Source organism: Arvicola amphibius, chromosome 3, assembly GCF_903992535.2.
Source record: "Arvicola amphibius chromosome 3, mArvAmp1.2, whole genome shotgun sequence".
NCBI lineage: Eukaryota > Metazoa > Chordata > Mammalia > Rodentia > Cricetidae > Arvicola > Arvicola amphibius.
In genome coordinates this window covers 90140733-90378204 of record NC_052049.1, presented here as the reverse complement: position 1 = coordinate 90378204, position 237472 = coordinate 90140733, and the positions used below count along the sequence as shown (strand labels likewise).

Genomic DNA, 237472 nt, shown 5'->3' with positions numbered 1-237472 from the left:
TTGTAAGCTGGTTTTCTTTGCTTCATGTTTAAAAGCCACTTATGAGTGAGTACATCTGATAGTTGTCTTTCTGGGTCTGGGTTACCTCACTTAATATGATGTTTTCCATATTCATCCATTTGACCACAGATTTCAAGATGTCGTTATTTTTTCTGCTGTGTAGTACTCCATTGTGTAAATGTACCACATTTTCCTTATCCATTCTTCAGTGGAGGGGCATTTTGGTTGTTTCCAGGTTCTGGCTATGACAAACAATGCTGCTATGAACATAGTTGAGCACATGTCCTTGTGGTATGATTGGACATCCTATGGGTATATACCCAAAAGTGGTACTGCTGGGTCTTGAGGTAGGTTGTTTCCTACTTTTCTGAGAAATTGCCACACTGACATCCAAAGAGGCTGTACCAACTTGCATTCCCACCAGCAATGCAGAAGTGTTCCTTTTTCCCCACATCCTCTCCAGCATAAGTTGTCATCAGTGTTTTTGATCTTGGCCATTCTTACAGGTGTAAGATGGAATCTCAAAGTTGTTTTGATTTGCATTTCTCTGATGACTAAGGATGTCTTTCAGCCATTTTAGATTCCTCTGTTGAGAGTTCTCTGTTTAAGTCTGTACCACATTTTTATTGGATTATTTGCTCTTTTGATGACCATTTTCTTGAGTTCTTTGTATACTTTGGAGATCAGCCCTCTGTTTGATGTGGGGTTGGAGAGATTTTAAACATTTTGTAGGCTGCCATTTTGTCTTGTTGACCATGTCCTTTGCTTTACAGAAGTTCTCAGTTTCAGGAGGTCCCATTTATTAATTGTTTCACTCAAAAAATGTCTGTGCTACTGGGGTTATATTTAGGAAGTGGTCTCCTGTGCCAATGCATTCAAATGTACTTCCCACTTTCTCTTCTATAAGGTTCAGTGTGGCTAGCTTTATGTTGAGGTCTTTGATCCATTTGTACTTGGATTTTGTGCATGGTGATAGATATGGATCTATTTCCATTCTTCAACATGTTGATATCCAGTTATTCAGCCTTGTTTTTTATTCATTCATTTGTATGTGTGTCTAAGTGTGGCACTGTCATGGTGCACTAGTGGAAGGAGAAGGTGATGTGTGGGAGTAGGAGTCAGTTCTCTCCTTCCACTGTGTGATCCCTGAGATCTGAACCCAGGTTGCCATGCTTAATGGCAGACTTTTTGTCCACTGAGCCATCTTGCCCACCCCTGTTCTTTCATTAACAATATACAGCATTATCACTATGTATCTCTGGCTGAACAGCTCCTGCTCATAGAGGCTTCACTTGAGCAAGTAGCCAAAACTAATCCATCCCCTTTATTCGTTTTTTTTTTTTTTTTTTTTTTTTTTTTGGTTTTTCGAGACAGGGTTTCTCTGTGGCTTTGGAGCCTGTCCTGGAACTAGCTCTTGTAGACCAGGCTGGTCTCGAACTCACAGAGATCCGCCTGCCTCTGCCTCCCGAGTGCTGGGATTAAAGGCGTGCGCCACCACCGCCCGGCTTCCCTTTATTCGTTTTTTAAAGATTCATTTCTTTTAAAAATTTAAGTGTAAGCTCAATGGTGGTGGCACATACATTTAATCCCAGCACTCACTAGGGAAGCAGAGGCAGGTGGATCTCTGTGAGTGTGAGGCCACTTGGTCTAGTTCTGAGACAGCTAACGTCACACCAAGAAACCCTGTCTGGAATCAATGGAGAGAGAGGGGGGGATTTAAGTGTGTGTGTATGTGTGTGTGTGTAAGTTGTGCAAGTTTTGCCTATATGTATGTGCACAATGTATGTACCCCGTGCCTCCAGAGGCCTGAAGAGGGCATCACATCCCCTGACATGGATTTGCAGATGTTTGTGAGCCACTATGTAGGCACTCAGGATCAAACCCAAGTCCTCTGGAAAAGCAGCCTCTCCAATGCTTCTTAAACTTTTCATCATCGCCACCATCATCATCATCAGTTATTATTAGTGTGTGTGCATGCATGCCTGTGCGTGCCTGCACACGTGTGTGTGTGTGTGTGTGTGTGTCTGTGTGTGTGTGCGTGCCTGCGTGTGTGTGATTAGGGAGCATTCCATGGCAAGCATGTGGAGGTCAGAGAACAACCTTGTCTATCTGCTTCTTTCATTCCACCTTTGTCTGGGTTCTGGAGATCAAAATCAGGTCAACAGGCTTTGCAACAATCAGGCACTCATAGTCGCTGAGCCATCTCACCTGCCCAGTTTTGTCTTCTTGTCTCAGGCAGCCCAGGCTGGCCTCCAACTCACTATGTATCTGGGAAAAACCTTGACTTTTGAATCCTACTGCTTTTGTCTCCTAGGCACTTGGGTTACAAACATATCATGTCTGACCACAAACATTATTATACGCTGGGGATGGAACACAGTCTCTCACCCTAGGCAAATATCTAACACTAAGCTTAACTCGAAGCCCCAAAGAGCTTCGAATTTGTAGCTTCTGAGGTTATCCTTTCGAGATGTATGCCTGAACAAGAGTATGCTGTAACCCTCCTCAGCAGACTAGCCCTCTCCCCGCCTTTAAGGCCCTCCATTACCCGCCCCCGGAGTCAGCACCAAGGACAAGATCAGTCGGGCGCTGTCCGCGGTCCTGAGACTGTGCTCCCTCCTGACGGGTCAGTAAGCTTTAAGGTTGTTTGTGAGTTTTGCAAACAGCCCTGGTCAGTAAAGAGTGAGGCTCTACGGTCAAGTGATTCTTCTCACGGTTGTTCTTCCCGTGGCCAGTGACCAGCCCCTCTACCTTCTGTACCACCTCCTCCTTCTCCGTCTGCTCTTCATTCACTGAGTTCCAGCCACACAGTCGTCCTTGTTTTCCCCCCCCTGGAGATGTCAGGCATGGGCCCCAGAACCTTTGCACTTTCTGTCTTGTTTACCTAGTGTTCTTACTGCCACACACTCCCCCAAACTCTCCAGATGTTCACGTGACTCTCTTACTGCTACACATATACCTTATCTCCAGATGTTTATGTGACTCTCTTATCTCCAGATGTTTATGTGACTCTCTTACTCTACACATCTACCCTATCTCCAGATGTTCATGTGACTCTCTTACTCTACACATCTACCCTATCTCCAGATGTTTGTGACTCTCTTACTCTACACATCTACCCTATCTTCAGATGTTCATGTGACTCTTACTCTACACATCTACCCCTATCTCCAGATGTTCATGACTCTTTTTCTTCACATCTCACCTATGCTGTCTTCTTCTCAGTGGACTCCCAGAAAACTCTTTATACCCTCTGTCTCCATTCAGAATTCTCTCATACACACTTTCTCCTTTGTTGCTGATGTAGCCCAGGCTGGCTTCCAACCAGCTCTGTATCTAAGGATGGCCTTGGATTCCTCATCTTCCTGCTCCTCCACCTCCCAAGTACTGAGGTCACAGGCATGTGCCACTATGATTAGCCACTCACCCATTCTGAAAATGTTTCATTATCTTTATTTAATGACTGGAAGGTGACTGTGCTGAGATCAAAGGACAGTTGTATCAGTTGGTTCTCGCTGTCCACTCTGTGGTTCTAGTCAACAAACTCAGGTTTGACTGCAAGCACCTTTACCCAGTGATCCATCTCTCCAGCCCTCCAATTTTTTAAACTTAAAAACATTTTTAATTTTGTGTGTGTTTGCATGTATGTATTATGCCATGTGAGTGTGGGTGCACTCGGAGACAGAAGACAGAATCAGCCCCTTGTGAGACAGCCTACGTGAGCGCTGGGACAGAACTTAACTCAGCCTTGTCTCCAGACCCTCTTTTCAAAATTGTTATTGTTTTAATTATTATTATTTCAGAGATACGGAGGGAGATGGAGAGAATGTGCCAAGCTGTACATGTGAAGCTCTCCATGGTTTGTCTTCTCCTCCAACCCTGGGTTTTAGGGATGGAACTCAGGTTGTCAGAAGCTGAGAAAAGTGCGTTCGCCTGCTGAGCTCACTGGCCCTTGCCCCATGATTCTTACATCATATCCCTGGCTTGAGTTTTCTGCTGATCAAATATCAATATCTAACATACCAGAGATCTAAAGCCCAGATACACCTGCAATCCCAGCACTCAGGAAGCTGAGGGAGGATGGTCATGGGCTACGTGAAACCCCAGACATCTCAAGTCTTTTCTTAAATTCTTGAACCTAGCGTTTGGAATTTACAGGGTTCCATATTTGAGACTTTGGGGGCTGTGTGTGACAGGGTCCCAGGTAACACAAACTGATCTCCAACTTGCTTTGTAGCCAAAAATGATCTTGAATTCCAGATCCTCCTGCCTCCAGCTCCCCCGTGTTTGACTACAGGCACACACCACCACACCCAGTGTATAAGCAGCTAGGCATGGCCTCTTTCTACCACCCCACATCTCTAGCCCTGAGCCAGGATTCTGATCCATGTTGCTGCCCCATGACCACACTGCCTCTCCACATTTGTCCTTAGATCCACTGTGACAACACCCACACCCTATTCACAGCCGCCTAGATCCAGTGTTACAGTCTCCCCATCTTCCAGCACTCGGGGGAGGCGGGCACTGAGCCAAACTTCTGTTACAAACAGGTCTTTATTAAAGATGAGGAAGGAGGCAGGGAGGGGGGACAGTGTCTCATCTGCCCACTGCTTTTGGCTATTCGGGATAGAACCCCCTCCTGTTTCACCCTTGCCCCACAAGATGGTACATCTGTATGAGGCTGAGGCATAGGGGGTCCCTATGAAGAAGGGTGGGTCCCAAGAAAATAAAGTATTTTTCCACAGCCCTAATAAATAATAGAAGGTTTGGGGGTGCCCTGGGCACAGCCAAGGGGAGACAGCACCCGAAACTCCAAAACCTGTGAACTGGAAAAAGTAGAGAGTTGGAGGGTGTGAGGGTGCACCTGGGAGAGAAGCTAGGAGGGTTGGGGTGCCGCAGGATCCTGCTATGGGGGAGCCTGCCCCTCACCCTCCAGCTGGACTCCTTGATTCTAGGGAGAGTCTGGATAGCCCTCCTTGGCTTTGACTTGGCTTTGACACGGGCGGTCCCCCATTGATTGGAATCATTCCCACCCACTCTTGGCAATTCTGAAAGCCAAGGGCTCCTATTGGCTGTTTAGACACTGAACGTTGGCGGGAGTTGCCCTCTTGCTTGAGAAAGCTAAGAAGTGAGAGGTTCCCATTGGCTGGAGTAAACTTTTAGGTTGAATTCTGAGAACTAGGAGCCCAGGCAATGGCCAGTTAGGTCAAGCGTCAGCCGTTAAAAGGGCAGTCCTAGGGAAATGAGCCCACCTGGTCATTTTTTGCTTATCCGGATGTCTCAGAAGACCAAAGATCAGTCAAGAGAACCCCACCCCAACCCCTAAGTGTCCTTCCAGCCATCTTCTGACTCCGAGCCAGGCTGGTTTGGGGGTCAGGGTCTTTTAGCACTCACGTGGCACACGCACGCGTGGCAGGGAAGAAACGGGGTGGGGAACACTGGGCATATTTTAGGTGGTGGGTCTCACAGCAGGTGGTCGCGGCTGGCAAACAGATAGGGGCTGAAGTTGTCGCGGTGGAAGGGGGAAGGATGGAGTCCACTGAGGGTGTACAGGTCCCGTAGCAGGGGCGTGGGCAGCAGCAGCTTCCTGCCGCGTCCACCTCCCCCGCCTGGGCCTCCGGGTCCAGGGGACGAAGGCGAGGGACCCTGGCTGGGAGTCGGTGCGGGCAGGGGCATGGGTAGCGGCAGGGGTGTTGGCTCAGACCTCAGCCGAGGGCGGGGCACACGGGGTGAGGAGCACATGGCTGGGGCCCTGGAGGACACACAGCTGGGAATCAGGTGGCCACGGCGGGCACAGTTCTGCGGCTCTGGAGGTGACATTCGGAGATGAAGAGGTTAGCAAACTGGAAGGGTGGCACAGAAGCCTAGGTGAGACCTCTGCCCACCTAGATGAGCCCCCTGTTCATTGCCCCTGCGTCCTCAGTACTTACTGGATGGGGTGAGCCGTGCCGGTGTCGAATGCGGCCTGCAGGTCTCGGGTTCCTGAGACAAAAAAGAAGAGGGAAGGGGCTAGAGGACCCCAGGACCCCTCAACTCACAATCAAAAGGGGCTCATCAGCCAGACGCCCCCATGGAATCTGCACCAGAGATCTCCGGATTAACGATGCAATTTGGGAGGGAGAGGGTAGTGTGGCCTTTCCCTCCTTAAGGCTGCTTTCTTCCTAGGACTTCATCCCCAGAGCTGGATGACTCCCTTTCCTCCTCCTCCAAGACGAGGATCCTCATCGCCCGATTTCCTACTTCCCTGTGTCTCCTCCACCCACCACCCTCTCCAGCCCGGAGCAGCTCCCGGGCCCCCTTACCTGGGCCACACTTAACTTTTCGAGGGGGCTGTCCATAGTGGGGGCCTGGCTCAGGTCCTCCCAGGGAGAGAGCCTTCGACCAATGGGGGGTCGGCTCTGGAAATTGTGCACAACACAGGTGACCTAGGCCAGAGAGATAGAAGCGTGTTGCGTGTTGAGGCCTGAGGCCAACAACACAAGAATTATAAAAATTTTTCAAATAGAAACTGAGGTTAGGATTTCCAAGAGCATATAGCTGCCTTTCTTTACAATTTTACTATTTATTTATTTATTTTAAGGATTTCGCGATGGCTGTCCTGGAACTCTCTGTGTAGACCTGGCTGGCCTTAAACCTGTATCTCCTCCGAAGTGCTGGCACCAGGCGTGCACCACCATGCCTGGCCTGGCTGCATTTATATGCTTGATATTTGGTATATTGCAGTTATTTGGTATGAATATTGGGTTTTAAAGTTTTGGAGATGTATTTTGTTTTCTGTCTATGAGTGTTTTGCATGTATGTCTGTGCACTTGCATACTTGGTGTCCATGGAAGTCAGAAGAGGGCATTGGACCTCATGGAACTAGGGTTAGAGGTGGTTGTGAGCCACCATGTGGGTGCTGGGAACTGAACCCAGGTCCTCCGCAGGAGGGTCAGTGCTCTTACATGCTGAGCCATCTCTACAGCCCTGAATGTAAATATTTCAATGTTTCAAAAAGTAGTATTAATTTTTATTTTAACTACTCACTTTGTGGGGATCACCCACAGCATTTGTGGAGGTCAGGGGAAAACTTTTGGGAGTTAGTTCCTTTGCCTGGTGAGACCTGGGATGGATTTACTCTTAGGCAATTATGCAGTTGTCTTCACCTAATGAGCTTCCTCATTAGCCTTTCCCCAAATGTTCCCGGAAGAGCTGAGTTATGGCTCACTCCATAGAATGCTTGCCTAGCATGCATCCCCACAAAATCAAGGCATAGGTGGGGCATGTCTGGAATCCCAGCACTAGGAAGACAAGGCAGGAGGGCTAGACAGCCAGTTCAAGGATAGCCTGAGCTACATGAAAGCCTATCTTAAAAAAAGAAAAAAAAAAAGGCTTGCCAGGAGTGGTGGCACACAACCTTAGAAAGGCAGAAGTAGTCAGATCTCTATGAGTTCAAGGCCAGCTGGTCTACACGGTGCATTCCAAGCAAGTCAGGGTTGCACTGTGAGACCCCGTGGAAAAAAAAAAAAAAGATGCTTCATTAATTCACTATATAGCCCTGGCTGGGCCTGGAACTCACTATGTAAACCAAGCTGCCCTCAAACTCAAGAAATCTGCCTGTTTTTGCTACCCAAGTGCTGGGACTAGAGGAATGTGCCACCGTGCCTGGTCAAAATAGTCTCTCTTTTTTGTTGTTGTTGTTTGGTTGGTTGGTTTTTTGAGACAGGTTTTCTCTGTGTAACAGCCCTGGCTGTCCTGGAACTCACTTTGTCAACCAGGCTGATCTCAAACTCACTGAGATCCACCTGCCTCTGCCTTCCAAGTGCTGGGATTAAAGGTGTGCACCACCACTGCTCAGCCAAAATATTCTTTAAAAATATATTTAAGGGTCTGGGAAAGTGGCTCAGTGTTTAAGAGCAGTGGCACACACACTCACACACACTTAATGCAGGCAAAACACACAAAGTTAAAAGCTACACAAATCTTTAAAATATATGTGCATTGTTAAATGCATGGGTGGTGTGCATGTTTGTGTATACTCAGGTGCATATTTGAGGGTGGGTGGGTGGGTGTATACTTGTGTGCACATGAGGGTGTGTTCTGCTGTGGAAGCCACAGGTTGGTGTGTGTGAAAGGCAGGGTCAATCTCTGATGTCACTCCTCTGGAGTGGTCCACCTTGCTTTTTGAGACTGAGCCTCCCATGGCCTGGAGCCCCCAGATTAGGCTAGACTGGCTGCCCAGTGACCCCCGGAAGTCTGCCTCCCTGGTGCTGAGATGTCAAGCACACCACTTCTGGCTTTTACATGGTGCCGGAGACCTGAACTCAAACCCTCATGCTTGGCAAAGCAAGCGCTTTACCAATGGAGCCATGTTCCCCTGTAAAATAGTATTTATTTCAGTTGCGGAGTGTGGTGGCATCGCTTTAAAATTTTGTTCACCATGGCATGACCCGGTCGGCCCATTCCACAGATGAGAACCAGCAAGCAGTCAGGGTGAAAGTAAAGGACACCTGCCCTCCCCAGGCACGCAGACTCTGTAAACCCTTCAGCATCTTTGAGCAATTCTGCCTCTTGGGTGTGGGCCCGATGAGCACAGAGATGGGTGGAGGCGGGACTCACCAGAAAGGTGGCGATGGCTGCCCCAGTTAGAAAGCCTGCCAACACGTCCGACCAGTGGTTGCGATACTCGGCCACGCGGACCACGCCCACCAGGAAGGCGGGGCACAGCAGGGCCAGGCAAAGGGAAGGTTTCACCAGGCGGGAGCCCTTCACGCGGAACACTAGGGTCACGTACATCTGTGGGACCCAAACTGATCAGAGGATGAAGCCACGTTTTTCGGGTCAGAGCAATGGAGGCTTGAGGAATGGCTTGAGGAACTGGGATGGCAGGGGAGGGATTCCAAGGGTCCCAGGGGTCCTACATATAGGAGTGTGGTCAGAGCACCAAAAAGTACAGATAAGGGTCTATGGAACAGGCTTCTCTGTAATGGGGAAAGATGCTCGCTGCATTAAAGCATGCGCACAGAACCAAGGAGCAGAATCAGGCTCTAAGGGGCAGATCCGGGAGCTCCAGAGGTAGCTTTGGAGCCTCGTTTAACACAGAAGTGGTCAGGATGGGACATATCAGTCATGTCAGAGGCCAGAAAAAGGAAAGAAATCAAAGCAATAGAACAAAGGACTAGAGAAAGGCAACGGACAGAATTAGAGTTAAGGGCGTGGCCAAAGTAACAAAGGGGAGGGGCGAGGGCTCCAGAAGGCAGAGCCCAAACCCACAAGCTTAGTTTCCTAGCCACTATCCAGGGCCTGCGTCTCTTAGCAACTCCAAGGGGCTGAGTCCCAAAAGGCAACGTCCAGGACAATTGAGTAGTCAGGGTTCTAAGGCTGGGATGCACCACGAGGGTGTGTGGCCTCATGAAGGATCCAAATCAGTGGGCGTGGCCTCATTCCCAAAGCTCTCCCCCCCCCCCACCCCGTCAAGCACCCCCAGCCACCCACTCTAGACCCTTGGTTTCTCCCGCCAGGGGCTCACCGCAGTGTAGGTGACCGCGTAGGCGCACAGGGCCGCGTCCTTGCAGGGGAAGGCGCGACGTGCAGCGGCCACCAGGCTGGGGCTGCCTGCACAGGCGCTCTGGTCCGTAACGAAGCGGTCAGGCCCTGGCCGGTCAGGGGACGGTGGTGGGCAGCCCAAGGCCGTGTAGTTGGGGCGACACACAGACAGGAAGTGAGGTGTGGGGTTACCGGTCACCACCTGTCCCGCATTTGCAAAGATGGTCGTGGTGAAGAGGCCAAAAGAGTACACTCCTGGCGATGGGGAGAAAAGAGGTCATGTCCCTTCAATTGGGCGCCCCACACAGTTCCAGTTAGCCCCTTGTTTATGTCTAAAATTAATTTTTATGCTGGTGGCACACGCCTTTAGTCCCAGAGCTCAGGAGACAGAGGCAAACGGATCTTTTGAGTTCGAGGCAGACCTGGTCTACAAAGTGAGTTCCAGGATAGCCAGAACTACACAGAGAAAGTCTTTTTAACATTTTTCTACATTTACATGTAAAAAAAAAAACAGTTTTTTACATTTACTTATTTGGGTTTTATTTATTGTGTAGACACTGCTGTGCTTTGTGAGGAAGTCGGAGGATAGCCTGAGGCAGTTAGTTCTTTTTTTCTACCACATAGATTCTGGAATTCAGGTAGTCAGGCTTGGCAGCAGCTCCTTTGCCCACTAACAATTGCTGGTCTCCACTGTCTTGCTATTCTTAGGATGGCCACTAAAGTCAATCTGGGATCTGGTGATAACTGGGCTGCAATCCCCTTATCTTTGGGCCCCTCCCTATAGTAGATATCTACTGTCTGTCTCTAAGAAATCAACTGTGGTGGGACAGCCCCTTGACTCCATCCCAGCTACCCTGGTACCACTCAACATTACTGTATCAGGAGTTTGGGAACTCCAAGGAAGATCCTATGGAAATTTCTGGAATTCTTCCTCTCTGTGCTCTTCTCTTCCTCTTATATTGTTAAGAATTACATTTATTTTGGGTTGGAGAGATGGCTCAGCAGTTAAGAGCACTGGCTGCTCTTCCAGAGAACCCAGATTCAATTCCCAGCACCCACTGCTCACAACTGCCTGCAACTCTAGTTTCAGGGGTCTGACTCCCTTGCAAACACATAAATTAAAAAAATTAAAGTTGCCGGGCGGTGGTGGCGCACGCCTTTAATCCCAGCACTCGGGAGGCAGAGGCAGGTGGATCTCTGTGAGTTCGAGACCAGCCTGGTCTACAAGAGCTAGTTCCAGGACAGGCTCCAAAGCCACAGAGAAACCCTGTCTCGAAAAACCAAAAAAAAAAAAAAAAAAAAAAAAAAAAAAAAAAAAAAAAAAAAAAAAATTAAAGTTACATTTCTTTATGTGTGCTTATGTGCATGGAGATCAGAGGATAACTGTGACAGACTTATCTGTCTGTCCTTCTAGCATATAGGTCCTAGGGATTGAACTCAAGTCGTTAGACTTGGTAGCAGACGTAGTACCTTTACCCATGACCCCTCTGACCCAGTATGCCTCCCCCCACCTCAGGAAGAGTCTAGCTATGTAACCCTGACTGGCCTTAAGTTTGCTATATAGACTAGGCTGGCTTGAAACTTTAAAAAACAAGTCTTGCTTATTATTTTTATTTATGTGTATGTATGCATGCCTTCATGAGTTTATATGTACCACATGGATGTAGGACCAATGGAGCCAGAGGGTGTCAGATCCCTGGAGCTAGAATCACAGGCAGCTATGGATTGCCTGATGTGGGTACAGGGACTAGAACCATGGTCCCCTGCAAGAGCAGGAAGCATTCTCAACCACTAAGACATCTCCCTAGCCCTTCCCTGACCAGAACTTTTGAGAGTTCAGATTATAGGAATGTGCCAACCCACACAGCTTGTTTGTTTTTAAGATATTGACTCACTTTGTAGCCCAGGCTAGCTTTCAGACTTGCGATCTTCCTAGCACAGCCTCCCAAGTCCTAGGGTTTTAGATGTGGCCAGCACACGGGCTTGCATTCTTCATGTGACAATCTCAGGTGTCGGTCTTCTGACACCTTCACATTTGGAGACAGAGTTTCTCACAGGCTTAAAACTTTGCCAAAAGGCACACTGGGTGGCCCAAAGCTTCCAGGGACCCACCAGTCTCCACCTCCCATCTTACTGTCTCTGGAACAAGAAATGTGTGCCACCCCGGCTCTTAAAAAAGATTTTCTTGGGCTGGAGAGATGGCTCAGCAGTTAAGAGCACTGGTTACTGTTCCAGAGGACCAGGTTCAATTTCCAGCTCACATGACAGCTCACAACTGTCTGTAATTCCAGACACTATCATGCAGACATACATGCAGGCAAAACACCAATGTACATAAAATAAAAATAATAAATTATATTTTTTAAAAAAGCTGGGCAGTGGTGGCAAACACCTTTAATGCCAGCACTTGGAAATTAGAGGCAGGTGGATCTCTGTGAGTTCAAGGCTAGAACTCTGGTCTAGAAAGTGAGTTCCAGAACAGCCAGCCAGGGCTATATAGAGAAACCCTGTCTCATATATATATATATATATATATATATATATATATATATATATATATATATATAATTTTCTTTTATTCATGTGTGTGCATGTCTGTGTCTCTGTGTGTGCATGAATGTACCCATGTGTATGCGCTTGCATAAATGTGTCTATGTATGTATGCATGCCTGTGTCTATAGGTAATGTATGTCTTTGTATGTATGCCTGTATCTGTGTGTGGATACATGCATGTTTCTATGTGTGTATGTGAATGCATCTCTATATGTGTGCATACCTGTATTATATATGTGTGTCCATGTGCATGTATGCATGTGCTTGCCACATCTTGAGTGTAGTAAGAGGACAACTCAGGAATCAATTCTCTCCTTTGATCATATGGATCTGGGTAATCAAACTCATGTCAAGCTTGGTAGCAGCGCCTATACCCACTGAGCCATAAGATGGAACTGTTCCTTTGACCCTGAACTCACCACCCTCCCCAAGACCATTGGACTAACCCCAGGCTGCATCTCTCACCCAGGAAACGGACCAGCCTCCGAAGTGGGGGACTGAAGCGGCAGCAGGCCCCGGACACGATGGTGCTCTCCCCACTGACAGGACTGGCTGATGGGGGAGCAGGAAAGAAGGCACGTGCCAGCTCCCCTAGCAGGATCTGTGGACAAGACCAAGATGGGGTCTTCCTAGCCTCAAAGGCCAGGGCTCCCCCAGCCCCAACCTGGCCTTCCTGCTTTCTGGGAGTTTCCTTGGCATCCAACCTGGGTGGCCCACACTATCTCACCGTGAAAGTGGGCCCAGCAGTGACCAGAGCATAGATGAGGGCAGGAGGTGCCCGGCTGGCAGCCTCAGGCCCGGGGTACGGCTTGGCATAAGCGCTGTCATAGCAGAAGAAGCCCTGGGTGTGCACAGGGAAGGTGTCCGTGAATTCCAGGCGGTACGCAAGCAGGACCACAATGCCCAGCAACACAGACTGCAGCCAGTCAGGGCCAGAGGGAGGCAAAGAGAAACAGGAGGAGGTCAGAGGCCATGAGGCCATGGAGAGAGAGAGAGAGAGAGAGAGAGAGAGAGAGAGAGAGAGAGAGAGAGAGAGAGAGAGAGAGAGGGAGGGAGGGAGGGAGGGGGAAGGATGGGGAGGGGAAGGGGGAGAGAGGGAGAGAGGGAGAGGGGGAGAGAAGGGGAGGGGGAGAGGGAGAGGGAGAGGGAGAGGGAGGGAGGGAAATGGAGACAAAAGGAGAGGACAGAAGGGAGACATTCTCACCTTCCCAGCAACTGGAGCTATGATTCTGTTTTCTTTTTTTCTGATGCATTTTGGTTTTGTTCTGTTTGGTCTTGCTTTTTTTTTTTTTTTTTGAGGCAATGCCTCAAGCAACCCAGGATGACTGACAACTCACTATGGAATTGAGGATAACTCCTGCCTCCCTGGTACTAGGGTTGTAGCTGTAGGTCAGTACACCTGGTCTATTCAGTGCCAGGGATGGAGCCCAGGACTTTGTGCCAGCTAGGCAAGTTTCTACAAATTGAACCACAGCCTCCATCCATTTTTTATTTATCTATATACTTACTATTTTTTAGATGGTCTCCTTATGTACCTCAGGCTAGAATAGAAATCATAAACTTTTTTGTTATTTTTGTTTTTGAGACAGGGTTTTCCTATGTATGTAGCTCCAAATGTCCTGGGACTCACTCTGTAGACCAGGCTGGACTCAAACTCACTCCTGCCTCTGTGTCCTGAGTGCTGGGATTAAAGGTGCAGCCACCGTCTTCTGGTTTGTTTGCTTTGAGACAGGATCTCACTCCACAGTCCTGGCTGTCCTGGAAGCTACCGTGTCTATGGAATGGACTTGAATTTGTAGGCGTTCTCCTGCCTCAGCCTCCTGAATGTTAGGATTCTAAGTATGCATCACAGTGGCTGTGCCTTGAGATTTCTTTTCTCTGTCTGTCTTAATCATTTTCTGAGACAGTCTTATGTAGACTAGACTGGCCCTGACTTCCTTGAATGCTGAGGTGTGTGTCCCATACGTGCCACTATGCCTGCTAATTATGCTCATTTTAGAGGAAGTAACTGAGGCTCAGGCAGGCAAAGTCCCAAAGTGTGAATGGGTTAGGGTTGAATGGGGCTGGAATCCAGAAATGCTTCTGAGTCCAACCCTGTCACTACATCTCAAGAGAAAGGGGGCAGCAGCTAAAGCTCTGGGGTAGCGGGGTATGAGAGGAGAGAGAGGGAGGGGGAGAGGAGGAGGGGGAGGGGGAGGGGGAGGACTGGACTGGAGTCAGGGAGTTGGGAAATGAGCATGGTCAAGGGCTGGGCCAGGAGCAGGGAGACAGGCTGGACAGGGATAGAGGGATGAAACACGAATCGAGTGCCCTCTCAGAGTGGCTCTGAGGTCCTCACCTCCACGAAGACGAAGCAGGGGATGATGGAGAAACTCCGCTTCAGGTGAGGTCTCCCTCCAGCCATGGTGAAGGCTGGGCCTGTGGAGGAGGAGGGAGTGGGAACTCCAGGGGCACAGGAGTCCATGAGGCTTCGTGGAGTTCTGCGTCTGCTCTTGAACCCGTTTCCTACCCTGCTGGGCCCGCCTCTGCCCACTGGACATCCCTGCTCCTCCTAACAGCAAGCTCTGGTCTACCAGAGACCTAAGACTTTTTTTAAAGTTACATTTATTATTTTGCATGTGTGCATGGGTGCCCCAACCTTTGTGTGGAGGTCAGAGGGCAACCTGCAGGAGTTGATCCTTTCACGTGATCCAAAAGATTCTACAGCGGTCTCTTCTCTCTCCTTTCTATAAAATTCTAATCAGACCCCATGCCTTTTAGGAGGACCCTTAGTCAATCTTCAGAGGAGACACCTCCAGCTTTAAAGAAGGGTGCCCTTCTCTTTGGTACCCACCTTAATCATATTTTAGGGAATTTCATCTTCTTTTCCCACTCCCACCAGGCCCTTTATCCTAGGCCCTTCCACCATAGCCTCCATATGGAGCCCCTACCCCACCCCCACCCCCATGAGCTGTGGTGCAGGCTGATAGCCAGACCCTCCCTCTCTCCCAGCTGCCTTTCCCTCCCCCCATCCTGTCAGTCCAGCTGCTTCCCCCAGTCTCCTCCCACCAACCCCCTACATCTGACTTCAGTCCCCAAGGGTTCGGTAGCCCATACAGTCAAGCCAGCTTCTACCCACAGTGACACCTGCTCTCACCTGTGAAGGCACCCTAGGGCTTCCCACAGGCCTCCACCTCGACCACCACCAACTCACAGCCACTCCTGGAGGCCAGCAGGGCAAGGACACTCATCTCCATTGCACGGATGTGGAAACTGAGGCCCAGGAAGGTGAGGGTAGGCTCTGTGTGTCCAGGGCTCCATTGAGGCCTACTCCACAGAGTGACATATTGAAGAGACGGTCACCACAGGTTCCAGATGTACAGTGACTCTCATGGGTACTCCCACAAGATACAGCCCAGTCAGGGCTTCCATCCCAGACTCTAGAGACAGGGACACCTCAGAAGATGACATTCATCTAATCCACAGCAAGATCCAAGCACACTGTGTGGGGTGCCTGTTTCATGCTGAGCAAATCAGGTTTGCTCATTCACATAAGTACCCAGTACTCCTAAACACACACACACACACACACACACACACACACACACACACAAACACACACACACACACACAGATTTTGCATATGGCCTGTCATAGACACCCACACGGATAGAACATACCCCCTCAAGCACACAGTCAGAGAGACATCCCAGCCCCCTACAAGCCCTTACCCCAGCACAGTCACCACCATAGACTCAAGGTTGCCAACACACTTCAGAGTCAGCGCGGAGTCACTCCACACAATGAGAGTCACAGAATGGGTCACAGAGTCACACCCCCAGTTACAAGGCACTCAATGACAGTCACGCACACAAACACCCCCTCCAGTCATAGGCGAGACAGTGTGCCATCCACAATCTCAGCCACATGGTCAGGCAGGGGTGTATGTGACATGTGTGACATGGACTTGCAGCCACACACATACAAAGGGCATGTAAGATCAGACACGTGCCAGATTTCAAAAAAGGCACGCACACCATCAGAAAGAACACAACAGTAACCACAAAATGACAGCCAGACCACACAACTAGATACCCAGACACACAGTGCAAGCGGTCATAGACACCCTAAAGAAGCCAGTGCGTTCCCCCCCCCTCTCTCTCTCTCTCTCACACACACACACACACACACACACATCAGCGGACACACCCGAATTCATCACAGCCAGAGAACCACACAACCAGTTACACAACCAACCATACACCAACACGGGGCAGCCACACCATTATTCACCCACAACCACCCTCGCAGCATTGTGACCTGACTCCTGAGGTCTCTGGGGTTCCCCTCTCCTGGTTCCCCTCCCCCAACCCCATCCAAAGCCCGGGATCACCGCCTCCCCACTTCCTAGCTACCCTTCCCCCAAAATGGACCCGCAGGGAACGTATCTGAGAGACCCACGTCCCCGGTCTGGAACTCCGTGTCCGTCCTGGGCAGCCCCCGGGCTGGGAAGAAGAGGCGCCCACGCTCCTCCCTCACCCTGTCTAGGCCGCCGCCGCCTGAGCCCCGGCTCAGTCTAGACGGTATCGGCGCCGCAGGACAGTCAGACAGATCGCTGATCAGGCAGGCGGACACAGGCAGAGATAAGTCTGGACCGCCGGGCTTGCAGCTCCGCGCAGACTCCGTGGCCGAGGGAGGGGCGGGGCCACAGATAACCTTATTTGCATAATCTAATGGGGCGGGGAACGGGATATTCATTTGCATAACCCATGGGGGCGGGCCACAGTGCCGTATTTTTTCAGGGGGCGGAGACATTTGTTCCTTCATTTGCATAACACTGTGGGGCGGAGCTATAGATCATTTATTTGCATAACTCAATGAGGCCGGCAGGACGTGAAGGCAGACTTTGGAAAAGAAGGGAGAAAGAGGTGGGTGGGGTAGACTGAGGGACGTGAAGAACTCGGTCTCTTCGAAGGACACCCTATACCATGCCTCTCCCCATCTGGGCATCGAGATCCAGAAAGGAAGACTCTATCTGGATAACCAGGTCCATTTTCGTGTTTGTGACAGGGTCTAAAGCAGCCCAAGCTGGTCTCCAGTTCTCTTTGCAGTTAAGGCTGGCTTTGAGCTTTGTATCCTCCTGCCTTCATCTCCTTGGGTGCCAAAATTTCAGGCCTGTTCCACCACATCTGGTTTATACGGTGTTGGCGTTAAAACCCAAGGCTTCCTATACGCTAAACAAGCACTATCCTGATTTTGTGTTTTTAAATTTTTAAATTACATTTATTTATTGGGGTGTGTGCCATGTTTTGTGTGTATTTAGAGGTTGGAGGACAACGCGCATGAGTTGGTTCTCTCCTACCATTGGTGGGTACCTGGGGTCACACTCAGGTCTTCAGGCCATTTTGCAAGCCCACATCTGTGTTTTTGAGACAAGGTTTTTCTCTAGCATAGGCTGGGTTCAGGCTTGCTGTGTTAACTTTGAGCTGATATACCTACTTCTATCTACCTGCCAACTGCTGGATTACACGCCCAACTGACACACCCTAAATCTTGTCTCAATGTCCTAACTAGACCCACACATCCTCAAAAGTGCCCCGGTCTCTGCATCCTCTGAGAAACCAAGGAGTTAGCTGGGGGGTGGCATAGGGTGACCCCAGACTCTCAAACCAGCAGATGCAAAAGTCCAGGCTGGAGGAAGGTCTCAGCTAGTTTATTTTCTCTCTGGAGAAGTCTTCAGGGCAAGCAGTCCCAGCTGCTCAAGCTATGGGGAGAGAAGGTAGGTCACAGTCTAGCTTTGATTGGGAGAACTCAGGGCTGCCAGTCAAGGACCAGATGCCCAGACAGAGTGTCAGCCTCAAGGCCTACACTGTAGGAATCACAAGGGGGCCAGACGTTAAGGAGAGGGGCTGAGGAGGGTCTGTACCGGGAGGGTGAGATCCACTCTTGCTGTAAGGTCTCTCCCAGTCAGAATCGGAGTCCCAAGAAGGATACTGAGAACTCGGGCACCGCTGTCCCTTGTGGCCTGTGGGAGAGACATGCCATTCTGGCCCTTCAGACACCGAATACAGCCCTCTAGCAACTTCACACTATGGACTCCGCATCCCTCAAGATGAAACCATACCTAGATTTATGATTCAGACACCCACATCTCTTGTGTGACCCAAAGTAATACCAAATTATATCAGTGACCCTTTAAATGTTCCCTTAAAAAGATCCCATAAGAGGCCAGAGAGGCGCTCAGAGGTTAAAAGTACTATTGCTCTTTCAGAGGACACAGATTCAATTCCTAGCACCCATATATTGGCTCACAACCCTCTGTAACAACTCCAGTTCTAGAGGATCTGATGCCTTCTTCTGGCCTCTGAGGGCACCAGGCAGGCAGGTGGTGCACAAATACATGCAAAACACCCACACATATGAAATAAAATATGATTTTAAAAATTTCCATAGAGCCCAGAATAACGGCATCTATCTGTAATCCCTGGGGAGCTGGAAGCAGGAGGATCAGGAGTTCAAGGTGATCCTTGGCTACGTGGTGAGTTTAAATTCATCTGGGTTACGTGAGACCATATCTCAAAAAAAAAAAAAAGAATAAAAACAATAAACTCACAGATCCTAAATGTGACCCCGTCAGCTCCTACATGACACATCCAGGGTTTACACTGTCCAGGCTTGCCTTGAGTTTGAGATTCTCTTTCACCTACTCATCAATTTCTAGGATTATAGGCCTTCAAAATCTCAATTAGTCTCTCAGCTACTCAGTGTAGCCTTAGAACAAGACCCCACGAAAGACACTTAAGGAAATGCTCAACATCCTAAACCATCAGAGAAATGCAAATCAAAACAACTCTGAGATACCATCTTACACCTGTCAGAATGGCCAAGATCAAAAACTCTGATAACAGCTTATGCAGGAGAGGATGTGGAGTAAGGGGAACACTCCTCCATTGCTGGTGGGAGTGCACACCTGTACAGCCACTTTGGAAATCAGGATGGTGGTTTCTCAGAAAACTGGGAATCAATCCACCTCAAGACACAACAATACCACTCTTGGGCATATACCCAAAGGATGCTCAATCCTACCACAAGGACATGTGCTCAACTATGTTCATAGCAGTATTACTCATACAGCCAGAATCTGGAGACAACCTAGATGCCTTTCAGCCGAAGAACAGATAAGGAAAATATGGTACATTTACACAATGGAGTACTATTCAGTGGTAGAAAACAATGACATATTGAAATTTGCAAGCAAATAGACTGAACTAGAAAAAGCCATCCTGAGTGAGGTAACCCAGACCCAGAAAGACAGATATAATATGTACTCACTCGTAAGCAAATATTAGACATAAAAGAAAGGACAACCAGCTTACAGGCCACAACCCCAGAGAACCTAGGTAACAAAGAGGACCCTAAGAGAGACATACATTGATCCTTCTAAGAAGGGGAAAAAAGGGGCTGGAGAGATGGCTCAGAGGTTAAGAGCATTGTCTGTTCTTCCAAAGGTCCTGAGTTCAATTCCCAGCAACCACATGGTGGCTCACAACCATCTGTAATGGGGTTTGGTGCCCTCTTCTGGCCTACAGGCATACATGCAGGCAAAACACTGCATACATAATAAATAAATTTTTAAAAAAAAAAAGAAGGGGAAAAAGACAAGATCTCCTGAGTAAATTGGGAGTGTGGGGGGCAGTGAAGAGGGTGGCAGGGGAGAGGGGAGGAGAGAAGGGGAGTAAGGAAAAATGCACGAGACGAAAACCAAACAAAAATAAAACAAAGTAACAACAAAAAAGTACAAGATCCCATCCGATGTGACCTTCAGAAGGCCTCTGAAGGTGGCCTCACATATGTGAAGCTGGAAATGGCCTCTTCCCCACACCTCTGTCACACTCAGCCCCTCACCCCTGAGACTGGAGGCCCTGGGCCTGGTGCCCACGGATGAGGCAAGGCAGTCGATGGAGCTCTGCAGGCTGTGGACTGCAGACCTGTGTGGAGACAGAGAGACAAGGGCCCCAAGAGGCACTGGGGCATCCAGGGTACCCCAGAATTGGAGCTAGGGCAAGGGAGGCTGTGGAGAGGGTGATTCCTAGGAGAAGGAGGGAGGACTAGAACCAGATGCAGTTCCAGATGCGGTGGGGGGGCAGATTAGAGGAGGGCTGGGGTCAGAGGTCAGACGCAAGGTTGGCCTCACCATATGTCACTCAGCTCCTTCTGTAAGTCATCCTTCCAGCTGCCATTGCCTTCTGCAGGCACCTCCTCAGTTTCTGGCCATGAAGATGGTTCGTACGCCTGCTGCTTCATCTTGGTCAGAACCTGGGGTTCGGGAGGGGGTTGGAGGAGCAAGCAATTAGACACACAAGTAGTGATGGCCATAAAAAAAGGCAATCATGATGTAGCACTTTAATCCCCAGCTGTAGTGAGAACACGGAACCCTCAATGAACACAACTTTCTGATGAAGGAGGGACCGCAGCTATTACACACATTATATGGAGAGGCGAATCGAGGCCCGGAAAGACAAAGTGATTTGCCCATAATAACACAGCATTAAAACGGCAGAGCTGGAGGCCAAGCGTGGTAGCGCATATCTTTAATCATTCCCAGCACTCGGGAGGCAGAGGCAGAGGCAGGTGGATCTCTGTGGGTTTGAGGCCAGCCTGGTCTACAGAGTGACTTACAGAACAGTCAAAGACACACCCTGCCTCGAAAATAAAAATAAATTTAAAAAAGAGAAAAAAAAAGGAAGAGCTGGGATTTGGATTCTGCCTCCTAGATTCGGTCCAATTGTGGAAGCATGAGGAAGCTCCCATCCGCACCACGTCCTGCAGGCCCTCATTTTCTCTGCTCACCTTTCGGCACTTCACCTGTGTTTTCTGCATTTTCTGGATATTCAAGAGGTTTGCTGAGATCTCATCCTCCTGGGCCTCTGTTGGGGAGAGAGCTCAATGGACAGAGGAAGCAGAGCCCCATCCCTTCCAGGCTGTGGGCTTCCAGGTACTCACGGAGCTTCTGATAGAGGAAAGTCACTTCTTCCCGCACGAGCTCCAGTTCCTCCCACAGGAACTTCTTGCTAAGGGGAGAGAAGAGCCTAGACCCACATTCCCAGCCCATTCTCCTGGTCTACCACGTCCCCATCTACCCAGCCCACTTACAGCACAGGCTCCTCCCACAACCCTAGCTCCCTCCAGGGTATCAGGCTCCACCCATACCACCTGAGATCTTGCCCACAACCTCTGAATCAGTCCTCTGGGAGAGGCTACAGCCAGCCCCAGACTCCGCCCACAGCTCCCGGCAGCTCTCACTGCCTACCTGGACCTTCCCAGCCTTGTTCTCTCCTCCTGATTTCCACTCTCCAGCCTCTCCGCCTCCCTCAGTCTTCTGAGACCCTGCCTCCTTCCCCAACCCCCCTCCAGCTTGCTGTCTCCCTCACCTTCTAGCTGCCTTCGACTCCCCAGCGGCCTTTCCCTAGCCACCTACATCTCCTGAGCTCGTGTGCCCCAAGCCTTCCACTCCCTGCTCCATTAAGCTCCCTCAATGGTGGCCTGCTCCACCCCATCCTCCGCCCCACACCCACCTGTCCCGGATCTCCTGGGCCAACAACTGTAGGCAGCGAGTGGTACGGGCCCTTTGCAGCTCCTCACCGTCCCTCAGTGTCTTTTGTAAACCCTGCAGGCCTTGGGCCAGGGCCCCATACAGCTCCTGCCGACCCTGCTCGGTGCCCCACTTACGGTCTTCCTTCTCTCCTTGGCGGCTTGTAGGGCTCAACACTTCTGTGGAGAGGGTGGAATACTCGACTTTATTATTGTGTGTCGATGTATGTGTGTGTACCTACATGTTCACGTGTTTGCACAGGTGTGTGCACAGGTACACAGATGTGTGGGTGTGTGGGGGAAGGGAGGTCCAAGGTCAACCTTGAGTATTGCCCTCAATTCTTCTTCACCTTATCTTTTGAGATGGGGTCTCTCACTGAACCTGGAACTCACAGATTGGGGTAGATTGGCTGGCTAGGGAGCCCCAGGATTCCTCCTATCTTTACCTCTGTAGAACTGGGATTACAAGTGTGCCCCACTAAGCCCAGCTTTTTTCCCCCGCAACATTCAGAGATAAACTCAAGGTCCTCATGCCTACATGGCAAGTATTTTAGTAACCGAGCTGTTTCCCCAGTCCTGGAACTTCCTCTTTTTTTTTTTTAAGATTTATTTATTTATTTATTTATTTATTTATATATTTAGTATGTATACAGTGTTGTGCCTGCATGTGTCCCTGCAGGTCAGAAGATGACACCAGATCTCATTACAAGTGATTGTGAGCCACCATGTGGTTGCTGGGAATTGAACTTCGTGCCTCTGCAGGAGCAGCCAGCGCTGAACCATCTCTCCAGCCCAACTTCTTTATTTTTTAAGAATATATATTTCTGGGGCTTGAATACATGCAGCCAGAATATTGTATAAATAATAAATAAAAAAGAATTTTTTTTTAAAAAAAAGAAACATATATTTCTGCTGGGTGGTGATGGCACATACCTTTAAACCCAGCACTCAGGAGGCAGAGGCAGGTGGATCTCTGTGAGTTTGAGGCCAGTCTGGCCTACCGAGTGAGTTCCAGGACAGCCAGAGCTACACAGAGAAACTCTGTCTTGAATTCCCCTCCCCCAAAAATGTCTTTCTATTTTACGTGGCTGGTTTCATAGGTGTTTTACCTGGTGCCCATGGAGGCCAGAAGAGAGTGTTCTGTCCCCTGGAACTGACATTACAGAGGACTGTGAGCCATCATGTGGATGCTGGGAACACAGCCTGGGCCTTCTGCAAAAGCAGCCAGTGCTCTTAACTGACAAGTCATCTCTCAGCCCTAGGGCTCTGTCTCAGGCTGACTTTCACTCTCTACTTAAGTGAGGGTGACCTTGAACTCCTAAACCTCCTGCTTCCCTCTCCCAAGTGCTGGGATCACAAGCATGAACCACCAGGTCCAGTTTTATTCCATGCTGGAGGTGGAACCCAGGACTTCATGCGTGCTAGGCAGGTGCTGGGCCAACTGAGGCCCAGCAAGCCCCAAAAGGTGAGGAACCAGATGTGGGCCTGAGGCCAGCCTTAACTCCAGCTTCCCCTGACCCTGTCCTGACCTTGGTCTCCATCTGGTCCTCACCTTCAAGCTGCTGGATTTTGATCTGCTGCAGGCAGCTCTCTTTCTCCAGCATGGTCACAGAGTGGTTCAGGAACTCAAAAGCCTGAGGGGGCGGGAGCGAGAGGTAAGGCCCTGGAGTAAGGAGAAGGATGAGAACAGGTGCAGAGGAGGTAGAGGGACTCACCTTGGTCTGAGCCTGCAATTGGGTCCTGAGAGACTCTAGTTCACATCGCAAGAGCTTCTGAGAGTCAGGGACTAGCATGGTGTTCTTAACTGTAGGCAGAGGGAAAGTGAGCCATGGCTGAGGTAAGTAAGATCAAGGCAGAGATGGGGGCTCAGAGGAGGGAGAGGGGCACGTTTAGAACAGGGTACCCCCTTGAAGCAGTTAATGAATGTGGGTCTTGATACTGAAGAAGAAAATGGGAGTAGGGGGCCTGCAAAATGGCTCTGTGGGTGAAGGAACTTGCCACCAAGACAGGTGACCTGAATTTGAACCCAGGGACCCACAGGGTAGGAGAGAACCAACTTTGCTAAGGTGTCCTCTGACCTTCAATGTGTGCCACAGGACACACCCACTGGCACACACCCTCAAATACAGGAAGTAAATTTTTAAAAAAAGTGAAGGAAAAATTAAGTGGGACTAGAAACCCAAATGCCTCCCCTCCGGGCTCACTCAGAAGAGAGCATTCACCTTTTACTTTAGCAGAGCCAGACTCCAGGGACTTCTGGGAAAGAGGAGGAGAAGAGAGTGATGATGTATTCCCAGATTGCTCACCTCGAGACCATTTGCCGGAAGGACAAGATTGGTTCTCTTGAGATCTGGCTATCCCTAACCAGGAATCAGGCAAAACTGTCCAGGGGTATTCATCCACTGCCTTTACCCCCAACTTCATCATCTGCATATGCTCAGAAATGAACTTGTGTGTATCATCTCATGTGTTTATGGGCCCCTGGCTTGACCCTGACAGAAAACAGATGCCAGGCTGTGCCTGGTTTGACCTTCCTACTTTGGAGTACAAGACAGCAACAACAGTGATGTCCAAAGAGGACACCATCAGCACTTGGCACACCACACAATCAGCCACAAGCACACAATTTTAGACACAAGTGTGAGTCTCACACACACAATCCGAAACCATATAGATACAAAAACAAACACCAAACACACACACACACACATATACACCTTCAAAATATGAAAGTCAGATATAATGTCTCCTTCCTATAATCATAGTATTCAGGAGATGGATGCAGAAGAAACAGGAGTCCTAATCCAGCTTTGGCTACAGAAAAAGTTCAGGGCCATCTTGGGCTACAAGAGATATTGTCTCAAAACAAGCAAAGACCCACACATACGTTTCCTTCTATTCTTTCCTCCCTCTAGAGGTGCTGAAACTCCATGCAGGCCCCTTCTGTGCAGCTCCTTCCCTGTGCTCCACAGTGGAACACAGCAAGTGCATTCATTCCCAGGTTAAGGAGAGTTGGGGGAGGGGGAATGTGTGACCTTGGTTGTGTGGTTTCTCTTCACAAGGTCCTGGCCAGGACTATGCTCCTTGGGCAGGTCTGAGCTGGAACTGGAGGTACCCTCATGAGGCCGACACTTGGAGTCCCACTCAGGGTCCCAGCCTACAGTCCTCGCTGCTTGTTCTGAAGCAGCATTCACGATCTCGGGCTCCCAGGTCCTGGACCAGCAGGTTGTACAGTCCAAAGCCCTGTCTGAGGAGGACCCTAGGGGAAAAGAGACCAGTGACGGCAAGCTTGCAGTTGTCAGCCCTTCCTGGTCCTCTAGCTGTCTACCAGGAACACCATCACTTGCCCCTCTTCTCGTTGGCAGGCCAAGATGTGATGGAGAGTGAAGGAGATGAGTAGAGATGAGAGACACAGTAGTCAGGGTCCCGGGGTAGGCCGGCCAAAAGAGGGTCGCTGTGGAAGGGAATGGGAGGGGCTCTCAGACACGTCTCCAACTCGCGTAGCCAAGGATGATGTTGAAATCCTGGCCCTCCAGTTTCTACCTCCCTAGGGCTAGGATGACAGGCCCATGTCACTGCATCTATTTATGCATTTATATAATGCATTTATACAGTGCTGGGGATGGAACCCAGCAGCGCGGCTAGGCAAGTGCTCCACCCACTGAGCCTCGGCCCCGCCTCCTAGCCCCTTTAGAGTGTCCCCTCAGAGATGTTTCAGTCCATAAACTTCTGGCAGAAGCAGAAGTCAGATAAAAGATAAATCCAATCACAGAGGTGAAGGTGGGTTATGCGAACCCAGACATCCCACATAAAGACATTAAGGCCTTGAAGGGCTAGTGGGAGGACTCGCGGAGCAAAGTGCTTGCTGCCAAGCCTGCAACATGAATTGGTCTGCAGTAACCAACTTAAAAGTGGAAGGAGAGAACCAACCCCATAAACTTCACCTCTGATCTCTACATGTGTGCCATGACATGTGCACTCACACACACACACACACACCTCATGCACACCAAAGAATAATAGAGTTTTATGTTAAGAAAGAAACAAAGGGGAAGTTGGGGGAGGGATTGGGAGGAGTGGAGGGAGGGAGGGAGAGGAGGGAAAATGGTGATCTGGCTGGAGATTAATTAACTAATTAATATTGAAAGAAAGTAGTCACACGCCTTCAATCCCAGAACTCAGAAGCAGAGGCAGTGTGAGTTTGAAGTCAGCCTGATCTACATAGTGCATTCCAGGCATGTCAGTGTCAGAGCTACCTAGAGCGACCCCTGAAAAAAAAAGAAAAATTGGTTTAGCAGTTAAGAGCATTGGCTGCTCTTCCAGTACCCAGGTTCAGTTCCCAGCACCCACATGGCGACTCAACTTCTCAACCTTTAATAACTCCAGTCCCAGAGGATTTGATGCCCTTTTCTAACTGCTACAGGCACCAGGCATGGAAGTAGTGCACAGACAGACATGCAAGCAAAACATTAACACACATAAAACGAAATTTAAAAATCTAAACAACAACAAAACCACATAAAGGGCTGGATGTGGTGGTTCACCCCTTTAATCCCAGCACTCAGGCGATCCTTGACTTTCAGGCCAGCCTGGTCTATAAAGCTAGTTCCAGGCTACACACAGGAAGAACCTGTCTGGGAAAACATCATCATATCCACTTTACTGGGCTGTCCTGACTACACAGATTTAGTCCACTGCTGGGTAAACGAGACTTTGCTCTAGAATATCACGTGAGGACCACAGATCCCCCAGAAGAGTTAGAGGGGGAAAGGAAAGAGGCATTTAAGAGTTTCACCGCAGGTCGATTCCCAATCATGCCTGCCCTCCCCCATCTCAATTGATTCTTCCGATGACCCTTTCTCCACAGAATTCTTCGAGCAAAGGGGCGTGACCACTGATATTGGTCCCGCCCCTTGCCCTGTCAATCTTACACCCGCCAGTCTCCCAATTCCCTTTTTCATTCCCACCTACCACATACCACCTGTTCATGCTCTCCCATCAGGGACCACGAAGCCAGTACCCAGCTGTGACGCTGAAGTTTTGATCCCATGGAGACACCATCGCTGGAAAACGCAGGGAGGCCGAAAGTGGAGTCACAGAGAAGGGCGTGGTCTGCATTTAAGCCCCGCCCGCTCACTCCGAGTCAGGCGCGGAGCTCATTGGCGCCTGAGCATCTTCGATGTGACTGGATGAAGTTTGGAGAGGCGGGATGACAGGATGATTCTCGCAAACCGATTGGGCAATCCCTAAGTGGGCAGGTCCAGAGGTGACAGATGTGTGATCTTATTGGCTTCTGCTTGACCGGGAAGTGGGGCGAGGCCTACGGTGTGGAAGAAACCCCGGGAGGTCTCAGGCGAGCCTGAGCTGCACAGGTGCTGCCCAGGTTCGCGGTTCCCACGCCTGACCTCGGGTGCTCCAACGGTGGGGTCATATGGGGGGCCTTGGGGATGCTTTGGAATGTTTCTATGTTATCTCGGGTTTCTGGATGAGGGCTCTTGGTGTCTGCAGAACCAGAGGGTGATCCCTCAAGACCTAGGGATATGAACTTGAGCTGCTGGGACTCAAGCTTTTGGGGTCTTATAATGTGCAGTTGATATTGGGATCTTGTTCTAGGATTTTGTTTGTTTTTGAGACAAGGCCTCGTGTATCTTAGATTGGCCCCCAATTCCTGATTCATGACGGAAGAGCGCCTGTGCACTTGTACAGAGCTGGAGATGGACCGCAGGGCTTCCTGCATGTGAGGCAAACGCTCTGCCAGCTGAGCCACTTCCCCGGCTGGTGCCCGAGTTATTTATTTGTTTGTTTTAAGATATCTCGGGCTGTCCTCAAACTCAGTGACTTTCCTGCGTCGTCCATCTGTGCTGGGGTTACAAGTGTGAGTCACCAGGCTCACACTTTTTGGAATGGAGGAGTGACGATCCCCTTATGTCAGTCTCCCAAGTGTTAAGGTTTACAAGTATGAGCTTCCACACTGGGCTGAGATTCTTTTATTTATTACTATCATTACTATTGCTATTATTTTGCAAGTGTTGGGGAGGGAGTGTGAGGCCAGCACCAACCAAGTCTCCGACCTCACAGCCACAATTCCAGCTCTGACCCTGAGTTCAGACGGACTTGTTGTGCTTGAGGCTGGGCAAGGACTGCTGCGGTCTTCCCTCTGCGGTTTCTATACTGTTTTCCCTCACTCTGCACCCACCGGTGCTGGCCCTAAGCATCCTCTGCCAGGTCTCAAAGCTGGGGGCAAAGGTTGAAGGTTAAGCTGAGTCACTGGTGCCTCCTTTCCAGGGCCACAGGATGGAGGAAGGTGAGGGTCCAAGAAGCCTGATTAAAGTGGTCCACTTGCTGGTCTTGTCTGGTGCCTGGGGCATGCAGATGTGGGTGACCTTTGCCTCAGGTAGGGACCTCCAACTTGTTATTTAGGGTGGGAATTGAATGGGAGGGGGACCTGGAAGTCTCCTAATAGGTGTTTGTGGCCTTCCACTCCCCAGGCTTTCTACTTTTCCGGAGTCTTCCTCGGCATACCTTCGGGCTAGTGCAGAGCAAGCTCTTCCCAGTCTACTTTCACGTCTCCCTGGGCTGTGCCTTCATCAACCTCTGCATCTTGGCTCCACAGCGAGCCTGGATCCACCTCTCACTCTGGGAAGCCAGTCAGGTATGAGGGTTGGAGGGCCACCATTCACTGCAGTTTGTCCCCAAGACTCCAGTGAGAACTTGTGGAGACTTCATTTTATTTGAGAGAGAGAGAGACAGAGAGAGAGAGAGACAGAGAGACACAGAGAGAGACAGACAGAGAAAGAGACAGAGAGAGAAAGAGACAGACACACATACACACACATACAGAGAGAGAAAGAAACAGAGAGAGAGAGAGAGAGAGAGAGAGAGAGAGAGAGAGAGAGAGAACGTGTACAGATGTGTACAGTCTGTGTAGAGACCAGGGGCCAATGTGTCTTCCTCTCTCACTCCTCACTCCTACCTTATTTTTGTTCCTTTGTTTGTTCACTGTGTAGACCTGGCTGTCCTGGAACTCTCTCTAGGCCAGGCTGGCATCTGCCTCTTGAGTGCACCACTAGCATCCAGCTTTTATTGTTTTCATCTATGTTTGTTGTCTCTGTGTAGGTATGTGCATATATGTTTGGGTACCCTCAGAGGTCAGGGGTGACAAATCCCCCTAGAACTGTAGTTACAGGCAGCTGTGAGCTGCTTAAAGTGGGTGATGGGAACTGAACTCGGTCCTCTGCAAGAGCAGTATGTTGAACCAGTCATCTCTACACCCCCAAAAGTGTAGTCCAGGCTGACCTCAAACCTGTGATTCTCCAGCTCCCCCTTTTTGGGATATCCTTCTGGAGTGTGCTACCACAACCAGCTCAAGTGACGTTGTTTTGAAAGGGGAAAACATACTCCCGTTGTTCCTGGTAAAGACATAGCTGGTTACTGTCCCTGAGCAGAGCACACATCCTGAAGAGCTGCCCCAGGCAGCCCTCTCTGCAGCCTTATCTTCCCCATTGGCTCCTATTTCCTTTCTGCCCGATAGCTGGGCCTTCTGCCAAACTGGAGTGACTCAGCTCAGCTGAGGTTCCGACCTCGGTTCGTTGTGTAAAAACTAGCCGGACTGGGAATTTAGGTTTCCCCGCTCCAGTCTACATGATCCCCCAGTCACAATGGAAGGAACAATTCTTGCAGTTCAGATTTTCTCATCCTTCCCTCCCTCTGCTCTTAAAGTTTTCAGATGTTGGTGAGTAAGACTTGATGTATCAAGAGTGGTCTCTCAGCCCAGTGTGGTGGTGCACATACCCCCCCCCCCCACAGACACTTTTTACCCCAGAATTTGAGAAGATGAGCCAGGGAGATTGCACAAGTTCCAGGCTAGCCTGGGCTACATAGTAAGACTCTGTTTCAAAAACAACAGCAAAACCAAGCTAGGTATAGTGGTGTGTACCTTTAGTTCCAGCATTCTGGAGGCAGAGGCAGGAGAATCACTGTGAGTTAGAGGCTGACCTGGCCTACACAGAGAGTTCAAGGACAGTTAGAACTACATAGAGACCCTATCTCAAAAAAAAAAAAAAAAAAAAAATTAAACCAGGTAGTGGCAGCACATGCCTTTTATCCCAGCACCCAGGACACAGATATCTGTAAGTTTGAGGCCATGCTGGTCTACAGATCCAGTTACAGAACAGCCAGGTCTGTGCAGTGAAACCCTGTCTCAAAACACCAAAATAAAATAAAAATCTAAATGAAAAAAACAAGGCTGACATGGCAGTGAGACCTATAATCCCAGCATTTGGAGGTGGTGGTGGGAAGACCAGGAGTTCGGGGTCAGTGTCAGTCACGCAGAGAGCCTGAAACCAGGCTGAGCTACTGCGTTCCTATCTCAGCTCACTCCCCACAAAATAATCTCTTAGAGATCAGAGAGGGTTATGGGTAGCTGGTATTTCCCAGGTGTTTAATTAATTTCCTGTTGGTTCAGTGTCAGTTCCAGGGGTCACAGAAGAGATGGGCCCTCTTTTAAACTGTGCTTTTGAGTAGAGGGAATGAAAGAACCATGAGTGTTATTTGTCTTGCTTTTGGGGAGACCAGGTGGGCATCCTATCATCCCAGCTCTTTGGGGGCCTTAGCCAGGAGGATTGCAAGTTCAAGGCCAGCCATGGCTACATAATGAGTTCCACTCAAGCCCAGGTAACTTAGTGAGAACTTGCCTCAAAGGGAAGGGTGGAGGCTGGGGGATGGATGACTTGGGCAGAAAAGTGCTCTCTGCAGAAACATGAGGACCTGAATTTGAATCCTCAGCTTCATCCAATCACCAAACCCAGAGGAGTTACCCAACTGGGGGAGCGCGGTCGGAGTCAGGGGCAGAGACAGGCAGATCCCTGAAGCTCATTGGCCAACCAGTCAGTCCAGCTGAATGAGGGAGTTCCAGGATCAATAAGGGACATAGCCTCAAAAACTAAGGTGGCCGCTTTAGCAAGCAAAGGCCCTTGCTTGCTAAGCCTGAGGACAATTTGAGTTGGACTCCTGAGGATCTACATGGAGGAAGAAGAGAAATGACTCCCTCGAGTCTGCACATACACACACCAAAGCATGTTAACACACACGCACACACAAGTAAATGCAGTAAAATTTTTACAAAAGAAAAAGGGCCAGGTGGTGGTTATGCACACCTTTAATCCCAGCACTTGGGAGGCAGAAGCAGGCCTCTGTGAGTTTGAGGCCAGCCATCTACAGATTGAGTTCCAGCTAGGGCAGAAACCCTGTCTAAAAACACCCCCCCATTCCCACCCCACTCCTCCCCTACCCCTGCCACTCAGAAAAAAAGGTGGAAAGCCCCCCCCATACATGTGTACCTGCAAGCACATGTGCCCATACATGAACATGTGTATATACCACCTACACACAGAACAAGTGAGAAAAGGGCTGGGTATGTAGCTCAGCAGTAGAACTTACACTGCGTCTGAGGCCCGAAAATCAATTCTCAGTACTGCAGAAAACACGTTTTGTTTTGAAGAGGCAGCTTAGGTGTTCAAGGGACAGTAGGGGAGCAGACTGTGCCCTGGGCCAGGGAGCAGAAGGGAAGAAGCCATAGGTTCTTGACTGCTCTCAGGGTCCCCACTCTGGGTGAGGATGTTGGCATACCCTCTCTCAGATCTTCACCCTCCTCACTCTGCCTCCCCATCACTCTCCTCAGCTCGCTCTACTGCTCCTGAGCCTCACACTGGCCACTATCAATGCACGCTGGCTGGAGGCCCGCACCACGGCTGTCATGTGGGCCCTACAGACTGTGGAGAAAGATCGAGGCCTGGGGACAGAGGTGCCAGGCAGCCACCAGGGCCCTGACCCCTACCGCCAGCTGCGGGAGAAGGACCCCAAGTACAGTGCTCTTCGCCAGAAATTCTTCCACTACCACGGTTTGTCTTCCCTCTGCAACCTGGGCTCCCTGCTGAGTAATGGGCTCTGCCTTGCTGGCCTTGCTCTGGAGCTCCAGAGACTTTAACACAGGCCTCATGTGCCAATAAATGCTTCTTTGGAGATGGCTGTGGTCATTTTTCCACCACAGAAGCCAGGTGGTGTGTGTGTGTGTGTGTGTGTGTGTGTGTGGTGTGCATGTGCATGTGCATGTGTGCACTAGTATAGCACTTAGAGTCTCAAGTTTTCCCCATTTCTGTTGCATGATGCTTTGGAGTGTGAGCTATTGCAGCTCCAGCAAATCTCCACTAATGATGACCATTTATGAGTCCCTGCTTTATGCCTGGCTGGTGCTAATCATTGCCCTGACTCTGTTACTACAGCAACAGCAGGTTCCCACCTCAGGCATAGCCGTATTTCATAGCCCACTGACACTCCTGATGTGAGCATGAGTGGCGTGTGTGTACAAGGCCAGGTAGAACTTGCTTCGTCTTTCCCTAGTCCATAGCATCCATGCTGAGATGTGAACCAAGGTGAGTGGTACTCTAGAGACTTGGGACCCTGTGGATCAGCAGGCCTAGGGGCAAGTGCCTTTGCCCACTTGTTCATTGTGATGGCTGCTATATTATTTTGAATTCCAAATCTTGCTGTGTGTTCTCAGAAAAATATATGCTTTTCTTTGATCCTTGGTTTCCTTATTTCTTTCTTTTTTTTTTTTTTTTTTTTGGTTTTTCGAGACAGGGTTTCTCTGTGGCTTTGGAGCCTGTCCTGGAACTAGCTCTTGTAGACCAGGCTGGTCTCGAACTCACAGAGATCCGCCTGCCTCTGCCTCCCGAGTGCTGGGATTAAAGGCGTGCGCCACCATCGCCCGGCTTGGTTTCCTTATTTCTAAAACGTGTTTTAACTCCGGAAGTCCTTAAGAGGATTGAACAGTGTAATCCAGCACCCTTTAGGACCATGTGGGACATGGAGTGTGCCTAACATTCATGAAGGTCTGGTCTTCGCACCCAGCACTGCTAAGAAAATGGGTTAGAGGACAGAGAGTGCTTGCTTAGTATACAAGAATGCTCGGGCTCCTTCTCAGCACCACATAAACTAGGCATGGTTTTGCATACCTGCAATCCCAGACCTTGAGAGGTGGACGCAAGAGGGTCAGTTTATTTATTATTCTTGGCTACATAATGAGTTTCAGGCAAGCCTGGAATAAATGAGACCTTGTCTGAAAAAAAATAGATTTAAAATTTTATTTTACATGAGTGTTTTGCCTACATTTATGTTTGTCCACGTTGGTTCTTGCTGCTTGAAGAAGGGTGGGGGTGAGATCCCCTGGAATATGGATGGTTGTGAGCCACCATGTGGGTGCTGAGAAAAAGAGCTTTTAACCACTGAGCCATCTCTCCAGCCCCCAAATTAAAAAATTAAAAACAAAAACATGGCTACACACTTGACAGATGGGAAAACTGAAGTTCGGAGAGGTTAAATGTGTCACGAGTCCCAGTCCTAGAAAGTGGAGGCGGGACTAGAACCCAGCTGCTGAGGTTTTCCTCTTAACCACAGAGTGCACAGAGGCATTTTCTATGTTAGGGAAAGGAGACGTAGTTTCTAGGAGAGAGTACGGTGGGACTTAATGCCCTTTTCCTGCTCCTCTGGGCTCTACAGCTCGACTCCTGTCAGGACCCTCACATCTAGCGCCCCCACCCACCCCGCCTCTTGGGCCCACACACCGCGTGCTCTCATCTGATTGGCTCTGGCTGCCACCCGGCTAGGCTCAACCTTCGGGGAAAGTCCCTCCACGTATATGCCCCGCCCGCTTCTTGTGGGTCGCTGGACTCCCGTCCCACCTCCGGCCGTGGACGCTCTACTACCAGGCCCACCCCTCAATTCCCCGCCCACATCGAGAGCCTCTTTAAGCGTCCCCGCACCTGCTAGACCTACCTCTCCCTGCAAGACTTAGCCCACTCCGCTCGGACTCTGGCTGGGTCCCAATCCCCGACAGGCCACGCCTACCTCCTGGCTCCTCCTCTTGCGGATCCCCCAGGCCACAAGACCACGCCCGCCTCCAGATTCCAACTCTCACGACGGCCCCGCCCCCCATAGGCTCCACCCACGCCTCGCTCCAACTCTTGCTGCGGCCTCGCCCCCTCCACCTGGGCGGAGCCGGCGCGGGATCCGGGTGTCAGTGCTGGCGGCGGTGGCTGCGGGGCGGGGGTCGCGGCCGGGTGCGGGCTGCAGCGACTTCGTGGGCGGATCCTAGTGTGCGAGGCGTGACCCGAGGTGAGTCCCGGAGCGAGTGCGCCAGCCCGCCTGTCGGTTCGCGCGTGCGCTTTGACAGGTTGGGCTGGGGTCCACGCGAGGCCAGGTCACGCTCCCCAAGCCGTGCTGCTGGCTCTTCTGGGTTCCCCGCGCCCCGCTAGCTCCGCTGGCTCCCTGAGCGGCGGCGAGCTGGGCGAGGAGCCCAGTCGGGGGCGAGCGAGGGCGCCATATGGTGATGGGGGAGGCACCTGCTGGTGCACGCAGTGCACTGACAGCTTGGATGCCCGCCTTGAGGACCCGGGGACCCCTAGTCGGCCCGGAAGAGGAGCCGCGGTGGGGCGGGGGCCAGCCTGAAGGCCCTGAACAGGCGGACGCTTTGCGGTCCCTCCTAAAACCCGTTCTCCCGGAACATAGGGTGGGGTTGGCTGCGTTCTCTTTGGAAATGCACAGGGCAGAGAAACAGAAAACACCGTTGAGAAATACTTTTGCTTGGGCTTCAGAGAGCGACTCTAGACAGCTGAGAACACTGAATCCCCGGGAGATTCGGATTTAACAGCATGCTGAAGTGTGAACAGATATAAATAAAAGGATATGGAGTGGGGTGGGTTTTGTGATCTTTGAGTGGCTAGGATAATTCCGTCGGATTTGATGACTTTCATTCCTGTCTCTGTGGATCATGACTGAGATGAATCAGATTTGACCAAAAGGGAGCCAGGTCCGGCCCCTTTGACAAATAAAATGACAGGTACCCACTTGGAAGCTTAACTGGGGTTCTAAATCATGCTGTATTTATAGAAATATCTCTTTCCCTGGGAGACAGGGAATGGTTAAAGTGGACTTAAAGGGGAAAGGACAGGCGCCCAGTAGCAGACACCAGCTAAGTCAACACCCAGGCCCTGATGGAGGGGGCTCTGTCTAGTTGGCAGTCACCCCCCCCCCATCCAGCTCACACCTGGCCATACCAGCTGCTTGCTCTGGGCAAAGTCCAGTCTGCAGCCCGTGCGACTTCCTCGCCACCACCACTGGCCCTGAGTTTTTACCTGTTACCTGACTTCTGTACCTCAAAGCAGGAGATCAGAAAACCTTCCACTATAAAGGCGCCATTCTGCCTTTTTTTTTTTTTTTTTTTTTTTTTTTTTTTTTTTTTTTGAGACACAGGGTCTCATGTAGCACAGTTTGGTATCAAACTTCCAAAGTAGTGCAGGATGCCCTTGAACTGCGGATTCTCCTGTCTCTACCTCCCTAGTGGTGAAATTACATGTGTGCATATCACACCTGGTTTACTGGGTCCTGGGGCTTAAACCTAAAGTGAGCACTCCACCACCATCTCCAGGCCTCACTTTCACCTCTGTGTAAAGGTTAGCCACAGCCCTCCATACAGGGGAGTGCTTTCCGGTTTTGTGCACAGGTGTGTCCCTTCAGAGCTCAGTGCCTGGTGCCGAGAAGGACTGGGCCGAGGTTTGTTGATGAATAATAATGAGACTCATTAGGAAGGGCATTGGGGTGCACACCTGTAATCCCAGTTCCAGAGGCAGGATCAGAAGCTTGCGGCCCTTATCCTCCACATGGGGAGTTTGAGGCCAGCTACATGAGACCTTTTCTAAAAGAAGAAGAATGAGGACTGGAGAGATGGATAAGCTGTTGAGAGCGGGTATTGCTCTTTCAGGGAACCTGACTTAGATTCCTAACGCACAAGTCAGGCAGTCACGAGCACCTGGAACTCCAGCCCAAGATGGAAGTACATGCCTGCCCCCACCCCGCCATGCACTTGGCTGCAGAGGCAGCAGGACTGGGAGTTAGAGGCCAGACTAAGCTCCAGAGTGAGACCTTGTCGAGAGAGAGAGAGAGAGAGAGAGAGAGAGAGAGAGAGAGAGAGAGAGAGAGAGAGAGAGAAACAAACTAGGGCTAGGGAGTGGGCTAGGGAGTGGCTTTGCAGGTAAGGGCACTTGCTGCCCAGCCTGATAACCTGAGTTGGATCCCGGATCCATGCACTCTGAGAACTGACTCCTGAACCCAAACATACTCCTAGGCTCAGTTGTTGGTACCTGCTCCTTGCAGGATTCCATTCTTTCCCATTAGGATTTCAGGCCTCCCCTCCAAGCAGATTCCACCAAGATGGCCTCCGCTAGTGAGCCCCCTGCCAGCCCAAGGGATGCAGCCGACCAGAACTTTGACTACATGTTCAAACTGCTCTTGATCGGGAATAGCAGTGTGGGCAAGACATCCTTCCTGTTCCGCTACGCGGATGACTCCTTCACCCCCGCCTTCGTGAGCACCGTGGGCATCGACTTCAAGGTCAAAACAGTCTATCGGCACGACAAGAGGATCAAGCTGCAGATCTGGGTGGGTTGGATAACCATGCGGGGAGTGGGGGCCATCAGTAGAGAATCCAACCCAAGACAGAGCAGCCCAGGGTGGGGAGGTGTCTTTTATCTCTGAGGTAAATTCATTGGGATTTGGGACATGCCCTGCCCTGGGTGGCCCATGGAGGGACGAGATGCACAAAGTGCATGCTAGAAGAATCAGTGATGAGTGAGGAAGAAGGTGGGGACCATCTTGGGGACTCCTATGGAGGCTGCCAGGTTCAGAGCTATGCCCTGTCCCTAGTCCAGCTGTTGGTATCATCATGGTAACAAGGTGACCAGGTGGCAGATCGAAGATGGTGGCCTGAGGCCCAGATGGCTCTTCATTGTGACTCTCGCACTGGCTCATGGAAACAAGGTTAGGGAAGCTCATAGATAGATAGGAGCCTGTCATCCAGCCCTGCACACTGGAGCCCATCCAGGGTAGAGCAGAGTCAGCAGAGTTCTCAAGATGGAACAACGGGGCCTGGTGATACAGCCTATAATGGGCAGCGAGGGCTGGGAGGGCAGGACCATGCCTCCCCATCAGATTGGACCACAAGGGCAGACCTGTGTCCCTTTCAGGGCCTTGCAGAGTCAGGTAGGGAGCAGGTGAGCCCCATCTGACTGACTGCTGTTTGCCTAGGACACAGCAGGCCAGGAGCGCTACCGGACCATCACCACAGCCTACTACCGTGGAGCCATGGGCTTCCTGCTCATGTATGACATTGCCAACCAAGAGTCCTTCACCGCTGTGCAGGACTGGTGAGTGCTGGCCAACCACTGATATGCCACAGGCCTTTGTGTCCTCCCCGCCCACCTTGAACCTCCTCCTCAATGTCCACGACTCCACAGGGCTACACAGATCAAGACCTACTCCTGGGATAACGCCCAGGTCATCCTTGTGGGGAACAAGTGTGACCTGGAGGATGAACGGGTCGTACCTGCCGAGGATGGCCGAAGGCTCGCTGATGATCTTGGTTAGTGCCCAGCCTGAACCACAGGTCACATCTCGTTTCAAACCCTTGTTGTCATGCTTGAGGCCCTCCGTGGTTAACTGAGGGTCTGGTGGAGGGGGGTGCCCACGTGCTGAGGCTGGGGGACGACTTAGTGGGCGAGAATGCTTGTTGTGCAGATGTGAAGCTCTGAGTTAGAGCTGCCCATGCCTGCATAAGAGGTCAGACATGGCCACGTATATGCACATGCACACACCTCTTTATGCCTGTAACCCCAGCACTGCGGGGAGGCTGAGCCAAGGATCACTGGGGCTTGCTGGCTGTCTGGCTAGCTTTAGGTTCAGTGAGAAGCCCTGTCTCAAGGGGATAAGATGGGTGTGAGAAAACAGGGCCCCTGATGTCCTCCTCTACCTCCAGGAGACACTCAGACACCTGCACACAGAGGCACACACACACACCACACACTTACTCTGAGATAACCCACCAACACGCCCATGTATAAACCATATATTTCAGAGAATACATCCCCTGTCCTGGGATCCCAGTTGATTACCCTGGTGTCCTGTCTTCACTCTTTTTAAACAGTTCCCATATTAGGTGTTAATATACCATAGCCCACCACCTAGTTTTGTTATTGTTTTGAGATAGGGTCGCAGTGTATAATCCTAGTTGCGATGAACCTCAGCTATGGAACTCAGTAGACCAGGCTGGCCTCAAACTTATACAGATCCACCTGCTTCTGCCTCCCGAATGCTGGGATTAGAGGCATGCATGAGCATACCCAGCATCTACTACCTATTTTTTTTATGTATTCTGAAACCTGAGTGTAGTTAATCTCACCATTTTTTTTGCTTGCTTTTGCATGTGTGGTGCGTTTGTGGTGTGTGTGTGTGTGTGTGTGTGTGTGTGTGTGTGTGTGTGTGTGTGTTGGGAGCTGAACCCAGGGCTGCCTGTACATTAAGTAGGCACCTGACCACCATTGAGCAACACCACCAACCTAGGTTTTACATTTCTTATTGTTTTGGGGGCAGTCTCACTATGTAGCACAGGCTAAGCTTAGACTCATCAACTTAACCTCCCAAGGTGCTGGAACTGCCGGATGCACCGTTAGAACCAAAGAAAAGACACTTAAAAGGCAGAGGTTCAAGGCTGGCCTGGGCAGCATAACAAGTTCTAGATCTAGCAAGGCTATGTAGTAAGAGTCTGTCTCAAACAAAACAAAATAAAAAATAACTCAAAGCACAAACAATTAAAAAGAGAGAAGAGCCCAAACAAAGAAAAGAAATATAAAGAATTCAGATGTGGGAGTTGACACAGATAATAAAACACCAAATTTGCCATGAAGGTAGTGAGCAGCAGGGATTTCACCAGGCTCTGAAGAGTTGAGTTCACCATTCCACCATATTCACCATCGAGTTACTCAGCACGTGGCTTCTAAACATTCGCTCAGGGCTGGAGCTGAGCGGTAGAGCCTCTACCTAGAATCCCCCAGTGAGGGGCTGGGGTGTGGCTCAGTGGCAGAGCCCCTGTCTAGAGTCCCCCAGTGAGGGGCTGAGGGCATGGCTCAGTGGTAAAGTACCTATCTTGCCCTGGTTTCCAATCCTGCTCTGAAAAATAGCTCATTGTTTTCCTCATATATGATTTGTAACAGGGACCAAGCGCTGCAGAGAGAATCATACCCTCGGGTTGGTCCATTTATAGCAGAGAGGAGTATGATGTAGAAACTGAATACTTACCTAATCGGGATTACACTTAATTCTAGAAATCAGATGGACTTCATCATGCTAAGCATATTTTTTTCCATCCAGGCTCCAGCTCTCTTTATGTCCTTTCTGAGTTGGGGAGATGGCCTCGCTTTGCAGTGCTGGCTGGCTTTGAGCTTTCAGCAGTTCTGAGTATGTGCTGTTACACCTAGCTACCACACACACACACACACACACACACACACACAGGCACATGCACACACACAACAAAAACAAAAACCCTCAAATTAAAAAAAAATTTACTTATCAGGCTTTAATCCCAGCACTTGGAAGGCAGTTCAAGGCCAGTTCGGTCTACAGAGTGAGCTCCAGGACAGCCAGGGCCACACAGAAACAAATAAAAAACTTATTTATGTCCCTTTAAAAATTATTTCTGTGCATGCTACAGTGCATGTGTGGAGGTCAGAGGACAACTTTTAGGAGTAGGTTTTGCATCCCACTGTGTCTTCCAGGGATTGAGCTCAGTCAGGCTAGTCAGGCTTGCCTGGCAAATGCTTTTGGAGGCTGAGCTAGCTCACCAATTCTCTTCTTCTCTCTTGAAAACAGTGCTAGGGTCCAAACCCAGCAGGGCCTTATGCATGTTACACATTATATTTAATTTTTTTTTGATAGAGGGTCTAACTTTGTAGCTCTGAAATCAATAGTCTTCCTGCTCGGTCATCCTTATAGTGCCGGGATTATGGGTGTGCACTATGCCCTGATTTCATCACATTTGTATGCACATGTGGAGGCCTTAGGGACAGGTCTCTCACCGGTCTGGAACTCCACAAGTGGGCTAGGCTAGCTGTCCAGCGAGTTCCAATGCTGCCCCTCCCCAGCACTGGGGTCACAAGCATGCTCTGCCATGCCAGGCTTTAAAAAAGTGGTGCTGGACATCTGAACCCTTGCCCTCATTCTTGCAAAGCCAGCACTTGTCCACCCGGGCCATCTCTGTAGCTCCCCTTACACTGTTTTGTTTTGTGGTGTGTGTGTGTGTGTGTGTGTGTGTGTTTGAGACCGGGTTTCTCTGTGGCTTTGCAGCCTGTCCTGGAAACTAGCTCTGTAGACCAGGCTGGCTTTGAACTCACAGAGATCCGCCTGTCTCTGCCTCCCAAATGCTGGGATTAAAGGCATGTGCTACCACTGCCCGGCTCCTCTTATATTGTTTTAAATTACACTTTTTATTTTTATTTTTGTTGTTTTCCTTTTTCAGACAGGGTTTCTCTGTAGCTTTGGAGCCTGTCCTGGAACTAGCTCTTGTAGACCAGGCTGGTCTCGAACTCACAGAGATCTGCCAGCCTCTGCCTCCCGAGTGCTGGGTTTAAAGGCGTGCGCCACCACTGCCCGGCTCCCCTTTTTACTGTTTTAAATTACACTTTTTATTTTTACTTTTTTAAAGGGAGGCAGCTCTAGAGACAGAGTTTCTCTGTGTAGTTCTGACTGTCCCAGAACTTGCTCTGTAGACCGGGCTGGCCTTGAATTTCACAGAGATCCGCCTGCTTCTGCACCCAAATTCTGGGATCAAAGGTGTGTACCACCACTGTCTGACTTCTCTTTTTTAAATGTGTATGGGTGTTTGCCTGCGTGTGTGTGTGTGTGTGTGTGTGTGTGTGTGTGTGTGTGCACCATGTGCTGCAGTACCTGCATCAAGAGGGCATCAGACCCCGGGTGTTTGCCTGCGTGTGTGTATGTGCACCATGTGCTGCAGTACCTGCATCAAGAGGACATCAGACCCCGGGTGTTTGCCTGTGTATGTGTGTGTGCACTGTGTGCTGCAGTACCTGCATCAAGAGGGCATCAGACCCCTTGGCACTGGAGCTTCAGATAGCTGTGAGCCATTACCTGGGTGCTGGGAATTGAACCCAGGTCCTCTGGAAGAACAATCAGTGCTCTTAATGGCTGACCCATCTCTCTAGCCCCATAACTTATTTAGTGTCTGTGTGTGGCACATGTACTCACACACACACACCTGCTGATGTCTGTCCTTCTGTCTTGTATGTTCTGGGGATTGAACTCAAACCATCAAAACTGGCAACAAGTACCTTTACCACTGAGCCATCTATCTCCTGAAGACTCTTAGCTAAGCATGATGGTACAGCCTGTGATCACTGCTCTCTGACAGCTGAGGCAGGAGGATTGCTAAGTCAGAGGCTCTGTGAACTATCTCAACATTGCTACACAGTGAAATTTGTCTCAGGACTTCAAAGGGTTAAAAAGAGGCTGGGAAGGACCCTAGAATCTACCTTCAGTCAGGCGCGGTGGTATACAGTTGTCATCCCAAGGGACTTATGGGCCAGCAGTCAAGCCTGCTTGATGAGTTTTAAGTCATTGAAAAACCCTGTCTCAGAAAGAATGGTGCCGGCGGCTAAGGAACACACCCAAACATACATGTACACCCCTGCACACACATGTGCACCCTCCCACACACACAGCGGGTCAGGCAGGAACGAGCTCAGAATACAGGTTTGAAACAAGTCCAGCCCCTTGGGACTCACATGACTGCCACAACTGTCCCCACCTTCTGTCCATCCAGGCTTTGAGTTCTTTGAGGCCAGCGCCAAGGAGAATGTCAATGTGAAGCAGGTGTTTGAGCGCCTTGTGGACATCATCTGTGAGAAGATGAATGAGTCCCTGGAACCGAGCTCCAGCCCAGGCAGCAACGGAAAAGGCCCGGCCCTTGGGGATGCCCCACCCCCCCAGCCTAGCAGTTGTGGCTGTTAAGGGTGACCCTTGACCTCCCCACATCTGTCCCCTCCTGCCTCTTCAAGGACTGCAGCCAAGCTGTGAGCCACAGAGGCCGTCTCCAAGCTCAGGACACCCCTTTCCTCCTGCCAACTTCCCCCTCTTCTCTCCATGTTGACATACTCAGACAATCCTGGTTTTAGAGCCCACACCCCTAGGCTCCGCTCAGCATGACTGAGGGCGTGGGACACCAGTGCAGCTGCTTACTGCTTCACAAGGCATTTTGATGGGGATGGCTTTAGGCGGTATCACCTCCACCAGTGATGGAGGGGACACTCCATGCCTTCTACCTTAGAACCACTTCTCAGGTACATGATCTGCTGTCCATATTGCTGGCTGGAGATGCCACCTGGTGTGGGTTGTTCACCTTAGCCCTGGCAGCCTCCCTAGCTCAGGTCCACCAGTGTGGCCTTGAACCTACCGTGAACTGCCTTGCTTCCCTGGCGTTTACCTGAAAGCTTGTTTTCTGGTTTTACAAGGGACAGAGTCAGAGCCACCCATGGTATTGGTGACTCTCCAAAGTGCCTTCCAAGCTTCCCCTGAATCCACATCCCTCAGCGTGGGTCAATCCACTCCATCTTTCATCCAGAGCAGAATTTGGGAACCATCTAGGTGCTGTCACTTGGGGGCTGAGAGCTGCCCCACCGTTAGCACGCCAGCTCTCTGTTCGCCTCAGAGCCAGGGGGCTGAGGTTGCCTGCCCAGGTCCCCATCTGTCTGCCTGGTGGTGTTTTAAGCAAGAGCTTTACACATCTTACATCCTGTGCAGAGGGGGAAGTGGAGAAACCATCCCACAGAGAGAGTGCACTTGTTGCTCATTTTCTGATGGCAGGAGTTGGGTTCTCCACCTGAGGACTCTCATATAGCCCCAGGGTCATCCCCGTCACCAGTGGCCCAGGACACTTCGGGGCTATGGAGGAGGAAGGCCCCAGTGGGCACCAGTGATTTTGGATCTCGTGGAGATGCAGGCTCTCCAGTGAACTGGGGAGGGACTGTGGGTTGATGTCTCCACAAACTTGGAACTTAACCCTGGGATCCCCAGTTCTCTCTAGGTCCTTCCCCCCACTGACCATACTCCCTTAAACACCATTTGCTCCCATGATCCAGGCGACACTGAAGCCCAGGCGGTCTGTGTTACATATCCCTCGTCTCCTATCGGGTGGAGTCTACTCCTTGAGTCCCGCAGCCACAGTGACTGCTGCAGCCTTACCACGCTCAGGGTTGTCCCAGTGCCTGCTCCAGGTTCCAGAACTTCTGGCCCTGCTGCAGCTGTCCTTAGGCATCTGGATGAAGCTATCTTTATACAAACTAGGTGAAAGGGAGTGGAGAAGTCATTTTAGCAAGGTGAGGGCATCTGAACATTTGGAGGGGAGAGTCAAATTTTTTATATTGCTTTATCATTAAATAGTCAAAACAGCTAAAATTAAGATTCAACAACCTGTTTGGTGTGGTGGTGTACACTTTCAGTCCCAGCACTCAGGAGGCAGAGGCAGGTGATCTCTGAGGTCTTGAGGTCAGCCTGGTCTAGAGAGCAAGGTCCAGGACAGCCAGAACTACACAGAGAGAAACCCTGTCTTGAAAAACCAAAGACCTTGTCTAAAACACACAGTTCAGCAGTGTGTGGAACTGGGGCTCAGGTGCTAGTGTTTCCCTAACATGTCACGCAAGGTCCTGTGTTGAAGGCTCTGCACACAAACTGGGCGTGTGGTCCAGGGTTGTCATCCTAGTTGAGGCCGGAGGGTCAGTGAGGGTCATCTTGGATTTCGATGTGGGAGGTATAGGGCCAGCCTGGAGCTCTACGACACTGTCTCAGGAAAGACGACCTTTGACCCTGTCACAGTCCATTGTTTCTAAGCTACTGCCCAGCATGGTGGGGGGCCAGTTGCCCTTAGCGATGGCCAGTCCTGACTTTCCTGTGACAGAATCACTTTGACTGGATCTTGGACTTGGTCCTGGCTTCCCAGTGATGTAAGAGGCTCCCTCAGTTCTACTTCAAATAGCCACAGAGGAAGCTGCCTTGTGGTTTTCACACAACTGGGGATCATGCTAGCAGGATGGCTCATCTGGTGAGGTCACTTGCCACCAAGCCTGATGACCTGAGTTAGTCCCTGGGGTCTACCAGGTAGGAGGAAAGAATCGATCGATCCCTTCAAGTCGTCCTCTGACTCCACACACAAGGATATGCACACTCACGAAGTCGATGCAATATTTTTTTTAAAACTGAATAACGTGGAGACTGTTGCCTCCTATACTTACTACCTCTAAAGGGGACACAAGAGCATTCTCAGCCATGTGCACCAATACTAGTTAGGTATCAAAAGAAGCTGACAATTTGGAATAGTAAGACTTGAAAGGCTCGTGTGAATTTGATCAGCCCAGAGCCAATTCTTGGGAAAGCACAGAACCCAAGGAGAACCAAAAGAGTAGATGTCCGGGTGCTCACCCAGCTGCTGCTAGTGAGTGGGCAGCTACAACAGCTGGAGACGAGAAATCCATCACTGTAGGAGGCTAGAGATGCAGGCTTTGCGGGTCTCAATGTCTCCTCTTTGCTTTTTTTCTGCTAAGTTATCGGGGACTCCTCTGTTCCACCTTTGCTGTCCACTCTTGTCCTGCTCCCATGACGCCCTGGGAACCCAGGGCTTTTGTTTTCATTTTCTAGTTCTTGTGACATAAGCATGCTCAGGGAAAGAGCATTCTCCATGTGGGAAATTATGCTAAGGTTTTCCTAACCCAGGCAGTCTTACTTACAGGAAGCCAACTTTAAAAGGGGAAATGTAGTGTGAGTGTTAATCATGTTTGCATTCCATCTAGATTGAGGAATAATGGGGATTGACAGAAAATAAATTTAAAGAACCAGGGTCAAGGGAATGATTAAAGGAAATACTGAGGCTTTACCCATAAGGGAGCAAAAACCCTCCCTAACTTACAGTAATTAAAAGGTTACTGATGTCTTTGGCATATAAGGATATATATATTTTAGAATTACACACACACACACACACACACACACACACTCCAGGAGTTTTGCTGGATGAAGATGAGGATCTAGTACAATCAGGTTAAAATCAGTCAGACAAAATACAGAGAGAATTCAATAATCTCAAAGGTTTTAAAGGGTCCCATGTGTAGGAATGGATAGTCTGAACAGTCTGCTTATTCATGGTCACCATGAAGATGGGGAAAAAGGTGTCCAGGCTCATATCAGGAAAGTGACTAATATGACAGTGTCTCTTTCTCATGGGTGACTATGAGAAAAGGACTGAGGGGAGCTAAGAACTCTCCAGAGGATGCTCTAGAGAGGGAGCCAAAAGAGATCTGTCTTTGGTCCCAAGATGGGAACTGTCAGTTTGACTCCTCATTGTGTCCTTACAATATGTTAAGATCCCTTCACTCCATGAGCCTTAAGAAAGAAATGTCTGCTGTAGGATATCTGGACACTGTGAGAGAGATTGCTGTGACTGATGTAAAAGCAGAACAGCCAATAGCTAGGCAGGAGAGATAGGTGGGACTTAGGCAGAGAGAGGAAGCAGGAGGAAATAACCAAGGCACAGGGGAGATGCCAGGAGACACACATGGAGAGGAAAAGGAGGTACAAGATGAAAGAGAGGTAATGCCATACAATAGAATATAGATTAATATAAATGGGTCCATTTAAGTTATAAGAGCTAAGTAGGAACAAGCCTAAACTATAGGCTGAGCTTTTTTGTTTGTTTTTGTTTTTGTTTTTTGAGACAGGATTTCTCTGTGGTTTTGGAGCCTGTCCTGGAACTAGCTCTTGTAGATCAGGTTGGCCTTGAACTCAGAGATCCACCTGCCTCTGCCTCCCGAGTGCTGGGATTAAAGGCGTGTGCCACCACCACCCGGCTAGGCTGAGTTTTTGTAATTAATAAATCTTTGTGTCATCATTTAGGTGGCAGGACAGAAAAAAAAGACTCATTACATATGGTGCCTAACATGGGGCCACATATATCCACATAAGTCCTAAGAAAGCTAAAAAACATTTTTCTGAACACAGAGTAAAACACAGTTGGCTTCCTGGTGACCACAATCTCTCAGGTAGGCTTGGCAGACAGAGGTGTGGGTCATTTAAGAGGCCCTGCTGTGCATCAGAATACCTGAGCAGCCAGCTCGCTATGTAAAAACGCCTGCGACTCTTGGACCCCACAAATTCCCAGAGCTGGGGTGGTAAATGTGGCTCTTGCCAGTACCTGCAGACATGAGGCTAGGCTATTACAGAACCAAGGGAGTGGAGCCAGCCTCCAGCCTCACTCTGCAGGGAAACCCTAGCCATTTAAGGTTTATCTCCTGTTGTCAGAGAATGCTGCAGGCAGGTCCAGACTGAGAAAACCTCTAAAAGGATATATTATGCTTAAAAATGTGCTTAGGTGCTGAAGAAAGAAAAGAAAGTGGGTATAGGCAGTCAGAGTTTAAAATAATAAAGTGAAGTCTTTAAAAAGAGAGTAAAGTAGGCAGAGGCAGGTGAATCTCTGTGAGTTCAAGGCCAACCTGGTCTACAGAGTAAGTTCCAGGATAGTTAGGGCTGTTACATAGAGAAACCATGTCTTAAAAAACAAAAAAGATGGAAATACACAGGCATCTGAATCCTGTATGGTGATTTGTTGACTTTGAATTTTTAAGTGCTAATAAACAAAAAATAATAGCTGCCAAGATATTGGATTATGGAAAGTGCTAAATTAAACCAACCTATATATTTTAAGAATGTCTCAACTTTAAAATGAAAGCCAGAAAATATGTTGTGCTGTGAGAGAGGTAATGCCTTTGTTTCCACAGGAAACAAAAAGTTATGATTCTCTTCAAAATTAATAAAGGTCAGATTTGATTGGGGAAGACCTTCTGAAAACCTTGGCTGCAGACATGAAAAAAGAAACCGAGAAAGACTACAGGTCAGGTGACAAATGTGCTGATCTCTACTATGGGAGCAGTTCTGAAATGATAAATGATAAATCTTGTTGGCTACAGAGTCCTCATCAGTTACTATTCTATGCCATTCTTTCATGTGGCATGGATAAAGATTTATATTAGTTTGATTATATAGTTCAAATGGACTAATAAAGTTGACAGATGACTTTTACCCACTCAAACATAGAACAAAAAAATCACCTTTAACTGACTTGTGCACACTCCACACTCCATACTTACGTTAACTTAGATATCTGTTACCTTTAAAAGTTTATGTCTTTTCAATAATAAAAAAGGACCAGACACCAATAAAGGCAAGTAGCTCAGGTGATCTGGTTTCTCAGAGTGCCTCTGTGCCGGTTTCCTCAAAATTCTTCACCCAGAACAACTTCAAGTTGCTAACTGGAACGGTTCAGCCTCACAGAGTACTCTAACCAGGACTCCAGAAAATGCTTGCACTTTCCCATTACACAGAGACTGAACAACAAATGTTATAGCTAGTTTTCTCAGGACTTAACCATTATCGTAATTTTCTCAGGGTCCCCTCTCACCCCCAGACAACAAGAAGCAGTCTAGAGAATACAATGTCCACATTCCCAAGAGATGAGGTGGGTGGTTTTTGGTCATTTGGTGGGTTATGGATGTTTGTCATCATTTACGGGAGTTGGCTGTGTAGGTCATGGTCAGGAAAAAGGCTAAACAATGAAGATTAGATTCAGGGATCTCTTTCTGAAGGGAAAAGTGGGGGATATAGTGTAGAAATGATGAGATACAGGGGTAAATTGTTGAGTCTAGTTTCGAACAAGTACTAGTCTCAAATATTTTACAAGGGTATGGATTATTGTATATTGATACAAATTTAAGGTCATTTTTGTTTTACTGCATGTATGTTTTTTTTTGTTTTGTTTTGTTTTGTTTTTCGAGACAGGGTTTCTCTGTGGCTTTAGAGCCTGTCCTGGAACTAGCTCTTGTAGACCAGGCTGGTCTCGAACTCACAGAGATCTGCCTGCCTCTGCCTCCCGAGTGCTGGGATTAAAGGCGTGCGCCACCATCGCCCGGCTTGCATGTATATTTTTACTCTTGTTTAAGGTGTTGTACTTATGCAGCTCATTTAAAAATATAAAGTTTTAGTCCTTAAAAGCTATTTAGGATAATAAAGAAAGACAGGTTAATAGTTATCTATAACAATCAAACTTATAGGGGGCTGGAGAGATGGCTCAGTGGTTAAGAGCACTGACTGCTCTTCCAGAGGTCCTGAGTTCAATTCCCAGCAACCACATGGTGGATCACAGCCATCTATAATGAGATCTGGCGCCCTCTTCTGGTGTGCAGGCACACATGGAAGAAATGCTGTACACATAATAAATAAATAAATCTTTTAAAAAATCACACAGTCATGTTAGTTATGTTTTCAAGGTCAAACAGAGATATATTTTAAATAGATGGTCTTCAAATAATTCAAAAATCAACAGAATATGGTGTTTAAAGTGTTTTAATAGCATAACACTTTTCATGACAGTGAGACACATCTGCTTCTGGCAGCATCAATCTACTTCAGAGATGATGATGGACATTGAAGAACCTCCATATGGAGTTTTTTTTCTTTGTGGCACAAGTTAACCATGGATCAAAAAACTTTCCTTGTCTCAACAGCTGACAGTATGTTGTCCAAATTGGACAAGCATGGCACAAAAGAAGGCGACTGCTAAACTTTGTCAAGACAAGGCAGGACAGTCCTTCAAAACTTTTCTGCTCATAAAAAAGCCTGTCATCTGGTCAAGCCTATAGACCAAAGATAGATTCCCCAACATTGAAGAGGAACATCGGGTGACCGTCCAGGCAGCCAGATGTCTCTGCCATTTCTAAACTTTTGAAAGTTGTTTGCTCTGCACTGCCTGTTTACTCAGGTAATATATCCTTCTCAGATATCTGATGGAGCTGAAGACCATATGGTTGTAGTTACAGTCTTCCTTGTTACCAGATTCAGAAAAGAAACTCACAAGAGGTGTAAAGAGTGTCAGGTTGAGAGACATGAAACTTAAATCATTTATCTAGAAAATATTTTGAGGTCTAAAAAATAGTTTTTGGTTGGTACTAAAAGTAGGATAAAAAGTGAATTAGGTCCAAAACTTTGGACTCATCAGGATAGGATAGATGATGGAGTATTTCCTTTGAATTTGCCAAATTTAAATGGACAGGACATCGTGAATGTAATTCTTACCTGATAATTGTTCTTATTGTATATAGTTTTACTGTATTAGAGTTAAAACCTTTTTTTTTATTTAGACAAAAAAGAGGAAATATAGGATACTTATACTGTGAAGGTGTGTTGCTGTGACTAATGTAATAAAAAGCTGAATGAACAGCCACTAGCTAGGCAGGAGAGATAGGCAGGACGCAGGCAGAGAGAGGAAGAGGATGATTGAAGCACACAGGATGCTTTGGAGATGCCAATGAGACACAGAGGGAACTGAACACACAGAAAGAAAGAAAGAAAGAAAGAAAGAAAGAAAGAAAGAAAGAAAGAAAGAAAGAAAGAAAGAGAGAGAGAGAGAGAGAGAGAGAGAGAGAGAGAGAGAGAGAGAGAGAGAGAGAGGAAGGAAGGAAGGAAGGAAGGTAGGTAAAAGATACATGGTAAAACGTAGATTAGTAGAAACAAATTAATTTAAGTTATAAGAGCTAGTGGGACAAGCCCAAGATAAAACTGAGCTTTTATAATTAATAATAAGCCCCTGTCACTTTCTGGGAGCTGGCAGGATGGAGAAAGACTCATTACAAATGTCTGGCTGGGCATGGTTGTGCTCACCTTTAATCCCAGAACTTGGGAGACAGAGGCAGGGGGATCTCTGTAAGTTTAAAGCTAACCTGGTCTACACAGTGAGTTCCAGAAGAGCCAGGATCACATAGAGAGACTCTGTCTCAAAACACTAACAACAACAACAACAGTAATAAAGTGGTGTTGCACAGCACTATCCTAGGCCAAACACTTGCTGTCTCCCTAAGTTTGGCTATGCCTACTTACAGAAGAGGACCATGGCCAGATTTGTTGACTGTGGATGCTCCTTCAGAGAAGGATTGGGTATGGAGAGTCACTGGACTCTCACCTGAGTATCCAGCCTCTTTCCAGCAAGTTCTAACCAAGTCTTCCCTAATCACATGTGGCTTCCTGATTTTGAGGGGAACTAGAGGACAGACTGGGAAAGCTAGGGAGCAGCGAGGCTCTACTCATGCAGTGTGCCTGCTACTGGGTGCCCACATTCCTGTGAGTAACCCCTGCTTCTGGGTGCCCACACTCCTGTGAGTAACCCCTGCTTCTGGGTGCCCACACTCCTGTGAGGAGTAACCCCTGCTTCTGGGTGCCCACACTCCTGTGAGTAACCCCTGCTTCTGGGTGCCCACACTCCTGTGAGGAGTAACCCCTGCTTCTGGGTGTCCACACTCCTATGAGTAACCCCTGCTGCTGGGTACCCACACTCCTATGAGTAACCCCTGCTGCTGGGTGCCCACACTCCTGTGAGTAACCCCTGCTGCTGGGTGCCCACACTACTGTGAGTAACCCCTCACTCATGCTCAGTAAGAAGCCAAATTGAGAGATGCTCAATGGTTAAGAGCACCAGCCGCTCTTGCAGAGGACCTGGTTTTGATTCCCAGAACCCACATGGTGGCTCATAACCATCAGTAACTCCAGTCCCAGGGAATTTGATGCCCTCTTCTGTTCTCTGAGAGTACCAGGTACACGCACAGTGCACAGAATACTTTCAGGCAAACACCATATGCAAAATGAATAAATAAACCCCACAACCCTGAACATGCTGGGTTTGCTCCCTGCCTTGTAACTTTGCACTTTGTTAGATGTTGGGCAGGGCAGAGTAAAGAAACAAAAAGCAGGAAGCAGACCCAAACTCACCTCAACAGACACAGCTGTTTATTTCAAACACTGAAGCACAGAAGGATAGGCACTCTCCTGCAGGATGGAGGTCTGGGACCTTGTACAGAAAGCTGGCTGGGACCTCGTATAGAGGCAGGGGAGGGCTTGGGACTGAGGAAGTATATGCAGTTTCTGGGCTATGTGTGGGCCTGCGGTCTCGCCTCCCTCCGATTGTTTGCTCAAGGTGAGACAGGCTATCTTGGGAGACCAGCTATATAACAGACACTCCTCTCTGGACTAACTGGTAACCGTTGAGCAAGGCCAGACATAACCTCATAGAAATCCTGTTTTTACAACTGAGGCTCGCCATCACTTCCCCTGCCACAAATGAATAAATGTAAGAAGAAGATTAAGTTTTTATGAATATTTGAGGGGTGAGTGACATAGTCATGGGGCAAGGCAACCTACCCTTTTCTCACTCTGAAATCATGATGGATTGGATTCCTCTTAGGTGTATTTCCTCTGTGATCCCCATAAATGTGAAGGTATGTCAAAAATGCAGCAAAGACCTGAGCCAGGTGGATCTCTGTAAGTTTGAGGTCACCCAGGGCTATCCAGTGAGACCCTGTGTCAAAAAAAAAAATCAGGGCTGAAGAGATAGCTCAGTGGTTAAGAGCATTGTCTGCCCTTCCAGAGATCCTGAGCTCAATTCCTAGCAACCACATGGTGGCTCAAAATCATCTATAATGAGATCTGGCGCCCTCTTCTGTAGTGCAGATGTAGATGCAGGCAGAACACTGTATACATAATAAATAAATCTTTTTTTGTTTTGTTGTTTTGAGACAGGGTTTCTCTGTAGCTTTGGAGCCTGTCCTGGAACTAGCTCTTGTAGACCAGGCTGGTCTCGAACTCACAGAGATCCACCTGCCTCTGCCTCCTGAGTGCTGGGATTAAAGGTATGCGCCACCACCGCCCAGCCATAATAAATAAATCTTTTTAAAAAGAATCAACAACGAAAAACTCTAACGCAATGCAAATGATGCTGTAATGACGTCAAACCTTTTGGGGTTGTAAACCCTTTGTTAGTGCACACGGGTGGGAGAATGTCCTGGTGCCCCAAGAAGAGCATCCTCAGTGTAGCTTCAAAGACATTTAGCTACAGAGGGCATTCTGACACCGGAGCCACAGCTACAATGCAGCTGGCTTCCTGCCTTGTGTCAGATCAACCCTTCTTTGAAAGTGCCCAGCCCTGGGCATTTAATTCTAACAAAACCTAGACTCACACAGCCCCGTTACACTTAGCTGTTTCAGGTTAATATCACTGCCAGCTGGAGTGCAAAATAAAAACCAAGAAAGGCACCAGGACAGAAAGGGGCTTCCTGATGATGTTTTATTATTGAGCAGTGAGTGTCCCTGAGAAATAAACGAGGGGACCCACTCTCCAGCAGCCGGGACCCCTGACTCTGTCCGTCCAGCTTGATGAACAGCAGTAGGACGGCGAGAATTCCCGGAAGCCATGGAGAGACACCTCCAAAGCAAAGTCAAACAGACAAAGCTGGCAAGATGGCTCAGAGGGTAAAGGTGCTTGTTGCCAAGCCTGATGAGTTCAGTCCCTGGAACTAACAAGGTGGAAGTTGAGACTCAACTTCTGATTCGTGCAGGTTATCCTCTGACCTCCCTACGTGTACAGTGACACCCAGTGCCCATTCCCCTCTGAATGCTATGAATATGTTTTATTACCATTGGTTAACAAGGAAGTTGCTTTGGCCTATGGCAGGGCAGAATAGAGCAAGCACAAAATCCAAGCAGAGATAGAGGAGGAAAGAAGGCAGAAGCAGGCAAATGCCAACCAGTCACCAAGGAAACAAGACATCTAGAAAATAAGGTAACACCACAGCCATGTGGCATTACATAAAATAATAGAAATGGGTTAATTTAAGATGTAAGAGCTAACTAGGGGTAGCCTGAGCCATTGAACAAACAGTGCTGTAATTAAATATAGTTTCTGCATAATTATTTGAGTCTTGGTGACCAAGAAATGAAAACACAGTCTCCATTTGCATCCCAGACAAATATTTTTTAAGTTATTTTACAGATTTGTTTTATGTATATAAGTATTTGGTCTTCATGTACATTTGTGTACCAACCATGTCTGCAGCAAGGGTCAGAAGAGGACGTCAGACCCCGGTAACCAGGGATGGGCCCTCGTCTGGGGTCATTGGTCTGCAGCAGGGAAAGGACAGGGAAGAGAAAAGGCAGCTCTGTCCACGGAAACTTTTGGCTAAGATTAAGTCTCCAGGGGAATAACTCAGGCCTTGTGCTTTGCCCCGCTCAAGGACTACATTTCCCAGAATCCTCTATAATGACGTTCTATAAGGTTGCACCAATAGGAAGAAGCCTCTGATCTGGCAACGGTTCCGAAATGAAAGCATGGATGAGAGATGTGTCCGCCGAAGGGGAAAGCACAAAGAGACTGTTTCCACACTTTGTCTTCAGCTCTGCGGCTATAGCCATGGAAAGAGGGCCTCTTCTGTTTTCTTCTGCTAAATTAGTTTTTTAATTATTTTATTTGTAAGTTCGAGGCCAGCCTGGTCTACAAGAGCTAGTTCCAGGACAGGCTCTAAAAAAGCTGCAGAGAAACCCTGTCTCGAAAAAAAAAATTATTTTATTTGTAGACAGAGTCACACTATGTAGCCAGGCTATCCTGGAATTCTTTGTCGGCTAGGCTGTCCTTAGAACTCCGAGAAATCCTGCCTGTTTCTGCCTTCCCGGTGCTGGGATTAATGAGTGCACCACCAGACCGGGCTGGTTTTGTTTTGCTTTAGAAAGATTCTTGTAACTCAGGCTGGCCTCAAACTCCTGATTCCCCTGCCTACCCCTCCTAAAACCTAGGATTACTGGTGTATCCCACCATGCCTGGCTTTTGAGCAAATAACAAACACAAATATTTTGAACATTATCATTCCTTTCTTTATTGTGTGTGAGCATGTGTATTTGCTCTATCATGGGTGAGTGTGGCGGTCAGAGGACAACTTTGACAGTTCTTGCCACTCATGGGTTCAGGAAACTGAATTCAGGTCATTTGACCTGTCAACAGTGTCATTGCCAGCGGAACCATCTTGCTGGCCCTCTTTTTGTGTGTATGTAGTGTGTGCGCAAGCATGTTCGGAAGTGCATGCTTATACCTGTGAATGTCAGATGTTGATCTTGGTGTTTCCCACCTGTCAGTTTTGAAATTACTTCATTTATTCATTTGGGGTCAGGGAAGCCACAGCTCAAATGTGGAGGTCTGAAGACAACTTACTGGTTCTCCATCTATCTTATGGGTTCTAGGTATCCCCAAATCAGGTCCTCATGTTTGAGGGGTAGACATTTTACAGGCTCAGACCTTGAATTTTCTGCTTTGTTTTGAAACAGGGTCTCTGTGTGTTATGCCTGTTCTGGAACTTGCAATATAGACCAGGTTGGCGGTCCATGAACTATTGCTCCTCCTATCTCCTACCTTGCGTGTGCTGGGATTGCAGGACCCGCCACCGCAATGGGCTCAGATTAGAGTTCATTTTCAAAAGGAAAGCCTGTGTTTTTGTTTAAAAGTTAGAGCTGGGCAAAGTGGCACACACCTTTAGTCCCAGTACTCGGGAGGTAAAATCAGGTGGATCTCTATGAGTTTCAGGCTAGTCTGGTTTACAGAGGTAGTTTTGGGGCAGCCTGGCTACATAGTGATATTCTGTCTCAACAGCAAGAAGTTGGGGAATGTTCTCCTAATATTTATGTGACCAGGACATACCATAATCCATTATCACACAAGTATAGGCTGTGTTTAAAAAAAAAAGGATTAGATTTCCTGAAAAGCACTTTCCATGACTGTTGTTACCTCTGCATGTGGTGTGTGTCCTTCCTGTGTGCCTCTGGGCAGAGGGGTGAGAGCTGTACCCCATCACTCTCGGCCATAGTCACTTGGAGAGTCTCTAGCTGAAGCACCTCGAGGTCCTTGTGCTGGGGCTGACAATACGGCCCTTCTCTTCAGGGCAGCCCTTAGGTGGTGACTAGCTCTGCCAGCAGGATGAGCATTTCTTCAGGGACCGAGTTCTGGGGGGGCCTGAATGACTCAGAGCAAGAACAGGTGGCCATGAAATGCAGCTGCCTTCTGTGTGTGTGTGCCGTACCTTCCAGACGAATCTCTCCCCCAAGCCTGGCTCTCACCAGAACCCTGAGCAGATCCAGAGACATTCAGCTTGTCATCTGCCTGAGCCATAATCTAAAACAAACCCCTTGGCTGGGGGTGAGGTGTGGGAATGATTCAGGAGGTTCATGGTCATAGTTAGCTACATAGTGTGTTTGGGGCCAGCCTAGGATACAGGAGACCCCTAAAAACAAAGAAACAAAGCCAACAAGAATCCTAAAGCCAGCTGTGGCAGCACACACCAGTAATCTCAGTACTAGGGGGGATAAGGCATGGGGATTGGCTCATTGAGATTAACCAAGCCCCAAACTGGCCAGGCGGTTGTTGAAATAACCAGGCTAGCTAAGGATAAAACAACTATATTTTATTTATTATAAGGGGAAAACTCACGAAACAGGAAAAGAGAAAATCCAAGCACAGCAATGTCCCTTGAGAAAAGGCACAGAGAGAGCGCACACGGAAAGGCACACATTTTACCCTGGGTCCCAGAGAAGCCACGTCTTAACTAAGATGACTGGCTACAAGATTCCCCATCATTTCCCCCTTTTATCTAGACAAAAGCGATCCAAACCCAATACAAAACTATATACAATAGGAACACATATCAAGTATAAAATTACAAACAACATCAGCAATATCAAGCAAGGAACACATGACTAATTTTTAATAAACATTCCATTTCAAGGAGTTTAAATCTTGCATTGGAAATAAGCTTGACTAAATCATAAGAGCTTTCTAGTTCTGTGGTCTCTCATGGCTGCAGGCTGAAGCCAGCCTCCAGTGCCATGCTCCAGAGCCACACGGGGGCTGTCATGCAGTTTAAGACTTGTCTCATGTGGTCAGAGAACACTGCAGGTGCTCAGTAAATATGGATACAGACAGAAAAAACTTATAACAGTTTATAGTTTAAAATATGTACATAGGCTTAAAAAGAAAAGAAAATGGGTGTAAACAGTCATAAGATAGTTTATAAATAATAAAATAAAGTTTTAAAAGAAAAAAATAATATAAAAAGGATAAGTCATATAAAGATGGAAAATACACAGAGAGTCTGGATCCTGTATGGTGTCCTGTTGACTTTGAAATTTTTGATTGCTGATGGGCGAATGACATGAGAGATTTGGGATTGTAAGAGCAACTGCTGAAGTAAATCAGCCTAGACACTTTAGGGATGCTTTGACTTTAAAATAGAAATCAGAAAATGTATTGCTTTGGGGAAGAGGTTATGCTTTTGCTTCCACAGAAAACAAAAGGTTGTGGATTCCTTCAAGGTTGATAGAGATCAGGATTGATCAGAGGAGACCACCTAAAAATCTTGGCTACAGATTTTAAAAAAAATAAACCTAGAAAAACTACATGATATATACTTTACCTGCTCAAACTTTTAACAAAACATCATCTTTGGTTGGCTTGTGTACAACTCACAAGTCCATGTTTGTGTTAATGTGGATATGCATGTTACCTTTGAAAGTTTGTTTTCAGAACAAGGGAACCAAATGCCAATGAAAATGGGTGGCCCAACTTATCCAGCCACTGAGAATCCCTCTGTTGAAGTTTCTTCAAAATTCTGCATACAGAACAGCTTCAAAGCTGCTGACTGAGATGGTCCAGCCTCGCAGACTACTCTTGCCAGGACTATAGATAAACCCTGTGCTTTCCCATTGAACAGAGACTGGACAATAAGTGTTACAGCTAGCTTTTCCAAGGCTTGACCATTATCTCAATTTTCTCAGGTTCCCCAAAGTTGTCATTGCCCACAGACAACAAGAAGCAGTCTAAAGAACACAACACCCACATTCCAAGAGGTTGGATGGGTGATGTTTGGTCATTCGATGGGTTATGAACATCTGGTATCACTTGGAGGGAGTTAGTTACAAATTGTTACTGGTCATGGTCAGGAAGAAAGTTTAACAAAGCAGAATAGATTCAGGGGTCTCTTTCTGAAGGGAAAAGGGGGGATATAGTATAAAATGATGGGATAAATGGGTGGATTGTTGAGTTTACTTTTGAACATCTATTAGTCTCAAGTATTTTACATTTGTATGGATTTTTGTATATTGATACAAATTTAAGGTTTTGTTTTACTGTATATATGTTTCTATTCTTGTTTAAGGTATTGTACCTATGCAGCTCATTTAAAAATGTAAAGTTTTAGTCCTTGAAAGCTATTTAGGATAATAAAGAAAGACAGGTTAGTAGTTATTCATCTATAACAATCACACTTGTATACAGGTTAGGTATGGTCTCAAGACCATACAGACATTTATTTTAAATAGATATATGGTCTTCAAACATTTCAGAGATCTACAAAATATAGTATTTAAAATGTTTTAAGAATGTAAGGCTTTTCATGACAGTGAGACACATCTGGACCAATTTACTTCAAAAAAGGATGATGGACATCAAAGAAACTCTATATGGAGTTTGCTTTTTTTCTGTCCATTTGGACAAGAAATTGCCCATGCCTTGACCACTGACAGTATGCTATACTACCTGGACAAGTAGGACACAGACATGGACATACACACACACACACACACAGAGAGAGAGAGAGAGAGAGAGAGAGAGAGAGAGAGAGAGAGAGAGAGAGAGAGAGAGAGAGAGAGAGAGAACAACTGCCAAACTTTTCCAATGCTCCACAGAAAAGTCTGCCAGATATTCTAGTCCAGTAGGCTTGAGATGGATGCCCTGACATTGTAGAAGAACCTTGGGTGACTGTCCAGGCAGCCAGATGTCTCTGCCATTTCTAAAGCTTTGAAAGTTGTTTGCTCTGTACTCCCTATTTACTCAGGTAATATTATATCCTTCTCAGATCTCTGATAGAGCTGAAGACCATATGGTTGTAGTTACAGTCTTCCTTGTTACCAGAATCAGAAAAAAAATTCACAAGAGGTGTAAAGTGTATCAGGTTGAGAGACATGAAACTTAAATCATTTACCTAAGAAAATATTTTGAGGTCTAAAAAATAGTTTTAGGGGCTGGAGAGATGGTTCAGAGGTTAAGAGCATTGCCTGCTCTTCCAAAGATCCTGAGTTCAATTCCCAGTAACCACATGGTGGCTCACAACCATTTGTAATGGGGTCTGGTGCCCTCTTCTAGCCTGCAGGCATACACACAGACACAATATTGTATACATAATAAATAAATAAATATTTTAAAAAAGAGAAAGAAACTGCCTTGGCCCTTTGATAGGACAGAAAATTAGGTAGGCGGAGTAAACAGAACAGGATCCTGGGAAGAAGGCAATGAGGCAGACGCCATGGAGCCAGCTACCAGGTCAGACATGCTGAGTCTTTCCCAGTAAGCCACCACCTCGTGGTGCTACATAGATTATTAGAAATGGGTTAATCAAGATGTGAGAATTAGCCAATAAGAGGCTACAGATAACGGGCCAGGCAGTGTTTAAAAGAATACAGTTTCCGTGTAATTATTCTGGGGCTAAACTAGCCGTGCGGGAGCTGGGTGGGATGAAAAGCAGGCCTGCTCACCTCTTCACTTCAGATAATTGTTCTTATTGTATATAGTTTTACTGTGTTAGAGTTTAAAACCTTTTTTTTTCTATTTAGACCAAAGGGGAAAATGTTATGGAATAATCTTTTTGTATAATATGAAAATGTGTCTTTGTCAAGGCGCCTCTGATTGGTTTAATGAAGAGCTGAATGGTCAATAGCTAGGCAGGAGGAGGTTAGGCCGGACTTCCGGGCAGAGAGAAAAGAAGAGATGAAGCTAGGCATGGGGGAGATGCCAGAGGAGACCGAGAGGAAGCAGGACAAGTAGGACACAGAAATGGACACACACAGGAAGAGAGGTAGCAGCCACAGCCACATGGCAGCACGTAGATGAATAGAAATGGGTTAATTTAAGTTATAAGATTTTAGCTAAAAACAAGCCTAAGCTAAGGCCAAGCTTTCATAATTAATAAGAAGCCTCCATGTCATGATTTGGGGGCTGTTGGTCCAAGAAAGCCTCCTACAACTTACTGTAACAAATAAGAGTCAAGCTTCTCCCTGAACCCACAGCTCACAAATCATCTGTGTCAATAAATCCTACGTCCCCCCAGCTCACTCTCATCTAGCCACAGGACCAAGGTGGACTCAAACCCAGAGATTCCCCCGGCTTCTCCCTCCCAAGTGCTGGGATTAAAGTTGTGTGCCACCACACCCAGCACAGGCTAGTTTTCCTTTGTGTGTTTGTCTAGGTGAGACTACATGAACTCAGGTGCAGGTGCCCAACCAGGCCAGACTGTTGCATCCCTTGGATCTGGAACTGTGGGTGCTGCTGGCTCTCTGGCCACAGAGCCACCTTTCCAGCCCATGGCAGACTGGTACTCACCTCCTCAGGCACTGAGTCAGATGACACCTCCTCAGAGAAGCCGTCCTGGCTTCCTTACTGCTATCATTTTATTTCCAAGAAAACGTTTTGGGGTTTGTTTGGTTTTTTTGTTTGTTTCTCTGCCCTCGCTGTCCTAGAACTCTTTGTAGACCAGGCTGGCCTCAAACTCACAGAGACCCGCTTGCCTCTGCCTCCTGAGTACTAGGCGTACACCACCACCACCCAGCTCAAAAAAAAATGTTTTAAGTTTCTTTAAACCTTTGTTTTGAGACAAGGTGTCATGTAGCTCAGGCTGACCTCAAACCCACTACAAGGATGCCCTTGAACTCTGATCCTTCTGATCCACCTACAAAATGCTAGGATTACAAGCATGTGCCACTATGCTAGGTTTAGGGTAAAGGCGTCAAGACAGGCCTAGCATACTCGGCAAGCCTTCTACCAGCTGAGCTTCATCCCCAGCCACAACGTCAAGTGTTATTTGTTTGTTTGTTTGTTGTTGCTAGGTTTTTTGTTTTGTTTTGTTTTGTTTTTGAGACAGGATTTCTCTGTGTAGCTTTGGAGCCTGTCCTAGAACTCGCTTTGTAGACCAGGCTGGCCTCGAACTCACAGAGACTTGTCTGCCTCTACCTCTTGAGTGCTGGGATTAAAGGCATGTGCCGCCACCACCCGGTTGTTACTGTTTTGAGATAGGGTTTCTCCATGTAGTCCTGGCTGTCCTAGAACTTGCTCTGTAGAGCAGGCTGGCCTCAGACTCACAGAGATCTTCTTGCCTCTGCTCCCAAGTGCTAGGATGTCTTTACATGCACCACCACTGTCCAGCTACACATCAAGTGTTTTGAACGGAGATTTTTCTGTCTTCTCTTGACTCTTGGCTTCACCACAGCAGAGACTTCAGACCCTTCCCTCATCTCCATGTCTGTGGCCCCTAGAACACTGTTTACCATTTTCTTTGTTCGTCATAAAAGAGTTTGACTGGAGCTGGGAAGATAGCTTAGTGGCCAATCCCAATGACTCAAGTTTTGATCCTTGGGATCCACTTGTTGGAAGGAGAGCATCAACTCTAACACACTGTCTTCTGTCCGATCTCCACGCATGTGCTGTGGCATATGTGTTCAAACAATAATTATTTGTTGTCATTTAAAAAAAAAAAAGATGAATTTGTCCCAGAGAGGTGGGAACTTACTTGTACTGCTGCTGCCCCCAAGGAGACTCCACTCAGGGTCCTGGTGATTTTCAGAAGTTTTAGCTGTTAGCAGCACAGGGACTCCAGGGCTCTCTGACGCCCACCTTTTGGCCACTCCTGTCCCTGTGGACGATGCAGAACTCTGGATTTCTTTCATCTCTGGCCTGGCCTCCTTTTCTCTCCCTTCTCCCAATTTGTGCTAGAGAATGGGTATAACATTCAGCACTTCCTCAGAGTCTGTGTGAGCTCAGACAAGTTAAAGAGCCTCTCTGGGCCTTGGCGACCCCAAACCCAGCCCTAGAGGGGACCAGTGCTCTGAGAGTTTTGCAAGAACTTCAAGAATACATGTGGAATGAATCAGCTGTTATCTTCTCTTTCTTCTTCTTTCTTTTTCCTGAGACAGAGTCTTATAAAGCCCTTGCTGTCTTAAATCATACTAAATAGACCAGGCTGTCCTCAGACTCACAGAGCTCCTCCTGCCCCTGCCTCCTGAGAGCTGGGATTAAAGGCGCGCACCATCACTGCCTTGTTTCTCTCTCCCTTCTTTCTCTTTTTTTGTTTTGTTTTAGTTTTACTTTTTTATTTTATTAATACTTTACGTGTGCGAGAAAGAGAGAGAGAGAGAGAGAGAGAGAGAGAGAGAGAGAGAGAGAGAGAGTGCTTAAACGCACACACACATGCATGAGTGTGTGTATGTGTGTGTGTACCCTCAGAGGACAGAAGAGGGTATCTGTCCTGGTTGGCTTTTTGGAAACGTGAGATAAACTGGAATTATCTGGAAAGAGGAAACTTCAACTGAGAAAATGCCTCTCTCAGATTGGCCTGTGGGCAGATCTATGGGGCATTTTTTATTAAATTAACGATTGATGTGGGAGGGCACATTTGGCTGTGGGCAGTCCACCCCTGAGCTGGTGGTCCTTGGTTCTATAAGAAAGCAGGCTGAGCAAGCCACGAGGAGCCAGCCAGCAAGTAGCTCCCCTCCATGGCCTCTGCATCAGCTCCTGCCTCCAGGTTCCTGCTCTGACTTCCCTCTGTGAAGTGTAAACAAAATAAACCTTTCCTTTCCAAGGTGCATTTGGTCCTGGTGTTGCCACAGCAATAAAAACTCTAGAACAAGAACTTAATGAGAGCTGTGGGAACTAAGAATAGCATGGAGACCTGGCTTGAGACGTTTCAGAGGGAAGTTTGAGAGGCCCTTAAAGACCCTATGAGGGCCATTCAACATTTTGAATTAAGAGTCTATAGTTCTGGTCAGTTGGAGTCAAAAGATTGGCTGTGATTAACAAGAGAGAAAACCCACTTAACTGAAACCTCAGCTTTGCTGAAACGGTCGATACTTATCAGCTAGGGCTGAAGGTTCAGCTGTGACTAAGAGGGCACATCATTGAGATGAGATCTATCGGAAAACGGTGAGATCTGTCGGAAAGCGCTCCCTCGGGCTCTGCACACAGAAGCTGCATCCAGAGGAGGCCGAGACTGTACCTCGCACTGGCAGCTGACCTTGGAAGACAGGAGATGTCATGGAGGGCCGCTGAGGCTGGGCACTGCGAGAGGCCACTTTGAAAATGCAACCTCAGTTGCTGTAGAGAGTCCAGCCTGGAAGTGCCAATATCTCGGTGGAGACATCCAATTGCCGAAATCTTGGTGGACACCTCCAATTGCCACGCACCGCGCCCCAGTGTCTGCGTTCGGTGCACTGGCACCCAGTTACCGAGCTTCGGGCAAGGGGCAGGAGGTTAAAATACACAGACATAGACAAACAGAAAGACAGCAACACGGGTCATCCTTGAATTCCCCAAGAATCCCCCTTTATTGTGGTCAGAGGCAGATTATATAGAGATAGCCACGCCTCAGCCAAACCCAACCAGAAACCACTCTCCTGCCATCAGGAACTCCTGAAGGTCTCGTGCTCAGAGCAGCTGTAGGCACTCAGATCAGGGGATTACAAGAAATTCAGGATCTGGGGTCTCACTGCTCTCAACAGGGAGGGGTCGTGGCAAGCACCTGAGGCTTGGCATTTCCGGCAGGGTCAGCCCCTAGTAGAGACCATTGAAAGTTAGTTCATCCCAGGGGCAATGGGATCCAAGCATTTTGGAGAAGCCGCTACCATGGGATGACCAACAAACTCAGCAGCTGCTCTGGAGTGGGGCTGACCTAAGCGATTGTACGTCACACCCCACGACAGGAGCTACACAAGCCCTTGAGAGCCACACCATGAGTCTCAGAGTCTGGCACTGAGTTTCACATTGCTGAACTCTGGTTTTGCTTTGGCTTGAATGTGACTGTACCCAGTTCTTCCCTCTTGGAGTAAGAAAGTATGGAACTTATTTTTTTATTATTATTATTTTAAAGAAGCCCACAATTAAGAAACTTCGGATTTTCAGAGAGACTTTGAACACTTGAAAAAGACTACTTTTAAGGTCTTTGAATTTTTAAAGATTATGGGGCTTTTAAAAGTTCGAATGTTTCAGGTTTGGTTTTGGTTTGGTTTTAAGCAGGGCAGTGGGGGCACATGACTTTAATACTGGCTATTTGGAGGCAGATGCAGACAGATCTGTGAGCTTGAGGCCAGCCTGGCCTTCAGAAGAGTTCCAGGACAGCCAGGACTGCACAGAGAGACTGTCTTGAAAAAGCAAGAAAAAAGTTGGAATTTTTTTTTTTTACTGTGATATTACTATGAGATCCTAGGGATAAACAAGAAAGAAAGTCTTCTGGCTTAATAGTGTTGTATTGGTGTGTCAAAATGCCAAAGCTATGTTGTCCTGGTTTTTTTTCAGTGAACATAACATAAGCTAGAGTCATCTGGGAAGTCATCAACTGAGAAAATTCCTTCATTATACTGTCCTGTAGGCAGGCCATGGGCCATCTGCCTGCATTGATGATTGATGTGAAGGTCCCAGTACAGTCGCTGTGGGTGTACCATGTGGAGGACTCAGTACAGTTGCGTGGGTGCTGTGGGTGGGGTACTGTGTGGAGGTCCCAGTACAGTCGCGTGGGTGTTGTGGTGGTAAACCATTTGGAGGACCCAGTACAGTCGCTGCGGGTGTACCATGTCTGGCAGGTGGTCCTGGGCTGTATAAGAAACCAGGCTGAACAAGCCATGAGGAGCAAGCCAGTAAACAATGTTCCTCTATGGCCTCTGCTTTAGTTCCTGCCTTGATTTCCCTCAATGATAGACTAAAAATTGTAAAGTGAAATAAATCCTTTCCTCCCCAGGCTGCTTTTAGTCACAGTGTTTTAAGCACAGCCTTAGAAACCCAGTTTTAAGCATGTATGAGCTGTCTAGTGGGATCTAACACAAGTTCTCATGACTGAGCGCCAAGCACTCTTAACACCACGCTACCTCTCCAGCCCCTGGGGTTTTGGTTTTTGTTTTGAGACAGGGTCTCACGTAGCACAGGCTAGCTTAGAACTCCCCATGTATTAAGGATGATCTTGAACTGATTCTCCTGTTCTCCCTTCCCAAATACTGGGATTATAAATGTGTGCAACCATAGCTGGTTTATGTGGTCCCGGGAACCACACCAAAGGTCTGGTGCATTCTGTGTTAGCACACTATCTACTTAGTTATATTCCCAGGTTTTATTTATATTTACTTGCTTGTTTACTTAAGACCTTATCTCAGTATATAGCCCAGGCTGGCCTCAGGCTTGACTCAGGCTTAATCCTCCAAAGTGCTGGGATTATGAGCTTGTAAGCCCCTCCCCCTTCCTCCCCTTTCACTGAGCCTGAACTCAGCGCTTCACACATATTAAGGACTTATTCATGCACTGACTACAGTGTTACTTATTTCTGAGTGCTCTTTACATATGAACAGAAGGGCTGAATTAACTGTATTCAACACCACCTCATTTTTTTCTTTTTCTTTTCTTTTTTGTTTTTTGTTTTTTGAAACAGGGTTTCTCTGTACATCCCTGGAACTCACTTTGTAGACCAGGCTGGCCTTGAACTCACTGAGATCCACCTGTCTCTGCCTCCCGAGTGCTGGGACTCAAGGCCTGCACCACCACCACCTGGCCCATCAGAGTTTCTGTTCAAGTGAATCTCAGTGTATCTGGATGTGAGGTTAAGCGGTCAATCCAGCCTGGACTGGTTATGCTTCCTGTGCAGAAAGGTGAACTGTGGCCTCAAGTAAACTTTCAGGTAGACCCCCTTATTCATCACTTTATACGTATGCATAGTAGGCTGTGCGTAAGAGAACAATCAGATGCCTCATGGGGCAGGGCGAGGACAGCAGAGCCGAGATCCTTTAACCCAATCGTGTCAATGCAAACCAGGAGCCACCAGTACTGAACCCCTAGCAATCAAACCCCCTTTTCTTTCAGATCCCAGGAAAGGAAGCCCTGCACACTAACAGCAATGGGACCCTTGATTGTCCTCACTCAGATGGCCTTAGTCACTCTCTTTATGTAGCTTGTGGTTCCCTGGTGCCTACAGAATGGAATGATGGCCAATTTTATGCCACCATGTGAGTGCTGGGACTCGACCACCGAGCCGTCTCTCCACCTTATTTCTTTCCTTCGTTATTGTATTGTAAGCCCATGGTCCTGGTGCACATGTCATGACCTACATGTGGGAAGTCAGAGGTTAACCTGAGAGAATTGTCTCTCTGCTGAGTGGGTCGCAGGGACCAAACCCAGGTTGTCTCCGGCTTGATGGTAAGCCTGTACCCACTGAGGCTTCTCAACAGCCTTCCTCCTTTTTGTTTTTTTAAATTAGGTTATTGCAGTGTAGTCCCAGCTGGCCTCTCAGACTCAATGATCCCCCTGCCTCAGTCTCTTCCATGCTGGGGATTATAGGTATGAGTCACCCTGACCAGTTACTGTTCCGTCTTTTTCAGTTCATAATCTCGGGTGTTCCGTTACAGTATCAGCAGACTGATCTATTAACCCAAAGTGATGGTATCAGAATAAGCTGAGCACCGTCCCCACAATTGTGAGCTCCTCGGTCTCTAAGATGATACACAGTAAAACATTTGAGTCACCCCCTGAGAGATGACATCCGAGGACACATTATACCCATCACAGTCCAGAGTGTCTGTGGATTTACAACAGCCCCTGGGGTAGGAGTGGCCGGTTGTCTCTTGAAAGGAAGAGCCATCAAAATCTGTATAGTTATTCCCCCGCCCCTGACACACAGCACCTCAGCTGCGAAAGGAGTTTTAATGACTCCCTGTGGGGTCTGTGGAGATGACTCAGTGGTAAGAGTATTTGCTGCACAAGCATGAGGACTTGAGTTCAAATCCCCAACATCCGTGTAAAAAGCCAGGCATGCTTCGTGTGCCTGTAACCACAGCTGGGAGGCAGAGATGGGGAATCACCAGGGCTTGCCGGCTGCCAGTCTATCTCTGCCTCGCGGAAACAATGCAGGGAGTGACGGAGCAGGACTCTTGGTGTACTTTGTCTTCCACATGCACACACACACACATACACACTTGCTCATGCACATTATTTAAAGACTCCCCTTTAAATAACAAAACAGCATCAAAGAAATCACTGTCACCCCAGAGCTGCCAGACTCCTCTTCCAGGGCTCTGGTTAAATGTCCCTGACACCGATATCATGGGGCAGAATCTGGCCTCGTAAGGACCTGTCCAGGTTGCCTCTGTCACCTCCCAATCTGAGCTCAGGTGGGAGTTGAATTTATGATGAGCCTCCTGCCTCAGACTCCCAAGTACTGAGGTTGCAGGTGTGATCCGCCCCCAGTCCTTTTAAATACAATTTTGTTTTGTTTTGAGACAGCGGCTCACTGTGTAGCCCTGAATGTATGGAGTTGGCCATGAAGTCCAGGCTGGTCTGAAACATACAGGGAAACTCTGCCTTCCAAGTACTGGGATTAAAGACAAGTCCCACTGCACCCAGTTTACATTTTCTTCATTTTTATTTCTCACTTATTATTATTATTATGGAATATTTTGCTACAGCACAGTGTATAGATCAGAGGACCGCATCAGGAGGCTGTTCTCTTCCACCACGCGGGCCCCAGGACCTGAACTCAGATCATCAGGGTACACAGCAAGCCCTTTTCCGACTGAGTCATCTTGCCAGCTCTGTTCCAATCTTTTCAATCCACAGTTGTCTGACTCTGGACAAGCAGTGCTTTAATACAGAGAACTAACTAACTAACAACTAACTAACTAGATAACTAACTAACTAACTAGTTCTAACGGGTTCGTTTCTCTCATGGTGACTGCTCATCAAACTTGGCCAGGCTCTTGAGACCATCTACTCAGAAGGCTGGACTGGAGAGTAGTAGTGAGTTCAAGGCCAGGTTAGCTACGTGAGAGTCATTTTTAAAAAGTTAAAATGTACCTGGGAGAATAGTTCAGTAGTTGATTGTCTAAGGTGTGGGAGGCCCTTGGCTCCATCCTCTCAGCTTCACATCACGTCAGTTTCAGCAGCTGTAGGGTGCAGTCACCTTCTCCATGACAATGTTCCACTGTGTAGAGAAGTCATCCGACCCATTGTACCAGTAATTCCTCCTCGGGGTCAGAGCGGTGTGCTCAGAGGCCACATCCTGATCCTCCCGGGAGAGACCAGGAGCAGAAGCAGCCAGGGTGAGTCACTGATGGAGAGAGCATCCTGCCTCCAGTCCCTCCTTTTTCCTCCCTTCCCCTCTCTCCTTCCCTTGTTCTTTCTTTTCTTTGAGACAGGGTCTCATGTGCCTCAGGCTAGCCTTAGATACACCACGCACCCAAAGCTGACTATGAACTTCCGACCCTCCTACTTCTTCTAACTTGAGTGCTGGGACTGTTGAGATTTAGTCCATGGAGCTAGAAGTAGGGTTTCCTTGGCTACCTCACTTTCTCTCCTTTTCCTCATGGTTCTGGGCTTGAACTGACTCCTTCAGGCTGCCATGGTACTGGCTGGGGAAGAGCAGGAGTTCCCCGGCAAGCACATCTGGTCCACCGAGTAACCATGGAACCCAAATCAGCTGCTCTTTCCTACAAGTTTGGCTGCAACTCCATTAAAAACTGATTCCTAGGCAACCACACCTGGTGCTCACTCTTGTCGTCCCAGCGTGGAGGAGGAGGAGGAGGAGGAGGAGGAGGAGGAGGAGGAGGAGGAGGAGGAGGAGGAGGAAGGGAAGGAGGGGAAGGAAGGGGAGGAGGAAGAGGAGGGGGAGGGATGAAGGATGAAGAGGAGGGGAAAGAGGAGGGGGAGGAGGGGGAGGAGAGGGAGGATGAAGAAGAGGAGGGGGAGGAGGAGGGGGAGGAGGAGGGGGAGGAGGAGGAGGAGGAGGAAGGGAAGGAGGGGAAGGAAGGGGAGGAGGAAGAGGAGGGGGAGAGAAGAAGGATGAAGAGGAGGGGAAAGAGGAGGGGGAGGAGAGGGAGGATGAAGAAGAGGAGGGGGAGGGGGAGGAGGAGAGGGAGGATGAAGAAGAGGAGGGGGAGGAGGAGGAGTGAAGAGGAGGGAGAGGAGGGGAGGAGGGGGAGGGAAGAGGAAGGGGAGAAGAATGAGGGGGGAGGAAGAGGGGGAGTAGGAGGGAGAGAAGGAGGAAGAGGAAGAGGGGAAGGAAAAGGGGGAGGAGGGGGAGGAGGGGGAGGAGGAGGGGATGGAGGGGGAGGAGGAAGCACAAGGGTCCAGAGCTCATAGTCAGCCTAGCTACTCAGTGAGTTGGAACCTAGTAGACTGGGTTATGAGAGAGAGAGACAGAGAAAGATTGATTAAATATTACTTTGACCAACCAAATTCCTCTTGGAACACATAAAGGACAAATTTAGCTTTTTTATATCATTTTGTTTGTTTATTTACTGACACAGAGTCTCAGTAAATCTCCAACCCTGACTGCACTGGAACTCTCTAGGTAGACCAGGCTGGCCTCAAATACACAGATCCACCTGCCTTGACCATCCGAGCGCTGGGATTAAAGGTGTGCGCCACCTTTCCTAGCCTCCAAATTTTTAAAATAAAGGTTTTAAAATATTGGGATTGCTGAGGATGTGTTAGTTACACTTGTTGAGCACGCATGAAGCGCTGGGTTCAATCCCAGCACCACAGAATCCAGGCGTGGTGCCACGCACCTTGCTTCCACCAGCCACGTGGGGCTCCTAGACCCTGTCTCAAAAAAAAAATCCCTGCCACAGCAATGGGATCTTCAAAGTGGTCGTCTGGAGGGTCAACCTTGAGAGCGTCCCCTCCCACCACTGTCCCCAGTCTCCCCCCAAAAGGTACCTCCAACTGCACCAGGGTGACCGGTCCTGTGCTTTGTGTCCCCGTGTGTCAACTGCACCCGAGTGTCCGTGGCCTCTGCACGCAGCCCTCATGCGATTGACCCAAACTGAAGAGGTAAATCAAGAGCTCAGCTCCTCGGCCCTTGAGTATAGTAACTTAGATACACGTTTTGTGTTGTTTGAGGTAGGTTCTCAGCAAGTAGCCCAGGCTGGATGGAGCTCGTCATTCTCCTGCCTCAGCCTCCTGGATTCTATAGTCACAGGTGTTTGTCATGATTTCTGGCTCCAAAGGCATGCTTGTGGTGGTGGGGGGGGGGAGGATGTGCCCATATTCATCTGAAGGACAGAGGCTAACCCTGAGTGTCATCCACCTTGTGTTTTCTGTTTTGTTTTGATTATGTTTGCTTTATCTTACTTGTATGTGTGTGTGCATGTGCATATCTAGGCCAGAGAGCATCTTAAAGGCACCCGTCCTCATCTTCCACCATCTGAATCCTGGGATGAAACTCACCTTTGCCCAGTGAGCTGCCTTGCCACCTCCACCTTGTATTTTGAGACAGGGTCCCTCACAGGGATTCTGCTGTCTCGGTCTCCCCACAGCTGAGACACAGACTACACCGTCATGCCTGGTTCACAGGGTTCTGGGGATGCTTGACTGGAGGTCTATGAACTGAGGTCCAGCCCTTCTCCAGGCCTTTAGATGGATGTCCTACTCTGTGACTGGCCCAGTGACCCATAGGAAGGCTGTCTCCTTTCTCCACTTTTCCTGTCCCCAAATGAGCACATTCCATTATCACCTCCCAAATAGAGTACATAACTTTTTAAACCCCTGAGCAGTGACAGACTTCAGCCTCTCCCTGAGGATTCTAGACAGAGCCTGTCGGCTAAGACTCTCCATCTCCCTAATCTTTGGGCATCTTACAAATGTACCTGCCTTGCCCGTTACCTCGTATCTCCCTGCAGAAGACAAGAGAGATAGTGACAAATTCCTGGTGTCCTGTGCTGGGGAAGGCCGAGGTTTCCAGCTTTTCCTTCCCCACCCCACTGTTCCCCCATGTCTGGGTTCCTGGGTGTCAAGGCATGGAGTGGGGACACCTTTGGGGATCAGATATCTGATGGTGTCTGTCTCTTTCTGCAACTTAGAAATTATGTACTTACAATTGGGAAGAATACACGCAGCATGGAGGCCATCACGACTTCCAGAATGACAATAACCAGGAATGGGAAACATTGGAGGACGCAGAGAGGGACAGGGCTGGGCTGGGAGCCTGCTCGGCGGATCCCACCGACCTGGTGCTGAGGAGGGAAGAGGTTTGGTCCTCTGCCCCACCCCCATTCTACTGGGTTCCAGTTTGAAAGAACTCAGACGTGGGTGAGGGTGGGGAGTTTCCAAGATGCAGGAAGATTCAGGTACAGGCTGGCCTGGGGTGCTTGAGGGAGCTGCAAGATGGGAGCCTCCTCTTGAGAGGTTTGAGGGAGGACTCAAAGCAGATGCATATGGAGGACAAGGTTGATGAAGACGCGAGGACCATGAGGGAGCACTGGCATGCCTCGCCCACCTACTGGTTTCAAAATCAAACAAGGGGGGTGGGGCTGGAAAGGTGGCTCAGCAGTTAAGAGCACTGACTGCTCTTCCAGAGGTCCTGAGTTCAATTCCCAGCAACCACATGGTGGTTCACAACCATTTCTAGTGGGATTTGATGCCATCTCCTGGGATAAAAGTGTGCATGCAAATAGAACACTCATAGGCAGAAAATAAATAAATCTTTTAAAAAAATCAAACAAGGGGGGCTTGAGAGATGGCTCAGAGGTTAAGAGAACTGACTGCTGTTCCGAAGGTCCTGAGTTCAATTTCCAGCAACTACATGATAGCTCACACCCATTATAATGAGATCTGAGATCTGGTGCCCAGAATACTATATACATAATAAATAAATTTAAAAAATCAAACAAGGAAACCAGGAACCTGTACTTGAAAAGTGGAAGAGAATGAGAGTCATCCTTGGCTGCTTAGCCAGATAAGACCAGCCTAGACTAAATGAGACCCTCGCTCAAAGGGGAAAATAAAAAGCCAGGTATGAACCAGTATGGTAACTAACACCTTTATTCTTAGTACCCCAGAGGTGGACACAGGAGGATCTTTGAGTTTTAGGTCTTCTTGGGCTACTTATTGAGACCCTGTTCCCAAAACCAAACCAACCAACAAACAAATACAAAGCTGGGTGTTGGTAGTGCACACACCTTTATTCCCAGCACTCAGGAGGCAGAGGCAGGCGGATCTCTGAGTCTGAGGCCAGCCTGGTCTACAAATTGAGTTCCAGGACAGCCAGAGCTGTTATACAGAGAAACCCTATCTTGAAAAAACAAAGAAAATAGAATATAAACTAAAACAAGGGCTGCGGAGGGAGAGCACTGGGAGCCTGCAGTGAAGATGGATACACGGCAGGGCTGCGCGGTGTCTAGGTACGGACTACTTACAGCCAGGAGCCTGCAGTGAGAATGGACACACGGCAGGGCTGCGCGGTGTCTAGGTACGGACTACTTACAGCCAGGAGCCTGCAGTGAGGATGGATTCACGGAAGGGCTTCGCGGTGTCTAGGTACGGACTACTTACAGCCAGGAGCCTGCCTCTGCTTTCCGCGGTCACTCCATACCACCCAACGAGGCTGCGCACTAAGGTGATGCATCTATCCCTAGGCTCACATAACCAGAGTGACAGAGGTAGGCAGAGGGCATCCCGAGGACCTTCATCGGTGCGACCTTTCGCTACATGACCCCGAGAGCCAGGCCAATGAGGACCAAACAGAAGGAGATTGGGTAGTACAATTGGGAGTCTTCCTGGGTGGGGCCAGAGGAAAGCAGAGGCTAATATAACCAGCGAAAAATGTTAAACAGGGAAATATCCAGAGCTGGTGGTGATGTGGAAACATTCTCATAGTTTTAAAACAAAACAAAACAGAAAACAGCTGGGCAGTGGTGGCACATGCCTTTTATCCCAGCACTCAGGAGACAGAGACAGATGGATCTTTGTGAGTTTGAGGTCAGCCTCGTCTACAGAGTAAGTCATGGAGCCGGGCGGTGGTGGCGCACGCCTTTAATCCCAGCACTCGGGAGGCAGAGGCAGGTGGATCTCTGAGTTCGAGGCCAGCCTGGTCTACAAGAGCTAGTTCCAGGACAGGCTCTAAAAAAAGCTGCAGAGAAACCCTGTCTCGAAAAACCAAAAAAAAAAAAAAAAAAAAAAAAAAAAAAAAAAAAAAAAAAGAAAAAAACAGTAAGTCATGGGACAGCCAGGAATGTCTTGGAAAACCAAAAGAAAGAAAGAAAACCAGAAAAAGAACATGTTGATTGAGGGTGAGGCTCAGCTGGCAGAGTGCTGATGAAGCACACAGAGCCCTGGGTTCCATCGCCAGGACCACGTGAACACAGCATGGTAGTGCACACCTGCGACTTCAGTGCTTGAGATGTAGAGGTTTAAGGACTGGAATTAGGGTTATCCTTGGTTACATAGTGGATTAGCGTCTCATAAGAAAGGAAAGAGTGGAAGAAAGGAAGAACACCGTGTAATTTATATACAAAACCCTATAGATTACACGTTTAAAAATAATTTTAGCCGGGCAGTGGTGGTGCACACCTTTAATGCCAGCACTCGGGAGGCAGAGACGGGTGGATCTCTGTTTTTCTTTTTTTTGCTTGTTTTGTTTTGTTTCTGTTTTGAGAGGGTTTCACTGTGTATCCATCTCTAGTTGATCTGGAATTCAATATATAAATAAGGCTGGCCTTGAACTCACAGAGATCCGCCTGTCTCTGCCTCCTAAGCACTGGAATTAAAGCCATGTGCCATTGTGACTGATTTTTTTTCTACATGTATTTTTATTTTCTATGCATGGATGTTTTGCTTGTGTATACGCATGTGCACCCTGTGCATGTTTGATTCTCGAGGATGCCAGAAGAGTGTGCTGGATCCCTGGAAGTAGAGTGAGAGGTGATTGGGAGCTGTTGTGTGGGTGCTGGAAGCAAACCCAGGTCCTCAGCAACAGCACCTGATGCTCTGAGCTGATGCATTCCTCCAGCCCCAGATTGTACTTTTTGAGGTAAAATTCTATTTTAGAAATAACACTTTTAGATTTTTGCTTAATGAAATAGTCACAACCATCTTTCTGAGCAGCAGGGTGTTTGTTATAGTGAAATTTTATATATTGTTTTATTCTGTAGTCTACAGTTGCTCATTATGTAGACTAACCTTGCACTTCCTCTCCTGCCATCCCCCCAGACAAGGTTTCTCTGTATAGCCCTGGCTGTCCTGGAACTCACTCTGTAGAACAGGTTGGTCTCAAACTCAGAGATCCGCCTGCCTCTGCCTCCCAAGCAAGGAGTAGGCCACCATGCTCAGTTGTTAATGTATTTTTACGGGAAGAGGACATGGGGCTGTAGAGATGGCTTAGCAGTTAAGAACATTTGCTATTCATATAGAGGACTTGAGTTCAGTTCCCAGCACCCACACTAGACAGTTCGCAACCACCTGTAACTCCAGCTTCAGAGGATCTGTCCCCTCTTCTGACCTCTGCAGGTGCAAGCGTGCGCACACACACACACACAAGCACACACACGTGCATGCATGCACACACACAAGCACACACGTGCATGCATGCACACACACAAGCACACACGTGCATGCATGCACACACAAGCACACACACGTGCACGTACACGCACACACACACAAGCACACACAAGTGCACGCATGCACACACACAAGCACACACACATGCATGCATGCACACACACAAGCACACACGTGCATGCATGCACACACAAGCACACACGTGCACGTACACGCACACACACAAGCACACACAAGTGCACGCATGCACACACACAAGCACACACACATGCACGTGCGCACACACACACAAGCACACACACTGAAGGAAAGGAGTGACGCAGAGGTGGCTAAGTGGCTACGAGGGCTTCTCCACAATCATGATCCAGAGTTCAGATTCTAGCACCTACGTAACAACTGAGGTACCCCTCCAAAAGCCTGGAACCCTACCTCTGAGTGGGGTGGAGACAGGGAGCTCACTGGGGCTTTGCTGGCTGCCAGCCAGGCTGAGACACCACCTCCAGGGTCAGGGAGAGATCCAGCCTGCTTCAAAGGTATGATGGAGAACAGCTAACACTTTCCTCTGCCCCACGCCCCCATAAACTAAATAAAAATAAGGAAGATTAGGAAAGCACAGGAGGAAAGTGAAGACGAAGGCAGGAAAGGGAGTGTGCAAAGGGAGAAGGGACAGAGATGAACAAAATTGAGAAAGAAGAAATGTGCACGCACACACACTAACACGCACACACATACAAACGCGCGCACACACACGACGGGAGGGCAAAGTGTTCAAGGTGTAGGACAGGGCTGAGGGGCTGGCTCAGGGGGTCGGAGTGCTTGCTGCACAAGCATGAAGCCGAGTTCAGATTTCCAGTACCCACATAAAATCCAGGCCCAGCTGCCTGTGCATCCTCAGGGCTAGGAGGAGGGGGCAGAGACAGGAGGATCTCAGGAACTGCTCAGAAAGAGCCCCTGCCTGGAGAGAATAAGGTGGGGAGTGGCAGAGGACACCCTGTGTCCTCCTCAGGCCGCACAAAGGGGACACTCACACACACACATGCCAGCCGATGCAGAAAGATTTTTTTTAAAGATTTAAATTAATTTATTATATATACAGTGTTCTGTTTGCATGAATGTCTGCAGGCCAGAAGAGGGCATCAAATCCCACTACGGATGGTTGTGAGCCACCATGTGGTTGCTGGAATTGAACTCAGGACCTCTGTAAGAGCAGCCAATCCTCTTAACCACTGAGCCATCTCTCCAGCCCCCAGCAGAAAGATATTTTTAAATTTTAAATTTTGGTTTGTGCCTTAAGTTGTTGATTATGTTTATTATGTGTGCATGCGCACCTGTGGTGGTAAAACGGCAGCTTGCAGGAGTCAAGTCCCCTCTTTCACCTGTGGGTCCCAGGGATGGAACGCTGAAGGTCAGGCTGGACGGCAGGCGCGTCTCCCACTAAGACATCTCACTAGTCCTGGTGTGTTTGCTCGCTTGTTTTTAGAACAGAGTCTAGTGTAACCCAGGCTGGCTGCGATCTTCTGCCAATCCTCCTGTCAGCCTCTCAATGTCTGCGACTGCAGATGGAAGGCACCGCAGCAGCCAGAAAAGTCAGGAGCTCAAGGTCATCTTCAGCTGCATGGTGAGTTCCAGGCCAACCACAGGGCTGCACAGTAAGATTCTGCCTTAAAAACAATACATAAAACAAAAACAAAAACAAAAGCAAAGAGTATACTCCGGGTTCCCCTGATAGTCAGGGAAAGGTGCTTCAGAAACCTAATAGATCAAAAAAAACGCGAAGGTGGGTACAGTTCAGTGAGCACACGTGCAGCTCAGGGACCGTGTGCTTAGCATCCCTGAAGGCCTGGCTTCATCCTCAGCACACGAACTAACCAGCAAGAACTATCACCCAGGGCTGAAGAGACCCCCAGCAGTTCTGAACACACACTGTTGCCGGTCAGAGGACCAAGTTCAGTTCCCAGCACCCACCTGGTAGCTCACACCGCCTCTAACTCCAGCTCCAGGGCATAAGAAGCGTAAATATATTTATTATTATTAATTTATTTATATATATATTATAAATATAAGACAAATCCACCTCTGCTGGGGGCAGAGAATGTAAAGAAGCCATTTGGCAGAAAATTTGAATTCCTCTAGGGTCAGCACTTTGGGAAATCAAAACATGTACTCACCTTTCACATCTCCATAGACACTCTCCTAAGGATGCCAGGCCTGGCTCTGACCACTCAGAGAGGCATGGGACCCCTTGGTGTCTGCAATCTTAAAAACCCCGGTGGTGTCCTAATCAAGGCCTTACACCCTTCTCCAGGGGTAAAACTCTTGCCTTGCCAAAGAACACTGGATTTTGTTATTTTCTCTTTTGTTTGTTTGTTTGCTTGTTTGTTGCAGCAAGGTTTCTCTGTGTAGCCCTGGATGTGCTGGAACTTGCTCTGTAGACCAGGTTGGCCTCAAGCTCAGAGATCCGTCAGTCACTGTATTTTGGGTGCTGGGAGTAGAGGTGAATGAGCCACCTGGCTATGTCATTTTCTTGAGAGTCCAGACTGATTTTTCCTTTCTTTTTCATTTTTCTCTTCTTTCTTTCTTCATCTTCTTTTTAATCAGGTCTCACTAGAGGGCCGTGACTGCCCTGTAACTTGCTTACATAGAGCTGGGAAGAGGGTGTTTGATGCCCTTGTGAGAAATGAGCCGGACAAGGCCTGCTGACTCATGCACACCTGCAATCCTCAAACTCTGGAGGCAGAAGCAGATGGATCCTTGGTGAGGAGCCACAGCAAAACTCAGGACAACAGGGCTGGGGAAGTCACAGACCCTGAGGAGGGGGACAGAAACTACTGGTGCTTTGTTGGTTTGGCATGGTACCAAACTGCCTTCTGAAAATTATGTTTCTATCCATAGGTTGGTGTTGTCTCTGCTTTGGACAGAGACTCTTCTGTCTCTGTGAGGCGAGCAGGTAATGCAGGGACTCACGATTGGTCAGGAGCTGAGAATAAGTGAGTGCTCTGCTCTAAACAGGACATCTGTGTCACTTGTTCCTCAGGAACATCACAGGAGAAAGGGGAAGAGAACAGGGGAGCTGGAGAATGGGGAGGAGGCCTGGAAGGGCAGGCTTCTGACATGCTGTGGCTATTGCCCACACCTCCCCCCCCCCCCCCCCCCCCCCCCCCCCCCCCCCCGTGAGCTTGGGTCAGCAGTGGCTGCTGTGTGAAAGGGGCTGTTGACATCTCTCCTCAGATGAGAGAGGGTTCGGGGACCCCACCCATCCAGAGGAGCTACGGAGCAAGAAAGTGGGAAAGTCCTAGTCCTCTGTGGTGTGGCCACTCGAACAGGGCCTCGTTCAAGGAAATAACCACATCCCGGTGTGCATAGAGGCAACACTAATTAATGCAGGAGGCACCAAATCTTCATGGGAAGAAAAGCATTTTCTTAAGAGAAGAAAAAGGAGGGGCTGGAGAGCGGGCTGAGCAGCCGAGAGCATGTTCTGCTCTTGCAGAGAGAGAACCTGGGTCCAGTTCCCTTCGCCCTCCACCTGTAAGTCCGGGTCCAGGGTGTGGGACACATCCTCTCCAGGATGGAACACAGGAACACACACGTACACACAGACATGGAATGAAGAGGAAAACAAATCTTCAAAAGACTATACCAAGGGAGAAAAAAGTGGGAGGGGCTAGAGAGCGGGCTCTGAGTTTACAGCTCTAGCGGAGGACAGGCGTCTGTTCCCAGCATTCACGTGAGAACGGTTTATAGACACCTGTAACTCCAGCTGCAGAGGACAACTGTACCTAGACACACATACACATGATTAAATCTTAAAACGAAAGAACCATCTGTCCGACTTTACTGGGATAATGTGACCAAAAACAACTCGGGGAAGAAAGGGTTTATGTCCACTTACAGCTGACAGTTCATCCCTGACGGAAGCCAAGGCTCTGGAACCCGGAGGCCTGAGCCGAAGCAGATGCCACGGACTGCTGCTTCCTGGCTGCCGCTCTGTGACCTGCTCAGCCTGCTTTCTCAGTCCCAGGACCACCTGCTGGGGGAAGGCACTGCCCACAGTGGGTTGGGCTGGGCCCTCCCATGTCAGTCACTGACCAAGAAAATACCTCCTCAGACCTCCCCACAGGCCAATCTGAGGAAGGCAAGTCCTCAACCGAGGCACCCTCTTCCCAGATGCCCCCAGCTTGTGTCTAAGTGATAAAACAGGAAACAAACAGACAAAACACCACACTATTCTACTTTTTCAAACTGTCATTTTTCCTGATGTATAATTGGTTTGTTCTCATTTTGCTTTGGAGACAGCATCTCACGTAGCTCAGGTTGGTGAGGATCTCAGAGCACGTGCGTGCCTCTGTGTCTGGTCTATGTTGTGCTAGGAATAGAACACAGGGCCCCATGCAAGCTCGGCAAGTGCTCTACCCACGTCCCCAGCCTTTCAAACTCCTTTCCATGAGATTTGATGCCTTTTCCATCCGTGATCCAGGCTCCCCAAACTGTGTACATTTGTGCTGATACGCCCAGCTTTAGCTCCCACAGTGCCTCCTACACGATTATTTCCAACTCCTCTCAGTCCTCACCAACCTGCCCTACATCTCCTACCCCTCCAGCCTTCCTCCGGGAGCACGGATCCAGAAGGCAATTTAGATCAACTTATTTCTGTCTTCCAGGGAGAGGGCTATGAAGGGAGGGCTGCCAAGTCTCCAGGGCCTGGATTGTGACATACTTACAGCCGTGAAGCCATTGAATAAAGACAACAGTTTCTTCAAGAAAGAATATGGCGTGTGTATTTCAGCCACGAAGGGCAGACCTGGGTGCTCTGGATATTTAAGTCAGCATCTTCTGTAAACCTCTGGGCTGCTGAGTCCTACATGTCAGCAAAGGACACTCACGTGACTAGCTCTGTTTCCTGACTGCCTGGTGACTTCCCTGGGATGCTTGGCTCAACCCTCAGCCTTCATCACATCACAATAGGAAGCTGGCTGGACACGGTGGCACCCACCTTCAATCCCAGCACAAACATCCCACAAGGGTCGGATGCCAGCCACCACTCCAGTGGCTCCCAACTGCCTGGAACACCAGCTCTGTGGGACTGGATGCCCTCTTCTGGCCCCAGTGGGCCCCTGAGTCACATGGCAGACAACTCACATGGGCACACATGCACATACAGAAAAATAAAGATATAAAGAAGCATAACAAAACAGTTGGGAGCTGGGGCGAGATTGACAATAGGAAAACAGCCCCTCCCCCACGGCCACTACTTGGCTCCTTCAAACAGGCCACACAGGACCTTGAAGGAGATAAGCCTCCTTCCTATATGCCACCAAGGGCACCAGGGCCACCAGGGCCACCTGGACTACCAAGCAAAGGGCTCATTCAGTACTTATCATTTGAATGACTGACATCCACTACCCCTAAATCCTGGCCCTATAGGTGCTCATTAAACCTGAATTAATAAAAAGGGGGCTTCGAGGTCATACATTTTGTTTTGTTGGTTTTTTTTTTTTCTTTTTTTTTTTTTTTTTTTTTTTTTTTTTTTTTTTGGTTTTTCGAGACAGGGTTTCTCTGTGGCTTTGGAGCCTGTCCTGGAACTAGCTCTTGTAGACCAGGCTGGTCTCGAACTCACAGAGATCCACCTGCCTCTGCCTCCCGAGTGCTGGGATTAAAGGCGTGCGCCACCACCGCCCGGCTGTTTTGTTGGTTTTTAATGAAAATTTTAGTATATATATATATATATATATATATATATATATATATATATATCTTGTGTCTGAAAGTTTTGCCTGTGCTCCATGTGCGTGCAGAGCTTATAGAGGCCAGAAGGCCCCTGAGACTGGAGTTATATATGGCTGTGAGCTACAATGTGGGTGCTGGTCATCAGGGTTAATTGCAAGCACATTTATCCACTGAGTATCTTGTCAGCCAATGCGCTGGTTTTTTAAAACTCATATCCTGAATGTTGCAACGCAGGCATTCTACTGACTGAACCCAGGTTAACCTCAAAGTAACTATGCAGCTGAGAATAATCTTGTACTTTTTTTCTTTCTTTTGTCTTTTTTTTCTTTTCTTTTTCTTTTTCTTTCTTTCCTTTTTTTTTTTTTTTTTTTGAGACAGGGTCTCATTATGTATTCCAGATGGCCTGGAACTTGGTATGTAGACCAGGCTGGCCTCGAACTCACAAAGACCCACCAGCCTGTGCCTCCTGAGTGCTGGGATTACAGGCCTGCATCCCCACAGCTGGCTTCACCCTTTGAACCACCTCTGAAGATTTATAGTGTCCTGCTTCCCCCGCGCGGCGGGTGGAGGGATGTGTTTCTCTCTTCCACAAAGAATTCTGAGCCACTGATCGCTGTTAAATCCGCAGGATTTTGAGCTTAAAGGATTTCCTTGAACTGCAAAATTATACTGGCCTGATGGAGCAGCGGCGTGGGTGGAATTCTGGAGATGTCCCTCGGTGGTCACTAGGGGGCGCTACGCCCATAGAAAACAATTGCCGCTTCTCTGCACCCGCGTCCCTAGGGTGCAGGAACCTGCTTCCCCACTGGGTAAGGCCCTCCGAACTGTCCCCTCGTGCCAGGTGCGCGGGCAACAGTATATTCAAACACTGTTTTGTGCCATGTTGCGCTGGCACACGTTGGTTGAGGGCTCCATGTCCCCACTTACTCCGAGTCCTCTCTTCTCTCCTCCCTCCCCATTTTCCTCTTTTCCCTTCTCACCTTCTCTTTAAGACAGATTTCTTGTAGCCCTGGCTGTCCTCAAACTCCATGTAGCCGAGGATAACTTTGAAACTCTGTCTGTCCGTAGTTCTCTGCTGAAGGCATGAGGAAGCAATGCTCTGGGAGTCTCCTGGGGCCCCAGCTCCAGCCGGTCACAGAGCTAAGAAAGGTCTTGGACGCTTTCTTTGTTGCTCTTTTTGTTTTGTTTTCCTTTCCTTTCTTTCTTTCTTTCTTTCTTTCTTTCTTTCTTTCTTTCTTTCTTTCTTTCTTTCTTTCTTTCTTCCTTCCTTCCTTCCTTTCTTTCTTTCTTTCTTTCTTTCTTTTTTCCTTCCTTCCTTCCTTCTTTCCTTTCCTCCTTCTCTCTCTCCCTCCCTCCCTCCTTTCTTCCTTCCTTTCTCTATTTATCTCTTAATTAATTAACTTATTTTTGAGACAGGTAGCCCTGGCTGTCCTGGAGCTCATGATGTAGACCAGGCTGACCTCAAACCCTGAGACCTGCCTGCCTCTTCCTCCCAAGTGCTGGGATTAAAGGTGTGTACCACCACCACCACCACCACCACCACCACCACCACGAGTTTTCTTTTATTTTTGAGATTGTAATATAATTACATTTCTCCCTTCCCTTTCCTCCCCCAAATTCTCCCATATATCCCTCCTTACTCTCTATCAAATTCATGGCTCACTTCTCATTATCCATTGTCACAAACACAGGTGTGTGTGTGTGTGTCCATACATACACCTCAGGATAATGAGGTGCCCAGTCTGTATAATGTTTCCTGCATGTATGTTTTCAGGACCGACCACTTGGCACGGGATAACCGAATGGCGCTCTCTTCCCTGGAGAAGGCTGTTTCTCCCTCTCAGAGTTCTTCAGCTGGCTGACATTCTTTGTGTACGACTGAGGCCTCGTGGGCTGTTCTCTGTCTACTTTGAGACGTCTACTGGTGTCGTCCTCGTTTACTTCACGTGTAGGTCGTCATGCTGGTAATGAATTATAGGTGGAACTCCTGATATTTCTAGAAGACACAAATAGTCTCACAGCGCACTCCCTGCTCCTCTGGCCCGTACAGCCTTCACCTCTCCTCTTCTGAAGTGTTCTCTAGGCCTTAGGTGTAGTATGGAGCTGCGGGCCGGCTTCCTGCCACCCATCTAGCTTATGCCCCGAAATAACAACACACAAATTGTATTCTTTTAAAGACTGCCTGGCCCATTATTTTCAGCCTCTTACTCACATCTTGATTAACCCATATCTAATAATCTGTGTAGCACCACGAAGTGGTGCCTTACCGTTTAGTTTCTAGCATATGTCCATCTTGGGCTGGAGCTTCATCGCATCTGGCTTCTCTCTGAGGAGAGGCACAGCGGTCTGCCTAACTTAAGAGAGGCATGGCATCTGACTGATCCTTCTACCTCACTTCCTCTTCCTGTTCTGTCTACTCCACCCACCTAAGGGGCGGTCTATCAAATGGGCCAGGCAGTTTCTTTATTAGCCAATGAAATCAACTCAAACAGAAGACTCTCCCACATCACTTAGGTGCAAGGATATAACTGTATCCACTGGGGATCCCCAACTCTCCTTTGTTTTTGGGGGGACAGGGTTTCACTGTGTAGACCTGGCTATTCTGGAATAAGAGTAGCTTCTAATTCACGGAGATCCACCTGTCTCTGTCTCCCCGGTGCTGGGATTAAAGGCATATGCTACAACCAGCCAGTGGCCTTTTTTAAGATTTATTTTATAGGCCAGGCAGTGGTGGCACACACCTTTAATCCCAGCACTTAGGAGGTGGTTAGATCTCTGAAAAATGTATTTTGTTTTACATGTCCAAGTGTTTTGCCTGCACGTATGTCTGTGCACTGTATGTGTGCCTGGTGCCTTGGAGGTCAGAAAAGGAAGTCAGACCCCTTGGAACTGGGGTTATGAACTATTGTGAGCCATCTTGTGGGTGCTGGGAACCAAGCCCTGGTCCTCTGAAGAGCAACAAGCACTGAGCATCTCTCCACCCTTCACCTTAAACTCTTTTTTGTTCGCTTGTTTTTCAAGACAAGGTTTCTCTGTGTAGCCCCGGCTGTCCTGGAACTTGCTCTGCAGACCAGGCTGGCTTTGAATTCACAGAGATCTGCCTCCTGTGTGCTGAGATTAAAGGTGTGTGCTGCCACCACTTGGCACCTCTACTTTAAGTTGATAATGTCACATGTTCCGTCACAGTGACAGGAAGCTGACTGAAGAGTTCCAGTCACCAGCTAGGAGCTTTAGAGGTGTCCATCCACGCTCAAGTGTTTCTACCATAAATATTAACTATGCGTGATAATGGACTTCACTGACATTTTCTTAAGTGTGTGGGTAGATTTCCTGTCACAGTGAACTTGCTGCTATCTTTATCCCTTCTTCACAGATGAGGTGACTGAGGCATAAAGGATTAGACATCTAAAGCTAAAAGGATCTTTGAAAAATCTCTCTCTCCCTCTCTCTCATCAGCATGTCAGGCAAGTGAGCCCCACTCAAGTTTCTTATTTATCCGAGAAAACTCTTGCCCTGATTCTAAGCTGGTCTTGAACTTTTGACTGTTGGGCTTAGGTAACAGGTTTGAGCCATTGTGCCAGGCCTTTGGCCTCTGCATTCTTAGGAGGGTTTCCCAGCAGCCTTCTCAGCTGGGTGCACCTGCTGATCCTGGCAGGGAGCATCATGGGAATCGGGATCACATCCTGAACCAAGCAAATAAGAGCTCATTTAGGGAAACAAACCCTTTCTGACCTGAAACTTAGCCAAATCCTCTGGGGGTCAAAGAAAACAATCGGCCCAGCAGAGGAATTTTCCTTGCTGGTATCGGTTTGCATTGTGCTGTGGCTCTCCTTGGATGGGAAGCAGGAAGGTCAGTGGAAGAATTGCTCAGGAGGTTCACAACAGGTCAGGTGCTGACGTGGCCTGGAATTCTCCCTCCTTCCCTGGAGGCAGCCTCTGGGACAGCTGCTAGTAAAGGGAGTCCCTGGCTGGATGATAACGCAAGCCTGGCATCCAAGCACTTCAGATCAACAAGGATTTGAAGCAAGCCTGGAGGACACAGCAAAACCATGTCTCAGAAACAAGCAGGTATCTGAAAAACTAGATTTGTATCAAACTACAACAAAATGGAGTCAGGAGGCCAGGAAGGAGCACTCAGAGGGAAATGTCCACCTACAGATGTGAGACCGCAGGATACCTGGGCTGCATTGCTGCTGAGTGGTAGAATCCCTGCCTAGAATCCCCTAGGGAGTGGCTGGGGGCGTGGCTTGGCTGTAGCGTGCTGGCCTGGCTCTTGGGACCCAAATTCACTCCCAGCAATCAGCTCCGCACATAAAATGCCAGGGAGAGGACTCAGTCTGCAGCAAAGTGCTTGTCTGGCAAACATGAGAGCCTAGGTTTGTGCCCCAGCAGCCCCATTTAAAAAAAAAAAAAAAAAAGCCGGGTGAAGCAGCACGTGCCGGTCATGCAAGCACGAGGAATTAAAGCAGGCGGATCCCTGGGGCTTGCTGACCTACACACACATTCACACAGAGGAAGACAAACAATGTCAACCTCTGGCCTCCACAAACAAGTGCCTGCCTGCATGTGCGCGCGCGCGCGTTCACACACACACACACACACACACACACACACACACACACATGTATACACCTAACATAAACACACAATTAAAGTAAATAATATCTTATACAAAGAGTGGAAGGCAGGTGTGGTAGCGTCCCTGTGATGCCAGCACTAGGGAGGTTAGAGGCCGGAGGATGGCGAATTCCCAGCCAGTCTGGCTACATAGCAAGATCCTTCTAATAAGAACCAGGGGCCAAGCAGCTGGAGCGATGGCTCACGGGCTGAGTGCCTACCACACACGAACAAAGACCTGAGTTTGGAGCCTCAGAGCACAGGTCAAAAGCGGGTGCAGTGGCAGCGCATGCGTGTAACCTCCGGCATGGGGAGAGGGTGGGGGGTCTCTGGAGCTCGCTGGCAGGGATGGAGAGAGGGTCAGGGGATCCCTGGGGCTCGCTGGTGGGGATGGGGAGAGTCAGGGGACCCCTGGGGCTCCCTGGCAGCCAGTCTAGTTGATTTGGTGAGCTCCAGGTTCAGTGAGGGGCTATGCCAAGCGAGAAGGCAGGTCTGGGGGCATGGCTTATCTATCTTCAGCGCTGTATAACCCCACCGGAGGATTGGGAGTTCCAGGCCATCCTCCTTTTTGGAGTGAGTTTGAGGTCAGTCTGGACTAAAAATCCTGTCTCAAAGATAAATAAATCTCTAAACAAATGAAAAAACTGAGGTGAGGAGGGACAAGAGAAGACAGTCTCTGACTTCCACATGTAAGCACACATACATACACATTCACACACACAAATCAAACAAGGAGGCGTACCCACCAAGGGCTGAGTGTGTCGCAGTGGTAGAGGCCTTCTCTGGAATGAGTACTCCCCGAGCCTCCTTTTCAGCATTGAAGAAACAATGTAACTGGGACAGGTGAGATGGTTCAGGGGTGAAGATGTTTGCTGCCAAGCCTAACAATCTAAGTTTGATTCCCAGGAGCCACATAGTTTAAAAAAAAAAAAAATGAGAACTAACTCCCGAAGGCTGTCCCCACCATCACATGGGGCTGGGGCACAGGCACATGCGCACTCACAACATAAAGAAATAAATGAGCTGGGCAGTGCTGGCGCTCGCCTTTAACCGCAGCACTCAGGAGACAGAGTCAGGTGGATTTATTTGAGTTTGAGGCCAACCTGGTCTACAGAGTGAGTTCCAGGGCAGTCAGGGTGGTTACACAGAGACACTGTCTTGAAAAACCAAAAAAAGAAAGAAAGAAAGAAAGAAAGAAAGAAAGAAAGAAAGAAAGAAAGAGAGAGAGAGAAAGAGAAAGAAAGAAAGAAAGAAAGAAAGAAAGAAAGAAAGAAAGAAAGAAAGAAAAAATGTATTTTTAAATTAGCCAGGCTAAAGGGTGCATTTAAATAATGAAATGGCATTGTAATGTTACAGACCTCACACATCCTTTCTGAGAAGTAAAGAAATCTGGGTGACTTATAGCTCAGCATGACCATGGGGAAACAGTTTTATATTGAGTATTATAGGAAATAAGGATGAAAAACACCTGAGTGTTTCATTCGGGCCCAATGCCATTTCAATGTTTAATTTGTTAACATTTTATTTCTTTATTATATAGGATGGCTCTCACCTTCCACTATGTGGGTCCCAGGGATGGAACTCAGGTGGTCAAGTCTAGGTAGTCTCTTGTTTTTCATTGTTGAGACGTGTCTAGCCCAGTTTGGTCTATAACTCGCTATGTAACCCAGGCTAACCTGCAACTCACTATGTAGCCCAGGCTGGTCTTGAGTGCTCGATCCTCCTGCTTCAGCCTTCTAGCACTGACTGGGGCTGACATTTCTAAGGTTTGCAGTAGAAGGCAAGTGGCCTTGCCCATCCCTCCTCAGAGCTGATTTGAGTTTCTGTGGATTCTAAGGCATTCTGCGAAGCTCTGGGCACTTAGGAATCACTCAGGGAACAGTGCCCCTGGCAAGCCTGATTCCCCATAGTTGCCAGGAGAACTTCTGTCTCACATACCCCGATAACTGTCAGAACCCCCCCCACACACACACACTCAACCAGGACTCTCACCAAGCCTTGTAAAAAATGTATTTCAATTATAATACACGTTGCTTATTTATTTGTCTTACTTTTGTGTGGACAGGCACAGCTGCCCTGGTGTGAGTGCCGTGCAGATGTGGAGGTCAGAGGACAACTTGCAGAAGTCAGTTCTTTCCTCCCACAGTCTGAAACCTGGGGATCAAACTCGGGTCATCCGGCTTGGCAACAGGGGCTTTACCCAGGGACTCGTCTCTCTGCCTCCGAGTGTGGCCTTTCGCATCTAGCCTCCGGGAGCAGCAATGATGTCTCTAAGACCGGCTAGCTGTCGCCCGTAGTAAAAAGTAGTTCTTTTTGTCTTCCTGAAGAATATTCCATGGTACGGACAAACCCCGGCTCAACATTCACTCCTGGACACACAATTGGCCACTTCAAGTCATTCGCAATAATGAATAAAGCTGCTATCTCTACTGTGTGGCATCCATGGATAGTGGGGTTTCTGGTGGGGTGCAGGGCAGTGGCTAGCTGGAGGACGATTAGAGTTCAAGAGAAAATCACTTGAATGGGCAAGCTGAAATCCCAGCAGCCACTGGGGAAAAGCGAGTCACGCCACGTGGCTTAGGGTCCAAGAAAGAAGACAGGTTGGGCCAGCAAGATGGCCTAGTGGGTTAAGGTACTTGCTGTAATGCCCAGCATCCATCTTTGGAAGCCCCCTCACCCTGGGAGTTGCCTTGGTCAGGACTCTACCTCCAGGAAAGCCCACCAAGCACTGACCCCTCCCCCAGGGAGGGTCAGGACCACTCCCACAGACCGCTGCCCAAAAAAGGAACCTGAGGTTTTAGGGTTTTGCATGCCCTGCCCCTCTGTCTCTCCCTGCTTCCGCCATGCTTTTCTGGCCACCCGGAAACACTGCATTTAGTAAACATGGGCATTGATTCAGTCTAATTTAGTCTGATTGGAATTATTTGCATCGGCGGAGAGGCTCATCTTAAGGAATATACCTAACACTTGCCACCAAACCTGGTGACCTGAATTCAATCCCAGGACCCACATGATCAAAGGGGAGAACCAACTTCCACAAGTTGTTCTCTGACCTCCACACACATGCCGTGGCACACACGTCTGCATGCCCACCCCACATACACAATTAAACACATAAAAGAGAAAGATTCAGCAGTGGAGGTCAAGTATCTGTATGGGGCATGGAAAGGCAGAGGGGTCTTCAAAGAAAATAGGGAGAAAACCCAGAGGGCCAGAGGGGGTGAGCTTAGGATGCTTTCGTTGCTCAAAAAAAGAATAAAAAGGGTGTGTGCTTTCTATTGCAATCGCAAAGACTTGGTTGGACAGCATCCCAACTTTCTTGGGTCTCTGAAGATGTCGATGCCTCCAGATAACAGGAAGCAGTCTAAAGAGTGCAGCGACCCCATTCCTGCCTCACCAGCAGCCTTTCCTCTTTCCCCGCCTTTTATAATAAACAAAAGGGAGGATGTTAGGAACCAGGTGCTCCCCAGCCGCCTTCAGTGACTCAGCACCAGCAGCCATGCCAGCACCAGCCACCAATTGCCACATAGGAACCATTTAAAAGATTCCCGCCGTCACAGTCCACTCCCTCACTCTATCTCTCACTCTCTGTTTCTCTGCGTTTCTCCCTCTCTGCCTCTGTCTCTCTCTTGTCCCTACTCTGAAGCAGCCTTTCAACACCTCCCAATGTGTCTCTTGACATTGTGTGATGTGATTTCTGCAGCATTCCTCGGCCTCGACCACCAAGGCACTCTTCCAAAGAAACCCTAACACACATGGAACCGGAGAAGTATCTGAGAGCTACACCCTGATCCACTGGCTGGGACAGAGAGAGAAAGAGGGAGAGGGAGAGGGAGAGGGAGAGATTGGGTCTGGCTTGGACTTTTGAAAGCTCAAAGCCCACCTCCATTAGCACACTCCCTCCACAAGCCCACACCTCCCAATCCCTCTCATACAGTGTCTCCCTAATGACTGAGCCTTCAAATGGATGAGTCTACGGGGCCGTTCTAGTTTGAATAACCACAGTTAGCAAGCATCATGGCCTCTGCTTAAGTTCCTGCCTTGAATTCTTGCTGACTTTCTCAGTGAGGGACTGTGACCTGGAAGTTGTAATATGAACTAAACTCTCTTTCCCAGCTCCCTTCTGGAGGTGGCCTGGGGAGCACTGGTTCCTAACATCCTCCCTTTTGTTTATTAGAAACAAGTGAGGGGTAGAAAGGAGGGCTGATGGGGCAGGAATACGGGTGCTGCCCTCCTTAGACTGCTTCCTGTTGTCTGGGAGCATCGACATCTTTGGGGACCTACGAAAACTAGGATGCTGGCCAAGTCCTGGGAGAGCAAGTTGTTTCACCCACTGTCGGTGCTCTGTGGGACCTTCTGGGGCTGGGGACTTGCAAGCAGTAGCTGGAGCAGTTTGTGAGGCTGGACCACCAGGGGTTAGCCTCTTTGAGTCTGTCCGGGATGCAGATTTTGAGAGGGCATCTGGAGCTGGCAGGATGCTGGGGCAGATATATATTAGTGAGAGAAGGTAAAGTTAAGGCATTCAGGGGGAATTTTTTTCCTTAGGTCTCCATTTGAAACTTTTAGGCATTTGGTCCTGATAGCTGGGGAAGGGGAGTCCCAAGACCAGGGGAGAGAGAGAGATTCCACCTTGTAGTGATATTTCATTTGTATTTTAATAAATAAAGCTTGCCTACACACCTTTACTCCTAGTAGCTACATTAGTTTGCCATAGAAACCTGGCAGTAGTGGTGCACACCTTTAATCCCAGCACTAGAGAGGAATATAAGACAGGAAAAGACAGCCCACACACAGGGAGTCTCTCACAGAATCATTCTGAGATTCCTAGAGGCAGGACTGAGGTAGAGGTGAGAGCCAGTGGCTGGCTGTTTTGCTTTTCTGACCTTCGGGTTGAACCCAATTTCTGTCTCTGGGTTTTTAATAATCGTGCTCCACCACCCTCAGGAAGAGGCAAATTGGCAGGTGGGGAACAGGTTGTTGGCTGACGGTACTTATCTGGAGTCAGTCTGACCTGTGAGAGGTAGATCCACGTTGATTTCCTGACCCTTACAATAAGTTCTTTAAGTTTACAAAGAGAGATAAGTTTTAGATATGTCAGCATTGCCAGTGTTTGTAATCCGTACTAAAATCCACATTGTAGAAAAGGCAGTAGACTCATGCCTTTGAATCATTGTAGAAGCTTGGGGACCCAAAATAATTTGGGGCTAAAATATTAACACACTTTCCGGAGAGCTGAATACACAGATTGGACGGAGATGTTTCCAGCTCAGTGAGAAGCATTTTTAAGTCTCTACTTAGAAGACAGCCAGAGGATATTTAAAATCTTGAGCTTGTGGCTCAAGTAGTCAGTGCTTCCGGGAGCTGGAATAACAGCTCGTCAGAACTCCACTGACTAACGTTAAACTCAGCATTTGAAGTCTTAATATAACAATAGCACACAGATGCAATGAAATCAGAAACAATTTTCTTCTTTTTGTTTTGTTTTGTTTTGTTTGAGACAAAGTTTCTCTGGGTAGCCCTGGCTATCCTGGAACTCACTCTGTAAACCAGGCTGGCCTCAAACTCACAGAAATCCTCCTGCCTCTGCCCCCTTCCCCATGCTGGGATTAAAGGTGTGCGCCGCCACACTCCGTTCCAACATTTTTCATTTTTACATATATCTTAAATCACTCTCTTATACCTTTACAAATAACATTTACATACCTTAAGACATTTTCTTAACATTTACATACCTTAAGACATTTTCTTTCACCTTTATAACTTGCATTTACACATCTTAAAACATTTCCTTAGACACTCACGGCTTAAGCTTTCGAATCTCCAGACCTTACATAAACTTCACACCATTCCTCTGTCCAGTCATCACCATGAGACCCAGGTGGCTGGTTACTGAAAGCCCTCATTGGAAAGGGAGAGCCTTTAAATAAAGAAACAGTAAAATGTTACACTTAATCTATTTTGTGAGTGCCTCTCTTGTTTTTGGAGTCTGGTAGCAAGGTAAACCTGCCTCTCTCAGCTGGGGGCCTAGGAAAGTGATTTTTACACTGAAGAGAACTGAGTGGGCAGCTGAAGCCTTGGCTGCTGCTGTTGAACTGAGGGAAAGCTAGCAAAGCTATGGCTAGCCCATCAGTCAACCCCATCAGAGATCTGGGACAGATACGTTTTACCTGAGTAAGCCAAAAGTGCAGACCAAGCAGCTCCAAAATTATTAAAAATGACAGGTCCTTACCGCCTACCTGGACAATTACCCTAGATCCCTCCATGGTCAGAAGTCTCAGAGCAGCGTCGGTTGTGCCCACCAGGCCCAGAATAGCCAACAGGCTTTCCTGTGGAGTAGGGACCTGGGGGGCAGCTTACTTTATGTGGAGTAGGAACCTGGGGGGCAGCTTACTTTATGTGGAGTAGGAACCTGGGGGGCAGCTTACCTTATCTAGGCGAAGAAGGGCAATCAACTCCGCAGTATCCTGCTCGACCACAGTTTGGACAGGGTCTGACGGCAGTCAAGGTGAAGAACAGGTTTTGACCGAGCGGCCGACTTTCCACATTTAAATCATGCTCCAGGTGGAGGTTCTTCTGTACCCCATCATCTTCTTGGGGGGAGATTATGGGTGATGCCTGGAGTTGGCATGTCTCTTTACCACAAAATCCCCCCTTTTAATTAAACACGTTGAATGCCATATTCAGCAGATCTCTGAAGAGTTTGAATATCATCTACTAAGTATATCTAAACTAAACAAGCGTTGCTTGTGCAACTTTGAAACTATACACAGGAGACTAAATACAACTTGTTCTGTAATGAATTGCATTAGTGCTTAGCAAACTGCAAGTGTAGTTCTGAGCATACGGAAGATTCTCGCATCTAAAAGGTGACTGCTAGCTTGCATGCCTTGCATTCCATCCTTGTTAAGTTTAGACTTAAAAATAGCATTTTTTAATTGATGATTTTCTAATATCAAAATAAAACTTTTCATCATAGACACAGTCAGTTGGGAGACCGGCAATTTTACTGATCCTTTTATAGTGCACCATTATAGGACACTGCAGTTTTTTGTATTGATTAGTTCACACAAATGGCTCTGAAGGTTAACAAGAGCAAGGACAAAGTAGCTATATAAATATTACTATAAATATGAGCAGACCTGAGGAACTTATAAATCTCGAATATCAAATATATCTTATTTGTCAAGCATATATTGTTACTTATTTAAGTTTTCTAGTAGCTTGGCATTGAACAGTTAGCAAAGACGTAAGCATCTAGGTATAAATCTCTAAGTCAGTTTTTGTTAGCCTGAGTACACCTTTATAACCTTAAAATTTTATCATCATGTACAGTATATTCTAAACCAGGGTTGAATCATATGTATAGTATGTTGCAGCAAATATATTCTTAGATTTTTGTTATCATACAAAGGCCCATACTAATCCAAACATCTGAGACTTTTTGCTTCCCCAGTCCAGGAGATGTGATGATAAACAGAGGACTCCACAGGACGGAGATGTTTACAGTTCTTGCTCTGCGCCACCTGGTTGTCTGAAGATGCTGGGTAAGTCACATGGTATGCACTCTTTAACCTCTTTAACTTTAGGGAAGATGACTGCCAGCCCTGCAGCTGCTTGCATCTGCATGAGATCCATTGGCCAAGATGGAGGAGAGCTGCATGGTTGCTGTTTAAAAACATCTGTTTTCAGAGTAGGTCTATTTTTTTGTTTTTTTTTTTTTCTTTTGGTTTTTCTAGACATGGTTTCTCTGTAGCTTTGGAGCCTGTCCTGGAACTAGCTCTTGTAGACCAGGCTAGCCTCGAACTCACAGAGATCAGCGAGCCAGGAGGTGAGTCTGTTGCAGGTAGACTAGAGATAAGGGGTAGGGTTCTAGTGCGGCTTAGATACCCAAACAGGGAACACGCAGGCACCAGGACATTCTACCAAGTCTACATCTTACACCAATGTTAGGGTTTCTGCAGAAGAGCACCTTGGTCAAGGAATGTCACAAAGATCACACACCCATGCAACAGATCTCACTCGAGAGATTTATTAGGGGAGGACACCTTGGAGCAAGGACAAGAGAGAGACAAAGAAACGGAGAGGCAGGGGGTTGGGGAGGGGGAAGAGAAACAGAAACAGAGATCAAGAGGGAGGCAGAGCAGAAGAGTGGGCCTTGATGCTGGTGACCTTTTAAAGGGCATCGATGTCGCTTTTGGCAGCTGGTGATGACACGGTTGCTGGTGCTGAGTTGCTGAAGTCAATCTGGGGGCAGACCTGGTTCCTAACAAAGTGTGCTGCCCTGCTGCCCACCATGATGATAGTGGACCAAACCTCTGAGACTGTAAGCCAGCTTCAATTAAACGCTTTCTTTTATGAGAGTTGCCTTGGTCACGTGTCTCTTCACAGCAATAGGACAGTGACTTAGGGACTGGCCTATTCCCCATAGCTTGCTTAGCCTGCTTTCTTATACACCCCGGACCACCAGGCCAAGAACAGTGGACTGGACCCACTCACACTGATAATCAAGCAAGAAAAAGCCTCCACAGACTTGCATAAGCCAATCTAATGGAGGCATTTTCTCAACTGAGATTCTCTCTTCTCAGATGACCCTAGCTTGTGTCAGGTTGACAAAAAAAAAAAAAAAAACAAAAAACAAAAAAAAAACTACCCAGCACAGTGGGGGAAGGAGGAGGAAAGTTACACTGTCAAAAGTTGTCATTGTAGGGGCTGGAGAGCTGGCTCAGCAGCTAAGAGCACTGGCTACTCTTCCAGGGGACCTAGGTTTGGTTCCCAGCATCCACGTGACAGCTCACAACCACCTCTAACTCCAGTTCTTGGAGATTCAAGACTCTTCTCTGACCTCCAAGGGCACTACATGCATGTGATGCACAGACATGTATGCATGCAAAACACACATACAATAAAATAAAATCATTACATGCATGTGATGTGTGATGTTGATATGTACGATGAGTGTGTGGTGAGTGCGTGTGCATACACTTGCTATGACACATGTGTGGAGGTTGGAACAGCTTCACAGAATTGGTTGTTGGTCGTCCCCTTCCACCTTTATATGTGTTCCCAGTTTTTCGGGACAGGGTTTCTCTGTGTAGCCCTGGCTGTCCTGGAACTCAGAGATCCACCTGGTCTTAAAGGTGTGTATTACCTTTGCCTGGCTAGGTTACCAGGCCTAGGCACAAGCGCCTTTACCTGTGGAGTCAGTCATCTCATGGACTCAGTTTTTGTTTTTTGTCTGTTTTATTTTTCAAGACAGGGTGTCTTAGGATTTCTATTGCTGGCAAAAGACACCATGGCCATGGTAACTATTTTTGTTGTTTTTTTTTTTGTTTTGTTTTGTTTTTTTTTTTTTTTTTGACGGGGTTTCTCTGTAGCTTTGGAGCCTGTCCTAGAAGTGGCTCTTGTAGACCAGGCTGGCCTTGAACTCACAGAGATCCACCTGCCTCTGCCTCCCGAGTGCTGGGATTAAAGGCATGGGCCACCACTGCCTCACACGGCAACTCTTATAAAGGAAAAATTTAATTGGGTAGCTCACAGTCAGAGGTTCAGTTCATTATCATCATGGTGGGACATGGTGGCATGTAGGCAGGTATTGTGCTGGAGAAGAAGCAGAGAACTCTACATCTTTGATGCTCAGGCAACAGGGAAGTGAACTGAAATACTGGACATGACTTGAGCATATAGGACCTCAAAGCCTGCCTCCACAATGACATATTCCTCCAACAAGGCCATACCTACTCCAGCAAAGCCACCTCTTAAGTGCCACTCCCTCTTGAGCTTCTGGAGGCCAAACTGTATTCAAACTACCACATGGGGTCTCACTATGTAACTCTGGATGTCCTGGAACTCACTGTGCAGACCAGGCTGGCCTCGAACTCACAGAGATCCGCCTGCCTCTGCCTCCCGAGTGCTGGGGTTAAAGCGTGCACCACCACCACCCGCTTTTGTTTCACTTTTTTGGAGATAGGATCGCACGCAGCCCAGATGGAGCTCTGATCCTCCTGCCTCCACTTAACACCACCACACCTGGGAAACACTTATGTGACTGTGTGTTATAAATATGCGTTTGCATGCACAGACACCATATATATGCATGCCTTATGTGACATAACATATAATACATATGATGTATACATATGTGTGTATATATATATATATATATATATAAATGCAATGGAAGAGTATTTGGGACTGTAGCTTGGTAGAAGAGTACTTGCTTAGTACATCCTCAGCAACAACAAAAATAAACTTTTGATGGTCAGTGGTGGCGCACGCCTTTAATCCGAGCATTCAAGAGGCAGAGGCAGGAGGATCTCTGAGTGTGAGGTCAACCTGGTCTACAGAGTGAGTTCCAGGACAACCCCAGCTACACAGAGAAACCGTCTTGAAAAAAGAAGAAGACTTTTTAGTCAGAGAATTCCAGAGTGCTATGGGCTACAGCATCAGAGACAGCCTAGCATCCGGTAACCAGACAATCTGTTCCAAGAAAAACAGGAAGCCTGGGACCTGCCCTGTGATCTCTCTTTGTGACTTCAAGTCCTGAAGGCAGGCCTGAACACCCTGCCTGGCTCTGGCTTCCTTTCCTGGCTCCGGAAGGAGCAAAGAAAACAATCTTGTGAGGCCCTGGCGGCTTATGTTGGGGTGGCATACCTTAATGCCCCTGTTGTGGCCCTGTGGACTGAGGCCTGAGGTTCCCTGTACTTTACCAAAAAGGACACTAAGGCCCAAACAGGACCCAGGCCACCTGTGGTCAGCCTGGAAAAGGAATCAAAAAAATCTTTGCGTCTGAGATTGTTAGCACTCTAGAAGATGCACGTGTGTTCATTCACACACTCGCTTAGCCATTCACTTGTTCGTTAATTCACTCCCTCCCTCATGCACGCGTTCACCCATCCTCTCAGTCACGCATCCACTCACTCAGGCGTATGTCCGTCCATTCATTCATTTGCTCACTCATTCATTCGGTCAATCGCTCATTAATTTGTCACTTTAAAACATTGATTCAGTGAGTCATCAATTTATCAAAACAGACCTGATGAATGGAAAGTGTACCTAAGTCAGTCCCGTGAGGCTGGTGGCTCACACACAATACACATATGTATACTCGAGCCCCCGTATAGATAATAAATCTTTAAAGAAAATCTGCGTGTGTTATTTGTATGTTTACCTGTTCATGTGCGTGTACCTGTGTGGGGGTACATGTGTGTAACCTGTGAAGGCCATATGTCTTCCTCTGTCGCTCTCCATTGAATTTCTTTTCAGTGCTTTTCTTTTGAGGCTGGAGGGAGACTGGACTCGAGTTGCCAGTCTTGCCAACTTAGTCGTCCTTCCTATTGGGTGCAGGGTCTCTCACTGTGCACGGAGCTCACTGATTCAGCTGTGCTTGATGGAGAGTGAGCTCCAGGGATGCTCTTGGTTCTGCCTCCCCAGTTCTAGGATTAAAGGTGTGTGTTGCCCACCTGGATGTTTTCTTGGGTACTCACGATCAGCACAGGTCCTCAGAGCAGCCTCTCGCTGCTTTCTGAGATAGTCGCATATAGCCCAGGCTAGTCTAGAACTCCCTCCACAGCTGAGGCTGGCTCTTAACTCCTGCTCCTTGTCCCTGCTCCCTCAGTTCTGGGATTACAGACATACACCACCATGCCTGGCTTCCAAGTGAGTGCTTAAGACCTGAATCCGGGTTTTTCTTCACACACAGCAGATGCTTTACACACTGAGCCGTCTCCCTGGGCCGACAAAGACACTTTAATGCCACAGTGATTCCCACCACAAGCTCATGGGATGGCAGGTCAGAAACTTCCCTTCCCAGGAAAAAGGAGCAGCGTTGTACAGTAGTGTAAATGAAGGGAAGACTTTTGCCGCTATTTTGAGATAGGGTCTCATGTAGCCCAGGCTGACCGCAAATTCCCTCAACAGATAGCCAAGGCTGGTCCCCGGCTTCTACCTCCCAAGTGCTGGGGTTACATGTGGTTGCTGCCACACCCAGCAGGGGACGGTCTCCAATCCCTCATTTCTCACATGGAAAGTGAACTAGTCTACAAGTCAGCTGCTGGGACCCACCCCTTCCCACTGCCCCCCTCAGCCCCACATACATCCGTCCCCCACAGGGTAGTGAGGAATTCCCCTTTCGCAGCCTCCTCTGCCTGGGTCTACCAGCCCCACCTCACACCCCATCATGTAGAGGCCAAAGTCTCCTGCATTTGAGCAACTTCAAGAGCTCCCCTGCCCCGCCCGGCTGAGTCAGGCCTGGCAGTGCCCTGCAGAGGTGTGGCCTTGACAATCAGGTCTGGCGGGCACCTGGGTGGTGCTGGACACTATCTTGACTTGAAGGGAGCTTTGAAACCACCCTTTGGGAAACCAAAGCCACTCTGAGAGTCCCCAGGCTCTGGTTAGGTCCCCATTAGCTTCTCCAGAGGATCCAGGCTCCGGGATCCTGCTCCCCTACCCATATATCTGTGTGTTGTCATGTGACTCACCAGGAGACCTTGGTGAAGAGAAGGGAAAAATCAGAGAGGTTGACAATTGAGCTGTAGGCCACATAGTCAGGTCTGAAGTGGAACGTAGCTGATCTTGGCACAGTTGCTCTCCTTTGGGGGTGGGGGGCATCAAACTCCTCGGGTTCAAATCTTAAATCTGACGTTTGGTAAATAGGGCAAGTCCTGAATTTCCTTGATTAAATGAGAACATGCTGACTGGGTGGAGTAGGGAGTGACAGGACAAACCCACAGCCAGCGCAAAGGCCCTGAGGTGAGACCGAATATTTGGGCGGTCAGAGGCGGACGGGTTGTTGGACTGCAGGCTTTCAAGAGGAGGCTATAAGAACAGGGTGGTGGTGCTCTACTCAGGGACTGGAGGCTAAGGAACAGACTTTGGCCCCAGTGAGGTTAGAGTCACAGAGACTTCTGCCCAAGGGAGGATGTGACTGGACTCAGGTATCCCCAAGACCACGCACAACAGAAGCAGCAGGGAGGCTGGCTTCACATCCTCCCACCCAATCTGAGAGAAGAGGAGGAAGCAGAGACCTCAGAATGACACTGGGCGTGGTGGGTGGAGCTACATTCTGCATCTCCTGGGCAGAAGCAGCTGGACAACTCTGGGCAGGTGTGTGGGCTCCTGACAGCTGTGTACATAGATTGCATGCCGGGCAAGGAGCAGATGGACTTCTAGGGGGTGCCCCTACCATCTAGGTTTCCTTTCTGTGGCTTTTAAAACTAATATAGATTTGCTGGGTGACTGGGGCAAGTCACTCTGACCTGCTGGCCCGGTTTCATCATACGTTAGCATCCACAAGCGGGAACTTTTTGCACATGCAAAAGTTCTGAGGCGGTCATGCCCTGGTGTTACACAGCTGCCCACTCTCCCTAGACTGTTTTGACAGTGTTTGCTGGGAAGGCAGACGCTTCCCAGGAGAAGGTGTGGAGGCAGGAGAAGGTTGGTATATCCAGAGATGAGCCAGGACTGAACAACCCCAGAAAACTAATGCTAGGAGAGGAACTATAGGGAAGAGATTTTAGGCCACAAATTAATAAAGCTACATCTTCTGGCAGACAGAAGTTTTCAGACTGGCTCCCTCAGATATCAGTGCTAGCTTTCTGAGTCACACCTCCTAGACTGACATCCCTGGGCTCATCCACCTTTCTACCCAGATGGGCATGGAATCCCTTGAGCCCCTCGTGAGGTATACTAAGCAAAAGCCTCCATAACTCTAGGCTCCAGTTTAGCATTTTGTCAATAATGGAAAACAACAGACCTTCCCTGCTCTGTCTACTACACAGCTATAAGCAAAAACTTAGTAATTATTGTTAACTCCATGTGTGACGTTGACGTTGTTTTCTAGTCAGACTGTCTCCGGGGACAAGTGGGGACCTACCGGGTATTTCCTCCCTAGCCCAACAGAAGACTCAGTTTCCCCATCTTGACCCCATTGCAAGGGGGAAATCTTCCCCTCTATGGCTCTCCCCTGTTCCACTCCCGGCTTTGCCCACCCAAGCCCAGCTCTGCCTGGCCCCCACCTGTCTTCACAAACCCCCAGTTCCCTACCCATCCTAGTGATGCCCACAATGTCCCTCCCCATCAAGGGCTTCCCTCACTAGCCACGCCCACAAAGGCTCCCCATCTCTCCAGTCTTAGCCGGGTCCTTATCTTAGAGCAGGGACAGCCCCCATCACAGCCTGGCTCTAACCCTTGTCAGCGCTATCTCCATCCCAGTCCTCAATCGGAGAACAGGCTCCTCCCCATTCCCAACGTTTCTGCTCTACTCTCAGTGCTGGCCCCGCCCTATCCCAGAAAGGCCCCGCCCTATCCTAGGGAAAGCTCCACCCCCGTCCGGGCCCAATCCCAACCCAGAGAAGGCCCCGCCCCATCTCTCAGCCTCATTCCGCGGCTCATGCGGGTCCCTAGCTCAGGCCCCGCCCCATCAGTGAAGGCCACGCCCCGTCCGCTCGCCGGCCCCGCCCAGTCCGACTTCCCAGACTCCGGAGATTGCGGCGGGACGCGGGGCGTCATGGCGGCCTCGGAGCGCCGCGCCTTCGCTCACAAGATTAACAGGTAGCGAGTGCGGCCGCGGACACTGTCGTTCCGGGCAGGATGGGCTGCCGAGTGCTGGGGGCTGGCGAGGAGCGGTAGCGGGGGCGTGCCGGGATCCCCGAGGACTTCCCGGAGGAGGAAGCGCATCCTGAGTTGGTGCCGGCGGGCTCCCCGGAGCTCCCGGGCTGCATCCCGACCCTCCAGCTACTCTCCTGTCCTTTCCTCGCGGCCAGAGGAAATTCTCAGCCCCTCCCCCGCCTAGGGTCCCAGAACCCAGCTGTCTGGGAAGAAGGAGCTGCTGGAGCTGGAGGACAGCTGGGGACAGCCCCCCTCAGTCTCCTGCCTCAGCCTCTCCCCGCACCGCCTGGGTGCAGGGGGGGGCGAGGGGGCTGGGGACTAAACCAGCTGGTGGGCAGACGGTGCAGGGGGACAGGCGACAGATGCTCGGGGATCCTTTCCCGTGGCCATTGGTGATTGGGAGAGAGCTTGGAAGAAGGCTCAAAACTGGGGCGGGTTCGTAATCATCTCTGGAATCTGATCCACTGACCACCCTTAGGTGGGAGAAGTCACTTGTGGGTCCCACACTAATGGAAACACAAGAAGTAGCCCCTCTTGGGTTTGGCATGGTGGGACAAGCAGGTGCCAGATAGATGTGACAGTGATATGGTGGGGATCTATAAGACAGGAAGCAGGTGGGGAGGCTGGGGGTGGGGGGAGCGGCTCATCAGCTATGTGGGAGGGGCTGGTGCATTCAAGCACCTACCTAAAGGATGGAAAAGATCTCTGGTCCATCATCTAGGGAAGAAGTGAGTGCAAAGGCCCTGAGGCCACAGAGGGAGCTGATAGGAATAGATTTTAGAGAGTCTTGCGGACCAGAAGGAGGACTTTGACTTTGGCCCCAGGTGAAGTGAGAGCCATAGAGAGTTCTGGATAGAGGAGGGATGTGACCTGCGGCAGAGCAATTGGACAGTTTTGGGTCTCAAAGTACCACGTGTTTCTCGTCTCTTAAGTCCCTATGCCCTTGAGTAATTGTTTTGGTTCAAGTGAGAAAGATGGATGTTGTCTAGGAGAATAGGAGCTGTGGAGCCCAGGGTAAGATCAGAAAGTGATCCTGGGGTCCTAAGGCACTTTAGGGAAGTGTCCCAAGACTTCCCAAGAAGTTTGGTAGGTGGACGGTTTTGCATGCAGACCTGACCCCTGTATTCACCTATCCTTTGAGTTTACCCATAATTTCCCAGATGGACCCTAACATCAGGGAGCTGAGTGGAATCTTGGTTACACGTGGTTGTGTTTTGCTTGTTTGAGACAGGCTCTCACGTAGCCCACAGTGACCTCAGAGACTGGTCTTGGGAGCCTGGCTTTTCTACCCAGTGCTAGGTTTACAGGCGTGCACTACACACAGTATCAGTGGCGCTGGGGCCGGAACACAGTGCTCTCTGCACGCCAGGCAAGTGCTCTAACAGCAGAGACCCATGTCCAGCGCCTTGCTCTGTGTTTGCTTTCCTTTGGAGAAGGGTTCTCACCCTCTTCTAACTAGTCTAGAACTAAACGTGTAGCCCAAGGTGGCGTCAAAGTTCCAGCAGTCATCCTACCTCTCAGCTTTCTGAGTACCGGGATGACCACGTGAGGCACTGTGCATGTTTAACTTTTTGTTTTGTTTTGTTTTACTGCTATTTAGTGAGCTCTACATTTTTCTCTGCTCCCTTCCCTGCCTCTCCCCTCCCCCCTTCAATCCTCCCCCAAGGTCCCCATGCTCCCAATTTACTCAGGAGACCTTGTCTTTTTCTACTTTCTACTTCCCATGTAGATTAGATCTATATAAGTCTCTTTTAGTGTCCACATTGTTGTATTGTTGTCTAAGTTCTCTGGGATTGTGGTTTGTAGGCTGGCTTTCTTTGCTTTATGTTTAAAAACCACCTATGAGTGAGTACATGTGATAATTGTCTTTCTGTGTCTGGGTTACTTCACTCAAAATAATGTTTTCTAGCTCCATCCATTTTCCTGCAAAATTCAATCTGTCGTTACTGTTTTCTGCTGTGTAGTACTCTATTGTGTAAATGTACCACATTTTCCTTGCATGTTTAACTTTTAAATATATATATATATATATATTTCATTTACTTTATGTGTACTTGTGTATCCCAGTGTGTGGGGGAGGTCAGCGGACAGCTCGCAGGAGTCTGTTTGGTCCTTTCACTGTATAGATGCCAGGGATCAAGCTGAGGTCATCAGGCTTGGCAACAAGGGCTTTTGCTCACTGAGCCATCTTGCCACCTTCACCTTGGTTTTTGAGGCAGAGATTCTTAGTGGGTCCTGAAGCTCACAGATTCAGCAAGGCTGGTTGCCCAGCAAGCTCTGGTATGCCTGCCTCTACCCCAAGTTGATGCTTGTATGGCAGGCACTTACTGAGTCGTCCCCACCTCTTCTGTTTGTTTTGTTTTATGGGACAGGGTTTTGTTCTGTGTCTAGGTTGGTCTTGAACTGGCAGCAAGGCTCCTGCTTCGGTCCCCCAATCTCAAGTGTGGGGATTACACAATCATATCTACCTCTTTTGTCTCAGTCAGATTCCAGGAGTGGATGTGTTCTCTTCCTACATCCTGGACTTCCGCCATTGTGAACTGTGTGTGTGTGTGTGTGTGTGTGTGTGTGTGTGTGTGTGTGTGTAGATGTGAAGTCAACTCATGCCCCTCATATGTTCCACAGCTCGTGTATGGAGTCAGAGAACAGCTTTCAGGAGTTCTTGATTGAACTCAGCTCATCAGGCTTGGCAGCAAGTTACCACTGAGCCAGCCTCCCTCCATCTTACTTTTTGAGGCAGGGTTGCTCACTGGGATCTGGAGCTCCAGCTAAGCTGGTTGGTTAGGGAGCCCCAGGGATCCTCTTGTCCCTGTTTCTGCAGTACTGGGGGCTGTTGATCTGAGTGTGGGTTATCAGCTTGGGCAGCAGGCACTGTCCCTGGTAGCTGTCTCAACCATTGCAGTGGGGGGTGTCATTGTAGTGTCTCTGAGTGTCTGTGTCTCTGTGGTGAAGAGAGTTTTCTAGGTGCTGATATCTTTGCAGAGAGAGAGAGAGAGAGAGAGAGAGAGAGAGAGAGAGAGAGAGAAATGTGTTCTCCTAGGATGCCTGAACCAATCAGATTATTTGTAGAGGAGGTTTAGCGTGTGAGCCATGGACATTAGGAGGGTTGAGAGTGCAAACCTAGCCTGGGTTACACAGTGAGACTTGGGACTTGGGCCAACCTGGGCTACATGAGACCCTGTTTCAAAATTTTGGGGGATCAGAAAGGTAATTCAGTCAATAAACAGCCATGCAAGCATGAGGACCTATGTTCAGTCCCTAACATCCATGTAAAAGCCAGATGTGGTAGAACACCATAGCCCCGGCTCTGGGACGATGGAGAATGGTTGGCTCCCGGGAGCTCACTGACCAGCAACCTATCCCAATGGAGAGACTCTTTCTCAGGAAGTAGGATGGATGGTACCAGAAGAGACATGAGAAGCTGACCTCTGCCCTCCATCTGTATACACGTCACACCCCTTCTACCATTACTCCTAGCAGTGGGGCACAAGGCCATCGTAGTAATTTGGACATGTACATAGTACAGAGCAGCAGTTCCCATGACTGGGGCTGCAAAGGCCAAGGGCTGTGTCTCACCCGCCCTCCTCCCCAACCCTGTGCCTTTCTCCAGCCGAAGACCACCTCAGATGGGGTGTAGCCTCCATCCCCGTCCTTGCACCTCTTAGAAATACTAACCCTGGAGTCCTGCGTGCCCCAGGCTCCAGAGGATTCTGCTTTGAGGTTTTGCATCTGAGCACAAACCCTTCATTTTCATTTCATTTCACGGGGCCTGGAGAGATGGCTCAGGGGTTAAGAGGGTCCAGGTTTGGTTCCCAGCCTCCACATGGTGGCTCACAGTCAGCCATCACTCCAGTTCCAGGGAATCTGACACCCACCTTCTTCTAACCTCTGAGGGTTACACACATAACATGCAGGCAAAACACTCATGCACATAAAATAAACAATAAACCTAAGTTTAATTTGGGGCCATTGAGAGGGCTCGGCAGGTAAGAGGCTTGCCACCAAGCCTGACATTCTGAATTTGGTCCAATAGTGAGAGGAGGAAAACAGCTCCCATGAATTGTCTTTGACTTTTATACATACACTGGCTAGCTGGCATTTTTTGGTTTTGTTTTGCTGTAGCATGGCTCAGTGATGGAGTTCCTGTCTAGAATCCCCCAGTGAGGGCCTGGGGTGTGGCTTAGTTATGGAGCCCCTGCCTAGAGTCCCCCAGTGAGGGGCTGAGGGCATGGTTCAGCTGCAGCATTTTCTAGCATGCAGGAGGCCAGAAGTCATCCTCAGCACTACAAAACAAAAGAAACATTATTGAACACCTAGAATCAGCACGACCTCCTCTAAGGCTGGGATTCCAGTGCAGCAGGCCTGGCATCTGGCCTCCACCCTGGCAGCCTCATCCTAGGCTCCCTGAGAACATACACTTACAGAATGCTCACTGGCCCCTCTGAGGTCAGGTAAACTGAGGCTGGGCAGAGCTTCACAGACAGGATGGAGTAGGTTCCTGCTCCAAGTGCAGTGCCAGACTGGTGTGTTTGAAGACCCCAGGAAAGATGGAGGGATAGTGTCTTCCTCTAGACATCGATGGGTCTAAGAGGGGAGGTCATGGGAGGAAACTGTCACTCCCTCACGTCTGGCACAGTGACACTTCCCTGTCTGATGTAGGAAGGGACCAGGAGCTTTTATCTATTTATTCTTGCAGTGCTTGCAACACTGGGAATGGAACCCAGGGCCTGCCACAGCAGCAGGGCCAGCCCTCCACCACTGTGCTACTCCCAGCCCCTTGTTTTTAATTAGTTTACACGCTTGGCACCAGAAGTAAGGGGACAGCCTTTGCCAGTCAGCTCCCCCCTACCATGTGAGTCTTGGGGTCTGAGCCCAGGTGGTCATAGACTTCTACCTGCTGAGCCCATCTCGCAGGTTTCTCTCTCTCTTTTTAAAACTCGTTCTGTTTTTATTTTTCCTTTCATCACCCAAGTTCTCTCTTACAAATAACCCCGCTCCCCATTCCTGACTTTTCTTGTTCTCATACACCTTTTCTGTCTTCCCAGGACAGTGGCTGCCGAGGTCCGGAAGCAGGTGTCCCGCGAACGCAGCGGCTCACCCCACTCCAGCCGCCGCTCCAGTAGTTCCCTGGGGGTGAGTCCCTGCCCTGTGGCTGGAAGCAGTGGGCACACCCTCCTCTGATGCTGCTTGGACCATCTGCGTTCAGTGGCCAAGGAGGAGGGAGTCCTTGTCCTTCCCACATCTGTGCAGATGCAGGGTCGTGTGTTCCAAGGGTGGTCTGGGGGTGATACAGGTTTCCTGGACCACCCAGATGGGTCCCCAGACTCGGGGCTGGAAGAGACTTCCTGCCACAGGGGGAAGAGGTGGGGCCTCAGGAATTGTCTCCGACCATTCCTTCTACCATTAGAGTCTTTCCAGAAGCCAGGGTGTGATTTCCTTCCTGGAGTCCCTGGGGAGAGGGGGCAGGGCGCTGGCCAAGCTGCTGTGGAAAGTCTGAGCTCCCGCGGGCTCCCGTCGACCCTCTCCTGCAGTCTAAAGTCAACTGTGAGCATACTCCCTGCCTGTCACCAGTGGGAGCCATGGCCACTGTACTTTAATCAGGTCCCTCTGACGGAGGTTGTGGAACCCCTGGACTTCGAGGACGTGCTTCTGAGCCGGCCACCTGACGTTGAGCCCGGTCCCCTCAGGGACTTGGTAGAGTTCCCAGCCGATGACTTAGAACTACTGAAGCAGCCCCGAGAATGTCGGACCACAGAGTCTGGGGTCCCCGAGGATGGGTGCGTTCTGCACACACACAGACACCTCACGCCCTCTCCCAAAGTCTCGTACTCCCAGCTTCAACCCCAGGCCCTGGACGCCTGTGTGGCCTTGGGAAATTGCTCTCCTTCTCTGAGCCTCCATTTCGGCATCTTTGATTTTAAAAAAAAATTGTTGTTGTTGTTTGTGGATGTGGGGTGTGTGTGTATGTGTGTGTGTGTGTGTGTGATAGGTAAGTGTGCATAGAAGTGAATTCAGGAATCTTCCTTTTTCATTCTCCACCTGATGTATTGAGGCAGGGTCTCTCACTTGACTCCAGGGCTCCCCAAGTTGGCTAGTCTTTCCAGCCAGCTTGCTCTAGGGGTGCCCTGCTTTGCCTCTTGAGTCTGGGTTTGGTTGGGTCACCATGCTCACCACTGCTGTTGCATGGGTGCTTGGGATCTGAACCCCAGTCTCTATGCTTGTGTGGCAAGCACTGTACCTGCCCAGCATCTCTCCAGCTGCATTTTCTTTTTCACTTCCTTTTATAAATTTATTTTTATTTATGTGCATTGTTGTTTTGCATACATGTATGTCTGTGTGAGGGTGCCAAATTCCCTGGAACTGGAGTTACAGACATACAGACAATTGAGAGCTACCATGTGGGTTCTGGGCATTGAACCTGGATCCTCTGGAAAAGCAGTCAGTGTTGTTAACCTCTGAGCCATCTCTCCAGCCCCCCCACCTTTTTTACTTTTTAAAGGTTTATTAATTTTACACATATGGGTGTTTCACCTGCATGCATGTCCATGCATCACCTGTGTGCCTGGTGCCCATGGAGGTCAAAAGAGGGCGTCGGATCCTCTGGAACTGTAGTTACAAATGATTATGAGTCACCATGTGGGTGCTGCAGACTGAACTGGGTCCCCTGCAAGAGCAGCCTGTGTTCTTAATTGCTGAGCATCTCTGCGGCCCATTGAGTTTGTGTTTTGAGGCAGGGTCTCATGTAGCCCAGGCCAGGACCTGAACATCTGGTTCTTCTGAATCTGTCTCCTCGCTGCTGTGATCCCAGGTCTGCAGATCACGCCTGGTCTACCCCAGGGCGTGGTGGTCTACATAGTGCCGAGGATGGACCCCATGGCTTGGTGTACAGGAAGCTGGTTCCTACCACTAAGCTGCATCCTTAGCCTGCTGTTAGTAAGACAGAATCTCACACTGTCCCAGCCTGGTTTGTAATTCCCCTGCCTCAGCCTCCCAAGCATTGGTACCGACAGTCCTTTTCTCCTAGGCCTTTGGAAATGTTCTCCACCTCTGTTTACCCTCGTTGTATTTTGCTGTAGAAAGTTGGACGCCCAGGTGAGGGCTGCGGTGGCGATGTACTCGGAGGACTGGGTCATTGTACGCAGAAGGTGCGTCCGACCCAGAGCAGCTTATGGGAGGGGAAGGAGGGTGGCAGGGCTGTAGTTTGTGGTTGGCCCCTCTGTTTAGCCACCTACTATACCGACCAAGAGCAGCTGAACTTCTTTAGTAAAAAGGGGCCTTGGTAGTTGTCGTGTGACTTCACTTGTATCCCTGTATCAGAGTCCCTAGCTCCGCCATCTGATTGGCCCTGCCCCACCCTCCTGCTAGGTACCAGCACCTGAGTACAGCGTATAGCCCTGTCACTACGGAGACACAGCGAGAGCGACAGAAAGGCCTCACTTGCCAGGTCTTCGAGCAGGATACCTCTGGGGATGAAAGGACCGGTCCTGAGGACACGGTGAGGGGCCGCTGGGTGGGATTACTGAGGGTTCGGACTCAGGAAAATGCCCTGTTAGTTAGCCTTGATCCTAATGAGTGAAATAGATCCCGGGACTGATCCCGGGACTGAAAGTCATGATTCCGCATATTTATCAAGTACTTGCTGTTTGTATACCAAAGGTTTGCCGCTTGTGCTCTGTTCATCCAGTGACTCGGGGCCACAACCCTTATCTTCATGGGCAGAGAGTCTGAGGAGAGCAAAGTTATTAATGCTTATATTTTGTTGGTCAGCATTTACTGAACACCTACTGTATGCCAATAATCATTTGTTCTTACTAGTAGGCTTCTATGGTTGTTAGAGGTAGTTGTGCGAGGTGTGGATTTAGCTCAGTGCTGTGCAAAGCCCAGGCATGGGTTTTGTCCTTAGCCGGGGTAGGGGGCCAGGGAGGGAAATGAAAAACAAATAAGAAAACTAGATGCAAGGGGAAGCCAAGGCTCATAGACAGGTCAGAGAATCAAGGTCGCAGAGATGAACTAGATTGGAGTCAGAGCTGTGAGACAGCTGACAGGGTGATCCGAGGGTCCTAGGTCAGCCAGTCACCTGGAGGAAAGAACTCCCCTTTCCCTGGCAACAGTGACCAAAGTCCCAGGGAAGGCTCTGATTGGTCCAGCCCAGGGACCATTAGGTATGCTCCAGTTGGCCAGAGAAGGGTCACCTGTGGGATGTGGAGAGCTCCCTACAAAGAAGTATTTCTAGAAGTTTCTGGACAGGCCAACCAGGCCCCCAAGTGACCCTTGTAGCAGTGACCCCACCTTGGCTTATCCCTCAGCTTCTCTCCCATGCGGATTAGATGTCTACAGGGATAGACTAGGAGAGCAGGGGCATAGAGTTGGTGCTCAGTGCTGGCACATTTTCAACTGCAGGACGATTCCCAGCACTGTTCAGGCTCTCCAGAGGACACCCCTCGAAGCAGTGGGGCCTCTGGCATCTTCAGCCTGAGGAACCTGGCTTCGGACTCACTACTACCAGCACTGCTTGAGCGGGCAGCCCCTGAGGATGTGGACCGGCGCAATGAAGCCCTCAGGCGGCAGCACCGGGCCCCTGCCCTGCTCACCTTGTACCCTGCACCTGATGAGGTGAGTGCCAGGGCTCACTGCCCCTCCCCAGACCAGAATCTAACCCCCTGACTAGGTCCCTGTGTATCCAGCCAGTATTTACTGGCTGCCTACTGTATACCCACCTTCAGCTCATGACGTTTATTGAGCACTAAGTGCTTATCTCTACATTTATTTAACCTATCCATTGTATGCCTACTGTATACTTCTCTATTTAATTAACCAGTGTGCTGACCACCTATTATATGTGTCTCTATATGTCTAGCCATTTTATTTGGCATCTAGTAAATACAATTATGTTTTGTTTAACCATTTATTGAGAGTTGGCCTTATATTCAGTCAATACTTGCAGGGTTTGTAGCAAATAGAGATACTTCTTGGCTAGCATGGGGTTATTGGTATAAATACCAACAAACACTTTTGAAGTTTAAAATATGTAAGTCAAAAATGCTTTCAAGCAGGGTGGTGGTGGTGCACTTCTTTAATCCCAGCACTCAAGAGGCAGAGGCAGGTGGATCTCTGGAGTCCAAGGCCAGCCTGGTTTACAGAGCGAGTTCCAGGACAGCCAAGGCTACACAGAGAAACCCTGTCTCGAAAAAAACAAACAAACAAACAATGCATTCAAGCTTGGCATGGTGTCCCATGCTTATAATCCCAGCTCTTGGGAGGTGGGATTGAAGAATCAGACATTCAAGGTAAACCTTGGCTATGAATTCCAGGCCAATCAGGACTGCGTAAAACCACGTCTCAGAATAAAACAAAGAAAACGTATAGCACAGCCACCTTACCGAGTGTTGTCTTCTACCTACATTGGGTGTGCTCAGGATGCCCACGTTAGCCTATAGCTGGACAGAGCCCTGAGGTGGAAGCCCTGTTCTATACTAAAGTGTTGACTCTCTCACGTGGTGTTGTGTGGGTAATACATTCACAACCCTCGCCAAGTCACAGAGTTGGAAACCCAACTGCTAAACTCAGAGACTTTGAGCTGTTTGTCTGTCTGTCTGTCTAGCATTCACTGAGTGCTTTCTTCATACACCATATCTATCCAAACAGAATCTGTTGGCACTTCCTGTATATCTCTGAACAGAATGGACCAGCATGCTGTGTGATTGATAGTGGGGATATGGCTGGGTTAGAAGGAGAGGAGGCATTCTGGGCTGGGAAACACCATGTGGGAAGTTCCATCGGGCTTGGGGTGTGGGGGACTGGAGCCGGGATTGGTGCGGCTCATCTCAGGCCAGGCATTCTAGAACCTTGCTGAAGAAACCACCCCAGACATCCCCACTCTCCCCACAGGATGAAACTGTAGAACGCTGCAGCCTCCCAGAGCCACCCCGAGAGCACTTTGGACAGCGGATTCTGGTCAAGTGTCTGTCACTCAAGTGAGTCAAAGAGCAGCAAAGATGGGTTTCCCTGTAAGGACACCATAGGCTTTTCCTTCCCCTTTCTGAAGGCACAAATGCCTAAACATGCTTCCTCTACATCAGCACATGACACACACACACACACACACACCACACACATACACACACCACACATACACACACCACACACACACACCATGCATACACATACATACACACACTACACACATACACACACCACACACACATTACACACACACATACACACACCACACACACACCATGCATACACATACATACACACACTACATACATACACACACCACACACGCATTACACACACACACACCACACACACATACCTTGCACACACACATACACACACTACACACATACACACCCCACACACACATTACACACACACATACACACACATACCATGCACACATACACATACCACACACACACCTCCTCCCACTCAGCTAGTCCCCCAACTAGCAGCTCCAGCTCCCTCCCTGGGAAATGCCATGCTTCTTCCTACCCTCTGGTCCCCCGAGCTGTGCTCAGAGCCTCTCTGAGCCCCAAGACCTTTCCTCCGAGTGTCTATCACAGATCTGTGTGAGCCACTCCGTAGTTGTGTGTCCTGTGTACAACAGGAACTCGCTGAGTGAGTGTTGAATGACTACCTGAGCCAGCAGCTTCATTCCTAACTTTGGAGTGTGGAGCCCAGGACCAGAATGGAACTTCTGTTTCCTGCTCTCATCTAGACAGAAATAGGGTCCAGGAGGGGCAGGAGCAGGCTCCGAGTGCACTTCCTGCTCTGTTCCATTCCCACGCTCTTCTGGGAGCTCAGAGCCAGGCTCCGCCTCTCCATTCTGTGTCTCAGTAGGAGGGTGGGCAGGTCACAGCCAGACCCTTGTTTGTTTTGGATTTTTTTTTTTCAAGACAGAGTTCTCTGTGTAACCGCCCTAGCTGTCCTGGTACTAGCTCTTGTAGACCAGGCTGGCCTCGAACTCACAGAGATCCATTTGCTTCTGCCTCTTGACTTCTGGGATTAAAGACGTGCACCACTACTGCCCAGCCAGACCATTGTTTCTACAAATGTCAAGATCTCAAGCAGGTTACCCATGCTGTTCTGTGGCTTGATTTCCCCGTCTACACTCACTTCACAGGGGAGGGGGAAGATCTGATGAGTTCATACATGCACAGAGCTGCCTAAAATAGTAGGAAGTCTCATGTCCCCATCAAAGCCCACAGGGGACTGGGGTGTACCTCAGCAGAGGTAGAATGCTAGTCAAGCTCACGTGAAGTCCTGGCTTCTGTCCACAGCACTGTAGAAACAGGGTGTGATGGTACAGGCCTGTCACCCAGCATTTGAGAGACAGAGACAGGAATTTGGAGGATTCCTCCAAAATTGGGAATTTGAGTTTTTTTCTGGAAACATAGGAGTTAGAAGCCAACCTGGGCTAAATCAGACCCTGTCCCAAAAGGGGAAGAAAAGAAGAGGAAGAGGTCAGAGAATGTGGGTAACAGCTGGCACAGAGCAGAGTGCTTCCCATTTACCCGCAGGTTTGAGATTGAAATTGAACCCATCTTTGGCACCTTGGCCCTATATGACGTACGGGAGAAAAAGAAGGTAGGCACCCTTCCCTCTTGCTCCCTTCTTCTCCCTCCTCCCCAGGTGTCTCCCCTGTCCCTCTTCCTCCTTGGTAGGGAGCTGCGAAGCACTGTCTCCCAGCTAGCTACCTCTCATGTCCCCCAGATTTCAGAAAACTTCTACTTTGACCTAAACTCAGACTCCGTGAAGGGACTGCTCCGGGCCCATGGCACCCACCCGGCCATCTCCACCTTGGCACGCTCCGCCATCTTCTCTGTAACCTACCCGTCTCCTGACATCTTCCTGGTTGTCAAGGTGCCCACTGGGGCCCCACAAGGGGGTGGTTTATCATGATTGGAACCAGAGGTTCAGTGGGATAGACTGTGATTCCTGCACTTGGAGGCAGGGGGATTGTGAGTTTGAACCGGATTAGACTGCTTATAGAAACTTTGTCTTAAACACGCACAGAACAGTTTCGTCTGCCTCTGTGGATGGGGCAGGAAAGGTGCGCTGATGTATTCTGGGATTTCTTTCAGTAAAGGTTAGATCAGTTAGGTTACAGCAATGAAACAAACTATCAGCTCTTCAAGATGAAGGTTGCAATGGGGGAACTGAGGCACAGAGCATGTAAGAACCTTGCCTAGGGTCCCACACTCTTGAGGTGTTTAGGATTGGAGTTCCTGTCCTGTCATTCAGAGTCAGGCTTCAGTTTGGACTGACAAAAATGTAGCATGTGTGATGATGTGTGCCCGTGTGATGGCGTGTGCCCATGTGATGGCGTGTGCCCGTGTGATGGCTTGTGCCCGTATGATGGCGTGTGCCCGTGTGATGGCATGTGCCCGTGTGATGGCTTGTGCCCATGTGATGGCGTGTGCCTGTGTGATGGCATATGTTCATGTGATGGTGTGTGCCCGTGTCATGATGTATGATGATGGCGTGTGCCCATGTGATGGCATATGTCCGTGTGATGGCGTGTGCCTATGTGATGGCATGTGCCCGTGTGATGGCGTGTGCCCGTGTGATGGCGTATGCCTATTAAGCCTAGCTACCAGGGAGGTTGGGGCTTGCTTATGCTGTGAAAAGCACCATGGCCAACAACAACTTGGGGAGAAAATGATTTATTTCAGATTATACTTCTCGGGTCATTCCATCGTGTAGGGAAGTCGGGGCAGGAACTCAAGCAGAGGCCATGGAGGAGTGCTGCTTGCTTCCTGGCTTGCTCTTCCTGACTCGCCAGCCTGCCTTATATAGTCCGGGGCCACCTGCCCAGAGAGGCACCACCCACAATGATGCCTCCCACATCAATATTAATCAAGAAAATGCCGCAGACTGGCCTACGGGCCAATCTGAGGAGAGGTGTTTTCTTCATTGAAATTCCATCCTCCCAGAAAACGCTGGCAGGTGTCAAGCTGACAAAAAGCCAACCAGAACACAGGGGGATTGCAAATCTGAATCCAGCCCATGAGACTCAATTTCAAAATAAAAGTGGAAAGGGCGTGGCTCAGCAGTAGGATGTTTTCCTAGAATCCTTCAGTGAGGGCCTGGGAGTGTGGCTCAGTGATAAAGGAGGCCCTGGTTTCCACTATCCCCAGTGGAAGATAAAGATAAAGAGATGCTGGTGGCACACACCTCTAATCCCAGAACTCAGGAGGCAGAGGCAGGTGGATCTCAGTGAGTTAGAGGCCAGCCTGGTCTACAGAGCAAGTTCCACGACAACCAGGGCTCTACAGTGTGAACTTGTCTCAAAACAAGAGAAATGGGGGCTGGGGGCTTGAGAGATGCTTTAGCAGTTGAGCACCCACTGTTCTTGCTGAAGACTTTTGTTCAATTTCCAGCACCCATGCTAGTTGGATCCAGTGCCCTCTTCTGGCCACCATGGGCACTGCACTTACACTCAGACACGTGCATAATTAAAAATAAATTCTGTTAAGAAAGTGAAAAAAAAAGCTGGGTGTAGAGGTGCGCACCTTTAATCCCAGCCCTGGGAGGGCAGAGACTGGTGAATCTCTGTGAGTTCAAAGCCCTATGTAGAGAATTTCGGGACAGCCAGAGCTACATAGTGAGATCCTGGATGGGGGTGGAGGGTGGGGGGATGTAGAGAAAATATCCACAGTTTAAGGTGGGATGGATGAAGGGATTGAGACACATCTGAAAACGAGCTACTGGCCAGCAGCTTGCTGGAAGTCAGTACTGAGGACAGTGGGAGCCATAGCGCTGTCAGTATGGGCTAGAGAATAGTGATACAGGCTTGCTAGGATGCAGGAGTCTTGGGTTCATTCTCAGTCTCGAATGAAGTATCTGTGGGTCACCGAGGGTCCAGAAGACTGGAAGGGAGCTAAGGAGTCCCTCGCTGGGTCCTTCTGCCCTGCAGCTGGAAAAGGTGCTACAGCAGGGGGACATCAGCGAGTGCTGCGAGCCCTACATGGTGATGAAGGAGGCAGACACAGCGAAGGTAGGTGTGGGTGAGCTGGACAGGGTGGGAAGGTAGATTTTGAGGGTGCGGTACGGGGAGGGACGCTGAGCTGTGGGTGCATCTCCCCACAGAACAAAGAGAAACTGGAGAGGCTGCGCCTGGCCGCCGAGCAGTTCTGCACCAGGCTTGGCCGTTACCGCATGCCCTTCGCCTGGACGGCTGTCCACCTAGCCAACATCGTGAGCAGTGTCGGGCCTCAGGACCGGGATTCCGACTCCGAGGGCGGTGAGGACGAGCGCCGTTTGTTGTCTTTCAGCGTCATTACACCCGTCTCCCTCTGCCTCAAATTCCAGCGCCCTCCACCCCCGCCCCCACCAACATGCCCGTCTCTCCTAGAGCGCAGACCTACCTGGGCAGAACGCCGCCGTCGGGGGCCCCAGGATCGAGGCTGTAGTGGGGATGATGCCTGCAGCTTCTCCAGCTTCCGCCCAGCCACTTTAACTGTCACCAACTTCTTTAAACAGGTGACCTTGGTATAGGACAGGGGCCTGGGAGGAAGGAAACACAGGGATTCTTACCTTGAGGCCCCATTCATCTTGGGGACTTTCAACCCCTTGCCTTGGGGAACCTGTAACTGGCAGGAGGCAGAACGTCTCAGTGATGAGGACCTTTTCAAGTTTCTGGCGGACATGCGGCGACCATCGTCCCTGCTGAGACGTTTGCGACCTGTGACTGGTGCGTAGTGACACCCTATGAAGAAGAGCCGTTGCTCACATGGTCATTCACCAGACCATCCTGGGGTACTGGGGACGGATAGACAGTGGAAGGAACTGAGCAGTTGAATTTTGCTCCTAATGGGTGCAACTCCCCCCCAGAGGACATCAGAACACCAGGGGACAGGCAGAGTCCCAGCAGAAGTGCCCCCGCTTTGGAGACTGAGACAGGTAAAAACCAAGTTCTTTCTCCCCAGCCCAGCTCAAGATCGACATCTCCCCGGCACCTGAGAACTTACACTTCTGTCTGTCGCCTGAATTACTGCATGTCAAGCCCTATCCAGACCCCAGGGGGCGGCCCACCAAGGAGGTCCTGGAGTTTCCTGCCCGGGAGGTTTATGCCCCCCATACCTGCTACAGGTACAGTCTCCAGACTGGTGGGGCCCCCATTTGTGTGTGTGTGTGTGTGTGAGTGCGCGCGCATTTATCCTTCTCTATTGTGAGGGGGTGCTCAGGTGTATTTGAGTGAATGTCTGCATGTGTTTGGAGGCCGGAGAACTCGGGAGTTATCGACCTGGTTTTAGGAGCTTTTTTTAAAATTCATTTTTATTCATTTTGTTTGTCAGGGGGTGGGAGGTGCAGCGCACAGTGTGAGTGTGGAGGTCAGAGGATAACTTGCAGAATCAGTTGCTTTTCAGACTGGAACTCATGTTGCCAGGCTGCGGCGACACCTTTATCCTCTGAGCCATCTCAGTATCCCTACCTTTTTTTCTAACATTTGTTATTCCTGGATGTGGGATGTCCTTCTGTATATGTGTTGCTTTTCTTGGTTGATGAATAAAGTTGTTTTGGCTCAGGCTCCTTATTAACTAACTCTTGCACCTTAAATTAACCCATTTCTATTATTTTGTATTTTACCACGAGGCTCATAATTTGTTACCTCTTGCTTCTTGGGGGCAGCTACATGGCATCTGCCTCCTTTGGAAGCTACATGTTATCTCTTTGACTCTGCCTACTCTCTGTATATATCTCTGTTCGGATTTCCCGCCTGACTTTACTCTGCTAAGCCACTGGCCAAAACAGCTTCTTTATTAACCAATGGTAATAAAACATATTCACAGCATACAGAGGAGAATTGAATCCCACATCATCTCCCCTTTGCTGTCTAGTTAAAAAAGGAAGGTTTTCACTTTAACAAAAGATGTATCAAGCAAGAATTACAGATACAATATTTAGTCTGTTTGTACAAGGCAAAAATTAAAGAAAATATTCTATTTTCTATATTATCTTTATGAGTTTAAAGTTTCATATCTAATTTATCTTTTATCATAACTAAGGAAAACTATAACTGTCTTCAACTCTTCAAAGACCCCTTAAATATATATAAATGGACCTTAAATATGTATCAGTAGACCAAGATTCATACCAATGCAAAGTATTCATCTCTATATCAATTACTATTATTATTTGTTGAGACAGGGTCTCATTGTGTAGCCCCGGTTGACCTGGATTTACAGAGATTGTCTACCTCTGCCTTCCAAGTCCTAGGGTCAAAAATGTGTACTACCATGCATGCCTGGATCTTATTATTTTTAATTCTCTCTCTCTCTCTCTCTCTCTCTCTCTCTGTGTGTGTGTGTGTATATGTGTGTATGTGTGTGTGTATGCCTGTCTGTCTGTGTACCTGTATGTGGGAACGCTCAACTGTGTGTGTGTACAGACAACTCCATGTGAGAACACGCACCTGTGTGTGGGGTGCTGAGGAGACCAGGGACTTTGGATCCCCTGGAGTTGGAATTTCAGGTGGTTGTGAGCCATCTGGCGAGTGATGGATGTGGACGGGTCCTCTGCAAGAGCAATATGTACTCTTAACCAGAGCCTTCTCTCCAGCTCCCAACATTTTTATTCTCAGGCAGGGTCTCTCCCAGCTTGGAATTTTCCGGGTAGGATAGGCTGACTAGGGATCCACCTGTCTCTGCCTCTCCATGAACTCCTGATCCTCCTGCCGTTGTTCCCAGTGCTGAGACAAGTGTTCACCACTACACTGGTGGTTGTATCTGGGACCCAGGGTGTTGTGCATTGTGCATACTGGGCAAGTGTCAACTGAGCCCCCAACCCCCATTCTTGCAGACACAGGCATAGGCACTCAGCATAGATAGCCTCTGTTCTGTTTTATTGTGGGGTGTGTGGGCATAACGGAACTCATGTACTTTCTCCAGCCCTCTTCCACGGGGCTCTGTCTTCTGCCTTCCATCCCGCCTGCTTGCTTCTGTCTCCGGTCTATGTCAGGAAGCGGGGCGCACTGGCCAAGCCCAGCTGGCGGGCAGCTCTGTCTGCCCTGCTCAGGAGCCTCGTGGATTGCATTCAGTGTTCCTTGTGGTATGACTGGTTCTCGATGGCATCCAGGCGGTCTCAGGCCGGAAGGGCTGCTGTGTGGAGTCTAGGGAGGGAGACAGCTCAGTCATGGCTGGGCCGGTTTGGGGGACCCCCTTCAGTGGACCTAGGCACCATGCACCCTGGCACCCCAAGTGGAAGTCCTCCACCAGACTCACCTCTCCTGGATCTGCCGCAGCCACTCTTGCTGCTCTGCTATCTCCCGCCGCTGTCGCTGCACGTGGCCCGTGAGCGCCCATAAAAGGTGGCTCTGTTTATCTGCTCGAGCCTGTGGAGTAGCATAGGGACCTCAGCTGGGGCTGGGGGTCACCTCCCATCTCCTGATCACTGCCAGACCTCTCTGTTACAGTCCTTAAGACCCAGCAAATGCTAAGACCCTTTGGCCTCAGTTTCCCCATTTGTAAAGTGTATCTAAGAGAGGGCTTGTTTTCTCAGTACATGGCACTAGATACCATCGTAAGAAGCATTTATTGATCACCTGTATTCATTGCCCTGCATTTTGAGGCTCTAGCTTTGCTTTGAAGTGACTGTTACTCTTATTTTAAAATTTATTTTTTCTAGTATGTGCACACGCATAGCACAGATGTAGAAATCAGAGGACAGCTTTTGGGAGTGGCCTCTCTCCTTTCCCATGTGGACCCTAGCATGGAGCCCAGGTCACTAGGCTGGGCAGCACGGCCTTCACCTCCTGAGCTACCTTGCCAGTCCCATTCTTCACTCATTCACTTTGAGACAGGGCCTCACTCAGCACCAGCCTAAGCTGGGTGTCCGTCTAGTCAGAGACCACCTGGGACTCCTGACCATCCCGCCTGGGGGAGCCAAGTGCTAAGGCGTGTGCCTCCACACCCAGTTATTCCTCTTTTGTTCTTTTTGACACAGGGTGTCACCAAGTGACCCAGGCTGGCCTCTATGTAAACACGACTGGCTTTAAACTTCTGTTCCTCCAGCCCCTGCCTCCAGGGTTCTGGGGTCACGGGCAAGCACCACCATCCCTGGTCCCTGACCTTACTTGCAAATGGGAAAACGGAGTCCCAGAAGGTCACTGAGGGTAGAACCCAGATACAACAACAAGGCGGGGTCCTCTAGCTCAAGGTTCAGGTGCGACTTCTGATTGGGAAGCAGGGCTGTACCGCTCCAGACCCAGGAGCCCCTTACCTTTAAGGTCTCAAATTCTTGGTGGGCTTGGCCCAGCCAGGCGCCTTTCAGCTGGACTTGAAGTCTCCGTACAGTGTCCCGTAGAGCTTGCTGGGCCTGGTCCACTTCTCCCAATGACAGGGCTGTGGCCTCTGCTCGAAGGTGCAGTACATCCTCTTCAGCCTGCTCAGCAGATGGCATCAGTGAGGTCACTAGTCCAGGTCTGTTCATGGAGCACTTGATCACTTTTCCCCTATTATGAGCTAACCAGGACAGTGGGACACCCTCAACTTAAGTTCACCCCAGCTCCAGTGCCCACCTGAATCTCCGACAAGCTGGTGCGAAGCTCCTGTGTTGCATCCCGGCCTTGACTGACCTCTGAGCCCAGGAGTCCCAAGGCTCTGTCATAGAGGCCCAGGCTGTGCCCAGCTTCGGTCAGACGCGCCTCTGTGGCTCTGTACACGCTGTTGAGGGACTGGCCTAGCTGTAAAGCCCCGTGAAAGAGCAGGGTCAGCTCTTCATATTGAGCTGGCTCTGGACCACCCAGAGGAGATACTGGGGCAGGTCGCACTGCTGCTGTTAAGGCCCACAGAAGGCAGAGAGTGAGCACAGCCATGGCTGACGGTCTGGGGGTGTGGTTCCTATGCCACTGTGGGCCGCCACCTTTTATTTCCACTGACTGCCATTGACCACCCCCACCTCCCTGGTCAATGGTTAGCCAGCCACGGTTGCACAAGGGCCTGGCAGGGTGCAGCCATTGCATCAGGCTGATGGCTAAGCAGGCCACGCTGATATCACGCTGGCTAGAACTCGGGGCCAGCTGTGGCAGGGGGTAGGGGTGGAGGAGGAACTCAGGCCCTAGATCTCAGCACCAGGGGCTGTATGTCTGCATCATGCCTTGTCCCTCAGTTTCCCACCTGAGCCCAGGCTTGGCTTCCATGAGCCATGGCTCTCTACACACTGATGCAGTGGCCAGTGTTTGGCCACCCCGAGAGGCCATTGGAGCGGGCTGGAGTCTTGTGACTGTCAGCCATTTGCATGGACTCAGGCCCTGTGCGTCACCTGGTTTCCTTGTCTCCTTGCAAGGGGTCACTGTGAATGTGGCTGCCAGCTTGGGGGTGCAGGAGTGACATGACAGCCCCCTCCTAAGGTTATAAAGCCTGACCTCTGACCCTGGCTGTGCTCAGTGCTAATTTTAAGTTCCTAGAAGCCTGGGGGCAAGTACTGTACCTCATTTTCCACCCAGGGGGTCACACATATGGTAAATACACATTTGTTGAGCACCCACTGTGTGCTCAACAGTCATTGATTGCAAATGGAAAGTTAGTAAGTTAATCTGGTGTGGTGGCTCACGTCCTTCCAGCACTTGGGAGGCTGAGGCAGGAGGAATTGGGTTCAAGGCCAGCCTGGGCTACAGAACTAGACCCTCTCTCACGTCAAGAAAAGAAGGGCTGAGGTGAAGCTTAGAGATGGAAGGCTCGCTGGGTCTGCGCCAGGCCCTTCTTCCCATTCCCCAGCAGCACAGAACATGGCCGTGGAGTTGCTCGTACTGAGTGTTTGGAGTGGAGCTGGCACCCAAACGGTGCCACAGAGGTGTGTGTGGTGAATGTCACTGAGTTATTGGTTGTTGGTATTGTGTTACAAAGGCTGAACTGGCAGGCCAGATGCCCCGGTATACAGATAGAGCAACCGAGGCCTACAGGTTGGGGGCTGTGCAGTTATACTTGGGCATAGAACCAGGCCTCCAGCGCTGGGTTCTGACTGTTATGTCCGCCTGAGAGACAGTCTCTGTGTAATGCCAGTGGGTCAGCAAGGCACTGGTGAGGTGAGGAGGGCAGCCACGCCTCCTGGTCATATGGACCACCTTTTTTTTTTTCATTAGATTTTTAAAAAATACCAATCCAAGTTCCCACTGCCTCCCCTTCTCCCGTTCCCTCCACACACCCCCTCACCCCACCCCCATCCAGTCCTCAGAGAGGGTAAGGCACATTGCTGAGTGGAAGGCCCAAGGCCCTCCCAACTCCCTCGACTTTTCTAGCCAGACAGCAGGAAACGGCGGGTAGGCCCCCCCAAACCCAACTCATCCAGCAGCCACTACAAACTGCTAGCCCCACCCCACCTCTCCTCCTGGACCGCCTTTTGGAAAGGGTTATTTTATTGTTCTAGTCATGTGTGTTTGGGGACAGGGTATGAGCACAGGTGCCCCCTGGAGCTGCCTAATGTGGGTGCTGGGGATTGAGTTTGGATCCTCTCACAGAGCAGTTTTAACTGCTGAGCCATTTCTCCAGCACCCAGGCTACCTTTTCAGCCCTCAGCCCTCAGGAACTGGAGCTGGGGCTCAGCTGGCAGAGTGCTTGCCTCGTTCACACAAAGCCCAGCATTCCATCCCCGGTCCTTGATCAGTCCAGGAATGGTGACACATGCCTGTCATCCCAGCACTTTGGAGGTAGAAATAGGAAGTCAAGAGTTTAAAACCATCCTGAGCTAAGTAGGAAACCAAATCTGTCCTGGGCCTCGTGAGACCCTGTCTCAAATGCTTGCTGTTGTTGTTTGTGGGTTTTTTTCTGAGAAAAGGTCTCCTGTGTAGTTTTGGCTGGCCTAGAGCTTGCTGTGTAGACCTTGAATTCGAATTTAAAAGACAAAAAAAAAAAAAAGAACCCTGGCTCTCAGTGCCCATATGTGCCTGGCTTGTACCTCCCTGAATCTAGATGTGTGCATCAAGAGGTTTCATCTGCTGGCAGTGGTGGCACACACCTCTAATCCCAGCACTCGGGAGGCAGAGGCAGGTGGATCTCTGTGAGTTCAAGGCCAGCCTGGTCTACAGAGCAAGTTCCAGGACAGCCAGGGCTGTTGCACAAAGAAACCCTGTCTCGAAAAACAAAACAACACAACACCAACAACGAGGTTTCGATTATCCATGACCCTTGTGATGCCTGGGTCACAGCCCACTCTGTCCTGAGTGCACCTACTTTATGATTCATAACCCTCTTTCCCATGGCTGAGTCCCCAGCTCTCTTTTTCAGGAACCTGCTCTTCGTATACCCACACAGCCTCAATTTCAGCAGTCGCCAGGGCTCTGTGCGCAACCTGGCTGTGCGGATCCAGTACATGGCAGGCGAGGACCAGAGCCAGGCCTTGCCGGTCAGTGCAGTGACCCTGCCCTGGAGGGAAGGGGATGGAGCAGGCGTAGCTTGTCCCCAGTGAGTCCCTCATGTTCCACCTGCCACAGGTCATCTTCGGGAAATCCAGCTGTAGCGAATTCACCCGAGAAGCCTTTACACCAGTGGTCTATCATAACAAGTATGTAGGGTTGGGTGTCAGCAACCATGGGCTGACCCTGGGGGACTCTGAGGCGGCCAGGTGGTCACCTGTAGGGAGAGTATGAAGGGAACAGGAAGAGTGGAGGCTTAAGTTTTGGTATGCAAATGAGGTAAGATGAGGCGGGAAGTCATCCTCTGAGATTCCCACTCCCTAGCTGGCCTCCAGCCCCTGGCGCTGTCTTACCAGGTCTCCTGAATTTTACGAGGAATTCAAGCTGCGACTTCCCGCCTGTGTGACCGAGAACCATCACCTCTTTTTTACCTTCTACCACGTCAGCTGCCAGCCCCGGCCAGGAACAGCCCTGGAGACACCTGTGGGCTTCACCGTGAGCCACTGTTACCTCACAGCTCCACCCCTGACCCTTGGTCCCCCAGCCACACCTGACCCTCATCCATTCATCTTCTCCCCAGTGGATCCCTCTGCTACAACATGGCCGCCTGAGAACGGGTCCCTTCTGCCTGCCTGTGTCCGTGGACCAGCCTCCACCCAGCTATTCAGTCCTGACGCCGGATGTAGGTGCCTGTGCCCCCAATACTGATGCCTTCACTGCCCTCTAGTTCTCAGCCTCCTCCGAGAGCCTTGCTAGCCTCCGTGGGCCCCTGTGGGTCCCCTGTGCCTCCTGCCACTCCAACAGAATGTGTCTGTGGGGTGCTGCATCCCCTGTGCTTCTTCCTGTGCACCCACTAGCCCTCTCCTCTCTCACTGTCCCCAAGCCTCTCTGTTCCATTAACAGCCTTCCCTTTGTGGTTTAAAAAAAAATGTGCCAGGTCGTGGTGTCGCACACCTTTAATCCCAGCACTCAGGAGGCAGAGGCAGGCAGGTCTCTGTGAGTTCAAGGCCAGCCTGGTCTACAGAGCAAGTTCCAGGATAGGTTCCAAATCTACACAGAGAAACTCCTTTTCGAACCCCACCAAAATAAACACACACACACACACACACATTTGTTATTTTGGGAGTGTGACCCATGTACCATGGGAAGTATGTGAAAGTCAGAGAATAAAGAATAACTCTGGTGTCTGTTCTCTATCTACCATGCAGGTCCCAGGGGTTAGACGCAGGTTATTAGACTTATTAGGTGGTCACACACAGCCCAAGCAGGCCTGGAATTCTGTGTAGCCAAGGATAACCTTGAACTCCTGATCCTTGCGTCTGTCTCCCAGTGTTGGGATGACCGGCATGTATGGCCATGCCTGGCGTTGTTTCCATTGCCTCCATCAGCCCTCTCCCTTCTACCAGCTGACCAACAAGTCTGATCCTAGGCCCTTGCCTTTCCTAGTCAACGTTCACTCCGAACATAGCCCCCGTTTTCTGTGGGTTTCCAGCCTGCCATTAGGGCTCTCCTTAGGGTACCCTGCTGCTCCCTCAGGCTGGGCTACTTTCTGGCCATGATGTCGCAATGGCCAGGGCCATGGCCTGGCCTTGTGGCCTGATGCATGTGGGAGGGAGAGCCTTGACCACCCCACCTCTCCCTCCCACAGGTGGCGCTGCCGGGCATGCGCTGGGTGGACGGTCACAAGGCTGTGTTCAGTGTGGAGCTAACAGCTGTGTCTTCCGTGCACCCCCAGGTACAGAGTGGGTTGAGAACCCCTCCCGCTTACCCTGGGATTGAGCAAGATTTACTTGCAACTGGCTGGTAAAGGTCTGGCCTCCAGCCACCAGACGTGACTTTAGTCCGCCTGACTCAGACTGCTGACTCAGATGAGGGGGCGGGGCACCCCCCCACTTTCCTCCTTCACTCCCTCTCCCCACCACCACCCCACCCCACCTCTGCTCACTCCATGTCCTTCCCTCTCCTCAGGACCCCCACTTGGATAAGTTCTTCACTTTGGTACACGTTCTAGAAGAAGGGACCTTTCCATTCCGGCTCAAGGAGACAGTGCTGAGTGAGGCCACTGTGGAGCAGGAGCTGCGAGCCAGCTTGGCAGCCCTGCGCCTCGCCAGCCCAGAGCCCCTTGTGGCCTTTTCCCACCACGTTCTAGACAAGCTTGTCCACCTGGTTGTGCGGCCACCCATCATTGGGGGCCAGATAGGTGAGCCACTGTGGTGTCAGGCCTGTTTCTGGAAAGGCACCCCCTTCTTCCCCAGCCCTGAGTTTCTTCTTATAGTTCATCTGTTTCTCTGGATCCCCAGGGCACAGGCCCCCAGTGCAGGGCCTTTAAGATCCTGATAGGCTCTTCCACTCTAGCGACCTCTCCCTCTGGAGGCTTTGGGCTGTGGAGCTTGACCTTTGCTCTGTCCGACAGTGAACCTGGGCCGAGGGGCCTTTGAAGCTATGGCTCATGTAGCCAGCCTTGTGCACCGGAGCCTGGAGGCCGTTCAAGATTGCCGTGGTCACTGCCCACTGTTGGCTGCCTATGTCCACTATGCCTTTCGCCTCCCTGGCGGTGACCTCAGCCTGTCAGGCGGTGAGTGCTGACGGAGAATGCTAGGCTACAGGAATTGCTGGTGAGAACTGCACACTAAGCAGAAGAGAATAGCCATATGCAAAGGCCCAGGGCCTCACAGCCTCATTTGGGTGACTTGCGAGGTAGACACCGGCTGGCCCACTTTGCTCTGGCCTCAGGGCAGGGCTCTACACACGTGACTGACAACTGGCTCCGACCATCAGCAAGATGCTGAGAATGGGCCTAAGAGAGGCTGCCTGGTTGAGTGTTGTTCTATTGCCTAGACACTCTGTGGCCCTGGCCTTTACCTCTCTGAGCCTGCTTTCCCACTATTCTGCCTGCCTGCCTGCCTGCCTGCCTGCCTGCCTGCCTGTCTGTCTGTCTGTCTATCTATCTATCCATCTATCTATATCATCTATCTCTCTATCGTCTATCATCTATATCATCTATCTACCTATCTATCATCTATCTATCATCTATCTATCTATCTATCTATCATCTATCTATCTATCATCTATCTATCTATCATCTATCTATCTATCATCTATCTATCTATCTACCTATCTATCATCTATCTATCTATCTATCTATCTTATCTATTGTCTATCTATTTATCACCTATCTTTCTATCTATCATCTACCTATCTGTCTGTCTATTTTGGAGACAATTTCTCTTAGTAGTTTTGGCTGTCCTGGAACTCACTTTGTAGACCAGACTAGCTTTGAACTCACAGAGATCCGCCTGCCTCTCCCTCCCAAGTGCTGGAATTAAAGCCGTGTGCCACCACCGCCCAGTTTGTCTTCCTGTTTTTAAGTGGGGCGATATTAGTGTTCACTCCACAAGGACACAGGTAGTCACAGATGCTGCGATCTTGGAAAGCTCTTTTTGCAGAGAGCATTCGCTGAGATTGGCTTTGGGGGGTCTGTACTTCAGTGGTGTGCCTGAGGCACAGAAAGAATAGCGGTGAGGGGCACAGAGGGAGAGACAGAGGGAGAAAGGGAAGGAAGGGGGGGACTTGGGCTGAGGCAAAGCTCCTGATAGCCTAAGTTTTCAGCCTGCACAAGACCTTGGGTTTCATCCCAGCACTGAAAGAGAAGTTAGCTTCTTCCCATCCGTGCATAATGAAGAGTGGCTATGAACACATGGGCACAGGCTCTGTTCCCAGTGTGTTCTGTCCGCCCCGAGTTGCTATGAAGCAGTAACCATGTTCAACTCCATGTCACAGGGAGAACATGGAAAGTCAGAAGGAAGCCATTTCAGACTGGGTTCCTCCTGACAGGTGTTGACCTGACCTTTTCCTCTCTCCTCAGGGGTCCCTCCAGCAACTGTACAGGCTGCCACACTGGCCCGCGGGTCTGGCCGCCCCACCAGCCTCTACCTGACCCGTTCTAAGAGCATCAGCAGCAGCAACCCTGACCTGGCCGTGGCCCCCGGCTCTGTGGATGATGAGGTGTCTCGCATCCTCGCCACCAAGGTAGGGGAAGGGGGCGACTGAAACCTCCAGCCTCAAGAGCCTAGCTGCAGGCTCAGTGGGTGGGTGAAGAATCTCCATGCTGATGGAGGAAGGAAAATCAGATGTCACTGTTAAGGAGAAGGCTGTGTCCCAGCTCTATGGCCAGGCTGAGGCTCTTACAGCTGCAGGGCTGTTCTGGGGGTTCTGCCTACTGCTCAATTGACGGGAGAATGGGAAAGAGGGCTTGACCTGACTCAACAAAGAGCATAATGCACGTGGTTCAGCAGGGCGTGTACACATGCAGCCTGTGCAACTAATAGGTGTGTGCATACATGCAACCTGTGCACACTAATACAAGGTGCGTGCATACATGCAGCCTGTGCACACTAATACAAGGTGTGTGCATACATGCAGCCTGTGCATGCTAATACAAGGTGTGTGCATACATGTAGCCTGTGCACGCTAATACAAGGTGTGTGCATACATGCAGCCTGTGCACACTAATACAAGGTGTGTGCATACATGCAGCCTGTGCACACTAATACAAAGGTGTGTATACACATGCAGCCTGTGCACACTAATACAAAGGTGTGTATACACATGCAGCCTGTGCACACTAATACAAAGGTGTGTGCATATATGCAGCCTGTGCACACTAATACAGAGGGGTGTGTGCACATGCAGCCTGTGCACACTAATACAAGGTGTGTGCATACATGCAGCCTGTGCACACTAATACAAAGTGTGTGCATACATGAAGCCTGTGCACGCTAATACAAAGTGTGTGCATACATGCAGCCTGTGCACACTAATACAAGGTGTGTGCATACATGCAGCCTGTGTACACTAGTATGAAGGTGTGTGTACACATGCAGCCTGTGTACACTAGTATGAAGGTGTGTGTACACAGGCAGCCTGTGTACACTAGTATGAAGGTGTGTGTACACATGCAGCCTGTGTACACTAGTATGAAGGTGTGTGTACACATGCAGCCTGTGTACACTAGTATGAAGGTGTGTATATGTGTGTCCCTTGTACATATATGCACATGTGCATATACATATGTAGCCTATGTTGCATACATACATTGATATATATGCACATGCACATATACCTCATGCACATACATGCATGCACTTAATCCATGTACATACATGCACAAGTGCATGTAGAGAGACCCCATGTGCACATACATACATGAGTACATATGTACATGCTCTCCATGCTCACCTACCTGGGTTCAAATGCATGTGTACTCCAGGCAGTTACATACTACATGAACACATGCACACTGCACGTTTCCCAGATATGTGCATGGCACAAATGTCCTCTGGGGCAGTGTCCACACTTGGTCTTCCATACTTCCTTCCCTGTGCTCGGCCTGGGACATCATCCCTTCTCTGTATCTTCAGGGCGTCGATCGCTCACACTCCTGGGTGAATTCTGCTTACGCTCCGGGAGGCAGCAAGGCTGTGCTGCGTCGGGTGCTTCCGTACTGTGGGGCTGACCCCAGACAGGTGCCCTCCCTATCTGCCCCCACATGTGTGTCACCTTTGCATGAACTAATCCCTGAGGACAGCAAGAACCCCACCAGACTTTGTCTGGGGCTGTGGCGGTCTTGTTCTGTAGCTATCTGGTCAGCATAATGAGCCTCCTGCTGCCACTTAGTCCACTGCATGGTTGGGGTGTGGTTGAGTGGCAGGGTTTTCATAGCAGGCACGAGGTACTGGGTTCCATCCCCAGTACCACCAAGAAGTAAAATTAAGATTAAGAATCAAGACTGGGTGGTGGTGGCGCACGCCTTTGATCCCAGCACTTGGGAGGCAGAAGCAGGTGGATCTCCATGAGTTTAAGGCCAGCCTGATCTACATGGTGAGTTGGAGACCATCCAGGGCAGCACAGTGAGACCCTGTCTTAACAGATAAAGAACAAACATTGAGAAAAGCGTATAGATCCTAGCCCCAGCAGAGGCGGAAGACTCTGTGGTGTGCAAATGGATGTAAAAGCATGTGTAAATCTACCGACTACAGCTTCACTACCCTGCATGGATGGCCCTGCTCTTAACCCACCTTTGCTTTCGGGGACTCCTGACCATCTCCTTGGCATAGATAACCCTGTGAGGGTGGAGTAGCACTGGACCCCTACAGTTCCCCATCTGTTTTCATACAGGGTTTCCCCAATTTAGCTCCTTCCTAGGGACCTGGTATGGGGAAGGGCTTTACCTGCAGTAGGCCTGGGCTCCTTTCCCCCTTGACTCAGGCCTTGCCCTGTGCCCAGCTGATTGGCTGCCTCTCTGAGTCTCTCAATTTTGAGATGAAGATAACACACCAAATTTTCAGGTGCCTGCCTATAATCCCAAGTCTTAGGAAGTAGAGGAAGGAGTACAAAGTCGCCCTGGGCTACATGGAAGTTTCAAGGCAGCCTAGGCTACATCAGATCTCATCTCAGCAAAACAAACCAAAAAGACTCTTAGTAAAGTGCTCGGCAGCATGGTTCCAAGCATGGGCAGAGGGTGGGGCCCAGTGGGTCTCCTGAGCTGCAGCAGACATCCCAGAATAGATACCCACCAAACAGGTGAGCATGTTCAGAAGTGCTGCATAGATGCTTCAGCAGGCTGGAGCTGGGCTCAGCAAGTGGAGCACTGGCCTAGCACACACACAGGCCTGGGTTCCATCCCTAGGACCACACACACCACGCACAGTGGTGCACGCCTGTAAACCTAGCTTTTGGAGATGGAGGCAGGAGGATCAGTAGTCTAAAGTCATCCTTGGCTACATAACGAGTTTGAGGCCCTGTCCCAAAAAAAAAATGCTGCGCTGAAGCTCAGTGGCAAGGCACGTGCTCAGCCAACTCACCCCGTCATTAAAAAATATATGTTAGATTTATTTACTTATGTGTATGGTTGTTTTTCCATGGGTGTTATATGTGTGTCTATGCTGCATCTACCTGGTGCCCTCAAAAGTCGAGAAGGCTTCAGATCCCCTGGGCCTGGAGTTACAGACACTTGTGAGTCATTATATGGGATCAAGCACAGGTCCTCTGCAAGAGCAACCAATGCCCTTAACTGCTGAGCCATCTCTAGTCCCATCCCTGGCATTATTAATCAGAGTCGTCCTCAGTTTCCTGAAAGGTCAGTCAGGCCTTGAGGAGCCAAGAGGAGGTGATAGGTAGTAACAGGGTAGTGTTCCATGCAGGAAGTGATCTTCATAGTGTGTGGTCTGGCTCAGGCATGCGAAGTAAGCAGTGCGTGATGGGCCATGTCAGCTACAGGGCGCTTAAATGCCAGTGGCAGAGCCAGCTCCAGCACTGCCCAGAAAACCAGGCGAGGAGAGTGAAACTTGGACCATGATACCTATTTTGCAGAGGGGCACACTGAGGCCCTGTGAGGCCCTGAGCAAGGCTGGAGCAGGAGGCCAGGCCTGCAGTCCTGGCAGGTACCGTCTTTGCTGTCTAACCTTCCTTCCTTTTCTTCTCTCTCCACACCTCCTCCATGTTCACAAGCTGTCCCTCTAGCCTCTCCTCCAGTCATGAATCCTTTTCCGTCTGCAGTGGTGCCATGGCCAGCCTTTGTCTCTGCTGCACCCCCCCCCCGCACTAGGGGAGTCATCGCCTACATCACCCCATGCCATCACCTTGTCTTCATTGTTAGCCCTGACTCCATCCTTCACAGGGCACCCCCTTTTCTTTTGTCTTCGTTTTTTGTTTGTTTGTTTGTTTGTTTCCCTGAGCGCAGGACATGGAGCCCAGGGCCTTGCCCATACGAAGACAAGCGCTCTACCACAGGGTCAAATCCTAACCCTTATTTTTGTTGTTTTGTGTTTTGTGGAATGTTGTTTAGTTTGGTTGTTGCACTTTGAGACAAAGTCTTGCTATGTAGCCCATGATGGCCTGGAAGTCACTCTGTTCCTGCCTCCTGAGCAATGAGATGACAGGTGTACCCCACCATGTCCAGCTCCCTCTTTTCTCAACACGTCTGATTTCAGCTGCTCCTTCACCTGCCCTTACCCACCCTGTCCCATGTACTTCCACAGCTCCCTGGCCATGCCCAGTGTCCTCCTCGTTCTACCTACAAACCCATTCCCTCACGCCTGTGTCCCTTCCCCATCGGCCTCATAGCCTGCATGGCCCTGCCCATCGCCTCAGCCTGTCTTCTGTCGCTGGCACAAAGTACTCAAGACCGGGTCTTTATAAGGAGTAACTGCCGAGCAGGGGTGGCACACGCCTTTTATCCCAGCACTCAGGAGGCAGAGGCAGGGGGATCTCTGTGAGCTCGAAGCCAGCCTGGTCTACAGAGCTAGTTCCAGGACAGTCAGGGCTACACAGAGAAACAAACAAGTAGAGAATAACTAGTTAATTTATAGCTCTGGATGCTAAGTGAGCTACCGAGCACAGGCCCCTCGCGCTGGATCATGTGGCGAAGGGTAGCCATGGTGACAGAGGCAGTGAGCTAACTTGGGTCTCCCTTCTGTGCCCCCACTTTCTCAATCCTCCCTGTTTCTCTCCCTCTCCCCTTTCTCTTCCCTTCTTCTTTTCCCCGTCCCTCCCTCCCTCTCCTCTTTCCTTCTTTTCTTTTCTCTTTCTTTTATTGTGAGACAAGGTCCTCCTTGACTTGGAGCTCACAATCCTCCTGCCTCAGCGTCCTCAGCTCTAGGATTATAGGTGTATTCCATCTTGCCTGCCTTTCTCTTTCTCTTTTTCTAAAGCCACTAATAGTACTATAGAGGCCCCACCCTCTTAGCCTTACCTAATGCTAGTCACCTGCTAAGGTTCCACCACCAAATGCCAGCAACATGGCCATTCTGGGCTACATGAGACCCTGCCTCAAGAAAACTAAACACAAAATCTCTAACACATGGAAGTTTCTGGCAATGTTTTCAAACCCTAAGTTCCTCCTGTGTTCATGCTGACCAGGACCCATCTCTCTCAGCGCCCATGTCACAGGACTGTCCCCCTCCATCCACGTAGCCTGTCTCCCATCTCAGCGCCCATGTCACAGGACTGTCCCCTCCATCCACGTAGCCTGTCTCCCATCTCATCACTAACTCTCTCCGCCATCCGTGCTCTCCACCCATCCGTCCTAGGCCACCGACCGCAGCTCTAGCCGTGCCTCCTCTTACCTCGAGGCCTCCTCCTCGGCCCCACCAGCCCCTCAGCCAAGACACACTGTGCAGAAGGTAGAGGGGAGTAATAGGGTGGCTGACCTGATGTCTACCCCACTGCCCCACAGCAAGGGTCCAGTGCTCCTCCCCACATCCAGAGCCCAGCCAGGGCTGGAGTCTGCTCTCATCCCACCCTGCATGGCCTCCTGCTGCTCTGACCCCCAACCAGGCTTCGGGCTACCTCCCCCAAGTCGTGCCTTGCTAAGGGGTGTGGGGGGGTGTCACGTGGCCCTTGGTGACCCTAGCCCTGTCCACAGCTGCTGCACGAGGAGCTGGCCCTGCAGTGGGTGGTGAGTGGCAGTGCGGTCCGTGAGGTGGCCCTACAGCATGCCTGGTTCTTCTTCCAGCTCATGGTGAGGACAAGTGCCCTGCAACTGCGTTTGAGAACCCTAGGAAAAGGCCTTGGGGCTCTTCTGTAACGAGGGATGGAGATCACCTTGACAGTGACCTCCCCCCCTTGAGAGAGGATTTCTCAACCCAGAGATGGGGCCTCCTTCCTCCAAAAGACGCTAAGCACTGAGAGTCAGACTTGCCAACCCCCAGATTCCTTCAAGTGCGTCTTTGTGTTCTCTTCCTCAGGGCCTGTTGGTCCTGACCTCCCCGAAAATCCTCCAAGGCAGAGTCCTGAATTCCTCAAAGTCAGCCTCTCAGAGGCTGGGAAGAAGATTCAGTTAGAGCAAAGTGCTTGCCATACACACAAAGACCAGAGTTAGATCAGGAGAACACATCTAAAAAGGAAAGGACTGGGCCTGGCGGAAGCCAGTAATCCCGGCACTGGGACCTGGAGACAGAAGGGTCCCTGGTACTTGTTGACCAGCCAGCCTAGCCAATCAGGGTGCCCCAAACAGGAGGTGGGTGTGAACCTCCCACTGCTACCCACTCAGGCCCACCTGTGTCACTTCCTCAGGTCCTGCTCACAGCCTTCAGGCTGCATCTCCTGGGGTCAGGACTTGAGGGGGTGTTTTGTTTTGTTTTGGATTTATTTATTTTATGTATATGGTGCATGTACACCTACATGTCAGAAGAAAGCATCAGATCCCATTATAGGTGGCTGTGAGCCACCATGTGGTTGCTGGGAATTGAACTCAGAACCTCTGGAAGAACTGCCAATGCTCTTAACTGCTGAGCCATCTCCCCAGCCTACAGCCCACTGTTCTCAATGCTAAAGTTCCGTGCCTTCTGTCAAGCCCAGACCACCCTTCAGTCACGACTACTTAGCTCAGGGCCTCTGATGTTCCCCTTTCTTGCCAGTAGTGCCTCACCTGTCAGTCCAGCACCCTAGTTTCTCTTGAGCCCCAGCTATATATATATATATTAAGCCCCTCCCACATGACAGAGCCCCGCCTACTCTCCTCATCCCCAGATAAAAAGCATGGAACTACACTTGCTCTTGAACCAGCGACTGGACACTCCCCGCAAGCTGCGCTTCCCTGGACGCTTCCTGGATGACATCGCGGCCCTGGTGGCCTCTGTGGGCCTGGAAGTCATCACCAGGGTCCATAAGGTGAGGAGGGACTCAGGGCCTCTTGGAGGAAAGTGACCAGGTGGACAGACCAGTGCTGCAGTCAGAGATGCAGTGTGCTACATGCAGCTGCTCGTGGTCTCTTTAGAGAGAGAGAGAGAGAGAGAGAGAGAGAGAGAGAGAGAGAGAGGGAGGGAGGGAGGGAGGGAGGGAGTGAGAGAGAGAGAGTTCTGTTTTTGTTTTTCAAGACAGCGTTTCTCAGTAGCTATGCAACCAGTCCTGGAACTTGCTATGTATACCAGACTGGCCTCGAACTCACAGAGATCCACCTGCCTCTGCCTCCTGAGTGCTGGGATTAAATGCCTGTGCCTCCACTGCCTGGCCATGGTCTCTTTCTTGAGCACCTATGGTATACATAGCCCCAGCTGGATGTAGAGACACAGCAGTAAACAAAACTGATCAAGTCCCTGCCCTCACAAAGCAGTTTTGGAGGAAAAGCTGGAAGGTGAGGTGGGTAGGGCCTGGGAGCCACAGGCAGGAGGAATGGCAGTGCAAGGGTCCAGAGGCGGGGAGAGTAGTGGAAGGGGAATAAGAGTCGGTGAGGACAGTGGCGGGGTGGGGAGGGGTCAGACGGGTGGACGATACGTCCTGTGCCCTTAGCTTGGCACCAGTATGCTGTAGGAGCATAATAAGTGCATGTTGCTATTCTGAGAACCTGATGATCACCGAGGCCCCAGGGTCACCCGTTCCAGTCCCCACAGGAATTAGGCAAGTAGCAGTCATGATCACCGTATCCCTACGGAAGCATTTATTGATCTCCTGTAGGAGTCCAGCTGGATCATACTCAATCTCACCAGCCATCCATGAAGTATTAATGTTACCTCTACTTTACTGATAAGGAAACTGAGGCAGAGAGTGACAGAGTAGCATAACCTAGCGCCATGCTACTGGGGGAGGGGGGACGAGTAAGTCACCCTCTTCTGTGGGGGTGTACGGGGCCAGAGAGAATGTTTCCCACAGACAGAAACACCCATTGCGCTACTCCGTCTAACCCATCTTCTGCAGAAATGTCTCCTAATTATTTTTTATTAAAAAAATTAAGCCGGACAGTGGTGTGCATGTTTTTAATCCTAGTGCTCAGGAGGCAGAGGCTGGCGGATCTCTGAGTTCGAAGCCAGCCTGGTCTACAGAGAGTTCTAGGACAACCAGGGCCACACGGAGAAACCATGACTTGGAAAGCCAAAAAAATTATTTATGTGGACAAGTGTTTGGCTTGTGCACTGTGTGTCGTGCCCTTGGAGGCCAGAAAAGGGCTTTGGATTCCCTGGTACAGGAGTTCAGATGGTTGTGAGCAGCCATGTGGGTGCTGAGACTCAGACCCAGGACCACTGAGCCATCTCCCCAGCCCCATATCCCGATTGTTTAAAATTACGTTTATCTATTGTGTTTGTATGGGTTTGTGAAACACAGTGCATGTGAGAAGTTAGGAGACAATCTGGGAGGCAGCTCTCCTTCCACCAGGGTGTCAAACCCCAGACAGCAGGCTCGGCAGCCAGCTTGCCAGCACATCTCTCCTGATGCACTTTGATTTTTAGAGTCTCATTGTGTAGCCCAGACTGGCTTGGAACTTGCTGTGTAGCTTCAGACTCAAAGAGAAGCACCTGCCTCCCCAGTGTAAGGTTAAGTTCAGGAGCTGCCGTGGTCAAGTCTCCTGGTTTTTAAGGAGAAATGTCACTTGGGGGTGATAGGAACATTCAGGTTTGGGAAAGGCCGCCTGTTGCACGGTCCCAGTGACCTCTAGGCTGATGCCAAGGTCCCAGTCTTGGTATCCCTGGAGCAGTCCCAAGCGCTGACAGCAGTGTCGTTGGTGATGGGCACTGCTCTTTCATTCCTTTGGCATATAATGAGCACCAGTTGTATCTGGCTCCATATTTAAGGCGTCCCAGCCAGGTGTGGTGGTGCACGTCTGTGGTCTCTGCATCTGAGAGGCTGAGACAGGAAAATCACATGCTTGAGGCTAGCCTGAGCTATATAGTCAGCGTATGACTGTTGGACTAGCACCCAGGACTCAGAGGTGGCACACAGTAGGTGCCCAATAGATGCTCGTTAAATGATTATTGATGGTATACCATTAGAGCACATTAATTTGCTAGACTACAATGGTAAGCATTTAAACAGAAGCAAAGTGTTTCTCTGTATATAAGTAGGCTGCAGGGCTATGTTTGGTTCACGGCCTCCCAGTTCACCAGGGGTCTCAAGCAATGAAAGATGGTACTTCACCTCTTGATCTCATTGACCAGAATATGGTCACATGACTATCAGCTGCAAGGGAGCCTGGGAAATGCATTCTTTGCACTCTGAAGTCTGGATGTAGAAAGTGGATTATCCAACTATGGGTGGGAGAAGAAAGAAAATGTATTGTGGAGCTGGGTGTGACATAGTGGCGTCTGACCCCAACCTGGGGTGTTGAGGCTGGGAGATCTCTGTGCTTGATCCCAGCCTGGGGTGTGGAGGCTGGGAGATCTCTGTGCTTGATCCCAGCCTGGGGTGTGGAGGCTGGGAGATCTCTGTGCTTGTTCCCGGCCTGGATTACAGTGAGGTAGGTCAGCTAGGCTGCATCACGAGACCCTGTCTCAGATAATAAAAATAAAGTTCAATGAGTGTTGTGAGTGGATCGTAGAGGGGGAGGAAGTCGGGGATGAAGACCGAGAGTTAAGGGCGTCATGCAGAGGTGAGCCAGGCTGGGCACTGTCAATATGGACTGAGAGGTCCTGTGTCCCCAGGACATGGAGCTGGCTGAACGCCTCAACGCTAGCCTGGCCTTCTTCCTCAGTGACCTCCTGTCCATAGCGGATCGAGGGTACATCTTCAGCCTGGTACGAGCTCACTACAAGCAGGTAGGTGTGCGTGACGGAGGACACGGAGGGCGGCAGATGGCATCGTGGGACTCATGGAGTCTCAATTCAGGAGAATGGTGATCTCGCCCCTGCATCCCCTTTCTTGCAGGTGGCCACTCGGCTGCAGTCTGCCCCCAATCCAACTGCACTGCTGACCCTTCGAATGGACTTCACCCGCATCCTGTGTAGCCATGAGCACTATGTGACCCTTAACCTCCCCTGCAGCCCCCTGTCGCCCCCAGCCTCCCCGTCCCCCTCGGTGTCCTCCACTACTTCCCAGGTAGGTGGGCCTCCGTCTCCTCCCACTCTCGCCTTAAGTGGCACACATTCATCCTGTCCTCCGCATGTCTGTTCACTTCCTTGTGGTACACCGCCCTGGACACCCTTGACCTTTGACTCTTCACCTCTGAGTCTTCACCCTGACTTCTCAGAGATTTCCTAGCAAAAATGACTCCTTCTGACCCACAAACCCAGTCCTTAGACTTGCATTCAGTCTGCTGCTCCTCAGCCTTTTGAGTTTTGACTCCATGCCCTCCCCCCTCGCAGATGGGTTATCCCTGACCTCGCACCTCTGACCTTTAAGGATTTATTTGTTTTATTTTATGTGTATGACTGTACACCACAGGCATGCCTGGTATCAGTGCAGGCTAGAAGAGGGCACTTGGTCCCCTGGAACTGGCATTGCAGATGGCTGTGAGCCACTATGTGGATGCTGGGAAATGAACCCAGGTCCTCTGGAAGAGCAGCCAGTGCTCTCAACTGCTGAGCCATCTCTCCGGTTCCTCTGACCTTTAACCCTGTGCCCATGGACAATACTATTGCACTGGTACTGTCATCCTACAATAAGTGAGCAAAAGAATATGATGACACTTTCTTTGGGAGATACTTTTAATTTAAAATTGTATTTACTTTATGGGGAGCACTGTGTGCTGTGATAATAGTGTGGCACTCAGAGAACAACTTCCGGGAGTCGGTTCTCTCTGTCCACCATGTGTGCCTTGGGGACCAAACTCGGGTTGTGAGCTTTGGTGGAGAGTGTCCTCCCTGGCTGAGCCCTCTTCCTGGCCCCCCCTGAAGTACTTTTAGGAGTGTAAAGTGGGAAATATCCAGATTTGGGATCTGTGGGTTCGTCTCTACCACCCCAGCCACACATCTCCAGCTCTTGATGCTAACTTCAGTTACTGTCATGGTGGCCACGGTTGTGACCTTTTACTTCATCCACTCCACCATCTACAGAGCTCCACCTTCTCCAGCCAGGCCCCTGACCCTAAAGTGACCAGCATGTTCGAGCTAAGTGGGCCTTTCAGGCAGCAGCACTTTCTCTCTGGACTCCTGCTGACGGAGCTGGCCCTAGCCCTGGACCCTGAAGCTGAGGGGTGAGCATGGGGCCTGGGTGTGGCCGGAGGAGTGTGACATGGGCCAGGAGCTATGTCTGCACCATGCTGAGTACCCTGTCACTCCACAGGGCATCCCTTTTACACAAGAAGGCCATTGGCGCTGTACACAGCCTGCTGTGCAGCCACGATGTTGACTCCCGCTACACAGAGGCCACCGTGAAGGCCAAGGTGGCCGAGCTGTACCTGCCCCTGCTCTCCCTTGCGAGGGACACACTGCCACGACTGCATGGCTTCGCCGGTCAGAGGGCTGGGGAAGATGGGGTTTTATGGGGCCAGACTTGACCATGGGATATGGAGTGGGAGAAGCAGAGAATGGGGTGCGGGGATGGGGTGGCTAGTCAGCCTGAGGGGGAGCAGCACAGGGCCAGGCTCACCACAGCATCCACATCAAGCTGTAAGCCTCACCTGGAAAGTGAAACCGTGAGCATCCACACGACAGAGGAACACACATGTGGAGAGCTGTCCAGAGAGACAGTGAGCATCCACATGACAGAGGAACACATGTGTGGAGAGCTGTCCAGAGAGACAGTGAGCATCCACATGACAGAGGAACACACATGTGGAGAGCTGTCCAGGGAGACAGTGAGCATCCACATGACAGAGGAACACATGTGTGGAGAGCTGTCCAGGGAGACAGTGAGCATCCACATGACAGAGGAACACACGTGTGGAGAGCTGTCCAGGGAGACAGTGAGCATCCACATGACAGAGGAACACACATGTGGAGAGCTGTCCAGAGAGACAGTGAGCATCCACATGACAGAGGAACACATGTGTGGAGAGCTGTCCAGGGAGACAGTGAGCATCCACATGACAGAGGAACACACGTGTGGAGAGCTGTCCATGGAGACAGTGAGCATCCACATGACAGAGGAACACACGTGTGGAGAGCTGTCCAGAGAGACAGTGAGCATCCACATGACAGGAACACACGTGTGGAGAGCTGTCCAGGGAGACAGTGAGCATCCACATGACAGGAACACACGTGTGGAGAGCTGTCCTATTGTTGCCAGCCCAACAGAGGCCTCCTGATGGCCCATGCTGCCTTCTGAGAGAGACGGGGAAGGCTCAGTGGGAAATAGGCAGGTGAGAGAGCGGGCCGTGTGCTCCTGTCCTCGCTCTCTCGTCTGTTCCGAGTTGTGAGTGGCCCTGCATGGCATTCAGGCACAATCGAAGGCACTTTCCTGGATACAGAAAGGACCCTAGATTCATGCCTTTCGTCAGTATGGAGAAATCCTCAGCTCTTATCTTCTAAGCCTTTTGCCTGCCTCCTCTTCTGTCTCCTGGGACTCCGGTGCCTCATGTTAGAGTGTTTCTTTGTATGACATGTCTACTGTTTTCCCATGCTTTTTCTCCCATCTGTCTTTGAGTTCACTGTCTTCTAGCCCATCTGTTTAGTTCTTGGGTTTGTTTGGTGTGTGTGTGTGTGTGTGTGTGTGTGTGTACATGTGAAGGCCTGAGTTTAATGTCAGGAGTCAGCCTTGATCACTCTTCCACTGTATCTGCTGAGTCAGGGCTTGCTCCTTTAGTCAGACTTGGAGCTCGCTGACAGGGCTCCTCTCACCAGCCAGCTTGCTCCGCATCCAGGTCTGCACCTTCTCAGGCTGGAATTGCAAACATGTTGCCATGTACATCTGACATTTACATGAGTGCTGGGCACTTTGAACGCCAGTCCTCCTGTGTGCATGACAAATACTTAGCCACTGAACCATCTCCCAGCCCAAATTCTTAATTTCAGACACTATATCTTTTAACTTGTAAAATGTCCAATTTGATTTAATTTTTTCGTACATTCCAATTTTATTTGTTTTGTCATTTTTGTATTTCTCGTTTGTGTGAATGTTTTGTCTGTGTGTGTGTGTGTACCATGTGCATACCTGCTGCCCACAGAGTCCAGAGGCTGTCACAACCCTGGAACTGGAGTTATACACAGTTGTAAGTTACCACGTGGGAGCTGGGAATTGAACCTGAGTCCTTTGGAAGAGCAGCCAGTGCTCTTTTATTTATTTATTTATTTACTTCTTTTGAGACAAAATCTTGCTATATAATCCAGGCTGTCCTGGAACTTGCTATTTAGACCAGAGCTCGACTCAGAGGTCCACCTGCCTCTGCCTCCTGAGTGCTGGGGTTAAAGGTGTATGCCATGTCCAGTAGCTCCCTATTTTTAATTAAAGCATTATTTGTTTGTTTTCTGTGTGTGTATAGACATACACATGAACATGTGGAAGTCAGGACAACATGTGAGAGTTGGTTCTCTCCTTCCACCACGTGAGTCCTGGAGACCCAAACGTGGGTCATAGGTCATCAGGCATAGCAGCGGCCATCTTTGCACTGAGCCGTCTCGCTGACCCTCTGACATTATTTTGAAATTCTTCATCTTTGAAACCATTTTTGTCCTTTTCTGACTTTTATTGTAAAATCATTGCTTGCTAATGGTCATTTACTCTTCTCTGTGTCTACTTCAGATGTCTTGGTCACTTACAATTTTGTGTTCTCTCTGGACATAGAATATGAGAGCCACGGTCTGGAGCAGTGTTGGGTTCTCCAGGGAGGGTGTTCCTTTTAGTGTCTAGGCAGATAGGTAGCTCCAACCTCTCAGCCGGGACCTGCACCAAGCTAGCTGAGGCCAGCATTTCACTTGGGTGCTGTCTACCTTTTGTCTGTAACCCAGTATTCAGAAGGCCGAGACACTCCCAGCCCCTCACTGACCGGCCCATGGCCCAATCCTCAAGTATGTTCTAAGTGTTAACTATGTAGCTGTGGCCAGAGTAGCCATACTTTAAGTACAAAGATTAAATTTGAGCAATAGGCAACCATTGACCTGACCTGGTCTGAGGCGGCTGATGTCAGAGAATACTGGAAATTCGGAGTGAGAGCAGCAATTATTCCTTTTGTGGGTGGTGTTCTAGACAGGGTTTCTCTGTGTAGCCCTGTCTGTCCTGGAACTCACTCTGCAGACCAGACTGTCCTCAAACTGCCTGCCTCTCCCTCTTGAGTACTGGGATTCAAAGCATGCACCACTGCTCCTGGCTGAAGCAAGGAGCTTCCCCGTGCCTCATCCTTCTCACCTTCTATTCTGCCCCTAGAGGGCTCAGGGCAGCGGTCAAGACTGGCTTCCATGTTGGACTCAGACACAGAAGGTGAAGGGGACATTGGAGGCACCATCAACCCGTCTGTGGCCATGGCCATCGCTGGGGGACCTCTGGCTCCTGGCTCTCGCGCCAGCATTTCCCAGGGACCTTCAGCAGTAAGTCTGAGGCTCATCCCCAGAGACGGCTGGGATGTGGCTCACATGGTAGAGTACTTGCCTAGCATCATGCAGCCCCAGTACCACATTCCTGCACGGAGTGGTGCATACCTGTGATCTAAGCACGGCGGTGATAGAGGCAGGAGGATCACAAGTTTAAAGTCTTCTCCAGACCATGTTGTGGATTTGACACGGGTCTGTGTCTCAAACGAAACAAAAAGGATGTCATGTCACGAGGTGCAGTTGGCCACAGCTCACCTTGTGTAAGGAAACTCACATTGATTCTGTTCCCTCTCTGCACCCAGGCAGCTCGCTCAGGCTGTCCCCTCTCTGCCGAGTCCAGCCGGACCTTGTTGGTGTGTGTGCTGTGGGTCCTGAAAAATGCTGAACCAGCCCTTCTGCAGCGCTGGGCTGCCGACCTGGCCCTGCCCCAGCTGGGCCGCCTCCTGGACCTCCTCTACCTCTGTCTGGCTGCCTTTGAGTACAAGGTGTGAGGCGGTGGGTGAGGCTGAGGTGGGGATGAGCACACACCCAGAGCTCCCTGTAGCGGGAACTGGGTAGCCAGGGGCAGACTGTGTGTACACGGCTTCTGTGAGCTGAGGGTGGAAGGTGGGCTGTGTCTGTCCTCAGCTCTGGAGTGAGATGGCACATGACTTCATGAATAGAGTGTTGCACTGGGGATGAGGGCAGTCATAGAGTGCTTGACAGGCATGTGTAAAGTCCATCCATCCCCAGGATGAAAGAGAGTGAGGAGGGTGGAGGAGAGAAGGGCACACAAGCCTGTCATCCCGTGCTTGGCTATTCAGAAGGCCAAGATCATTCTCAGCTACATAGTGAGTTCAAGACCAGCCTGGAGTATGGAAGGCTCTGCCTTAAAAATGAGAAATTTAGAGAGTGAAGAAAGGAGAGAAGAAAAGGCAGAAAGCTGCAGGGGAGTCTGATAGCGTGGTTGGCAGGTGCTAGGAAAAGTGTGGAGGGAGGAGGAGAGTGGAGAAGGAGGAGCAGAGGGGAGAAGGGAGGAAGAGAATATGGAGGTGGTAAGCTTTTGGAGAGAAGGCTGTATTGTCTTCTAGCAAAGGGCCCTGAGCAGAAGGAACACACATCACCTGAAGCCCCGGTTCTCTGCTTTTCCAGGGGAAAAGGGCATTTGAGCGCATCAACAGCCTCACGTTCAAGAAGTCCCTGGACATGAAAGCCCGGCTGGAGGAGGCCATCCTGGGCACCATCGGGGCACGGCAGGAGATGGTGCGCCGGAGCAGGGGTGAGGTCACAGGGGGAGCTGGTGTGTGGTGCACACCTGCAATCCCAGCACTCGGGAAATGAGGAGTTCAAGGTTAGGCCTCGGCTATACATGAGTCCTTGTCTCGGGGAAAAGGTCCTTGTGTTACTGCTCTCTACATGGATGTATGTGGTTCTCATCTGTCCCCACAGCCCATTTGTGTCTAGTGGTGGTGTCTGACAAGCAGTGTCTCTCTGCTTAACCCTACAAAGACGTCTTCCTGTGTGTGAATATTTCCCTTTGTTTGTGTATGTCTTTCTCTCTCCATATACCTGTGAAAATACATTTGTATATGCCAGAGAGAAGTTCATCTGGAAACCAAGAGAATGTTCGCTGGCGTAAGAATGTTACACACTGGAGACAGACCTCAGACCGTGTGGACAAGTAGGTTGAAAGATGGGTGTTCTCATGACTGTGATGAGCTGCCTGAGGCAGCCACTTTACAGCCTAAGAGTTTCTCATAGGCTGCGCTGGTGCAAGCCTGGGAGCCCAGGGCAGATAGTTCCAAGCCATACAGTGCTACACAGCAAGACCCTATCTCTAAATAAATAAATAAAATAAAAAGTTGTCCCTTGAGACCTACCTTAATAGCTTCTTAGGGCACACTCCTAATAACCAAAAACTGTCTAACTTGTCCCTATGGGTCTAGGGAATCAAACCCTAGATCTCACCAGTGTTGGACAAATACTCTACCACTGAGCCACACCCCAGCCCCTCACTGGGGGATTCTAGGCAGGGCTCTACCACTGAGCCACACCCCAGCCCCTCACTGGGGGATTCTAGGCAGGGGCTCTACCACTGAGCCACACCCCAGCCCCTCACTGGGGGATTCTAGGCAGGGGCTCTACCACTGAGCCACACCCCAGCCCCTCACTAGGGGACTCTAGGCAGGGGCCCTACCACTGAGTCATGCCATACCCCTGCTCTCTATCTCTTAGCTTCTTCAAGCTGAGGACCAACCTTCCAACACAAGAAGCTTTAGGAACACACTCAGACCATCACATGAAGTTTAGACCGATATCTAGAGAGCTGCTCCCCTCCAAGGACAGCCAGGGGTAGGAGAGGGCTCTGTCGTGTCACTGGTCTGACTCCAAGTGGCTTCACATGGTCCCCCCTGCCCTCCAGGACCAAGGATGAAATGGAGCATGAAGCCCTGGTGGATGGAAATCTGGCTACAGAGGCCAGCCTAGTGGTTCTGGACATGCTGGAGATCATTGTGCAGGTATGATTTGATCCAGTGTCTGTCCTGACCTCTCATCCTCCATGGTGTCCCCATAATCCCTCAGCTTCCCAGACCCCATAAGCACCCTTGTCTCTTAACCCGTGGATTTCTAACACCTTCCCGTGAAGACGGTGATGCTGTCGGAAGCCCGTGAGAGCATCCTGAGTGCCGTGCTGAAAGTCGTTCTGTACAGTCTAGGGAGCGCCCAGAGTGCCCTCTTCCTGCAGCACGGCCTAGCCACCCAGCGAGCACTGGTTTCCAAGGTGAGCACACTCCCAAACAGCAGCCACAATTCACAGGATAATAATAATTCATGTACCGAGCACCTACTGTGTGCCAGGCAGTTGCATGGTGGCTATCATCTGTCATCCCAGGTCATCTTTGGCTACATAGCAAGTTCAAGGCCAGCCTGGACTGCCTATGATAATGTTGCAAAATAAGAACAACCAAAAAAAAAAAAAAAAGAAAGAAAGAAAGTCTTCCAGAAATAAATAGGCTGGGTGGAGTTATATGTACCTGTCAGCCCAGCTTTGGGAGGTAGATGCAAGAAATCAGGCATTCAAGGGCATTCTTGGCTCTACAGGAAGTACAGAGTCAACCTAAGTTACGTAAAAGAGCCTGTCTCAAAAAATAAAAATAGCCAGTCGGTGATGGTGCATGCCTTAACTCCTGAAGTAGAGGCAGGCGGATCTCTGAGTTTGAGGTCAGCCTGGTCTACAGAGTGAGTTCCAGGATAGCAGAGCTGCCCAGAGAGACCCTGTATTGGAGGTGGGGAGGGAAGTAGCAAAAATGGGCTGAACAACCTCTCTCTGGGGCCTGGGGGCAGTTCCCAGAGCTGCTTTTCGAGGAAGACACCGAGCTTTGTGCCGACCTCTGCCTGAGGCTTCTGCGACACTGCGGCAGCCGCATCAGCACCGTCCGCGTCCACGCCAGCGCCTCGCTCTACCTGCTCATGCGCCAGAACTTCGAGATCGGCCATGTATGGGGCAGTTTCCGGGCTCCAGCTGGGGTGGCACAGCACGGGGCGAGATCGGCCATGTATGGGGCCAGTTTCCAGGCTCCAGCTGGGGTGACATTGCCACCGCACAAGGGCCATCAGCAAGTATCATCCAGTGTCATAGGCCAGAAAGAGGGGTCAGACTGTGGGAAGCCTGGGTGGACAGGTAGGTGGGGAGCAGTAACCACGTATGGCAGCTGACGGGTCAGAAAGTTTAAGGGACCCTGGTGTGAGGGAGTCAGGGACCTGAGGCTCTCAGGGCAACACCGCCTCCCTGTTCTATCAGAACTTTGCCCGTGTGAAGATGCTGGTGACCATGTCCCTGTCATCCCTTGTGGGGACAACTCAGAACTTCAGTGAAGAGCACTTGAGACGGTCCCTCAAGACCATCCTGACCTATGCGGAGGAGGACATAGGACTGCGGGACAGCACCTTCGCGGAGCAGGTAAAGCCTGTGCTACCCCTCCTCCCACTGTGGACAGTGTGTCCATTTGCCCCGTGTCTTTTTGGTTTATTTGTTTATTTATTTTTGATATCCATATTTGAACTTTGGTATTATGAAGCAGGGTCTCACTCTATATCCCAGGTTGGCCTTAGACTCACAACAATCCTCCTGCCTCTGCTGCCTGAGTGCTAGGATTATATGCATGATCCACCAAGACAAACCTTTTATTTTACTTTATTTTTTTGAGATAAGTTTTCTCCCTTCTCCTCTCTCTTTTCCTCCCTCCCTCCCCTAGTCAAGGAGGCCTAGGTCTCACTGTGTCACTGAGGATGGCCTTGAAGCCCTGGCCCTCCTGCCCCTACCTCCCATGTTCTGAGATAACTGGTCTGCTCCTCCTCTCCAACTTCTTTGTCTCCTTTTGGACATCTCAGCCGTAGCCTAGGCTAACCTGGAACACGTTATATAGCCAGGATGACTTCTGACTTGCAGCCGTGGTCCCGGCTCTGCCTCCCAGTGCTGGGAATACAAGGTGTGCGTGCATACTTGTGTGCACATCCAGTGTGCCCTGCTGCCACCCCCACTGTGTGTGTGGTTGTATGGTGAATGTGCATGTCTGTGTACCTGTGCACATGTGCATGTGGAGGGAGGCCAGAGGTCACAGGAGGATGACTTCTTCAGTCTCTCTCCACCTTATTGTGCTGTAATGGTGGCTCTTCTGCAGGGACTTTTTTTCAGATGGTTCCACTGTGTACCTCTGGCTGTCCTGGTCCTTGCTATGTAGAGCAGGCTGGCCTCAAATTCACACAGATGGGCCTTTGCCTCCCAAGTGCTGGAGTTAAAGCACCTTTCTTTAGGGACAGTGTCTCACTGATTCAGCTAGACAGCAGGGTCAGAGATGCCATGGTGCTGTCCTTGTCCTCATCGCCCTCATCATCTTCATCGTCGCGTGTCCATGTCCTACCCACCCCGCCCTGCTCCTGCCTTTCACATGGGTGCTGGGGCTCAGACTCAGGTCGTTATGCTTGCCTGGCAATGTTACCCTGCTCTCCCATCTTAATCCTGACCCCATTGCCCTTGCTGACCCCTGGACATTCGCTTGCTCCAGGTTCAGGACCTCATGTTCAACCTGCACATGATCCTGACAGACACAGTGAAGATGAAGGAACACCAGGAGGACCCCGAGATGCTCATGGACCTCATGTACAGGTGAGGGAGGGGCAAGAGTCAGGCCCGGAGCGGGGAGCTAGGCGAGCAGGCAGATGAAGGGCACAGGTCAAAGCACAAGATGGGACAGAACAGGAACAGATACGGGTACACGTTTGTAGTTCTCCAGTGCCAGACCACATACCCAAGACTATCAGCTAATAAAGAGAAAAGGCTGGGACAGCAGCTTGGCTCTGATGAGAACCCAGGACCACCTGCCCAAGGGTGTCACCACCCAGAGGGGGCCGGGCCATCAATCATTAATTGGGACAACACTCCACAGATTTGCTTACATGCCAATCTGATGGAGACATCCTCTCCGTTAAAGTTCTTCCCAGATGTCTCTAGCTTGTGCTTGGGGGTGGGCGGGTTGGAGAGATGGCTCAGCAGTTGAGAGCACTGACCACTCTTCCAGAGGACCTGGGTTCAATTTCCAACACTCACTTGGCAGCTTATGACTGTCTACAGCTCTAGGATCCGACACCCCCACACAGACACACATGTAGGCAAAACACCAATGCACATAAAATAAATTACTTAAATGAAAAAAGAAAAACTAACCAGTGCAAGTGGCCAGCCTGGCACACACCTGTGATCCCAGCACTCAAGAGGCAGGAGGATCAGAAGTTCGAAGTCAACCTCAGCTACATAGCAAGTTCCAGGCCATCCTGGGCTATATGAAACCCTGCCTCAAAAAGTAAAAAAGGAAGAAAAGAAAAGTGAGTTAGACAGGGCTGTGAGGATAAGTAAAAGTATGGAGAAGAGAGGGGCAGGGTGCGTGGGCGGAGCCATGACTGAGCAGTAAGGGGATGGTTAGAGGGACAGACAAGAATGCAGGTAAGGTGGGGCTGGACAAGCAGGGACAGGCGCTCACTCCCCTGCTGTCCTGGACCCTAGGATTGCCCGGGGGTACCAAGGCTCTCCAGACCTGAGGCTGACATGGCTGCAGAACATGGCTGGCAAACATGCAGAGCTGGGCAACCATGCAGAGGCTGCCCAGTGCATGGTACATGCTGCAGCCCTGGTGGCCGAATACCTTGCCCTCCTTGAGGACAGCCGCCACCTGCCTGTGGGCTGTGTGTCCTTCCAGGTTAGTGATGGGGTAACTGGGAGGTAGAGGAAGGCCCACTTGGGTGGGCGCCGGATCCGATGCCACCTCCTGCCCTCCCCAGAATGTCTCATCCAACGTGCTGGAGGAATCTGCCATCTCTGATGACATCCTGTCGCCAGATGAGGAGGGCTTCTGCTCCGGGAAGAACTTCACGGAACTGGGTCTGGTGGGGCTGCTGGAACAGGCTGCCGCCTACTTCACCATGGTGAGACCGACAGCAATGGTGTCAGACTGCTTGACGGGGATTTGGAATGGGAGTCAGGAACAGGCAAGGTGGTGCATGCCTGTGAATCCAGCATTTGAGACAGTGAGGCAGTAGGATTGGCGTTGAGGCCAGCACGAACTACAGAGCCATTTTCCCCCCAAACAAAATGAAATTGGGCTGGGGCTCTAGCACACAGAGTCCTGGGTTCCATCTTTAGCACCCTGTAAGCCAAACATGATGACACAGGCCTGTGATCCCAGCACTCAGAGGGTAGAATGCAGGAGGATCAGAGGTTCAAGGCTGTCCTCCACTACACAGCAAGTTCTGGGCTACTCTGGGCTGTGTAAAGAATAAAGGGGGAGGGAGGAAAGAAAAGAAACAAAACAAGAAAAGCAAACCCCCGAGGCTTTAGCTCAATGGCAATGGGAGAGTACGTGCCCAGCATGGTGAGTGAGGCCTAGGGGGGAGGGGCCAGGGGACAGAACCGTTAACCTGGGACCACCTTGAGAATGCAGGGCTAGGAGATGACTCTGTTGGTTAATGTGCTTATCACTCAAGCATGAGTTTGGATCTCCAGTAAAAAGTCAGGCATGGCGGTGAAAACCTATAATCCCAGAGCTGGGAGCCAGAGTGAGGATTCTGAGGGCTGGCTAACTAGCTAGTCTACCTCAAATGGCAAGCTTCAGGCTCAGGGAGAGACTGCTTCAGAAAGTAAGGTGCAGAGCGATGGGAAGACACCTGATACCAACCTCTGGTCTTCACACATAACTTCCACAAGGGGCTGGGGGATGGCTTAGTTTGTAGAGTGCTGACCTAGCCTGCTTGAAGCTCTGAGTTCCATTCCTAGAACTTCATAAACCTGGCATAGTGGTACACACCTCTCATGCCAGCACTTGGAAGGTAGCAGCAGAATCGGAAGTTCAAGACCAGCCTGGACTCGTAGGACCCTGGTTCAAAATGAGAGAAAAGCAGAGAATTGGTTCCCCAGAACCCGTGAGCTGTCTCTCCCTTAATTTACAATTTTATCAGTGCTAGGACTTTTATATGCTAGTGCACATGAAAGAAGAAAGGGTTTTTGTTCCTGCTTGCTTCTCCAGTCTTGTTGGGTAGTCTCCTCCGCTTGGGCCTTCCTGGGTAGCTACTCTATTCTTTGGAGTGCTGTGTTACCTGACTCGGGTGAAAATAAAGCCAGTTAAGACAGGAGCTGGGAGTCAGCCCAGTGGAGCCCCAGGTTAGCCCTGTGGGGCTCTGGGCTCCATCCCAGCACTGGTCAGCTGGGTGAGGTACTGCACATCTGTCATCCCAATGGCGTGGGAGGCAGAGGAAGGATGAGGGCTTCAGGTCATCCTGAGGCTGCGTAGTGAGGTTGAGGCTAGCCTGGGCTACACGAGAGCCTGTCTCAAACAAAAAGACAAAGGGGCTCATGTTGCAGTATAGTGACTGAGCACTTGCCTAGAGTGCACAAGATCCTGGACCCCATCTCTAGTACAAAAATAAAATAAAGTATCAAGTCAAATATGGGACCCAGGCGGTGGTGGCGCACACCTTTAATTCCAGCACTCAGGAGGCAGAGGCAGGCAGATGTCTGTGAGTTTGTGGCCAGTCTGGTCTACAAAGTGAGTTCCAGGACAGCCAGGGCAGTTACACAGAGAAACCCTGTCTCAAAAAACCAAAAAGAAAAAAATCAAATCTGGGACCTCACTCAAACCACACCAGCTTTGTGTTTAAACACAGTTTGGAAGAACCCCTTTCTTAATGAATCTGAGAAGCCCCAGCGCCATGCAGGTCCCAGTTATCGCCCCTGAGCCCCAGTGAGCCTCCCAGCACCCTCACCTGGGAAGGCCCTGCAGTGCAGACTGCTCTTCCCGGAAAGGTCTCCTGGGCGGGGAACCGCTTAGTGGTAGGGCACGTACTAGTAGCGTGTGATGTTTAGTGATAGGACTATTACCCTGGACAGATGCACACGCTTATTTTCTTTTCCTTTAAAAAAATATATTTATTTATGTGGGGGCGTGGTACTTGATGTGCCCTGGCTCACTGCGAAGGTCAGGAGGCGACGTGCAGGAATTGGTCTCCCCTCTCACCATGTGAGTTTCAGAATCAAACCCAGGTCATCAAACTTGGAGGCAAACATCTTTACCCACTGAGCCATGTCACCCTGTGTATCCTGGAATGGTCTCTGGAAGCCCCGATGGTGTTTCTCTGGGAGCATTACAGGCACCACCACCACACTCAGATGGTGAAGTTTATTCTTCAGCAGTTTCCAGCTCGTAGTCAGACCGAGTGGAAGGTGGAAAGCCTGTGACGAGCCTTACTCGGGAGGGTGGCTTTCTAAGGCTGTTTCCACTCCAGCCATGGTGCACTTCGAGCAGATCCCCTTCTCTCACTTTTTTCTCTTCTCATTTTTGAGAGAAAGGCTCACATAGCCCAAGCAATCCTCATATCCCCTATTTGGTGGAGGATAGCCTTGAACTCTTGATCCAAGACCACAGGACTTGAGGGGTGGCCACCAGACCTCTTCCCCAATATACACAGCCTCCCCCATTGTCAACACCCCATGCTGGGTTGTATGTTTTTCCCAATCGATGAAGCTCCATTGACAGACCCAACATTGTCCCCCACAGTCCAGAGTTCACATCCGGGATCAGTCTGGGTTATATACATACTCTTGCAGGCTTTAGCACACTTGCAACAGCACAGACCCCACTGTGGAATTTCCAGAAAGGCTACTACCAAGTCTCTCAATCTTAAAAAGCCAAAATCAGGAAAATCAGTTACCACTTCTTCCTTCCCGGGATCCTCCTCCTCCTCTCCAGTGTGGTGGTAGGGTGGCACCTCGGGCTTCAGAAGGCCGAAGCACTCTGCAAATGGAACTGCATCCTCAGTGCCTCCATGTGTCACATTTATTACATCACACGCATGCTCGCATGCATGTGTGTGCGTGTGTTCAGAGGACGGTTTGCAGGAGTCAGTTCTCTCCTGCCACCATGTGAGTTCCAGGGACGTCCTAGACATCTCTGCTGCTGTGACAAACTCCGTGACCAGAAGCAGCATGGGGAGGACAGGGATTATTTCAGCTTTCATTATCAGGTAACAGTCCATCGCTAAGGGAAGTCAGGGACCTGGAGGCAAGACCTGAAGCGTAGACCCTGGGACGCTGCTTACTGGCTTGTTCCTCTGCTTAGCACCCAGGACCACCTGCCCACTGAGGCTCCGCCTCCCACAGAGGCCCCGCCTCCCACATCAGTCATTAGTCAAGAAATGTCCCAAGGAGGCATTTTCTGAATTGTAGGTGCCTTTTTCTCAGGTTACTTTAACTTGTGTGTCACGTTGACAAAACAACAACAACAACAACAACAGAAGTCCTAGCAACAGAGGCATCTCAGCGGCCCCTGTCTTTTTGTGGTGGTGGTTGTTTTGTGAAAATATCTCAGTATGGCCTGGAACATCTATGTAGACCAGACTGTCCTCAAACCTGTGACTTCTGGCTCTGCCTCTAAATTACTAGAAGCACAGGTATGTACGCCATGCCTGGCATGGTTTTGTTTGTTTTGATCTCTGCATATACACACATGTATGTGATGTGTGTATGTGGTATGTACTTATATGTGTGCACACATGCGTGTGCCACTGTACACCTGTGGAGCTCAGGGGACAGCATGTTGCGTTGGCCATTATCTACCTGTGTGAGACAGGGTCTCGTGCTATCTCACACGGCAGGCTCTCTGGCCCCAAAGTTGCCAGGGATTCTCCTGTCCCCTCTCATCTTGTTTAGGGATCGTAGACTCCACAGCTTTGCATGGTTCCAGGTGCTACACTCAGATCCTCGCCGCTTGTGCAGCAAGTGCTCTGCCCACAGAGCCATCTCCCTAGCCCCGGTTTGAGGGGTTTTATTGTTGCTGGGGGTTTTTTGTTTGTTTGTTTTAAAGACAGCCTGGGCTGGCCTTGAACTTCTTTAATCTCCACCTGTACTTCCAGTACAGTTGTGACCCGCGTGCGTGCCACAGCCCTGCTGCCTAAGTACCTCTCTCCACGTGACCAGGGCTCTGCCTTGATTCGGGACTTGCTCTCCTGCCCTGGGGCAGGCTGTGCTGTGCGCTGTTGTTGGACCTGGAGTTTTTGGGTTTGTTTTGTTTTGTTTAGTTTTGTTGGTTTTCTGTTTTGCTTTGTCCTCATTGGAAAATGAAAGTTAAATCTGGTTTTCTTTTAGTTTTTTAAAATAGAGTGTTTTAAGGCTGGGTGGTGGTGGCACATGCCTTTAATCCCAGTACTCGGGAGGCAGAGGCAGGCGGATCTCTGAGTTCGAGGCCAGCCTGGTCTACAAGAGCTAGTTCCAGGACAGACTCCAAAGCTACAGAGAAACCCTGTCTCAAAAAAAAAAAAAAAAAAAAAAAAGCCAGAGTGTTTTAGTTACTTTCTATACCACGCCCAAGGCAGTTTATAAAAGAAAGCATTTAACTGGAGGATTGCTTACCGTCGGAGAGTGAGTTCATGGCCGTCATGGTGGGACATGGCAGCAGCAGGCATGGCAATGGGGCAGCTGAGAACTTACATCTTACTCACAAGTTGAAGACAGAGAGGAAGAGAGACTGGGAGTGCCATGGGCTTTTGAAATGTTAAAGCCCACCCCCATGCCTCCTCCAACAAAGCCGCACCTCCTAATCCTTCCGAAATAGATCCACCAACTAGTGACCAAACATTCAAATAGATGCACCTCTGGGGCCATTGTCTTTCAGACCATCACAGAGGTTCTCACTATGTAGTCCTGGCTGTTCTGGAATGTCTAGTGATTCAGCTGCCTCTGCCTCCCCAGTACTGGGATTTTAGATGTGTGTCGCAGTGCCTAGCCCTAAAGTGAGTTTTCTCTGGATATATGATTTGTTTGTATGTGATGCTGGAGATGAACCCAGTCTTGCAGATGCTAGGAGTGTGTTCTACCCCTGAGCCAGTGAAGTTCCTCGCTGAGGGATTCTAGGCAGGGGCTCCACCTCTGTGCCATGCCCCTAGGCCCTCACTAGGGGATTCTAGGCAGGGGCTCCACCTCTGTGCCATGCCCCTAGGCCCTCACTAGGGGATTCTAGGCAGGGGCTCCACCTCTGAGCCACACCCCAGCCCCTCACTGGTTCAGGCCCTCTGGTCAGCTCTCTAGGGTGAGACATGACCCAGCCTTGTTAAAAGGAATATGTATTTAAGACAGGATCTCACTATATGGCCCTTGCTGGCCTGCAACTCACTATATAAACCCAGTTGGCCTCAAACTCACAGAGATCCAGCTGCCTCTACCTCCAAAATGCTTGGGTCAGAGCGTGTGCCCCAGGCCTGCCCTAAACAGGATTTTTTCTTCTGTATCATCACTTTGCTGATGTCTTCAGAGAGACTGCCAGAGGGAGGAGGCCCAGCATGGACAGACCCTTCCTGCAGGACTCCAGCTGGGGGAGAGCAAGAGGTTCTTACCACGCTAGGAGGCAGTTGGGCCTGGAGTCCTGGGGTGTGGGGTCAGGTGGGCTGATGTTGACATTCTGGCATAGAGCTCCTTACGTAGACCAGGCAGCTGGCCTTGTACTCAGAAATTTAATTTCTTCAATGTTCTGAGTGCTGGTATATGGCACCATGCCCAGCTGGCTTATTTCAGTATGTATTTGTGTGGGTATGTACACATAGGAACAGGCGCTAGAAGAAGCCAGAGGCCTTGGACCTAGAGTGTCAGGCAGTCGAGAGCTTCTCTCATGGTGCTGGGAGCTGAACTCCAGTTCCCTGCAACAGCAGCACAGGCTGAGTCACCTCTCCAGCTCCCATCTGGTTTTTTGTTAAGGAGTAGTTTGGGGAGATCTGAATTTAAGTCCTTATGCGAGAGTGTTCAGCACTTTACCAACTGAGCCATAGGTCAGAAACGGTTGCTCCTGCCTCCCACCCCTGAAGATGGAAGGCTCCCAAGGCCAGGCTGTCGGCACCAGCCCAGCTGTCTTAGGTCTCCCGCTGCGCTGAAAAGCAAGTGTGAGGAAGGAGTTTATCCATCACCATGGACCATGGAGGAAGTCAGGACAGGAGCTCAAGCAGGGCTGGAACCTGGAGGCAGGAGCTGATGCAGAGACCATGGAGAGTTGCTGCTTATCGGCTTGCTTCCCCTGGCTTTCTCAGTCTGCTTTCTTATAGAACCCAGGACCAGCAGCCCAGGGATGGCACCACCCAAAGGGCTGGGCCCTCAGCCCCTCCCCCATTGATCACTTGTCCTACAGCTGGAGGCATTTCCTCAGTGAGGCTCCTTCCTCTCTGATGACTCCAGCTTGTGTCAAGTTGACACACAAAGCCTGTACACTGTCTCAATATGAACACTCAGTCAACCTTTGTGGGAAGAATAAAAGGGTAGAAGCCAAGCCTGGTGGCCGGTCCTGTCACCCTATCTGAGGAGGCAAGGTGGGAGACCCGTGGGGCCCTCAGGTCAGCCAGTGTATCAGAACTGGTGAGCTTCAGGTTCAGTGGGAAACCCTTTCTCAAAACAGAGGAGAGGGTGTTTGAGAAAAACATCATCCAGCGTCAATATCTGGTCTCCACAGGCATGTGCACACCAGAGGGAAGGCTGGACACTGGTGCACAGCACTTGGGAGGTGGAGGATAAGGATCAGGAATTCATGGTCATCCTTAGCTAGAAAATCAGCCTGTACTGCCCAGGATCCCTTCTCAAACAAACAAAAATCCAGCAAAGCCAAAAAGCAAACTGTGGTCCGTTCGATAGCTTTGCAGGGGCAGAGCTCGCCATACACACCTCACTGCTCCAGGGCAGACCCTGGAGCCTCAGATAAATTCTTTTTATTTAAAAAAAAAAGATTGGGGTTGGGGCAAGCACAGGGGCCTCAGAGTGATCCTTACCTCCAGAGAGAGAGATTTATGTGAATGAGTGTTTGCCTGAATGTATGTGTGAGCACCATCTGTGTGCCTGGTGCCTACATAGCTCAGAAGAGGGTGTCAGACCCACAGGGACTGGAGTTACAGACAGTTGTGAGCTGCAGTGTGGGTACTAGAAGCCAAACCCAGGGCCTCCGCAAAAGCAACCAGTGCGTGCTCTTAGTCATCGTTCTGGTCCTGATTTGTTTCTGTTTGGTTTGTTTGTTTTTTTTTTTAAGATTTATTTATTTAGTATACAGTGTTCTGTCTGTATGTATGCTTGCTGGCCAGAAGAGGACACCAGATCTCATTACAGATGGCTGTGAGCCACCATGTGATTGCTGGGAATTGAACTTAGAACCTCTAAAGGGTCAGCCAGTGCTCTTAACCACTAAGCCATCTCTCACCACCACCCCCCCCCCTTTTTTTATTTGGTTCTTTGAGACACGGTTTTCTTATGTAGCCTTTGCTGTCATAGAACTTGTTCTGTAGATCAGGCTGGCTTTGAATTCACAGAGATCAGCCTGCCTCTGCCTCCAGAGCTTAAAGGCTTGTTCCACCTATTTTTAGTTTTTATTTTTTAAAGCAGACTGTATTCAGGCTGGTGTTTTTCAGTAACAGAGCAAGTGTTTGCCTAGCGTGTTCAGAAGCCCTGGGTTCCGTCCACAGTACTACCACAGCCAGCAAAACCCCCTCTCTTCCTTCCCTGCAAGGAGGAGCCAGTACAGATCGCTACAGCTCTTGTGAGAATGAGGTGGAGACCTCAGTGGGGGCCCAAGCAGGAAGGCCTGTCCTTTCTGAGAGTAGGAATTGTCAAGGTAGTGGTGGGGGAGGGGAAAGTCATAGAGGATCTTGGGAAATCCTTACCTCATGTCTATTCTCCAGGGTGGGCTGTATGAAGCAGTGAATGAAGTCTACAAAAACCTCATCCCCATCCTTGAAGCCCACAGAGACTATAAGAAGCTGGCTGCCGTGCATGGGAAGCTGCAGGAGGCCTTCACCAAGATAATGCACCAGGTGGGTCCTGGGTGCCCTCCTAGGAGAGGCTTGATCCTAGTCCCTCTTAGACCTCTTGTCAGGCCTGCCCTAGGCTGCCCTGTTTTCTTTACTCTGGGTCTCTGGGTCCCTTTCTTGACCCTGGGCTCTGCTAATGTTGCCCTCTCTTTTCCCACAGAGCTCTGGCTGGGAGGTGAGTCTATGTGTGGGGGACCATGATCCCTGGTGAACATTGGTCAACGAACACTAGGGGGCGACAGAACAGCATGACACTCCCTCCAAGGGCCTGGGCGCAGTGGGTGATGACGCACCCCCCTACTTACTACCTCCCCCCCAAATGCCTCCCCCCAATCTCAAGGGCAGTCTGTGAGTCACCCAGCTGGGAACCCTCCAGAGATACCCCTCCTCGGGTAGGGCCAGCTCAGTCACCCTTGGGGCGGGGGTGAGAAGAAGGGGGCTCTCTTCTCCTCTAGCCCTCACCATCTCTTTCTTAGGGTTCCCTCACTCTCCCTCCCTCCCAATCTCCCCAACTCCCAGCTTTGCCCAGGACCACTGCTCCCCATCTCTTGTTAAGGATTCGTGCTCCCCCAAACTCCTCCCCCCCCCCCATCCGCTTTCTATTTTTAGGCATCTCTCAGTTGAGGGAGAATTTTCTGGCCAAAGATGGCAGGAACCCAGATCCCTGGCAGGCTGGGTGGAGGCCAGTGGGTGGGTAGGTCCCCGCCTTCCCTGCATCCTTGGTCTCCTCCTCCCTCCATAGAATGAGTCTCATAAGGTGGTATAACCATGACCCTGGGAGAGGGTAACTCTGACCTCTGACCTCTGACCTCTCCACTGTGTCTCTCTGTCCACCATCCCTGTTTCTGGCCTTACCATGTCTGCTCTGCCCTGCCTGGATCGGCCTTGGTGAGTGACCTACCTCCTCTTCCATGGGTTGGGGGAGGTTTCTTGGGATGAAAGGTCTTCCTTCCACATTTAGGGCTAGGGACACAGAGAAGAATGTCCTAGAACTAGAGCCCACCATCCCAGGACAGGTGGCAACCCAAAGTGTTCCTTGGTCACTCAGGCACTAGGGCATCTTCTGGGCCTGAGTCCCAAGGGAACTGAGGTGTAGTTGGGAGCAACACAGCCCCTAATTTGGTATTGGAATGTAGGTGATGGAGGCAACAGAAACCCAAGTTTATCTTAAACAAGGAAGTTGACAGAAGAGAGAAGACAGAAGAACAAAGACAAGGAAGCCTGCCTGGTGGTGCTCAGGAGGCTGAGACAGGAGGATAGAAAGGTTGGGAGTAACCTGGACAACTTATTAAGACTGCATAAAAAGTAAAACTAATCCAGGTGGTGGTGGCGCACACCTTTAATCATAGCACTGGGGAGGCAGAGGTAGGCAGATGTCTGAATTTGAGGCTAGCCCGTTCTACAGAATGAGTTCCAGGTCAGCCGAGGTTATGTAGAAAGAGACATTGTCTCAAATAAATAAATTTAAGAAAGAAAATGACTAGGGGCTTAGCTCAACCATTCACCACCTAGAATCTTCCAGTGGGGAGCTGGGAGTGTGATTCAGCCATGAAATGCTTACCTAGCATGTGGGTGGCTCTGGCCTCAGTCATTAACACACATACACACAAAATGACGGTGACGGCATCTCGCTGTGATCCGAGTCCCCTGGCATGTCTGCCTCACTGTTTCTGAGGTCCTCAGACAGGCTCCCGAGAGTCTCAGGATTCACCATTCCCATCTCATCCCCTAATTCCCACCCTGAGTGTGTCTGGGCTGGAGGACACCCGCAGAGATGCCTCCATGCCAACACCACTGGCTTCTCTCAGCCCAGCGTGTATTTGGAACATATTTCCGAGTGGGCTTCTATGGTGCGCGATTTGGTGACCTGGATGAACAAGAGTTTGTGTACAAGGAACCGTCGATCACAAAGCTGGCAGAGATCTCACACCGACTGGAGGCACGTCCTGGCACTGGGAGGTGGGACAGGCCATGTGGGTTATAGTGGGGGCTGCCCCAGTGCGGGCCCAAGTCAACCCTGTGTCTCTAGGAATTCTATACGGAGAGATTCGGGGACGATGTGGTAGAGATCATCAAAGATTCTAACCCAGTGGACAAGTCCAAGCTGGACCCACAGAAGGTGCGTCCCCTGACCGTCTCCCCAAGATCCTGTATTGGACTTTGCAAATATTGTTTGAGTGGGGCAAGTCCAGTTTCTCGGGGGAGGGGTTCATGTCCATCCAGAATCGGGGAGATCTGGGCTCTAGATTCAGAGACTTCAAGCCCAGAGGGACCAAGGCCTCTGGCTGGAGCTGTGGTGACCCAGCCTTATGCACGACCCTGTGCCCCAGGCCTACATCCAGATAACCTACGTGGAGCCGCACTTTGACACTTATGAGCTCAAGGACCGGGTGACCTACTTTGACCGCAACTACGGGCTGCGAGCCTTCCTCTTCTGCACACCGTTCACACCTGATGGGCGAGCACACGGGGAGCTGGCTGAACAGCACAAACGCAAGACCCTGCTGAGCACGGAGCACGCCTTTCCCTACATCAAGACACGCATCCGCGTATGCCACCGTGAGGAGGTGGGACCCCAGGCCTGGGAAGGGGTAACAGGAGGCTTAAGACCCAGAAAGGGGAGATATAAGGGCTCAAGGTCCAGGGAGGAAAAGGTAGAGGAACCCTTCTAACAATGCATTTCAGGGACCCTGGATTCAGGAAAAGAGAGATAGGGTTTGGGAAATAGCAGAATTGGGTTTGGGAAATATAAGGACCATAGGCTGTAGATTGAGATGCAAACCTCTACCACCAGACCTAGAGAGATCTGGAAACCTCAAACTTAGAGTCCCCAGACTCAAAGGATGACAGTGTGTATACCAGACTGAAGCCCCAGCAGAGTCAAGATCCACCCAAGGAAGGACAAATCCCCAGCTCTGTTCATGGCCTAGGACCCTCCTATCCCAGTTCTAGCTGCCTTGGAATAGGACATGGCAGGCCTCAGCAGGTGCACCCCAACATGGGCACACGTTTCCATTCCTACACCTCCCGCTCACCCCACAGACGGTGCTGACACCAGTGGAGGTGGCCATTGAGGACATGCAGAAGAAGACACGGGAGCTGGCCTTTGCCACTGAGCAGGACCCTCCAGATGCCAAGATGCTACAGATGGTTCTGCAGGGCTCTGTGGGACCCACTGTGAACCAGGCATGGCTGGCATTCCTGGGGGGAGGGGGCTGCTACCCTGGGCCTCCAGGTGCCATTCAGGCCCTCATGATTCTTCTCACCCAGTAGGGTCCCTTGGAAGTGGCCCAGGTATTTTTGGCAGAGATCCCAGAAGATCCAAAACTCTTCCGGCATCACAACAAACTACGGCTCTGCTTCAAGGATTTCTGCAAAAAGTATGCTGGCTGTTACAACCCTGCCTTCCTGACTCCTTGCTGTACAGGCTGGTTAATACCCATCCTGACTTCCCTGCTACATAAACCTGGCTCCCTATTTAAACTCACAGACGCATTGCGGGCCTTTGCACACCTGTCCCCACACTCCACCTCCTTAAGGACTCCCTAGTCTCTGTTCCTGCTCTCTCTTGAGTGCCAGTCCCTAGCAGCCTCCTCCTGACCCCTCAGGTGTGAGGATGCACTGAGAAAGAACAAGGCCCTGATTGGACCAGATCAGAAGGAGTACCACCGGGAATTGGAACGCCACTATAGCCGCCTACGGGAGGCTCTACAGCCTCTGCTCACCCAGCGTCTGCCCCAGCTGCTGGCACCAAGCTCCACCAGCCTCAGGTGCCCACTGTGGGGGCTGTCACAAACATGAATATACACATATATGCACATACACAGCAAAGTCCACGTCCGGACTGGGTGGTGTGACTTCATCTACTCTGTTTTTCTATTATTACGTTTGATTTAGTTGATGGGGCATATGTGTGTTTACAGTGCATTGTGAGGTCAATTGCAGCTGTCAGTTCTCTTCCGCTCTGTGGGTCCCACTGATTGAACTCAGGTCAGCAGGCTTGGCGGCAAGGGCTTTGACCCACTGCGCGTTTCTTGTAGTCTCAGTCTCTTCTGTCGTGGAGACTGAATCTTAGGACTTCACGTGCTAGGTTAGTGCCCTCCCTCCCTTGTGGTAGACTGCCACACTTTGTGACTCTTCTGGTCCGGGAAAGCCAGGTGGTTAACTGGCTGCAGGCTATTACAGCCATGCTTGAATGCTGAGTTTGATTCCCCAGAAACCACATGGTGGAAGGAAAGAACCAATTCTAGTAAGTTGTCTTCTGACTTCTACATCTGTGCACACAGCACAGAAATAAATGTGATTTGTTTTCAAAGAAGAATCCCTTGATTGGATCAGGATAGACAAGAGAGAGTCTAGACAGATTCTTGGGAAGGTTGCATGATGACAGAAGAGGAGGGTGAGGACCGTGGAGCTCAGGGTCCTGTGGCTAACCTGCCTTCTGCCCCCAGGAACTCCCTGAACAGATCAAGTTTCCGGAAGGCTGACCTCTGACCCCAAGGGACTGGAAGCCACACCAAGAAGACCAGCACCCACACCTCAGCTGTCTGTGCTTTCTGGAGTTTCTCCTGCCCCTCATCCATGGGGTGACCACAACGTCCTTAGGGCTGGGCCCTCTATCCCTCTGTCTGCACTGATGGACCCTAAGTTTTGTTTTGTTTGTTGGTTTTTAATTTAAAATGAGTTTTATATGCAACCTGTGTGGTGTGGCAGTTCCTGGCGAGAACACACGCAGTGTAACATGTCCATGGGAAAAAGTGCTGTATGTATGTGTGTGTTCATGTATGTGTACATGGTAAGGGTTTGCATGCACAAATGTGTGATGCATGTGTATTCCTCAGTCTCTCTTCATATTTTGTTTTGTATTTACTATGTAGCACAGGCTGGCCTGGAGCTTATAGATCACACTGACCTTGAACTCACAAAGATCCACCTGTCTCAGCGGCCTGGGTGCTGGGATTAAAGGGATATGCCACTATGCTTAGCTTCTCTTCACCTTATTTTTATTTTATTCTTTGTTTCATTTATTTATGTGTGTCTATATATGTTGTGGGCGCATGTGTGCCGTGACACCCAAGTGGAGTCAGAGGGCCACTTGCACGACTCAGTTTCCCCTTCTTATCATGTGGACCCCAGGCCCTCAGATTTAGCAATAGGCACTTTTTCCCCCTGGTCTTTCAAGATAGGGTTTCTCTGTGTAACAGCCCTGGCTGTCCTGGAACTAGCTCTGCTGTAGACCAGGCTGGCCTCAAACTCCCAGAGATCTGCCTGCCTCTGCCTCCCGAGTGCTGGGATTAAAGGTGTGCTCAGCAGCAGGCACCTTTACCTGATGAATCTCTCCTTGTCCCTCCACTTATTTTTTTTAAGACAGGTGTCTCACTGAACCTGGAGTTCCCAGATCCAGCTAGGTTCACTGGCCAGTAAGTCCCAGAGATCTGCCCAGCTTCCAGAATTGGGCTTACAGATAATTTTTGGACCTAGCTTTACATGGCTGCTGGAATCTGAACTCAGGGCCTGGTGCCTTCCCAGGCAAGCACTTTACCCCTGAGACAAAGACGATCCCAGCTCCAGGACTCCAGAAGCAATATTCCTGGGCCGGGTACTAAGTGGCTTCTGGGGTGGGAGTTCCTTTCTCCTCTGTCTCTGTCTCTCTCTGAACTGGAGTCCCTGATAGCCCTGGCTACACCTCTTTGATGTGCTGGAGGTGTGTACTGCCACAGCCAGACTGACTTCAGAAAGCTGTGTGCAAACAAAAGTAGTTCTCTGGGCTGGGGGTGCAGTTTAGTGGCATGGTGATTACCTAGCATTCAGAGTCCTGGGATCCATCCAAACCCCACAACCCCATAACCCCACGGATTGTGACTTGTGTCAACCTATGAGTAGTTTAAAAGAAATTTTCTTAATACACCGATCACATAGGTCAATGATTAACCCTATTTTATTAATGGGGAAACTGAGGCCTAGTTCAGGAAAAGACAGGTGGGGGTGGGGGATTGAGCCACTCGTCAGTGCTATCTCTAAGCTTGGGCCGGCGGTCACGCCACGGTACACCCGGCCCGCAGCTGGATGGCTTCCAGCCGGCGGCGGCCAACGGGGGAGGGGTGACCTCCAGTCGCCGCCACCGCACCCGCCCTCGAGTTGGGCCGCAGCCAGCTCCGCCCCCCTGCAGCGTCCAGCTGCAAAGGGCGGGCACCAGGCTTGGAGAAGGAGAGAGACCCTGTCCCGAGGGCTGGTGGCCAGGGGCCGACTGAGTCCCTAGGACGTGCACAGGCAGCAGCGAGAGACCGTGCACCCCCACGACCACCCTTCAACTTCGCCCCCAGCCCCCGCTGCACAGGCGCCCGGGAGGCTGAAGGGGCGGGGTTTGCTGATTGGGGCGTGGCTACCGCGCTGGCCGGGCTGGGTATCGGCGGCCGAGGCGGAGCGCGCAGGACGCCTGGGACGGCGAAAGCTGGAGCGCGCCAGGCGAGTGGGACCCAGGGCTGGTTGGGGTGGCTTGGGGTCCGGGCTGCTCTAGGGGGGCTATCAGGATTTCTAATTCACTTCCAACCCGAGGCTACAAACTCACTCCGCTCTCTGAGCTGGTCCTTCCCGAGTCTCACCATCTGTGCCCAAACTTTGCAAACCTGAGCGTCTGGATCTCCGCGCTCCTGTCCCCCTCCCCAGCCCTGACCTCGGCCCTGCTTCTCTTTCCACAACTCACCTCCATTACTTTATCGTTCCCTGCCTTTCTCCCTCTGCTCCACCCCTCTCATCTAACTTTGTCCCCTTTCCTGCCCGGGTTCCCCCTTTCGCAGCTCTCGGTGGCCGGGCCCGGACCCTCAGCGGCGGGAAGGCATCCGGGCGTCCGGCCGGGCTGGGCCTGGCTGCTGGGCGAGTCGTGGGGGGGGGGGGGGGATCAGCAGATGTTTGCCATTAGACGGGGACCCCGCAGGCCCCGCCCCTCCCCGCCCGGGGCGGGGTCCTGCTCACCCTCAACTTTGGGGGCGGAGAGAGCTAGGCAGGAAAGCCCCCAGATCCGCCCAGGCTGATGGGGAGGTGCACTCTGGGGAGACCCAGTGGCCTTTCTCTGAAAACTCCCACCTGTTGATTCTTCCAGCCTCCCTTCGCCACCCCCATCCAGGGATCTTGTCGGGAGAGAGGGGCCTCCTGCCACCCTAGCCATCGACTTACTGCCTGCGGTCATATGACTGGGTACCCTTAGACCTCAATCCTTCATTCCCTACGTCTGGGACGAGATATGTGGGGTCTAGAGGTGTCTTGGGCGAATCTGCCACACTTAGGTTAAGTCCAGGCCCACCGTCACGTCTTGCCCAAGTTCACACTCAGTGATAAACTTGGGTGAGGGCTTACCTCCTGGGATTGTCGTGGCCACTGAAGTTGGTGTTACAACCTGTAGTCACGGAGGACGCCTGCTGGGTCCCAGCATTTGGGAGGCTGAAGCCAGAGAGTATCGAGTTTGAGGCTGGTCTAGGCAGTATAGTATACTCTTCTCTCTCTCTCTCTCTCTCTCTCTCTCTCTCTCTCTCTCTCTCTCTCTCTCTCTCTCTCTCTCTCTTTCTCTCTCTGTAGGATTTTTTTTTTGTTTTTTGTTTTGTTTTGTTTTTCGAGACAGAGTTTCTTTCTGTAACAGCCCTGGCTGTCCTGGAACTCTCTTTGTAGACTAGGCCCGTCTTGAACTCACGAAGCTCCACCTGTCTCAGCCTCCTGAGCTCTGGGATTAAAGGCAAGAGCACCCACAGCACAAGCTCTTTTCTTAAAAACAAATGGGCCAGGTGGTGGTGCACATCTTTAATCACAGCACTCGGGAAGCAGAGGCAGGCAGATCTCTGTGGGTTCAAGGCCAGCCTGATCCACAGAGCAAGTTCCAGGACAGCCTCCAAAGCTACTCAGAGAAACCCTGTCTTGAAAAAAAAGAAAGGAAGGAAGGAAGGAAGGAAGAAAGAAAGAAAGAAAGAAAGAAAGAAAGAAAGAAAGAAAGAAAGAAAGGGGACTGGGGATGTACAACGCATGCCCAGCATTTATGAAACCTGCTGTTGTATTCCCAAAATGGCGGAACTGGGTGTGGTGGTACAACCTGCCGTCCCCAGCCCTTGGGAGGTAGAGGCAGGAGGAGCAGAGTTCCAAGGTCATCCTCAGCCACTTAGTGGGTTTGAGGCCAGCCTGGGCTACATGAGATTCTGTCTCAAAACAAAACACAAAGCAAGTTGATGTTATAATTATTAATTTTATTCATTCCATCTCGGTCCCCCTACCTCGGGTTATCCCAGCGCTGCTCCCTACCTCTGTGTCTCTCTTAGGTCTCCAGAAAATATTTTGAACCAGCTTCCTGGTGTTGGAGACTCCAGGCGGATGCAGGCCAATTTTCCCTCCCGTTGGTCACTGTGTATTCCAGGTGTTAAAGGCAGCAAAGCAAGGGCAGAGATGTGGAGAGACACAGGCTGGAAGGGCAGAGATATGGAGGGAAGCTAAACAAGAGGGAGAGAGCATCCCGGGCCTGCCTCCATGCCTAGCAGGTGCCCACAGCCGAGAGTGGTCCACCCTGGAGGTCAAGATGGGTAGAGGTGTCTGCAACGAGGTGACTGGAGGGCAGACAGCTGAAAAGGATGACCCTGGCTGACCTCCAGGGCTGAAGCGGGCTTGCAGGCCATGGGCACCCCCCTTTACTTCCTCCTCCACACCTCTATCCCTACTGCACCCCCTATTCTCCCAAGGCGGACACATCCTGAGGGGGCAGGAAGTTCTCTCTAGCTGGGCAGAGAAACTGTTTATTTTTAGAGAAAATTGTTTCCATAAAGAGGAAGGCTTCTCTCAGCTTGTATCCTCAGCACTTTCCCCGCTCCAGGGACCTGACCTCGCTCTTGGCTTTGGGGTCGCTGAGGGGTCCCACCCTCCATGTTGTGTCTCTTGCTGGGCTCTGAGATCCCCGCTGTGTCTCTGTTTGCATCCCAGCCCCTCTACCTACTCTTAGGCAGCTCTCCCTGTGCACGATCCAAGATGAGCCAAGGGGAGGGGGCACAGGAAGGGTGGGGCCCCTGCCCTGGGGGCCATGTGGAGGCTGTGGGAACAGCTGGAGCCTGTCCAGGGCTGGACAGATGCGCACACAGGCAGGGCGGTTTGGTTTCTTTGTTCTAGGACTTTCTGCAGCCAGGCAAGGGTAGGGAGGGGAGCTTGAGTGTTTAAGTATTTGAGAGGTGCCTGACCTGTGCGCAAGGCCATCTGTGGAGGGAGGGTGCCACATCCCCTCCCTTCCCCTTGAGGACGGCTGCTGAGACTACTCTGTCAACCTCTGCAGGTCGGCCTCAGTGCTGCAGGCAGTGTGACTCACAGTTCGCTAGGTGACACCTGAGGAGTAGCAGAAGAGGATGGCCCAGGTCCTGCATGTGCCTGCCCCATTCCCAGGTCAGGGGCTGGAGGGAGTGGGGAAGGGCTCTGCCCTGGAGGTCTTGGATGGGGAGGACACTGACAGTGTGGGGGAAGGTCAGCCCTAATGTGAGGGCCTGGGGTGGGGGACAGAGGGGACGAGACAGCCATGTAAGGCTCTGTGAGGCAGGAAAGCCCTAATGTGAGCAGAGAAGGATGTCCCTGTCCTTCTGGCTGTCCACCTTGGCATCAATGGGTGACAGGGACAAACAAGACCCTGTTGATGTAGGGTAGACTCCCAGCTCCGGCAGAAGCTACCTGTGTCCCTGGGATGTCGCCTGGGCACAGAGAGACCAACAGTACTTTAAGGTCTTGGCTTTACCCCACTCCAGGGACTCCTGGCCAGGCCACACCTGCAACCTTCCCCGGCAAAGAGCCAGATCCACCGTACTCTGTGGAGACGCCCTACGGCTACCGCCTGGACCTGGACTTTCTAAAGTATGTGGATGACATTGAGAAGGGCCACACACTGCGCAGGGTGGCAGTGCAACGCCGCCCGCGCCTTGGCTCCCTGCCTCGGGGCCCGGGTTCCTGGTGGACGTCCACAGAGTCGCTGTGCTCCGACGCCAGCGGGGACAGCAGGCACTCGGCCTACTCCTACTGTGGCCGTGGCTTCTACCCACAGTACGGGGCGCTGGAGACCCGCGGAGGCTCCAACCCACGGGTAGAGCGTACGCTGCTGGATGCACGGCGCCGGCTGGAGGACCAGGCAGCCGCCCCATCAGGTGGCCTGGGCTCCCTGACACCCAGCGCTGCGGGCTCCACCAGCTCCCTGGCAGGTGTAGGCCTGCTACCGCCCACACCTCGCAGCTCCGGTCTGTCCACCCCGGTGCCACCCAGCGCAGGTCACCTGGCCCATGTGCGCGAGCAGATGGCTGGGGCCCTGCGTAAGTTGCGCCAGCTGGAGGAGCAGGTGAAGCTGATCCCCGTGCTCCAGGTCAAGCTGTCAGTGCTCCAGGAGGAGAAGAGACAACTCACCGTGCAACTCAAGAGCCAGAAGTTTCTAGGCCACCCCTCAGGAACACGGGGCCGGGGTGAGCTCTGTCTGGACCTTCCGGAGCCTCCTGATGACCCTGCTGTGCTAGAGACCCGCTCTGTAGGCACCTGGGTCCGGGAACGGGACTTGGGCATACCGGATGGTGAAGCTGCCCTGGTGGCTAAAGTGGCCGTGTTGGAGACCCAGCTCAAAAAAGCGCTGCAGGAGCTGCGGGCGGCTCAGACCCAGCAGGCCGACCTCCAGCCCCAGGCCTGGCCACCGCCAGACACCCAGGTCCGTGTGGACACCGTACGAGTCGTCGAGGGTCCCCGGGAAGTGGAGGTGGCAGCCAGCACGGCAGCGGGAGCCCCTGCACAGCGAGCCCAGAGTCTAGAACCCTATGGAGCAGGGATGAAGGCCCTGGCCACATCTGGGGGCACAGAGAACGCCCTCGTGTTCCGCAGTCATGAGGTGGTGGAGACTATGTGCCCGGTGCCCACAGCCAGCACCAGCAACGTGCACACGGCCAAGAAGATCAGTATTACAGAACGGAGTTGCTTTGTGGTGACCAGGACTGCAGGTGAGTGACTGTTCAGGGGAGACCCAGTGGAGCCTCTCCTTCATCTAACCTTTGGCAAACAAGAGGCCCCTGCTTCTTAACATGGAGACAATTCCACAATGGGCCGCAGAGCTGGAGGGGCCTGGAGAGAGGGCACGATTGGTAAAGTGCTTGCTGTACAAGCGTGAGGACCTGAGTTCTGATCCCCAGCCCCCATGTAAGAGGCTGACGGTGGCCATGTTCATCCCAGTGCTGGGGACACACACAGGAGGGTGATGGGGGCCTGCTGGGCTAGGTTACTTGGTGAGTTCAGCCTGTGATAGATCTTGTCTGAGACAGGATGGACCCAGCAAGATGGCTCGGTGGCTAAGGCACCTTACAGCCGAGCCAGGTGACCCGAGTTCTAGCCCTGGAGTTCACATGGTGGAAAGGCAGAGCTGACACCTACAAGTGCCCCTCTGCCTCCACAGGTGAGCCCTGGCCACGTAAAAACTCAGATGCTTTTATTGTTTTTTGAGACAGGGTTTCTGTGTGTAACAGCCTTGGCTGTTCTGGAACTCACTCTGTAGACTAGGCTGGCCTCGAACTCACAGAGACCTGCCTGCTTCAGGCTCCCGAGTTCTGGGATTAAAGGTGTGCGCCCCCACCTCCTGGCAATAGTACATTTTTTAAAAAGTAGACAGTACCTGAGGAACACCATCTGTTTGCCTCTGACCTAAGCATGCCTGCAGATACACACATATGCACACATGTGCATGCACACACACATGCATGCCCGCACACATACATACAAGCACAGAGAAATTGAATTTCTAGCTGCTTTGTCGTGTTGACGTGTTTGGAGGACATCCCCCAAGATGGTTGGTTTCATAGCAGAGTCTCTCTTTTGAATTAAAAAATGGCAGGAACGTGTCGGGCACATGTAATTCTAGATAGAGTGTGTTGTCCGTGGTTCAGGCGTAGCTGGATCCAAGTGCTCAGAAACCGTGTGGAATCCCTAACTTGTGTCTGTTCCGTGGCACCTTCAGAAGGCTGAAGGAGTCCAGAACTAAAATGCTCCTTCTCCACGGATCCCGTGTGTTCACGTAACACTAGATTAAAACCCCACGAGTGGCCTTCAATGGCAGAGCCAACCAGTGTACATCTCCCTGCCCAGCCCTGAGCCCCGAGGGTGGAGGAGACCCTTCCTGAGTCCAGGGGCCTTCAGAAGAGGAAGGGGGTGCACCCGGAGGAAGTGCTGAGTCCTTGTGCCCGGAAGGGCTGTATACAGATTGTCAGCTGCCCAGGAGAAGCTGCCAGCATGATTCATAGGGATAGTCACAGCTGTTCTGTCTTGGCACGGGCCAAGCGGTGCCAGCTGCTCTGCTAAGTGATGGGCCAACAGCCGAGGTACCCCGGGTTCCATCGCTGTGTGACCCCAGCAGTGACACCACCTCTCTGGGCTTCCACTTTCCTCTCTGTAACATGCTCTAATATGGATCCACCCTAGTGCACACAGTAAGTGCTCAAGCTGTGCTTATTGTGCTGCTTCTACTGACAGTGATCAGGTTGACCTTTGTGGGCTGTTTGGTTTGGGGTTTTCTCTTCTTTTCCCTTTGGGCTATGTGGATTGGAGACAGTTTTGCTATGCTCTGCACTCCAGCCTTGAGCCTCCCCTTCCTCTACCCATTCCCTCCCTTCCTTGCCTTTTTACCTCCATCTCCCCTCCTGAGACCTCACCTGGCTCATTCCTCCTGCCTCAGCTCCCTGACTAGTTGGGATCACAGAGCATTTAACCCACTCCCGACTTCACTCACTTATAGCTGGGGAGACTGAGGCTTAGGGCAAGGATTCACTGTGCCAGGGTCTGCATCAAGAGCCCATGGAAGCCGACTTCTCACCGCCATAACCAAGGTCAAGTTGACTGGAGCCCTGCTGACTCTAACGGGCCGGCTGTGTTTCCTTGCTTCCCCGTTGTTCCTGGCCAGCTACGGAAACCACCCCTCTGTTCCGTGTCCATCTAAACACCCAGCCCTGAGGTTCTGGCCCCCAGCCAGGGGCCCGCCCAGCCCAGCCTTGGAATCTCTGAGAGGCACCCTCCATTCCAGACATGCCTCCCAGGGCAGTCATGGGACCTCCTGCTCGCCGGACATACAGACAAAGCTATGTTCACTGCCTGTGGAAACTGCCACCCCAGAAGTCCTCCCTCATGTCTCACTGCACTCCCTCTTGCTGCAGCTTGCTTACATCAGGCCTCACTTAGATGGAGCAGGAATGGGTCCCATCCAGGATTTCTCAGTGGATGCTTAGTGCTTAGTCTCACAGGCCCTGAGAACACAGCAGGAGACCACACTTGCAAAGCTTCCTGCTCAGGGCAGGGGGACACAGTTCAGCAGGTAAAGTTGCTTGCCACCAAGTCTGAGTTTGACCTCCGACCCACATTTTGTTTGTTTTTGGAGACAGGGTCTCACTGTATTGCACTGTTTGGCCTAGAGCTTGCCATGGGGACCTCCAAATGCTGGGATTGAAGGTGCTCACCACCATGCCTGACCCACGTAATGTAAAGAACTGACCCTGCCCCCCAACAGGTTGTCCTGTGACCTCCATATGCGCAAGCCATAGCATCCCACCCCCCAAGTAAATAAGAGCCTAAGTCAGTGTCACTGCCTGGAGACAGCCTCATCGTGTAGCCAGGCGACCCTCAAACTCTCAGAGGTCACTCACTGCCTTCGACTCCGGAGTATTGGGATTAAAGATGTACACTAGCATGCCCAGAAATAAGCATCATTTTAAAAATACCCCTGCGGAAAATATGCGAGAGACCCCAATAAGAAAATGAAAAGTATTCACATGGGAAATACGTGCTCAGATCAAAACGGAGAGAAACAGAACTGGATCATGGTAGTTCACTGGGTGCTGGCCTCTCTGTGCCCTGTGGCTGTAATCTTGAGCATACTCTTAAAATTGTGGTCTATTGCGACAGCATCCTGAACCTCCTCAAAATGGTGTGTCCTGACAGACCATTGTGCTGGAGGTGTGGCTCAGTGAGAACCTCCTGCCTAGAATCCCCCAGTGAGGGGCTGTGGTGTGGCTCAATGGTAGAGCCCCTGCCTAGAATTCCCAGTGAGGGACTGGGGCGTGGCTTGGTGACAGAGCAGCTGTCTAGTGCTGGGAGACCCTGGGTTCTAGCCCTAGCACTGTGAATCATGGTTGTGCGGCCTGGCTCTGTGTGTACTGTTTATGTTCTCGGTCAGATCTAGGCTCCGTGGTGTCTTTCTGACTCAGTCTGTTCGGGTGCAGTATCACAAGTGTATACACCTAGCACTCAGTAAGCTGAAACAGTGTAGGTGGGTGGGAATCACCTCAGCTTCAAGGCCAGCCTGGGCTATAGAGTGAGTCGCTAAACATCAGCAAGTAACAGGTGATGGAGAAGATACAGCCTGTGGGCAAAGAAGCACTAGGCCAGGGCACAGTGGGATCCAAGGCCCTGGGATAAAGATGGACTTGGGCTGATGAAATCTAGTAGACAGAGTTAAGGTGTTGGGGAATCCCAGCACCCAAGGGTGAGTTCCAGAGGATCCTGTGCACTGATGGTGCAGTGTCAGAGATGGGATATGAGGTAAGGCCAGTCACCACGGTAGGTCTGCTGAGCTTGGTAAGCCTGATGATAAATCATGGTGCACTCCTTGGAGGAAAAGGCAGAGCTGTCTTTAGCATCAGGCAAGGTCTGTGTTTCTCAACAGAGCAGGATTTTCTTGCTCCAGCTACAGAGTGGGGGAAACCCCTCTCCACAGATACACACCCAGGCTTGAGAGAGATGGGCAGACTGGACCCAAAGACCTAGGGCCCTGTCTACTCCAATGATCCCAAGCCAGTCAAGTCAGGGCAGAGTCAGCGAGCCCAGGCAAGCCAGGACCGGTACAAGCAGCCCTGTTCTGGCTTGACATGAATCCCTGGGCTACAGAGATGGCCCAGCTTGTACAAGCACAATGACCTGAACTGGACCCTCAAAACCCATGTAAAAAAACCACTATGTGATGGGATACACAGTCCTAATGCTGGAGAGGCCAAGATGGGTGGATCCTTGGGGCTTGCCTGCCAGCCTAGCCTATTCTACAAACCCTGTCCCAAACAGCAGACTCCACAAAGCAACAAAGACTGCATACTCAGTGGTAAAAAGCGCTTGCCACTCTTGCAGAGAAACTAAATTTGCTTCTCAGCACCCAACCACCTGAAATCCCAGCTCCAAGGATCTGATGCCCTTTTATGGCCTTCACAGTCCTCTCTTACACACACACAAGTACATATACACACATGTAAATGATAAAACAAATCTTAGAGCTGAGTGTGATGGTGTGTGCCTTTAATTCCAGCACTCGGAAGGCAGAGGCAGATAGGTCTCTGTGAATGTGAGGCCGGCCTGGCCCACATGGTGAGCTACAGGTCAGCCAGAGCTAGAGAGTGAGACCCTGGCTCAAGCAACAGAAAAGTAATTTCTATTGTTTATAGAAACATTGGAAAGTGCAGAAAAATTTAGACCGCCAGACTCTGCCTCCCCCACCTAGGTGTGGCTGCTCTCTAGATTTTTGTCTGTTCTGTTTCTTTGAGATGGGGTCCCATTCTGTAGGCCAGGAACTGGCCTAAGACTCATGGCCATGCTCCAGCCTCAGCTTCTCTATCATAGGCACAGCTCCCGTGAGCATTTCTGTTCTTTGGCTTCTGTGCGTTTGGGCTTTATGTTTGGTTTTGGTTTTAGGAGTTTTGTTGTTGTTTGTTGGTTTTGGTTTTTGGAGACAGGGTTTCTCTATATAGCCCTGGCTGTCCTGGCACATGCTTTGTAGACCAGGCTGGCCTCGAACTCACAGAGATCTGCCTGCTCTGCCTCCCGAGTGCTGGGACTAAAGGTGTGTGCCACCACTGCCTGCCTACCATTATGTGGTGCTAGGAATGAACCCAGGCCCCAGACCCCACACTTGCTGTGCCAACGCTCTGCCTTGGGTCACACTCCAGACCCGCTTCTGAATTTTTATTTTTTCATTTCATTAATATATTTGTTTATTTATTTGGAGACAGGGTCTCAGGTAACCCAGTTAGTATTGAACTCAATGTAACCCAGGATGACCTTGAATTCCTGATCCCCGCCCCCCCATACCTCTACCTCTGGAGTGCTGGGGTTACAGGTTGGAGCCACCATGCCTGGTTTATAGGATGCTGGGGGTGGTACCCAGGGCTGGAGCAAGCTTGGCAACGCTCTACCACTCAGCTCCATCCTCGATCCATTTACTTTGTAAGAGCGCATGTATTTGAGACAGTTCCGTTTTGTAGCCCAGGCTGCTCTTCTCTTGCCCCTGTCTGACTTGCCAGAGCTGGGATTTCAAGTGTGAGCCACTGCAGCCAGTGTGAAGTTTTCAAGGGCATAAGAGAAGAGTATGTTTTTAATATCTGGCACCACAAAACTTATTATTATTTTGCTTGACTTCGTTTATTTTTTCAGCTGCTAGGGATGGAACCCAGGGCCTCAGATATCCTGGGTAAGCAATCTGCTGCTGGACCAAGCCCTAACTCCTGTGCTTTTTTCATACGTCCTAAACCATATTTTCCTTTCGATTTTCCCCAGTCACATAAAAACGTAAGGCATGGTAGCACACATCTATAATTCCAACACTTGCAAGAATGAGGCAGAAGGATTGCTGTGAGTTCAAGACTATCCTGGGCTACATAGCAAGATGCCATCTCTTTTGTTTGTTTGTTTTTGTTTTTGCTTTTCAGTGTAGCCTTGGCTGTCCCAGAACTCACTCTGTAGACCAGGCTGGCCTCTAACTCACAGAGATCTGCCAGCCTCTGCCTCCTGAGTGCTGGGATTAAAGGTGTGTGCCACCATTACCACCGGCCAGCTGCAAGGTGCCATCTTGATAAAGAAAAAATTTTAAGTAAAGACAGGGCAGGGGGGGGGAGGGCTGGAGAGATGGCTCAGAGGTTAAGAGCATTGCCTGGTCTTCCAAAGGTCCTGAGTTCAATTCCCAGCAACCACATGGTGGCTCACAACCATCTGTAATGAGGTCTGGTGCCCTCTTCTGGCCTGTAGGCATACACACAGACAGAATACTGTATACATAATAAATAAATAAATAAATAAATAAATAAATAAATAAATATTAAAAAACAGGGTTGGGGGACATCCCTACTGGAAGAGGGCTTGCCAAAGATGCATGAAGCCCTGCGTTCCATCCCCGACATCACATACCACATAAACCACATACATAAATGGTACAGTGTCAGGTACCTCTCATCTCAGTGCTGGGAGGTGGAGGCTTTTTAAAATTTTATTTATCATTATTATTATTATTATTATTATTATTATTATTATTATTTTGCTCTGGATCTTCCAGAGGATCTGTTTGGTTCTCAGCACCCATGTCAGGCAGCTCACAACCACCTGTATTTTCCCGGTCCATTGGAGCCGCCCCAGGCACCTGTATGTGCACCTGTGTGCATGCACACACACACAGGCTCACAGACTTGATTAAAAATAAATCTTAGAAAACATGTCAGGTGGTGGTGGCGCATGCCTTTAATCCCAGCACTCAGGAGGCAGAGGCAGGCGGATCTCTGTGAGTTCGAGGCCAGCCTGGTCTACAAGAGCTAGTTCCAGGACAGGCTCCAAAGCCACAGAGAAACCCTGTCTCAAAAAACAAAAACAAAAAAAACAAACAAAAACAAACAAAAAAAGAAGAAGAAGAAGAAGAAAGAAAGAAAACATATAAACATAGTTGTCTGACTATTTATGTAATCTCACAGAGTTGTTCTTTTGGTTTTTTTTGCTCTTCACGCCAGGTTTCTCAACCAAGTGGTGGCAGCGGTGGTGACGCACGCCTTTAATCCCAGCACTTTGGAGGCGGAGGCAAGCTGATCTCTGTGAGTTCAAGGCCAGCCTGGTCTATGGAGCTAGTTCCAGGGTTTCTCTGTATAACAGTCCTGGCCGGTCTGGAACTCACAGAGATCCACCTGCCTACGCCTCCTGAGTTCTGGGATTAAAGGTGTGTGCCATCACCCACACCCTGCAAGTCTTACCTATATTTCAGTTACAGCTTTCATCCCATTCGTTATATATATTTTTCTTTTTTTTTTATTCTGCCTTGTTTTTTAGTTTTCTGATACCATCATGGCCAACATATTTTGTCTCCTTTTGAATTACTTGCAAACTTTTTTATTTATTCTGTGTGTGTGTGTGTTCGCATGCGCACGCCCAAGTACAATTTTTGGGAGTGGTCTCTCTCCTACTGTGTGAGTCCCAGCAGCAAGTTCCTATCCATTGAGGCATCTCGGCAGCCCAGGAGTTTGCTTTTTGAAGAGGAAGTTTCTCGGTGCTGCCCTGGCTGGCTACCAGGCAGTCCTCTTGCCTCACCCTGCCCATTCTCGGGGCCCTCAGGCATGCGCCGCCGCCCTGGGCCTTCCTATCCCTTCTACTGTCATTGCTGCACCCCACCTCAGCCGCTTATTTAGCTATTTTATGTCCTTGAAAAACATGCCCTGTGCCTGCCTGATTTCCTTAAATGGTCTTGTGTTTCAGAAAAACAAGATCCTCTCTCTGTTTCTTGTTTTTTCCACTTTAACTTTTTTCCCTCCAGTGCTGGGATGGGGCCGTGGGCATCGTGCAAATCAGGCGGATGCCACACCGCTGGACGCCTGCTCTGATTTTCATTTTCATTATTTTATTATGTTTGTTGACTTTGTGGAGTTCATGGGCCAGAGTGTGTGGAGTGTATGGAGGGCCAGAGAACAGCTTAGGAAATCTGCTCTCTTCTGCTACCTTGTGAGTCCTGGGGATCAATCTCAGGTCATCAGACTTGGCAGCAAGCGCCTTTAACCACTGAGCCATCTTGCCAGCCCCGCATCTGGCTGTTTCTGCACAGGCTCTGGGAATCTGAATTCAGACTCTTGTGGCAAACACTTTAACCTGCTGAGCCACTACACCAGCTGCTTTAGGTTTTGAGTTTGTTTTGAAGTAAGGTCTTACACAATTGTCCAGGCTAGCCTTGAAGTTACTCAAGCCTGGGCAGACCTTTGACTTGTGATTCTCCTCAGCTCAGCTCCCCAAGTCACTGGGCTAGCAGGCCTGGAGAGCTCTGTGTGTGTGTGTGTGTGTGTGTGTGTGTGTGTGTGTGTGTGTGTGTGTGTGTGAACAGTGTATGTATGGGGGTGAGAACACAGCCTTAGGTGTTGCTTTGAGGGCAAGTGTTCTGTTTGCTGCTTTTGTGCCCTGCTAACTGGCCTACGGCTTCTGAAGATGCTCCGGCTGTGCACCCATCTCTGTAGGGGCCCTGGGATTGCAGACACATACAGTCATGCTGGGGTTTGTGGGATTTGAACTCAGATCCTCATGCTTGCACAGAAGTTGCTGTGCTCGCTGAGCCTTCTTCCCAACGCAGGTAATTTTTAAGAGTCATTACATTTTTATTTACGGGGGGGGGGGGAAGGGTGTCGGGGGAACAGCTTGCAGGAGTCAGCTGTCTCCTTCCACTGTGTGGATCCCAGAGATCAGACTAGACTGTCAGACTTGGGGACACACATCTTTACTGCGAGCTCTCTTTCGACCCTAGAAAGGTGTTTTTCCACTGTTGCCTTTTTGTTTTTCAAACAGGGTTTCTCTGTACCCTTGGCTGTTCTGGAACTCGCTCTTTAGACCAGACTGGCCACTCACAGAGATCCGCCTGCCTCTGCCTCCCAAGTGCTGGGATTAAAGGCATGCGCCACCATGCCTGGCCTGGAAACCTGTTAAGCCTTTTAAGCCTGTTTTTTTTCTTTCTTTTCTCTTCTTTCTCTTTTTCACATGGGATCTTGCATATATGTAGTACAAACACATATGTGTATATGCATAGCACATGCAAACATATGTAGTACATACAGATATATGTGTATGCATAGCGCATGCAAACATATGTAGTACACACAATTATGGAATACACATAGTACACATATACATAGTACATGCATATACATATACACATATATAAAGTGCATGTACATATATATATATACGTTGGCTTCAAACTCATGCCCCTCTGCCCTCAGCCCCCAACCCTAGTGCCTGGGCTTATGGGGACAAGCCAGCACACCAGGCTATATCTAAGGTTTATTGTCCTGTTTTTATTAGGGTGTAGGACACTTTGGGGAGGCAAGCATGTTGCCACAGAAGGCACATGGAGATCAGACACCAGTCCTCACTTTGTTTGAAGCAAGGTTTCTCTCTTGTTCACTGCTAGGTGCCAAGGCTAGCCCAAAGACTTCCAAGAGCCCCTTCTCTCGGCCTCCCATCTCACCATGGGAACCCTGGGATCACATTCCTCTACCGTATCCAGCTTACACATAGGTCATCGGGCAGGTTCCCCTACCCACAGAGCTCTGCCCCACCCCCAGCCCCAGCATTTAGACCAGGAGCTTTAAACCAAGCCTGGTGGTCTATGCGTGTTATCCCAGCACTCGGGAGGAGGCAGGAGGACTAGCCTGGGGTTACAGAGAGAGACCCACCCCAAAGGACAGCAGAAAGAGCCTGAGGACGCAGCTCAGTTTCTAGAGTCCGGGCTTAGAATACAGGGAGTCCCAAGTTTTATCCCAGAACTTGGTAGAGTCGTTCAGCCTGGGCCACATGAGGCCCTGCCTAAAAAGAGACAGTGTACAAGCGGAGCCGTGGCTCAGTCAAGAATACTACAGTAGGGTTTGGGGTTTAGCTCATGGTGGAGCATGTGCCCAGCAAAAGCAAAGTCCTGAATTCGGGCCTCAGCACCAGACCCCCGCCCCCCCCCAAAAAAAACTACAGTAGTGGACACAAACCTGGGGTTCCTTCCCCAGTACCACAAAACAGTACTAAATAAATGAGAGTTTGGCACACCCCAGCACTGGCTCGGTGTGGATCCAGTCCTGGTGTCAGCTCGGGTCACCACACCCTAGACTATACTCCTTTTGGACAGATTTGTAGCCAAGTGTCTCACTCCACCCTGTCTTGCCTGTACTCAGCTTGTGGAGGAAAAGCACTTAGCTCCTTGCAGAACTTAAGTAGCACCCAGGAACTTCAGGAAGCAGTGAATTGCTTATGTTAAAAAAAAAAAAATTTGGTGGTGGTAGCTCCTTTAATCATAGCACTTGGGAAACCGAGGCAAGCAATCACTTTGGGTTTGAGGCCAGCCTGGTCTATATATGGTGTTTCAGGCCATTAGGGTAACATAGTGACATTAAACAAAATATTAGATTTAAAAAATATGTATGCTCGTAAAGAGTCCTGACACTCTGACCTTCCACGAGGCTGTGCCCATGGCGGGAAGGCAGTGCCTCGGGGACAGCAAAGCTTCCACAGGGTGTGAGGAGCACAGGCAGCTGCGGGAGTGGAAATCGCACTGTGGTTCCACACTGGAAGCTGGAGTATTGTGCGTTCGTGGGGACTGAGCCCAAGAAGTCACCCGTGTCAGTGTGGTGGCATACACCTTTGACCTCAGTGCTCAGGAGGCGGAGGCAGGACAATCACCTGTTCTACATACTGTGTTCTAGGCAAGCCAAGGCTACACAGCGAGACCCTGTCTGAAAAGAGAAAAAAAAAGAGCTGGTGGGGTGGGTCAGTGGTTAAGAGCACTGGCTGTTCTTCCAGAGGACCCAGGTTCAATTCTCAGCGCCCACATGGTGGCTCACACCGTCTGTAACTCCAGTCCCAAAGAGTATGATAGATATTCTCTTTTATGCAGGCACCAGGCATGTATATGGTATACAGACATACGTGCAAGGAAAACATACATATATACACACACATACTAAAAAAAATCTTTAAAACCTAGAATAAATGATACATGGAGTAAAACATACCCTCTTATGTGTGTGTGTATGCTGTCTACGGGAGCCTGAGTGCAGAACCAGTGTTCACACAGGTTGCCGGCCTTGTAGAGCAAATGCCTTTAACTGTCTTACCACTAAAGCCATCCTGGTAGCCCCCCACCAGCCACTCCAGCAGCAGGAAGCATGTTTCACATGATCTGTAGCTGACCCATCTCTAGAAATGACGGTGTCTTGGTACATAGACTTGAGGGACATGGAGCTAGCTCTGTAGACCAGCCTGGCTTCAATCTCACAAAGATCCTCCAGTCTCTATCTCTCCTGTGCTGGAATTAGAGACGCGCACAACCACACCCGACCTCCTGTACTTTATCTTCTCCAAGGAAATTTTTGGCAGAGTGGGGTTTGATCTGATTGGTTGATTGATTGTGCTGATTGTGGCACTGAGATCGTAATCCAGGGCATCACGTGATAGACAAGTATTCTACCACCAAGCCACGCCCCAGCCCCTCACTGGAGGATTCTAGGCAGGCTCTTTACTACTAAACTGTGTCCAGGTCCCAAATTTTAAAATGGGTTTTTGTTTTGTTTTTGTTTTTTGGGGTTTTATTTGTTTTGTTCTGTTTTTTGTTTTTTAGAGACAGGGTTTTTTCTTTAGCTTTAGAGTCTGTCCTGGAACTCACTCTGTAGACCAGGCTGACCTCAAACTCACAGATATCCTCCTCCCTCTGCCTCCTGAGTGCTGGGATTAAAGGCATGTGCTACGGCCGCCCGCCGTTTTTAACTTTTTCTAATGGCTCCGGTCCCATTTTCCTGGTGACCAAACTCACACATGTTTAAGTTAGATAAAACAGTCTGTCCCTCACATGGCTTAGGGAGAGGTTGCAACTAGGTGTGTTCTTTAAAGAGTAATGGCGAAGGGCTTAGGGAGGCTGCTCTCTGGTGAAGAACTTGCTGGGATCTGTGAGGATCTGAGTGAATCTGGGGGGAGCAGCCTGGTAAAGCTGGGTGGAGTGGCTCATGACCCCAGCGCTCCTAGAGACAGGAGAGTTTGGAGGCCTGTAGGCCAGCCAGTCTGGCACACAGTGAGCAGCCAGAGACCCTGTCTCTCTACAAGACAGACAGGGATGACGTGACGATGACCAGAGGCTCTCCTGTAACCTTCGTGCATGCTGTGGCAACTGTACACACACAGTCATACACACACAGTCACAGCTACACACACAACTACACAGACACTCACACAGGTGCAGACACACACACACACACGAGATAAAGAAGAGGAAACACCAGGCAGGGGAGCATGCCTGTGATCCCTGCATTTGGGTGATGGAGACATAAAAATTGCTGCAAATTCTAGGCCAGCCTGGGCTATGTAGTAATACCATGAGTTAAAATGAGTTAAAAGATGTTTTTTTTGGGGGGGGAGGGTGCGTGGGGGCGTTAGAGATGTTAAGACACTTGCTCAGGTCACACAGCTCCTAGATAGGAAGTTTGAATCTCTGTTCTGGCCACCATGGTCTTGACCACAATTGGATTTCTTTTTCTCTAGAAAATACTCAGGATGACATAGAGTGTGAGAGAGTTGGTTCTGAAGCCAGGACTCTGAGATCTCCAAGATCTCTCTACCACTGGCGGGCTGCCGGCTGACAGTGGTTTCAACAACTCACTGTGCCTCAGTTTCTTCCCCCTGTGAGCTGAGCCCTTCCAGGGGTGGAAGCTTTGATATAAGGATTGTCCAGCGTGCTCTGGCTGTATGGTGCAGAGCCATCGTGACTGTCGGGCTCTTTGCTCGATGTGCCGTGGGCGTCAGAGGACACGTCCGAGACAGGCGGGGTCACCCACAGGCCTGGAATTTACCAGAAGACTAGGCTGGTAGCGGTCAACTCCAGCTCTAGGGTGACGGATGACAAGCTTGAGTGTGCGCTGCTTATCTGTGTGGATTCTAGGGATGAGCTTGGTCCCACGCTTCCAGTCAGCCCTGCCCCAGCTACTCCCCTCCCTTCCCTTTGTGTGTGCTATTGTGTTGCATGCCGGTCTTCCCAGGGTGAAGCAATTGTCCCACACATTCTTGTTTTTCTGTTTTGTTTGTTTGAGACAGGGTCACACTGTGCAGCCCTGGCTGACCTGGCGCTTACTCTGTAGACCAGGCTGGCCTCAAACTCACAGAGATCTGCCTGCTTCTGCCTTCTGGGTGCTGGGATTGCAGATATACACCACCACCACGCCTGGTTTAGGTGGTGCTGGGGATGGATCTCAGGGCTTGGGAAGGCTAGGCAAGTGCTCTACCATCGAGACAGCTTTGTACATTTTAGAGACAAGGTCTCACTCTGTAGCCCAGGCTAATCCTTCCACCTCTACCGTACTAGCTGGAGCACCACGCTAGGACTATTTTATTTTTTGATCTCCATCTGGTCCACATCTCTATTCACCCCAGGTGTCCCACAGTCTCCTGCAGAGCCTTCCTCCTCCGCTGCACACCCTGCTGCAGCGCCCACGAAACAGTCCGAGAATCCTGAGCAGGCAGCTGCCCCGGACACCACTGACAGGGAGCCTACAAGGCCAGCAGCCTCCCAGGACACACAAGTGGCTGAGGGAGCAGGTGAATAGACATTGGCGAGGGAGACGGGCCCCTGGTCATCCAGAGTGGACTAGGAGTCAAGGGGCACTCATACTACATGGTCTCTTAGACAGAGTCTCTGTAGGAGGGCAGTCTACCTTGAAGAGGAAAGAGGACCCTGCAGATCCCGGAGCCCACCAGAGGAACCTCCAGTTTGTGGGGGTCAATGGCGGGTGAGTGATCTCCAGCCCCCAGTGGCTCCCCTAAGTCCTTCATACTGTGACCCTGAAGACTGGGGACAGGAGGCCTGTTTGTCCTGCTGCTGAGAGTCAGTCCCAGCTGGGCCCCTCACTGCTAATCCCTCAAGTCAAAGCATGGGCATATAGAATAAGGAAACTGAGGCAAAGGAATATGTGCACCTGGTTGGGACCCATTCAGTGGCTCTGGCACCCGTGTGGGTCCAGTGCACCCCAAAGGGCCTGATCAGATTAGAGCCGCAATATAGCACCCCAGGTCTGCAGTGGCGGCTGATTGACAGTTCTGGTGTGACATGGTTAGAAATGGAGGGCCACAGGCACGCCAGTCCCCCAGCGAGGGGCTGGAGCGCAGACTCCAGGCACCTGCTTGCCTAGCGTGTGACTTGCACTGGGATCATCCCTGATGGAAAATGTGGAGAACCAAGGCCCAGGGCGGTCATACTGGTTCCTCCTATACCCATTCCCATTAGTTTCCTTTCCTTTCCCGTCGCTCCTTAGTTACGAGTCATCCTCAGAAGACTCCAGCACAGCGGAGAACTCGGAGCACGAGAGCACAGAGAACGAAGCCCCAGAGCCACCAGCAAGGGCTCCGAGCACAGCTGAATGCTCTCAGCTCAGGCCTCCCGGGACTGCAGCAGTCAAGGCCAGTCTGGAAGAGAGCCAACTGCCCCAGGAAGCTCAGCGTGTGCCCGAAGCTGAGGCGTCATCAGAATCCAACTCCGAGGAGGAGATTCGGTCAGTTCTCTGGGCAGGATGACGTTAGACAGGGTAAAGGGTTGGGATCTGCTGCTGCCTGGGATCCAGCCATCCAGGCTTCCTCAGCCGCTCATATTCCAGTCAGACAGGAAGCCGTGCTTCTGAGTGTGTCTGAAAGTTTTCTTTTTGAGACAGGGTCTCACTATGTAGCCCTGGCTGGCCTGGAACTCACTAAGAAGACCAGGCTAGCCTTAGACTCAGAGCTCTGCCTCATGTGTACATGTCAGCATGTGTGTCTGTGGATGCATGTGTGGGACATGTGCATGTGAAGACTGAGGGTCAGTGTTGTTTATTCCACTTTTTTTTGGTTTTTAGTTTTTAGTGTGTGTGTGGTACTATATTGCATGTGTGTGTTATTGAGACTGTGTGTTTTGTGTTTGTGTGTATGGTGTGGATGCATGTGTTTATATAGATATATGTGCACACGTATGCATCCATGTGTACGCACCCAGGACTGGTGCTCAGTGTCTTTCTTCTTCCACCGCTCCACACCTTATCTGCCGAGTCAGAGTCCCTTCCTGGCCCAGCTGGCTGTGCTGCCCTGTCTAGCTAGTCTGTTCTGCAGATCAGCTGTCTCCCACCCATGTGCTGAGGTTGCCACTGCCTGCCATACCTATCTGGCCTTTCTGTGGCTTCCGGGAATGTGGATTCCTGCCCGCACACTCAGACTACAAGTCCTTTCCTACTGACCCAGCTTCCCACCCCCTCCCTTTTTATTTTGAGATAAGGTCTCAAAATTAAGTTGCCTAAGCTAACCTTGAACTCACTCTGTAGCTCCGGATACCTTGAATTTGCAGCCCTACTGCCTCCGTATCTTGAGTATTAAGATCATAGACATATGTGATCAAGCCTAGTTTATGGGGTGCCAGGCTGGACCCCAGGGCCCCATGCCTAGGGCAAGTCTAACAGTTGAACTACATCTCCAGCCCACTCTTCATACTTCTTATGTAAGAGTTGCTAGGTTGCCCAAACTAGCCTTCAGCTCACTGTAAGCCAGGCTGGTCTTGAACCTGCAATCTTGCCTCCACCTCCAAGTAGCTGGGATTCCCAATTAAGTCCACCAGCCCTGGCAATGAACCTGCCCTAGTGAGTTTGAAGCTAGCCTGGGACACATGAGACCATGTCTCGAAAAGTGGGGAGAGGCCTGGAAAGATGCCTCTCCATTTAAAAGCACTAGCTGCTCTTCCTCGGGACCTGGGTTCAATTCTTTTTTTTTTTTTTTTTTTTTCTGGGTTCAATTCTTAACACCCACATGTGTGATGACAAAGCTTTTCCTGGGGAGACACAACACATGCATCTGCTCACCCCAGATGAGGAGCCCATGACAGACTAAAGTACAAATACCGCCAAAGTCCAACTTCATGCACCAATGAGTTCCACTGGGGATACCTAGAGGCATATGGGTGAAGAGTTACTTATAGGAGCAGAAATGGTTCCAAGAGAGCTGCGTCACCAAGGCCCACCCCAGCACGAGTGACAGCTCACACAGCTGGGAACCTGGAGCACACTGCACAGCCGGCAGGCAGCTGCAAAGGTTGGAGAGTGTCCTTCCCAGGTGCCCTGCCCAGGTGGCCTAACCGTGCCTGGCAGCTGGGCTGGTTTCTGCTTCTTCTAGGCAGCTGGTTGGGTCTCAGTCTTCTTTGCAGGTCAGCCTCCTTTCCTCTGAGGCAGTGGTCCTCAAGCTTTCTAATGCTGTGACTCTTTAATACAGTTCTTCATACTGTGGTGACCCCCAACCATAAAATTATTTTTGTTGTTACTTCACAACTGTAATTTTGTTATTGTTAGGAATCGTAACATAAATATCTGTTTTCTGGTGGTCTTAGGCGATCCCCGTGAAAAGGGGTCATGACCCACAGGTTGAGAACCGCATACCTAGGGGACCCCTCTGCTTTTATTGCTTATTTTGGCAGGGTCAGTTTCAGGGACTTTCCGGGACTATTTTGAGTGGTTTACCCTCTTGTTTAAGGAGCTTTGTGCAGGATGGGTTGTTTTAATCTCAGAGGAAACTGTTACAACAATGTGGCAGCTCACAACCATCTGTAACTACAGTTCCAGAGAATCCAACACCCTCTTCTGGCCTGTTGGGACACTGGCCACACATGATGCACAGATATCCGTACATGCAGGCAAAACACCCACACACATAAAATAAAAATGGATAAGTCTTTTTTGAGATTATAATCTGATAATAACATCTTCCCCTTCACTTTTCTCCTTCTAAATCTCGTACCATTCAGATTCATAGCCTGTTTTTTTATTGTTACTGCATATGTGTATATGTGTATGTGTGTAAACATACATATTCCTAGATAAAATCTGTTCACTCTGTATAATGCTACTTGTATGTGTATTCTCGGGTCTGACCAAAAATTCATCTTTTAAAAAGTAATAAGGGGCGGGGGGGCTGGAGAGAGAGATGGCTCAGTTGTTAAGAGCACTGGCTGCTCTTCCAGAGGACCCAGGTTCAAGTCCCAGCACCTACATGGCAGCTCATGGCTGTTTGTAACTCCAGTTCCAGAGAATCCAGCACCCTTACATAGACATATATTGCAGGCAAAATACCAATGCACATTAGAAAGAGAAGAAAAGAAACAAAAAAATGCCAGCAGTATTGTCACATACCTTTAGTCCCAGCACTCATAAAGAGGCAGGTGGATCTCTGTGAGTTCCAGGGCAGCCAGGGCTACACAGAGAAATCCTGTCTTGGGGGGGGGGGAGTAAATAAAAAGCTAAAGGCAAAAATAAATAAATGTTTAGAAAGTAAAATAATGTAAGCCTGACCTTATCTGTTCCTGGCAGGATGGAGCTGAGCCCTGACCTCATATCAGCCTGTCTGGCCCTGGAGAAATATCTGGAGAACCCCAATGCCCTCACTGAGCGAGAACTGGTAGGGAGGATCCCTGGGCCCGAGGGTGCCCCTCCACCCTCACGCTACACCTCCCCACCCTCAAGGTCTCTGCACTCACTTAGTGAGGACCCAACCATCAAAGGTGTCACTAGTGGTGGGTAGGGCTTGAGTCCTGACGTTGGTGCCGGGGTCCCCATGGCTGGGGACCAGCCTGGATTCAGGTCTTGTTTTGGGGATGTTTGGGGGACTCCATGTTTTCGCTGTAGACACTGTGTCTGTCAGTGTCTCATGCTACGATTCCTGGGTCCTGTGCACCCCAGGGTCAGCGCTGCCACTGTAGCTGGCAATGGCCATTACTTTGTTTGTTTTCATGATGTCCCCTGTAACCAACGCTGGCCTTGGCCTAATTTGTGGCTAAAGATGACCCTGAACTCCTGATCCTCCTGCCTTCATCTTCCAAGTGCTAGAATTCCAGACCTGCCCCTCCACGCTGGACTTGTTTGTTTCTTGAGACAGGGTCTCACTATATAGCCCAGGCTAGCCTGATCTGCCTAGTGAAACAGATTTCACTGCTAGCCTCGAACTCATTGAAATTCTCCTGCCTCTGCTTCCTGTGTTTGTTTCCAGAGAAGTTCTCAGTACGTACCCCGATTTGGCCTTGGACTCTAGATTTTCCTTCCTTGGGCTCCCGAGGGCTGGAATCACATGTACTGCTTGCCCGGATGAGGGCACCTCTGTCCTCACTCCCCACTCCTGTCTCTATCCAGAAAGTGGCCTACACCACAGTACTTCAGGAATGGCTGCGCCTGGCCTGCCGCAGTGACGCTCACCCTGAGCTTGTACGGCGACATCTGGTCACCTTCAGGGCCATGTCTGCCCGGCTGCTGGACTATGTGGTCAACATTGCCGACAGCAACGGTAACACCGCTCTGCACTACTCTGTGTCCCATGCCAACTTCCCTGTGGTGCGTCAGTTACTGGACAGCGGTAAGCCTCCAGGCCGGGCCAGCCTGATGGGCTAAGCGGGGGGCGTGTCTTCCTGAGCTCCCAGTCTGAAGTTCCTGCTCCCTGTACAGTTGGATGGGGGTGGTAGGCAAGGAGTACAGCTTCCCAGTCTAATGGGGGAGGCCCTGTGCTTTCTCTCTCTGAGGAAGTTTCCACTCTGCTGATCTGATGGAGGCAATACCACCTTCTTAGGTTGGATAGAGGGGGAATGTGCCCTTCATGGAACAATGAAGGAAGCGTTGCCCTCCCTGTCTCATGGAGGAATGTAGCCCAACCAGTCTGGTAGAGCAGGCTAGGCCTTGAATTCGGTCTTGATGTTACATTGCCAAATGGTACCTGTGTGATGGACACACTGTTTCCAACGCCCTTGTGAGAGGAAGGCTGTGGCCTCTGGACTGCCGATTGGAGAGCACACGATATTCAGGCTGGCAGGAAGAAACCTGTCTTCCCTGGTCTGATGGAGAAGGCAGAACCTCCCAGTCTATGAGGGAGGCAAGAGCCATGGTCTGATGGTCAAGGCATAGACCTGTTGGAAGGCTGAATGGCAATTCCAGATTCCCAGGGGAGCCACTGCTCCTATTCTCAGCCCTAACTGTATATGTGACATCAGCCAGGCACCCCAGGTCTGGGAGAGGAGGCACCATCTCCACCTTCTGGGACCCCCTCATCTACTAGGGTAACAGTGTGACTGTAGTGGATGGGACTCCCCATTTGGGAACAGAAAGCAGTCGGGGCTGTGGAGGTTTCGTTGTAAAAGGCGATCTGTGCAGGATCCTCGTGGAAAGCTGTGTGCGGCAGTAGGTGCCTGCGGCTTCAGTGCTCGCTGGGGAGACGGAGACGGGAGGACCCCAGCCTGCTTGGCAAGCCCTAGAACAAAGAAATGACCTTAAGAAAAAGAAAGGGGGGGCTGGAGAGATGGCTCAGAGGTTAAGAGCATTGTCTGCTCTTCCAAAGGTCCTGAGTTCAATTCCCAGCAACCACATGGTGGCTCACAACCATCTGTAATGAGGTCTGGTGCCCTCTTCTGGCCTGCAGGCATACACACAGACAGAATATTGCATATATAATAAATAAATAAATAAATATTTTTAAAAAAAAAGAAAAAGAAAGAGGGAGGGAGAAAAGAAAAGAAAGAGTGGTTTGGAGATGGCCCTGTGAATGAATACAGTGCTTTTCCTGCCACTGTGACCTCAGTTCAGGACTCCAACATCCAAGTTTTACAAAAACTCTTAAGCGTGGAGGCATGTGCCTGTAACCCTGGCTCTGTGGAGTGAGCGGTGGAGTCAGGAGAGTCCTGGAGCTTGCTGGCCACCGGCTACAATTCAGTGATGGACCTCACCTCAGCAGTGAGGTGAGAGCGATGAAGGACCTCTGTGTGTGCACGTGCAGACCACACACTCACACACTCACACGCACTCACCCTCACAAAGCTTCTAAGAAGGTGGGTGTGAGCCGGGCGGTGGTGGCACACGCCTTTAATCCCAGCACTCGGGAGGCAGAGCCAGGCGGATCTCTGTGAGTTCGAGGCCAGCCTGGTCTACAAGAGCTAGTTCCAGGCCAGGCTCTAAAAAAGCTGCAGAGAAACCCTGTCTCAAAAAACAAAAAAACAAAAAAAAAAAAAAGAAGGTGGGTGTGTCAAGATGGTTCAGTGGGTCAGGACATTTGTGCCAAGCCTGAAAACCTGAGTTCTATCCCCAGATCTCTAAGGTGGAGGGAGGGAGCAAGCAGTCCTCTGACCTCCATGGCACCACGGCAGATACCCTGATTCCAGCTGCCTAAACAGATGTAAAAATGTAGTTTAGGGAGCTGCCGAGATGGTTCGGTGGTTAAAAGTGGGCACTACTCTCACAGAGGACCCACATTTAGTTCCCAGCACCCACATCAGACAGCTCACAACTGTCTGTAATTCTACCTAAAGCATCCTCTTCAGGATCATTGGGGCACTTGTTTTCTTGTGCACGCACATACACCAAAAATTAAAACATAAATCTCTTTTAAAACAAGATATGTATTTTTGTTTGTTTTTCAACACTGAGTTTCTCTGTGTAGTCCTGGCTGTCCTAGAATTCACTTTGTAGACCAGACTAGCCTCGAACTCAGAGATCCATCTGCCTCTGCCTCCCAAATGCTGGGACTAAAGGTGTCGCCTTCACCCAGCTCTAAATTATATATATTGGTTTTTCGAGACAGGGTTTCTCTGCAGCTTTTTTAGAGCCTGGCCTGGAACTAGCTCTTGTAGACCAGGCTGGCCTCGAACTCACAGAGATCCGCCTGCCTCTGCCTCCCGAGTGCTGGGATTAAAGGCGTGCACCACCACCGCCTGGCTCTAAATAATATTTTTTAAATATTAAAAATAAACAGAGTTCGAGGCCAGCATGGTCTACAGAACAAGTTCCAGGACAGGCTCCAAAGCTACAGAGAAAAAACAAAACTAAAATTAAAAAAAAAAAAAAAAAAAAGATTCGGGCTGGAGAGATGGCTCAGAGGTTAAGAGCACTGGTTGCTCTTCCAGAGGTCCTCAGTTCAATTCCCAGCAGCCACATGGTGGTTCACAACCATCTATAATGGGATCTGGTGCCCTCTTCTGGCAGAACACTGTATACTTAATAAATAAAATCTTTAAAATAAAATAAACAAACCAAACCAAACTCAAACCCAGGTGCCTGGCTCCTGAAGGATGCATCCAGCTCTCCACAGCACATACACGTATACAGAAACCTGCTCGGCTATGCCTAGACCGAGCGCTCACTGGGATTGGCCAGCCATTAGTGCTGATGGCAGAGACTCACAGTCACCCCATGCCCACCCTCCCTACACAGGTGTCTGTCAGGTGGACAAGCTGAACCGTGCTGGCTACAGCCCCATCATGCTCACTGCTCTGGCCACCCTGAAGACCCAGGATGACATGGAGACCATCCTTCAGCTCTTCCGGCTTGGGAATGTGAACGCCAAAGCCAGCCAGGTATGGGCTGCGGTATACCGTTATGTTTTTACTAGGGATGGGGACCTTGTGCCATGGTGCACTCGGGGGTGCCAGAGGACACATTTTGAGACTCGCTTCACTCCTACTGCCGTGTGGGTCCCAGGATGAAACTCGGATTATCAGGCTTGGTGGCAAGCATCTTACCCACTGAGTCCTCTCACCTGCTCCCAGACCTACTTTATTAATTCCAGACTGGGCCAAGCGAGGTCATGATGACATTCTGTGTCCATGGGAACAGTCACCACTCTGAGACTCAGAAGCAGTATTGGCTCTTCAGGCAAGGAGCTGATGTTCAAACCTGAGTGACTCAGTCTTAGAGCGAGCTCTGGATAGCTTGCATATGATGAATCTCCGTGTGTGTGTGTGTGTGTGTGTGTGTGTGTGTGTGTGTGTGTGCTTACACACCAGAGGACCATGCATTTTAAGATGTCTCTCACTAAATCTAGGATTCACCAATTCCCCTAGACTGGCTATCTAGGATCCTCCAGCCTCTGCCTCCCAGGTGCTGAGATCACAAGTTGCACATGGGCCTGATTGTGCACAGGTTCTTTCTGACTGAACTCAGCTGCTTGTGTTTACAAAGCAAGCACTTTACCTGCTTAGCAACAATGTATTTCCCCCTCCCTTTTTGAGACAGTATCTAACAGTATACCCCAGACTGGCCCTGAACTCAGAGATCTGCCTGCTGCTGCCTCCGGAGTGCTGGGATTAAAGGCAAGCAGCACATTCGGTGTGTTTTGCCTGCTTGTATGTGCACCATGTTTGTGCCTGGAGGCCAGAACAGGGCATCAGATCACCTGTGACTGGAGCGACAGGTGGTTGTGAGCATCCACGTAGCTGCAGGGAAGCAAACCTCTGCAAGAACAATTGGTGCTTTTAACCACGAAGCCACTCCAGCTCGCAAGCCTCTTCTTACATGTTGATTTGAAATAGGATCTCATTGAGTTACCCAGGCTGGCCTGAACTGTCCCGATAGACCTGGAACATGAGACCTTTTGACATCAGGCCCCGCCTTTTTCCTTCCTCACGTCCCCTTCAGTCTCCTTCTGTCTGTAGCGGTGATGCATGCCTATAACCACAGCACCTAGGAAACTGGTCCAGTAAGATCAGGGGTAACATAGCAAGCTCCAGGCCAGCCTGGGCTACGTGAGACCTGCCTGGTAGATAATGAAAAGTAACAGTGATAGTAAAGAGGGAAGCCCTGTTCCCGTAGGTACACTCTTTTCCCGCTCTGGCTATGTCCTGTAAATGGAGTCCCCTAGCTGGGAATCAACGTGTTCAGGGAACCTCTGAACAGAAGGGCCGCAGGTTCCTGCCCATCCTGGGACTCTGCAGTGAGACTCTTAACTGCCCATCCTGGGACTCTGCAGTGAGACTCTGACTGCCCATCCTGGGGCTCTGCAGTGAGACTCTGACACACCTAAACAAAAAACACCATCAATGAATTTATGCACTCAAAAGTTTTTCCATGTTTGAGCATCCATCAGTATTCTGAATAATGCTCCTCTTCATGACTGAGTGGTGTTCTGTTGTGTGTCTAGACATGGTTTGTTTGATCTTTTCATCCACTGGTGAGCATGCATTTTGTTTTGTTCTTTGTTTTTCGAGACAGGGTTTCTCTGTGTAACCCTGGCTGTGCTAGAACTCGCTCTATTAGACCAGGATGGCCTCGAACTCACAGAGATCCGCCTGCCTCTGCCTCCTGAGTGCTGGGATTAAAGGCATGCACCACCACCACCTAGCTAGTTTGATTAAATTTTTGCTTAACTTTACACCTGTGAGTTGGAGGCTCATGGTAGGTGACCATACAGGTGGGTAGAACCAAGAGAGCCCTTCTGAGGAAGACAGCCAGGAAATGGAGGGCCCAGCGTGTGCACCCAGTCAGTGTCAGAGCACTTGGGAGCCATGGGACCGTCAAGAGCAGGCCTCTATACTGTAGCCCCGTTCTGTTGCCTCAGGCTGGACAGACGGCCCTGATGCTGGCAGTCAGCCACGGACGGGTGGACGTGGTGAAAGCTCTGCTGGCCTGTGAGGTGGATGTCAACACGCAGGATGAGGATGGCTCCACGGCCCTAATGTGTGCCTGTGAGCACGGACACAAGGAGATCACCGGGCTCCTGCTGGCTGTGCCCAACTGTGACATCTCACTCACCGACCGAGTGAGTCCCCACCCGGGTGCTGCCCAGGGAGGGTGGGCTGCACACAGGGCTTCTTTATAGTTGTGGGTGCTTTGCAGGATGGGAGCACAGCACTGATGGTGGCCCTCGATGCAGGGCAGAGTGAGATCGCATCCATGCTGTACTCACGCATGAACATCCAGTGCTCGGTGAGTGCAGATCCCTGTGCGAGAGGGCGGGACTCAGAGCCTAGCGGTAGGTGATGGGCACCTGCCATCCCAGAATTGGGGAGACTAAGGTAGAAGAGAAGGTAGGTCCCAGTCAAGCCAGGGCTACAGAGTTGAGTTTAAGGCCAGCCCCTGCAACTAAGTAAGACTTACCTCAAAAGGTAAAAAAAAGGGCTGGGGCTCAGGGTAGAGCCAAGAGTCTTCCCATGAAAGAGGCTGGGGCTCAGGGTAGAAACCCTGCCTACAGTCCCCCAGTGAGAGGCCAGGGTATAACTTAGCAGTGGGACCAGCATTCTTTCTTGAACCCTCTGCATTAATATTTGGTTGCCTAAAATAATATTTGGTGTTTTGTTTGTTTTTCAAGGTAAGTATATTTGATCATACTATGAGCCTCCTCCAGCTGGGTTGAGTTCGAGACCTGGTGCAGGGGTCAGTGAAGAATTCCCTTTGTGTCCTTAGTCTCCACTTTGATTCCTTCCCATGCCTTCTCCGCAAGGACAAGGTGACAATATACTGCTGTATGTGGTGCCTTGGAAGGGAGGGACCACCCTCCCTCCCTCTGCATCCACAGCAAATCTCCTCCTCAGAGGGATTTGAAAGGATTCCAAGAAAGAATTCTGCCTCTCGTTGCAGTTCGCTCCCATGTCAGACTACGAGAGTCCGGCATCATCCTCAGCTGAAGAGTAAATACCGGGAAGAGGCCAGTGACTCCCCAAGGACCCCAGCCACACAGCCACACAGCAGAGGCGCCTCCCCTCATCCCGCCCCCTCTCTGCCCTGCACTTCCTCAGCCTTCCTCTCCGGGGGAGTCCTGACATCTGCCAGACTCAGCTCTACAGGCCTTTCTCAGCACCCTGAGTTCAAAGCCACATTCAAAGCCAAAAAGCCAAGCTACTTTCTCCGCCCAGTTGGCGCCAGTTGCTGACACCCGGGTGTGGGTTTCTTATGGAGAACATGGAGAACAATCAGCCGGCAATTATGGGAGGAGTGGGGGCAAGAGGGGAAAATACTGTATTTTTGAGTCATTGTTAGGGGAAGGGAGGGGTCAGAATTTGAGTTGCTAAATTCGAATGTCACTGGAATGTTAGAGTCTCCTTGTCCTGACTTCACTACGGCAAGTCTCCACTAGGCCTGCTTAAAGCCCTTTGTCGCCTCATGTCATTGTCTAGTGTATAATAGGGTTTTGTCCACCGCCCTCCACCCCCAGACAGTTTTCTTGGGGGCCAGGGGAGTCTCGTGTGATTGCGTCACAATATAAGATTCTGTCACTCTTGAGCGGTCTCTCCCCAGGTCGGAAGCATTTGTCTTTTCAAGATCTGTCACCCATTCCCTCCCCCCCCACACACACATTCAAGTTGGGGCATCTCAGCACCCTGCAGTTGAGGTCCTGGCGGGCCCTGTGGCTTGGAAGTGACCATCTTACAAGGAGAAATGATACAGACTTACCCATTCCCCACAGGGAGAGCTCAGGACACAAGAGTGTTCCTAGAAAAGCCCTCAGACCTCCAGAGGAAAGAGAAAAAGGACCATTCCAGAGTTCTCCCAGCTTGGAACCCAGAACTGCTCTCCTCCGAGGAGAGTAAACAGAGGATGTGATACTGACCAAGTACAGGCGCATTCCACAGCCCATGTGGTCCTGATTAGGTGCTGGCTGGCCTCAAAACACACCCAGAAGTAGCTTAAAGTCACAGGCTTCACTGAAACCCAACGGCCAGATGAGTAGCTGTGTGTGTGTGTGTGTGTGTGTGTGTGTGTGTGTGTGTGTGTGCTTAAAGCTCTAGAGTGCCTGTTGGTGATGGGGCACAGGCTCTAGAGGGAGTGCCTGTTGGTGATGGGGCACAGGCTCTAGAGGGAGTGCCTGTTGGTGATGGGGCACAGGCTCTAGAGGGAGTGCCTGTCGGTGATGGGGCACAGGCTCTAGAGGGAATGCCTGTTGGTGACAAGCACAGGCTCTACAGTGCCTGTTGGTGACGGGGCACAGGCAGGCTGCACTTTTCCTTTAGTGGGTTTTTTGGTTGTTTTGTTTTGTTTTTCTGTTCCCGGAATCTCAGCATGTTACTGTTTTTCCTAGTTCCTTGTCTTTGTAAAGAAGAAAGGAAAGGACTTCTGAATGTGCCTTGTGATAGGGAACAGTCTTATGCAGGTCACAGCTGTACCCACTGGGCTTCGGAGCCAAACCTCAGCAGGGCAGAGTTGAGGCTGATGATCTAAGGAAAGTGCTGGGTTCTCTTCTAGACAAGTAGGTCTCTTGGTTTGATGGAATCTTAGTTGGCTTGGGTTTTTAGAGGGGTTTGTCTAAGGCGTAGAGGCTTGGTTGGCATGAGAAACAAGATGGACGGGTGGATGGACGAGTGCCTGGGTAGAGGCTGGATAGAGATGAGCAATGACAGACAGACGGACGAGTGTGTGGATGGATGACAAATGAGAGACGGACGAGTGGCTGGGCTGGTGGCGGGCGGATGTTAGGATGTAGTCTGCACGTGGATAGAGCTGCCGGTGCCTGAGGGATGCTCACAGCCTCTGGAAGCATTCTCTGTGATCCCAAAGTACAGAGCTCCTCATACAAGCCCCTGTCTGTCTCTGCCACTGCTTCTCTCTGCCTCGGGGACAGCAGGGTCAGACGCTTGTCCCTGCTCTCTTTTCTATACTCAGCTCCACTTTGCAACCACGGTACGTCCATGAAGACAGTGTTACACGTAAATGAAGTATTCTTTTCTTGTAATCATGTTTTAGGAAGTAAAAGGACTTTTAATAAAGCTACAAACAATGGCAATGCCTTTGTGGTTTTTTTTTTTTTTTTAACCCCTTCCTTATTTTTGAACTTCAGATTTTTACGCCTCGTCTTCCCACCCAGTGTATCTGATGCTGGGCCTGTAACCCAGTGCCTTGTGTGCGCTAACCCCAGCCCCCTGCATCTTGTTTTATCTCTTGCTGTTCTTGGTGTGTGCAGCTCTGGGGATTGAACCCAGGCCTGTGCACACCAGCGCTGTGCCACTGAGCCACACCCCAGGTTTTCTGATTCTTTAAGCTTTTAAAAATAAACTAAAGTGTTGGAGCTGTGGCTGAGCAGCTAAGAGCACGAGCTGCTCTTCCAAAGGACCCAGGTTTGTCCCCAGCACCAGGCACGCAGCTCACAGCCCCTGGGACTCCAGCTCCAAGAAATCCTCCATTGTGGGCACTGCATTAACACTGCACATACACACATAATTAAAACTTAAATAAGTTTTTTTAAAAATAATAAGGCTGGGTGGTAATAGTGCATGCTTTTAATCCCAGCACTGGGGAGTCAGAGGCAGGCAGATCTCTGTGAGATTGAGGACAGCCAGGGCTACACAGAGACACTCTGTCTTGAAAAAACAAAAAAACAAAACAAAAAGATAAAATAGGTCTGGAGAGATGACTCAGTGCTTAAGAGCACTGGCTGCCCTTCTACAAAACCCGAGTCCAATTTCCAGCACCCGTGCGGTGGCTCAGAACCATCTGTAATTCCAGTTTCCAGGGATCTTCTGTCCTCTGCAGACACCAGATATACACACGATACATAGACATACATGCAAAACACCCACATCTATGCAAAGTAAAATCTTACCGGGCAGTGGTGGCGCACGCCTTTAATCCCAGCACTCAAGAGGCAGAGGCAGGCAGATCTCTGTGAGTTCTAAGGCCAACCTGGTCTACAGAGCAAGTTCTAGGACACGTAGGGCTTTTACACAGAGAAACCCTGTCTTGAAAAGCAAAAAACAAACAATAGGAACCCCCCCCCCCAAAAAAAAGCTTGTTTCCACACAGGTTTTTGTTGATAGTGATGATAGTGGTGTTTCATCTTGTTTTTGAGGCAGGGTCTCATGTAGCCCAGGCTGGCCCCAAACTCACTACCAAGGATGACTTTGAACTCCTGATTCTGCTTCCTCTGCCCCCCAAGCGCTGGGATGACAGTGCATGCTCAGTGGTTAAGAACACTGGCTTCTCTTCCAGAGGACCCAAGTTCAGTTCTCTGCACCCACATGGCAGTTTATAACTGCTGGGAACTCCGTAACTTTAGCTACCCGATGCTCCTTCTGACTTCCTGGGCATCAGGCATACAGAGAGTGGGCATACATACAAGCAAAACACCCAAGCACATAAACGTTTTTTTCTTTTGTTGTTGTTTTGTTTGAGACAGGGTTTCTCTGTATCTTTGGCTGTCCTGGAACTCACTCTGTAGACCAGGCTGGCCTCTAACTCACAGAGATCCACCTACCTTTGCTTCCTGAGCGCTGGAATTAAAGGTGTGCACCACCAAGCCTGGTCTGCACATGAACTTTTTAAAGATTTATTTTTATTTTATGTGTATGAATCTTTATGTGTGTCTGTGTACTTCGAGCATGCCTAGTGCCCTTGAAGGTCAAAGGAGGGCATCAGATCCCCTAGAACAGGAGTTATGGATCCCCTAGGACTCTGGTGGGTGTTCAGGTCCTCTGCAAGAATAAGTGCTCTTAACCACTGAGCCATCTCTCTAGCCCATAAAACTTTTATGAAATGGAAAAAAATACATATGTAAAATATATTTGGGAAAAATTTGCATATCACTAAATTGACCATTTCATTTTTTTCTTTTGGTGGTAAGAGTAGCACGAAGGGTGAGAAGTAGCACCCAAGCTAGATATGGCTCTGCCCTGAGACCGGATTCATCACCTTCACCAATTTGAAGAGCCAAGTTCAGTGGCGTTCGGCTCACTCACTGTGTTGTGAAACCATCTCCAAAACTATTTATCTTGCAAAACCGAAACTCTGTCCCCATTGAACACTAACTGCAACCCCTAGTTCCAGACACTAAAGCTGAGGCATCTGGAGACCTCCAGTGAGTTTAGTGGTGTGTGTGTGCACGTGCGTGTGTGTGTGGCATGTGCGTGCGTGTGTGCACGCACAGGTGCACTTCAGAAGGTAACACAGATGTTTGCATACATGTCAACACTTCTCTCTGCCTTGTATTTTGAAACATGGCCTCCTACTGAGCCGGAAGCTCAGTTTCTGCAAACTGGCTAAGCAAGCATCCCAGCAACACAGGGAGCTGCCTGTTCCCACACCCCAGCCTTACTGAGAGTGCAGATCCATGCTTCTTGGCTGAATTTTTATTTACCTTTTGTTTATTTATTTATTTTGAGATAGAGTCTATGTAGCTCTGGCTGTCCTGGAGCTCACCATGTAGACCAGGCTGCCTTTAAACTCACAGGGATCCCTCTGCTTCTGCCTCCTAAGTGCTGGGAATGAAGGTGTGGCTACCACATCTGCTCTGCATGGATTTAATGTGGTGCTGTTGACTTGAACTCAGGTCCTGCTGTTTGCAGGACAAACACTTTACCCACCGAGCCACCCCCTAGTCATTGTTTGGCTATGGTAGTCTTTTTATATGTGCGTGCATGTGTCTGTGTTTCTCTGTGTATGCAGGCCAGAAGAGCACATGGGATCCCTTGGAGCTGGAATTACAGTGTTTGTGAACCACCTAACGGGTGCTGGGATTTGAACGAACTCCAGGCCTCGTGATGGAGCAGCAAATGCTCTTAACCACTGAGCCATCTCTCCAGCCTCCTTTGCTATGGCTTGTTGGGTTTCATTTGATTAGTTTTAGGGCTTGAGACAGGGTCTCACTGTGTAGCCCTGCCTGACCTGGAACTCCCAGTGCAGACTAGACTGGCCTTGAACTCACAGAGATTCCGTCTTAGCTGAGACGAAACAGAGATGTGCCAGCACGGCTGGTTGTTTATTCTAGTTGGTTTGTTGTTGTTTCCTCATCTTGTTTTTTGAGACTGGGTCTTGTGTAGGGCAAGTTAACCTTGATCTTTTATCGTAGTCAAGGATGACCTTGAGTTCCTGATCCCCCTGCCTCTGCCCTCCCCACCCGAGTGCCAGGGCCTGTTTGTACCACCATTCCCAAATTACACATATTAGGACTAGCACTCGGAGCTTCCTGCACACCAGGCAAGCTCTCTACTGACCACCCCACCCGACGCCCCAGCCCTGTTTTGTTTTGAACCTCTCTGATACCTCTGCTTCATAGTTGAGGGCTGGGATTATAAACAGCTCCACACCTCATTTTAGGAAATCCTGGGAGCTGAACCTACCACACCCTGAGGGCTAGGCCAGCCCTCTACTTTCTCCACGTCCCCAGCCCTATGTTTCTATTGTGTTAAGGATCTGCACCCTCTCCAGTTCTGCCTCAACATTTTGCAGCCTCTGGGTGCCAGGCTTTCCATCCCCCCCCCCCCCCCCCGCCCCAGCACTAGCAAGTTACTTTCTAGGTCTTTTGAAGTGTGTGCCTCGCTGGAGAAATGGCTCTTAGGTAAGAGGTAAGTGTGTGCCTCTTTTTGAACAGGAACTCTGGCCATGGCTGTGAGGTGGCACACCCTTTGCTCTTGGATGAAGTGGGTGGCACTTTTGGCCAGGGGATTTGTGTCTGCTGGGTCCTCTTGCCCAATCCCAGTACTTATCTCCTGACCCCCACCCCTGCCGATAAGAGCAGGCTATCTTTAGCCCCAGGATTTGGGAAGAACTGGTAGGAGCCAAGGTCATTGGCAGGGTTGCAGAGCAGAAACTGAACCCTGGGTCCCCACCCCCAAGGCTTTAACTCAGGCCACCTGTGTGCTAGGCTAGCATTCCCCCCACTGACTCCAGGTCTGAGTTTCCTTTCCATCAAAGCTACACTGTTATGCAATTTACTGAGTTTAGGCCCAAGGAAGAGGGCTGACCTGTCTGCTTCACATTGCCAGATAAAGCAGGAACGGTTTCTACTGTGAGAGCTCAGCCCCCTCCACTTTTTTTTTCATTTTCTTTTTGTTTTGGTGTTTTTTTTTTTTTTTTTTTTTTTTCCCGAGACAGAGTTTCTCTGTGGCTTTGGAGCCTGTCCTGGAACTAGCTCTTGTAGACCAGGCTGGTCTCGAACTCACAGAGATCCGCCCGGCTTTGTTTTGGTTTTTGATTGCCTCAAAAAATTTTAACTTCTCGCCGGGCGGTGGTGGCGCACGCCTTTAATCCCAGCACTCGGGAGGCAGAGGCAGGCGGATCTCTGTGAGTTCGAGACCAGCCTGGTCTACAAGAGCTAGTTCCAGCCGGGCGGTGGTGGCGCACGCCTTTAATCCCAGCACTCGGGAGGCAGAGGCAGGCGGATCTCTGAGTTCGAGGCCAGCCTGGTCTACAAGAGCTAGTTCCAGGACAGGCTCTAGAAACTACAGGGAAACCCTGTCTCGAAAAAAAAAAAAAAAAAAAAAAAAAACCAAAAGAGCTAGTTCCAGGACAGGCTCCAAAGCCACAGAGAAACCCTGTCTCGAAAAACCAAAAAAAAAAAAAAAAAATTTTAACTTCTCTTTATTATTAGTGTGAGATACATGGGTGTGTGCATGTCAGAGAACAGCTAGTGAGATCAGTGTCTGGTGTGTGTATCTAATGAGACAGGGCACACTCTGTAGTCAGGCTGGTCTGGAATCACTCCTGAAGTAGAGGCTGGACTTCCTGCACATGACAGGCTCTTTTCCTTAGCCTCTGGAGCCCTGAGGTGACAGGTATGAACCAGCGTGCTCAACTTCAGGATTCCTTGCTCTTGTTGTTGGGACAGGGCCTCAGCCTGTTGCCCAGGCTGGCCTGGGATTCACATCAATCCTCTCACTCCCACCACCTGAGTGCTGGGATTACATGCTAGACTCCTACTTAGAAATTTTATTTATTTATTTTTGTGTTTTGTTTTTTAGGCAAGGTCTCTTTATATAATCCTGTTTGTCTTGGAGTTCAAACTCACAGAGATTCTCCAGCCTACCTCCTGAGTGCTAGGATTAAAGGCACACACTTTGAAAAACACAGAAGCAGGAGCTAGAGAAATGTATCATTGGTAAAGAGCATTGGCTGTTCCTGTAGAGGACTGGGTGCAATTTTCAGCACCCATATAACTCACAAACATCCATATTTAGTTATAAGAGATCAGATGCCCATATTTCACCTCTGCTGGCATCAGGCAAGTATGTGGTACTCATAGGCAAAACGTTTACCCATACACATAAAATAATGATAAATAAATCTGCCAGGTGGTGGTGGCGCATGCCTTTAATCCCAGCACTCAGGAGGCAGAGGAAGACGGATCTCTGAGTTTGAGGTCAGCCTGGTCTTAAACATACACAGCAAGCTTAAGGACGGCCAGGGCTACACAGAAAGTCTCAACACCTCCCCCGCCCTCCCATTCTCTGGTTAATATATTTCTAAAATTACAAAAAAAAAAAAAAACCCTCAAGCAAAAATAATAAGCGATTCACCGCTTCGCCTCTAGAGTCTGCCTGCAAACAACAGAAGCAAACAGCTCTAGGGTCCCGCAACTTTCAAGTCTAAGCATGCGAAACAAACTTTGTCGGGAGAGACCGCTCCCGGGGGGAAGAATTGACGCCTGCGTACTGGGCCGAACGCGGACTCCCCCACCCCCACCCCGTGACACGCCCTCCCTACGATGGATTGGTCCTCGCACGTGAGTGACAGGAGAAATTACGCGTAGCTCTCCACAAAATGGCCGCTCATTCCGACGCGAAGACGGACGTAGGACCCAGCCAATGAGATCTAGGCGCTCTGGAAGGGAGGCGGGGCCATAAGAGAGAAATTTGCGCGGGCTCGGACTCGGCGCCGTCAGTCATGGCGGCTTTCCGCGACATCGAGGAGGTGAGCTACGGGCTGCTGAGCTTGCTGGGGGCCAACCGCGCCGAGGCGCAGCTGCGGCGGCTGCTCGAGCGCCACGAGCAGATGGTGGAGCGGCTCCTGGAGACGCAGGACGACGCCGACCAGCGGCTTCGGGGTGAGAGTGGGGCCCCTGGGCCTCAGTTTCCCCATCTGACAATAGTCATCGCCCAGAGACTAAGAGATGAGTGTCAGCGCTCACAATGCCAGACTGTACATGAACTCCATAGGTCAGGCTGGCCTGGATGTCATTACGGTCCCCCTGCTCTTCACTCAGGGGTCTTCCGAGTGAGAGCCCTCACCTTTTAGCCTGTTTCTCCCCTTATGTAAACGAATTTCATGACAGTGGAAGTATGTCATGTCAGAAGCAAGTATAGGAGTTGGCTGGGCATGACCATTATGAACTTTCCAAGACTCGGTCCTTTTTTTTTTTTTTTTAAAGCAAAATTTGAAACAAGCTTTAATTAACACTGGCCAGGCTGATGGGCTCTGACCAGGTCCATACCCGGGTTCCTGGAAAAAAACGGCAAGGGCTTAAGAAGGAAAACCTGCTGGGCAGTGGTGGCGCACGCCTTTAATCCCAGCACTTGGGAGGCAGAGGCAGGCAGATCTCTGTGAGACCAGCCTGGTCTACAAGAGTTAGTTCCAAGATAGGCTCCAAAGCTACAGAGAAACCCTGTCTCAAAAAACCAAAAGAACAGATATAGTTCTGGTCAATGTAGCAAATTCCAGGCCATGCAGGGCTGCACACAAGTTCCAATGGCAGATGCCTGAAGAGGGGAACCCACAGTGTATCTAGGACAGTTACCTAGTGAAATACTTCACCCATTTATAAAGAAGCCTCATGGAAGAGAGGTGAAGAGAATGGGCCGAGAAGGGGTAAGAAGGCTGTGTTTGCCCTGGAGGCCTTCAGGCCTGCCCATTAAAAATTACCATAAACAGTTGTATAAATGAATTGTTTAGCCCAGCTCAGTAGATCCGTGTGCTCGAGTGCTTTGAGATGTCAGCATGAGCCCTTGTTGGGGCTGCAGACTCCACAGTTAAGAGCCCTGTTTTTCCAGACAGCCTGCGTTCAGTTCTCAGTACCCATGTCAAGCTGTTCACAACCACTTGGACCCTTGTGGCCTCCACGGGCATCAGGCACACATATACATATACTTAAGAAACAATAAGGTAATAAAACTTAAGAATAAGTAAGCTTCTGAAAACCCGAGCTTGGGAGACGGGCCATGGCTGTGGCTTAGTTGGGGGGCGGGGTACTTGTCTGGAGCACATGAAGCCCTGCCTTCTGTTTTCAGAGCTGCATTGAACTGGCTCGAGGTGCGGACCTGTGAAACCAGCAATCAGACACAAACAAGCAGGGAGTCGGGGATTTAAGATCTTAAAGAATTCAAACCCAGGCTCATATATGTGAGACCTGTATCAAAAGACAGTGCTAGTTGCCGGGCGGTGGTGGCGCACGCCTTTAATCCCAGCACTCGGGAGGCAGAGGCAGGCGGATCTCTGTGAGTTCGAGACCAGCCTGGTCTACAAGAGCTAGTTCCAGGACAGGCTCCAAAGCCACAGAGAAACCCTGTCTCGAAAAACCAAAAAAAAAAAAAGACAGTGCTAGGCGACTAGCTCAGAGCAGAGCACATGGGACCTGTGGGGGGGCCTTGGAAGCAAACAAAATGAAGTGAGCTGTATCAGGCCACCAAGACGCTGGCTGCCCAGCCTGACAACTTCAGTTTGGCCCGGAGGAGCCGCACAGTGGAGGAGAGCTGACTTCTGCAGGGTGACCGCTGACTTCTTACACAAACCATGGTATTTTTTTTTTTTATTTGAATGAGGCAGTGATGACTTGGACATTTAATTTTAGATTTTGAGAGACTGGAGCAGGAGGTCTGCTGAGAATTCAAGGCCAACCTGAGTTACATAGAGTTTCTGGCCGGTATTGGCTTACAAAGAAACCTATGTCAAACTCATCCAGCCCCCACCCCCACAATTGTTTTGCCTTTTGATGTAGCTAGATAATAGAGTGCTTGCCTAGCGGGTGTGAGGCCCCAGATTTAAACCCAGTACCACAAAATAATTAAAATAAAGTCATTCAGTGGCTAACATTGGCCATATATTGTGACCTGCTTCTGTAGAGCAGCTTGGATAAGACAAGAATTCCTGAACGCAGGAGTTTGTGGCCAGCCTGGACATCAGCGTGAGACCCTTGACTCTGTCACTCAACACCCACCCAAAGCGGGGGCAATTATAACAGGAGACATTGAGGGAACTGTACACGGACACTGAGCATTTGGGAGACAGAGGCCAGCCTGAGCTACATGAGACTACCCCTCAAAAGATAAAAAGTGCTGGTTTAGTGGGTAAGTCAAGTGCTTGCCTAGCATATAGAAAGTCCTGACTTCCATCCTCAACACCATACAAAACGGCCATGGTGGACAACTTGGGGAAGTCAACTCTGTCCCTCTACCAAGTGGGGTCCATCAGGTTTGTTGGCATCTCACCCGACTGTGATTTATTTTTGTGTTTGTTTTGGCACAGTCTCTGAGTTAACCCAAGCCAACGTAGAACTCTGCATCCTCCTGCCTCTGCCCCCAGAGGAATGGATTGCAGGTACACACTACCAATCTCAGTATTGAGTGTGTTCTGGCAAAACAGGAACACACCCAAATTCTGAGAGCTGCTCAGAAGCTGCTGGGGCAGAACTCTGGGTGGTGACACATATCTCTTTAGAGTCTTCCTGGGCAAAGGACAGATCCAAGGACACCTACTTCCCTCCCATTGCAGAGGTCCTGGCTGTGGAGGAGGAAGTGGCTCAAAGCCTTCTTGAATTGAAGGAATCCATGCGCCAGGAAGACACCAAACTACAGCAGCTGGATGTCGATCTCCAGAACGCCAGCAAGGACGATGCCTGTCTGCAGGCCAGACTCTGATATCCTTAACTGTACCAAACAGCCTCCCTCAGAGTGTACTTGCATTGGGTTAGGATACAGCTTGGTACTGAAGCTTCCGCCTAGAGTCCCCCAGTGGGGGGCTGGGGTGTGGCTCAGGGGTAGAGCCCCTGCCTAGAATCCCCCAGTGAGGGGTTGGGGTGTGGCTCAGGGGTAGAGCCCCTGCCTAGAATCCCCCAGTGAGGGGTTGGGGTGTGGCTCAGTGGTAGAACCCCTGCCTAGCATGTATCAGGTCTTGGCTTTTATCCCTAACACTAAAGAACAAAAATAGGAAGAAAAGATTTGAGCGGCAGGTGCTCTGACTTGGTGTCTGGTAAGGGAACTGTCATTTGTCCCCGCTGAGCCTGGGCCTTAACTGACTGCACTCAGCTCACCACAGAGCTGCAGGAACTCAGAGAGATGGAGGCGGATCTCCAGCAACAGGAGACAAAAGTGGATGAGGACACCACAGTCACCATCCCCTCTGCAGTGTAGGCTCTGCACGCTGGGCCTGGGGCACTGCCGTGGAGTGGCTAGAATTAATGTGGTAACTCTTGTTTACTCTTTCCCCTCATTCTTTTTAGGTATGTGGCTCAGCTGTATCGCTGCATTAGTAAAATAGAATGGGATTATGAATGTGAACCGGGGACCATCAAGGGCAGTATCCTTTGAGAATCCCTGCAGGGTGGAGTGAAGCACAGCTGGGGAAAACCTATGTCCTCTATGTTAGGAAGTCAGTGGGCAGGCAAGTGGATCGTGCTGGAGTTCCAGACAGGCCAGGGCATTTCTGGGGATGTGCTCCAGAGAGATGAAGGGGGGCGCTCTTGAAGATCATAGGGCATCGTTCACCACGTCCAAATGTAGAAGTAACCTGTCTCAACAGTGTATCTGCACTGGGGTAGTAGTTAGCTTTTGGGACTGGAGAGATGACTCAGTGGTTAAGATCACTGGCTGTTCTTCTAGAGGACCCAGGTTCAGTTCCCAGCACCCACATGGCAGCTGACGACTGTCTGTCCAGTTCAGAGGATCCAACACCCTCACACAGACAGAAATGCAGGCAAAACACCAATACACATAAAATAAATAAATCGTTTTAAAAAAAAGAGGCCAGGCAGTAGTAACGCACACCTTCAATCCCGCATTTGGGAGGGAGGCAGAGGCAGGTGGATCTCTGAGTTTGAGGCCAACCTTGTCTAGAGGGAATTCCAGGACAGCCACGCTACACAGAGAAACCCTGTCTCAAAATGAATAAATGGATGAATGAATAAAAACAAGAAATTAGGGAGCTAAGAAGATGGATCAGTGAGTAGGGGCACATGCCACCAAGCGTGGTGACCTGAATTTAATTCTTGGACCCACTGATAGAAGGAGGACACCAGCGGACGCACTGTGGCATGTCTGCGGCCACATGCCCACAGAAAAAAGGAAATTAGCCTGGTGTAGTGTCACACGCCTGCAATCCCAGCACTTGGGAAACTGAGGCTGGAGGAATTGCCACAAATTTAAGGTCAGCCTGGACTAAGATAGTGAGAGCCATCTCAAAACAACAGAATGTGAACAAAAAGACTGCTTCCCCTGCGCCTGGGAGGACCATATATACTTTCCTTTCATTGTACCCTCAGTCCACCACGGCCCCACTGTGGCCCTACCTATCCACCTGGACAGCACGCAGCTCTCACGGAAGTCTGTCAGTGACTACCTCTGGAGTCTGGTGGACACTGCCTGGGAGCCAGAGCCTGGCCTCACGCCTCGGTAGAATTGGGATTGAGGGGACCCAGGGGATCATTCAGAATTAAAGGTCTATGTGCGAATGTCTGTGGTGATAATTTTATTTGTGCTTTAGCAAATAAAATTTGCCTGAAGATCAGAGTGTGGAGCTAGCCACTAGTTAGCCATAGAGACCTGGCAGTGGTGGCGCACACCTTTAATCCGGGCACTCAGGAGGCAGAGGCAGGAGGATCTCTGTGAGTTCAAGGCCACCCTGGGCTACACTAGATTGCTCCAGTCTCAAAGAGAAACAGAGCCAGGCAGTGGTTGCTCACACCTTTAATCCCAGTATTTGGGAGTCACACACCTTTCATTCTAACACTAGGGAAGTGGAGACAGGAAGGGATGTGGCTGGGCAGGGAGAGGAATATAAGATGGTGGGGGAGTGGCAGCTCAAGGCATCCATTCTGAGGATTCATGAAGACAGGATCTTGCCCACTTTGGTCTGAGAATTCAGTACAGGTAAAAGGTCTCTCTAGTGGCTGGAGGCTCTGCTTCTCTGACCTTCCTGCTTTTGTACCCTAATATCTGATTCTGGATTTTTATTATTGAGACCAATTGGATTCTTGCTACAAATAACTGCATGTATTTATCTCTTGTTTTAAGACAATGTTTCATGGAGCCCAGGCTGGCCTGGAACTTTTAAAATTACATTTTTAAAAAAAATATTTTGCTGAGTGAATGTTTTGTCCGCATGTGTGTGTGTTAGCCGTGTGTTCTCGTAGAGGTCAGAAGAAAGCATCGGCTCCCCTGAACCTGGAGCTAGAAGTGGCCGTGAGCTGCCATGAGAGTGCTGGGAATCGAACCTGGATTGTCTGCAAGAGTAGCCCTGCTCGTAATAGCTGACCCATTTCTCCAGCCCCTCTGCTCTGAGGCAGGGTTTGAACTCCCAAGGATTTGCCATCTGTCCGCAGCACTGAGTTTCCACACAGCCGTCACACTAGCCATTTTACCTGAATTTTATGATCTTCACCGCGGGTCCTCAAGCTTAAGCGCTCTGCAAGCAGCCATACTGGATTCCAGTGGCACCCCGACAACAGGAAGTGTTCATGGCTCAGTGTCCCTGGGGAAGGTTACACACAGCATCTCCAGGACCAACAACATTAGCCACACTGCTGGCTGAGTCACTGCTGACTTTCCATGCCAGTGTGAGGCAGGGTGAGGATAGAGAACTCACCCAGCCCAGGCTTCCTTCCCTCTGGGTGGACATGCTGACCTGCAGATCCTGGTACCTAATGAAGAGAGGGGCCATGGGGTTCAGGGCTGCCAAACAGCAAAGTTAGGGTAAAGGTGCTTGTCACTAAATCTGATCACCTGAGTTCAAACCCCTGGGGCCCATATTTGCTCCACCTCAACAGTTAAGGGCACTGGCTGCTCTTCCAAGGGACCTGGGTTCAATGCCTGCACCCACAGGGCAGTTCACAACTGTAACTCCAGGGGACTGGATGCCTTCTGACTTCCTCAGACACTGGGTATACAATGCAAACATACCTACAGGCAAAACACTCATAAAATATGTAAATCTTAAAGAGGAGATGAAGGAGGAGGAAGAAGAAAAGAACAGGGCAGCAAGAACCACAGATGAGGCTTGACCCTGGCCCTGTGGGAAGGAGCTGCTGCTTTGCACTGGCAGGGTGAGCACCTGTTGCCGGAGCCCCTGACCTGGTACGGGAAGACCCACACCCATGCCACTGCCTTCGCTGGAGCACACCAGCAGCTACTCCAGGGGCCAGGCAGTGTGGCTCTGCATGCCTGGGCTCTGAGTCACTGGCCATCACTGGCTTCCTGCCGAGGACATCCTGGGGCCAAGCACCCACCCACAGCCTGGCTTGTTCCTTCCAAGGGAGCCAGCCACCCCAGGGGCCAGCAACTCATCCTCAAAGCCAGCCAGAGGGAGGGGCAACATTGAAGTTACCAACAAATGGAATCAAGTCTCTGGCGGAACAGGGTTTGCCCCAGTGCCATCTAGGACCAATTTACAGATGAGGGAAACTGAGGCACAGCTCCAGAGACTGGGCCATTTTCCTGGGTTCCCAGCCAACGGGCCCTAAAGCTAGGTACTCCCTAGGGTACATAGTGTCTTCCTTTGATCTGTCACCAGGATGATGAAGTGGTTTGTCAGGACAATGGAGAGGCATCCAGCAGGAGTGGCCAGCCCCTTTCTCTAGTCTTTCTACCCTCCCCATGGGTCTGGGGTCAGCTGTATTCAGAGGTGTTTCCACTAGGCAGGCTCATTAAGCAGGAAGGGTGCATTGGCATGAGACTATGCATGAGGCTAGATTTGAACCCAGGGCAGCCAAATTTGAAGGATCTATCTACTCAGGACTCAAGGGCTGCACTGGTGTGGGGGACGGAGGACCAGATGTGGGTTGTGGACATGAGTACACTTGGGGACTAAAGCCTACGGGTGACTCAGCTCCACCTGTCACCTGACTTGTTTGGGCTAGTCTACTCTCACCTTGGCCTCAGGACCTCCTAATCCCATATGAGTGCCTGTGGCGGTAAAGGTTAGGATTCCAGGGACCAACCTCAGATCACCAGGCTTGCGCGGCAAGTGCCCTTACCCGCTGAGCCGTTGCTTTTGAGGGCTTCAGATGTTAGACATGCACTGTAGACCGCTGAGCCATGACCCAGCCTGGTCCCATGTTTGAATGTCCTGTCTGCTGGTTCTGCAGCAGCTGTCCTTTCTTACAATACGGTTAAGTGGCCGGAGTATTCCTGGCGCAGTTATCTGGGAAGTGAACCTAAATCCCGGCCCCCGGGCCTGGATTGGTCTCAGGTCTCAGGTTTCACACCTGGCGGTGGTGGCCCAGCGGCGAGACAGGAATGAGGTCATCACACCTGGTGATAATGAAGGGGATAAATGCTAGGGGAAGTAGGGCTCTAGGGGGCCTCGGGAGGGAGTTTCCATTGAGCACAGGGGATCAAGGGGGAGGGTAGGAATGAAGATAGGATAACAGATGTGCAGGCAGGCTTCTGGGCTAGGAGAATGCAAACAAATTCAAGGGGCAGAGACCAAGCCACCACAGAAGGCTCCTTGATCAAGCCCGACCTGCAGGCCAGAGTACGGGGGGGGGGGTGTGTGGAGGGCAAGATTTTTAGATTCCCTGTGGTTTGTGCAGAGTAAGGGACTGATTAAGCCCAAAGTTTTTCCCACACCTTCCCCAAGGCAGCCAAGCCAAAGGAAGGGTCAGGAGAAGAGGGAGGGAGTTCCTCCTCTAGGGCAGGAAGCAGTTGTCAGGAGTGTCAGACAAGATGCAGAAGTCTTAGGAAACTTTCCCCAGGCGGGCTAAGCGGGGGCCGATGTGGCCTGGGAACCAGTTTTCTGAGACGGAGAACTGGAGTTGGGGAAGCTGGCTGCAGAGTAGGGCAGCCCATCCCCCTCCCTCCCTCTGCAGGCCTGGGCTCACTCAGTCTTGGGCTCCAAGCTGGCTCACCACAGACAGCTGTGGTTTGAGATACTATGAGCTGGAAGGAACGCCAGCCTGGGGTGGTGATCAGCAGCGAACAGCAGTTGTGTGTCAGGACTGGCATCCCTTTTGTCCTGGGCAGACCTGAGTCCCCAGAGATGTGGCAGGCAAGACCACCACCACCTGCCCACCCTGGGTCAGACGACTGCTGGACATATTGGGATACACATTCAGGTCTTTCATTGATCCCCATTCTGAACCCAGAGAACTGCAGGCAGAGAAAACAGGGAACCCTGTCCCCCAAGACCCTCTCATTGCCCTTGTTAGGCAGGCACTCTACTACTGCCTCAAACACCAGCCCTGCAGTGCTGCTAAGTGGGGTGTTTGCTTTTGAGAGTCACGGACCCCAGGTCCACCTCAAACTTACTAGGCAGTGGAGGATGACCTTGAACTCCTGATCTTTCTGCCTCCACCTCCCAGTGGAAGGATGACAGGTGTGGGTGATCACACCTGGCCTTGCAGGACCTTGAACAGAAAAAAAGCAGGAGCTAAGGATCAGAAATTCCAGCACTTAGGAGGCAGAGGCAGGTGAGTTCCGAGGTGGGAGGGGAGTGAACCCATCCCCTTCCATGTGCAGTGCCCGATGGCTCCTGCTCTACAGTTTGTTAATCCCAGACCATCAAAGCACCAGTATCCTGTCTGCCACACCAGTGAGCATCACTTGATGCCTGTGCAGTCAGCTTCCCAGGCCATGGCTTCTTTTGCAGAAGAGGTTTGGCTTTTTCCCAAAATGAACTGCAGAGGAAGATCGGATGCGCCACCCTGTGGGTGGAGAAGAGATGACAGGCCTGTGCCGAGCTCCCCGCCAGGAGAGATCCTCCCTGCAGGAGGTGGGATCACTGGGGGAGGCACACAGAAAACTACAGCAGAGCCAGGATCTGAACCCAGGCCACTTACCTCATTGCTGCTTCGTTGCCCAGACTCTGTCCCCACGTGGGATCCCGCGTGGGAGATGGTAGAGTTCTTTTCCTCCCCCATCCACCCTAGCAAGATTTCCTAAAGGTACTTGTTTCTTTGCAGCAGCTCATCCCTGCCACCAGCTTCCTCCATAATTCCTGAGCCCCCCCCCCCCCCCCCCCCGCTCCCCACCAACCCCATGACTCTCCCTGTCCCCTCCCTTTCGCCTCAGCCCCTCGACCCCTCCCAGGGCTCTCAGTCCTAGAGACAGACTTCAGTTGGCATCATGGCTCCCATTTGCTCTTGAAAGTTATCTAAAATGTTTAGTTTTAGCCGTGTGGTAGCACTCGCCATTAACCCCACACTCTGAGGGCAGTTCAGATAGGGAGCCCACACAGCCCTGTGAACAGCCCCTCACCCATACTATGTAAGCAAACCCCACAAATTCACTGGGTCACAAAAAAGAGAAAAGGTGTGAAAGCAAAAGGGGGGCTGGGTGGGAAGAGGGGTGCCGGCTGGAGTGGGGTGACAGGATTCACACGATCAGATACATGTGTGTGTGATGAAAACACCAAAATGGGCTGGAGAGATGGCTCTTCCAGAGGACCCGGGTTCAAGTCCCAGCACCCACATGGCAGCTCACAAGTGTCTGTAGCTCCAATTCCAGGGGATTGAACCCCCTTACACAGACATGCATGCAGGCAAAATACCAACGTACATAAAAAAAGATAAATAAATTAAAAAAAGAAAATATCAAAACAAAGACGTTGGAAAGATATAGTCTCTATCCTAAGATATACAGACAGGTGCAAACACACCTTTAACCCAACACTTGGAAGGCAGAGACAGATAGAGGGTTTCTGACTTCAAAATCAGCCTGAGCTACACAGTGAGACCCTGGCTCAAAAAACAAACAAAACTACCAAATAAGCCCAACTCGACAAACACAAAAGTGTTTAGCTAAATGACTGATTTAGGAAATCAAGGCCAGACTATGGCTCAGCAGCTAGGGACACTCACCGTGCCAAGAGCAGCCGCCAACACCCACTTAACAAGATGGGGGTTCTCTGCATGCCTGCAACCACAGCTCTGAGGGGGCAGAGACAGGCTGGGGCGTCCTGGCATCGGACAAAGCTGATGGAGCCCAGGTTTAGGGAGAGAGCTTGCCTCAAAGGACAGGACACCCAAAGCTGGCTTCTGACCTCCACATGGAGGTGTGTGCACCCATATAAACACGGGCATATATGCTTATAGACATGTACATAAATAAAACTAAACATGTCTATAGTCAAACATGTTCATCGCACAAGCTGGAGGCCCTGAGTTCAAGTCCCAGAACCCGGGCAAGTGTGGAGCCCTGACTCCGCAAAGCTGCCCTCTGACCTCCAGTCCCGTGCTTCTGCACGCCACACCTCACACATGTACACACAGGACGATAACAAGGATTTCAAAAGGAATTTAATCCATCACAGTAAGACACTTTCAGCCCATGAAAACCCTGAACAACGGGTTCAAAGCCGTTCCTATCCCTCAAGGCAACGCACAGGCCTGAGAGCGTCCATTCAAACACTCTTCGTACACAGCATCCCAGAGTTTCACCCAGCTCAACCTGAAGAAAGTCACCAACGAGTGCAGCAATCAGGGTAAAAATAAATAGACTTAACAGTGTGACAACCTCGAACAAACATACAGAATGAAGACAGCCAGGTGCCGCTGCCTCAGAGTTCCTTTACATTGTGCCCGCCTCCTGTCGACAGTGGGGCCCTTCAGCTGGGCATGTGCAGGAATCCAAGGACTGCCACTGTCATCCCGAGTTACCCGTGTGGCAAGTTTGTGATAATTTCTTAGTATTCTACGTTCTCCCAAGTGAAGTGGATTATGGGATTTCTTTTGGTTTTCAGATACAGTCTCACTCTGTATCCCTAGCTGGCCTGGAACTCACTATGTACTCAAGCTGGCTTGGAACTCAGAGATGCGCCTGCCTCCGCTTCTTTAGTTCTGGGATTTAAGGTGTGCACCACCTGGTGCCTAGTGCCTGGCTGATTACAGGATGAAAAATTATGCCGGTTTCTTGCTTTTCTTCCTTCCCTTTTTCCTTGCTGAGGCAGTGTTATACTGTGTAGCCCAGGCTGACCTCCAGTTCCTGGCACCCCACCTGCCTCAGGCTCTCCTGCTGGGGTGACAGGTGTACACCAAAGCCCAGCTGAGCAGGGAAGTCTCTGTTGGCCTAAGAGGAGCTGAACAGCCAAACTGCTCCAGGTGCTGACACAGAATCAGAAGCTGTCAGGCAGGGGTTTAAAGTGTAGATATATAGTAAAAAATAAAATAGAAGCCAAAGAGGCTCTGGGGTTCCATCCCAGCACTGAAGAGAGCAGGTGCTTGCGGACGCCTGGATCCTGATCAGTCTGATGTCTTCCTTCCTCCCTGGGCATCGTCTTCTGTGGTCAGTGACATGGGGCTGCTTCTGGCCCAGAGCTCCAGCACAGCACAGCACAGCACAGCACAGCACAGCACAGCACCGAACAGCGCGACCTCAGGGCACAGATGCGGTGCACATGGGTGCCCAACCCTGAACCGGAAAAGAGAGAAATGAAGCGCAGGTCCCATGCAGACAACTGGGGCTGCGTGCGGGAATGAGGTCTTGACAGCCACGCCTGAGCAGCAGGAGGCCCAGACAGCACACACAGCCTCGGCTCCTGAGCAAGGCAACTGGAAATCTCAGGCACTTCATAGATATGAAGAGGGCATGGCGAAGCAGGCTTGTTCCTCCAGGAACGGGTGAAGTCTCAGCGGAGGCATGGGAAGGAATCAGTCACTGGCAGCTGCTGGCCCCAAGATCTGGCAAGATCAGTGCCTGAGTGCCACAAGTCACTTCCTGGCTTCTGCAGAGCCAAGGCTTCCTGGAGGGCGGCTAAGGCATGCAGGCTGGAGGTAAACACACGGAGTCCTGAGTTTAGGGATTGGCTGTGGTACCTGGACCCTGTCACAAGCACCTGCCGCTGAATGTTCAGAACAAAGGGCCTCTCCACCTGGGTCCCTTCCTCCTTCCTGTGAGTAGAGAGCAGGGAATGAAGAAGCTTCTGGGGTCGCCTCTTTGCCTTCCAAGGAAAGAAAGATGGGTGGAAAACTCCCAGCTAGAATTCCTGTCCTGAGCACAGCCAGCAGCCCTTCCTGCCCCTTGACAATAAATATATAAAACAGAGCCTGGGGCAGGCAGGCGCCGAGCTTGGCCCACAGCCCAGTTTCACTCTTGTCTTGCTTTGAGCAACACAGAGGCCACCGAGGTGACAGGACCAGTCCTGGACAGGGAGGTGTGGAGAAAAGTATCCTTCCTGCCTGAGAGTGGTAATGGATCCCGGAAAGAGATGGTTCTCGCAGCTGTTCATGCCACATCATCCTCCAGGCTGACCATCTGTCTCTGTCAGCAAACCACAAACAGGAAACAGTCAGTCTAATGGGCAGTGCACAGGGCCAGAGTTCAGCACATCCCACTCCACACAGCAGGCATCTCTCTAATGCTTTGGGCCGCCACCTTCTGTCCCCTGCACAGCCACAGAGGGTGCTGGGTAAAGCCTCTTGTGGAAAACCCTCCTGAAGCTCACAATGCAGGAGTCCTCCCTAAGGCTCACAGTGCAGGAGTCCTCCCTAAGGCTCATAGTGTAGGAGTCCTCCCTAAGGCTCACAGGAGTCCTCCCTAAGGCTCATAGTGTAGGAGTCCTCCCTAGGGCTCACAGTGCAGGAGTCCTCCCCAGGGCTCACAGTGCAGGAGTCCTCCCTAAGGCTCATAGTGTAGGAGTCCTCCCTAGGGCTCACAGTGCAGGAGTCCTCCCCAGGGCTCACAGTGCAGGAGTCCTCCCTAAGGCTCATAGTGTAGGAGTCCTCCCTAGGGCTCACAGTGCAGGAGTCCTCCCTAAGGCTCACAGGAGTCCTCCCCAAGGCTCACAGGAGTCCTCCCCAAGGCTCACAATGTCCTCTTTCCTCACCTCCAGGCTCTCGGACCATGCACTTTCTTTTTTCTTTTTTAGACTTTTTTTTGATGTGTGTGTGTATGGGTGTTTTGTCTGCATGAAAATCTGTGCCTCACATGTGTGCCTCATGCCTGCAGAGGCCAGAAGGTGTCAGATTCTCTTGAACTGGAGTTATAGACCATTGTGGCTCCTTGGGAAGAACAGTCGGTGTTCTTAGCAACAGAGCCACTTTTTTCCCAGTCTTCCACATGCTTCTTAAATACATTACGCCCAATCCTATCACAGGCCTCTGCAATGGACTGCTTCCTCTGCATATTACCCAATTTCTACCCAGAGGAGCCTGAACCTCCTCCTGCAGTCACCGAGGATGAAATATGGACTCAAGCATGCTAGGAGGGGCTCTGCCAATGACTCCTGCCTAACTCCCCACTGACGGAATCTAGACAGGGGCTCTACCACTGAGCCACACCCCTGCCCCTCACTGGGGGACTCTAGGCAGGGGCTCTACCACTGAGCCACACCCCTGCCCCTCACTGGGGGACTCTAGGCAGGGGCTCTACCGCTGACCTGTTGGATACCCCTGGCTTCCTTTTTTCCATTCCACCTAACCTCTGTCCTTGAGTTTCTTAGATGCCTCCTCTCCCACAAAGGGTACTCACTGAGGGGTAGGTGTAGCCGTCCTGGCTTCGGCAAATGTGGAGTTCGTCCTCTGTGGTCTTCTGGTACACTGGGTTGTCAAAGTTTATGCTGTTGATGCTCCTTAGCCGCCAGTTCCTCCAGAGCAGGATGGCCCCAAAGACAAGGATGACGACCAGTGCTGTGGGGAAAGAGGGCTTGGTCGGGGCGGGCCCCAGGAGGCCTTGCGCCAGTGAGGCCATGGGCATTCCCATTCTGGCTCCGTCACAGGACAGCAATGTGTTCTGAGTATAAAATTACATTTCCTTATCCTACAAAGAAAAAACCCTGCAGGGGGGGTGGCATCAGGACCTATAAGCCTAGCACTTCAGAGGGATGAGGCAGGAGGATGCCAACTTCTGAACCAGCCTGGGCTCCATAGCCTGACACTTTTCTATCTTCCGAGACCCTGACAACTTTGCTTTGTTCGTTTGGTTGGGTTTTTCTGTTTGTTTTGTTTTCCGAGACAGGGTTTCTCTGTGTAGCTTTGGAGCCTGTCCTGAATCTCACTATGTAGACCAGGCTGGCCAGTAACCGATAGAGATCTGTCTGCCTCTGCCTCCTGAGTGCTGGGATTAAAGGTGTGTGCCACCACATCTGGCGATCTTTCTTTTTGCCAGTCTAGAACTCTGTATGTAGACCAGGCTGGCCTCAAACACACTCACAGAGCTGTATCCCACCATAACCTGGGCACTCAGTATTATCTGTCATGAATGGAGCTAGAAGGGGACAGTGGTCAGAGGCAGGCAGGGGCATCGTCCCTCACGCAGGGTTGTCTCTCAGACAGGGACATTCCATTTAGGGTCAGAGAGGAGGAGTGGCCCAGCAGGCTAAGCATGAAGTCTCAGGGGCCCCAGCACGTCAGCAGCCCAGCTAGCACTTACCAACGGGGAGGATGATGGACAAGACACTCACTCCCTGTGGCTCCTCGCTCCCTCTGCCACTCTGAACTGGGGTAAGAGAAAGGACAGAGTGAGGAAGCTGAGGTCAGACGACAGGAGCCACCCACGGGGACTGCCTGACACAGTCTTCCTGTCATCCTGTTCAGGGAAACCTGGAGATGCTTTCAAGGTTTGCCTAAGTCAGGTGGACTTGGTCTCAGGCTGAGCTGTCCTTCAGTGTCCACAGAGGATCCCAAGACCCCCAAGGTGGAAGGAGAGAACAGACTCCCACAAGCTGTGCTCTGACCACACAGGCATGGTGGCACATTCCCCAATCCCACTAACCAAATCAGTGTACTAAGCAAATGTAGGGTGGGCGTGGCCTTTACCTTGGTGGGACACTGTCACCGACTCAGCCGTGCTGAGGCCAGGGACGTCCACGGGCTCCCTGGAAGTGCTGGAAGCCGACTGATCCTCCGTGTGCTGTGGAGACCTCACGGTTGCTCCAGTGACCACAGACCTGATGGTAGATGTCCCCTGGGTGGTCAGGACAGGTGTGACTTCTGACGGGACAAAAGACATGACCTGAATGCCATGAGCTGGGTGCTACTCCCACCTCCGCTCGGCTCGGCACGGAGGGCAGGCCAGTTCTAGGGCCGTGAGGAAACGAAGACAAAGGTGGTAATGAGAAGCTGGCACTGCTCCAGAGTGACCTCAGACTTGAGATTCTCCTGCCTTAGCCTCCAGAGGACCTATCCTGTTCTTACAATAGGATTTGGAAGAGTCGAGGACACTTTGGTCCCTGAGATGGGACAGTGACCTCCAAAATGCACGTTAGGAACTCAACCACTGATGAGCAATGGCGGTGCACATCTTTAATCCCAGCCCTCAGGAGGCAGAGGCAGGTGGACCTCTGTCAGTTTGAGGCCAGCCTGGTCTACAGAGTGAGTTCCAGAAAAAACAGGACTACACAGAGAAACTCTGTCTCAAAAAATCCAAAAAAGAAAGAAAAGAAACTGAACCACCATTTTTTTTAATTTTTAAAAATTTTTTGAGACAGGGTTTCCCTTGTGTAGCCTGGCTGTCCTGAAACGCGCCCTCCAATCAGAACAATTGTCCTTTAACTAAATGAATAGATAAAATGAGAACATTTGCTGTCTCAACACATGATTTCTTCCCACGTTAGCATGCAGAAATAAGTGCCCTCTAAGACTTCCAGTATCCAGAACCATGAACCTCTATGCTTTATAAATTATCCAGTCTCAAGCAGTCTGTTTTAGCGACAGAAGACAGACAGAAACAAACCCCAACTGAGTCTTTCTCAGTTGATGTCATAGACAGGGGTCCTGTTTCTCACTTGATACCCTGGCCTAAGTCAGATGACTTCCACAGGAGCTTAGATACAATGGAGCCACAAAGGGGCACCCAGTCTGAGTGTATTTAGTGCATCCAGGAGTCCCCAGACAGCGCTGGGGTCCAGTCAGCCTTGGCAGGCTCATGTGGGTACAGCTCCAGGGAGTGTGTCCTACCTGGCAAGCAGCTTCTCATGTCGGCGGCCAGAAGCATGCCATCAGGACAGGCACAGGTGAACTTGGGGGAGTGGGGGTTGATCTGCGGGGCTGGCAGGCACAGGTACTCGCAGCCACCGTTGGGGAGGGCCGTTCTCTCACACCAGTTCACTCCTGGGGGAGAAGAGGACATTCAGATAGACGAGCCGATGGCATCAGATGCACCAGAGCAGAAGTCTCGGGAATTCTCAGACAGTGGCAAAGAAATGTATTTCAGGGTAGGGGCTTACCTCTAGGCTGTGTGACGTTGTGGAACAGGACAATGTCCTCTGGCGACAAGAGGTTTTCAGCCACCAAATTAACATCTGAACCCGTGAGGCGATTAGCACTGAAAATGGCTTCATTCATGACATCTGTCCAAAACACTTTGTCCTATGGGTGACGTGCAGAAGACGAGGAAGCCCATCAGACACCGGAGCAGCATACATCTCCATGACCTCCCCAAACTTCTGGGGTTCTCTACGCATAAGCAATACTGGGTGTGGTAGAAAGTTTCTACTTTATAACATAGTAATGGGGCTACAGAGCTGGAGAGATGGCTCAACATCCAGAGGACCCAGGTTCACTTCCCAGCACCCTTATGGCAGCTTACAACTGTCTGTAATCTAGTTCCCGGGAATCTGACACCTTCACACCAAAGCACGGAAAATAAAGTTAAATTATTAGCCAGGCGGTGGTGGCGCACACCTTTAATCCCAGCACTCGGGAGACAGAGCCAGGCGGATCTCTGTGAGTTCGAGGTCAGCCTGGTCTACAAGAGCTAGTTCCAAAACAGGCTCCAAAGCTACAGAGAAACCCTGTCTCGAAAAACCAAAAAAAAAAAAAAAAAAAAAACCCAATAAAATAAAAAAAATCATTAAAAAAAACAAACATGTGAAAGGTACATAAAATCGTCCATTCCTAACCATTGTGTGTATGTGTACGTGTTGCATGCATATGCTCATGTTCGGCATGTGCTCTGCACACGTATGTGGGGTGTGTATGTATGTGTGTATGGAGGTCACAGGGATGTCAGTTACTCTCCCCTTAATTTTTTGAGACAGAGTCTTTCACTGAACCTAGAGCTCACTGAGTTGGCTACACTGGCTGGCCAGTGAGCCTCGGGCATTTTCCTGTCTCTTCATGAACTCTGGGTTCCAATCCTAGCACCAGAAAAAAAAAAAAAAAAAAAAAAAAAAAAAAAAAAAAAAAAAAAAAAAAAAAAAAACCAAACCCAAAAACACTAACAAAAAACAATTCCAGGAAGCCGGGCGGTGGTGGCGCACGCCTTTAATCCCAGCACTCGGGAGGCAGAGGCAGGCGGATCTCTGAGTTCCAGGCCAGCCTGGTCTACAAGAGCTAGGTCCAGGACAGGCTCTAGAAACTACAGGGAAACCCTGTCTCGAAAAACCAAAAAAAAAAAAAAAAAAAAAAACCAATTCCAGGAAAAACCTGCAACTCTACCACCTCTCTAGAGCTCCAGTCTTGGCTCGAATGGACAGGACAAACCTAGGGCTGGACCAAATCCCCTCACATTCCCAGGGTCACCTCATAGATGGCCAAGGAGAAGGGGTGGGCAAGCTGCTTCTCATCCTCCAAAATGGTCTTCCGATTGCCCCCATTGACATCGATGCTGGAGATAGAGTGAAGTTTGGAATCGACCCAATAGAGGCGGCCACTGGGAATATCTAAAATGCATGAACAGACAAGGAGAAATGGAGAGGTCAGAGGTAACAAGATCATCCAGTTTGCCTGAATATGCCAGAATGTTCTAGAAGATTCTAGAATGTTTCAGAAAGTTCCAGACTATGCCAGAAAAATTTCAGGGCACTAGCTTGGGGTAGAAGGTACATCTTTGGGAGAAGTACTCTATCACATATGAGCCTGAAGGCCACATCGTGGCTTTTGCACCACCCAGTAACCCTTCCAGCTGCATAGGAAGTGGGTAACGTCAATGACAAAATGTCAAGGATGTAAGCAAGCCAGACCACCCCTTAGACATACCTAGTGTGATGCCATTTGGCCACTGGATGTCCTCAGTCACCAGCGAGTAGATGTCTACACCATTCAGGCCCCCTTTCTTGATCTTGGCAGGCGTCCCCCAGTCTGTCCAGTACATGAAGCTGGGAAAACAGACATGAGATGAGGACCTCTGGTGGCCAGCTCCCACTACTGGTGACAAGGGTCAGCTTAAACAGCTCGCTCTCAATTTGGAACCACACCTGGCTCTTTGTACATGGGCAGTGAAGACGGACTCAGGTCCCACGCTTACAAGACAGGCCCTTTACATTTCCTCTTCAACCCTCCACCCTGCCGCCAACAACTGCAACTTCTGCAGGGTCCTCCCAGGCAAGAGCTGCCACCTCGGACGGTCAGCCCAGCTCGCCAAGTGTGGAGTTAAGCCTGGGTGTGGTGGCGCGTACCAGAGTCCGCAGACGCTGCAGAGGAGGTGCTGCAGCATTCAGAGTGCAAACTACACCTGAAGCACAGACTCTGTGAAATCACTCCTGCACAGACGCGGATGTGGCCCGACAGGAACAGCACTTACAGGGGTGGGGGTGGGGAGCTTCCCAACACAGAATGCCTAGCAATTGCTTAGTCTGTTGGGCCCTGATACAGAGACCAGTAAGCAATGAATTCTTTTTTTTTTTTTTTTTTTTTTTTTGGCTTTTTCGAGACAGGGTTTCCCTGTAGTTTCTAGAGCCTGTCCTGGAACTAGCTCTTGTAGACCAGGCTGGCCTCGAACTCAGAGATCCGCCTGCCTCTGCCTCCCGAGTGCTGGGATTAAAGGCGTGCGCCACCACCGCCCGGAAAGCAACGAATTCTTATAGACCTGTCTGATCTCCAGATCTCCATGGGTCGAAGAGGAGCTAATTTACTCCTATCCCTGAATGTCCAGGACACTAACGGGAGGCGCTTTTCTCTTCTCTGAGTGTTCCAGGAAATAACTTAACGGGGACTTTGCACAGTGTTGTATGCGTGTGTGTGAGGTATGTAGAGGGTAGAATACAATCTAAGAAATGCTGTCCATGGGGCCAGCAAGATGACAAGCCTATGCTAGCCTGGGAAGTCTGGGCACAAAATTAAGACGTTAGCATTAAAACACACGCATCACGAAGCCTAGGCTATTTGCCTGTTCCTTGTTCTGGAGATGAAGCCAGAGCTCCTGCACACTTGGAAGGTACTCCACCACTGGGCCACATCCCCAGCCTAGGTCACTGTGTGTTTCAAACCATGATAGAGCTGGGGATGCCTTGAACTTCTGAGACGCCTGTCTCTGTCACATACAGGTGTTCGACCACGAGGCAGAAGCCAGGACTAGGCGTGTTAGACAAGCACTCCACTAGATGAACTACATCCCAGCACCTTTGTTTTATTAACATTTATTTGTCCACTGCATGGACACGTGTGTGTATCATGTAACATTTAGGGGAAGGGGTTGACGCTATCCCTGAGATTAAACTCAGGTAGTCAGGCTTGGAAGCAAATGTCTTTACCCACTGAGCCAGGATTTGGTTTCTCTGTGTAACAGTCCTGGCTGTCCTGGAACTTTGTAGACCAGGCTGGCTTCCCACCATCCACCTGTGACGGGATTAAAGGCGTGCACCACCACTATGTTTCTGTGTCTATGTACCTGTGTGCCAAGACTAAAGGAGGCCAGAGGCATCAGAGCCTCTGGACCTAGAGTTACAGGTGGTTGTGAGCTCCCTAATACGGAAACAGGGAATTAAACTTGGTTCCTCTGCAAGAGGAGCAAGTGCCCTTGTCCACTGGGCCACCACTCCAGCCCCTTGCTGAGCCAGCTTCTAAGCCGCTATTTTGATTATTCTGAGACAGGATCTCACTTTGCAACCCAAGCTATTCCGTAACTCGCAGCAATCCTCCTGTCTCAACCTCCTCAGTGAAGGGATTTCGGGTTCGAGAGACTACCTCCTTATGCCACCTCTCTGCTCTTTCACGGACAACCCCCAGCCTCCGCACTGTCTTCCTCTAGCTCAACACCATCTCACTCAGCTACACACATCACGTATTTCCAACCCAGCTGTGGATCCCCCACCTTGATTTACCCCAATGTCCTCTGTAGCCTCGGCTCTGAGACACTCACCCGTGCACGGGATCCACCACAATGTCCCTGGGTTTGGTCCCTTTCTCTTGGGACAGCGTTGTCCTCCTTCCTCCCTTGGTGTCAGCCACAGACACACTGCCTGGAACCGAATCTGTCCAGTAGATGTTGCCATGGATCCAGTCTACAGCCAGCCCATCCGGGGCCTGCAGGTCCCCACTGATGATGGTGTCATAGGACAAGCTAGGCGCTCGGTCCATCAGGGTGCTGAGGCAGAAAAAAGGATCACATTAGAGCCTGGAGCCTGGGCGTCACCAGGGGATGGGGTGGCGACGGGGTGACGGGACTGCGGCTCACCTGTAGATCTTTCCTTGGGACAGGTCAGACCAATAGATTCTATTGTTGGCCACTTCAGTGTCCAGGGCCACCACGTTCTTCAGGTTGGGGATCAGGCTAGTGTACTCGCTGCGGTCAATGGTCATCTTCCGGACCTCATGGCGGTTAGTGAAGAGGAGGTAAGCTACGGAGCCTGGAAAGTCGTGGAGTGGTGAGGGAGTCGAATCGGGGCTCCACGCAAGCCAGGCAAGCACTCTACCTACTGAACCCGAGACCCCGGGATCCATTTCTTTAGTAAGAATAACTGGAGATGCTACCGAGGCTCAGACATCTCCCTCTCCCAGATGCGAGAGGGACAGGTAGAGAGAGTCCTACAGCCTCAGCCGGTGACCCCTAGAAAGGACACATCTGGAAGAGGCCCCAGGTCCTCACTGTACTGCCCCACTATCAGCACAAATCCCGGAGAGCTCCCATACCCAGACAGCACCCCAAAGAGGACCTGCCCACCCCTCAGCTTCCCGGGCACCCTGGCTCCCTGTCTGTGCTCACCCACGGCCTTGCAGACGCTGCTGTGAGGGTCCATGTGGAAGCCGGCCCGGCATTCACACTTGTAGCTGCCTTCAAGGTTCACGCAGAGCTGGCTGCAGGTGTCCGGCTCCTGGCACTCGTCAATATCTGTGTGTAGTAACGAAAAGGTTTGCTCTGGGGAAGAGGAACCCTTCCTACAAGGCTACAAGTGGGGACAGGAGAGCTAAAATCAAAACGTTATGTCCTCCAGGGCCTGAGGATTTCTCACCCTTAGCAGACACGTGACCCTGCCATTCACTCCAGTGCTAGATGACTGTGGGATTTATCCAGCCAGCTTTCCTTCACTTCATTTTCTTCCATTTTGGGGGGGGGGGGGTTCTGTTTATTTATTATTGGTCTCTTTATGTAGTCCTGGCTGACCCAGAACTCGCTATATAGACCAACCTGCCCTTCAATTCAGAGATCTGCCTGCCTCTGTCGCTCAAGTGCTGGGATTAAAAATATTTTGCACCCACATGGCCTCTTTTGTTGTTTTCTGAGACTTCTTGCATAGCCCAGGCTGGCCTTGAACTTGCTACATAGAAGATGACTTTGAACTTCTGATCCCACTACCATCCTGAGTGTTGGTTGTCTGTGTGGGCCACCTGCTGGGCTTACGATGTGATGGGGTGGAACCTGGAGCTTGCTGCTTATGAGGCAAGCATTCTGTCAGCTGAGCTCCAGCTTGTGCCTGAACCTTAATGCTTTTTTGTTAGGTTTTGTTTTTGAGACAAGGTTTCTCTGTGTATCCCTGGCTGTCCTGGAACTTTCTCTGTGAACCAGGCTGGCCTCGAACTCACATAGATCTGCCTGCCTCTGCCTCCCGAGTGAACCTTGATTCTTGATGATGACCCCAAAAGGCAGGAGTGCCAATGATCCACGCTTCCTAACAGTCAGGCCCCATTCAGTGTTTACCCTTGGACGGCTCCTGAATGCCCTAAGAGGGGGAGACTGCACTCCTGCCCACTGAGCGCCTGGGGAAACTGAGGCACAGTGCTCAGCGGGCAAAGGCAGAGGCGGTCAGAGCCACGGCCCAGACATGCCGCAGACCCACCTTCGCATCTGTGCCGGTCCACCAGCTGGAAGCCATTGGGACACAAGCACTCGTAGCCAATCTTGAGGTCCTTGCAGACATGGGAGCAGCCGCCATTGTTGTCCAAGCACTCGTTGGTCCCTGCACAGCATGAGGAGACACAGCTCGGCAATTCTAGAGCCCTTACTCTCCCCGGGAAACACTAAGCCATTGCATTGCCTTTGCAAACGTTCAGGTGTGCACGTGTATCTGCACGAGGGTGTGAGAACACGAATCAGGTGTGCACGTGTATCTGCACATGGGTGTGAGAACACGAATCAGGTGTGCACGTGTATCTGCACGTGGGTGTGAGAACACGAATCAGGTGTGCACGTGTATCTGCACGTGGGTGTGAGAACACGAATCAGGTGTGCACGTGTATCTGCACGTGGGTGTGAGAACACGAATCAGGTGTGCACGTGTATCTGCACGTGGGTGTGAGAACACGAATCAGGTGTGCACGTGTATCTGCACATGGGTGTGAGAACACGAATCAGGTGTGCACGTGTATCTGCACGTGGGTGTGAGAACACGAATCAGGTGTGCACGTGTATCTGCACATGGGTGTGAGAACACGAATCAGGTGTGCACGTGTATCTGCACGTGGGTGTGAGAACACGAATGCAGAGACACCAGGGACCAGGGGACTAGAGTTATAGGCGACTGCGAGCCACCTGACTTAGGTGCTGGGACCAAACTTGACTCTTCTATAAGAGCTATAAGTGGAGTCCTCTCCTAAGCTACGTGTCTCTACCTTCTCAAGCCGCCGTCCCGCAATCAGTCATGGATCAGGTAATGCAGTTTGTTGAGCCAAGTCGGCAGTTCGTAAAGGACTCAATTCGGCTGGTTAAAAGATGCACCAAGCCCGACAGAAAAGAATTCCAGAAGACTGCCATGGCCACAGCCATAGGATTTGCTATCATGGGATTCATTGGCTTCTTTGTGAAACTGATCCATATCCCTATTAATAACATTATTGTGGGTGGCTGAGTGCTTTCTCTTCGCTGGAATTAGGAACAAATGAGGGTGTGAGAAGCTTATGAAGTAAAAAGTTGCCTGTATACTTTGTGTTTTTCTCTCCTTTTCCCCTCCACAAGAGGTTTTGTATTTCTAAACTAAAAAGGTTTCAAAATAAACATTTTTCCCATGAAAAAAAAAAAAAAAAAAAAAAGAGCTATAAGTGCTCTTAACTGCATCTCTCCAAACTCAAGAACGACTTTTTTTATATTATACAAGTGCTAGGGATTTGAACTCAGGTCCTCATCTCCCAGCACCCCTCCCCTAAGGCCCCTCTTGCCCTAGAGCCAAAGCTCTATCAGGTCTTAGTGATGCACACTAGACCTTTTGATCCTGTGGGGGTGGGGAGGCTCACGGCCCCATAGTCACTACATGTTGGTGCCACGTCCAGTTCCCCCAAAACACCGCGCTCCCCCAGCTTCCCAGCACTCACTGCACTCCTTGATGGGCTCATCCGACCAGTCCCGGCAGTCCCGGGTGGAGTCGCACACCTTGTCCAAGGAGATACATTCGCCACTGCGGCACTTGAACTTGTTGGGCCCGTCACACTGTGTCACTAATTAGAGGCAAAGAGAACTGTCAGGAGTGGTTGACCGGTACCATCAGTGAGGGGTTAGAGGTGTGGCTCAAGGGAGAGCCCCTGCCTAGAATCCCCAGTGAGGGGCTGGGGTGTGGCTCAGTGGTAGAGCCCCTGCCTGGAGTCTAACTGTATAGTCAGTCCTATTGGCCTGAAACTTCCTCTTATACTTCAGGACACTGGAACTTCGAGAGGTCCTCCTGCCTCAGCCTCCCAAATACTAGAATTACAGGGTGTTCCAGCACACCTGCTGTGAGGAGTTTCTTTATGGGCTTTTTTCTCCCACAGGGCTTGAAGGTAAAAGCGAGGCTCTGTCTGGTTAGTTGCTGGGAGCTCAGCAGACAGTTACTGTTTAACAGAAATAGAGCTTGTTTTAACTTTGCAGGATCAAAAAACTTTTGGAGAGCCGGGAGGTCAAAAAAGTCTTGGAAAGCAGGGCAGTGGCGGCACACGCCTTTAATCTAACCAGCACTCAGAAGGTAGAGGCAGGCGGACCTCTGTGAGTTTGTGGCCAGCCTGGTCTACAAAATGAGTTCCAGGACAGCTAGAACTACAGAGAGAAACCCTGTCTTGAAAAAACAAAACAATAAATAAACAAACAAACAAAAATCCTAGAGATTATAGTGACAGTTGCAAAGATATGAATTTTTGGTTGAATCGGGTCTCTTATCCAGAGGTCTACTTGGTTCAGACTGGCCTCACATTTGTGTCCTTCCTTGCCTCCGGCTCTCCACTGTCTGAGTCCAGACCTGCACACCACACCCAGCTCTGGCAATACAGTTAAAAAGTAACGAGTAAGTCCTAGTCCAGTGATTAGAAGTCCCGAGTTCAACTTGAAAGAGCAAACAAACAGTGAATTTTCTAAGTGAGAGCTGTTCTCAAACTCAACGTGTGAGCAAGGCCTCCACCTCCCAGTGGGTAGGGTGGCAGGCATGTGTCAGCACACCCAGCATGTGGTGACTAGAGCATGCACGCTCGTGTGCACGCTAGACAAGCAACCTACCAATACCTCAGCCCTGGAGTGTGGTCATGTTAAGTCACGTGCAGCCGGAGAGATAGAAAAAGTGCCACCAGGTCAGATGACATGAGTTTGACCTCGGGGTACTCAAGAGAGAATGACTTTTATAAATGTTCTTTTCATGGGATTGGATGGCTTGTGTATGCCACTAGCATGAAGCTCTGGGTTTCAGGCAGTGGTGGTGCACGCCTTTAATCCCAGCACTTGGGACAGACAGATCTCTGTGAGTTCAAGGCCAGCCTGGTCTACAGAGTGAGTTTCAGGCCAGCCAGGGCTACACAGAGAAACCTTGTCTCAAAAAAAAAAAAGAAAGAAAGGAAGGTAGATAGGTAGAGAAGAAAGGAAAAAGGAAGGAAGGAAGGAAGGAGGGAGGGAGGGAGGAAGGAAGGAAGGAAGCGACAGCTGCTAGGGACCTGCCCCTCCCTCAGGGGAGAACAGCAGTACCCCAGCTTTACAGGAAGCAGCGGGGCGGAGCTCACCATTGATGCAGCCAAGCTCGTCGCTCGCATCCTTGCAGTCATATTCACGGTCACACTGGTGGCTGCCATGGATGCAGGTGCCATCCGCACACTGGAACTCATCGGGCCGGCAGGTGGCCGCCACTGAGGGGGACAGAGTGGTAATTGTCACAAGGAGCACCAACCAGAGACCCTCCCATGCCTTTCCGCGGTTAGCTTAAATTTAGCAGTTTGAAGGCTAGCAAGTAAAGGCAACTGCCACCACGCCCAAAGCCCTGAGTTCAATCCCTAGGAACTGTGCAGTGATGGCGAGAACTGACGCAATAATAATTTTGTATCTATTATTTAATTTTTTGTTTTTTTGAGGCAGGGTTTCTCTGTGTAGTCTTGGCTGTCCTGGAACTCACTCCGAAGACCAGGCAGGCCTCAAACTTGTAGAGATCTACCTGCCTCTGCTGTATACCACCACCACCACCCAGCTAATAATTTCATTTTTAAATAAATTACTCAGGGGACTGAACCCTGGCCTCATGCATGTGTGATGTGGCGTGTGAATGAGAATGCCTGCACTGGCTGGTATGTTTAAATACCTGGTCCCCAGCTGGTGGAAATGTCTGGGAAGGACTAGGAGGTGTGTCGCTGGGAGCAGGCTTTAAGGTTTCAGAAGACTCAGCCTTCCCAGCTATGTCTCTCTGTGCCTGCTGCTTGTGGATCAGCTATAGCTGTGGCTCTGTGTGAGCCTCTCTGCTGCCAGGCTCCCTGACATGACGGTTGTTGACTCACCACTGAAACTGCATGCCCACCCCAAAAAAATTCTTCCTTCTGAAAGCCCTGGACCCGGCCCTTCAATTTCTTTCATTGTTCCAAAGAAAGAAAAAAACAATATTTTCTGAGACATGGCCTCTCTACAAGAGCCTGGTTGTCCTGGCTCTTGAACTCACAGACACACCTGCTTCTAGAGGCAGATGCTGCCACACCCAGCCCTTGTCTTTGGTTGATGGCTGAAATTTTATTTACACAGCACTGTGCAGTGTGTGTGCACATGCAGGTATGCTCTCCAGGACGCTCTGGCAGAGCTCCTCCTTGTTCCCTTGAGTCAGGGTCTCTCACTGAGCTTGGAGCCAGACTGGCAGCTAGCAAGCCCCAGGTACTCTCCCGCCTTCACATCCACAGCACCGGTTGCAGCCTTGAGCAATTCAAACTCAAGACTTCACGCTCTGACAGCAGGCGTTCCTAACCACTGAGCCTGCCCCTCACCCAAAATAAATCACCTTTCTTTCCGGGAAATCTCATATTGCTAAGCCCCAATGCACCCATACGGGGCCAGAGAGCCATTCACCTCCCTTCGAGGGCCTCACCGCAGTGTTCCTCGTCCGACTTGTCCTTGCAGTCCGCACTGCCATCACAGACCCAGCTGCGATGAATGCACTCGCTGCTGCCACAGTGGAATTCCAGGGAGGAGCAGGGGCCGCTGCTGGGGACAGAGGCAGTGTCGCGGCCCCCGCAGTTCTGGGGCCACTCGTCGGAGCCGTCCTCACAGTCACCATCGCCGTCGCAGGCCCACAGGCTGGGGATACAGCTGGAGGAGTTGCAGCGGAAATGGGCGGGGCCGCAGGTAGTGGCCTGGCAGTGGGCCTCGTCGGAGCCATCCAGGCAGTCTCGGTCCTGGTCACACACAAACTTCTGGGAGATGCACTTGCCGTCCTGGCAGCGGAACTCATCTGGGGAGCACGTCTTGGGGGCTGTGGGCGCACAGGGAGGAGAGCACCCTGTCACGCCACGGCCCAGGCCACCACACATCGGTTCATTGGTAGACAGGATCCCTGTGCTCAAAAGGGCCACAACCCAAGCAGAGGCTTGGAGAGCCGTGGTGGTAGCAGGCCAGGGCCCAGGAAACTGCTGCACAGCCTTCTCTGCCTCAGTTCCCTCATTCACACGATCAAGTATCAAGTCGGCTCTCTACCACTGAGCCACACCTGAGCCCCTTCCTGGGGTATTTCACACAGGGCTGAGTTCCATCTTAGTGCTTCTGGTTCCGTTACTAATGCTTACTGTGCTAACTACATACATGCCACTGCACTGAAGGTATGAGGTGTGGGGAAACCCACAGTACACGGATATAATACTCAGGGACCGTGGGTCTTCAGAGAGCTGCACAGAGAGGTGGTAATGACACCAGGACAGCAGCTGGTAGGCACACTGGCCTTCTTAGCACAGCTCAGCAGCTGGGGGAAGCCTCCTTCCTCAGCGTGGGTACTGAAGTCACAGAGAGAGACATATGTGAGCACTTCCTACATGCGCAGCCTACACGAGGGCTGCCCAGCAACCGTCGCCAGGGCTTGCTGCCTGCATATGCTTCCGAGGTCACCATATCTCCGTTTCTCAAGGTGGGATCTAAGCCACAGGAGGGGGTGAAGGAGCAACCACATTACAGGTGGAATCCCCTTAGAAATGCTCCTGATGGCTGTAACACCCCAGGGCCCCTGGAAGACCGACTCCTTAGTGCATGCGTGCACACACACACACACCACCCATAGTCTGGGCAGCACTCACCACAGCCTTGCTCGTCCGAGCCGTTCTCACAGTCTGTCTGTCCGTCACAACGCCAGGAGTCAGGAATGCAGCGACTGACAAGGCCCCCACAGCTGAATTCCTTGGATTTACAGGTGACAGACACTAGGGAGAAAGAGGAGCAGTACACAAAATGAATGCTGGTTAGTTACATCAGGTGTGTGTGTGTATGTGCGCGTGCACGCACACAGCCATGACATGTGGCAGTCATAGGACAACATGCAGGAGTCCTTCCACAATATGGGTTCCAGGCATCAAACTCATTTCATGAGGGTTGGTCACAGGAACCCATGCCTGCTTAGCCATGCAGCCCCTTCAGATAACTTCATGCAGGGCTTTCAGAGGACCTGTATCGTGACCACATCGTGCAGAACGGGATCAGGGTGAAGCCTACCAAACCCACCGCCGCAGAGAACAGAACACTTTGGAAATTTGGATTAGGGATAGCCATCTTCTGTCCCACCTCTCAATTTATAATTGAACCCATCATTCCTGGGCTGCTCTGGAAGGACTCTGGGTCTCACACAGCAGCAGAGCCCCCCAGGGAGGGGTGGGGGCATGGCTCAGAGGAAGAGTCCCTACTCAGCATGTGTAAAGGCCTGGGTGTCGTCCCTCACACCACCAGCAATTAAAGGCGGCTTACTGCACGTCTCCGAGGACTCGTCGGACCCGTCCGGGCATTCCGGGGTACCGTCACAGACCCACTTGCTGGAGATGCACCTCCCGTCTGTGCACTGGAACTCGTTCCTGCTGCATGTGTCTTTGGCTACGAGAGCAAAGCGGGAGAAAGGGTCTCTCAACAGCAGCAGGCCAAGCTGGCCACACACCATCCTACCAACCCCAGTGAGTGGCAAATTTACCCAGCATAGCAAATGAAACTTGTTGGACCCAAAAGGAGAGCTGAGGATCAACAAATAAATGCAAAGGGAAAAATCTGTCGATCAGTCGTTAACATTGACATCTGAACTATTGAAAAGAAAATATATAAAGATTTATCTAATTTGCCAGGCGGTGGTGGCACGCGCCTTTAATCCCAGCACTCGGAAGGCAGAGACAGGCGGATCTCTGTGAGTTCAAGGCCAGCCTCGTCTATAGAGCGAGTTCCAGGACAGCCAGGAATATAGAGAAACCTTGTCTCAGAAGAAAAAAAAATTATCTAATTTAATTATTTAAGTAACTTGAAGTTTTATTTTGAGACGGTCTCACCATGTAGTTCTGGCCTTGAACTCTATATAGAATATATATATATAGGATGGCGTTGGTCTCACAGAGATCTGCCTGCCTCCGCCTCTGGAGTGCTGGGGTTAAAGTACAGGTCACCTGATTTTGTGATCTGCTGGCACGCTAGTGGCAGAAAAGCTGTGAGGGTGACCAAGCACTGTCTGACCAGACTTAGAGCCCACCTCATGAGATGGAAGCCATGCTCGACACTGATACTATGGCCAAGAGCCTGGGACTAGAAAGGTCAGGGACCGAGAGGGAAAACAGCTACTACTGCTCTGGTCAAGGAACATAGCAACAAAACGACTCCTAACAGCATTCCGCTCTACCCATGGATCAGCGTCTCCCTCGGCCCTCACCAGAGAAGCTTCCTCCTGCAATAGATGGGAACACACAGAGACCCAGACTGGACAATGTGCAGACTGTGAGAGATCTCGGAATACTTCCCTCGGGACCCAGGGCACCCTTCAGATGAGGAGACGGCACAGTCCAAGAGCCAGAGGTTTGGAAGGCACCAGTGAGGCAAGGCCTTCCAAACACAACACGAACTCACAGAGACAGTGGCAGCAAGCACAGGTCCAAGCCAGGCGGGGTCCCAGGGTTGAGAGAGGAACTGGACATGGGACCATCCCTAAGCCAGAAGCTGTCCCCAAGTGTCAACTGCTTGCAAAGGAGAAATTAGTTTTCTCCAATGGAGACTTGCTGAGCACGCAAACCACGATCCTCACACCCCGTGCCCAGCAGTGGACGGCAGCACAAAATGAATTCAATGCTACCGTTTTGGAGATTTTGTCATGTTTTCTTTGAACTTTTCTTATTTTTTTTAATTTTACTAGTCTTTTGTTTTGTTTTTCGAGACAGGGTTTCTCTGTAGCTTTGGAGCCTGTCCTGGAACTAGCTCTTGTAGACCAGGCTGGCCTCGAACTCAGAGATCTACCTGCCTCTGCCTCCCAAGTGCTGGGATTAAAGTAATTTTAAATTTCTGATTAGATAATTGTATTATACGTGTAGGGGTGTTTTGCCTGCATGTATGGCGGCCAGAAGAGGGAGTCTGATCCCCTGGGAATGGAGTTATAAATGTGTTTAAGCAGTCGCTTGGGTGCTGCGAATCAAGTTCAGGTTCTATGGAGGAACAGCCAGTGCCCTTCCTTAATCGCTGAGCCTCTGTCCATTCCTGCCTAGCTACCAAAGAAGTCTTTTTGTTGTTGTTGTTGTTTTTTAATATTTATTTATTTGTTTATTATCTATACATTATTCTTCCTGCCGGCCTCATTACAGATGGTTGTGAGCCACCATGTGGTTGCATGGGAATTGAACTCAGGACCTTTGGAAGAGCAGGAAATGCTCTTAAACCGCTGAGCCATCTCTCCAGCCCCCTGTTGTTGTTGTTTTTAAAGATTTATTTATTTTGTATATATGCACCAGACGAGGGCACCAGATCTTATCATAGATGGTTGTGAGCCACCATGTGGTTGCTGGGAATTGGACTCAGGGCCTCTGAAAGAGCAGTCAGTGCTCTTAACCTCTGAGCCATCTCTCCAGCCTCCCAAAGAAAGGTCTTTTTAGTTTTTAGTTTGTTGTTTTTTCCTTCGAGTAACCTTGGCTGTCCTGGAACTTGCTCTACAGACCAAGCTGGCCTCAAACTCAAAAATCTGCCTCCCTCTGCCTCAGAGTTTTGGAATTAAAAGTGTGTATCACCATGCCCTGTGATAAGTGTTTTATTCTTTTAAATCATGTGTCTGTATGTGAGTTTGTGCACAAGAACGCAGTGTCCAGGGAGGCCAGAGGAGGACATCTGGGTTACAGTGGCTGTGGGCAGACAGACTTGGCAGGAACAAGAGCAGTGGATCTAACCTGCAGCCATCAGGTCTAACCTGGAGCTGCCCCAGTATGAAGACAAAGCAGAGTCCCCTGAGGGACGCAGCAAACTGCTAACGCTTCTCTGTTGGGTCTAGATGGCTGAGCTGGTCAGTGTGCTTGCTGCCAACGCTGCCAGCCTGAGTTCTAGACCAGAGACCTACGTTGTAGAAGACAGAACCAACTCAGGCAAGCTGTCCTCTGGCTTCCACACACGTGCCGTGTGTTGTGCCACACAAGCATGCAACGGAAGGAAAACGAAGCCTCAAAGAAGCCCTACAAAGGCAGAACCTTGAAAGTAATTCTTTGTTTGATGCTGCTGTTTTCAAGACAGGGTTTCTCTGTGTAGCTCTGGCTGTCCTGGAACTTGCTCCATAGACCAGGCCGGCCTCGAACTCAGAGTGCTGGGGTTAAAGGTGTAAGCTGCCACCACTGCCCAGCTTCACAAATCTGAAAGTTCATTAGCCTGAAATCCCACACCCGAGTGGGCCCCTTTGCGGTTCAGTGGCTCCTCCCAAGTCCCGGCTTCCTGCTCAACTATGCTGTAATTCTTTTTTTTTTTTTCCTCCTTGAACAGTGTCACAGTACCTAGGGGTAGCCTGGAACTTTTGAGTTTAGATTAAAGGCGTGTACCACCACGTTCAATGTGCCGATAATATTCCATTACCCACTGCTAACCGGACCAGTGACTCATGCAGCCAGTAAAGGAAGTGACTCACCGACTCTCTCTGACGGTCGGGTGAACAGGGTATCTAGAATCCCAGGATTGGTTGGATCATTATAAAAGGGAAGTTCAGAGGGGCACCGGTAGGAAAGGGCTGAGGAGCGTCATCCCATCAGGCCACACAGCCCTGGTGATGGGTCATTAACCCATGTTCTCACTTAAATGACATACAAATAAGCATGAGGTGTGGAAATACCCGCCACACCCGAAGGCCGTGCCTGGGGCTCAGGTGGGAAAGTACTTGCCCAGCACAAACAAAGCCTGGATTCCACTCCCGCCACTGCATAAACCTGGCGATGAGGTAGAAGCCCCTCATGCCGGCCCTAAGGAGGGGGAGGCAGGAGGATCGCCATTACTTTGAAGCCAGCCAGGGTTACATAGCAAGACTCTGTCTCAAAACAAAACCAAACGAATAAAAAATTAGGAAGGTGTGGTGGAGGGGTGAACACCTGCCCTCCCAGGGATCTCGTGGCAAAGGCAAGAAGTCTGTTACAAGTTTGAGCTTCGCAGCGACTTCCAGGTCACCCTGGGGTACACGAGGAGACCCCATCTCAAGGAAATAAGAGAACAAATAAATAAGGCCAGCAAGATGGCTTAGTGGGTAAAGGATCTGCTGCCAGGCCTATCAGAGTCTAATCCCCAGGACTCGCATGATGGAAGGAGAGACCCTCCTCTGCCACCCGTCATCTCAAGCCCACAAGTACTTACACAAACCAGCCTGGAACTGAATATTCTTTTTTTTTTTTTTTTTTTTTTTTGGTTTTTCGAGACAGGGTTTCTCTGTGGCTTTGGAGCCTGTCCTGGAACTAGCTCTTGTAGACCAGGCTGGTCTTGAACTCACAGAGATCCGCCTGCCTCTGCCTCCCGAGTGCTGGGATTAAAGGCGTGCGCCACCACCGCCCAGCTGAATATTCTATTTCTCTAGACAGTCCACACACATTGCCATCCTTAAGCCGCTTTGAGGTCCTGACCTCCGTTACCCTTTGAACAACTGAAACAGGCAGGAGCTGGCAAACCTAGCTTACACAGCACAGATATTGCTAGATATTCTTAGTACCCAGAGTTCTTTTCTGAATGTTGTCATCTGGGGTCATCTTGCCCATCTACCAAAACTATGTTTCTGACAAAGTTAATAGTGGACCAGGACCAGTGGATCACGGTCACCCTGAGCTGCCTGGTTTTTGATAAGGGGGATGGGTCTAATGGCTGGTTCCAGGTCAGGGCTGTCTCCTTTGTTATGAGACTAGAGCCTGGTTGGCGGTCAACCCTGGTGAGGACACATTGACACAGTGTTTTCACAGTGGCCCTAAACTTCCTGACGGCCCAACTTTCCTAACAGGTGAGCACACACGTGCCCAGGCACACGGTTGCTGGTGTCCACTCTACCTGTGGAACGGCATTTCCTGAGCAGGTCCGTGACTGAGTCCTTCACAGCCTCAGCTTGACTACTTACGATGGCTCAATGGCAAAGGCACTCACCACCAAGGCTAACACACATCTAGGACAACCAAGGCCTGAGTCCTCATCCTGCTGACCAAATCCACTCTTAGCAACCTAAGCAGCGTTGCTTCACAAGCCCAGAGGTGCAGATGCTCTAAGTATTGATGTACTTAAGGCGGAAAGGGGAAGAACACCAAAGGCTTGGCCAAAGAGCCAAGCTACAGACCAGAGCCAAGTGTCTAGACTCCAGACTCTTATCTGGAGGAAGCAGGAAGATAAGAGCAGGGATTAATTACCCAGAGACAGGAGCATCACCCTTCAAAAGGCTTGGGGTGGCTCCCAGCACTCGGGAGTGAGGCGGAACTTGCCTGCGCTACACAGTGAGACCCTACTAAAAAAATAAAAATAGAAAAGAAAGGCCAGTGCAGATGATCTGCCACAGTGTGAGGCAAGCCTGAACTACATAGGGAATTCCAGTATAGCCTGGGCTACAAAGTGAGATACTGCCTCCAAAAATAGATAACTGAAAAGAACAAGAAAAAATCCAACTTCGCCCGATCTTTTACCAATTCTATTCGATGAGAATCATGATGGAGGCAAATGAATACACCCACGGCACGTTATCAGTGCTCGCAAAATTGTACTCTCCCTGTGTCTGGAAGACCCTGCAAAAAACATGCTTGACTCCCCTTACATCAGCTCCTTGCTCTATCTGTGTATGTGTGTGTGTGTGTGTGTGTATGTGTGTGCATGTGTATGTGTGTGCATGTGTGTATGCGTGTATAGGCCAGAACACATGACTTCCTCTGTCTTTCTCCTGTTTATGCTTTGGCCCAGATTTCCTGGTGGCCCAGGGACCCTCCCAGCACCGCCATTGCAGGCTGTCACAGCTGGCTTAGATGGTTGCCGGCAATTCCTACTCAGGTCACCCACCCCCCGTTTGCACTGAGAGCATGTCACCACTGAGCCACCACCCCAGCCCCCATCTGCTCTGGCCAACCTGAAGACACGACGACAGATCACATTTGTTTGTTTTTCAAGACAGGGTTTCCCTGTAGCTTTGGAGCCTGTCCTGGAACTAGGTCTTGTAGACCAGGCTGGCCTCGAACTCACCTGCCTCTGCCTCCACCACCAGGTGTCAGATCACACGGTCCAGGCAAAGCAGGAAGCCAGAACAAGCTATTGTAGTCACTATGAGCATAAGGTGTGACAGACAGGCTGGGAGTCTGGTAGATCAGCACAGGGGCTCTTAGGCCTTCCTGCACAATGGGAAACCAGATCTCACTCAACACTTCATAAAACACGTTTTTTCCTTAAAGAAGGCAAAGATGTATGGGAGAAATTAGGGCCTTTGGTCAAGCCTTGTTTGTGATTACAACTGAATGCCCAGTGTTTGCCTGTTCGACGGGCTTGCACACTCTCTCTCTCCGAGACTCGGTCTAACTGTATAGCCCTGGCTGTCCTAGAACTCACAAGGCTCCGCCTGCCTCCACCTTCCCAGTGCTGAGATTAAAGGCGGGCTGGACGTCTTTAGGGATCGTACAGTTGACAGCCATTCCTTGCAGACTAACAAACTCCTTCTAGGCTGGACGTCTTTAGGGATTGTACAGTTGACAGCCATTCCCTGCGGACTAACAAACTCCTTCTAGTCTCCTACTAGTCACTACCTGCACTGGTTCTGAGGAGAAAAAGAGCCATTTAAACTGCTCCTATCCCAGCCAGGCTGACTGGGAGACGAGCAGTAGCCAGACTACTGGGCGCAGTTGGTAGAGTGCCTGCCTCCCTGGCTTCTATCCCCAGGATCCCAATCTCCAAGCATGAAGGTACAGGCCTGACATCCCAGCACTCCTGAGGAGGAAGGAGGATCAGTTCAGTCATTCTAAGCTATATAGTAATTTATAGGCTAGCCTGGACTAAAGGGGGTGGGGGAATACAAATGTGCAGGGTCAAGTTCAAGCCTCAGGACTGCAAAGAAGTTGGGGGTGGGACTGTAACCTGATTACACACTATCTAACCTCCGTCCAAATTCCAACACCTCTCCTAAAAGGAAAGTCCACTTTACGGGGCAGCCAAACCCAACGTATTCAGAGAGTGGGAACATAGCAGAGCAGCGAGAGTCCTTGCCGGGTCCCTGGCCCACCCTGTCAGATAGTCTTGGCTAGCGAGGCTTGGTGGCCAGAGGCACACCAGGAAACTGGACCAGGGAAACTGGGCCTAGATTGGGATTAAGGTCTAAGCACTCCCGGAAACTCTGCAGGGTCCCAGCAGCCCCAGACGTAGAGCCCTGCCCCAAAGGGAGGCTCATGCAAGCCATGCCCCTGCACCTCAGCTTCCGCCTTCCATTGGACGAGGGGAGTGGCTCGAGGCTCGCCTGTTCCGGCTTCACCCAGTAGGAGCTCGGGGGTGCGGTGGAAGGTTGGGCTGGGGCGGTGCTTTCGGGCACGCGGTAGCAGCAGGATTTGGGTGTGTAGCTGTGGAGACCCCAAATCGTGTACACAGAGGACTAGGGGCAGTAAAGTTGGGCAGCTGGGCAACCCAGAACGAATGACGGGAGCTCTCCTCTTGGACTTCCACGTACATCGCTCCGGGAGACCCATAACACCTCCGGGGGACCCTCACTCGCTGACCCGGGAGAAGCCCTCCCCGTCTCCCCTAAGCCCACCTTGAGTCCCTACAACTCCGGCACTCCCTTTCCAAAACAGCTCCTTCCAGTCGCTCGGGAAGGACCCTCACTACAAGTTCTCACGAGTGATTTCATTTCACCATTTCTCGTTCAAAAATAAACAAATCACCGGGGACTCCCCGAATCCAGGGGCGTCTGCTCCTTACCCTGCGCGGGCTCCTGGAGCAAGCCTTACCTGCAGCCCCAGCAGCAGCCAGAAGCAGGGCGATGGCCCAGCGCAGCGCTAGATCCCCGGTGCTCATCCTCAGCGTCTCGTGTCCACTCGGTTCACAGACTCCACTGTGTCCGCGCTGCAAATCGGGCCCCACGGTATGTCGGCTGCAAACCCGGGGTGGCGGGTCCCACGGTGTCCCGCTGCAAACTTGCGCTGGACACGGCCAGCCGGCGTCTACACGCGCGCAGCCAGAGGCATTCCTAGCACTTCCAGGCGAGGATTCCAGGCGGGGGAGGAGTCTGCAGTGGGGTGATTTTCAAAAGTCTTCACCTCACTGCGCGGGGAGGAGCTTCAAACGGCCGATGTGACCTCGGCTCGTTAACCCTTGAAGCTCCTGAGGCTCCTTCCTCAGAATCCCATCACACTTTCCAAACGCTTGGAGGCCAACTTTGCTGAGTGTTCAAAGGACAATCCGCGTCCTTCCAAACCCCGGGTCACCTTTTGACGCTGTGCTTTCGACCTTCAAGGGAAAGCAGAAGTATGGGAAGCCCACCCGCTTCTTGTCGCGTTTGCGTTCTGCTTTCTAGGAACCCAGCATAGATTTCTGACCTAAGTACTGCTGCAGTTTTCAGATGGTTATCCAACTCGATCCATAAACAGCGCTCAGCGAGGAATGGGAATAAAATCAAGGGGGACGCGCCACTTAAACACGGCTTGGGGGTGGGCGTGTTGGCTTGGGAAGTGAAGGAGCTCGCAGCCAAGCCTGAACCCTGAGTTTGTTCCCTGTTTGAAAAGTTAGTTATTTTATATAATTCTTTTCAAAATCAAGGGGTTCATTATTTTTTTTTACGATTTATTCATCATGTATACAGTGTTCTGCCTGCATGTATGCCTGCATGCCAAGAGAGGGTACACAGATATACAGATTTTATTTTAGATGGTTGTGAGATACCATGTGGGTGCTGGGAATGCTCTTAACAACTCTGAGTCATCTCTCCAGTCTCTCATTATCTTTCTATGTTGACAAAAATATTGATTTGTCCTTTCCTTTTTTCTTTTCTTTCCTTTTCTTTTTGGCATGCACCTCCTGACATAACTGCTTGGTTATACTTTTTACTAGGAGTCGAATACACGGAAAGATGTCTCCTCCCTCAAAGTAAAAACGGAACCAAATGTGGTTTCTTTTGACATTGACCCTGAAACCTAAACCACAACAGAGAAGCTTCGAAGAAAGACTCTTGGGATTTGTAGCTGCTCAAAGGGTCCCCAGGGACTGAGTGGTTCAGCTGCGCAGAGCTGGCCTCTAAGGGCTGTCTGAGGAGGCTTCAGGGTCCACGCCGAGCTCCCAGCAAAAGAATGAAATGGGGAATGAAATGGGGCTTGCTTCTTGGCTCTGCGCATGCCAGGAACCTGAGAACCTGAGTCTAAAACCAAGGACCTACATGGGAGGAGAGACTGCAGTGCTGTGACCTGCACATTTGTGCAGTGGTGTATCACACACACGCAGTAATAAAAAAGTAAATAGATAATACAAAGCAACAAAGCCTGAAAACAGAGACAGAAGAAAGAACAGCCACTGGGGCTGAGCTGGTAGAGTGCCTGCATGGGCTTCATCCCCAGGCCTGTTGACACAAGTCTGGGTCTCTATACTTTGGAGGTGGAGACCAGAGGAACGTGAGACCAGCCTTGGCGATATCCATAATTTGAAGACAGAAGCCAAAGACACATAGCAAGCTTATTTTGTGAGTTAATTTCTCTTGATTTTGATTTTATTTTTTATTTTTGAGATAGGGTCTTTCTTATTATGTAGCTATGGCTGTCCTGGAACTCACTATACAGACACAGAGATCTCAAACACAGAAATCTACTGCATCTCAGAGGTGTGTGCCACCACCATCAGCTGAACTGATTTCTCTTTGCCCCCCCCCCCTTTTTTTTTTTTTTGGTTTTTTGAGACAGGGTTTCTTGCTTTGGTACTTGGTGGTCAGCCTCGAACTCAGAGATCTGTCTGCCTCTGCCTCCTGAGTGCTGGGATTAAAGGTGTGCACCACCACTGCCTGGCTTGTTTCTTTTTTCTTTTTGGTTTTGGAGTGCTGTGTGTGTGTTCATGTGTGTATGGAGGCCAGAGTTCAATTTCAGGTGTCCTCCTCAGTTGCTTTTCACCTAACTAAATAGAATTTTAATATTCTATTTTGTGTGTGCACACACATATGCATGCTATGGCAGAGGTCAGTGGACAATGTCTGCTACCATAAGTCTCAGGACCCACTTGCCATACCTGGTGGACTCTTCTCCTGGCCACAGGCAACTCGCTATGAACCCTAATAACCCCCAGCTCCTGGGCTCATTGATCCCACTTCCTCAGTCTCCTGAGTAGCTGGGACTGCACTCCTCCCCTCCCCACTGGATCTCCCTAGAGTCACCAGGAAGAAATCCCTTCTCCCAGAAGGTCAGGCCTTTCCAGGAGGACTGACTCAGGCGAGCACCTGGTGGCACAGCAGGTCCTGCCAGTTTTCCCAGACAGACACCTGCCTACAATATCTCCTGCTCTGTGCCTTGGGTCATGAAGACACAAACCAGGCTGTACTGGGAAGTAGCCCTTAGCCATAAAGAAAGGCTTAACCAAAGCCTGACTCTTCACCTCCAGAGACAATATGCCCAGAGGCTGAAAACCACCTTTGTGGCTCCAGTAAAATAGCCACAACTTCCTGGTGACTGTGTGGTGGTGTGTGTGTGCATGTGTGTGTATGGTGTGTGTGTGTGTGTGTGTGTGTGTGTGTGTGGTGTGTGTGCATGTGTGTCTGTGTGGTGTGTGTGCATGTGTGTCTGTGTGGTGTGTGTGCATGTGTGTGTATGGTGTGTATGTGTGTGGTGTGTGTCTGTGTGGTGTGTGCATGTGTGTGTATGGTGTGTGTCTGTGTGGTGTGTGTGCATGTGTATGTTGTGTGTGCGTGGTGTGTGTGGTGTGTGCATGTGTGTGTGCGTGGTATGTGTGTGTGTATGGTGTGTGTGTGTGGTGTGTGTCTGTGTGGTGTGTGTGCATGTGTGTGTATGGTGTGTGTGTGGTGTGTGTCTGTGTGGTGTGTGTGCATGTGTGTGTATGGTGTGTGTGCATGGTATGTGTGTGTGTCTGTATGTGTGTGTGGTATGTGTCTGTGTGGTGTGTGTCTGTGTGGTGTGTGTCTGTATGTGTGTGTGGTGTGTGTGTCTGTGTGGTGTGTGTCTGTATGTGTGTGTGGTGTGTGTATATGTGGTGTGTGTCTGTATGTGTGTGTGGTGTGTGTATATGTGGTGTGTGTCTGTGTGTGGTGTGTGTATATGTGATGTGTGTCTGTATGTGTGTGTGTGGTGTGTGTATATGTGGTTTGTGTGGTGTGTGTATATGTGGTGTGTGTGTCTGTGTATGTGGTGTGTGTATGGTGTATTGTGTGGTGTGTATGTGTGTGTGTGTGTGTGTCCCGGTGTATCCTCACTGTTCGGATAAAGCAGTCTCAGCCCGTTGGGCTCACTTTTCTTGTACCTTGCACCTGTGGCTGTCTCCTGAGCTGCCCTGGGCAGCAGAGTTTGCTCCTGGAAGTTTCTGCCTAGTGTCTTGTCCTTCCATTTGCTCTCCCACCACCAGATTGAGAGAATTATTGAACTTGACCTGAAAAGTGTTTGCCTCCAGCCTCCACTCAGAAGTCATGCCAGCAACTGAGCAGCTGCTATATGATCTGACCTCTTATTCCATCTTCCACCTCCTTCCCCTCCATCCCATCCCATCCTTCCCTTCCCTCTCCCTATTCCCCTCCTCCTCCACTTCCTCCTCCCCTCCACTTTTTTTCAATGCTAGAGAACACTGCCTAATTCTGCTCAAAGGAAGAAATGCACATCATTTGGATCTCAATTATTTGTTTAAAATTTTTTGTGTTTGGGGGTGTAAGTGCCTGTGTATGTATGCCAGAGTAGTGCACCAAGTGTCTTCCTTGATGTCTTCTACCTTATCTTGAGAGCTGGTTTGAATCCAGCACCCACTGACTAGATAAACTGGCTGACGAGTCACAGGGATGCCCTGGTCTCCCTGCAGGGACCTGCAGGCACATACCCCCACACACACCACATATACCCTCACACACATATACACACAGCACACACATATCACACACACACACACACAAATACCCCACACATATACACACACCCACACACCACATATACACACAGCAAACACACATACTACACACCCCACACACACCCACACACACACACCAGCCAGTCTCACCCCAGGGATCTACCTGCCAGTGTGCCGCCACAGCTCGGGCCCACAGGTGTGCTACTCCTGGTCCTGCACATTTTGTGGGTCAGATCAAGTCCAACTGCTTGTACAATAATACTCCACTGAACTGTCCCCAAAATTCCTTGTTGGGTTTTTCTGAGAAAGGACCTTCATGTGCTGTGTGAAATGTATGTGTGAGGTATACACGTGTGTGTATGTGAGGGTACACACACCCATGTACCCACAGAGGCCAAAAGAAGTTACCAAGTAAGTGGCCCTCTCTGCCCGCTCTACAAGAACGAGTTCCAGGATAGCTGGGGCTACATAGCAAATCCCTGTCTCAAAATAAAAAACAGTGACTAGCTGGGCAGTGGTGCACACCTTTAATCCCAGCAGAGGCAGGTGGATCTCTGTGAGTTTGAGGCCAGCCTGGTATACAAAAAGAGTTCCAGGATTGGCTCCAAAACTACAGAGAGAAACCCTGTCTCACCCCCCCCCCCCGAAAAAAAACACAAAACAGTGACTCTCTCTGCTGTTTCCCCTCTATTCCCTTGAGACAGATCTTTCACTGAACCTGGGACTCAGCTGATAGTGAGCAAGTACCAGCAACCCTACCTCAGCTCCCCACAGTGCCAGGGTTACAGTGTGTGGGCGGCTGTCTGCGGGGTTACAGTGTGTGGGTGGCTGTCTGTCTGAAGTCTGCAGAATTGCAGGTGTGTGGGTGGCTGTCTGTCTGCAGTCTGCAGAATTGCAGGCGTGTGGGAGGCTGTCTGCAGTCTGCAGAATTGCAGGCGTGTGAGTGGGTGGGTGGCTGTCTGCAGTCAGCAGAATTGCAGGCATGTGGGTGGCTGTCTGCAGTCTGCAGAATTGCAGGCATGTGGGTGGCTGTCTGCAGTCTGCTTGGTTGCAGGCGTGTGGGTGGGTGGCTGTCTGCAGTCTGCCAGGTTGCAGGCGTGTGGGTGGGTGGCTATCTGTAGTCTGCCTGGTTGCAGGTGTGTGGGAGGCTGTCTGCAGTCTGCAGAACTGCAGATGTGTAGATGGGTGGCTGTCTGCAGTCTGCTTGGTTGCAGGCATGTGGGTGGGTGGCTGTCTGCAGTCTGCCAGGTTGCAGGCATGTGGGTGGGTGGCTGTCTGCAGTCTGCCTGGTTGCAGGTGTGTGGGAGGCTGTCTGCAGTCTGCAGAATTACAGGTGTGTGGGAGGCTGTCTGCAGTCTGCAGAATTGCAGGCGTGTGGGTGGGAGGCTGTCTGCAGTCTGCCTGGTTGCAGGTGTGTGGGAGGCTGTCTGCAGTCTGCAGAATTGCAGGTGTGTAGATGGGTGGCTGTCTGTGGAGTTAACAGCTGTGTATGTGGCTGTCTGGCTTTTTTGTGTGGGTGCTGGGTATTTGAACTCAGATCCTCATGACTGCACAGCAAGCTCTCTGACCCACTGAGCCATCTATCTACCTAGCCCAAGACATGATCTATGTAGTTCAAGATGGTATCAAAATCCATAATCCTCCTGCCTCAGCCTTTCTAGTAGGGGTTAACAGGTGTGTGTATCAAAAATAAGTTAATGAATACCTTCTTCCTCCTCTTTTTCTTTCCCAGATAGGGTTTCCCTGTGTAACAGCCCATGCTGTACTGAAACTCGCTTTGTAGACTAGGCTGGCCTGGAACTCACAGAGATCCACCTGCCACTGCATCCTGAGTGCTGGGATTAAAGGCATGCACCACCATGCATGACTTTTTTTCTTTCCTCTCTCTCTCTCTCTGACAGGGTTTCTGTGTAGCCCTAGTTGTACTGCAACTCACTCTGTAGACCAGGCTGGCCTTGAACTGAGAGAGATCGGTCTGTCTGTCTGTCTCTGTCTCCCGAGTGCTGGGATAAAGGTGTCTGCCACCACCGTTTGTCAATTCTTATTTTTTAAAAAATCATTTATGTGTATGATTATCTTGCCTGATGTAGATATGTGTGCTGAGTGTGTGTCTGGTACCCTCAGAGGTTAGAAGGTACTGGACCTCCTGGAGCTGGAGATATATAGGCAATTGTGAGCTGCCAAGTGAATGCTGGGAAGAGCAGCCAGTGCTATTAACTGCTGAGCCATCTCTCCAGTCTTACTTTTTTTTTTTTTTTTTTTTTGGTTTTTTGAGACAGGGTTTCCCTGTAGTTCTGGAGCCTGTCCTGGAACTAACTCTTGTAGACCAGGCTGGCCTCGAACTCAGAGATCCGCCTGCCTCTGCCTCCTGAGTGCTGAGATTAAAGGCGTGTGCCACCACCGCCCGGCTATTTTTTTAAAATTAACGTGGACTTTTGCTACGTAGCCCAGCCTGGCCTTGAACTCCTCGGCTGAAGCAGTACTCTTGCCTCAGACTCCTGAGCAGCTTAACTAGTCGGCTGTACAGCACCATGCCCAGCAAAGGAGACAACATCAAAAGTTGCTTATGGTTATTATTGTGAGCACACAAA

The 237472-nt window shown here is 50.3% G+C and overlaps 12 protein-coding genes across 41 annotated transcripts; 7 read left to right on the top strand and 5 right to left on the bottom strand.

Moving 5' to 3' along the window:
* Positions 1–4535: 4535 nt before the first annotated feature.
* Positions 4536–17314, bottom strand: Plppr2 (phospholipid phosphatase related 2). 10 transcript variants are annotated; one of them, XM_038321702.1, is made up of 10 exons: positions 16597–17313; positions 15272–15497; positions 14417–14496; positions 12806–12994; positions 12544–12679; positions 9509–9780; positions 8599–8775; positions 6303–6425; positions 5931–5982; positions 4536–5807 (listed from the first exon to the last, which is right to left on the bottom strand). In XM_038321702.1, exons 2-10 carry the CDS (start codon positions 15312–15314, stop codon positions 5464–5466), a joined length of 1416 nt encoding a protein of 471 aa, XP_038177630.1. In that variant the 5' UTR covers positions 15315–15497; positions 16597–17313; the 3' UTR covers positions 4536–5463. The 10 variants fall into 10 exon arrangements, with proteins under 10 accessions (XP_038177630.1, XP_038177629.1, XP_038177633.1 ...); XM_038321701.1 differs by having other exon boundaries at positions 15272–15384; XM_038321705.1 differs by having other exon boundaries at positions 12806–12919; positions 15272–15384.
* Positions 17315–17754: 440 nt separating this feature from the next.
* Positions 17755–26777, bottom strand: Ccdc159 (coiled-coil domain containing 159). Of its 7 annotated transcripts, XM_038321711.2 has the most exons (13): positions 26627–26747; positions 24996–25201; positions 24684–24907; positions 23871–23904; positions 23364–23452; positions 23201–23282; positions 21633–21828; positions 21061–21128; positions 20908–20984; positions 20252–20373; positions 19963–20045; positions 17984–18082; positions 17755–17821 (listed from the first exon to the last, which is right to left on the bottom strand). In XM_038321711.2, exons 1-13 carry the CDS (start codon positions 26635–26637, stop codon positions 17817–17819), a joined length of 1296 nt encoding a protein of 431 aa, XP_038177639.1. In that variant the 5' UTR covers positions 26638–26747; the 3' UTR covers positions 17755–17816. The 7 variants fall into 7 exon arrangements, with proteins under 7 accessions (XP_038177639.1, XP_038177640.1, XP_038177642.1 ...); XM_038321712.2 differs by having other exon boundaries at positions 17755–18082; positions 24996–25102; positions 26627–26777; XM_038321714.2 differs by having other exon boundaries at positions 17755–18082; positions 24996–25102; positions 26620–26755.
* Positions 26778–26909: 132 nt separating this feature from the next.
* Positions 26910–31668, top strand: Tmem205 (transmembrane protein 205). 3 transcript variants are annotated; one of them, XM_038321719.2, is made up of 4 exons: positions 26910–27031; positions 27934–28042; positions 28137–28300; positions 31328–31668. In XM_038321719.2, exons 2-4 carry the CDS (start codon positions 27943–27945, stop codon positions 31631–31633), a joined length of 570 nt encoding a protein of 189 aa, XP_038177647.1. In that variant the 5' UTR covers positions 26910–27031; positions 27934–27942; the 3' UTR covers positions 31634–31668. The 3 variants fall into 3 exon arrangements, with proteins under 3 accessions (XP_038177647.1, XP_038177646.1, XP_038177648.1); XM_038321718.2 differs by having other exon boundaries at positions 26939–27069; XM_038321720.2 differs by having other exon boundaries at positions 26990–27020.
* Positions 31669–33509: 1841 nt separating this feature from the next.
* On the top strand, positions 33510–43006 carry Rab3d (RAB3D, member RAS oncogene family). Of its 2 annotated transcripts, none has more exons than XM_038322703.1 (5): positions 33510–33819; positions 35878–36141; positions 36787–36905; positions 36996–37120; positions 41372–43006. In XM_038322703.1, the coding sequence occupies exons 2-5, from the start codon at positions 35914–35916 to the stop codon at positions 41557–41559; spliced, it is 660 nt and encodes a 219-aa protein (XP_038178631.1). In that variant the 5' UTR covers positions 33510–33819; positions 35878–35913; the 3' UTR covers positions 41560–43006. The 2 variants fall into 2 exon arrangements, with proteins under 2 accessions (XP_038178631.1, XP_038178630.1); XM_038322702.1 differs by having other exon boundaries at positions 33511–33819; positions 35857–36141.
* Positions 43007–58744: 15738 nt separating this feature from the next.
* Tspan16 (tetraspanin 16) lies at positions 58745–70989 on the bottom strand. Its single transcript, XM_042054696.1, is given in 7 exon segments — positions 58745–58909; positions 60066–60128; positions 65050–65187; positions 65189–65212; positions 66483–66587; positions 70853–70926; positions 70929–70989. Coding segments are annotated over 7 exon segments (630 nt in total).
* A 26636-nt stretch (positions 70990–97625) lies between these two features.
* Dock6 (dedicator of cytokinesis 6) lies at positions 97626–156386 on the top strand. Of its 8 annotated transcripts, XM_038321105.1 has the most exons (50): positions 97626–97747; positions 102850–102937; positions 103406–103581; positions 104881–104949; positions 105170–105299; positions 106205–106417; positions 107693–107778; positions 109330–109396; positions 109523–109672; positions 111729–111809; positions 111902–112055; positions 112167–112294; positions 112412–112505; positions 112741–112903; positions 119035–119152; positions 119241–119311; positions 119519–119657; positions 119743–119844; positions 120811–120897; positions 121131–121362; positions 121576–121737; positions 123028–123191; positions 124583–124687; positions 128252–128344; positions 128587–128682; positions 129693–129833; positions 132575–132688; positions 132798–132968; positions 133925–134064; positions 134154–134323; positions 137172–137332; positions 137638–137820; positions 138467–138593; positions 138911–138995; positions 139737–139833; positions 139962–140096; positions 140660–140812; positions 141117–141275; positions 142381–142481; positions 143376–143568; positions 143651–143794; positions 151562–151693; positions 151851–151865; positions 153504–153629; positions 153720–153809; positions 154021–154257; positions 154733–154876; positions 154964–155070; positions 155299–155460; positions 156142–156386. In XM_038321105.1, exons 1-50 carry the CDS (start codon positions 97704–97706, stop codon positions 156182–156184), a joined length of 6342 nt encoding a protein of 2113 aa, XP_038177033.1. In that variant the 5' UTR covers positions 97626–97703; the 3' UTR covers positions 156185–156386. The 8 variants fall into 8 exon arrangements, 7 of the variants coding, with proteins under 7 accessions (XP_038177033.1, XP_038177035.1, XP_038177034.1 ...); XR_005284551.1 differs by lacking the exon at positions 156142–156386 and having other exon boundaries at positions 154961–155070; positions 155299–155321; XM_038321107.1 differs by lacking the exon at positions 124583–124687.
* On the bottom strand, positions 110460–116647 carry Angptl8 (angiopoietin like 8). 2 transcript variants are annotated; one of them, XR_005284552.1, is made up of 7 exons: positions 116331–116647; positions 116033–116194; positions 115036–115145; positions 114694–114923; positions 114228–114330; positions 112180–112318; positions 110460–111280 (listed from the first exon to the last, which is right to left on the bottom strand). XR_005284552.1 is itself a non-coding variant. In XM_038321112.1 (4 exons), the coding sequence occupies exons 1-4, from the start codon at positions 116625–116627 to the stop codon at positions 114896–114898; spliced, it is 597 nt and encodes a 198-aa protein (XP_038177040.1). In that variant the 5' UTR covers positions 116628–116647; the 3' UTR covers positions 114636–114895. The 2 variants fall into 2 exon arrangements, 1 of the variants encoding a protein (XP_038177040.1); XM_038321112.1 differs by lacking the exons at positions 110460–111280; positions 112180–112318; positions 114228–114330 and having other exon boundaries at positions 114636–114923.
* Positions 134332–135964, top strand: LOC121677110 (transcription initiation factor TFIID subunit 1-like). The gene is made up of 2 exons (XM_042054621.1): positions 134332–134580; positions 134689–135964. The coding sequence occupies exons 1-2, from the start codon at positions 134377–134379 to the stop codon at positions 135115–135117; spliced, it is 633 nt and encodes a 210-aa protein (XP_041910555.1). The 5' UTR covers positions 134332–134376; the 3' UTR covers positions 135118–135964.
* A 1502-nt stretch (positions 156387–157888) lies between the features above and the next one.
* Kank2 (KN motif and ankyrin repeat domains 2) lies at positions 157889–188974 on the top strand. Of its 3 annotated transcripts, none has more exons than XM_038321677.1 (12): positions 157889–158155; positions 160986–161092; positions 161446–162669; positions 175883–176047; positions 176151–176238; positions 176761–176997; positions 179821–179908; positions 180637–180856; positions 183694–183836; positions 185816–186016; positions 186094–186183; positions 186835–188974. In XM_038321677.1, exons 2-12 carry the CDS (start codon positions 161056–161058, stop codon positions 186886–186888), a joined length of 2547 nt encoding a protein of 848 aa, XP_038177605.1. In that variant the 5' UTR covers positions 157889–158155; positions 160986–161055; the 3' UTR covers positions 186889–188974. The 3 variants fall into 3 exon arrangements, with proteins under 3 accessions (XP_038177605.1, XP_038177603.1, XP_038177604.1); XM_038321675.1 differs by having other exon boundaries at positions 157890–158155; positions 176136–176238; XM_038321676.1 differs by lacking the exon at positions 157889–158155 and adding an exon at positions 160011–160064 and having other exon boundaries at positions 176136–176238.
* A 5832-nt stretch (positions 188975–194806) lies between these two features.
* Positions 194807–199618, top strand: Spc24 (SPC24 component of NDC80 kinetochore complex). 2 transcript variants are annotated; one of them, XM_038323355.2, is made up of 5 exons: positions 194807–195004; positions 197665–197809; positions 198194–198298; positions 198392–198468; positions 199430–199618. In XM_038323355.2, the coding sequence occupies exons 1-5, from the start codon at positions 194845–194847 to the stop codon at positions 199561–199563; spliced, it is 621 nt and encodes a 206-aa protein (XP_038179283.1). In that variant the 5' UTR covers positions 194807–194844; the 3' UTR covers positions 199564–199618. The 2 variants fall into 2 exon arrangements, with proteins under 2 accessions (XP_038179283.1, XP_038179284.1); XM_038323356.2 differs by lacking the exon at positions 198392–198468.
* A 5759-nt stretch (positions 199619–205377) lies between these two features.
* Positions 205378–231058, bottom strand: Ldlr (low density lipoprotein receptor). The gene is made up of 18 exons (XM_038321637.2): positions 230792–231058; positions 223335–223457; positions 222674–222796; positions 221479–221862; positions 220142–220264; positions 218501–218623; positions 217033–217152; positions 215961–216086; positions 215433–215604; positions 215118–215342; positions 213017–213135; positions 212561–212700; positions 211264–211405; positions 210995–211147; positions 209855–210028; positions 209469–209534; positions 208569–208726; positions 205378–207359 (listed from the first exon to the last, which is right to left on the bottom strand). Exons 1-18 carry the CDS (start codon positions 230856–230858, stop codon positions 207324–207326), a joined length of 2574 nt encoding a protein of 857 aa, XP_038177565.1. The 5' UTR covers positions 230859–231058; the 3' UTR covers positions 205378–207323.
* LOC119809009 (protein transport protein Sec61 subunit gamma-like) lies at positions 217783–218111 on the top strand. Its single transcript, XM_038321638.1, has one exon. The coding sequence runs from the start codon at positions 217834–217836 to the stop codon at positions 218038–218040; it is 207 nt and encodes a 68-aa protein (XP_038177566.1). The 5' UTR covers positions 217783–217833; the 3' UTR covers positions 218041–218111.
* Positions 231059–237472: the final 6414 nt, after the last annotated feature.

Excerpts from the sequence above, each read along its gene's own strand:
- Rab3d (XM_038322703.1), top strand. The coding sequence starts at position 35,914 with ATGGCCTCCGCTAGTGAGCCCCCTGCCAGCCCAAGGGATGCAGCCGAC. Across the intron at positions 36,142-36,786 it reads GGATCAAGCTGCAGATCTGG|GACACAGCAGGCCAGGAGCG; the intron begins GTGGGTTGGATA and ends CTGTTTGCCTAG. Across the intron at positions 36,906-36,995 it reads TTCACCGCTGTGCAGGACTG|GGCTACACAGATCAAGACCT; the intron begins GTGAGTGCTGGC and ends ACGACTCCACAG.
- Tmem205 (XM_038321719.2), top strand. The coding sequence starts at position 27,943 with ATGGAGGAAGGTGAGGGTCCAAGAAGCCTGATTAAAGTGGTCCACTTG. Across the intron at positions 28,043-28,136 it reads GTGGGTGACCTTTGCCTCAG|GCTTTCTACTTTTCCGGAGT; the intron begins GTAGGGACCTCC and ends TCCACTCCCCAG. Across the intron at positions 28,301-31,327 it reads CACTCTGGGAAGCCAGTCAG|CTCGCTCTACTGCTCCTGAG; the intron begins GTATGAGGGTTG and ends CACTCTCCTCAG.
- LOC119809009 (XM_038321638.1), top strand. The coding sequence starts at position 217,834 with ATGGATCAGGTAATGCAGTTTGTTGAGCCAAGTCGGCAGTTCGTAAAG.
- Dock6 (XM_038321105.1), top strand. The coding sequence starts at position 97,704 with ATGGCGGCCTCGGAGCGCCGCGCCTTCGCTCACAAGATTAACAG. Across the intron at positions 106,418-107,692 it reads TGTACCCTGCACCTGATGAG|GATGAAACTGTAGAACGCTG; the intron begins GTGAGTGCCAGG and ends CTCTCCCCACAG. Across the intron at positions 109,397-109,522 it reads ACGTACGGGAGAAAAAGAAG|ATTTCAGAAAACTTCTACTT; the intron begins GTAGGCACCCTT and ends CATGTCCCCCAG.
- Ccdc159 (XM_038321710.2), bottom strand. Across the intron at positions 21,129-21,632 it reads GCCCAGGAGATCCGGGACAG|CAAGAAGTTCCTGTGGGAGG; the intron begins GTGGGTGTGGGG and ends CTCTCCCCTTAG. Across the intron at positions 18,083-19,962 it reads CAGGGCCTCCAGTCTCAGGG|GCCACAAGGGACAGCGGTGC; the intron begins GTGAGGGGCTGA and ends TCTCTCCCACAG.
- LOC121677110 (XM_042054621.1), top strand. The coding sequence starts at position 134,377 with ATGGAGTGGGAGAAGCAGAGAATGGGGTGCGGGGATGGGGTGGCTAGT. Across the intron at positions 134,581-134,688 it reads TGAGCATCCACATGACAGAG|GAACACATGTGTGGAGAGCT; the intron begins GAACACATGTGT and ends CACATGACAGAG.
- Ldlr (XM_038321637.2), bottom strand. The coding sequence starts at position 230,858 with ATGAGCACCGGGGATCTAGCGCTGCGCTGGGCCATCGCCCTGCTTCTG. Across the intron at positions 210,029-210,994 it reads CATGAGAAGCTGCTTGCCAG|AAGTCACACCTGTCCTGACC; the intron begins GTAGGACACACT and ends TTGTCCCGTCAG. Across the intron at positions 207,360-208,568 it reads ACGGCTACACCTACCCCTCA|AGACAGATGGTCAGCCTGGA; the intron begins GTGAGTACCCTT and ends GTTTGCTGACAG.
- Angptl8 (XM_038321112.1), bottom strand. The coding sequence starts at position 116,627 with ATGGCTGTGCTCACTCTCTGCCTTCTGTGGGCCTTAACAGCAGCAGTG. Across the intron at positions 116,195-116,330 it reads CCAGCTTGTCGGAGATTCAG|GCTGAAGAGGATGTACTGCA; the intron begins GTGGGCACTGGA and ends TCTGCTGAGCAG. Across the intron at positions 114,924-115,035 it reads CTGCGGCAGATCCAGGAGAG|ACTCCACACAGCAGCCCTTC; the intron begins GTGAGTCTGGTG and ends CTCCCTCCCTAG.
- Plppr2 (XM_038321702.1), bottom strand. The coding sequence starts at position 15,314 with ATGGAGATGAGTGTCCTTGCCCTGCTGGCCTCCAGGAGTGGCT. Across the intron at positions 12,995-14,416 it reads CCTGCTTCGTCTTCGTGGAG|TCTGTGTTGCTGGGCATTGT; the intron begins GTGAGGACCTCA and ends GACTGGCTGCAG. Across the intron at positions 6,426-8,598 it reads CAGCCATCGCCACCTTTCTG|GTCACCTGTGTTGTGCACAA; the intron begins GTGAGTCCCGCC and ends TCTCTGGCCTAG.
- Spc24 (XM_038323355.2), top strand. The coding sequence starts at position 194,845 with ATGGCGGCTTTCCGCGACATCGAGGAGGTGAGCTACGGGCTGCTGAGC. Across the intron at positions 197,810-198,193 it reads TGTCTGCAGGCCAGACTCTG|TCAGCTCACCACAGAGCTGC; the intron begins ATATCCTTAACT and ends AACTGACTGCAC. Across the intron at positions 198,299-198,391 it reads GTCACCATCCCCTCTGCAGT|GTATGTGGCTCAGCTGTATC; the intron begins GTAGGCTCTGCA and ends CATTCTTTTTAG.
- Kank2 (XM_038321675.1), top strand. The coding sequence starts at position 161,056 with ATGGCCCAGGTCCTGCATGTGCCTGCCCCATTCCCAG. Across the intron at positions 162,670-175,882 it reads TGTGGTGACCAGGACTGCAG|GTGTCCCACAGTCTCCTGCA; the intron begins GTGAGTGACTGT and ends TATTCACCCCAG. Across the intron at positions 179,909-180,636 it reads CCCTCACTGAGCGAGAACTG|AAAGTGGCCTACACCACAGT; the intron begins GTAGGGAGGATC and ends GTCTCTATCCAG.